At 36.8% G+C, this 288,358-nt stretch overlaps 8 protein-coding genes and 2 long non-coding RNA genes across 28 annotated transcripts in view; 6 read left to right on the top strand and 4 right to left on the bottom strand.

Moving 5' to 3' along the window:
• Positions 1 to 4,328: 4,328 nt before the first annotated feature.
• On the top strand, positions 4,329 to 49,841 carry LOC120419615 (lysophosphatidylcholine acyltransferase). 2 transcript variants are annotated; one of them, XM_039582357.2, is made up of 9 exons: positions 4,329 to 5,463; positions 14,684 to 14,829; positions 36,380 to 36,585; positions 41,241 to 41,508; positions 41,577 to 41,840; positions 41,904 to 42,057; positions 48,315 to 48,422; positions 48,483 to 48,618; positions 48,677 to 49,841. In XM_039582357.2, exons 1-9 carry the CDS (start codon positions 5,263 to 5,265, stop codon positions 48,763 to 48,765), a joined length of 1,572 nt encoding a protein of 523 aa, XP_039438291.1. In that variant the 5' UTR covers positions 4,329 to 5,262; the 3' UTR covers positions 48,766 to 49,841. The 2 variants fall into 2 exon arrangements, with proteins under 2 accessions (XP_039438291.1, XP_039438290.1); XM_039582356.2 differs by lacking the exon at positions 36,380 to 36,585 and adding an exon at positions 30,524 to 30,741 and having other exon boundaries at positions 4,331 to 5,463.
• A 3,469-nt stretch (positions 49,842 to 53,310) lies between these two features.
• On the top strand, positions 53,311 to 54,373 carry LOC120419620 (EP300-interacting inhibitor of differentiation 3). The gene has a single exon (XM_039582360.2). The coding sequence runs from the start codon at positions 53,438 to 53,440 to the stop codon at positions 54,362 to 54,364; it is 927 nt and encodes a 308-aa protein (XP_039438294.1). The 5' UTR covers positions 53,311 to 53,437; the 3' UTR covers positions 54,365 to 54,373.
• Positions 54,374 to 54,646: 273 nt separating this feature from the next.
• Positions 54,647 to 117,002, bottom strand: LOC120419617 (nose resistant to fluoxetine protein 6). 2 transcript variants are annotated; one of them, XM_039582358.2, is made up of 10 exons: positions 116,274 to 117,002; positions 98,390 to 98,536; positions 93,267 to 93,514; positions 88,149 to 88,437; positions 87,848 to 88,032; positions 87,257 to 87,780; positions 68,414 to 68,540; positions 67,754 to 67,943; positions 67,549 to 67,697; positions 54,647 to 54,891 (listed from the first exon to the last, which is right to left on the bottom strand). In XM_039582358.2, the coding sequence occupies exons 1-10, from the start codon at positions 116,590 to 116,592 to the stop codon at positions 54,679 to 54,681; spliced, it is 2,391 nt and encodes a 796-aa protein (XP_039438292.1). In that variant the 5' UTR covers positions 116,593 to 117,002; the 3' UTR covers positions 54,647 to 54,678. The 2 variants fall into 2 exon arrangements, with proteins under 2 accessions (XP_039438292.1, XP_039438293.1); XM_039582359.2 differs by lacking the exon at positions 116,274 to 117,002 and adding an exon at positions 111,562 to 111,721.
• Positions 103,110 to 104,820, top strand: LOC120419618 (probable cytochrome P450 9f2). Its single transcript, XM_052707419.1, is given in 2 exon segments — positions 103,110 to 103,563; positions 103,566 to 104,820. Coding segments are annotated over 2 exon segments (1,599 nt in total). The 5' UTR covers positions 103,110 to 103,139; the 3' UTR covers positions 104,741 to 104,820.
• Positions 113,673 to 129,934, top strand: LOC120419621 (uncharacterized). Of its 3 annotated transcripts, XR_005605750.2 has the most exons (5): positions 113,673 to 114,038; positions 114,098 to 114,231; positions 114,308 to 114,433; positions 114,503 to 114,640; positions 129,920 to 129,934. It is a non-coding gene; the product is annotated as an uncharacterized LOC120419621 (long non-coding RNA). The 3 variants fall into 3 exon arrangements; XR_005605751.2 differs by lacking the exon at positions 129,920 to 129,934 and having other exon boundaries at positions 113,678 to 114,038; positions 114,308 to 114,438; positions 114,503 to 114,517; XR_005605749.2 differs by lacking the exon at positions 129,920 to 129,934 and having other exon boundaries at positions 113,683 to 114,038; positions 114,503 to 114,862.
• A 6,185-nt stretch (positions 129,935 to 136,119) lies between these two features.
• On the bottom strand, positions 136,120 to 191,891 carry LOC120419625 (MAP kinase-activating death domain protein). Of its 8 annotated transcripts, XR_005605753.2 has the most exons (20): positions 191,559 to 191,891; positions 172,764 to 173,357; positions 162,521 to 162,873; positions 161,598 to 162,455; positions 161,405 to 161,531; positions 160,988 to 161,020; positions 158,660 to 158,775; positions 157,292 to 158,597; positions 156,979 to 157,050; positions 156,093 to 156,857; positions 155,831 to 156,031; positions 155,527 to 155,769; positions 155,025 to 155,153; positions 153,845 to 154,354; positions 153,505 to 153,777; positions 153,278 to 153,445; positions 146,524 to 146,596; positions 142,072 to 142,118; positions 141,259 to 141,455; positions 137,585 to 137,643 (listed from the first exon to the last, which is right to left on the bottom strand). XR_005605753.2 is itself a non-coding variant. In XM_052706430.1 (19 exons), the coding sequence occupies exons 2-19, from the start codon at positions 172,944 to 172,946 to the stop codon at positions 136,852 to 136,854; spliced, it is 6,240 nt and encodes a 2,079-aa protein (XP_052562390.1). In that variant the 5' UTR covers positions 172,947 to 173,357; positions 191,559 to 191,887; the 3' UTR covers positions 136,120 to 136,851. The 8 variants fall into 8 exon arrangements, 7 of the variants coding, with proteins under 7 accessions (XP_052562390.1, XP_039438306.1, XP_039438314.1 ...); XM_052706430.1 differs by lacking the exon at positions 141,259 to 141,455 and having other exon boundaries at positions 136,120 to 137,643; positions 161,598 to 162,446; positions 191,559 to 191,887; XM_039582372.2 differs by lacking the exon at positions 141,259 to 141,455 and having other exon boundaries at positions 136,120 to 137,643; positions 191,559 to 191,887.
• LOC120419626 (uncharacterized) lies at positions 137,650 to 140,863 on the top strand. Its single transcript, XR_005605754.2, has 2 exons — positions 137,650 to 138,224; positions 138,291 to 140,863. It is a non-coding gene; the product is annotated as an uncharacterized LOC120419626 (long non-coding RNA).
• A 4,246-nt stretch (positions 191,892 to 196,137) lies between the features above and the next one.
• On the top strand, positions 196,138 to 219,694 carry LOC120419614 (T-complex protein 11-like protein 1). Of its 3 annotated transcripts, none has more exons than XM_052706434.1 (4): positions 196,138 to 196,332; positions 214,710 to 214,921; positions 215,325 to 215,432; positions 217,907 to 219,694. In XM_052706434.1, the coding sequence occupies exons 2-4, from the start codon at positions 214,899 to 214,901 to the stop codon at positions 219,255 to 219,257; spliced, it is 1,482 nt and encodes a 493-aa protein (XP_052562394.1). In that variant the 5' UTR covers positions 196,138 to 196,332; positions 214,710 to 214,898; the 3' UTR covers positions 219,258 to 219,694. The 3 variants fall into 3 exon arrangements, with proteins under 3 accessions (XP_052562394.1, XP_039438289.1, XP_039438288.1); XM_039582354.2 differs by lacking the exon at positions 196,138 to 196,332 and adding an exon at positions 208,626 to 208,751; XM_039582355.1 differs by lacking the exon at positions 214,710 to 214,921.
• A 5,000-nt stretch (positions 219,695 to 224,694) lies between these two features.
• On the bottom strand, positions 224,695 to 234,018 carry LOC120419613 (poly(ADP-ribose) glycohydrolase-like). Its single transcript, XM_039582352.2, has 4 exons — positions 233,878 to 234,018; positions 232,906 to 233,819; positions 225,501 to 226,065; positions 224,695 to 225,442 (listed from the first exon to the last, which is right to left on the bottom strand). The coding sequence occupies exons 1-4, from the start codon at positions 233,888 to 233,890 to the stop codon at positions 224,769 to 224,771; spliced, it is 2,166 nt and encodes a 721-aa protein (XP_039438286.1). The 5' UTR covers positions 233,891 to 234,018; the 3' UTR covers positions 224,695 to 224,768.
• Positions 234,019 to 252,282: 18,264 nt separating this feature from the next.
• Positions 252,283 to 288,358, bottom strand: part of LOC120419640 (longitudinals lacking protein, isoforms A/B/D/L) — a 428,218-nt gene continuing 392,142 nt past the window's right edge. For 3 of the 6 annotated variants that reach the window (XM_052706352.1, XM_052706350.1, XM_052706351.1), the window contains 2 exons: positions 269,226 to 269,470; positions 252,292 to 254,353 (listed from right to left, as the gene is read on the bottom strand). In XM_052706352.1, coding sequence (XP_052562312.1) covers positions 252,916 to 254,353; positions 269,226 to 269,470 — 1,683 coding nt within the window. In that variant the 3' untranslated portion in view covers positions 252,292 to 252,915. Of the gene's footprint in view, positions 254,354 to 269,225; positions 269,471 to 276,503; positions 284,680 to 287,370; positions 288,182 to 288,358 lie in introns of those variants that run through there. The other 3 variants (XM_052706353.1, XM_039582394.2, XM_052706354.1) reach the window with 3 other exon arrangements.

Genomic DNA, 288,358 nt, shown 5'->3' on the forward strand with positions numbered 1-288,358 from the left:
GACAAAAAAAAAATCACAAAGTATTTGTGTCGCTGGGTGAAGCGATTGACAAAGACGCTGACAACTAGCGAGTCGTGTTCGCTCGCGAATGGTTGTGCGCTCCAGTCGGCAAAGATTCTCTCGGCGATGTTTGAGTGATTTCTAATCATTGAACTAAAACCCAGGACCCTTGTTTTTGTCAACCCAACCCCGCTACTAGGCGAGCTTCGATCTAACAAATAGCCAGAAATCAATTTTGCAACCATTATTTGATCTTTAAAAAAAAGCAGCTCTTTAAACTTAAAAAATTAGGGCTGGAAGTTTGATTTGTTTTATGTGCTCTACCAATATTTAAAAAATATAACTAGGGTTAATTTTGGCTGTTTCACTAAAGTTTTCTTTATATTATGTAAAAATAAATGATAATGGTATCTATTATATAGTAGAATACGATGCCTCTGTGCTCTATTGCAATAAACTTGCTGGTTTTCCAATCTAGATAACATCAGATAACCTATTTAGATAACATTAGAGAGCTGAAAATACTATCAGTATCAAATGCAAAAAAATTTACAAAAAATGGAACAATAAAAACATAGAACAAGAGAAATAAAGTTTTTCATAGAACAAAAGTTGCACAAAATGACAATCTAAACACGGTAAAAATAAGATTTTTTGAAAAAAATAGCGATAAAGGGTTATAAATCTGTATTATTGTAGTAATTTCATGCATTCAAAAAACATTCATAGTCAATTAGTTTATAAATATGTTTTTAAAATAAGTTTAGCTGTTGTACAAACTGTAAATTTTAGTTTTTATTTATTTGTTATTCCAATTTGCCGTTATATTCTTTTGATTTTATGTTATATGTTATGTTCAATCTTTATTTATACGTATACCGTGATTTTTAGAGAAACGAAAACGAAGTTGACTTTCTAGCTGTGGTCGGCCACCATTAGTGATTTCTAGAGAGGTAAGTGTGATTATGCATGCTGAATATCTATAAATCTTCAAAGCACCGTTATCCGGGGTGACATTGATAGGATTTCAATTTATTTTTGGAATATTTTCAACTGGTATGGTTTTTCTCCAAATTATTATTTTTAAAACATAACCTGGGGTAGGCTACACAATTTCAATGGTGTTTAAAAAAAATGTTACGTTAAAAATTCTTCGTTTGAATTCCGGGGTGTCTTTGAAAGTCATAGTTTTTCTTTGTAAAATCAGATTTAATTTGTTCAAACTATATTTTTACGTCAAATGTAGCATCACTAAGGTTGCTGATATAGCTTTCAAGGAAAAAAAAACAATGTTTATATTGAGTAAATTTTCTTTCAAATTTAAAATAATCGATTTATATTGCATTTTAAACTGAATTCAAAGAACGAATCAAAAGTTTTCACATTGTTCAACTGGAAATCCCTATAAATCTAGCTACAAATTTGAAGATTTTTTTAAAATTATGTTTCAAGAACACATAATATTTATTTTTACAAACTTTTTTTACCTTCTCCTAGCGGAAACTTTTCCAAAGAATCCGAAAATGCATTCCATTTTTCGATTCAAAATCATCTTCGTTGAGAAAATCGTGACATTTTGAGAAGATTGAAATAATGCTACTTACCAACATTTTCTTAGTTATAGTTACTTTTCAAAATGTTATGAAAAGTTTTTCTTTAGGCGTTGAAAACTTCTCCGCCACGGTCAGTATGATTCCATACCATTCCGTACGTATTTAATTTGTACTCTTCATTTTGCGGAAAAATCTCAAAGCTATCAAAGTCACCCCGTTTTACGGTATAACTTAACTGTGATTAGATGAAAATTTGCATAGCACCTACACCGTCAATAAATCTCCATTTATTTATTATCGCGGGCGTCAATAATTAGAGTTCACGCGCGGTGATACGACCGCAAGATAATGATCGCATGACAGCCGCATGACAACCGCAGAACAAATTTTTGGCTGTTGTCAAAGGTTGCCTTGAGTTTTCAGCTGACTTTTTGGAAAATATTCAAAACAAATCAAGTTGACAGCCAAATCAACGTAGAATTTCAGTTCAATTTGCTGATTTTTACACTGCGGAAGTAAGGCGGCTATAATCTCCAATCAGTCACAGCGAAGGAGAAACGTGATTTTATCTCGCAATAAGCAATATTATAAACATGATAACAAAACATGATTATGTAAGAACAGCATGTATTCCCATCGAGCACCTAATGTTGATTCATCAGAACATTGGAGTTCAATAACACCTTCTAAATTGTGTTTTCAATTGAATTGAGTAATATAAAGCTCAGTTGAAAATGAGCGAGCAAACAAGTTTTTTTTCCAGCAGTTTTGCAAAATAATAGTGAAAATCGGCAAATTGAAAAGAATTAGGATCAAATCCTCATACAAGATTTGCCCTATTTAATCAAAAATGCTTTCGAAACCGATAGTTATCTAAATTGAATATTTTTCAAGAGCCATTCATATCTAGGTATAAGAGCCATAAATCATATTATCAGACAAAAAAATTGATCAATTGAAGTTGATTTTCTCAGCTCGAGCCGTGCGATTATCTGCCGTGTTGGAAATATAAGATGAGTGCTGAAAAAATCAACTTTTGCAGCGAGTTGCACACAGCATTTTTCGCAATTCCGAAAAAGAAACACTTTGAATAAGACTTTCAGTGGAACATTTATTTTCACGCTATAGTTGAACGCCGAAGTGCTTTTATGAACTTTTCACCCCTGTTATTATTGGTGATGTTTTTAAGCCATTTCGGTGCTATAGATCGCAGGTAAAATAAGTATTTTCAAAACGAAGTGTCAAAAAATCTTTTTTACAAAAATTCTTAGAGATTTTTTTTAATCTATCAATATTAGGATACTCTTGTTTCAAACATTTTATGGCAATTCGGATGCTTATAAATTAAGTTAGAAACTTGCAATTAAGTTTTTTTAGTGTTTTAGCCAAAAAGAGACTAAAAGAACGACGTAATCTTCGTCGGATCCACAACTGAGAGCGCGAATCATCCAACGAAACGCGTGTATTGGTTCAATCTTCCTTCCGCGCTCTCACTTACGCACGTTTTCATTCAAACAATCATAATTGAAGAATTCGACGACGTTTTTTCCGCTAGGTTCGCTGTTGTTCCAGCGGTGTTCGGAATGACAGCCCCCATACAGTTTGAGCAGTTTTTAGGGAAAAATCGCGTTTATGATGAAAAATCAAGCATTTTCAGAAAAGTGGGGTATTGCAAAGTGTGGCAATTTCGCTAACGATCATAGTGCGTGGTGATTTGTAGTGATTAATTGTGACTGGTATTTTATTTAAACGATTTTTCTAAAAAGATGATCGATATTTTGGATAAATTGAGTTAAATGTTGCAAAAGTTAAAAGTAATGATGAAATGTTATGTAAAAGTGTTTAAACTTTACTTTTCTTCCCCTTTGACCAAAATATTGACCTTAAAAATGCATTTTGGTGATTTTTTGGAATTTTTTGGAAAAATTCGAATAACTGGCAATTTTTTGAGAAAATTGTTGTAATTATGCTGTAATATGACTCTAATAGTTTGTTCTATCAATAATACACACATAAGGAGCATTATCAATCAAATAAATCATATTTAAATCAATGTTTCAAAAGATCTTTTTGGTAAATTTGAGGAAAAAACATGAAAAATTAACTCAGCCCCTATGATTTATACATCGTTCGATTCGTTTATGCGATTGCCACACTTTACAATAACTTTCATCGACGTTAAAAAATATTTGAAGGAAATAAAAATCAAAAACTGCAAAAAAAATAATATTTCCAAGCACGCTGTCATTCCGAACATCGTTGCGTAGTGCTTCTACTCGCCACCAGGATGCGTGCACGTTTCTGTCGAATCTCTCAATAACCCGTTCATTTCTTGCATGAGTCATTCACCACCACGCTCGTGGCCAACTCTCTAGTTTCTTTCTCTCTCTTTGGAGTTCTCTCTCAGTGCAGTGTTGCCAGTTTGGTGGAGGAGGTGGATATTGCGTTGTTTTATTTGTGTTGTTGTTGCCATTATTGAATACTTAATCAACTTTTTTGGTTGAAACTTTAAAGAGTGTTTGTAAAACATGTTATCATATTGAAAAGTACAACTTTTGAGTAAAACATGCCTCAATTTTAGTTCAAATTTCATCTAAACAACTTTTTTCAAGCAGCGTTCCCAGGTTTACTGTTTTCGCAGTCAGGTTAGTCGCCCAAGCTGGCAACCCCGTTCGTGCGTCGTCCTTTCGGACTGTCTGTAACCAACTCATCAACTCTTCAGAAATAACAAAAAGAGAGCGGGGTTTCATGAGTTTGGAGACTCTTCTGCAGAAGCAGTAGCAGTTGTCGTCGAGCGGTCGTGGCCAGTAGATGTGGGGCGTCCCGTCAGCACTTTTGAACGAAAACGGTTTTTTTTTTTTGCGAGTTGATGGATTGTTGACCGTCGTGGAAGGTAGACCGGAGACGTCGTCGGGGGTAGTTCCGTTTTGCTGCAGCTAGGGGGTGTTTGCGCAAACAAATAAAAAAGAGATTGCTGAAAAAAGGTTGAAGGTGGCAGTGAAAAATCAATTTCAATCGACGAAATATTAGTGGAAATTAGATTTCCTCTGCGGATGTCGGTGAAGGTAGCAAGAATCGCAATTTTCGAGCAAATTTGAGCTGCTCTTGTTCCTCGAAAATATCCCACAAGTGTATATTAATTGCGCGATGGTGTTTGTGAAATTTTCCTCGGGCCGAAAGATGTGGCAGAGTTGTGCGATTTTCCTCGGATAAAGAAGAAGATCTCGGTACAACACGGAAACAACTAGCGCGGGAGGAAGAAACGCAACTTTTTTTTGCAAATCGCTGCAACAACACCAAGTTTGATGTAGAGAAGAGCAGAGAGGAGTTTAGCAGAAGAAGCTGTGGGAAGCAAAAACGAGTGAAAATGCTAGGCGTAATGTGCGATTAAAGCATACATAACGTACAGAGTGAAGTAATACAACAACAACAACACAACCATCAGAAGAGGAAATTCCGTTGCAAAAATTGCAAAGTGTGTGTGTTCACGATATTTTTTTTGTGTCACAACAAGTGAACGATGAGGTGAAAGTTTGTGCCGCAGTGTCCCTTAAGCAGTGCACACAGAAAGCACAGAAAACCCTCGAACCAGGAGGAAAAGAGTAGCGATATTCCTGCAACGTCATAACAGTCGAAAAAAGGGAGAAGTACGTCGCAGAAATAAGTCAAATATCACTCACGTGAAACAAAGAAGAGGAAGACCAGGAAGATGGCATCGGAAACGATGGCCGCCGCTACCGGGAACGGTGTTCAGAAGCAAAATCAGCAGCAGCAGGAGAAGCCAGAGGAGGTGGTGGCCGAACTGCGGAAGAACCACGTACAGCAGCAGCCAAAGCAACTCAAAGAGCTGCACTACGTGAATCCGTTCGTGCACAAGCTCGTGTGGGATGATCCCATCGATAAGCTGAAGGTGAGGATGAGGAATGGGGTTGATGTTTGGGGCTAGGATGTTGAAAAAATATATTAAGATGGATTGTTTCAGTATGATAACGTGAAGCGTTTGGTACGGTATGTCCACGTATCCTTCCTTCTCTGTAGCTTCTGTGAAATGTGATCCGTTAACAGAATCCTCTCTGCGGTTAGTGCAATGCAGTAGGCCTGGCCGCTTTAATGAAAGGGAACCAGAAATAACATAGGGCGTTATCCAACCAAAAGTTCTTCCTGGATGCTCTTTCAGATTGATTGTATCAGTATGGTAACACAAATAAACTGTGCATAGCATTGAGTGTAATTATACTTAGTTTAAATTTTCCATTAATCCTTTATAATTTTCCAAGCATCCTACAGTGACTTCCTTGACCTAATCAAAAGTGTGACCATATTCAATAATCAACAAATTAGATTTTAGCTGTTAATTTTTAAAAGGGCGAAAAAACAAAAACCGACGCTTAAATCTTTTTGCTGTAACAAATTTTATTTTTTTGGAAAGTGAAAGTATGGCTCTTTAAATGCATATTAAATTAATTGCAAAAAGTTTATCTATACCTGAGAAATTCTCCACCAAAACTGAAAAAAGGATTTTATTAGTGCTTTTCCTTATGCACTATCTGTAAGGTTTTTGGTGATTTTAAATTAACTTTTTATTCACAAGCAATCAAATTCCCAAAATCCGTATTTTTGATATTTTGACATTTGTTTTATGAAACGAGAACCCGCAAATTTTGAGCCTTAATTAAATATGGACACAAGTGTTGATTTCGAGTTTTGCGTAGTTTTGAAGATATAGCCACATAAAATTTAATTTTGATTTAAAACAAATCACTTTTTTAAGGTGCCAATGAGTGACCATTTCTGAAAATAAGGTTTTTGTCCCTAGTTTGGGCCTAGTACGTATTTTGGGTCTACCAAACTTAATTCAAGGAAATTGAGCTTTTCACCAAATCTGGCAGGGATCTGCCACTTGAGAATAATACATGCAGTCATTATCTTCATTTTAATGGGCAAGGATCATTCACTTTTTCCTCCTAAATTAGAAATAAAGCAAAAAATATATCACTCTTCACATTTTTCTTGGCAAATCGCTAGGTGCCCATTAGGTCCAAAATATTCACCACTTTTGCTTACCGCTTGTTAACACTCAGCGTCACGGTTTTCATCGCTCAGCACATGAATGAGAGCCGTCCCTCGAATTTCCAACCACCGGCAATGTGTTTTTATTGGTGGGTTGCACAATCCCATTGCAAAAACAATCACTAAACTGCCACCAAATCAATAAAATAACTAATTAAAGTTGCTTCGTCCATATCGAAGACAAATGGATATATTTTCGATACATTTGACAATTCTACAAACTGTGGCAGTGTGTGTGCGCTTCTCGAATTTTACAGTCTTTCTTGCATATTACGAGCTCGTTGTTTGGCTACGCAACAATTGTTTAATTATGTTTAAAACTCGTAAAGAATGATATAAATCATGACCAAGCTAATTATGCACGTAACGCAAGTGAAATCAATCACTCTAATGTTTATTTGTGGCTTAAAACATCAAAATGATTTAGCATATTTGTCGACCGAATTTGTGCGGCTGTACTCTACGAGCTGGGGCTGAACCGTACGTCAAAAAAGTTCGCCACGTGCCTCGAGATTTCAACCAATCAGAAGGTATGCCGAAAATGTGCACAAAGAAGGTCGTATGCTAGGAGCAATATCCCCAAAATAGGGGCAAAAAGTGTTTTAGTTTTTCGTGCTTTTACAGCGATATAAGGTATTTTTATCAAAATGTTGATAATGTACGAGCTTAAGCATTAAAAATCCAACTTATTCATGTATAACAAACTAGGCTGCCAATAGCAGTCTTTGAGAATTCATCAAATTAAAAGTGCGCTCTGCTTAGTAGGCCCAAAATAGGGACAAATACCCTATTTGTTTTGAGAATTTCAGAAAATTTCCCAAAATTTCGTCTGAGAAACAAGCCAATATCACAGCAACTAATGGTCCAATTTTCAATGTTAAAAAAATTTAAACAATTGTGTACCCAAGTAACATTTTTTGTTGCGGATCCTTAAATGCAACTATTTCGTAACTCCCAAAATGTGCTATCACAACATAGTTAGAACACTCGTGGTGCCCTAAAAAGCGCACGAAAATTTGGTGTTGGCAACATTTAGCCGTTTGTTTCAACTTTGTTACGACGAAGTTCCAGAAACAATTTGTTTGTCTAAATATGTCGGTAAAGTAGTTTGTTGTGTTGTCATGATGTTGCCATTATGTTGTCGTGTAATTTGCGCGAAACAAAAAAAAAATCTATTTGAACAAAAAACAAAAACAAAAGTGCCCCTGTCGGGATTCTGAACTGGTACCTTCAGATCTTCACACCTTGCCTCTACCACTGAGCCACGGATGAATTGATGAAAGGACAAATGGTTGGGCTGAACTGTATCTAAGGATTTTTGATTTCAATAATATTCTTAGCACACAAATCGGGCTAAGTCACATGTTGCAACAATGGAACCAATAAGTTTTCAATATGTTTCGATTACAAAACGAAATGGATTGTTGCAAAGTTGTTTTCAATTCGAAACGTTTGCAACATTGCAACGTATTGTTGCTAAAATGTCATTTTTATGTTTCTACAGCAAAACAAAACAAAAACTGGACTTAGTCAAATTTATCATGTTGCCAAATGCTACTTGGGTAATTTCCTGATGTCATGAAAAAAAATTAAAATTTTCGATTCAAGACTAATACTTCAAAGGGCCAAATATTCAAAAATACGAATAGAAGAAAATTTTCACGATTGAAGGAACAGAAAATAGAAAATGTAACAAAAATATTAGAAATACTGGAATTTATTTATGAATATTTTGAAATATTTTGAATTTTAACTTTACCTCATTAAACTCTTAGAAGATCAGCTCATATTTGTTGAAACATTTTGAAAAATGTCTTAGAAATCATTTTTTTAACATCAATAAGGATTGCTCATGTCTGAGAGAAAGGAAATTCTTTTAAAAAAACTTAGCAAGAATAAATTATTCTGAAAGAATGAAAAAAGTCACAAAAAATGGTTTTGACAGAATAAAAAATTCTTATTTTTTGCTTTTTTTGCATTTAAAAAAAACAACAAAAATAGTGCTGAAGCAAGAATAATTAATTTTGAAAGAATTGAAAAAGTCACAAAAATATTATAAAAACAAGACTAAATTTTGAAATAAAAAAAAAATAAAAGCTGCTCACGTTTGAAAGAATGGAAAACAGCAACAGGCTCCAGCTTCTGGAGATTCCATAATTCCGACTTCGAATCCCGTTTGCAAAAAGACCCGACTTGACATACTTCGAATCCGATTCCGAATCCACAGCCCTTCAAAAAACCTCAAGTTATTAGAGAAATAGACTAAATTTTTTTTCTTAAATATAGAATATTTTAAAGTATTTTTGAATTTAACCTATTTCTTCCTTGTCTCTATCCCATTTCCTTTGAAGTTTCAGTAAATCCTAAACTCTGTTATGTACTGCCAAGGAACTTATTTTATCTTGATTATTTATCAATAAAACCTGAATTTGATTTAAAAACAAAAAAAAAATGCAAAATCAGCCAAAATGCCAAAATATTAGGAACAGAGTATAATAATTTTTTAATCTGTCTAACACTTGAAAAATCTGGCATTCCCAGAATTATGTGGCAATCTGGAAACCCTGATAATAGCGACTTAAAGTTATATTTTTTGATTTTTTAATGTTGAGAGAGAAACGTCGTCAAAGAAACAATAATATTATTAACTCTTTTCGTTTCTGAGATACGACCATTTTGAAAATATGCACACAAATGTATATTTGTCCGATGTGCATTTGAATCGTTTCATAGTTCCATTTCTATGTATATTTTTGTTAAAGAATCAATATTGAGGTTTTGGCTTGGGTTTTGGGAACTTTGAGAAAAGTCAGGAAATATAAAAAGGGAATTGAGTGGCCATCCTGTAAAATGCCTTGATTGTTACAAGTTGTTCCGTGAATAAATTCAACTGACATTACGGAATAATGCACATAGCATTGTTGGCTGAGTACAACTCTTTTGTGCATCAGTTTTTGTTTGTTCAGGGTCACTTTTTTAAACAAAAACGATTAGGTCAAAAATCAATACTGATAACGACTTCCTGTTCAACAAAAGGCATTCCAAAAGTGGAAGTTTTTTTTATGACAATTACGCAGTGGCAGCAGCATATTTCAGTATATTAGTCATACGACGCACATCTACGTACTAAAGACGGTGTAGTCTACAAGGTTTACACTCGAGTTTCCTCCCCTGCTTACTCGGGGAACCTTCCAACCTTCACACTTGACTGGCCAGAAGACGAACAGTAAACAAAAATCTTCTACTTTAGTCTCTTGGCACTCGGCAGAAATTCCAACCCTCCTTTATTGTACTTATGCACTTATGATTTAAATATTTAACGCGTTTCTCCTTCTTTATGTTTACTAAGTTTGCTTACGTCGTAGTACTAAGCGCGTACGACCTTTTGAAAACTTCCCCGCGGCTTCAACTGAAGTGCCCGAAGCCAACTGCTGACGAGTTGATTTCAGTCCAAAAGCAGACCTTAAAGTACCTCCGGAAGCTAGTTGGTAGTACTCGTCAAGATAGTTCAAGCCGCTTAGTGACTGTTCTGGGGATGTTCAGGCAGTGAACCCTCTTCTGCTCTCTTGTGTATCGAACTGCGCATGACACCGCCGCACACCAATACTGAGAAGTATTTTGCAAAAAATTACACGAAACGATTCAAAAACATCCCGTCAGCTGAAAACCAGCTTTGTTTTGACAAGTTTTGCACCCTGCAAACTCGAATCCCCATTCTGCTGTTGCGCGTGTGGAGCAAATTGCGAGGTTTTCTTTTATTTCTTGTTTAGCCGGCAAAAATGAGACTGATATTTTTTGTTTTGCGGAACGTTGTGCGGGCCCACATGTGTGGCATTGGTTTTTTGTTGTTTTGCCACGAATGCAATGCAAAATGATGGGAACAAATTCTGTAATTTTATGTGTTTGGAATGCAGAAAAAATGCTGATGCGTTAACAATTACTGAATTCTAGAGTTTTTTTTGAATAGGTTCTATAAACATATGAAAGACAATAGTTTATAGGTCCTTTTAAAAAAAAAAAAACTCTGGAATTATTGAATTAGGAATGTTCTCAAATTAGCTTATTTGATTTTTAATTTTGAAGATAATATACTTTTGGGTAAACTTCAACATTTTTTTGATTATCTGATCTTTTTATTGTCAATGATCATCATTTTGTTTGCACTTATCGTTTTCCCACAGGAGCAGTTCTCTAGAATTTCGCTAAAAAGATTCTGATTTAAAATTTTGTATTTTTTATTTGTATGAAATTTTTTCTATCGATTTCTTTTGTCCTAACTGTCTATGATCCTAATAAGCTATTTTGCATCATAAGAATCTTTGTACAAGAAGGAAAGGATCTTCTGATCGATTTGGTGTCTTGGGCAAAGTTGTAGGTTATGATTAAGACTATACTAAAAAAATTACACTCTTGAATTAACTTACCCATTTTTATCTAATTTTGTATCACAAAAACTCGATTTCGAAAAAAAATATTCCCTTAGATTTTTTAGAAATCATAATGTAAATTTGAAACTTATTTTTCTCAAGTTTCACGATTTTTCCAATCTGTGCTCCAACTATTTTAAAAAAAATGTAAAAAGCCTCAAAGTGCTGTTTAAAATTCAAATAGTTTTCAATCAATTGTACAAGTTTAATTTGAACTGGAAATTTCAGTGTTAGCAGTTATTTTTCTCCTCCCATTTTTTGAAAACTTTAAGGAGAGACAAAATTTTAAATTAAATTTGCATTGGCTTTACTGCCCATGTTCGCATAAATGTCCCATATGCAAAAACAGCAAGCTGAGAAAAACGCATTTGAAGTTTGTCCCATACATAAGGCGACGTGTTAAGTTTTCGCGAAAAAACTGGATTTCCTCCTGACTTCTAGAACAAAGTACTGGATGTTATAGGCTTGTTTGAAAGAGCACACGATTTTGAACCAAACTACATCGATAACTCGAAATCGATGAAAATGCATATGAGACATTTATGCGATCAGGGGCAGTTTATAAAGTTTAAAAAAATACAATAGTCTCAATTTCTGCATAGAAAATCGAACGAATATGTAGTGTCCTTGATTTCGGGTTGATTAGGCGCTGAGAAAAACTCACTTTTTACAAATGTAAACTCTAAGAAGTTTTATCTTAGCATCCAGCAAATTTAAAAAGCTTTTTGCAATTTTTTATGGGTGCTTTCCTTCACAACATGTTTTTAGGCCGTTGCAAATATTTTTGAAAGTTTATGACGCCCGACCCTTCAAAACCGGCCCAAAAATCATAGGGCCAAAACAATTGTTTTTAAAACACAGTTCAGACTTGGTTATCCGCAGGCTTTGGCATAATTTCAAACAATTATTCGTTGTCTTTTTTTTATTGTCGAGCTTAAGTATGACCTCCTAAATGATTTATTTTTTTCAATCCAAGATGGCGGCAAAAATGGCGGTGATGAAATATTGAAAACATGCACCATTGAAATTTGACTAGAATGAAGTCTGTAAGGCCGTTGCAAATATTTTTTGAATTTATGTCCCTCGACTCTGATCAAGGGGAGGGGGGGAGGGGATGGCAAAAAAATAAAACAAGTTAAAAAATTGAATTCACGAGCCATAATATATCTCATCAACTAATGGTTAGATTTTCAATACATTTCAATAAAACATTCGTGAAATTTTCCGACTTTTTTAAAACATTATTTAAATTTTGTTTATCAAGGCTAACATTGAAATAGTGCGATACATTCAATATTACGCCCTTTTGAAATCATTTCAAATGTTATTCTTGATTAAAAAAATCAAAATAAAAAATGGGGATTTAGAGGGTAAATTAACCCTCTACTGCCCAAATTTTTTTTTCGAAAATATTTATTTTTCCCGTGTTCAGGATGTCATTTTGAGCAACTTTTGTTCTACGAAAAACTTTTCTTATCTTGTTTATGTTTTTCTTGTTTTATTGTTAGTATTTTAATTTGCATTTATCTTGTTTAGTTTATGTTTGTTTTTGGTAGTATTTGGCCTATTCTACCACCTAATATAATTACATTTTGCCTATCTAATTTTTTCACGATTTTACAGTCACTTTTTCAATTTTTTGCATGTTTTTCACATTTTCTGCTATAGAATGGCACCATCATCATTTAAATTGCAAAAAAATGCGTAGAGGCATAGTCTGGGACACTACAAAAATTACTGCATACTTCTTTTTACTGAAAATATAGGAAATGTTAGTAAAAAACATAGACATTTTTAAAAACATTGGCAAAGTCACATTAAACAAGTCCAACCCTGAAATTTTCTAAACTTTTAAGAGTTTTTCTTTCCAATGCTTTTAAAAGATCAAAAATTAGTCAAAAAATGGATTTTTGGCGATTTTTAAGATCGAAGCCCGTCTAAAGGCGGGGTTAGGTTGTAGAGGGTTAAAATAAATAAATTCTTGTATTAGTAATATTCGTGCTAAATTTAAAAAAAAATAAAAACAAAAAAAAATTGAAATTTGAAAAAACACACCAGAATTTTAACAATTCAATGCAAAAAGACATGGAAAATACACTATACAACAGTACAGTCAGTTTGCAGTCAATAGTCTTCAAAAAAAATCTAAAAAATAATTTTGTTGAGAGTCGAGTGACATGAACTTCAAAACATTACTATTTAAAACACTAAAAAAAAAGCATTTTTCACTCATTTCATTGACCTTGCAACGATGCGTTAAACTTTGTTTATTTGCTTGGGGGCTGCTATTTTCCAATTATTTTTTCGCACATTCGGTCAGTGCTAATAATTTCCCTCCACGTTTTCTTTTTGTCCGGGCATCTTGGTCGCTTCACAGGGTGTGTGGGGGACGGTAAATTTAAACTCAATTTGTTTGGTGGGTGGTGTTTGCCTTTAGCTGCCCATCACTTTTCATTCACCCTGATGGGACTGGGACATAAACAAAGAGGTCGAAAAATGAACTGTTAAAAAATGACTTTTGAAACAGTTGCCCAAATACATAAAACGTTACATAAATAATTGCAAATCATGAGTTGTATTAAAAATACTAAAAAGATTAATTATTCAATCCACTTATCTCTGAACCGGAAAGAGATGGGGGTGCGTTTGCACTACCGTCTTGACAGACAGCGGGGGCCTCACCAAAATAGAGCTGCTTCGCACCCGTCATTCACCTGAAGACGACCACGGAATTGTTCAAACGCCCGTTGAGTTCACTGAAGCTCGACATCTCTCTCGGTCGAGCCTGATAAATGTTTGATATAACTTTATCGATTTGTTACGACCGGTAGTTATAGCATCAAAAGATGGTCGAATTTTGGGTGTGCATCTCGCGAAATTGAACCCCAATTTCGGAGAAATTGCAATTTTCACTTGAAAAAAATATTGCTGCATGCCGAACAATAATTCAATTTGATGATTGCACACTTTGAGGATAAAGTTTACTGATTCCACCTTCGCCGGTGTCACTTTTATTTGTTTTCTCGCGGCCGACTGTAATTTTACGTTGTTTTCGGTGCATGTTTACGTAATTTTAATTGTATGCTTTCAGTGCAGCACTCCCTCACACAGTGCGATGCAGTGTTGCCTGGAACGTCTTCTTTGCACATGGCTTTATAGTCAATGTGAGAGGCACGTGAGACGAATCCGCAAACAGTTTCTTTCGGTCTTGATTGGTTTGTCGATTCAACACCACAGTCAGCAACTGAAAAAGTCTCATGGGCGTTGTATTGTTGATTCTCTAAGTGCATTGTGATGAAATGTTGTTTGGTGCAAAATTTCCAGAAAAGATGATGGTTTAAACCACAATTTGCCAGCAAAAAATGTCAAAAAGTAAACAAAATAAAACACATACTACTGATTATAAAATAGCTCATTTACCAGTAAGAAAAAAGTCATGCTTTTGCTTGAACAGCCTCCTACTTTGTAGATGTAAACAAAGTGGGATCATTCGAAAACCACGTTACGCATTCTCTCTATTCATCACCCAGGTTTAAACTATCTTTCTTTCTTTATCTAGAATTATTTTTCTCTTGTGAAATTTTGATATTTTTTTCAATAACGTCACTTCCATAACTCTGTGTTTTTTTCCAGACCGCCCTCCTCACAGTATTCCTGCTGCCATTCCGGGTGATACTCATCATCGTCTGCCTGGTGATCGCGTGGACCCTGGCTAACATCGGCCTGTACGGGCTGTCCCGGGAGGAGCTGCGCACAAAGCCCTTGTCCGGCTGGAGGCGGTGAGTTCTAAAACTTCAACTTCAATGAAAAAAAATATGAAATTTGAATTTAGTTGCAGTTTCCTGTAGGTTTTAAGTTTCTTTTTAGGGATTTTTTTATAGGTTAAGTTTGTATTATTAGCACTAACGATAGATTACTAACTCTAACCTTTTAGGTTTGTCCCTAACATTGCTACAAAGTAAGCATTTCAAATATGCACTCGAACTCGGAACAATTCCCTCTTAACAATTACGACCGTTCGTCCGTAAACTTGAACTTGTGCAGCACACTGCCAGTCAATAGTTTGCATAATCCTTGTCGATGCTAATTTAGCTTGTACCTCGTTATAACTGGTTCATTCAGTGAATAGAATTGTGGGTTTCGTCTTTTTTAAGATCTAGAGTAAATTTTGAATATTTCGTAAATATTTATCAGAAAATATTTCAAAACTTGCTCAAAATCGTCAAATCGACCTTCAACTGGTCACACCCCCCTAGCAATATGTCATCGCGGTGCAACTAATTACCGGTCCGTCCAAGTGCACGCGACTAGCCGGCCGCTTATCGCAGAAGGCCGCGCCGCACGCGCCCCTTACCGGTTATTTACTAACAAACGGTTCGCCGGACGAGTTGTTTACTATATTAGTTGCGGGTTTGTTTACACTTTCGCTATTGAGGTGGTGTTATCACGGCATAGATAAGACACAGATTGGTTGCCGAATTGGGTGTAATTGAGCTTAATTTTTGACAGGGGAGCTCGATTGACATTTGAACTCTTCGTAATTTGACAAATAACATTCGAAATAACTTTCTTAAGAAAATGATTCGTTCAATTCCCGAAAGTAAACATTCATGCATCTGAAAAGGGGATCGTTTGCTCATTGCACCCACAGACCAGAACCACACCACTGTAAAGTGAGTCATTTGTATTTACGCCACACCACATTACGATGACGCGGCGTCATTTTTGTTTGAACTTGTTTGTGGTGGTGGTACCTGCTGTGTGGCGTGATCTGCTCGCGCGACGTTTGTTCAAATCCGGCGAAAGTGTCCGCTGAGGGAGACAAAGCAATGGAAAATGGAATTAACTTGAATGTTTGTACTTGTTGGGTACCAACTTTTTATTGGGTTTTGTTAAAATCGAAACAATGTGATTTGAGCCCTTTTGAAATGTTAGTCTTGATTCCAAAATTTTCATAATATTTTTCATTAAGAGATAATAAATCTTCACAAAAATTTAATTTTTCAAAATTGAAAATTGGACTATTAGTTGCTAAGAAATTGCTCGTTTCTTTTTCTTTTACTCGTTGTATTTCAGCAACCAGAGGTCCAAACTTCAATGTCTCTTACGCAATTTTATTGGAAATTTTCTGAACTCTTCGAAAACATTTTTTAAGGACACTATTTGAAAAAGTCGTCAAGTTACAGTCCAGACTCGATTATACTACTCTAGAATGATTTAGATGGCGGCCAAAATGGTGGTGATAACTTAAAATGCAATTTTCAATTTTTAAGGCAACCAAATGTTCAAATTTAACTAAAATGGGGTTGGAACTTTCAGGAGTTATTGAAAATCATCTTTTAAATGTATTTAATAAATTTTCTGTGATATGAAATAATGTGATTTTCTACATGTATGTAACCTCTTAAAAATATTTTTTTCGTTGTCTTCACGCAGAAAAATGTTTTGTAGAATCAGCCTGTACGAGGTTTGAATCAACAAAATTTTTGTTGAATATAATCAACGCCGATTTTGCGTTGGAACAAACCTTGATTTTCTCAATTCCACAAAAGTCTTTTGTTGTTTTAAAAAATCTGCTTTGACGTTTAGCGTTGAGTCAACAAAAATCATGATTTTCAAATCAACAAAACGTTTTGTTGATTCAAATATGTCTTATTTTTCTGCGTGTTATTTTTGGTTGGCAAGCTCAAGTATAATCCCTACACGGAGAAAAAACAGTTCCCAAAATCGTGAACAAGCGTTCATGAAATTCGGAATCACGGACAAAATGTTCAAATTCCATGGTACGATTTTGAAAAACGTACCATGAAATTTGAACACGTTTTTTGTGGTTCCGAATTTCATGAACGTTATTCACGATTTTGAGAACTCTTTATTCTCCGTGTGAACTTCGCTGATCTCGGTATTAACTTTTCAATAGGGCGAATCCGTAGATGCAAACAGGCAGTCTATCCCTTTCTTACTCAACGTGTTTGTTTACATCTAAAGATTCGCCCTATTGAAAAGTTAAAACGGTTTTAAAAAAATCAATCCAAGATGGCGGCCAAAATGGTGGTGGTGAAATATTGAATAAATGCATTTTGTAACACACAAAGCAGATTCGTTAATTCGAATTGAACTATTGTGGATTAAGCTCGTAGCTGGATTTTCTGGCATCTTCTCACGGTCATTGGAAACGGTCGTGGATAGACCTAGGGGTTCCCAGTTGGAGTGAAAAAAATCAATTTATAGATAAATTATGGATTAACATTTTGCTTCTTTATCACTTCTCCGACATCAGGAATAATTGTTTGAACATGCTCGCAATTTTCTTATTCGGTCGGAAAAACATTATTTTTCTTGATAAAACTTTCATTTTTAATCACATGATCACCCCTAATTCTGGCTCGATGCCGCCATCATGCGACCGCGTGCTCCGTTTGTTTGTCAACAAATCTGCAGCTAGATGGTGAGACGAAGTGAGGGGGGAAGAGATTTTGACATTTTTATGCCCGCTTCTGGCCCGCCGCCTATTTCGTCGGTCACTGAGCCGCCGGTCGTTTCCAGTGACCGAGTCCAGCTAGGTACTGATCGTACAATACATTCGAATTAGCGAATCAGAATCCCCTAATTGGACCTACTGACAGCTGTCAAAAGCAGGAAACCACGTGCTCCGAAATCAACGAATTGGCCGATGCACGAAGTGATTTGTTTACATTTTTTTTGGTACACTCCGCCAACGTCAAACCATACAAAATTGCTGCCGGATCTTTTCCGGGAGAGATCCGGAAAAAATATCCGGCAGCAATTTGTATTGATTTGACGTTTGCTGAGGGTGCCAAAAAGTTTGGTTATGTTCTGCTTGCAAAAGACAATAAAAGGGTCGAAATGTAAACATTAGTTTGGCAACTCAGTTTTGACGTTTAAGCAAGCTTCCCATGCGCCAGTGCCAACGCACACCGCGGGTTTGGTTTTCTAGCTTCGGTACGTGCCTGAACCCATTTGTGTATTGGTATCTTGGTACATCGTACCAGCGCACCACGACACTCTCGGCTCGCCCCATCGGTTTTGTTTCTGGCACCCACCTATGGCATGAACCCAGCGTGCCGTGGTACGCGCCGTGGTATTGAACCCGTTTTGTACCACCAGCGCGTACCACGGCATGTACCTCGGCTCGTAACGAGTGAAGCACCTTGGCTCATATACCGGATTCATGCCATGGCTGAGTGCCAGACACAAAACCGACGCGGCGAACCGAGAGTGTCGTGGTGCGCTGGTACGATGAACCAAAATACCCTCGGTTCGTGTGAGTCGGGTACGGGTGTAAACCGAACAAAGCAGGCGCAAAGCAAACCCGAGGTACGAGTGAACCGCGTGTACCGCACGGTGCAGGGAAGCTTGCGTTTAAGTGTTTTTTTAATTCGAATACGTTCGAATTAGCGAGCATTCGAATTGGCGGACATTCGAAGTAGCAAAATTCGAATTAACGAATCCTTTCTGTAAGAGACAATCAACCGCCAAATTTAAAGGAATTTTGCAGAGTGGGACCATCCATAAACCACGTGGACACTTTTTTGGGAATCTGTTAAAAAAAATACAAAATATTTTTTTTGTGAAAGAGAAAATACTTGGAAATGTTTTGTTTGCTTATTATAACTGTTTTATTAATTTTTTAGATTATAAAAGTTTGAATTACAATAAAAATTACTTTCAAAACGTTTTGATATGCATTTACTGCTTTCCAGTGATAATTTACATAATTTTCTGAAACAAAACGAAGTCTTTTTAGATTTTGCGTTTGTTGAAGGGCATGCAAATGAAAAATCCCAAGCTTTATGAAAATTATGTTTTTAGGTTGAAAACCGATCAAAAGCGGCTTCGTTATAACTAGACCTTTTGAAATGAAAATATGAAAAAAATATTATGAATAGTAATTTGTTGTTAAAACTTTTTAGAAAACATTTTTTTGGTCTCAGGAGAAAAACGGGAATTTGAAAATTAAAATCTAGTAGCCACCTTAGGTGTGTCTAACTTCGGAGAATTGAGCCTGAACTGTACATCTTAATAAAAATCTTCCAAAAAGAATCAATCTTTTGTTCAGTGGATTCAGAAATACAGTTTTTTTAGAGCGAGTCGATAAATCAGTTAAATAATCGGCACAAAAAAATAAAAAAAAGTTATACACAATATTTCTTGTATCTTTACACACTGAGAAAACCTCATGTTGACTTTTATTTCTATAGAAATGATCTTGGTCCTGCACTGAAATAAAAAAAAGTACCAAATTCCTTAATTCTAGGTATTTTGGCTCCTTTCCTTATTTAGTAATCTGGTTTTTTGGATTACTTAATAAGAAAAGGAGGCAAAATTCCTAGAATTTAGGAATTTGGTACTTTTTTTATGTCAGTGTAGGATTGCGAGAGCGTTATGCTCAGGAAGTAATTTTCTTACCAAAAAAATGCTTTATTTTTGATAATCGAAAACAAGGCCTTTGAACGAATGAACACAATTTCTTGTTGGTTCACGCGCGAGAGGTTTGGACTCTCGCAATGAGGCACTATTCTACCGTTTGATTTTGGTAGAATTATGCTCTCGGCCTTCGGATATGGGTGAAATTAAATTGAAATCAAATCAAGATTTCGCCGTCGTTTTCTTATTAAATAACCGTCACACTTTTTGGAACCAGTCTCTAAAAGCCAAACTTGATCAAAGATGGCTGGATTTTCCATTCTGATAACAAGGCACGTGGAGTGACGCTAACTTTTAATTTATTTCAAAGTCCAAAAGGGCAAAAACCAAGTCATGCAATGTCGAAATCCAACCCGGGATTACCTTTCCTTCCACAATTATCAATTTCCAGAAGCCATGCGAACACAATCGACGATAAAAGCTTTAAAAGCTCAGCCAAGATTATTGCTGCCAAAATTTCCGCATCGCCCGACCTCGTTTATCGCACTTCTCTCTTGTTCTTGAACAAAGTCGGACGCGTCGCCAATCTTTTCGCTAATCACTCTCTTTCGGGGTCTGCTAAGCAACAGCCTTCCCCCCTTCATTTTTGACACGTGCGAACTTGAGCTACTCGGCCATAGTTCAATAACCGGCCTGCTGGATGTCGTCACGCCGTCCGACACACACTCGTCTTCTGTTGTGGTGGTGAATTGTTCAAATACCGCACACATAACACGCGCGCTCAACCAGTCAAACCTGCCTGTCTCATCTGGGCTGTATTCATTCATGACATAATATAAAAAAAAATAGTTTTTCCATGCTGATTTTGCGCTATCAAAAACTCGTTCGGCGAATCTTCCACGCACAGGTCTAGACGATTTTGTGAGGTTAGGCCTGTTTGAGTGTGTTTGTAAATTTTGCGAGCGAAAGAGTGTACGAAAATTCAAGTTCAACCTTTGATCAACGATCTGACCACGCTGCTTTTTGTTACGGCTTCCTCTGGCTGTGTGTGAGTTGAATCATTTCTGGTGTAACATTTTTTTTTAAATAAAGGAAAAAAAGTGAATTAGAAAATGCCAGTTTTAACCGACAATTAAACAACAAAAACATTTAATTTCAATTTCAAAGTTGAAAAAGCATGTCTCGACTCTGGCTTAGCCCTTTTTAAATGTTAGACTACCAGTTCGCGAACATGTGGCGTGTTGCTGTGACGCGTCGCTGTGTCTGTGTTGTGGCGTGGAAACGCGACGCGGCATGTTGGTAGAATTCGGATACGCTTGGCGTGATGAATTCAACGGCGTGGCGCTTAGAGTGTACAATTAAGTAAATTTGTTTCCTAAATTTATCGGCGACAAATTGATGTTTGAATCGATCGTTTCGAGATAATTTGTTAATAGCATGCCAAATGCATCTTTTCTGTCGACCCTACTATTTTTAGGACCTTTATTTGGACATTCTCTTGCTATTTCACTAATAAAAGGAATACTTTTTGAACAAAAAACTTCATTTCAAAGACTATTTTATCCTGAGCAGCAAAACACTGCCTCGAAATTGCTTCTCTCATAATTGTGGGATGTTATTGTGCCTCCCACAATTGTGGAACACCTGAATTTAACTGATATTTTCACAAAAAAAGTTATCAGACCATTCATAAAACATAACTAAGCTTGAATTTCGTTGGTTTCAGTGCGTGAAGTCATTATTTTGTAAAAATTATGTACTCATGGAGAGAACCAAAGTTTGTTTACATCCGTAAGAAAAAAGTGTTCCGAATTTGTGAATTTCAAGGGTCAAAGTTTTTCTTCAAAAGCTTGATATAAAAGTTAAAATTTGCAGTTGTTCGGTACAGCATTCGAAGTTCGCAAGAAAAGCTTTGAAGGTAAAAGCGAATCATTAAGTTCAATTATCGGTTTCCTATGATTTTTCGAACATTGGCCGATCTGTAAACTGTTCCGAATATGAGGGATGACTGTAATATCGTTCTCAACATTTCTAGAGTTTTTTTTTTAAAAGTTCTTATAAACATGTAAAACACAATAACTTGTAAAAATTTAAAAAAAAAACTCTAGATTTGTTAGAAAGCCTTTGGATTTGTAATTTGATAAATATGTTTTGTGAGGAATTTTAAAACATCAATTATTGATAAGGGACCATCCACAATCGACTTGAAACAATTTAAAATGCATTATCCTGTGTTGCTTATTATTTTTAGCATGATTGAACCAGTTAAAAAATATTTAGATTTTTTGTTAAATTTCAATGTACAGTTATATTGTTTCCTTCAACACCAGGTTTTTTTTTAAACTTGCGATTTAAAATCAAGTGCACTGGTGTGTCATCATTTTACAACCTTTTTTCATGGAAATGTTGATTTCGTGGCTATTTTTCAATTTTCCATTAAAAAAAACTATTGAAAGAATGTCATGTTTTGTTCTCTTTAATATTCAAATGACGAAGTGGTAAAAAAATACACGCAATATAAAAGAAAGCATCTGATTTTTTTTTCAGTTTTATTTATTGTAATAACCTAATTTATATGTTTAAAAAAATCACATATGGCTCGCTTGCTCATGATAGCTTTAAATTTGGCCCGCTATTCAAAGACTTTGAGCACCCCTGATCAAAGTTGAGCAATTCTTATTTTTTATCGATTTGATGCCTTCAGCAAAGTTTTAAATATGGATAAGGACTAACCTGAAAAAAAGAAATGATACAGGTTATAGATTTTTTTGTGATTTTTAATTTTACTTTTTGTCTCTAAAAATAAATTTGCAAAAAAAACACTCTAGGGGACAAAAAAACACACTAGGGGACATCAAATGCCAACTTTTCAGAAATTTCCAGAATAGGCAAAAAATCTTTTACCGAGTTATGAATTACTGAATCAATACTAATTTTTACAAAAAAATCGAAATATTGATCGCAAAATTTCTTCAACTTCATTTTTCGATGTAAAATTGAATTTGCAATCAAAAAGCACTAAAGTGAAATTTTGATAAATTGCAGATATCTCAGCAACTAATGGTCCAATTTTCAATGTTAAAATATGAAATAATCGTAAAATTTGCCGATATTTTCAAAAACAATATTTTTTAAAATCAAGACTAACATTTAAAAAGGGCTTTTCGGGAAAAAATTGTACACGAAATAAAATTTCTTCCGATTTTGTTGTTTATCTTTTCTTTACTCAAAATTAAATTCTCAACACACTTATTTCTTTTGATTCTATATATATAAGGTTGTTTTTGGAAAATATCGAAATCCTGATCAAAATAATCATTAAAAATAATTTATAAAACAAAACCGAATTTGCAATTCAAAAAAAAAACTTAACAATATTTTTTCATAAAACTTGTAGGCATAAATTTTCTATTATTTCCTTTTTTTGCATTTTGAAAATACTTCTTGAAAGAAAAGCACCCCTGAAAAAATGGGTTTTCCTGCATTTTTTTCTCTGGAATTTTGATTTGATGAAAATGATTTCTCCAAATGTCACCTAATTCACCTGTAATTTTTAACTGACGACATCTCAGAAACTCTTGATCTGACATTCAATCTAGATTACTTTTTCAAAACAACCAATGCGCCATGGGCTTTCTATGTACATAGGACCTTTTGAAAAAGTAAGAGAGCAATGTAAAAAAATGAAACTTTTGCGAAATTTACTAACCTTTTCAATAAAAATTATTTCAAGTTTTTAAATCAAGCTTAACCTTTCGGAAGTCGCGTCAAAAAAAAAATACACGAGCAGTCGCGTCGTGTACTTTGTACACATTTCAGAAATTTCTAAATAATTCGAAAACTACTGTCCTTAGAACCAAACAATGTTCTACAAAGTTGTAGGGTAGGTCTTATAGAATGCCATGAGTGACCAGACCAACTTCCAGATTGTCCCGGCGACCCCCGGAGATGTTCCGGAGGAGGGACAATTCCGGAATTGTGGACCACCGGACATGATGGGTATCAAACTTCAAGATTTTCAAAGATAAACAAGACTATTGAGATTTTGAGGACCATGAGTGACCTGACCACCCTCCAGATTGTCCCGGTGACCCCCGGGGATGTTCCGGAGGAGGGACAATTCCGGAATTGTGGTCCACCGGACATGATGGGTATCAAACTTCAAGATTTTCAAAGATAAACAAGACTATTGAGATTTTGAGGACCATGAGTGACCTGACCACCCTCCAGATTGTCCCGGTGACCCCCGGGGATGTTCCGGAGGAGGGACAATTCCGGAATTGTGGTCCTCCGGGCATGATGGGTTTTAAACTTTAAGATTTTCAAAGATAAACAAGACTATTTACATTTTGAGGTCCATGAGTGACCTGACCACCCTCCAGATTGTCCCGGCGACCCCCGGAGATGTTCCGGAGGAGGGACAATTCCGGAATTGTGGACCACCGGACATGATGGGTATCAAACTTCAAGATTTTCAAAGATAAACAAGACTATTGAGATTTTGAGGACCATGAGTGACCTGACCACCCTCCCGATTGCCCCGGTGACCCCCGGGGATGTTCCGGAGGAGGGACAATTCCGGAATTGTGGTCCTCCGGGCATGATGGGTTTTAATCTTTAAGAATTTCAAAGATTAAAAAGACTATTGACATTTTGAGGACCATGAGCGACCTGACCACCCTTCAGATTTTCCCGGTGACCCCCGGGGATGTTCCGTAGGAGGGAAAATCCGGAATTCTGGTCCTCCGGGCATGATGGGTATCAAACTTTCAAAGATTCAAAGATTTTCAAAGATAAACAAAAACATTAATATTTAGAATTCATTGGTAAATTGACCAACCACCGGATTGTTCCAGTGACACTCCCCCCCCCCCCCCCCTATCTCTCCCTCCCTTTTGAACAATTTTCTATATAAAAAAAATCTGCGTAGCAATCGCCATCAATTGATTGAAAAATCTTCAATGAAATAGAAGTGCCTCCAACTAAAATCAATTCAAAGTAGGGCGTCCAATTTTCCCGGGTTTTGAATTTTCCGGGAAACGGGAAATATTTTTGAAATCCCGGGAATTTCTGGGATCCAGGGAAATTTTTAAAATAGTCATTAAATTTATGATTTCAAATATTTGTCATGTTTTCCAAGCTTAAAATCATAGAATTAGCACAATACTATTCATTGGTAATAATCTACACTTCAATCTAAACAAGACTAGCAGTTTTTAGATAGCTTGAAAGATTTGTTTTGTTCTTTGTTGTGCTTTAGTTTCTAATCTAATTTCTAATCCAATGTGATTCAAATTAAATATCCCTTAAAAATATTAAAAACATGGCATGACTAGAACAGCCTAAAAAAATCTTTTTAAATGCCTAAAATAACAAATGAAAATACAACAAATAAATTTAAACCAGCCAATTAAATTTTAGATAAGTTTAGACATTCATGTTTTACATAAAACAATATTTTACAAAATATCTTAAGTCGCTACCGCCAACTAGGGAAAATCGGGACTACGTCTCAGTAGGTACAGGAGATTTTAGACCAATTAATTTGGAGAGCGGTGTACTAATTGTTCTGTTCTGTTTTTGTTTTAACTGAAATCAATAAAAAAAATCAAAACGTTATGCAAAAATTGACAAAAACAGCTGTCTTAATTCGATACATTCGCCTTTATTTGCCAAAAATGTTTCATGAAAAATAATATTTGATTAAAAAAAAATTTTCAGTTTAAAATCATGAATATACGTACTACGTAGTCTTTTCAACAATTTTGCTTTATAAGTCAAATCAATGCTGATAAAAACTCTGGATATATGTTTAATTTTTTTTTATCGTTGTTCATATATTTCCACAACAAAATCTGAATTTCCAGACCAACATTTGATTTTTTTCCAATTTCGGGACAAAATACAAAAATCCTGGGATTCATGAATTCCCGGTTTTGGAAAAATCCCGGGAATTCCCGGGATGGAAGCACTAATTCAAAGTGCATTTTCCTGATTTGATAATTATCTTTTACATTTTTGGGCTCCATTTGAAATATTTTCAATGTGAATTTCCATACACATTCCCCCTTTTTTGTCGAGCTTGGGAGTTTAGATGTTTATATTGTTTGATCAAAAATAATTCTGGAATATCTGGAAATCTATTCTTGAGTATTTCTCAAATAAATAACGCCGACGCGTTGAGTTCTGTTGTCCGAAACGAAGTGAGTTAATTTGCTTTCAACAAGTTAGGCCGTTGCAAATATTTTTCAAAGTTTACGTCGCCTCGCCTCTTTTACCTTCAAAAATGGTTCGAATAATCAGGGGACAATTTTTTTTCATGAAACTGGAAAATCTCAATGGAAATAGAAGTCAAATCTACTCAAAACAATCTGAAACGCTAAGAAATATTGGAAACTTATGATTGCAAAACCATTGAACAGGGGTATAATGCATTTCAAAACAGTTTTTTCATTGAAATGTTGAAACCGTAGCCTGTAATTTCAATTTTCTGACCACCACCCTCCCCCCCCCTGCTGACCGTATAATTTTGCGTTGTTCGAGATATGGTTGGCCAGAAGGGTGACAAGAAAAAAATAAAAAGTATGTAAAATCTTAAGAGTTACCCTCTGGCTCGATTCTTTAGTAATAAGTAACTGTGCCAATTTTGAGCCAAATCGGTTAACATTTAGGGGTCGCTTTTTATTGTTGAAGTTTGTATGGGGAAAATCGCGAAAATGTATGGGGAAAAACATCGCTTCAGGATTTTGGCAGCAGGTGGCGCAGTTTTCGCCCAACCAAATTGTGGACCACAATTCCGGAATTGTGCCTCCTCCGGAACATCCCCGGGGGTAACCGGGACAATCTGGAGGGTTGTCAGGTCAATAATGGTCCTCAAAATGTCAATAGTCTTGTTTATCTTTGAAAATCTTGAAGTTTTATACCCATCATGTCCGGTGGACCACAATTCCGGAATTGTCCCTCCTCCGGAACATCCCCGGGGGTAACCGGGACAATCTGGAGGGTGGTCAGGTCAGTCATGGTCCTCAAAATGTCAATATTCTTGTTTATCTTTGAAAATCTTGAAGTTTGATACCCATCATGTCCGGTGGACCACAATTCCGGAATTGTCCCTCCTCCGGAACATCCCCGGGGGTAACCGGGACAATCTGGAGGGTGGTCAGGTCAGTCATGGTCCTCAAAATGTCAATATTCTTGTTTATCTTTGAAAATCTTGAAGTTTGATACCCATCATGTCCGGTGGACCACAATTCCGGAATTGTCCCTCCTACGGAACATCCCCGGGGGTAACCGGGACAATCTGGAGGGTGGTCAGGTCAGTCATGGTCCTAAAAATGTCAATATTCTTGTTTATCTTTGAAAATCTTGAAGTTTGATACCCATCATGTCCGGTGGACCACAATTCCGGAATTGTCCCTCCTACGGAACATCCCCGGGGGTAACCGGGACAATCTGGAGGGTGGTCAGGTCAGTCATGGTCCTCAAAATGTCAATATTCTTGTTTATCTTTGAAAATCTTGAAGTTTGATACCCATCATGTCCGGTGGACCACAATTCCGGAATTGTCCCTCCTCCGGAACATCCCCGGGAGTCACGAGGACAATCTGGAGAGTGGTCAGGCCACCCATGGATCTTAAAATCTACATATTCTTGTTTATCTTTGAAAACCATGAAGTTTGATACCCATCATGTCCGGTGGACCACAATTCCGGAATTGTCCCTCCTCCGGAACATCCCCGGGGGTAACCGGGACAATCTGGAGGGTTGTCAGGTCAATAATGGTCCTCAAAATGTCAATAGTCTTGTTTATCTTTGAAAATCTTGAAGTTTGATACCCATCATGTCCGGTGGACCACAATTCCGGAATTGTCCCTCCTCCGGAACATCCCCGGGGGTAACCGGGACAATCTGGAGGGTGGTCAGGTCAGTCATGGTCCTCAAAATGTCAATATTCTTGTTTATCTTTGAAAATCTTGAAGTTTGATACCCATCATGTCCGGTGGACCACAATTCCGGAATTGTCCCTCCTCCGGAACATCCCCGGGAGTCACGAGGACAATCTGGAGAGTGGTCAGGCCACCCATGGATCTTAAAATGTACATATTCTTGTTTATCTTTGAAAACCATGAAGTTTGATACCCATCATGTCCGGTGGACCACAATTCCGGAATTGTCCCTCATCCGGAACATCCCCGGGGGTAACCGGGACAATCTGGAGGGTTATCAGGTTAGTCATGGTCCTCAAAATGTCAATATTCTTGTTTAACTTTGAAAATCTTGAAGTTTGATACCCATCATGTCCGGTGGACCACAATTCCGGAATTGTCCCTCCTACGGAACATCCCCGGGGGTAACCGGGACATTCGGGAGGGTGGTCAGGTAACTCGTGGACCTCCAAATGTCAATAGTTTTGTTTATGTTGAAAATCTTGAAGTTTGATACCCATCATGTCCGGTGGACCACAATTCCAGAATTGTCCCTCCTCCGGAACATCCCCGGGGGCCACCGGGACTTTCCATAGATTGGCCAGGTTATTCATGGTATTCTATAAGACCTCTCCTACAATTTTGTTGGACATTGTTTGCTTCTTAGAGCATTAGTTTTGGAATTATTTTCAAATCACTGCAAATATTTTATATTTGCACAAAAACATCTCACACGAGCAGTCGCGCCGGTGTACTTTGTACACACATCCAAAAATTTATTTTTCAAAAAATCATTAAAAATAGGTTTCACTCAAGAAATTTGACTTTTCATATGTTTTCTTATAGAAAAATGTGTAACTTGAGCATACACCTGGGTTTCACGCATTTTGAATAAAGAAAACACATTGTTTTTCAACAATTTTCAAAAGTTGTGTACAAAGTACACTAGCGCGACCTCCCGAAGGTTAACTTTTGAAAAGGATTACAAATACAAAATTTTCTTGGTATCATTGGTCAAACCAATAATTTTATTTTTTATTTTTATAGACAATTTTACAAAACTTAATTTTGTAAACATTGAAAGTCGGATCAATAGTTTCCGAAACATCATCAGTTGAAAATTATAGGCTAATTAGGTGACACACTAAAAAAAATCTCAGCTTTCATTTTTTAAGGGTTTTTTTTAAAGAAGTATTAAAAAAAACGAAAAAAATGTGAAGAATCGATAATAACAACCAATTCTAATAATTTTTATTAGAATTGGTTCAACATTCACGAAGCTGATTCGATATGCCAATGGTGTTAAGATCAATTCTCAATTTCACCACTTTTTATGAGTATTTTTTTGGTTGAAAATGACCCCATGAGAATAACGCTCTCGGCAATATCGGGATTCATCCTCTCCGCTCCGCGAGATCTTAATTCTCTCTAATGTCGCTGGGGTATATTTGCAATAGGGACGTGGCGATACATCGTGCTGCCATCTGGTTTTTTAAGTGCAGTGTTTAAGTGGAAAAGTGCTGAGTCATCGTCTAAAAATAGACGGCCTCCTATCTCGCCCAGCAAAATAAAGTCGATAAAGTAGTCGGTTTCGATGAGAAAAAGTGGAAAACGTTGTCTATAAATAGCGACGCCATCCCCCTATTAATTTAATGATTTTTGACAGCATTTTAACTTAATTACTTTAATATGTTTAAGAATAAGTCTCTCCTCAAACGGTACATGGATAAATCAAACTTTTATCACCCACAATTCGTACAATAACGACCATAATTGACCGGAACACGGTAAATTAGTGCCATTTGCTGATAACAAAAAAGGTGAAAGCGCTTCCACCATCAAGTATCTGGCGCAAATGACCCTTATCAGTCAAAGAACTTCAAGGGCAGGCTTGCTCACCGTACTTTGAGAGGACTTTCTCTCTTTTTCACTTAGCAAATCTTGAGGGTGTGGGTGAATGAACGACATGTCAATCAGGTGTCCTACATTGTGTTCCGAGTTGAGTGCATATTTGAGCTGCAATCTATTAATCAAATAATTTGCTACACTTTCCCACTTCCCCTTTAGTGCACCTTTCCTTACCTTATAGTTTGCGGCTTTTATGATATATTCTTACAACTTTGTAGTTGAGCGCCACTTGTAGTTGATGACGAGATTGCTGCAATCGCGAATATGTGTGATGGCGTGGATCGAACTGGCAACACTTATTTTGTGTCACTGTGAAAGTGTAACAAATTGTACGCTTTCAACTAACTTACTAACGGATGTGTCTCCTTTATTAACAACTTCTTTTGTATACAGGTTTACTTTGTAGTTGATTGTGATAACCTTAACTTTTTACTAACAAATCAAATAGACAGTAATTTAATGTTTTGTTTTTTTCTACTTGCAAATCATTTGATTTTGAAATTAAAAAAAAATACAAAAATTTAGCCTGATTGTTACAAAATTACACAACTTTTAATCATAGTTTAGAAAACGTTCTTTCAGTTTCATAAAGGCATCAACACATTATTAATTTCAAAGTTGACCAATTCTCTAAAAAATAGCATTTTCATTGTTTTTTTTTAATCTGTCCAATCAATTTTAATTTCAAATAGTTAAATAAATTAACTTTTTAATTGAATTACATTTTATATTTTAATAAATTTAAGTGTAGATGAGGAAGATTTTTGTTAAAGAAGCCTTTTTAGTGGAATATAAGAAATGTCATTGGAATAGAGTTTTAAACAAAATATTAAAAAGTAAACGTCGAAGAGAGTTTTTTAAAACTAAACTTGAAGTAGTATTTTTTAATCAAACCTCCAAATTAAACAGATTATTTTGTAGTTTCAAATTAAAATTGATTCTCAAAAAATGGTCGAAATATTTCTCAATTACTTTTTCAAAAGGTCCTATGTACATAGGAAACCCATAACGCATTAGTTGTTTTGAAAAAGTAATCTAGATTCCATAAAGACCTATAACACTTAGTGATAACTCTATTATACGATTTAGGAATCGACTGAAATTGTGACTCAAAGTCTCAAATAAGAGATATTAAAAGTTCTAGCTAGACCACACTATATTGCTAATCCCAAATGCTAACCTCCAGCCCCAGAAACCCCTTTGCTAAACCCCCGGCGTATCTTTCCATCTTTTCCCCCTCCAACCTGTGTAGACAGCTACGCGTTCTGACGGCCCACGTGATGCGGGGCCTGTTCTTGTTCGGCTCGTTCAACCTGATCCGAACCAAGGGGCGGCGGGCGACCTGCAAGGAAGCTCCCGTGATCTGCGTGGCACCGCACACGGCCTTCTACGACTCGATCTGCGTGATCCTGTTCGGGCCGTCGGCGGTCGTGGCCAAGTACGAGACCGCGTCGTTGCCATTTTTCGGAAGTAGGTGTCAAATTGCCGTGCTTTTTGCCCAAAAGGGCGTAACATCGGAGGTTACGCCCTTTTGCAAAGAAGTCAAAACCCTTCCTGCTCCTTGCCAAAGTAGGCTAGGCTTGGAAGATAGATTAAGATCACTCACTGTGTTGAAATGCCAAAAGGGCGTAACTTCAGAACGATTTTTTTTTGTTTGCAACTAAGGTTACGCCCTTTTGAAAAGTAAACACAAATTTAGGTTAGGATAAACCACGCGGGCAATTTTCAATGGCCAAAAAAATGTACATAAAATTACGTGTAAATACGGGTCAATTGTGATCGGGTCAATGTATTTTTTTGTGTTAAACTAACGGCTTACTGTTTTGGAAGGAAACGGAGTTTTTTTTTAAGGTGCAGTGCGTGCACTGTAACGGGATGACCGAGGTTGACTAATACTGGTACTAAGGACATATGACTAAACCTGACTGATTTACTCACATTAAGGTGGACTGGAATATCTGATTGTTACAAATAGACTATGACTCGTTACATTGTTTTGCATTCGAATAAAATTCCACTACATTTTGAAAGGCCGAGGACGTTCTAGGTCTTCCTGTCGACATAGTCGCGTGTCGTCCCATTTAAACACATACCATTTCACTTATTTTCTTGTTGCGCAACCATTCCTTGCTGCCACGTCACAGCGTCACTCACTTTGATTTATTTTCATTTACCACCATTTCACGAAGAATATTTCATAAAGGCGCATCGACAATGTAAACAATCAGTAAGTAAACATCAATTTTAATTAGCAGTTTACACTGTTTGTTTACATTGTCAATACGCCCTAACGAAATGTTTGTTGCAGTTTTTTTCACTTTCTTCTACTTAACTTGATGTGGTTACATTCACGTTGAAAGGTCTGCTGCATTTCTTTCGGAAAAAGCAAAAAAGAAAAAGAAACTGTTCACACAGAAATGTCATTGAAGGGAGACTTCGAAAAAAAAAAGTATCCACCTTTGGCCTTTTTGAGTCTTGTCCACGGTCATGAACACGTGGTAATGGTAGCGATTAAGTTGCAGCAGAGATTTTGACCTTTTTACGAACAAAAGTTGGTGGTTACGACGTAAGTAGTTGAGGCCGTCAAAGATCATATCTGAAGTTTTTTTTTTGTTAAGGGTGCACAGCAACCAAGGAAGTTGTTGTCTTCTTATTCCAAAATTGTCAAACTTACGGACCCAATCCTGCAAGAATCTGATTGAAAAAATGGTCAAACTATGTTGTAAATAACTACGAAGACAGTAATTTAGGGGATGAATAAAAAATTATATCGATAGTTCCCGTAGTATTGTAGATACTAAAATGTCTGTAGCAGAAATCTGGGTGCAAAAGCTTTGGTTGATGTGTACCGTTAAGGTTCCTAAACTAAATTTGATTTTTTTGCTTTTTGAGTATTTTTGAATATCCCTTGGTGGTTTTTTTTAAAGGTGGATTATAAAACACTCAAAAAGCCAAGAAAATCAAATTTGGTTTATTGGACGAAAAAAAACTCAAAATATGCCCGTTGAGAATGCAAATCCATAAAGTTTGAAGGATGGAACCTAGATTGCCATCAAAATATTGTTTTGAGTACAAATCTATTTTGGATTCGATCCTTTGATGTTTTCAGGATAATTATTTTCCTAGTAAAATGACATAAAGTTCAATGCACTTTAAAACAAAATTAATTAATTTTATTCCGGATAATTACAAACTAGCTTATAGATATTGCATGTAAAAATATTAACTAATCTCTCATATCTGGAGAAACACGAGAAAAGTACGTAAAAGCATATTGACAGTTTGAACTGTTTTGCTAATCCTCAGGCTTATTTTAACTTTTTCATAAAGCTAAAAGTATTCAACAAAAGCTGGCCTCTCCAGCTACCTTCCGACACTGCGGGTTTTGTTAAATAGTGACTTGTTGTCTCGGGATTTGCAAAGTAGTTTCAGCTGTCAAAATGATAATGGGCCCTTTTCAAATGTTGCTCAAGATATGCAAAACAAAGTTGTTTTATTCCTTCCCCATAGTTTATTACGAAAAACTGTGTTTTTTAACACTATTCAAAACACTTTAACTTTCACTCCGAAATTAAGATTAATAGTACAGATAATGATTGATTTGTGAGATTTCTTTTGTAACAAGAGTGAAACAAAAAAAAAATTAGGTTAGTTTAAATTATTTAATAGACATGTTGAACTATAATTTTCAAGTTATTTCTGATTTTTTTGCATATTTTATTTCATGTTTTTAAGACTCTATCAAAAATGTTACAAACACAAACATTTAAAATTTTCTTTGAAAAAAAACTTGTACAATTCATTGTGAACTGTTTAAAATACATTGTATAACGTTTATGTTTGTTTTTTTAATAAAATATGGCACTTATTGACTTTTTTTCTAATTGTGAATTTTTGGATTTTAGATCAGAGAAGGCCATAGAACATAAAACTTTAGGAAGAAAATGTTAACATTAGCTCATTGATTTTTTGCATTTTTCGGTAGTAGCATAACTGTAAACATTTATAAAGCATATTATGATACTTTTTGCTTAAAAAATTTAAAAGTTCGGCTTGCAATTTTTTTTTTGCCCTTCCCCCTTGACTTTGACCAAAGCTGAGGGAAACAACATTAAATAAAATTTGTTCCAGCCTTGCTTGAATTAAATTTTCTTTCAAAACTTAAATAAGGTTAAAAAATATAAATATGTCTAAAACAAAGTTATATCATGCGATGTTTTACGTTGTTTTAATTTATTTGATGCTTGCAATATTATTTGTTTTTGAAACCTTGTGGACACGAGTGTGTTATAGAAATCTTTAATTTGGATTTCATTTTGAGAACTTCATCGGATGTTTACATATGAGCAATTCTCTACGAAATCGGTCTTTTTTTTAGAATTTTAATTTTTGTATTTTTTAATCCGACTGAAACTTTTTTGGTGCCTTCGGTATGCCCAAAGAAGCCATTTTGCATCATTAGTTTGTCCATATAATTTTCCATACAAATTTGGCAGCTGTCCATACAAAAACGATGTATGAAAATTCAAAAATCTGTATCTTTTGAAGGAATTTTCTGATCGATTTGGTGTCTTCGGTAAAGTTGTAAATATGGATATGGACTACACTGAAAGAAAATGATACACGGTAAAAAATTTTTTGGTTATTTTTTATTTAACTTTTTGTTACTAAAACCTGACTTGCAAAAAAACACTATTTTTATTTTTTTGATATGTTTTAGAGAACATCAAATGCCAACTTTTCAGAAATTTCCAGGTTTTGCAAAATATCTTTGACCGAGTTATGAATTTTTTAATCAATACTGATTTTTTCATAAAATCGAAATATTGGTCGCAAAAATTTTTCAACTTCATTTTTCGATGTAAAATCAAATTTGCAATCAAAAAGTACTTGAGGGAAATTTTGATAAAGTGAACCGTTTTCAAGTTATAGCCATTTTTAGGTGACTTTTTTGAAAATAGTCGCAGTTTTCCATTTTTTTAAATAAGTGCACATGTTTGCCCACTTCTGAAAAAATATTTTTGAAAAGCTGAGAAAATTCTCTATATTTTGCTTTTTTGAACTTTGTTGATATGACCCTTAGTTGCTGAGATATTGTCATGCAAAGGTTTAAAAACAGGAAAATTGATGTTTTCTAAGTCTCACCCGAACAACCCACCATTTTCTAATGTCGATATCTCAGCAACTAATGGTCCGATTTACAATGTTAAAATATGAAACAATCGTGAAATTGAATGCGGTGAATTTTATCAAAATTTCACTAAAGTACTTTTTGATTGCAAAATCGATCTTACATCGAAAAATGAAGTTGAAAAAGTTTTGCGACCAATATTTCGATTTAAAAAAAATAGTATTGAATCAAAGATATTGGATATTTCTGAAAAAATGGCATTTGATGTCCCCTAAAACATACCAGAAAAAATAAAAATTGTTTTTTTTTTGTAAATTAAGTTTTTGTGACAAAAAGTGTAATTAAAAATCACCAAAAAAATTTTACCATGTATTATTTTTTTCAGTGTATTCCGTATCCATACCTACAACTTTGCCGAAGACTCCAAATCGTTCAAAAAAAATCCTGCAAAAGATACAGATTTTTGAATTTTCATGTATCATTTTTGTATGGACTGCTGCCAAATTTGTATGGAAAATTATATGGACAAACTAATGATGCAAAATGGCTTCTTCGGGCCTACCGAAGGCACCAAAAAAGTTTCAGCAGGATTTATTTAAATATACAAAAATTAAAATTTAAAAAAATACCGATTTCGTTGAGAACTGCTCTATTCTAATTAGTAGAAACTTTTAAATCAATGCTCCTCTCGTCAACATGAAATCAGCTGACTAAACGAACAAGAAGTGTAAATTAGTTGCAAATAAAGATCGCAGAGATCCATTTCTCTATTGGATTACGAACACCAATATTATCTTATTAACATTCCAACTCCCAAGGCTCAAAAAAAGCTGGAACGGTAATATCAACTCGCTGGTTCTCGGGCATAACTTAACCAATCGGGACGATTCTTTTTTCCAGTGATTTGTAAGAATGTCTAGATAGTCCTAGAACTTTGCAGAACTCGATTTGATCAAATCTGTAATTTTTGCAATCAAAAACATCGTTCCAACTTTTTTTCGCGTGTAAAAAAAATTCTCCAAAAATTCCGCGGAGGCCGTCTTTTAAAAAAATTGAACGATGTTTTTGATCGCAAAAATTACAGATTTGATCAAATTGAGTTCTGCAAAGTTCTTGGATTATCTAAACATTCTTACAAATCACTGGAAAAAAGAATCGTCCCGATTGGTTAAGTTATGCACGAGAACCAGCGAGTTGAAGTTACCGTTCCAACTTTTTTGGGAGGCTTGGGCGTCCGTGTAAATTTGACGTACGTTGGATGTTCCAGTGTTAAATAAGTTGCAATCAATAATACATGAAATTAAGATTAAAGAAAGCAGTGAGGTTAATTTCCGTTTACAGTTATAAGGATACAGAAACATTTAAGACATGTAAGACTTCACTGACACAAATACAATGGCATATTCAGTTATATTCCAAACAGATCATGAAAAAACAGATTGCTTCAACAAACATGCTTTTGTTTCTCAAAAGAAAACAAACCATACAAAACCAGACGCTTTTCAGGGATACTTGAGCAAAAACTGATACTCTACATGTATCTGGCTTAACTTAATCCACTTGTGTACATATCGACTCTAACCTCAAAACCGTCCACGTCCTCGCCTGTCATCACCGTCAATGACATTTTTTGTGCGTTCGTTTTCAATCCCGTCTGTTGCTTAATTATTCTCAAGTACCTCGCTCTCCGCTCTTTCCATGAATGCTTCTTATTCTTCTTGTTATCATTTCATTAAATTGAAACCACTTGAATGATCGCTTCACATAACTCATAATTTCAACCAATTCCATTTTCTCTTCCTCTTTTTTATGTCTTTTCTTGTTTTCCTTCAAATTGCGCGCGCTTTCTTCAAAATACCAAAATTAACAACATTTTGCACAAATCACACACACAAAATCACACACAAATACACCCATAAACCCACGCTCAAACTGGACTGACCTGGACCCCCTGGACCCCTACTCCGGACTCCCCAGACGCATGAAGCGGGCGCTGAGCACGTGCGCCGTCCACATGTACTCGTACGCCGGCCTCGGCATCACGATCCGGGGCCGGCAGGCGCGCCGGGCGGACGCACCGGTGCTGGTCGTGTCCCCGCACAGCTCCTTCCTGGACGCCGTCATCATCTATCTGACCGGTCTGGCGAGTCCGCTGGTGCGCAATGCGGACGCCAACCTGGGAAGTAAGTTGCGTAGCGTTGTTTTTTTAGTCGTGTGAGGATGATCTTGTAGGTCAAGTTTAGCGCCAGAAGATCCCGTATTGCTGTAGTTTTAACAGAGAGAGTACTTTTTGGTTTTATGGTAGGCTAAATCGTGTATTTCCCTAGTTACATTTTGAAACTTGCAGGTTTCATTATGGTTCTAAAAATGCTCATATAACCTGAGTAGGTTTTATTGACAACTTATTCATTAACAGGATTCTCTGATATGATTTTTTGGGAAAAAATCATTAACTGCACTTGAAACACCATGCGTTTCCAGCAAAATGTAGTAGAAAAACATTTCGATAGGGAAGCATGGTACTCTAAAACAATGTAAATAGACCAATGTTGAAGTGTAAACAAAGAGTTCATCCTGCCCACGTTAGTTGATGTTAACAATAGGAACCAGCGGGATAAACTCTTTGTTAACACTTCGAAATTTGCCCAATTACATTGTTTTGCTAGAAGTAGTCCTGATCTCGCATTTCTGGTTCATTTTTTAAATCAGGTGGTGAGGGAAAGCTGCAACCAATATACATTTTTGGATTTTTGAAAAGAACACGTTTACAAAGACACGCGCCTGCTATGATCGTCATTTCGAAGCGACCGTCAGTGAACGCCCCCGAAGTTGAAACAAATGAAACCGAGCTCAACACTCATGCAGCCACATGATCTATCTTTTGCAACCGGTTGAATGCAGTTATGGAGAAGATGTTTTTCAATGTTCAGTCAAATCGAGAGTAATTTTACAATGGGACACATCGGTTTGACATCTGTCACAACAAAATGGGATCAGGTCCAACATTTCGTGTCTTTCATTTTAAATGGGCACATTTGTTGATGCACGAAGCGATGTCAAACCATATAAAATTGCTGCCGGATCTTTCCGAGAGAGACCCGGAAAAGATCCAGCAGCAATTTGTACTGATTTGACGTTTGCTGAAGGTGCAGAAAAGTCTGCTTGCCAAAGACAATAAGCTTTGTAAACAAGAGCGTATTCCTCTCACATCTTGTGTGAACTGACATTTGAGTTAAAGGGACTCACTCTTTGTTTACAAAGCTTATGTTCACCCCAAGTTTGACCCGCCCGGACTTTCTTTTGACAGACGTCAAACCGATAAGGGAGCGTTATATTATTACCTAACGCAAAAAAGTGATTTTGCACCCCTGTTTCGTAACAAAATATCCAAACATTTTTTTCAAAAATTGTGTTGCGCGTAACACAGCCTTCGATCATTCCTCCTCCAACCTCCCAACTGCGTTGCGTAATACAAGAATGCTCCCTAACAAATAAGTTAGAGGTTTTTTTTATTTTTAGTATGCCATAAAATGGCCAAATGAATCAAGATTAATTGAGTTGAGTTTTGTGCCAGCTTTAGATCTTTATTTTGGATTACATTACTAAATTTCAAACAAACGGAAACGAAACCCGACTACGGTCAATCACCAAAAATACTACCGCTGACGTCAGTGGTTCTACTTTCCCATGATTTCATCTCCCTATATCACCCTATTTTGGACCTACTTCCTCAAACTGATTTTTTTTATTTTGGGTAATAAGAGAGGATTTAATTTTTTCTGCTTTTTAAAGTGGATTTTTTTAAATTTAGGGTACGCCATTAAATGGCCAAATGATTCAAAATTTATTTAGTTCAGTTTTGTGCCAGCTTTAAAATGATCTTTCGCTATACATTCACGCTTACGTCACTAAATTTCAAACAAACGGAAACGAAAACCGACTACAGTCAATCATCATAATTTCATTCAAATGATTGCTGTCACCACGCAGCACACAGTAAAAAAAAGCAGAATTTTAATTGGTTGAAAATTTGGTTGGTTGAATATTACCTCTTTTTGAGAAATTTCCCTAAAATTCCTAAAAAAGGTGAAATTCAACAGAAACTGATTCAAATTCACCAGTTCCTTATGTAAAAAAACAAAAATAGACACAAAATCTGTCACCATTTCCAGATGTACAGTATGTAAAAAAAGTATTTACACCCTTTGGGCACTATGCACATATTGTGATGAAACATCTTAACAATTTAATGTTGACAGAAACCTAGCATACGTTTCGTTCAAAAACTCATGCCAAACATTTTGCTATAAAACAGCTCATGAAAAGATGATTTCTATAAAAAGTTCTATGACAAATACTATTACAAAAATCAAAAAAGGTGCAAAAAAAGTTTGTATACCTTTCAAAAAATTAACAAAAATAATGTTATTTGTTGACAAATCACCATAAATCCAGTCTCCCAACTCCAAATAGGCATCCCTGACTGATTAAAAAATAATTTGGATTGAATATAAATTTGTATGAAAAATTATATGGACAAACTAATGATGCGAAATGGCTTCTTTGGGCATACCGAAGGCACAAAAAAAGTTTCAGTCGGATTAAAAAATACAAAAATTAAAATTGAAGAAAACAGACCGATTTCGTAGAGAATTGCTCATTAACGAAAAACCATTTCGTTTGCGTCTTAGACAGCTTAAATCGGTTGAATTGGCGCGGAGTTATGATCTTTTTTTGAAAAATGTTGTTTTTGAGAAAATCGATTAAAATGGCCATTTTTCGGACCACCCTAACACGGCGTAAGTCACCCTAATGGCCAAACAAAAAATATGGGTCTAATTATTTCTCCCAGAAAAAAATTGTGCCCGATCGGAGAACTTTTTTTTCGAATTATGCTGTTTTCGTGGGGAATTGCTGTATGACTAAGGCTACCAACTGTACGGATTTTTTCCTTACCATACGGATTTTCGAACCTCTTCGCGGATTTTTAACAGGCCGGAATTTTTGTAGGGAATTTTACGCATAATACGGATTTGTACGGAATTTTAACAACTTTTTAATCATTGAATTGCTTTTTTGATTTGGTCGAAGCTTTTGTTAACTAGAAATTTTTATTTTTCTGTGAGTTTGATTTAAAAAGGGAGAGTTTTCCGGAGTTTCCTCAATTCAAACTTGATTATCAATAATTCTAGAGTTTTTGAACTATTGTCTTTCATATGTTGATAGGACCTTTTAAAAAAAACTCTAGAATTGTTCTTTTAGAAATTCCTTACTAAATATATTCCATTTCTAAAGGCTTTCTAAAACTTGTGAAAACATTTGAACATTTAACAAATCTAGAGTTTTTTTAAAGGTCCTATAAACTGTTGTGTTTCACATGTTATAGGACCTTTTCAATAAAAAAAACTCTGGAAAAGTGTTCGTGAAAACACTAAGAACGATATTATTCGTAAAAGCAAACTTGACATTTCGTAAACTTTTAAACGATTAACAAAAAAAAAAAAATTGGAGAACATAATGATTTGATTCATATCACGGTTTATTTTATGAATACTTTTAAACGTGCAAGTCATAAGCACTCTGATAGCATTTTGTGAAATTTGTTAGCTGTAAAAACGACACAGTTTTATATTTTTAATTCTCAGATTTATTAAATTTAATTTATCTAAATAATTCATTGACAGTTTTTGTTATACCATGGTGTCATATCGGCAAAGTGTACGGATTTTTGCTCAGCAAGAGTTGGTAGCCTTATGTATGACAATGAATTGGATAAATTATGTTCAATTTTCAATAGTATAGTTTATTAAGGTCCTGGCACAAAACAATCCTGAAACGAGCCAAATTAGTTAGACCGTTCCTGAGAACAATGCGAAATATGTTGTTGCTTTGCATAGTAGGTCCAAAATAGGGTCATATACCCTGTTATCAACCTTTTTTTCTCTTCACAACTCAAGGAAGAAAAAGAAAACCAAACCAACAGAATTGTTTTTTTTGGTATTGTAAAATTTGTTTAAAATTTGAATCCTGCTGAAAATGTTTTACCAACTTTTTCACAAACAAAACTAAAAAGTTCGAATGTTTATTTCAAAAACTTATGTAGAATCAGAGAATCAGAGATTCATTAAATTTCATTCAATTTTAAACACAACAATCTCCCAAACTATCGCTTGAAGAAAACACATTCAGCCCTCGTAAATGTCGGTAAAACTAAAATTTCCCCTGATTCTGGGAATCCTGGGGACGTAAGCACGAAGCGTTTTTTGTTTACACTTCGTCTTTGGTCCTTTTACAACGTTTAGCTAGGTTTTGAGTTTACATTTTACTAATTTTTCACGCGAAGGTAGACTTATTTATCGAATTTATCCATCAATGATTCATATTGTTCACGTAAATTCTTTGATGAAATTCTTCCATCTCTGGGGTACCCTGTAGAGTTAGGGTGTCCCAAATAAAAACACGATTTTGCGGAAGACATCGTATTTACCCAGATTTTCATGATTTTTTTACCCAGGAAAAATGTTTTCAGACATCATATTTTGTTTGAATATATTCAACATTTGGGTCAAAATTCTTCGTATTTCACATTAAATTACAGTCGCTCTTCATGATTGCACCGATCACCAATTAATATTATTTAAAGAGTTTTGATGATTTCATCAGTTTAATGGTGACAAACAAAGCGAGGACAGTATTGACCCATCACCAAAGTAGAACCCGTACATAAATTGCCCGCTAGGTTATCCTGTAATATCAGCTCAAACTTTCAAGCACAAATTATCCATTCTATACTCTAACAAATTCTTTTTGCTTTGCCCAAAAACGTACCTCCCCTAAGAACTAATCGACTACGCCCAGCCGATCTACGTGTGCCGCGAGGACCCCAACTCGCGCCAAAACACCATCAAGGAGATCATCGAGCGGGCCAACTCCAAGGAGGACTGGCCCCAAATTCTGATCTTTCCCGAGGGCACCTGCACCAACCGGACCTCGCTGATCCAGTTCAAGCCGGGCGCGTTCTACCCGGGCGTGCCGATCCAGCCGGTGCTGGTGCGCTACCCGAACAAGGTCGACACCGTCACCTGGACCTGGGAGGGGCCGGACGCGTAAGTCGCTTGAGAGGACTGTCGCGAAAATTCAGTGATTTTGACATCCTTCCAACTCCCTTTTCCAGGCTGCAGCTGCTGTGGCGAACGCTGACCCAGTTCCACACGTTCTGCGAGATCGAGTTCATGCCAGTGTACCACCCGAGCGAGGAGGAGAAGCGCGACCCGAAGCTGTACGCGCGGAACGTGCGCAACCTGATGGCCCGCGAGCTCGGCATCCCGATCTCGGACTACACCTTCGACGACTGCAAGCTCATGACGTTCGTCAAGAACGTCCACATGCCGTACGCCGCGTTCAGCGCCGACGTCGAGAAGCTGCGCAAGACGCTCGGGTGAGTCTGTCGGGGTAGCGAGTTTGAAGTTGATCTACGACTAATTAATGAACCTTGTTATAGATTAAACAAACTCAACGTTGAGGAGCAGGTCGTTGCTGGCGGCGGCAGCTTCACGGACGACAACAGTTATCTGACGATAGAGGAGTTTGGCAAGCGGTTGAACGTGGCCGCCGACGATGAGTCCACCAAGAAGCTCTTCCGAATATTTGTGAAGGTAAGGATTTGCAAAAAATTCCAGAAGATTTATTTTTCAATCACTTTAAAAAGTTTTATGAATATATTTCATGATAAAAGTGTGTAACAGACGATTTTAAGTTTGAAATTTTGCCTTTCGCAGAACGGACTGTAAAACTTTCTGAGCGTTTTGCCACGATATCTCGAGATTTGATGAACCAAATTGGCTGAAATTTGGCGTGAATAGCGTGATTGATAGATGTCCCGATCATTAGAAATTGTTGCATCTACGAAGCCAATCAGGAAACAATTTTATTGCTAAAACTGAACCACATTTTGGAAGGGCACATAGGGGAAATATACCCTTTCTAATCAATCACCTGTCTTCGTCATATGAAGAGTTTGATGCTCGATTAAAGCTCCAAAAATACTATTTAGGCTATAAACCTCCCAGAAACAGCACCGCCTCAAGTAAGCACGCAAATTTATGCCATTTACTGGCCAAAAAGATCAAATTTAATGCACTTTTGATCATAATTTCTATTTTGCGAGACCATTTCTCATCATTTTGGTGGCACACACATCCACACGCAAGATGAGAGGTTAACTGCTTAACGAAAGTCGCCATCAATATCTTTTCACTTGCGCTAACGTTTTCAAAGCGTTTAAGATATAAAATTGCTTCCAACTACCGGCAACATGTTCTTTTGCACATTAGTTAGTCACTCACTTGAAAAATAATCCCGAAACATGTAAATAATTAGCAAGCGCCATCAAAAAAACAAACGCGCCAAGTCTTTTGACGTTTCAATTTTGACGACCCATTCCAATCGAAGGCTGAAGAAAACCGAGCGAGAAGCGAAGGCAAATAAAGAACAAAGGGTGGCCACCAACACCACCAGCAGCGCCTGTTGGAGTGAGCCAGTGATGCCAGGAAACTTTCTCTATAAATGCTACTTTTCGTGAGTGTTCGCTTAAAAATTCATCAATTTTGGCAGCACTAAGCAGACCTAAAAGAGCGCTGGAAGAAAAAAGAACTAAGCTGAAAATAGGAAAATGGGCGTGGCCTAATGCACTCGACTGATTAGAATGCATTTGGGAATTTTTTTTTTTAAATGCTAGTAAAAGGAATAGCATGACTTTTAATAAATGTGAAAATAAACAAAAAAATTTACAAAAAGTTGCTCTACTCGTTGGTGTACTTGGTTTAAGTAAATTTAAAGGAACACTCCAGATTATCCGGCATCATTCAAACACGACCGCTTATTAGGCTTAAAATGGGTATATTTCCCCTAAACGAGTTGATGGCTGCAACTGTTTTTGATTTCATAAAAAAATATTTCGAGAGCTTTGCGCAAAGTTCTTTGTCATTCTGGTCATGTGTAACATAACCACCTGCAACTTATTTAATAATCTTTTCATGATCACAGGTCCTAACCTGGTCGCAACACCACAATCATATTAAACATCAACGTTTTTGTGTTATCTTGTCGCACGTCGCATTTTAAACAATGCTAAATCGTATTAAAAAGTTACATGTTTAAATTTAGTGTTTTTTTATTCACAGGATAAATCCATCGCCAAGACGTTTTTTGTGACATTCTGTCATACAACCGATTATGATGAGCTACTAGAAACCCGTCCGGCTTGATATACTCAAGAAACTTGGCCATCGAGACTTTGAGCAACCTACAAATGAAGAAAATTGGGACGACTACACGGACGATGAGTGTATATACAAGAGTTCGCCTTTCCACCAGGACGCGGTTAAGATCTACCAGAAGGAACTCAAGAAGAGTCACTCAGAGGGCCATCCATTTTTGGAGCTTTTTCTCAGAAAAATCATTTCGTTCGCCCCGTGGTGGACCGGCATCACCCACAAGCCGAAAAGTGAAAGCGGTGCAAATATCATCCTACCTTATTGTTACGACCGCTGAGATGGCCACACTGCCAAGCGGTGCAGCGCCGGCGGTGAAATCGGCCAATACCACCTCAAACGTCAACGCGCGCGAAGAGCAGATGAAAACAAAACAAAAAGAAAGATTCTCCATCGCAAAGTTCTTGGTCAGATTCAGTTTAGGGCAATTTATTCTAATCTGTACAGGAAAGTGTGTTTCGGACTAGTTGCAGCGTTTATTTAAAACGTATTCCAAATCAACATCTGTAAGTAGGAAAAGAAGATCAATTAGTGTTAGTCAAGGCGAATCTAATGCGAATAACTTACCAGCTGCACATGACGATTAAAATCCCTCACCGTCACCGTACCGTCACTTGGTGCAACTTTGTACGGTGATGATGATCTGTAAGTTAACCTGAAAAGAGAAAAATACTTATAATTAACGAAATATAAACACCAAACAGGAGCGGGAAAAGGAGAAGGAATTAAGGAGGTTCTAGGAAGGAGGAGTAAATCGATAGTTGGAGCAAGACTATTTTAGTGAGTAGAAAATAGGAAATGAAATTTGTTAATGATTACTTACCTTACTTACCTAAATTATATTGCAGTTTTTGAGCTGCCAACAATAAACGGCTGCTACAAGAAATTTAGTTTTCTACTTCATGGTTCACCCGAACACTTATCGCTTTCATTCCGGCTTGGTCGAATGTGCATGGGGACGCTTGAAAGAAAGCCTTCATGCGTCGATAGTGGAATCCGGGAAACCGCCGTTGCCAGCCGCTCAGCTAATATTTATCTTCAAGCAGACCTCGTCCGTTACACGGTCAAAGTACCACGGACGAGGCTTTAAACCTACGAATACTGACGACGACCCCAGGCCAAATTGATCACACCCCTGCCAAAGTTCTCTGTGTTGACGATACAGATACGAATCACCAAAACTTACGGAATTGTACTGCACAATGGAATCTAGTAGCTAAACCAGATATAACCCCACGGACATCACAAATCGGGAAAAAAACCAAAACGCGTCGTCTGTTTGAAAGATCATTTTCAGCAATGAATATCGAATCGAAGCCGATTGTCAGAAAAACAGCGATCGCCACCACACTCTATCACGACCAACGATCCGCAGCAGGAGAAATAAATCGCAGGAAAAGCTGAAAAACGAACACCCGAAAGCTCCCCTGTCAAAACCAACAATACCTCGTAAACAGTTCGAGAGATCCTCTGCAGTTGTGAACACTGAATCTGAACCGATAGTCGTGGAGTTGCCAAAAGGTGCTTTAGGCCAGGAAAACGCCGATCGCACCACCCGCCCATCACGACCAACGACAAAAAGCAGGAGGACAAAATCGCAACACCCGAAAGCAACCCTACCAAAACGAAATTCAGAAAAACAGCTTTCTTTGGATTTAAAACCAAAAAAGACTGTGTACCGATTATTGGCCAAGATTTGGCAAAAAGCCAAAACTCTCAACGAACACGTCTACATATCATCAACGAAGGCCGATCTTAAAATGAGCTTATACGGACAATGTCTGTATGACACAACGGTACAGTTTTGCATTGTACAATCGTTTCTCGAAGCACCGCAGTACTACGTAGTAAATTATGTCGTAGTGAGTTACCTAAACAGGATATTGGTTGTACCGTATGTGGACGGGATCCATTTTTACTTGGTTGTGATTAACATGCAGGAGAAGCAACTGTTTCTCGACGACAGTTTCCGAAGATTGAAATCGGCCGAACACTTCTTGAAAGTGTTTTCTAATCATGCTTGGCTTGGCGGCTCAAAATTCTATTTTCCTCGAAGTGATCAAATTGATTACTCGCGAATGGGTCCCCCCGCGGGGATTAAAACCGTTCAAGTTTCGCGTAATCCATTTCTCCGGCCGGGTCAATCGCGAGGTGCTTCCCCGGGCCGTATCACGAAAACTGCGGATACTCCCAAGCGGACCTGGTCACCTTCAGTTTTTCTTAACTGCAAGCCGACTCCTCCGGATCCAGCAAAACTCCACGTGGATTACGTACCTGGTCGCAGCCCGATACAAACTCGTGCGAAGACGTCCCAAGCTATCCAGCAGAAGGCAGGTTCGTCCGGAGAATTATCCGGTTGTAATCCAGCATCATCACATTCTGCGTTCCTAACCTCAAACATGTACGGTGTTTTGAGTGACGGTGATGAAGGCAACGACGACGACGACAAAAAGCAGTAGAACGATGAAGGCAACGCGATGGTCACAGAGGACCAAGCGAAAACAAATAACAAAAAACAAGTGCCAATTGTTATTCCCGACTATCCCGGCGCAGCAGTGCACAATTTATTCTCTCGAACTGGCTGTGAGTTTGAGTTGCTCATTTTGAAGAACAGCGTTCGTGTTGTCACACTTAGCCGTTCAATGTACGAAAAAGTGTTGACCGTGCTGAAGGATGGTAAAGTTCCGTACTATTCGTACCAACCGCGAGACGAGCTCCCGGTGAAAATAGTGCTCACGGGATTTATCCCAGTGACTCCGACGGAGCTAGCGAATTTGCTAGCGTAATACGATGTGAATTCTCAAGAGATCAGAGTGCTTATGTTCAGAAACGGTTACAGGTGAACACGTGCTTTACCTGCTGGTATTCGACCGGGGATCGGTAAAACTACAAGATCTTCGCCGGATCAAGTCGTTGGACGGATTCGTGGTAAGCTGGAGGTACTTCGTCAAACGATCGTCCGACGCAGCGCAATGCCACCGATGCCAACGCTTCGGCCATGGTTCCCGCACGGATCACACGGATCATTGTTCGTTGCCCCGGAAATCAAGCCTGGGGGAAGATAGCAACGCCGAGAGGACCAAGGCTCAAATCAAGTGTGCCAACTGTGGACAGAATCACACAGCAAGTTTCCGTGGATGCTCCGTGCGAAAAACCTTCTTGGAGGTGCTGGAGAAGCTGGGGAAGAAACCAGCCAACCGTCAACTTCCTAAACCGAAGACTTCGACGGCTCAAGGTACGACGCACCCACTTGGCTGGGAGCGAACTTACGCTAGTGTAACTGCTTCGACATGCAACGAAACGTCTGCTACTGCTGCCGCTCCTGGAGGGGCTGATCTCTTCACGTTAACGGAGTTCCTTTCTCTGGCTCGGGAATGTTTACCCGTTTCCGTGCTTGCCAGAACAAGGAACAGCAATTCGTGGCCCTCGGCGAGCTGATGATGAAGTACGTGGGAGCGGGGTAGACTGCTACGCGTGCTGAAGCTCTACGACGCCGGAATTGCTCTGGCTTGCTTTGCATTTTAGAATTAAGTTTTCCTTTCCCTGTCCCCGTGATTCCCTGTCCATGTCGACGGTAATATTTCAAAAGGAATCATGTACATTTTGACACTTTCTGGGTTATTGCATATTCTGAAAGTACTCCTAATAAGCTACCTCTCCACCAAAAATTAGCAAAAGTTACTTCAGTGAAGTCTGTTTAATAATGATTTTAAATAAAGTAACATAAACAAAACCTCTGCCATCAGCAGTGCCTGTTTATATAGCTCTGTCAACCTGTCAAATAAAAGACTACATGAACCTCGTGACGAAAAAAAACATAATGAAAAAAGCGCCATGTACATTCGGCGAAGAAAAACGAATCATAACAAAGCGTCCCCCTCAATGACAGCAGGGTGATATAGACGTTGGTGATTTCAAAAGAAGTTATGTTTGTTTTTCTCAAATATAATCACGTAAATAATGTTTTATTGAACATAGATGATCAAGTATCAATAAAAGCAACGTTTTTCATCGTTTGTTATCATTAGAACATCTTCTTTTGCTTTTATATTAAAATGGGAATCAAAAAATGATGCTCAAATTTCAAATGCGTTTTTCTCAAAACGCACGGTTTGTACATGATGCTTTTTGAAATGTTGGCGTCGAAATATCACTTAAATGCTCATAACTCGAGACAGGGTTGCAAGATTTTCTATTTTTTGGATTCGTTAGAAAGGTCTTTCGATTACCTATCAAACGATATGTTGACATGTTAAGGATAATGTTAACATTCCATAGGTCGCCTCCGTAAGGTGTCGTTGATAAGGTCAAGCTTGTGACGATGCACTAGCTTCCCTAAACTAAGCAATCAAATCCAGAAGGAAAAAGATCACTAGTTGTGTTGGTCCGAGCCGGGATTTGAACCCCGATTTACCTCTTACGAGGCGGAAGCGTTACCACTAGGCTAAGAGGTCAATTGGTTAAACAAATGTGTAATTTGAATTTGTAATTCTTGTCCTTGTATATTTATAAAAAATTAAATCGTAAAGGGGATGTTCAATGGGGACCTAAACCTTATACTATTACAAGAACTATCGCAATTTAATTGCACAGCTGGAAATCACTCTAGAGTTTTGTTAAATCATAATTTTTATTTTCAGCCCGAGCGCAGCATGACCGTGATAGACTTCAGGGAGTACCTGCTGATGTCGCTGTTCCTAATCACCCTCTACTCGCCCAAGCTGAACTTTGTCAAGGCGCTGTTCTACGTAAGAATCTCCGCCCTATGCCCTTGAAATTAGTATTGATGAGTTATTCTTGCCTTTCAGCTGTATGGCGACCACGGTAAGGTCTCCCGAGAGGCGTTCCACAGTACGCTCCAGTACCTGGTCAAGATCACCCCGCCGGAGGCGGACACCATCTTCCTGAGCGCCGACAGTGGCAATTTGGGGGAGATTTCGTTCGGTAAGGAGTTTGAAAAGTCTAAGGTTATAATTTTTACTTAAATTTTACCCTTTTATAGACCAGTTCACCAGCGTTCTGGATAAGTACCCGGCGATCCAGAAAAAGCTGCAGAAGAACAACGATCCCAACAACCTAAGGCTCACTTAAACCAAAACCGATCTCCTTAAAAAAGAAAAAGAAAAGGCTCTCGTGGTATAGAGAAATGTAATGTTGTAAATCGCAAAACAAAACACTCTCTCACGTGCAGTGACGAATATCATTTAGTGTGACTGAAGCCCGGAGTCCCCTTCCAGTTGTTAAGGGAGACACCTAGAAAACTATACTTAACTATCGATTATTTATTGCGTTCGAGTCGAAATACCGTTAATCAAACCAACCAACCAACCTACAACCACCCCACAGAATAGAGAGAGAGATTAAGAGAGCTTAAACCGCTGCTGACTTAAACGACTATCGAAGGGTAGCAACTTCCCATCAACAAGGTTTTTAAAAATGCAAATTTGTATTACTTTCTCATTGGACAACCCAACCCGATATTGCTTCAAAGCAAATAACAATGACTGATCGCTTACGATGATCTATTTATCTACGTTAACTGAACAAAAGAAAACCGTTCGTCCAGCAAGCTAAACTTACCACAGATACAACTTAACTGGTTTACCTTTTCGCAAAACACACGTGTTTCGTTTAAAACTCGCACACCCCCTCAAAGACGCAGAGTTAAAAATCTTTCGGTCATTTGGCGATTGCAAATATTTTGATATTACATTTTTGTACCTACATCTATAGGTTGAAAAGAGAGTCATTAGATGCGTGTTTATGCAAAGTGTTGTGCCGTCGTGTGAATAAATATATGAATATCTGTATCAGAGAGACAGCGAGGTTTAGCGAAAAAGAGAGTAAGCGGAACCACCCTAAAACTTCCAAAACTGGTGTAAAATAATGAGATAAAAAAGAAAGGACAAGAAATTTTGTAAGCGCACGTGCAGTAACAGCAGCAGCTTCGTGAAATGTTAGGTGTTGTGTTTTGTCTGGAGAAGTGATCTGCTGAGCTTGGCATAAGAGAAAGAATTAACATAAAATGTGTATTTATTTTCTAGATGGTCTTTGCGATACGCAAACAAGAGCGATGTTGATGAATTTTAAGTGTGTTTCAGTAATATTGGAGCATATGAAAGAAAAGCAAAATAAAATAAAGAGAAAAAGGTCTTTTAAAAAGCAAATTGTGTGTTGGGTTTTGTTTTCTTATATCGCATCCGAACGACTCTTCAAACGAACGTACCATATGACTGGGCTTAGTAATTTTCACGCTCAAAAAATTCAAATTTCACGGCGACCGTAATTTCAAAACAACAAATTTCACGGAAATTTCGCGGATCGTGGAAAATGTAACAAAAAGGTGAGGAATGCAAAAACTCTGAAAATCTTATGGAGCAATTCCAGCCCAAAACAGGAATTTTTTGGGTACTTTTTTCTCGACCCTCTCCGATTTCAATGAAACTTTGTAGACATGTTATCCTACGCTTATATAAGCCATTTTTGTGTATATGGAGCCAGTTTCACTCGATAATGACATTTGAGAAGGGCGTAAGTGTTTTAAATATTTTTGTAATTCGTAATTTAAATATTGCTGTATCTCGAAGCCGTTGCATCGTATCAAAAACTGGTCAAACACGAACTTGTAGGAAATTTGGCGGGTTTTCTGAAAAAATACACTGAAAGAAAAAAAACACGCCGATGCTATGAGATTTTTTGATTTTTAAGTTTAAAAGTCAAATTTAAAGGTGAGCCCACGATTTTTCTTCGCTCAAAATTTTTGTGAGAATATGCTTAGATGTTAAAAAAAGACTCACGAAAAATGCAGGATGAAGCAACTCTCCTTAAAAAATACAAAAATCATTTACTGAAACTGTTTTTTGAAAAGTGATCTAAACGTTAAAATTTTCAAAAACCGAATGAGGGAATCGATTTTCCAGATATATTTACATAAAAGTCTTCATATTGACCATTGTTAAGTCCAATCCTTGTGAAGTTACAGCGGTTTTGAAAATAGAAATGTTGAAAAAATAGTTTTTTTTTGAGGTTTTGGCAATTTTATTATGGCAGACTTGATTTTTCAGTCTCGGAAATATTTGCACAGAAATGTTCGTCAAATTTCCCATATTCGATTCTGAAATCGGAAACTGTCAACCAATTCCCTATTTGACATGGAATTGCTCTATGTTTAAATCACAGAAACTGCTTTTTATGCTTCATTACCATATTATTCTTCAAAAAAACAAAAAAAACTTCACTAAATTCGAAAGTGACCCAAAAATAACTGCTCTTAGTTTTCAAAAAAGTTTGCATCTTTTTTATGTTTTTACATTTAATTGTTTTTACATCAAAGCAAGATTTATCAATCTTGTCCAGCCAAAATGATTGAAATAAATTGAATTTTCTGCAATATTTTGTTCATTAAAAAAAAATCAAGGTTTTCATCTCACTTTTCAAAATCTAAATTGAAAATTAATTCTAACTCAATCTGAAACGAATTTCCAAAATTTTATTCAAAATCATAACAGAAATAAAAAAAGTGGATTTTGGTTTAATTACAGAGTATTTTGATATAACTTCCATGGGAGCCATCCACCCGAATAATCAAGTATCGTAAAAATTAAACAAGATTCAGAAAAAAAAATCAAAAATTTCTTAAAAATAAATCAATTTAATTTACAAAAATCTGTGTCAAACAAAATTCACAATTTTCTTGTTAAGTCAATTTTAACAAGTTTTGGTTGAAAAAGCCAACATTTGTAAAAAACCTAAAACTTTTTGGTATGAAAATAACTGAAATCAAATGATTGATGTTGGCTTGCTTGTGACAGCTTAATGATTCCGAGAATATGTTTATTATCACAATTTGCTCACAATTATTCATATAGTTCATGTAACGAATTTCAATTAATAATAATAAAATTTACTTAAAAATATTGTTATGTTGAAATATTCATTATATTGTTATTTCAAAGAATTGATTTGGAAAAATTGATATATTTTACGGGATTTCACGGAAACCTTAAAATTTCACGCTGTCCGCGAAATCGTAAAAAATCACTAAAATCCTACATATGACCCATCGCAAAATGTTGACTTATCAATTCAGTTTTTGTTCTGCATGAAATGAAAAAATAAGAAATGTTTCTCTGGCATGCCTTTAATTATCGTATGTTAAATTTAAATAGACTTAGGGCTTTACGACCATATCTGGAGCAACATTTGAAAGGGACGGTACGACATTGCTCTTACGGCCTTTCATTGCACGCGTTTAAATGGGACGAAAGGCCGTAAGAGCAATGTCGTACCGCCCCTTTCAAATGTTGCTCCAGATATGGTCGTAAAGCCCTAAGTCTATTTAAATTTAACATACGATAATTAAAGGCATGCCAGAGAAACATTTCTTATTTTTTCATTTCATGCAGAACAAAAACTGAATTGATAAGTCAACATTTTGCGATGGGTCATATGTATTATGCATTTGAAAATGTCGCCGGGGCCCAGGTTGTACATAAAAACAGTGCACTTTATAAAAAAATGTGGACCCATTCTCGACTGCCAAATTAATGTTGCATAAAAAATTATTTTCAATTAATATTTTCCGAAAAACTCTTACCCCTCCAAAACATAAACAAAATCGAATATTTATAAAAATATTTAATTTTAGTAAAAAAAAGTCAAATAAAAAAGCTATTTTTTCAGAAAGGTTTTTATATCATAACCTAAAAATTGCTTAAGACACAGAATCGTTCAGAAAATCCCTTCTCAAGATACAGACTTGGATACTTGCATGGATACAGATTTTCGAAAAGTCTCAATGAACAAAATTTAATTTTTTTGCTTATAGGCGATCCAACGTCAAAATTACCCACCACTAGAGGGTTTATATCCTAAAGAGAGCAAATCGGTTCGAAATTTGAAATTGATTTATTTTATAGTCAAAACGAAATTTGTAAAACATTATACTATTTTAAGGTAAGAAATAAAGAGCTCAATTGATACAAACAAAAATCTTGTTCATTATTTGATTCGAAATTAGGAAATTTTACAATTAATCAAAACCAAATTAATTAGTTGAGAAAGTAAGTTATTCAAGTGGACTAATGTTTTTTAAAGTCACTTTTACCATAAAAGCAAAACTCTGTCTCAAAAATTTAAATTGGATTGATTTTCAAAATTAGCAATCTAACCTCACTCTCGCGCGTTTAATCCGGATCTCAGAATTTTCAATGAAAATGGCAACTTAGCAAAAAATTCAAAAAGTCAATCGATAATACTTTTTATTTCTTACCTTCTGTTGACTTTATTTTAATCCAAATGATCAGTTTTCATCAAAAAAATCTTTAAATAGTTTTCACTCCCCTTTGCACTTATCGCGCAAAAACGTAAACGTAACCTTCTACCAAAGTTCTCCTACTCGAATGTAGAATTGATTTAGTATATTGGACCTTATAAAAAAATAAGGAATTTTTTTTTAATTTTTAATACAAAACCCAAATCAACCCAAAAAAAATGTGAAATTCTAGCAAACTACAAACTTATTCCCATTGATCAATAAAAACCCATCAGCGCACCCCTCAACCATCATTACTTCCTAAACCGACCACTTGAAGTCGCCACTGTCGCATATTCGTTTTGTTTTGACTTTTCCTCATCGCACCGGAGTTGTGTTTTAAATTTCGCGCCGCGCAACTGTGTTTTGTTTGGTTCCTCGGCAAAATTTAATTTTAAACTCGAATTTGCACAATTTGCTTGCTAAATTAGTAAAAAGTGTCGCCTCAAAATGGACCGCAAGGAAATCGCCCTGAAGATCGAGCGGCTGGTCCGCAAACAAAAGTACAAACAGCTGCTGGAGCAGGGCGCCGAGCTGAGCCTCCGGGCGGAAACGGCCGATCCGGTGGAAACGTTCGAGGCCGTCACGAAGATCATGGAACAGTCGAACGCACTGCAGAACCAGGGTCGCTGCAAGGACCGGGCGGAGAATGCGACCGAGGTGCTGATGGACGCCCAGGTCCTGAAGATGAGCCATGACGTCGTTCACGCCGCTATGCAACGGATGGGAAATTCGGAGTTTGCGGACGATGAGCTGGTCGGGGTCATTCTTACCACGTTCGATAGCGACGAGGGCGTCCAGGACTGGGACAAGATAACGCGGGAGGCCGCCTCCGTCTTTCGCATGACCAAGCACAGCCAGTCGCTGTACGGGGCGTTCGACGCGGAGGCCACACCGGTGCAGAAGGTGGCCCGCCAGCGTGCCCAGCGCCAACGGGTGGACTACGGCCAGGCCAAGAAGCCCGAGACGGTGGACAAGCTGCAGAAGAAGGAAAAGACGGCGCAAAAGTTGAACGTGATTTTCGCGCAAATCAACGAACTGTTCGAGAAGCGACGGGGCGCGCCGATTCCGTACTTTGAGCTGATTTGCGACCCGGAGGACTTTATGAACACGGTGGACAACGCGTTCCAGATTTCGTTCTTGATCCGGGACGGACGGGTTGCGCTGGTGGTGGACGAGAACCACGATCCGTTGATTCGACCGACGACCCAGAGGGAGGCGGACCAGGGCAAGCAGAAAAGCGACACGACGCAGGCCATTCTGGGACTGAATCCGAGAAAGTGGCGCGAAATCGTAGAACGGTACCAGGTGGACGAACCAATGCTGGTTTTGGACCGCGCCGAACACAGTACTCTCAGCCAGTCGCAGCGCAATTAGCCATTTCATCATTCCAAAAGAAGCATTGAACTTTTACGATACGCACAATCAGAGTTTACCCAACTCGTTCGAGTCATTAACCATAGTTTGTAAGGCTTTCGAGCAGCAAGAACTGAACTACAAGTTTTATTTTTCACTCTTTATTGTTCTAATCCACGACTCTAGCTAATAAGTGTCTTGTTTTTTGTTCGGAAAAATAAAACGACTATAAATAACTTAAACAAACTAAAAAGTCCCACACGCGTCTTCTTTTCTTAACCCCTAAAAAAAGTAATGTTGCGGTGAACACACGTGCCTCACGGTCCTCGCGTCCATCAGTCCGCCAAATCCTTGGTCTGATTCGAGGGATAGACGATCGTTTTGTTGCTATTCTCGTTGAAATCACACTCGTCCTGGCTGGGTAGCTTTGTCGCACTCCTTCGGCCGTCGTCAAACAGCAGCTTCTTGATGTTGCTGAACGGAACCTCGAACAGCACCGTCAGCAGGTAGGACGCCCCGAAGATGACGATGTACTCGGTGAGGTCGAGCTGGGAAGATAAGGGAAAATAGCTTAAATCTATGTCATTTACAAAATTTAAGCTTTTATCGGATTTATTATAAGGGGAAAACCATGCTTCTCCATCATTTTATTATTATTTATTTTTTCATGAAAAGATCAATATTAGTCAACGAACAAAATTGCTAAATAAATTTACAAAAAAAATATTGACAACTTAAGAAAAACTAAATATATCACTAAAAAACTAATAATAAAAGTACTCATGATTTCGATTCAAACAAACATCAACAACCTGTTTAAAAAATGGGTAAAAAAAACCATATTTCAATGCTTATATAAAAAATGCCCAACATGAAATTCAGTTTCAATTTTATTCTTAATTTTATAATTGTTAACATAGAATGATTAAACATAATTACATATATTATTCTCTCAAAAAATTTATAATAAAGTAATATTGATATTGCATTTTTACTTTGAATTTATTTGTAATAGTCTAATCAATTTTATTTGCAATTTCAATATTTTTTATTTGAAGATATATAAGTTTATTTTTTCTCCAATTTGCTTTTTTTCAATTAGGACGACAACCGTTTGTACTTTGATCAAATTTTAAAATTGGCTATCCATTACATTTGTTGTTGCTACCTTTTTATAAACTAAACTAAACTAAATAATTATCTAAAAAAGGAATATGAAAAAATATATAAATTTATTATGAGAGAAGCTAAGTTTTTCGAAAATAAATTGCTCAAAACTTTTTTGGAAAAAAAATTGCAGAATGCAATCTATTAAGATTGTATTGTTTAATGGTCATTTATGAATTTTTAATCAAATTAAAAGTCTTTTTAAGCTTTCTTCTAAAAAGAAGTAAAAACTACAGAAAAAATCATAAATTTTAGATACGATACTTGTTCGGTAACTGAGCTGAGAATGTAGCCCAGTCACCGAATGCTGTTCGGTAACTGGTCTGAACGAAAAATCACGATGGGACCACTAATGCGTAATATTTTCCTGAAGAAATATAGATATAAAAGTTGCTCACATTTATTTAAAAGGCTCATTTACTTTTCCTATTTCTTTATTTGTGACTTGAAATTTTGTAAAAGTTTTTTTATTTGTTGAGCATGATTTTTGCATCCATTGACCCCTCGGTCTTTCGGTTTGTTTTGGTTTTTGACGTTTGCCTGCTTTTTAACTGGGCTACGGCCCAGTTATCGAGTGCCCAGTTAAAAAGCAACCCAGTCAGGCCGTTGCAAATATTTGTCAAAGTTTATGTCGCCCCACCCCCTTTCAAATTGGTTCAAAAAATCAGGGGGCAAAACAAAATTTGTTTCTTAAAAAACATCAAAATTTAAATGTAAATAGAAGTCTAATCAACTCAAAACAATCTAAAACGCCTTTTTCTGCATTGATAATCAAATTTATTAGCTTATTTGGAAACTTTAATGAAATTACAATGTACGGAACCCAAATTTTTTTTTCTCTCAAAAATACATTTTTTGTCATTACTTAGAATTTTTGAATTAGTGATTGTAAAACAACTGGACAGGTGTATAATACATTTTGAAAAACTTTTTTCATTCAAGTGTTGATAACGTGGCCTGTCATTTATTTTTTTAAACTATTTTTTGTTTTAATTATTTTACTCAGAATCGAGGGACAAAAACTTCAACAAATATTTGCAACGGCCTTACCGAACAAGTACTTTATTTTGTAAATTTTTTGATGGCATAACTAAATGATGTATTAACGCATTTTGTAATAATTTTCGCCTTCAAATTTTGAAAATCAGGCGTGAAATTTGAAATTAAGTTTTTTGCCACTCGACCTCGACTAGAGCCGAAGGACAAAAGATTTATATAAAATTTGTACCAGCCTTTAAGGAAATCAAAAATATATAAGGAAATAAGAAATGAGGATCAAAAAAATAATTGAATATATAAAAAATGCAAATCTTAAGATTTTCATTCTTCCGGTTTGTAACATTGATTAATTTTGTCCATATCTCGAGTTTTTTTTGAAAAGGTCCTATAAACAAAATTTTCACTTTTTGCTTTTTGGGTGTTTTTGAATACCCCTGACTCAAGGCGGTTCTAAAAACACCCAAAAAGCAAAAATTGAAAATTTTGTTTATAGGACCTTTTCAAAAAAAACTCTAGATATGAGAAATTCTCTCTCCATTCCGGAAATGGATTTATTCTTATTTTTTGATTTAGCGAAAACTTAGTGAAAATCTTTCACATGACCAAAACAGCCATTTTGTGTTATTAGTTCGCCAATACTTATCTTTGGCTCAAAAGTTTTTCATGTCTTTTGTAATATAAGAATTCGTAAAAAATAAATACGGATTTACAGAAATTGTTTTTGTTAAAGTAAGTTATTCCCTTTTTTCTGAATAGCTTTCATTAATACCTACAACTTGGCCAAAGATACCAAATCGATCAGATAATTCGACGGTAACATTTCAAAAGGCATCATGTACATGTTGACACTTTCTGGGTTATTGCATATTCTGAAAGTACTCCTAATAATACTTACTTCAGTAAAGTCTGTTTAGTAATGATTTTGAATAAAGTAACATAAACAAAATCTCTGCCATCAGCAGTCCCTGTTTATATAGCCCTGTCAACCTGTCAAATAAAAAACTACATGAACCTCGCGACGAAAAAAAAGCATCATGAAAAAAGCGCCATGTACATTCGACGAAGAAAAACGAATCATAACAAAGCGTCTCCCTCAGTGACAGCAGGGTGATATAGACGTTGGTGATTTCAAAAGAAGTTATGTTTGTTTTTCTCAAATAAAATTACGAAAATAATGTTTTATTGAATTTGGATGATCAAGTATCAATAAAAGCAACATCTTTTATCGTTTGTTATCATTAGAACATATTATTTTGCTTTTATATTAAAATGGGAATTGAAAATGTATGCTCAACATTCAAATGCATTTTTCTCAAAAGAGAATGGTGTGTACATGATGCTTTTTGAAATGTTGGCATCGAATTGCTCCAAAAGATACAGTTTTTTGAATATTAACGTACCATGTTTGTAAAGACAGCTGCAAATGTTTTATGGAGCCTTATTTGGGCAAACCAATGACACAAAATAATCACAAAGTTTTTGCCAAAAAAATAAAAAATAAAAAACATTGAAAATCGGAACAATATCAACATTAGAAAACGGTGGGTTGTTTGGGTGAGACTTAGAAAACATCATTTTTCCTGTTTTTAAATATTGGCTTGGCAATATCTCAGCAACTAAGGGTTGTATCAACAAAGTTTAAAAATGCAAAATATAGAAAATTTTCTCATATTTTCTAAAAATATTTTTTTCAAATGTGGGCAAACATGGGTACTAATGTAAAAAAATGAAAAACTGCAACTACTTTAAAGAAAGTTACCTAAAAATGGCTTTAACCTGAAAACGGTGCAATTGATCAAAATTTCATTAAAGTACTTTTTGATTGCAAATTCGATTTTACATCGAAAAATGAGTTGAAAAAAATTTCGACCAAAATTTCGGGTTTTGAAACTCGGTCAAAGATTTTTTGCCCGTTCTGGAAATTTCTGGAAAGTTGGTATTTGATGTACCCTAAAGCGTATCAAGAAATGAAAGAAATAAAAATAGTGTTTTATTGCAAATCAAGTTTTAGAGACAAATAGTGAAATTAAAAATCACCAAAACAAATTTTACCGTGTTAATTTTTTTTTTCATTGTGGTCCTTATCCATACCTACAACTTTGCCGAAGACACCAAATCGATCAAAAAATTCCTTCAAAAGATACAGTTTTTTGTTATCCGAAGCCTCGATTATCCGAAGTTTCAATTATCCGAAGTTTGATTATTTTTTATTTTCTTACTTTTAACATCAAATCAAGTTCCCAATTTTAGTCAAAGATTGAAATTTTTCAACCGTTTTGTGTGTGTTTCTACGCATAATTGTCCCGTGGGTCCCTTTTCACCCCATAAGTCCGTAATCATCCCAGTTAGCAGTTTATCACCACAGAGTAAGACAGAGTCACTACTGCCATTTGATTTTTGGTTCCACTTTGTGGTACATCGCAGGTACATCGCACGCCTGCTACCAGCAAACCTTATGGAGCCAAACAATAAAATGACATTTCTTCGGACTGCTCGCTCTGTGTTACTCTGTGTTATAGGCCCCCAAAACCAAAGCTAAAAACTCGATTCGCCACCTACATTCGAGTAGGAGAACTTTGGCGCAAGGTTACGTTTACGTTTTTGCGCGATAAGTGCAAAGGGGAGTGAAAACTATTTTATGGTTTTTTAAAAAGAAAATTGATCTTTTGGAATAAAATAAAGTTAACAGGAGGTAAGAAATAAAAAGTTCTATCGACTGACTTTTTAATTTTTTTGCTAAGTTGCCTTTTTCATTGAAAATTCTGAGATCCGGATTGAAAACGCGAGAATGAGGTTAGATTGCTAATTTTGAAAATCATTCCAATTACCATTTTTCAAGCAGAGCTTTGCTTTTATGGTAGAAGTGACCTTAAAACATATTTTTCCACTTGGATAATCTACATTCTCAATTGATTAGTTAGGTTTTGGTTGATTAAACCATTCCCTTATTTTGAATCAGATAATGAACAGGTTAAATCGGCCATCACAAAAATATTTTCGTTTATATCAATTAAGCTATTTATTTCTTACCTGAAAATGGTATAATTTGCTACTAAAGTCGATTTTATGATGAAATAAAACGATTTCAAATTTCAAACCAATTTACTCGCTGTAGGTTATAATGAAAACATCACCCCAAGTTTCAGCGCCCTCTAGTGGGGGGTAATTTTGACGTTTGATTGCCTATCACTCTTGTTTGTAATCCTCTTGCTATACAATAGGTAAACAAGACACAATACTTTGTGTGTAGCCGCAAACTGCCTCCAGGAAATCACCCACCACGTGGGAGTGATCACGGACCGCGACGTGCTTCTTGCTTGTCCGCTTGCTGAGATGCGACTGCCCGACCAGCGTTGCCACATGTACAGATTTATCTGTCATGGTACAGATTTTCAGCAAAGATCTGAGTACAGAATCTGTACGTACAGATGACAGATATTTGGGTCACCGTGCAGATCTGTACAGATTTTCTGATAAAACAGATTCTTTCTCAAAATGATATTATTGAACAGTCAAGTTATTGCAATTATCTCAACATTTAACATGGTGTCGATTTCTGGAAAAGTCAGGGAAAACCTGGAATTGTCAGGGAATTTTATTTAACCTGGAAAAGTCAGGGAAAGTCAGGGAATTTTAAGCTGGGTCAGGGAATTTCGATGATCTTAAAAATATTACTACAAAATTTCATTTCTTTTTGAAAATTCGCCTTGATGATTTGAATGTCTTCGAGACCAAACTTTGCAACATTGATTATATTTAATTTCTTTTATTGGTCAGTCCGGAAGGAACGCAAAACTCAATATAAAAAATGCGTAAGAAAAGGGTCACGAAGAAAAGGAACAGCAACAAAAAGTTGCATTTGGCATTTCTTCGCGCGTTGCTTGTTTGCAATATGTTTAGGTTTAAAAATCAAATAATTTGGATTTGATTTGGATTTGCGTTCACCTGAAAATTACGAATTACTAGCGCACACAGGGTGGGACAATATGAGGCAGTTGCCCAGGCATGCCAGATTTTGAAGATTTTCGGGCACATCACAAAAACGCAAATGAGTTTAACTTGATGGCAAAATAATATTTTACAAATCTGTTTTTGGCAAAAGAAGCAAAACATTGTTATCTTTTTCGTGAGTAATTCATTTAATTAAAAATCATCGAATAACATGGCAAAACAATACGTTTGAGCATTGAGCCTGTGCTCGAAAATCTTCAAATGTGGCATCCCTGCAGTTGCCACACCATCTTCAAGATTTTTTCTAAAATTGGTCGTTTGCTCAGCATATAGGGACCATAGAGAAAATCATACATTTTGTCAGAAAAATTGAATAATTAAAAAATTCAAAAGTTAAAAAATTCGAACATTTGAAAATTAAAAAAAGAATCTAAAATTCTAAAGCTTAAAGATTCTAAATTTTGAAAATTCTGAAATTCTGATGTTTTGGAATGAATGATTTCTTAATTTTTTAAATTCTTATTCTAAAATTCTAAAAAAATTGTAAGGTTAGAAAATTTTCCAAAATTTCACTTTAGTATTCGTTATCTAAATTTTTATTTTTCAACTGAACTATGATTTAAAAATGATCCAAAGTAATCTTATTTTGTGTAATCTAAAATGTAAGCAAAATAGTGAAGGTGAAATGGAATTAAAAATTAAAGAATTAAATTCAAGAATTAAAGAAATAAAACAAAAATTTACAGAATAAACAGGGTTGTTAATGACGGCGTGAACTTGGCGCGGATTTCGCGCAGTAGCAATTTTGATTAAAAAAATTATTGAGAGGGATAAAATTACTTTCAACTTATTTAGAAAAAATATAATCAAGAATCAGGATAATTTGTGTTTTTTTTTCGTTGAGTGCAAAAATTTCAATTTCTTATTAACTGAATTTTCCTGCCAAAATTTTTGTTTGTATTTTCTCAATAAGAAACGTCGAAAGATGAAGATGAAGATTATGAGGAGATATTTTTTTTTAAATGTGTTGTTGAGGATTTCCTAAATAAATATATTACTACACTCAACTCATTTTTAATCATACTGACTCGGTATATATATATTTTTTTTTTAAGTTTTGAGTAATATTTTTTTCCCTTATTTAATGTTTTTTTATACTGGATACATTCAATTTAATTCTTGTCAATCCTAATCATATTTTAAACTTTTCTTGAAGATACAGACATTAGGATGTAACAAAAATTATTGTTGGAGCATGTTCCAGTGGGTGTACTGTGCTTATATCCCTAATAGGAGCTTGATTGGATGTAACAGAAGCTGGCCTCCGCCTTTGAATTTAGACCAGAAGAAATATTTTTTTTTAATTTAAACATTCTTGAAGAAAAATAAAAAAAAATCAAAACATTATAGTAAAGAAAATCAAAAGAAAAATAGTATTAAAAACCCAAAAAAAAATCATATTAAAAAAATGAAAAAATCCCAAATTTTTTAATTAAAAATTTAAAAAATCTAAAAAAAATCAAACATATCAATATTCAAAAAAAAAAAAAATCGCGAGAACAAAAAATTTAAATTCTTTAATTCTTCAGTTCTTAAATTCTTAAATTCTTAAATTCTTAAATTCTTAAATTCTTAAATTCTTAAATTCTTAAATTCTTAAATTCTTAAATTCTTAAATTCTTAAATTCTTAAATTCTTAAATTCTTAAATTCTTAAATTCTTAAATTCTTAAATTCTTAAATTCTTAAATTCTTAAATTCTTAAATTCTTAAATTCTTAAATTCTTAAATTCTTAAATTCTTAAATTCTTAAATTCTTAAATTCTTAAATTCTTAAATTCTTAAATTCTTAAATTCTTAAATTCTTAAATTCTTAAATTCTTAAATTCTTAAATTCTTAAATTCTTAAATTCTTAAATTCTTAAATTCTTAAATTCTTAAATTCTTAAATTCTTAAATTCTTAAATTCTTAAATTCTTAAATTCTTAAATTCTTAAATTCTTAAATTCTTAAATTCTTAAATTCTTAAATTCTTAAATTCTTAAATTCTTAAATTCTTAAATTCTTAAATTCTTAAATTCTTAAATTCTTAAATTCTTAAATTCTTAAATTCTTAAATTCTTAAATTCTTAAATTCTTAAATTCTTAAATTCTTAAATTCTTAAATTCTTAAATTCTTAAATTCTTAAATTCTTAAATTCTTAAATTCTTAAATTCTTAATTCTTAAATTCTTAAATTCTTAAATTCTTAAATTCTTAAATTCTTAAATTCTTAAATTCTTAAATTCTTAAATTCTTAAATTCTTAAATTCTTAAATTCTTAAATTCTTAAATTCTTAAATTCTTAAATTCTTAAATTCTTAAATTCTTAAATTCTTAAATTCTTAAATTCTTAAATTCTTAAATTCTTAAATTCTTAAATTCTTAAATTCTTAAATTCTTAAATTCTTAAATTCTTAAATTCTTAAATTCTTAAATTCTTAAATTCTTAAATTCTTAAATTCTTAAATTCTTAAATTCTTAAATTCTTAAATTCTTAAATTCTTAAATTCTTAAATTCTTAAATTCTTAAATTCTTAAATTCTTAAATTCTTAAATTCTTAAATTCTTAAATTCTTAAATTCTTAAATTCTTAAATTCTTAAATTCTTATATTCTTAAATTCTTAAATTCTTAAATTCTTTGATATTTTTTTTCAATTTTTAAATCTGGGAAAGCTTATCAATTGTAGATTTTTATTTAGAATTTTAAATTTTTTGGATTATAATTTTGAATTTGAAGGATTTTGAATTATTAAATTATATTTTTTTTTATTTTATTAATTTTTAATTTAGAATTTTAAAGCTTTGAATTTGTTGTTTTAAAGTTTTGTTTTGTATACATATTTCTTTCTTTTTTAAAATATTAGATTTTTTTATTTCTCAATTTTGAAATGTTGTTTCTAATATTTGTATTTTTGAATCTGTGTGTTTATGGATTTTCTCTTTGGTTTACTTATTTTCAAGCAAAATACAAAATCCTTCCTTTTTATTTCAAGATTCTGCTTTTTGAGATTCGGCATCATAAGGAAATTCGGAATTTTCAATATTATAATATCGATTACAAAATTATTGATACATTTTTATAACTTTCAATTGCAATAAAATAATCTAATTCTGAATATTTATTTTTTTTTCACTTGAACATTTTGCAAACTAACATCGTGGAAGAACTATCAGTTTCTGTTACTTTTCAGCTTCGTACCACTTAAGGAAAATATTTTCGCAACCCTTTCCTTGACCGTTTCTTGGGTATTTTTTATATGGAGTTTTGTGTTCCTTCCGAGCTGCATATCAGCATTTAGTGTTGTCATAAGATTGTTAAAAATGCATGTTAAAAAAGATTTAAAAAAAAAAAAAATATACCGTACAGATATTCGCCATGCTTGGTGCAGATAAGACAGATTTTTGGACCCTCTGATACAGACGAGCATGTGGCAACACTGTGCCCGACTGACAGCCGCACGCTGTCATCGAGCAGTTCCCTGTTGTCACTGCGAGAGTGCAATAGGCACTCTCTACATAGACTGGCACGCTCTCATGCGTGTTCCCCACACACTTTGTAAAACTAACAATTTTGTGAAAGAAAAAACTTGGTGGGACAATTATGCGTAGAAGTTCAACGATGGGACAAACAGACTTGGTGTTGTTTTCAATGAGTTTCCGAACAAAGTACTAGATTTTATGTGTTTTTCGAAAAGTAAACATCAAACTAAACCTAAAATGACAAAAAGTCAGAATCAACCAAAAATGACATGGGACAATTATGCCTAGAACGGCAGTTCAGGAGTCATATGTAAACTCAACATGCAAAAATAATATTACACAAAAAAATTTTTTTTTTCGTGATTCGATTATCCGAAGTGAAATTTTGCCAAGGCCTTCGGATAATCGAGGCTGGACTGTATCTCATTTTTGTATGGACAGTAGGGTGCCCAGAATATGTCGGCCAAGGGCTGCAAGATTCCAAGTATCCACAGTGCAATAAATAAAGTTCCCAGTCCTGCTAGTTTGAACTATGTTTTAATGCCTTTGGATACTAGGGATGCCCAGGTGCAGGACATCCTGGAAGGAGCGGAACTGACTGTATCGGCAGTCCTGTTCGCGACTGTCGTAATCAGGGAAGCGATCCGCCAATTGTTGGTTGTTAGTATTCCTGGTTATGAGAGTCTGAACAGTATAGCTCTGGTCCTGCACCAGTTCCCTATCCTCATGCCTCCCCGTATGTTAGATGATGACTTGAACATCTGTCTAGCTGGCGGTTGATGATGTCCATGTTTCGAATCGTGGTGATTGCCCTGTCTTGTCACATGTATTTACGTAACTGACGTATAGGCGAGTGACAAGGTAGCACTATCATGACGAAGTATGATTGCGTGAACGGCCATCACTAGGGAGTTCCGTAGTGATTTTTCAATGGAGCGTAGCCTTGGTTGTGAGCAGGCAGCCTATTCCAGTCACATTCAAAGAGAACTGTTTGTTTGCAACAGGAGTTGCGCCCTTTTGGGAAGTTACTCCGGAATTTAACGATCCTTAGGGAGGATTCTCCAGGACAATCATATTGAAATAGCCGAATGAGGAGGGCACGGAACAACGCAGTTGGTTTGGGTGCATACCTAGATTAGCTGTGTTGTTTTGGGTGGGATTGGGTTATTCGTGAGTAAGAAGATCATGTATTAATGCATCTCTTTTTGTCTTCATTTTCATGTTATGCCTGGGCCTATGACTGGAGGACGGTCGCACCAGGACAACCGAATCAAGACGTCTCCGGTGTGATATCTATCACATTGGAAACAACAGCAACAACAAGAACCTGATGGCACTCAGGTTCGGGAAAGTATTTGTATCGTTATTCTATAGTTTTTATATTTTATTAACATCTTTTTCTTTGCAGAGCATGGACAACAATAAGAAAGCGGCAATGTGGGAAAGGGAAGTCATTTGTGATTGTAGAAGGTATTGTTTTGATTCACAGCATGTTGAACGAACTGTTGTGGATGTACCTAGAACATCGCAGCACGGGGTTTTTCTTCTGCACATTTCCAACAACAGTACTTGTTCGGTAACTTGGCTGAGAATGTAGCACAGTTACCGAATGTTGCTCGCAAACTGGGCTGAACGAAAAATGACGACGGGACCGATGTATAACATTTTCTCTACAAATGTAAAATGATGGTTGCTTAAATTTCTTTCAGAGCTCACCTTTAATTTTGACTTAACATTTAATTAAAACTTAAATATGATTTCTAATTTGCTGAACTTGCTTTTGCATCCACTGGCCCCTCATCATTCCGGTTTGTTTGGTTATTTTACGTTTGTCTGCTTTTTAAGTGGGCTACAGCCAAGGCTACAGCCCAAGTAGTCCAGTCAAACAAGCTCAGTTATCGAACAAGTACTGTACTTTAATTTTGCTTCACTCATCTTTCTACTCTTCTGCTCTCATTTCCCAATAAATACTGAAACGTGTTTTCCCTAACAAAAACAGTTTCCCTTAATATGCGAACGATTTTAACTTCTGTTTATCATTGATCTTTCCTTTACCCATTTTCTTATTTATTTATTAAAATGTAATTTTCATCGGCTCCTACTCTTCTTTCCTTCAAACTACAATTAATCTTTCATTATCGAACTTTATGTAGTTTGCTTTCCTTTATTGCCTATTGTTTAAATCTACGCCCTTTTATTCAAACAAGTATGGTTCGAGTCCTTACTTAAAATATTGAATGATCACACACATAAAATTATTGTACTTTTGGTAAACTTTTGAATAACATGCTTAGGTCCAAAACATTGTAACAAAACACCGCGACAGAAGAAATAGCAACAGATTAACACGATTCAACATTAGGGAAGATTTCAGCAGAAAGCAGTACACAGTAAATAACAATTAGTTTTTGAATTCAAATTAAAATAAAACAGTTTTTGCTTTAATTAATGTGGATAGGCACACTATAGATGGTTAGGCGCTTATACTTACATCAAACCCTACGTAATGTACCACCCCCGGCCGAGTTAAAATGCGTAACCGGAAAAGAAGGTGTGCATGCCTGGCACGAACACTCAAAGCGTGTTCTAGCGTGCTGCTCGTACTGACTCAGAGCAAGGGTGAGATGTAGGTGTAAGGGCAGTGCGAGTTCGTCGGGAACCTGGTGCATAAGATCGGTCAAGGCCCGTTCTTACACTGAAAATTGCGACAGTAGGGTGCCCAGAATATGGGACTTTTTTTTCAAAACCCTGCTCCACAAGCTGAATATTAATCCTTGAGCTATTTTAGGACTCTGGGCCAAATATGAGCAAAATCCGTCAACATTTACCCATTGCCCCGGAGGTTAAGTTTGTTTGGGAAACATCGAAAAAATTATGGAAAAAAAACAATTTTCTTACGGTTTGGTCTGCACGGTGCGTTTCTTCCATTAAAATATTCCCAAACGTGAGATTATCATTGCAAATTTAATGCTTTACAACTTTGTAGAACATACCAAAGCTGTAAAGCTCGATCTTGAAAAGTTATTAGCGATTTAAAAATGTCATTTTTGTATGAAAAACATTTTTTTCGCCAACTTTAGGCACGGGTATCAATGAGTTAATCTCAACCAACTTCGCTAAAAATTTGCACAGATGCTTAAAATAACCCAAAAAACCGTTTTCCGCTTGTGGAGCATGGGGTCATTTTTTCTGGGCACCTGCCAAACTTGTATGGAAAATTTATTATTATAAATTATGCCAAATTTGTATGGAAAATTATATGGACAAACTAATGATTCTTTGGGCATACCGAAGGCACCAAAAACGTTTCAGCCGGATTAAATAATACAAAAAAAACGAATGACCGAAATATCAGAGAATTGCTCCTCTCTTACAAACTATTGGTCCAATTTTCAATGGTTAAAAATGAATCGCGGCCAACATTTGAAAAGGGCAAATATTAAATTTTCCATCGTTTTCAAATATTAGCCTTATTTTGGAATTTTTTACATTTTTTTAATTTTTGGACATTTCAACTTTTTAATAAATGATACAAAATATGAACAGATCCTTCCACTTTTACTCACCAAAACCATCGAGACGAAGTTGAAGTGCGTCGCCGACCGTACCCTTCCGACGTTGAAGAAGAAGATTGGGAACTGCGTCAGGTAGATGGCGTACGATATCTTGGTGGTCACCCGGAATCCCCGCCAGGAGAACAGCTCGATTAGTTTATCTGAAGGAAAAAAACGCGGTTATTTGTGGACATTACAACAAATCTTAATAACTCACTAGAATATCCCAGCTGGGACGCGAACACGGTCCACGCGAAGAAGATGCACCACGCGATCGGCGAGAAGGCGGCGTAGTTGGCCGCGTGCAGCGGATTGTACTGGTAGTCGATGGATCCCATCGGGGCCGGTCCGAAGAAGGCCAACACCAGCAGAATGCTGGTCGCGTACCAGCCCAGCCGGAGTTGGTTCTGTTGGTGAAACGAAAAAAATATACGATATTTAGAAAGTCTATTAGTCACTTCCAAATTCTTCAATCCTACTTCTTGTGAATCAATTTCAAAGAATGGGTTTGTGACGCAAATGAGGAATTCTCTGCGAATTGGTTATTTTCAGCTGTTTGTGAAATTAAAATCCTACAAGGTCAAAAACATAACACTTCTAGGCAAAGTTTCCAAGAATGGAATTGGGTAAAATTACGGTCATCGCCCTAATATTCATGGGCGTCAACCACAAATGACGTAGCATTTTTTTAAACTATGTTACATGTCTCCAGAGTACTACTCTTCAAAATGTGATTTCAATTGCTGCTTTGAATATAAAACACGAATCAAATAATTCTATCAAAGAGTCCGAATCGCGAATGCAGAACGTGACCAAAGCCACGAATCTGGCTGTGTTTAGTGTCCCGCGAATTGACGGCGCCGATGATGATACTCACCGGTGTTAGACGGTGCGATTTGTAGACACGACACGCGTAACCCAGCAAAACGCCCATCAGGTAAACGGTCAACCGGTAGTACGGAATGATGTACATTAGGTCGGCCGTGTCGAACAGTTGTTTCACGCTGAAAAAAAAAAGCAAAATACAAAACGATGATGTCTCTAATGTAAAGCATGGCATTAATATGTGTACTTAGAAGGTAATTTAGGACCGAGGCTCATAACTAACGGCGGGGACGTGTGGTCAGGCTTCGGAGAGTTGCATGTTACATGTCTCAAGAAAGAATATTAACCGACCGTAATTAGTGGGATGCGAAAGGAATAAGCAATTCTTGCACTAATCCGCGGTTAGTGCAGCAGTTTGTGATACTTAGAGTGCAGTTTGCAGTCATTTGATGTCAATTAGGAAGTAAGGATTAAACGTGTGTCGGATGCTTGATGTGTAATTTGAACTTAAATTTAGAAGATTAAGTAGTTGATGTCCATTTTCATTCGACAGAGTTTTTGTAAAAGGTATAAAACAAGGACAAATTGAACAAGAATGTAGAAAATCTAAATTGAAAACACCAAAAAAGTCTTCTATGGTATAGTCAACTGAAACCGTGGTAATTCGGTGTTTCTGTTTATTTGACTTTTTTCACAAAACTTGCATTTTCCAATGGCTGTGACAGTTTTAAGCTTAGAATATTTTTCACGCTAAAGCTAGGTAAATTTCTCGATATTTTTTTTAAATCTGAGACTTCAGTTAAATCTACTAACATCTAAACTAGGCCTGCTCAACCTTTTTGGCTCATTTTTCACATTTATGACCGTCAGAATATTTTTTTCAATAATTTCATTGATGGAATCGGTTCCCAATCAACCAATGAACATAAATTTTATAAAATTTTGAACAAATATTTTAACAAGTCATTTTCATCTACATTTTCCGTCCAAATTAAATACGGCCCGCGGGCCAGACCAGTTTTTCACTTAAAACTTATTTGAAAACGACTTGCAAAAATATTTTTTCAAACTTTTACCAAAGTTATGTTCCCTGATTATTTGAAAACCGATTTTGTCAAGTAAACCATGAAAAAATTGGCAATTGTTTCTTTCACGATCAAAAATGAGAAAATTGAGCCAAAAAAGTTGAGCAGGCCTGTTGTAAACAATGATAAAACAAACAATATTATTTAAATTATTGATACAGCCTCATTTTTGAATACTTCAAATTATTGATATAGCCTAATTGGCAAAAGATCCAAACGTCAAATTAAAAAAAAAGTGGAAGCAAAAAATATCAAAAATGCTTTAAACATCATTCCAGTACTGTTGAAAATCAATGTATTTATGAGAATATTGTTTTCCTAAAGTTTTATGTCTTTTTCTGATCTGTGTTCCCAACATTCAAAATTTGTGATGAGACAGTAAATCCTCAGCTATGTACATTAGTAGTTTACAAAAATTGTAATAAAATGTAATTGTAATGATTGTACAAGTTTATTTTTTTCTAAGTTTAGGTGATAATTATTTTTTGACCCCTGATTTTGAAAGTAATTTTTGAAAGGCTCATTGAAATAAAAATAAATTAATTGAAAAAAAAAATTAAAATTGTACTAGCCATTAAAAATTATCTATTCTGATTATTCAAGAAGCTACTCATGTTTGAAAGAATGAATAAGCATAAAAACTATTTAATTTTTAATTCTATTATTTCAGAAATTGTTTGAACTTTGAAATCTAAATGAATCTGAAAAAATAGTTAAATTAATTCGTTGAAGCCTGGCTAAATATTTAAATAATTCAAATAAACGCTGTAATTTAAAAACAATTTCTTTAGATTTCTTTTGTACATTGTAGCCAGCAATTCAAGTATTTTCATGTGCTCCAGATTTGTTGGAACTTAAAAAAAATTGATGTAATTTTTCAATCAAATAATTGAATTTTTATATTATGAATGAAAATAAATTAAAAAAAAACAAAAAAAAACATGTTTCTCTTAAGATTTGGGATTGTGAAAATTCGATCTCATTATTATGTTTAATTTTAGACACACATTTTAGTTATCAAACATTTCAATGGCCTTTAATTGCACAATTTTCAAAAGTCGTCACGGGCCTGAGGATAGGCATCTCTGAAGCGCGATTTTCGGTTCCTGAGATACCACAGTTTTAAAATAGATAGTTTAAACAAACTTTACTTAAAGGTTGAATTGCTAGAGTTTTCAAAAAAAAAAAGACAAAAGAAGAATATCGTCAAAAAAATTATTAAAAATGCAAAGCTTCAGGATTTGTAAATTGTAGGATTTTTAAGACAAAAATACTACTCTAAAATTCTCATAATTTTTTTCAACATGTATGGAAAAACGATTCCCATCTGCTCCAACCTTCCATCGGATGAGGAAGTAAAATGTCGGTCCCGGCCTTGGTTGTTAGGCCGTTAAGTCATTCCAGGTGTAGGAGTCGTCTCCATGCCATAAGTACAAACAACACACCAAACCAAGCCTACTCCGGTGGAATCGCTGGCGGCGGTTGGACTCGCAATCCAAAGGTCGTCAGTTCAAACACTCCCCATTCAAGCCTTCGGACTCCTAGGTTCGAGCAGAAACTTGCAATAGAGACCACAAAAGACCCGGGGGTCGTTAATGTGGATGGCTTGATTTTTTTGTTTTTTTTTTTTTTGGAAAAACAATTTTTTCGACTTTATTTGATTTCCTCAATTTTCTTTTTTTGCCTTCCTCACTTTACTGAGGAAAGGCTATAAAATCACTCGAAAAACGAACTTCTTAATTTGACCTCCTAGACCCACCTTCACGTATACATATCGACTCAGAATCAAATTCTGAGCAAATGTCTGTGTGTGTGTGTGTGTGTAGGGATGTGGGTCTGTGCACCAAAAAATATGCACTCGATTATCTCAGCACTGGCTTAACCGATTTGGACCGTTTTGGTCTCATTCGATTTGTCTTGGGGTCCCATAAGTCCCTATTGAAAATTATGAAGTTTAGTAAAGTACTTCAAAAGTTATGCTAAAAAAACGATTTTGACTAAAGTCCGGAAGATTGTAAAAAGGGTGGTTTTTGTAAGAAAACATGGCATATTATACATTTTCTGAAAGGTGTTTAAAAGACCTTTCTAACGAGTCCAAAACATCGAAGATCTGACAACCCTATCAAAAGTTATTAGCACTTAAGTGTTTTTCATGCCATTTCTTGAGGCCGGATCTCAGATATTTTGATAAAAATGATGTCCGGGTCAATCATGTGACCCATCGTTGCGCAGTCAAAAGACCTTCCCAACGCGCCCAAAACATTGAAAATCTGACAACCCTATCAAAAGTTATAAGCACTTAAGTGTTTGTCATACTATTTCTTGAGGACGGATCTCAGATATTTTGATAAAAATGATGTCCGGGTCAATCATGTGACCCATCGTTGCGCAGTCAAAAGACCTTTCCAACGCGTCCAAAACATTGAAAATCTGACAACCCTATCAAAAGTTATTAGCACTTAAGTGTTTTTCATGCCATTTCTTGAGGCCGGATCTCAGATATTGTGATAAAAATATTGTCTGAATCTTCCATGTGAACTATCGTTGGATAGGTTTTTTTTATCAGACCTTGCCGATGAGCCAGAAAAATTGAAGGTCTGCGAACTCTATCAAATGAAATGAGTAATAAAGCTGATTTGTTAAACATGTTAAGGGAATGTTGCTGTTTTTACTGAATGTATTGACTTTATGAATGTGAGGAAGGCACCAACCACCTAAAGGTGGATTAAGTAACGTTTTTGCCTTTCTTACTAAAGAAAGGTATAGTGTTTGCTTTTGGCTCCGACTCCAATTCAAGCTTCGTTCTCAAATCATTTCTCGAGAAATATAAATTCGAAAAATTTGCAAAAAATCATGGACGATCGATTTTCGACGCCCGATCGATTGACAATGACAGAATTGGTCTACCTCCAATATCCGAATTTTGGCGCTTAATTTACTGTAGAGCACGCGTGACGTCCGTGTGTGGTAAAAAAGTGCTCAATTTTGTGGTAGGGGGTTTCTCAGAGCCCACATTATGGATTTAAGCTCTCTTGGGCGCATTTGAAAGGGGATGTGCTGAACCTGAACCAGTTCCATACCAAATTTGAATTTATCCATTTTTTATGGGGACTCGGAGTGTGTTTTCACCAAATCAGGCGGTTTTCAAATGAAAATTCGGTCGAAAATTGAAGTATTGAAATCGTTTATTTATCCAAAAAGTTGCATTTTTCCAGCCCTACATCCTCCCAAATTTTCATCCACGTCGGTAATGTGGTTCTTGATTTACAGCTTGTGGACTAATTCACTGTGAGGGGGAAAAATCCCTAAAAAAGGTAAAAGCCAACTTTCACCAAATGCCAAAACTATTCCTTTGGCATTTTATCTAATTTTTTTTCTCCACATCGTAATCTAGACCATACTCGATGTTCTGAAACAAATTTGACCTCATTCGGATTTACCGTTCAGATTTTAGAAAATTTTCATTTTTGCCTTTCTTACTAAAGAAAGGTATAGTGTTTGCTTTTGGCTCCGACTCCAATTCAAGCTTCGTTCTCAAATCATTTCTCGAGAAATATAAATTCGAAAAATTTGCAAAAAATCATGGACGATCGATTTTCGACGCTTCGTCGACAAGTTGTCAAGTTGAGCTTCACATGCAGACGCGAGCAATGCTGGCGCGTGATGCTGGCGCGTATAGAGTTTTGATACTAGATTACCCCCTTTTAGTGCAAGTTGCTTTATCGATTGCTCGTTCATCACATATCACCTATCATTATTTTCTATGCTGAGCTTCAGTGAACGCAAACTAGACGCAAGCAGCTATCTGTTCTGAAGCCTCATGCTCATTCTTTTGCCTTTCTTTTTTGTTTTGCTCATTCTCTGATCGAACTCTGAGCGAACGAATTTCTGGGAAACGTCTAAGCTTTTCATGTGCCAGTGACAACGCACATCGCGGGTTTGGTTTTCTAGCTTCGGTACTAGCCTTTTTGTGTATTAGTATTTTTGTTCATCGTACCAGCGCACCAAGGTGGTTTATTCGGTATGTTTGCGTTTGTCGTAGTGAAGTCCCACCGAGCGCTCAGCCGTTGTATGCTTCCCAATCCCAAAAACGCCTAAATGCACATACTACATACTCATGCATACTTATTGAAAGCTCACAATTTTGCCTAACGCCTAAATGACAGTTTAGTGAATTACAGTAGGCGTTTCAAAGCTTTCAAGAACATTTATGCGGCTTTACCGTTACATCGTTGTTTACAACACGGAAAATTCTCGGGTGTTGAAACACTTTCTGCTAGTCATTTTGTAACCACTTTAACGCATTGGAGCAAGACGGAATTATTTTGTTTTCTCGTTAATTCTTGATATTTTGAAAAGTGCAAAAAAAAAACACTCAGAGAATACGAACAATTTAGTGATATGCAGAAAACATTACGAACATCGCAAATTGTGAGCTAATTCTCTGTCTCAAAAACAATGTGTTCTGATTTAAAAAATCGAAAATGCTTGTGTGCGAGCACAGCTTACAACCGGCCATGGCAAATGGGGCAAAAACCAGCGCTTTTCAGTTATATGAAAAAAATATGGTTGAGTTTCGAATTGTATTATGAATGGACCATTCTTTATTTTGCTATTTCTTTGAAAAAAAAAAAAAATCAACTGCCGTTAACTTCCTTTTGTAAGAAAGGCTCTATCTCACCCCAGGTGGGATTAAATCGGGTTTTTTCTTTCAAAAAACATGTTCTAGTCAATTCATTTTCTGAGTTTTTTTTTGTAGTGTAGTGCAGACATAAAGTTTGAGCATCTTTGAAATAGCTTGTTTGTAAATTTTTTAAAATGTAAGTAATTTTCTATTGATTTGTGTCGTTTATTAAAGTTTCCAATCTATTTCTTTCATTATTTTAATAAAAGTGCAATTTTAAGGTATTTTTGGTAAATTTGTTTAAGTGGATACTGATTATTTAAAACAGGGTTGCCCATTTTTACAAAATTGGATATTATGTTCTCTGATTTAATATTTCAATCAAATATTAGTTTTAAAGAGAAAAGATAGAAATTCAAACAATATGTATATTTTGATTAAATATGAAACAATAACATTAAAATTGAAAAAGCGGAATCAAAATCAAAATTTAACAATGAAATAAAAAGTGTTTGGAAGAAAAAAACAAAGAAATGTTTGTAATTAATATTTTAGATGTGATAATTCGGTTTTACATTTATTTTTCTGAATTTCATCTTTTCATTTATTCAATATTTCAGTATTGCAGAAATCCTTTCGAAAATACTTGGATCTTCAAATGTTCAGTAAAAAAATTACATTTAATTTCAATAAAACAACATTTTTTATACCCATTTGTAAATTTTGTAAATTGGTACGTCCTCAAAACCTTCATAAAACTTGTACAACGTTCATAAAAATTGCTTTCAAAATATTCAAAATCAGTATCTTGAGATCGACTTGCTTTCTTTAGCAAGGTCGTATGGGTAGTACTGAGAAAAAATGTAGGAAAAAAGAAATTAAAAAAATAGTTTTTTAAAAGAAAATACCTAACATCTGTTGAGACAAACAAAAATAAACCACCGTTTTTTTAGGGGCCAGTCAAAACCGTTGCGGGCTAGATAAAATGTCGATAGGTTGGGCAAGATTGATTCAAATTTTTTGCCAGTCCAAATTTTTTAGATATTTTTTATGTTAACAAAATGTTATTCGTTCCTGTAAGAATATGAGAGTTTAATGCCAACTCACCCACCCACAATGACGCAACATTTTGAAAAACTCTCACCTCATTAAGAATGAAATTAAAACATGTGAATACATTTTCGAACACGTTGCATCCTTTTCCTTGCCACGTCATATGTAAATGACACTTTACATAAAAAATCAGACAATAATTTTTCGCGATATAACTGCCCCTGTTCGCATAAAATTCTCATATGCATTTTCGTCACTTTTAAGTTATTGATGCATTTGGTTCAAAATCGTGTGCTCTTTCAGATAAACCAAAAATATTCAGTACTTTGTTCTAGAGGAGAAAATATGTTTTCGTGGTTGTTGATTTGGATATAGGACATTTATGCGAACATGGACATTATATCGCAAAATATGGGCTGATTGGGCTTCTCAAAAAAAATATTGATTTGTTTTTATATTAATGCGGCTTTTTTACTTTAAAAAGTATTAAAAATTTGCTTTATTTGCATTTTTTTTATAAACACGCAGATAAACAAACAGTAGAATAATATTTCAAAGCAGTATAATTGGTTAAATATTATAGTTGCTAGTTTAATTTTTCTTTTCGAAAATAAAATTAATGCATTTGTGTAAAAGTAGTTAAGTTATGTATAAGTAATTAAAAATATTATTGGGAATCAATTCAAAAATGCTGATTAAAAATTAAATAGAAACAATTTTCATCTGGAATGTTCAGATCTTAATCTTAATCAATTAAGAATCAATCCACCAGCACAGCATGCCCGACCCTTGTTGTTATCCTTCGGGAAGTCGCGCAAAAAAAAACTACATGAGCAGTCGCGTGGTGTACTTTGTGCACCTGTCAGAAATTTTAAAATAAATTGAATATAATTCCAAATAGGAAGAAACAATGTTCTACAAAGTTGTTAATTCATTGCTACGGCAGAAGTCTCAGCGGCTAGTCGTGTTTTTTCGCGGTGTGTTTGGCGCGTTTTTCACGGCGAAATCGAGGCGTGTGCGAGCGGACAGGCCCGTTCCGGTGGTCAGAGGAGCCACAATCTGGTCGTCGTGGACTCGGCGGCGGTGCAGCAGTGGAAGAGGAACGAGTTCCTGCATCCGAGCAGCAGCAGCAGGAGGAGTCAGCAGCAGCGGCCGCGGAGGCAGCTGAGGCGAGAGACGGTCGTTGGCAGGAGGAATCGGCCCCGGAGAGTCGACTGCGGTCGGCGGACCAGTTTTCGGCCAGGCCAGGTCGGAGACAACCCCCGTTGTTTGCGTGGCTGGCAGCAGGCAGCACAACAACAACAACAACAAGCGCGCGAAAACGAGCTTCCCGCGCATCCCGCTGCGGGCGGCAGCCAGTGCGGCCAGTTCGGCGGTGAGTGCGAAAGGCGAGTTTTTTGTTAGCGTTTAGTTTTTTTTTTTTTTTTTTTTTTCTCATAGTTTTTTTTTTTTTTTTGGTTAGTTTTTTTTTTCTTTCTCCTTTTCTACTTTTGCGATTAGTTTCATCACTTTCATTTTCGTTTAGTTTATCGCGTTTATTCGCAAACATGGATCCGACCGAGTCGGACCATGAGGAATGCGACTTCGATTCAACCCTTGAGGGTGACGAGGACGTGGACATGGCGGACTCCGTTTTGGGAGTTCCTTCAAACACCACCAACAGGGACCTCTTCCTGAAGGATAAGGATGCTGGCGGTAAAGGGGGATCCTCGGACGGGTCTAAGAGGACGAAGCGAAAGCGTCCTAAATCAGATCCGAATCCGGTTCCCCCTCAACCACCGATTCCTCCCTTGACTCCAGACCCGATTCCTCCCAATCCAGATCCAAGTCCTCCCAATCCAGATCCAATTCCTCCTAAAACACCGGTGCCGAATCCGGATCCAAATCCCCCTCCGCCCCTGAATCCTCATTCTCAAAAACCGATTCCTCGTCCTCGTCAGTATCAAGAGGGATCGCAAACGGAATGGGTGGTCTTCTTCCGGCCCAAACAGAAGCCGTTAAACTTTGTACAGATCACCAAGGATTTGCAGAAGCACTATCCTGGGGTGGTCGAATGTACCAAGCTGAACAAGAGCAAGCTCCGCGTGATCGTGAACTCCGCGGTGCAAGCGAATCAGATCGTAACTGATCTGCGGTTCAGCATTGAGTACCGTGTTTGGATTCCGGCCCACAAAGTCGAAATCGATGGCGTGGTGACCGATGACAGTCTGTCGCTTGTCGACCTCTCAAGGGCGGTGGGACGCTTCAAGAACCCTAAACTTCCAGCTGTGGAGGTACTCGAGTGCCGGCAACTGGGCAACGTCACCACCGAGGGTGGCCAGAAGAAGTTCATTCCTTCTGCCTCGTTCCGGGTGACTTTTGCAGGGTCAGCTCTGCCGGACTACATTGAGCTGTACAAGCTTCGGCTTCCAGTTCGATTGTACGTTCCGCGAGTGATGAGCTGCGAAAACTGCCAGCAGTTGGGACACACCAAGACCTACTGCAGCAACAAGAGCAAGTGCTCAAAGTGCGCCGGCCCCCACAAGGACGCGGATTGCCAAAAGCAGGCTGAAAAATGCCTGCTTTGTGGCGGGGAACCACACAAAACTCGTCAGTGCCCAAAGTACAAGGAGCGCGAGGACAAGATGAAGCGTTCCTTGAGGGAACGCTCCAAGAAGTCCTTTGCGGAAATCCTTAGTAAGGTGACCCACTCCAATCGCTTCGCTCCTTTGGCGGATGAAGATTCGGAGGACGAGGAATCCGATGTGGAGGTTCTCTTCCAGAGAGACGAGGAAAGTGACTCTTCCGGGCCAAACCCGAAGCGCAACAAGGCTTCCAAGTCCAAAAAAGCCGCTGGCGGTAAGGGTAAGGACAGTGACTCGTTGAACTTCGAGGAGGATTTTCCTTTCGGTCCGTCGGGTAAGCCCGCTCCGAAGCCGGCACCGAAGCCAGTTCCCAAGCCGCTGAAGCCCGTTCCCAAGCTGCCAAAGATCCCCCTGAAACCGGTTCCTCAACCGAATCCGATCACCGATGCCTTCAAAGGAGTCCTTCCTTTTTCCACAATCGTGGAATGGCTGTGCTCTTTCGTGAGTGAACCGACGCGTTTAATCATAAAGCGGTTTGAGCCTCTCGCTAGACACATCGGGAAACAGCTTGCTAGCACGATGCCCCTCTTGTCGTTCATTTCCTTTGATGGGTAATACACCAAAAACGAAAAACGGCATCTCCATTCTACAATGGAATTGTAGAAGTTTAACCCCCAAGTTAAACGATTTTCAACAATTCGCATTCGAACGGGACTGTGATGTGTTTGCGCTGAGCGAAACGTTTCTTATCGGAGATGAGACGCCAGCTTTCCGGGGGTACAACATCATCACAGAGAGCAGGGCAGGACCAAATAGAGGTGGAGGCGTACTGATTGGGGTCAGGAAATGCCACACTTTTAGAAAGGTCACGCTCCCGAAGCTAGGAGGAATCGAAGCAGTCGCAGTACAAGCCAGGATCAGAGGACTGGACATTTGCATTGTGTCCGTCTACGTTCCCCCACAGGTGTCGTTAACTCGACAAAAGTTGTGGGGTATGCTTGAGTTGTTGCAGGCACCGAGACTGGTTCTGGGTGACTTTAATCTTCACAGCACCGAGTGGGGAAGTCACAAGACAGACCCTCAAGCATATCTGATTCATGAACTGTGCGACGACTTCCAGATGACCCTCCTAAACAGGGACAAGCAAGTTACGCGGATTGCAACACCACCAACGCCAACTACGTCCGGTACGAAGGCGAGTGCCATCGACTTGTCGCTCTGTTCCAACAGTCTGGCAGTTCTCTGTGACTGGAACGTGCTTCAAGATCCTCGTGGCAGTGATCATTTGCCGATCGCTATTCTGGTTAGCCATGGCCCACAGCAATCGACAACGGTGGAGATGCCTTACGATCTGACGCGAAATATCGACTGGAAACAGTACGCGGAGGCAGTCTCCATTGGAGTTGAGTTGCGAGCAGGGTTGGCACCGCTTGAAGAATATGCGTTTCTGGCTAATTTGATCTATGACAGTGCGATACAAGCTCAGACGAAACCCGTCCCGGGACCGTACATCCGAACGCGCCCTCCACTTCCCTGGTGGGACAAGGAGTGTACGGATCTCTCGGCGGCCAGGTCTGAAGCTTATGTGGACTTCTGCAAGTGTGGAATCCGAGCGAACTTCCAAAAGTACAGAGCTCTTGATCGCAGGTACAGTAATACTCTGAAGCGGAAGAAGCGAATGTACTGGCGGGAGTTCGTTGAAGGACTACCAGCAGATACGTCCATGAGCACTCTGTGGCGCGTTGCGAGGGCCATGCGTAGAGGTTCCGTTCCGAACGAGAGTGTGGAAAAATCGGACAAGTGGATATTGGATTTCGCCAAGAAGGTGTGCCCGGACTCGGTGCCGACACAACCATCATTCAACGTTGTTGATGGGAGCGATGCTAATCCTCCCTTCTCGATGGTAGAGCTCTCCATAGCACTATTGACGGGCAACAACACTGCTCCTGGTCCGGACAAGATCAAGTTCAGCTTGCTGAAAAATCTTCCGGACGTCGCCAAGCAGCGTCTGTTGAAACTGTTCAACACGTTGGTGGAGCAGAACGTAATTCCACACGAATGGCGACAGGTCCGGGTGGTTGCCATTCAAAAGCCCGGTAAGCCGGCATCCGACCACAACTCGTATCGTCCAATCAGCTTGCTGTCGTGTCTACGCAAGTTGCTGGAGAAGATGATCCTCGACCGCCTCGAACCATGGATGGAACGAGAGCACTTGCTGTCAGACACGCAGTATGGCTTCCGGAGAGGCAAGGGAACAAGCGACTGTCTAGCTTTGCTGGCCACAGGAATCGACATAGCCCGTGGTAAAAAACAGCAAATGGCTTCTGTCTTTCTAGACATCAAGGGTGCATTCGATTCAGTCTCCATCGATGTGTTGGGAGTAAAGCTGCGGCGGAGCGGTCTCAATCCGACGATGTGCAACTTCCTCATCAACCTGTTGTCAGAAAAACACATGCACTTTGTGCAAGGTGATCTGGCAATCACCCGGATAAGTTACATGGGTTTGGCACAAGGCTCACGCCTTAGTCCATCCATGTATAACTTCTACGTCAGCGACATCGATGATTGCTTGACCGGAGACTGCACCCTTATACAGTACGCAGATGACGCAGTGGTTTCAATCGCTGCCAAGAAGGAAGTCGATCTGCTAGAACCCTTGCAAGATACCCTGAACAACTTGGCCCATTGGGCAGTTGGAAAGGGTATTGAATTCTCTCCGGAGAAGACGGAACTGGTCGTTTTTACGGGGAAGCATGAACCGCCGCAGCTCAATCTTTCTCTCTCGGGAAAGACTATCGAGCAGTCGGACCACTTCATGTACATGGGTACCATCTTCGATCAAAAGGGAACATGGGGGAAGCACATCAACTACCTGAAGCAAAAGTGCCTGCAAAGAACTAATTTTCTGCGCAGCGTCTCTGGCAACCGGTGGGGTGCTCATCCTTCTGACCTGCTGCGACTGTACAAGACAACGATACTCTCGGTGCTGGAATATGGCAGTTTCTGCTTCCAAACAGCTGCGAAATCACGCTTGTTGGTTCTCCAGCGGATACAGTACCGAAGTCTTCGCATTGTCTTGGGATGCATGCACTCAACTCACAACATGACCCTCGAGGTCTTGGCGGGAGTGTTGCCTCTGCGAACTCGTTACTACGAACTGTCTTACCGGTTCCTGATCCGGTGTGATTACAGGAATAAACTGGTAATTGACAACTTTGAAACGTTGCTGAACCTTCACGTTGAGTCTCGGCGCATGCTTCTATATTATGACTTTATGTCATCGTGGGAGTGGAGCCCGAGCACAACGGTACAGCGCACGCCTCCGTTAACCAGCAGCACCCTGATTGGCTTCGACACGTCCATGAAAGCCGATACTCGCGGTATCCCAAACCATCTTCTGCGGGGAGTTGTACCGTCGATCTTCGCATCAAAGTACAACCATGTTCCTCCAAACAACAGATTCTTCACCGATGGCTCCAAGCTCGACGGCTGTACGGGCTTCGGTGTTTATCATGAATCTTATCAGCTGTTCTTTAAGCTGAAGGACCCGAGTTCGGTTTACGTCGCAGAGTTAGCCGCGGTTTACTGCGCACTGCGAATCATCGAGACCATGCCACCTGACCACTACTTCATCTTCACCGATAGCTTTAGCTCTGTTGAGGCTATCCGGTCTCTGAAGCCGACCAGGGAGTCTGCGTTTTTCCTCACGGAAATACGCAAGACTTTAAACAACCTGGCGGCTCAGTCCTTCAGCATCACGGTGGTGTGGGTCCGCGCTCATTGCTCGATTCCGGGTAATGAGAAAGCGGACTTGCTCGCCAAGAAGGGTGCTGAGAGTGGAGACATTTTTGAAAGGCCAATTAGCCTACAAGAATGCTACGGTTTTCCGAGGCAGCGTGCGCTTCTGGATTGGCAAAAACAATGGGACGACGACACCAAGGGACGTTGGATGTATTCCATACGACCTAAGGTGCAAAGAAAAGCCTGGTTCAAGGGAATGGACTTGACGCGTGGATTCATCAGAACGATGTCCCGCCTTATGTCGAACCATTACTCGTCCAAGGCTCATCTGTACCGTATCAACATGAGTGATACGAACTTATGCGACTGTGGGCAGGGTTATCAGGACATCGACCATCTCGTATGGGCGTGTCCAGATCACCAGGCTCACAGAATTAAGTTGAAAGTTACCCTCAGGGCCCGAGGAAGACCACCAGAAATTCCGATGCGAGACGCGTTATCTCAACTAGACCTTGATGTTCTCTATCCGATCTATCAGTTCCTCTTAGATTCCAATATATCTATTTAGTTTTTCTTTCAGTTAGTTTTCCTTCAGTTAGTTTTCCTTCAGTTAGTATAACTCGCCTTCACACAAAGCCGTCGTTTCTGGTTGCACCGGAAGCAAAGCAAGAACGCCCCAGCAGCTGGACACCGAGTTGCGGCTGAGGACAAAACGCAAAGGCCAGCAGAGCCAACCAAGACCCCTACACAATCCCCCTTCCCTTCCCACGCCTTGTCTTTAACATCAATCCCTTCCCTACTAACCCCGAGTAGGCCGCGGGTAATCGGCTCCCCTCCCACTAACATTTACACACAAGATCCTCTGTAATTATTAAGTTTTTTGTAATTACAAAAGCCGACTCGGTCCTAACCAGGTCCCAGTACCGAAAAGGACCTAATAAAAATAATTTTATGAAAAAAAAAAAAAAAAAAAAAAGTTGTTAATTTCACCAACAAGAATGTCATCAGATATCTAACCACCATCCAGAATAAACCGGGGGGCCTCGGGGATGTTCCGAAGAGAGGACATTTCCGAAATTCCGGTCCGCAAGGCATAATGGGTGTCAAACTTCATAATTTTCAACGGCAAACCTCAATATGAACATTTCAAGTGTCACAGATGATCTTGCCACCATCCGGATAAACCCGGTGGCCCCGGGGATGTTCCGAATTGGTGACATTTCCGGAAATCCGGTCCACAAGCCATGCTGGGTGTCAAACTTCATACCCATCATAGCTTGTGGACCGGATTTCCGGAAATGTCCTCTCTTCGGAACATCCCCGGGGCCACCGGGTTAATCCGGATGGTGGCAAGATCATCTCTGACACTTGAAATGTTCATATTGAGATTTGCCGTTGAAAATTATGAAGTTTGACACCCATCATGCCTAGCGGACCGGAATTACGGATATGTCCCCTCTTCGTAACATCCCCAAGGGCCACTGGACCGCACTCAGATCCCATATATGCATTGATCCGTTATTAGAGGCCCCCCTGAATACAATGCAACAGTTTTGGGGTCAATTGATCCAGATTGAGACTCATAAAAACAATGTGTAACTTCCGGTATTCATTCCACAAAAAAAAATACTTACACGAGCAGTCGCGCTGGTGTACTTTGTGCACCAACCCAAAAAAACTATTTTAAAAAATATTTTAAAAATAGTTTTAACTATACAATGTCTTAGGTCAACTTGTTTCCGTAAGTAAAAAGGTTTATCTTGAGCATATATCAAGGCTACGGCTTGATTGTTTCATGAAAAACAATTGTTTTTCGAAGTTTCCCAAATCTGGTGCACAAAGTACACTAGCGCGACTTCCCGAAGGTTATTTATTAAGGTCCTGTAATTTTGAGGGAGGCGCATGGTTGCTCAGGATTTTCCACATGTTTTGACGAAGAACTTCGTCTTAGGGCTCTATACAGGGTAGCAATCCAAAATTTCGCGGAGCGAAATGTAACGAAAAATTAAACGCGACTGCAAGATTTGTAACATTAATATCTCAGCTCCTGTTCAACACACGTAAAAGTGGTACCCACCAAACGAAAGGGGAGATTTCACGCATTCTTACTATACCTAATTAATGGCCATGAAATTTAGTTGAAGCACTTAAAAACTGAGTTTAAATTAATAAAACTGCTTCCACACAGCAAGCAAGCACGCACACAACACACACACGCGCACACTCTCTCTCTTGACTCCGCCCCCAAAGCCTTGCCTGCGTTTGGCCTTGACACAATTTGGCGATTTATTCCTTTTGTGCTGCTGCTTCGCCAAACGCCAAAACGATTTGATATAAAAGGAAGTGCCGATCAAGTCAAATCAATTTTGGACGCCGACCTGGAAGGAGCTCCTGTTGTTGCTGATGCGGTACCGAGGAGGAAACCAGCCACGAGGAAATCCACGATCGGACGACGTTGCCGTGGAGATTTTGCGGGACGGGACCAAGGAAGGACGCGCGGGGTGAGGGATTTCACAGCTCGGCGAGCTGCCTTCACCCCGCTCCCCCAAACCGGTGACGGATTTCACAGCTCGAGGAAGCTGCTCTCGCCCGGCGCCCGGTTGAGGAAGCGGCCAGATTCCGTGCATCGTGTTGCCATGGAGATTTTGCGGGACCGAACCAAGGAAGGACGCGAGGGGTGACGGGATCCACAGCTACGCAGAAAGCTGCTCTCACCCCTTCGCTCTCTCTTTGACAAATTTGACTTTTTGGCAGTAGTGGCCACCACCTGGATTGGCCGGAGGCCCCGGGGGTGTTCCGATAGGGGGACATATGCAGAACCATAAGAGTTGGGGCAATATGGGTATCAAACTTTAGGGATTTTGATACTGGACATGAAATTTGACATTTTGGCAGTAGTGACCGCCACCTGGAGTGGCCGCAGGCCCCGGGGATGTTCCGATAGGGGGACATTTGCGGAACCATAAGAGTTGGGGCAATATGGGTATCAAACTTTAGGGATTTTGATACTGGACATGAAATTTTACATTTTGGCAGTAGTGACCGCCACCTGGAGTGGCCGCAGGCCCCGGGGATGTTCCGATAGGGGGACATTTGCGGAACCATAAGAGTTGGGGCAATATGGGTATCAAACTTTAGGGATTTTGATACTGGACATGAAATTTGACATTTTGGCAGTAGTGACCGCCACCTGGAGTGGCCGCAGGCCTCGGGGATGTTCCGATAGGGGGATATTTGCGGAACCATAAGAGTTGGGGCAATGTGTGTGTGTGTGTGGTCCAATCCAATACCCGCTAACCGGTAGCGAAATTATGGGAAAGTATAATTTGTATCAGACTGTGTATATGCCGAATGCTGATACAGCTTATCTCAGTCCCGGGTATTAGGTGGTGACAGCCCTCGCGCTGCTTCCAACGACCCATTTCAGAATGACAGAGCTCCTTGCGGTCCAATTCCGAGGTCGCTGGGCATTGTTCGGCCCCGCCTAAACATAGAAGCAAGCATCTGAAGGAAACTCGATCTATATTTAGACTTCCAATCCCCTCAGGCAAATCAGGGATCAGCGCGTATTTAATATGAGAAGATAACATGTTTCAATACTACGGATCAATTCACTGCTAGACTGTAAAAACCTTCTGATGGCCGACTGCTTAGCGTCCCAGATTACCAATCCAAAGGTGTGAGTTCGAATCCCACCTGATTCATTTTAGTTTTTATTCATATTCAAATTCCTGATTCCAAATTTCAAAGGTACCGACCGGGATTTTATCCCTGAACCTTCTGCTTGGGAGACAGAAGCCGTAACCATTAAGCCACGGAGCCGGTTGAATGGGACGTGGTTCTCTGTATGGCTTTTTGCGAGATGAGAGCAGAGGACAACAATCATCTCAACGTTTCCACTTTACCCGGGCTAACGACCGGCAGTTCCAGTTCACGATGATTTCCCTTCATATGTTGAAAACCACTTATGATTTTGGCACATATTCCGTTTGTCAGCGTTTCCTGTCATTACTGGCGGTAAAAATCTACGTGGAATCAGCTGTGCAGACCTCATGTGTGACAGGAATGCAGGTTTAGCGACTCCCACGGGCAGAACCATAAGAGTTGGGGCAATATGGGTATAAAACTTTAGGGATTTTGATACTGGACATGAAATTTGACATTTTGGCAGTAGTGGCCGCCACCTGGAGTGGCCGCAGGCCCCGGGGATGTTCCGATTGGGGGACATTTGCGGAACCATAAGAGTTGGGGCAATATGGGTATAAAACTTTAGGGATTTTGATACTGGACATGAAATTTGACATTTTGGCAGTAGTGGCCACCACCTGGAGTGGCCGCAGGCCTCGGGGATGTTCCGATAGGGGGATATTTGCGGAACCATAAGAGTTGGGGCAATATGGGTATAAAACTTTAGGGATTTTGATACTGGACATGAAATTTGACATTTTGGCAGTAGTGGCCGCCACCTGGAGTGGCCGCAGGCCCCGGGGATGTTCCGATAGGGGGACATTTGCGGAACCATAAGAGTTGGGGCAATATGGGTATAAAACTTTAGGGATTTTGATACTGGACATGAAATTTGACATTTTGGCAGAAGTGGCCGCCACCTGGAGTGGACGCAGGCCCCGGGGATGTTCCGATAGGGGAACATTTGCGGAACCATAAGAGTTGGGGCAATATGGGTATCAAACTTTAGGGATTTTGATACTGGACATGAAATTTGACATTTTGGCAGTAGTGGCCACCACCTGGAGTGGCCGCAGGCCTCGGGGATGTTCCGATAGGGGGACATTTGCGGAACCATAAGAGTTGGGGCAATATGGGTATCAAACTTTAGGGATTTTGATACTGGACATGAAATTTGACATTTTGGCAGTAGTGGCCGCCACCTGGAGTGGCCGCAGGCCCCGGGGATGTTCCGATAGGGGGACATTTGCGGAAACATAAGAGTTGGGGCAATATGGGTATAAAACTTTAGGGATTTTGATACTGGACATGAAATTTGACATTTTGGCAGTAGTGGCCACCACCTGGAGTGGCCGGAGGTCCCGGGGACATTTGCGAAGCCAGAAGAGTTGGGGCAATATGGGTATCAAAATTCATGGTTTTTGATACTGAACATGAAAATGGCCATTTCGACAGTGTTGGCCAAAACCTGGAGTGGCCGGTGCCCTCAAAGCAGGTTCCCCCGGGGCTCGGAGAGCCTTTTACAGAACCATACGAGTTTTGGCAATATTGGTATCAAAATTCATGGTTTTTGATACTGAACATGAAAATGGCTGGAGGCCCCGGGGGTGTTCCGATAGGGGGACAATGACGGAACCATAAGAGTTGGGGCAATATGGGTATCAAACTTTAGGGATTTTGATACTGGACATGAAATTTGACATTTTGGCAGTAGTGGCCACCACCTGGAGTGGCCGCAGGCCCCGGGGATGTTCCGATAAGGGGACATTTGCGAAGCCATAAGAGTTGGGGCAATATGGGTATCAAACTTTGGGGATTTTGATACTGGACATGAAATTTGACATTTCGGCAGTAGTGGCCGCCACCTGGAGTGGCCGGAGGCTCCGGGGCAGGAGTGTACCTTCCCCCGTTATCCAACGTCAAATTAACATGAGACCATCTTTGAGCAGAAATAAATAGATCTTAAGAAATAACTCTTTAGTGATTGATTTTGTGGCCAAGAAACGCAAATATTAATAACTATAAAAAATTCATTTACTTTTGTGTCCGAAGTTCTTCGTCATGATGGTTATGCCTGTAGCATTACCACAGCACCTTTTTGATTAGAAATAGCTGGAAAATCATTTTTAAAAAATACTCACGACGTCCCGAAGTACACGTAGTTCGACAGCCGCAGGTTGTAGGTGATGAAGAAGCGGTGCACGGTGCTGACGAGTGCGAGCACGACCAGCGCGATCGCACCCTTCCGGGGCCACTTCCAGAGGGCCCAGATGAACAGTGGCGACACCGCAAACAGTTCCGTGTCGATGCCCACGTGGTGCGTGTGCGTCAGACACATGTCCTTAAAGCCAAAGTAGTTGTGGATGAAAAGCATGTTGCGCCACCAGTACTTCTTGCAAATGTCCCCGTGCCCGGTGACGACCAGGTTCCACTGGGGGCCACTGCCGAGGAAGGGGAGCACGAACGTGCAGAACAGGATGAGCGCTCCGAGGGGTGGAGCTATCCGGAGCAGTCGACCGATGTAGTCCTGGTAGAGCTTGACCCGCTTGCCACGCATCCAACGACCCACGAGCGAGTAGGTTGTGAGGAAGCCGCTGAACATGATGAACGGGTCGGTGAAGATGGATGCTGCCCGGCCGATCACGGTCCACGGTTGACCGAGGGTCTGCGAAAGGTACGAAAAGAAATGTTAAGGGATCCACCCTAATCAACCTTTAACAACTCCAACTTACCTCACTCATCCCGGTGCGATTTGTGTACGGATTGAAGAACATCGCCATCGATTTGTGAGCAATGATCAGGAGCAGGGCGTTCAGAAAGCGAATTCCGTGCACGCACGCCACATCGTTCGGATCGTCCTTGACGCAGAAGATGGTCCGCGTGTTACGGATCAACGAAAAGGACGTTAGCCAAGTGTCTTTGGGGGAAATAAAAAGTGTAAAATAAACGTTGCAATACTTTCCTACGAAAAAACGCTGAGCTCTAAACAATTCAACCAACCAAAAGTGCACTCTTACCGTAACGAGGACTTACTTTTGCTGTCCGATCGGAGCTCGTACGCGGTGGACAGGAGCACCAGGACCAGGTAGGCGACGAACCCCGCCCAAACGCGGCCCGTGTTGGGCGTGTAGTACCGCTTCCAGACCGCATCGCGCACCTCGCAAAGTTCCGGCTCGATGAGCACGTCCAGTCGCAGGCCGGTGCCCTCGGTAGAGTCGCGCAGGAACTCGGCTAGCGAGTGCTGGACATCTTGTGGGGTGCAGGCCGCTGGAACGCAGAGGCCCCAGTTGATGGTGGAGAAGCGGGGTACTCGGTGCCCTGGCTGGGAAAGAGAGGAATGGCATGGGGAATCAATTCTAAAGTTTTTTTTTAAAGATCTAACACAAAACAAGATTTTTTGTGTTTTGAATACCCCTGACTCAAGGCAGTTTCAAAATCAACCAAAAAGCAAGATTGAAAATTTTGTTTATTGTATATTTGTTTTTTAAACAAAAAACAATAGAATTCGAAATAACTCATATTTATCCGGGAATTACAAAGAAATTTTGAAATACAATATAAAGCTATTATAATTTAATTTTAGTTTTACTTCTCACACTGCACTAATAAAATTAATTCCTGAAGTATTTCAGTTAGATCTTGTTTCTTCTTTTACAAACAATAGATCTCGTTGCACATAGTTGAGCCCTCCTAGACAATTTTAGAGCTTGTCAAAATAATGTCAGGGAAGAGACATTTAAATCATCGAACGAAAACTCATGCCAATGATAGATGTCTTCACTTTAACCTAAATCACAAAAATAGCACTTCAAACTTTCCGTATTAAGATAGAGCTTTACGCTATTGAAGAAAGTTGTTAAAAATGGCGTTTCCTACAACTTTTCTAAAGACACCAAAGCGCTATTTCGTCATCCGGCTTTAAAAAAAATTCTGAGGAACCCTTATATCCCTATTTAAAAAAAATAGATTTCAGTTACGGACCACTGTGCATTTAACTAATTATTTGAGCTAATCTATAAACGTATTTTGCAATAATAAAAAAAAAACTATAAAAACCGTAAGCTGGATTGATATGCAGATTTTTTTTGGGAAATCAAAAGTACTAATTAAATTCAAACGGAATCACTGCGTGTTTTTTGGACAACCTTAAGGAGAAAAAATAGTCATCGCTACTTTCAAATGTGTCTTATAGGAAATTTTCTCAGCTTTCCAATGCTTCTAAGAGCGAAATGTTTCATCGAGAAATTTCTGAGATATCTTTATTTTAAGTATTTTGTTTTTAACCCCTCCATCATTTATTGAAAAAAAAAATTAAAAACTGTTTAGAAAACTTGTCAAATGATGTGTTTAATGTGTCATTTACTCATCAAAATGTGCAAAATAAGACAAGAAACAACTTTGTAAAAGGTTGCAAATCGCTAAACATTTTAAAAATTAAGTTTTAACCGAGTTTTTGAATATGCGGGATTTATTCAGAAATTAAAATCAGAAACCGTATTTAACTAAATGTTTACAAGAATTAATAGATTAGTGCATAATTTTTGTGTACAAATATCAGTCGTCTGCTCTGATTTAGCTTGGATTTAGCTGATTCAACCAAAATTTTGGCAGGTTTTAGATTGTTAGGGGTAATTAGATTTTTTATGAATAATTATCATATTTCTTTAACCAAACATAAACCAGTTGCAACCAGTTGATACCAAAACATGTTATTTACTCGAAATTGAACTACAAATTACTGTGTAGAGTTTCGAGGGAAACACTTTTCATGAGTATGAAAGGTTTTTTTTTTTGTATGAAATGATCAAGTAATCAGCAATCCCAAGTAACCAAACAGCACTAAAACAAGTCAGTGTTCAGCACTACAAGCGCTTTACCAGCTGCGGATTATTGTTAACAAGTTTAGACATCTGCACTAAAAGCGCTTTTACAGCTGATTTGCGGTCGGGTTTGGACTTTATATTTCTGATTTCCAGCTAGCCTCTACTGTTGTTGATTCAACCCTGCACAAAACGTCAAAAAAATTGAGAGAAGCAAAAATGTGGCTCTCTCAGCTCTCTCTATTTCCTCCTCCCCCTCTTCTGATCTATTTTTGGATTGTTTACTACCCCGTTACCGACTCAGCTGTCCGAGTGGGGAAGAGCCGACTTTTTATTTGCGTTAAAGGTAGATGTTGGAGATGTGATGCCTTGATGCTTGAGTTTGCCGCCGATGTGTTGTATTTTCTGCGCCTTTATCCATTCGCCCAATTTGGAGTTGGCTTACCGCAGCTGTTATAAAACCAACAAATGCTTGTACTTTGCATGATACCTAAAATAACTCTGTGGTATATGCTCCGTCAGACTCTGCTGGGGCAGGTTCCTCCTTTATGACCAGTACCCCAGTACCCATGGCGAATTCTGAAGATTCTTTAGGCACCGAAGAGGTCCGAAAAATGTCAACCTTTAGGCCAACCTACATTTATCAAAAGAAGCGATTCTCTTTTATAATAATCGCAACATTAGTCCTCATTTTGTTTATTCAGCTCTTTCGAAAAATTTCGATAAGGACTGAAAAAATCGACAGCACCTGCTAAAGCATGAATTCATGATGAATCTCAGCAACCAACTGACAGCGGAAATTTTCTCCGCAGGTTTGTGATGGTTGTTCTAGTTGAAGGGATGAGCGAGTAAGAAATGTGTTTATTTTCGTTTGCTTCATTCTCTCGCTTTCACACCTCTACTGTGTTGCCAGTTAATGGGAAAAAAAATCCAGCAGTGTTGCTAGGAGCAGCATTAATTCAGCTGCATTTCAGCAAAGCATAAAGCAATTGTTTTAGAGCTGATTTGTTCTGATCTTAGCTGTTTTATGACTAACTAGCTGGTGAATGCTGATGAACAGCTAATTTATGCTTTATATTAATGCTGGATGGTTATTAAGGGTATAGACTTTATGAGTGATTTTAGAAAATGCAAAAATACGATTTTTTGAACATTTTTACTGTACTTCGACCGCGGCACCGTCAAAATCCAAGACCTGCGACGGACTAATGCGTTGGACGGTTTTTGGGTAAACTGGCGGTTTTACTCCAAAAACCCAATGGACGTAGCGCAATGTCACCGTTGCCAGAAGTTCGGCTACGGCTCGCGGAACTGCAACCTCCCGCCCCGCTGCGTAAAGTGCGGTGAAACACACCTCTCGGAGAAGTGTGCACTGCCGTGCAAGGCGGACTTGGGGGACAAGGCAGAGCAAACAAAGGCGCACATTAAGTGCGCCAAATGAGACGGCAACCATACCGGTAATTACCGCGGATGCGTCGCGCGATAGGCCTACCTCGAGGAGCAGGAAAAGAGGAAGAAGAAAGCAGCAGCATCCCACCCTTCTCAGCGGAATACGAGCTCTACCGTTCCTGCAGCTGGACAGCGTACGGTTCCAGCGGACAACCCAGCGTTCCCTCCTGGATGAGGGCGATCGTTCGCCAGCGTGGTCGCTGCCGGTAGCGGCGATGCGGCCCAGCAAGAAGTAACCGGGGAAGATCTCTTTACCCTGCCGGAGTTCTTTGCTCTCGCGGGGGAGATGATGAAACGGTTCCGGACCTGCCGTAACAAGGCGGAGCAATTTCTGGCCCTTGGGGAGCTAATGATTAAGCACATCTACAATAGATAAAAAAACTGTGATCTAGTTTAAGCTTTTTCTATTTCTATCCCCTTTCCTTTTCAATTTCAGTAAGTTTTTTCTAAATTTTTTCTTACTCTTGGTAATCTCTTAGTGATAAGCAATAATCGTGCCAAAATGGATTGAGATTTAACACACAGCTGAAAGGAACTCCAAAACTTTGTTATGTACTGCGAATGAACAAATTGTAACATGATTATTCACTAATAAAACCGAATTGAAATTGAAATTGAAATGTTCAAACTTTGTAACTTCTGAATCCCGGGGTTTAGAGAGTTGGTCCAAAAGACTTTTATTCACCGGCGAGATTTCTCGAAACAAGTCGGTCTCGTTCGTGTACATCCTTGGACCATATCCGCCCATTCTTCTTTGCTGACAAAATTGTTAAAGACATCAACTATTTGTATACCTGATTTATCAAAATTATCTGGCCTACACGCCTGTGCTATTCACATAAGTAGCAAAAATGGCTTATATACTAACATTTCTTGTACATGTTCAATTAGATTTATTTTTCTTTTTTTTTTTTTTTTGAGATTATTAAATAATTAAATAATACCTCAGCTTGCAAATCACTGGCTAACAAACCGGGCGGCGTTTCATTTGTGATTCGCTGATAAGATGATGAATAGTTAACTCAATCTGCCAGGACAGTTATCTTGCATCGTGTTTCTCACCATTTAATTATTCAAATTGCAAATCACAGCAGCGGCACACAACATACGAAAACCGTTTACTCTCAGATGCATCTCTGAGCACGTGCACGCTCATTCATGCTTTGCCGGTTCCTACCAGTTTGAGAGATAGCGAGGTAATGTGCTCAGAATGCCACTGCCATGACGCTATAAGTAAAAGTTGTTCTGCCAGCTTGAACGATTTCAAGGAGGGGGCTCATCGGACGAGCCTCTCTGCTGGGATTCACACGACAGAACGTTTCGATGGTTGCGAATATCAAGGTGACAAGTACGGACTTAACCTTGCATTGAGGTTTCTTCGCAGTGAATCCCACACTTGTTATTGTGAGGATATGTATTGACTCAAGGATGCGTTCAGGAGATAATTCACACTTTTTACTGATATTGCACAATTTGTTAAACTGGTTGCTCATCGATCACGTGCGCAGTACTCGACCTTACATTTGAAAGCAAGGTTAATTGACCGGTTTAGTAATTTAAAGCAAATTGAACAAATTGTTGAGTTTTTGAGAACAAATCACCTGATTTTTCTAGCTCAAATCTCTGAGCTCAAATTAAAAATTCACTACCAACAATCAACAAACACAGCATTGACACAAGATCGTGAAAAAAATGTTTGCATAGTATCTCATCATTGATACATTCTCGTGATCAAATCATGAATATAGATGACGCCAACCACGTTGAAGCTAAAAAAAATCTCAACAAACTGCTACAACATCACATCACACATCACGCTGTAACATGACGTTCCAAATCACATCACATCAAATTCTCTAATGAAAAAAGCAGCTGTACTTACATCACCCAGCTGACTTTTGAGCATCCCGTGCGACTGCACCAGGCTGAACACGTGCTGCAGCAGCGCCGTGCTGGCAACGCTGGGCTGTATTCCGGCCAGGCAGTACCGGCCCTGAAGTGACGGATCGTTGTTGCTGCTGCTGCTCGCGGTTGTTGGCACGTTGACGTTCAGACACTGGTCGTAGTCACCGTACTGGTTGATGTTGCCGTTCAGAACGCCGGAGCTGATCTTCCCACTGGCGTCGTGCACTGGAAAAGGGAAGGTTATGTTTGAAAGAATAACATAAGTAAATCTTAAAATGTTTAAATTTATTAAAAGCTAAGGAATCCTTTGCTAAATCGGCTGATTTCGACCATTTTTAGTTTTTGATTTTTTTTTATTTGGCTAAAACTTTGAGGTGGACGCTATTTTGTGTCATTGCCAATGACTCATTGGATCGGCCATACAAGTCTCCATACAATTTTAGCAGCTGTCCATACAAAAATGGTACGTACATTTTTTGAAATTCTGTTACTTTTGAATAAATTTTATGATCAATTTTGTGTTTTGTACAAAGTTGTAGATATTGAGTCCTCAACTATACCAATCAGGAAAAAAAAACAAACAACTCTCCATTTTCTAATGTCGATATCTCAGCAACTAATGGTCCAATTTTCAATGTTAAAAAATGAAACATGCATGAAATTTTCCGATCTCTTCGAAGACAATATTTTCATATTTGTTATATCAAGACTAACATTTCAAAAGTGGGTTATATTGAATGTTTAGCTCTTTTAAAATGTCAGTCTTGATTAAAAAAATGAAAATATTGTTTTTGAAAACATCGGAAAATTTCGGAGAATAGAAAATCTGACCTTTAGTCGCTAAGATATCGACGTTAGAAATTGGAGGGTTGTTTGGGTGAGACTTAGAAAATATTAATTTTCCTTTTTTTCTGTTTCTTGAAGCTGCTGTAGTTATCTCAGCAACCAGAGATCCAATGTTCAATGTCTCTTAGACAATTTCATAGTTAGTAATTTTTTTGAACTTTTCAAAAAAAAAAAATGTTGGAATTGGTCACTATTTTATAAAATCGAAAAATGGCAAATATTTCGATGAAAAACTTTAGGTAGCTATATCTTGAAAACGGAGCCCTATATAAAAAAATCTGTGAAGTATTTTTCGATTCAATTCTTTATTGAGAATAAAATAAAAAAAAAGTCAAAGTAGTTATGTCACAGACATAACCGGAATGGCGTAGACTACGTAAAGTTTTGATATGTGGACAGAGTTTTCCATATCTTAATTTTGAAGAATTAGCTAGATACTTGAAATACATTAACGGAATAAGATCGTGAATGGGAAATGAACCCCCCAACAAGACAGAACTTACACACTCTTAGGCCAGTAAACTCAATCGGACCGTGTACGTACCGGTTGTTGAAACGGAATTCGTATACGATTCGAATTGAATTCCGATTTAGTTGACTTTTACTAGAAAGAGATGATAAATCTGATGCGAACAAAACCGCAGCTGCCATGTAAACATACTTTGAATGTGTTGGTAAATCTTTGACTAGAAAGCCTTATTCAAACAACAACATCGAATGGAGGAAGGAAAGAGAAGAACGAAAAACGATTTTTTCGCGAACCGAATGAATGTTTGGTAGCAGAATGAGGGGGAGGGAGAGGGGTTGGGGGCGAGAGCAGCCTCAGAAAGCTGTGCAATCCGTCACCCCCGAAGACCAACATTTGTTCCTGAAAAGCATTTCACCGACTCATGACGGGTGGTACGAGAGACGGGGAGTGAGGGCAACTCCGAAAAGTTTGGAATCCTCACGCCATTCCTCTTATTTGACAACCACGGCTTGGCCTACGAGAGGCAACTGTTCGGCGAGAAGGCAGCAGGCGACGCTTTGTTGTTGCAGACTCGTCCCGGGTGGGACGAGGGACGGGGAGTGAGGGCAACTCCGAAGAGTTGGGCAGTCCTCACCCCCTTCCTCAGAATATTCAAACGGTCCGGCCATCGAGAGGCAACTGTCGACGACGAGAAGGCGGTGCGCACTTCTGTTGTAGCTCTGGTCCCTCTCTCTCTTGCTGCTCTGGTCCTCTTCTGCTGCTGCTGGTGAGGTCTAAGACGTGAATGTTGGTCTGAAAACTGGCGCACTTTCTTATATATGTTTTCGGCCCGCTACTTCCCCTCCTTTTTCGCGACCGACACTCGGTCGCGTTGCTCGGGTGATTTTCCCCTCAAAATAGGTACTTGACATTCCCGTCCGTGAGTGGGAAGCGCTCATTTTGCTTGCAAAATCTCTGCATTTTGAAAACATTTTAAAACATTGAATTGTTTCAATAGTTAAACTATTTTGCCAACAATGAAAGTTTTATAGCAAATTGCTGAATAATTTTCGAATCGAATGGAACATAAATCGTGTCGATTCGATTTGAGGGAAGGAAGATATAAGCGTTTGACGGATGACGAAGCAATCCAGGGCCTTCGGCCCGGGTTTTTTGAAATGGCACCCCAGTACCTTCGAGTAAGACGTAGTCTACGTCAAAAAAAAAAATATGTACAGTCCAGACTCGATTATCCGAAGCCTCGATTATCCGAAGTTTCGATTATCCGAAGGTTTGTATGGGACTTCGGATAATCGAATCACGAAGATAACATTTTTTTTTCGTTTTTTTCCTTTATCTTGTTTTAAGCTTCAAATTCAAGTTCTGCGACCCCATTTTAGTCATATTAGAATAGTTGATTGCGTATTAAATAATAAAATGCATTTTTTTAATATTTCGTCACCACCATATTGGCCGCCATCTTGGATTAAAAAAAATTAAATCACTTTAGCGTAGTTCAGGGGTCATACTTAAGCTCGACCGTCAAAAATAAGACATTGAAAAAAAAATCGTGATTCGATTATCCGAAGTTTCGATTATCCGAAGTGAAATTTTTCCGAGGCCTTCAGATAATCAAGTCTGGACTGTATAAAATCTCGTTTTTTTTTCAAAAAAAAATATTCTTCATAAAATTATAACTCGGCGGAAGAATGTTTGATCAAACTTCTCTTTAGCTCAAAAGTTGCGGGGTTTTGTCCCCTAAGGAAGTCGCCCCAAATGGGTCCGAAAAATCAGGGGGCAAAACATAAACATAAATTTTTGTTTAAAAAGGTTATCAAAAATAAGTTAGTTAATTTTCATTCCATAATAGCGTTATATTAGTTGCCCAACAAGTAAACAAGATCTATTCCCAGTTGTGAATGCTTCAGAAATAAATATTATCTGAATTATTGACATGCAATTTACAGACAAGCTGATTAGTTTAATATGAACAGTCGATTGAAATGATTAAAATCAAATAAGGTTCTCTCATTAATTTTTCTTGTATATTTACAAAAAAATTGGTGCCAAAAAGTTAGGAAAATGTATACATTCGCTTGTATTTGGGAATATTTTTCCTCGGGAAATCCCGGGACGGAAAATTGGACGCTCTAATGGACAGCTGCCAAAATTGTATGGAGACTTCTATGGACGAACCAATGACACAAACTAGCTTCTTTGGTCATAGGGAAGGCCCCAAAAAGTTTGAGTCAAATAAAAAAAATCAAATAAAATCTATTTCCAGTTTTGGCAGAGAATGCTGAGCTATTCAAATTTAAAAAAAAGAACATCGCTGAAATTTCAATAAAAAAACTAACTTAATCCACCTATGTGGTTGATGCCTTCCTCACTTTTTACCAACAATGGGTAATATGAGTGGTTTGGACACATATTTCAGCTATTTTTTTGAATCCAGAAAAAAACGTACACATATATAACTTAAGTAATCATAACTCGAGACAAGGTTGCCAGATCTTCAATGTTTTGGACTCGTTAGAAAGGTTTTTCGATTACCTAACCAACGATGGGTCGGATGATGGATCCGGACATAGTTTACATACATTTATGTGAGATCCGGCTTCCAAAAAGTACATAAATATTACTTAAGTGGCCATATCTCGAGACAGGGTTGCCAGATCTTCAATGTTGTGGACTCGTTGGAAAGGTTTTTTGATTACCTAACCAACGATGGGTCGGATGGTGGATCCGGACATAGTTTACATACATTTAAGTGAGATCCGGCTTCCAAAAAGTACATAAATATTACGTAAGTGGCCATATCTCGAGACAGGGTTGCCAGATCTTCAATGTTGTGGACTCGTTGGAAAGGTTTTTTGATAACCTAACCAACGATGGGTCGGATGATGGATCCGGACATAGTTTACATACATTTAAGTGGGATCCGGCTTCAAAAAAGTGCATCAATATCACTTAAGTGGACATATCCCGAGACAGGGTTGCCAGATCTTCAATGTTTTGGACTCGTTGGAAAGGTTTTTTGATTACCTAATCAACGATGGGCCGGATGGTGGATCCGGACATAGTTTACATACATTTAAGTGAGATCCGGCTTCCAAAAAGTGCATCAATATCACTTAAGTGTTCATATCTCGAGACAGGGTTGCCAGATCTTCAGTGTTTTGGATTCGTTGGAAAGGTCTTTTGATTACTTAACCAACGATGGGTTGGATAGTGGATCCGGACATAGTTTACATACATTTAAGTGGGATCCGGCTTCAAAAAAGTTCATCAATATCACTTAAGAGGACATATCTCGAGACAGGGTTGCCAGATCTTCGATGTTTTGGACTCCTTGGAAAGGTCTTTTGATTACCTAACCAACGATGGGTTGGATGATGGATCCGGACATAGTTTTCATGCACATAAGTGAGATCCGGATAAATGTGAAAACACATTTTTATATATAACTTTTGAACTACTTATCGAAACTTCAAACAATTCAATAGCGATGTATGGGACCCTAAACCAAGTCGAATGCAACCGGTTTGATCAAAATCGGTCCAGCCAGTGCTGAGAAAACTTGGCAAGAATTTTGAACACATACATACATACACACACACACACATACACACACACACACAGACATTTGTTCAGTTTTCGATTCTGAGTCGATAGGTATACATGAATATAGGTCTACGAGCTGTATTTCAAAAGTTCATTTTTCGAGCAGGATTATAGCCTTACCTCAGTGAGGAAGGCAAAAATACTGCTGCAATTCACAAAATCTGAGAAGGGTTTGTACTTACTTCGCCAGGCCCACAGCCGGGGGGTGCGCAGTGCTGCCAGATACGCGTCAGAGGCTCGCTTACAGCCCGGCGAAACTCGACTGCTGTAGGCCGGGTTGAACGGCGCGTGGATGGAGAAAAACTTCTGGCCCAGAATGGAAACATACTCTGCGAAGGAGAGAGGGAGAGAGAGAACGATATGTGGATTACTCATTTTGCAACAGGTTTTGCAGAATTTCAAGTGCAGTGAGTGGCCGATCTGGTGCAACTTTGAACTAGACCTACACACTGGCGACTTGCACTTGCACTTGTTGGCCGAAGAAGCAGCGTGCGGCCCAAGGTCGTTGACATTGTGGCGCGGGTCTGGTTTTACGGCACACCAGCAGTTGGACGTGACGGTGGTCCAAAGTGGGTCAAGGTCACGTTCGCGATTTGTCGCGGCGTGGAAATTGGAGTGCAACCAGCTGTAATGAGGATGTGTGTGTGCAATCAGGCTTTGCGTGAATTGTTTTCACGATGAAGACATATCGATCGTAAAATGTGGATCAGTTGGATTTCCTTACCGAAGCAATACCCATTCAGTGCAAACTGGGGTGAACAGGGATGAATTTTAAGGGGGTTAAAACATTAAAAATCAATTCAAGCATATCAATTATTCGAAAAATAGGAAATATTCAATACACACCTGGTTACAAAAGCTTAAACTTTTTCACCTCATGTACCCCACCCCATCATTAGTATACTGCATCAATTAATTTTTTTTCCAACAATTCAGGTGGCGAACAATATTCTTAAAAAAAACTTATTGATTTCTTCAAAGATAACATTTTTTTTTTATTGATTTGGTGTCTTTGGCAAAGTTGTAGGTATTAATGAGGACTTAAAAAAATAGGTACATGAAAAAGAATGTGATTTTTAATTAAAAAAAATTTCACAAAAATTCAATTTCCAAAAATCAGTTTTTTTTCTAATATTTTTTTGGGGACAAAGCCCTGCTTTTATAAAGCCATTCAGAAGTATGGACCAAAGAAAAAGAAACAGGAAAATTGAAACTTTTTATGTCTAACCCAAACAACCCTCCATTTTCTAATGTAGATATCTCAGCAACTAAGGCCGATTTTCAATGTTAAAATATGAAACATTCGTGAAATTTTCTGATCTTTTCGAAAACAATATTTGACATTTTTATCAAGACTAACATTTCAAAAGGGCGTAATACTGAATGTTTGTCCATTTTGAAATGTTAATCTAATTATCTAATTATTCGCTCTACAGCATTGCCTTGGCGTTCTCGATTGCGAGATTCCTACTCGAAACTAGGTGTTCGAAGGCTTGATTGTTGAGGCAATTGCAAACCTCTTTTTACACCTAAGCTTCCATCCACCTCGGGATTCGAACTGATGACCTTTGGATTGTTAGTCCAACTGCCTACCAGCGACTCCACCGAGGCAGGACCCAGGGAGACGACTCCTACACCTGGACTGAGCTAACGACCTAACCTTTAGGTTAGACCGGGACCAACATTTACTTCCCTGTCCGACGGAAGGCGTGATCAGACAAATCTCGTCTCAAAATTTGCCACCAGGACCTTCTGGGATCGAACCCAGGCCGACTGGGTGAGAGGCAACCACGCTTACCCCTACACCACGGTCCCGGCTCTTTTGAAATGTTAGTCTTGATTAAAAAAAATCGATGCAAAAATGGTATATGACTAGTCGAAAATATGTATCTTTTGGAGGAATTGTCTGATCGATTTGGTATCTTCGGCAAAGTTGTATTTAAGAAAAGGAGTATTCAGGAACAAATTAATTCACAGAGGTAAAAACATGCTGATTTTAAAATTACCGTTTGTTCACAAAATACCAAATTGCAGCAAACTCTGCCACTTTTCAAGCCATAGAAAAGTATTTGTTTTTGACGAAAACAAATAAAGGAATCTCACTTAATTTTTTTACATTCTTTCTTTGTGACCAAGTCAAACATTATTTTATAAATATTTTGAACAACCCTAAAGGGCGCAATATTTAATATTTTGCCCTTTTGAAATATTGGTCATGAATTATAAAAGTTTCACAAAATCTTGAGTAATATTTCTATATTTTTCAAAAATAAAACATCACAGCAAAAAGCCCTTTTGTGTCATTGTCATTTTTTTTTAATTAAAAAAAAGACAATTACACAAAGGGGCTTTTTGTCATAGTTTTAGCCAAATTATAAAAAATACAAACAAAATAAATTTACGGTATACGGGGAGATTTGCTCAGGTGTAAAATTTGATAGTGTGATATATGAAAACTTTTATACATAATTTTAGCATTATTTATTTTAGAGGTACTATAACACATTTCCTTTGTAAAATTGTTTAAAAATCATAGCACTTGCAACAAAATAGGGCCCACTTTTTGAACTATACCTTAAAAATTGATATTTTTATCCACCAGAACTAAACTAAACTTCTGTATAAACATTTCCAATATTCTACTACCGCCATATTGGACGCCATCTTGGATTACACGTTCCCTGTGTACTTTGGAGTATTTTTGAGGTCATATTTGAGTTTAGCGACCCTAAATTAGTATCTGTTGCTTCTTGATACCAACAATAAGCACCTTTTTTAGATTCGTGTCTTGACTATAGTGTAAAACACACATACTGGCAGCAAGGCACAGCAACGAGAGAGTTTTCGTCGCATTCGCCGCTCGCACTGAGAGCGACAATAACGTAAACAAAAAAGCGAAAAAACCGCCCCGCCGGCCTGACCTCAAGCCTTAAGACGCAAATAAAAGTGAATAGTTAGTTTGAAATTAAAGGCAATTTTAATAAATCAAAATGAAAAAATAAAATAAAATATCATTATAGGGGAGAGTGGGAGACTTGATCCCCGGGGACACTTGATCCCAAGCCTGTATCTCGTCATGTGGGTAAAACAATTAGCTTTGTTCTAGAAAATTGTGCGAAATTAACCAAAACTCATTGTAGAAAATCAAGAAAAAAAATAAAAAAAAGGTTTAGATTGAGTTACACACATTTTTCTAAAACGAGCTGCAAAAAACTTCCAAGAGATCTTTTTTTCTTTTTTTTCGTTTTTAGAAAACACAAAAAAACTATTCAAAAAAATATGTTTTATACATGAATTGTTTGATAAACTTATAAACTCCAAAACCCTTACGCATTTGATGTAAAATTTATCGTCATACTATTTTTACAATCAATTGTTTATAAAAGTGCGTTTAGGGAGACTTGATCCCTGCATTTTTACAGTCACTGGAATCAGCCTCAAGATTAATTAATTGGGCTGGGTTTTCATACATAGTTTCCTTTAGTATAGTTGTACATAACTTACTGCAGTTTGAACCTTTTTTCAAAAGTTTTGTAAACAAAAATTTCCAGCTTTTGTAAACATGCTTAATTTTGGTCGAAAAAATAATATTATATGTTTTTAAATATTTTACATACTAAACTTGTTATATTTTGAACACAAACGTACAGGTTTTATGTGAAATTGCTGTTACTTATAGAAAATTAAAAGTTTGGATGAATAAGAAACATTTTGCTTAAGATTTCTTCAAAATGTTGAAAGGGGGATCAAGTTACCCCTAACATTTTTAAAATGCCGGTTTAAAATATTTTTTTAAAACGCTTGGCATGATTCGAAGAGTTCATCTGATGAAATACCCTTATTAGCCAAACATAGATGAATGTTTAAGCTTTTAATTCATGCAATAAGTTTATAGTTTTGTGAGAAATTGACAGAGTTATGTGCGATACAAAAAAAGGGGATCAAGTCACCCCACTCTCCCCTACAGTAGAACATTTGATGTCTTGATGATTTTTTTTGGCAGATACACGTTTTAAGGTACTGTGCAGTGAAATTTCACAAAAAAAAACAAAATATTTTTAAAAAGGTTCAATAATGCTGAAATGATTATCAACGGTGGAAAAGTCTTTTTAGGTTGTTTTACAGTAGATTCTCTTTGTGTCAATATTGAAAGGACCGTCGAGAGCGGGAGGTGTCGAATTATAAAACGAAAAAATCGAAGCATGCTTTTGGAGGGACTGAAAAAATTATTGACAAATGGAGCAATATTGTTATCGAGAAGATTGACAGCCAGGAAGTCGACTGTAGTTGATTGCGCGTCAATTTCAATTCAAACTTTATCATTTTTTAATTTTTTTCCTATGATTTTTCGTGCTAATATTAAAAGGGAGTGAAAAAAACTTTGTAAAATAAATATGCAACGGTCCTATGTGAACTCCAAAATGAGAAAGTTGCATGTTCACAGAATAGTCCGCAGCTGGATAAGTCATACATTTGATGTAATGCTCTTCCCGTAGCTTTTTGCTCCAGCGGTTACTCATCAACATGCATTTTCAATCAGACCGACAGTACCGTGTTAATCTACGCGATCGATAAAAGTTATTCGCTTCCAAATTTGGTCACATAGGGTAAACGTTCTGTTTTGGACAGCAAAAATAATGGTAAAATCTGTATTGATGCCAGGCTGGCTCTGCCAGCCATTGAGTATTTCTAGATTAAATTTTCAAAAGGTCCTATCTGCATAGGAAACCCATGAGGGATAGGTTGTTTTGAAAATTTAATCTAGATTTTACGTTTTCAAAGGTAAAATTTGTTCCGTTTACCCCAAAACCTGAAATTTATCTTATCAGTCCTGATAATTCTTGACCTATGAATGTGATTCACATTGTTGCGCTGATATAAATTGGGCCTAACTCATAGCACCGTCAGTCACTGCACTTTCACGCCCTAATCATGGAGGTAAACATCGTGTACCCGCTGGCGGTCGTCGCCATCCTGGTCTGGTTCTACCACCGGCTAACCCGGAACTACGGTTACTTCCACGAGAAACCAATCCCGTCGATGGCCGCTAAGCCGATGTTTGGTAGCACCAAGCCCGTGCTGACGAAGAAATGCTCGTTCAACGAATTCATCAAGTCGATCTACGACCAGTACGAGGGTGTCAAGTGTTTCGGCTTGTTTGACGCCAAGCAGCGATTCTTCGTGCTGCGTGATCCGGAGCTGATCAAGAAGGTTGCTGTTAAGGATTTTGACCACTTTGTGGATCGGCGGCCATTGTTTGGCGATCGAACAAGTGAGAATTCTAATATCATGTTTTTGAAAACGCTGGTTGGTCTGAAGGACCAGAAGTGGCGGGATATGCGAGCAACACTGAGTCCTTTACTGGAAGCAAGATGAGGGCCATGTTTGAGCTGATTACTGAGTACAGTGAGCGAATGGTGCAGGTCGTGAGGGGTGAGGCTGCTGGAGCGGGATACGTTGATCAGGAGATGAAGGACTTTTTCAGGAGGATCGCGAACGATATCATCGCTACGTGTGCGTTCGGATTGCAGGTCGAGTCATTCAAGGATCGCGACAACGAGTTCTTCACGATGGGAAAGGAGATGTTGAACTTCAAGCGACCGTTTGTGATCTTTCGGGTGATTGCGTTCAAGCTGTTCCCGGGAATCATGAGCAAGCTCAACCACGACATAATCGGTAAGGAACAGTTGGAGTACTTTACGCGAATCATCCGAGATACCGTGGGAACACGCGAAGCTCGTGGAATCGTCCGCTCAGACATGATACAGCTGTTGATGGAAGCTCGGAAAGGTACGCTAAAGCACCAACAGGAAGCTTCCAACACTGGAGCCGGTTTCGCAACGGTGGAAGAATCTCACATCGGCCAAGTAACCTCGAACAGAGCGATAACAGAACCGGAATTCATCGCTCAGTGTCTGATCTTCTTCCTGGCCGGATTCGACACAATCTCCACGGTGTTTACCTTCATGGCGTACGAGTTGGCCCTCAACCAGGACGTCCAACAAAAGCTCCACCAAGAAGTGGTCCAAACCAACAACCTCCTGAAAGGTAAACCCCTCACGTACGACGTCCTCCAAACACTGACCTACCTGGACATGGTCGTTTCGGAGTGCCTCCGGAAGTGGCCCGCCCCGGCGATCGATCGACTCTGCGTCAAAGACTACGTCCTAGACGACGGCGAGGGCCTCAAGTTCACCATCGACAAGGGCTCTTGCGTGTGGTTCCCCGTGCACGGCATCCATCGAGATGCCAAATACTACCCCGATCCGGAGCGATTCGACCCGGAGCGGTTCAGCGAGACGAACAGGGCGAGCATCAACCCGGCGGCCTACATGCCGTTCGGAGTTGGACCGAGGAACTGTATCGGGTCGCGCTTCGCGCTGATGGAGATTAAGGCGATCGTGTACCAGCTGCTGTTGAGTTTTAGCTTTGAGCGGACGGAGCAGACCGAGGTGCCGATTCAGTTGGCCAAAGGGTTTGTCAATTTGGCCAGTGAGAATGGGGTGCATCTGAGGTTGAAGTTGAGGGAGTAGTTTAGTACGGATTCATTCTAAGCGAATTTTGAATATCACGCAGCATTATTTATTTTAAAAAAATCCAAGGGAAAAATAATGTTGATGTTTACCTATTTTTTATTCATGTTAAGATACCATAAATTAAATAAAAATTGAATATACTTCAAATGATCAAATTTGCGTATTCAACTATTTAACCTTAAATTCAGCATGATCCAAATCAAAAGTGCTCCAAAAATAACCTGGCCAGGTTTTTTTGTTTGGCGATAAGGGTGATTCTATTCGAGTCAAGGTGGTCAAAAATTACATTTTTTGCCAGATCTTTCAAATGGTTGAACCGGTTTAAAATTGATGGGTTGCAAAAGAAAAGTAGTTTGCTGGGCATTTAAATGAAAATATCTTTTAAAAATACTTAAAATAGAAATAGACTCAACAACGATTTTTTGTTTATTTTTACTTTTACGAAAAGTTATTCTATTCCTTTTACAAGCAATTAAAAAATATGTTTCCCAAATGTATTCTAATCAGTCGAGTGCATTGGGGCACGCCCATTTTCCTATTTTCAGCTTAGTTCTTTTTTCTTCCAGCGCTCTTTTGGGTCTGCTTAGTGCTGCCAAAATTGATGAAATTTTAAGCGAACACTCACGAAAAGTAGCATCTATAGGGACAGTTTCCTGGCATCACTGGCTCACTACAACAGGCGCTGCTGGTGGTGTTGGTGGCCACCCTTTGCTCTTTATTTGCCTTCGCTCCTCGCTCGGTTTTCTTCAGCCTTCGATTGGAATAGGTCGTCAAAAGTCAAACATCAAAAGACTTGGTGCGTTTGTTTTTTTGATTGCGCTTGCTAATTATTTACATGTTCCGGGATTATTTTTCAAGTGAGTGACTTACTAATGTTCAAAAGAACTTGTCGCGAATGTTGGGAGCAGTTTTGTATCGAAAGCGCAGTGAAAATGTAAGCAAAAGTGAAAAGATGATTTTGACGATATTCATTAAGCGGTTGAGTGCTGCTTGCGTGTGTCACTGTGTGTGCAATGAAAGTGATGAGAAATGGTCTCGCAAAATTGAAATTTTGATCAAAAGGGCATTGAATTTGAACTTTTTGGCCAGTAAATGGCATAAATTTGCGTGCTTACTCAAGGCGGTGCTGTTGCTGGTAAGTTTATAGCCTAAATAGTATTTTTGGAGATTTAATCGATCATCAAACTCTCCATATGACGAAGATAGGTGTTTGATTAGAAAGGGTATATTTCCCCTACGAGCAATTCTCTTTGAAATCGATATTTTTTCATTAATTTTAATTTTTGTATATCTGTTCATTTTTGTAAAAAAAATCCGTCTTAAACTTTTTTGGTGCCTTCGGTATGCCCAAAGGAGCCATTTTGCATGATTGGTTTGTCCATTAGTTAAATAAGAGAACCAAATAAAATTAAAGTTAGTTAATTTAAATTGAAGCAAAACTCAGCAGAACACACACTGTAACATAAAAAGGCCATGTCTTGAGTGACTATATGGAATAAAACAAATAAGTAAAATAAATAAATATAGATTTTCAGATTTTTTTTTGAAAAAAAAATTGCGACCAATATCTCGTTTTTTTTGAAAAAAAAATCAGTATTGATTCAAAAATTCATAACTCGATCGAAGATGATTTGCCTGCTCCGGAAATTTCTGAAAAGTTGGCATTAGATGTCCCTTAAAACAAATCAGAAAAAAAAATAATAGTGTTTTTTTTTGCAAATAAGTTCTAGTGACAAAAAATGAAATAAAAAATAAAATAAAATTGACCGTGTAACATTTTTTTCAGTGCGGTCCTTATCCATACTTACAACTTTGCCGAAGACACCAAATCGATCTAAAAAAAAATCCTTCAAAAGATACAGATTTTTGAATTTTCATACATTATTTTTGTACGGACGGCTGCCAAATTTGTATGGAAAATTATATGGAAAAACTAATGGTGGCTTTTTTGGGCATACCAAAGGCACCAAAAAAAAAGATTCAGCTGGATTAAAAAATACAAAAAAAACAAGTGACCGAAACCTCAGAAAAAATGCTCATGCCTGATAATACATTAGAGTGACACAAAAAAATTGGAAAATCTTTGTTTGGTTTTATTCCTTAGGGAAAATTAAGCATGTGTGGTGTAAGGAAAATTTTAGAGTTTATCCAGGAAGGTTGTGTTAATTGTGTGGAAATTTTGATTTTTTTTTTGTTGGGTTTAGTTATAAAGTTTACGATAAGAACTTTTTTTTAATGGTTGCAGAAAACGAATTGTATAGAATACATCTGCAGCAAAAAATGAATGAAATTATATAAAATAAGTTTCTATAATCTTTAGCAAATAAGCAGTTCTTCAAAAAAAATATTTTCTTCTTATATTATTTTTTTTTGTAAAATTTTAAATTTGGTTTGGCATTTTATCTTTGAGATGTCTGTATTTTTTTGTTCTGTTTTTCAACTTTTTAAGTTTTAAGGGGAGAATAAAGCGCAGCTCCGTAAAAAGATTTTTTTTTTCAGCGAAAACTACACAGTAAAAAAAATCATGGTAATATTACATCTGGGATTTGTTTGCTCATCGGTTACCCAAAATAAGACATCTAACAAATCGTGATTCGATTATACGAAGTGAAATTTTTCCGAGTACTTCGGTTAATACTGACCAACAATTGTTCTGAACATTTTCAAATCATGGGAAAGTATAAATTAGAAGGACCCCACAATCACGAGCAATTTGATATTTACCTTCAGAAAAAACCTACCAGAAGAAGTTTTTGCTGATTTCAACAGACCAACCGACAGAGTCCAACACTCAGTTCTTACTAGGATTTTGTTTACTTCTTCATTTTTTTATTATCGTGCATTATGTAATATTGACTGATCAATTTCACTGCCTTGTACTACTCCACTACACAAATTTTGCTTATCGTTTTTATTTTTCTCAAAAAATTGTAGAGTTCCGTCAATTAACACTGAGATGAGAATGACAACTGTCATTTTTGCGGTTAATGCCACATACAGTAGAATTTCTGCCAGAGCAGATAATAACACATAAATTCTAGGGGTTCTTTAAAAGGTCCTAACGTCATGATTCGAATTCCCAGACGCTTCGAAACCCGGACACTTCATTTTGTTTTATCAATTATTTGAATATAAGTTCGCATTATGAATGCCAAAACTGTGTTATTTGATGAACTCCAACATCAACTTTCATTTAAAGTTTGTTTGAACGCTGTAGTTAATGCCAAAACAATTAAATACAATAAAATTATAAGTTTACCAAAAATGCGAAACATTTCACTTGAAATATTTCATAGGCGTTCGAAGCACCGAAAAAGGCAAAGCAGAAATTTATGGTTACGATTTCCTTAAATTCTAGCAAATGTTTATATAAACTATCGATTGTTTTGATGTTAACTGCTTATTTGAGACCTAAAGAATGCCATTCACTAACATTTCAGTCCAAATTTGTGCGATTCATAAGTAAAATCGAGTGTCCGGAATTCGAAGCAAAAGTGTCCGGATTTCGAATCAGCTTTTATCAGTGTCCGGGATTCGAAGCACAACAAGTCATTTTAATTTTGGAATTCTGATGAAAAATTGTTTGAAAAGACATATTTTGCATGCATTTTCTTGAAACTGACTGTTTATACTACATCCTGATGATAATTCTACATTTCCAACTTATATCATGATTTTTTGCCAGCTATAACAAAAATGTTCGGATTTCGAATCATGACGTTATAAGCTGTTGTGTTTAATATGATTTTTTTAAACTCTAGAATTGCAAAAAAAAAATCACTAGATTTGCTGTCAAATATTTCTGGCAGCATTTAGCAAAAAAAAAAAAAAATCATGGATAAGTGAAATTTTTGACAAAAATCGGCAAAATCGAACCAGATAAATCTCGCTATTTCCAATTACGATTCAATTCGGATTAATTTATAAATAATCAAGTTACTGTCAGTCCGTTTTCAATAAATATCTTAGTTTTCAAACTATTGTATACTAACATTTTTTCCATAATGTGTCTCATTTCGTGTATCGTAAACAATATCTCAATCAATTGAAATGCATCGTATCATTAGGTTTTCCGCCCACCGATATTCCAACTGCACTGCTAGACAGTAATGACCGCCCTCCCGCCAGTAAAACAATAGACTGACACTTGACAAAGGGCACGTACCCTTTCTTGCCTGGCCCTGCCCGCGGCAGACAGATTTGGTGATTTGGCATTCATAACCCAACACGTCGACTTATGCGATTATTTATTTCGATTATGTGGTGCACTTGCTTGCAGCAAGTCAAGTCGTTTAGTTATTCCGGTGACGAACCTGCACACACACGCACACGTAACGATTTTAAGATTGGCAGTTTTCAATGGCACTTTATGGCAGACAGCCACAGATTGGCATCGGGATTTTCTATGAATATTGACGACTAGAATGAGGTAGAAGGTTCTGTAATTGTTTTCTTTATTTGGGTCGACATGAACAATTGAAAAAATATTGGGACTCAAAATACTTTCAGGCTATAGTTTCCAAAACTGTAAGAAAATCTAAAAAAATAATAATGGAGCAACGATCTTTTTTTATCTATTATTCATTAGATAAATTGAAATTTAAATACACGTAGCTTGAAATTAATGAAAACAAGTTTTTTGCACAACTTGACCCTCCAAATAAAATTAAACTTTTTTATTTATTTTTTTGTATCACTAATAAAGATTATCAACAAAGTAGGAGCATAGGACTATTGTTACAATCAAATTGCTTCAGAACTGGATCCAAAGAAACAATAAATCTGGATGATTACCAAAAAAAAATTGTTTGCTTTGTATAAAATCAACAAACTAAAATTATTTCAAACATATTTGTTTGTCAGAGGAAAAACAAAAAGATTTTAAATTATGGATTCAAGCCGAATTGAAATTTTCGAAAAGTTCGATATTAATAAATGTTTTTTACCTGTTAACATTTATATTTTCAACTTCCAAAGTTTCATCTGTCGTCATTTTCGACCGCACTCAATTCCATGGCTAAAAAAATGATAAAAAATAAAAATGCTGAAACTCTGTAAATTCGCACGAAATCGGAAAAAATATCCCGCTTCTCGTAAAACTTTTTCATTAGAGTTAATTTTAGTCCTTGATCAAAAACTTGGTGTCCACTTGTTGACATCTCTTAGCAGCAATGCGGTACTACTCCGGCAGAGAAATGGTTTTTCAACAATTTTCTGAAGAATCAATTGCTCAAAAACCGTCCAACTTCAAAAGTTTTTTTTAAAGATTTTATGGAAATTCTTGGTTACAACATTGAAAAAAATATTATTTTTTCAGTGAACATTCAGGCTATTACAAACTTTATTTCAAGCGCAAAGTAGCCTAATGAAGTTTGAACATAACATTATCTTTCATTTTTATTTTATTTTAGTTCATTTAAAACAAATAGAATTATTGCAAATTTTTAATGTACAACACGCCAATAGGGGTTTTTCGTCTTAAGTTTCCAACACTAATATTCAATAGATTTCCTATGATTTCCATAAACATATTGCCATAATTATCTTAACATATTTGTACAAATTTTGGCAAACACTGCGATTAGTAAATATTCATGATTTTAACACAAAATTGCATGTTCTAAAAATATTATTACACTCTCTAAAAAGCACTGATTTAGAAAAATACATTGTTCAAGGATTTATGGAAAATTCCATTCTTTCCGAGACAAAATTCCCGAATCCCGGAATATTTTTAATTGAAATTGAAAAAAACACAAATTTTGGATTTATTATACAGATTTGGTTTTGGAAATAGATGATCATTTGAATACTTAGTAATTGGTAAGAATTTCAAAGCATTAAAATTTGTATATGACATATATCAGCAATCAGCATGAATTTAGCTTATTAAGCAAAATTGTTAGAATTTTAGTTTTATTAACTTGAAAAAATATCGTATTTAATCTTTTTTCATCAAACACCGGCATCTGGAGCAAATCAGGACAAAAGTAACAAGTTAAGACAGCTGTTTAAACCATTTTTTTTTGCATATTGATTTGATTTTTTGATTGATTTCGGTCAAAACAGGAACAGAACAAAACAAGTAGCAAATTTCCGAATGTACACAGAAAAAAAAGTGTAAATTTACCCGGCACTGAAATCATGTTTTCGATGTAAACATGCTCAACGTAATTTTGAAATACATTTTAAAACGTTGTATTGCATTTAAAGAGCCTTGTTGTAAACTGAGTTTGAATGTAATTTATGAATCTCATGTAAATTGATTTATGTTTCTGCAAAATCAATAATTTGTGAATTTGAAAAGCATGTAAATTTAATTCCGATGTAAAATTTTCTAATTGTACACTCGTACAGCATTTAAATTTAAATTGCAAAGTTTGCGTTGCGGATGACAGTTCAAGCGGAAGACAAAAACAAATCAGTTCATTGTTGAGATGCTTTGTGAGCAGTGAAGCAAAAAGCTGGATTTCGCTCAGGTTTGTTGCAATAATAATGATACCTAATGTAAACAAATAGTAATTCGAGTGACACTTTTCTTTAGGCTCATCGCATTGTAAATACGGATTGCAACCCGTTCAAATTACATTAGATTTGAGCAGAATGCAATTGTTCTTTACATTTTCTTCACGTCTCGAGCAGAATTGCAAGCGGCAGAATAATCTGCACTTAATAAATCGCTCTAGTTGATGCATGATGAGCTTTAAACCAATCAGGTGAATGACGGAGGAAGTCCAGTTGCTGGTCGAAACCGGAGAGGCAAGCAAGGTTGGAACGGAACGGAACGGAACGTCGGCAGTTTTTCTGCTCAAACTTACCAAGTCACGGACACACATCAGGACTTCATCGGTGCCGCCTGTTTTGATTGTTCAAATCGAAAGTATCCTGTTTGTTGGTTCATGTTGGTCAGCTCTTCAGATACGGTGGTCATCGGGGCGTTCCGTCATCTTACTTTCTCCAGCACGACGATGTCCAGATGGTTGGCGAGCAGCTCCTTTGGGGTTAGCCCGATGATCGGGTCCCGATCGTTTTTGGCCAAGAGCAGGCGTTTATCCCGAGTGTAGGTTTGCCGGAAACAGATTTGATCTTCAGCAGCGTGGAAGAATTTCAGCGTCCCTTAGTAAATTCGTTTCCACGGTGCTGAACTCGGTAAGTTAACACTCGGCAGTTTTTGATAGTTTTTTTTTCTTTTATACAGCATTTTTTTACTATTTTTACCAAAAGATGTAAGTTTAAACTGTTTTGCCCATCACAACAAAGAAAAAATAACTGTTCTGATAGAACCCGTTTGGCAGATCCGTTTGACAGACGGGAATCAGGCGCCGTGTTTCAAGCCGTCAACACAAAAGTGTCGGAGCTGGCATTTCAACTCCGACAAAAAGTACATCTTCAGTTCTACCCAAAAGTGGGTAAGGGAGTTTTCTGAGTATTTTTTTCTATCAGCGGTATACGCACTTCGGAAGGAACCGGTCAAGAAAAAAATCAAATGGGCAGAAGCGGCAGCGCAAGCAAGTCAGAGAGGGTGAAGAAAAGCCCCAAGAAATCGCTCCCTCTCCTTTGTTCTGCTGTTCGTGAAGCTGTTTCTTGACCCCTTTCCTTCCGATCTGCATACTAGCCTATCCTCAGCAAATCGATTTTCTGCTGTTAGAATTCTGGAGCAACACGAGAAAAGGGCGCATAAGCATTTTAACAGTTTGAACTATTTCTTATGCTTCAGGTAACGTTTACACTAAACTCGAATTGTAAAACAATAGCTGGCCTCGTCAGCTATATTTCAACACTGTATAATTGGTTGGGTTGAGTAAAATAGTTGCATGTATTTCGTTACACGTCTTGTTCCGGGAGCTAATGCTAGAGACCCTAAATTGGGAGACTGGTCTAAGTTTTTTAAATCGATCTGGCAACTTATGTTTTGAGCTTGGCAACACTGATGAGTTTGGCTGGGCGTAAAGCAAATGCTCGTTTGGATACGTCAAACTCGTGTCTGTTTGGGTACGTCAAATTCACTTCGACCAGTCTCCCTATTTAGTAATCTCTAGCTTATGCCCCATTTTCAAATGTTGCTCCAAAATTTTTAAGTTTCAATAGTCAAATATTGCTTTACAAAATACTTCGAGATTTTTTTAAGATCCAGTGAAATTTTATTTTTCCGCTTTTTGGGTGTTTTTGAAACCGCCTTGAGTCAGAGTTATTCTGAGCAAAAATATAAATTTATTTAAGTTAGATTGTTTGAAAAAGTTTGGCAGCTTATAATGTTACTAGATTGATTGATTGTTTATTTGATAAATTTTCCTTGGACAGAAAAAGCCACTGGAATGCTGACATAAAAACCTTCTTCTTTTCGATAAAAAAAATACAATAAATAAATGCAATTATAGATGGTACTACTAAGGTAAACAAACAACAACGCAACCTTCAAGTCATTTAGAGGCTTGGTGGTCAAAGTTTCAAATTAACCCACGGGCAGTCGCGTACGTGTACTTTGTACACACTTTGTAACGGCACTTGTAAGAAATGCCAAAACACGCGACTTCCCGAAGGTTAAAAACCACTTGGGGACAGAATAAACCACCCTTTTTCTGCCTTATAAAAACAATCAAATTTACGAAATTTGAGCTAAAATATTTCACTCCTGGTAGCTACTCTTATTTTACACTCCGTAATTGGTCCACTTCCCAGTCAACTCAATCAGAATTCAGAAACGGAATTCAATTCGAATCGTTTACGTATTCTATTTCAAACGCAACAACCGATTCCGTGTACGTACTGCGTGACTGCGTTACATTGTTTTACTTGAAATACAGACTTTTTCAGTCAAGTACAGATCTTCCATAAATATTCTAGCAACGCTGGCCAGGCCCCATCCTCAACTCCGACAACATCAAGCCAGTCTGTTTTTCTTCAAGGTCATTGAAACTCAAATCAATTGTCAAAATATGTTTTTTTCTTCTCAAGAGAAACAGGCCTCCTGTCAGTCCTGTTTTAAATTATTTAAAATTCCGATCCGATCGATCGAAGCTGCCAGGAACCAGCTGCCGTTTGTTTCCTGACCGTCTCGAGCACCAGGGCCAGACCGTTCCGAGCCATCATAGCCAGCAGTGTAAATCCGGATGGCGCTAAGATGTTCACGACTGGTTTGGTGGATGAAGAGGACGACGTCGCGTCAAAGGAACCAGGATTTCACCGCAGCTAGCAAAAGATTAGTGACAGGGACGGATTCTTAGCTGCCACCTGGCAGGATTGTGGATTGAAAGACTACACACTGGACAGAAGAACTGACTATTAAATGCATTGAGTAAGTAAACCGAACAAGTAAGCAGTTTTGTTTAATAATCTTTTTTTTTTATTTTCTAGCGACTCAGGGGACAAACAAGTGAAAATGTGCCATTAGTCAGACAGCATCAGTGAACAGCATCATCGAGCCGAGCAACAAAAATACTTAAATCGTTTGGTGTCATGTTGTGTTTCTGGTGATTGATGTCGTAGAAGTGAGTTAGATTATTGTTTTTTTTTTTTTTTTTTTTTTTTTGTTAATTGTAATCAGTTCTTGCTCTTCATTTCCAGCCACGTCTACAACATGATCACGGCGGACGCTGCGTATATTGCTGGCAGGCAGTGCAGCGAGCAACTCAACGACCCTTTGACTAAGTCCTTCTGCCTAAGAGATCAGAAGTTTCAAGTTCAACTAAAGTGGGGTTCTGCACACATGCGCATTTAATAATAAGAAGATAAACATGAACAAATATGTTTTCGTTTTAGGATTTGCCCTAAGGATGAACGCCTATTTAAGACATCGTTGACGTCAAGACACTGCTTGGATTGGTCACATGATCACAATTGTTGAGCTGCTTTTCTCCGACCGATTGTCCAAGATGTCTCAACTTGGGAATAGTTTTGGTGAGTCTATTTATAAAGATTATCTTCTTCAGAAGTGTTCATTTATAGTAGAAACTAGCATTTTGTCCAAAACTAATTTCTAATGTTAAATACTCCGTTGAATTTAGAATCCGATACACAATATTTTCAAATATTTTTCAAGCCTTGCAGTCATTCAACTCAAATAAAAGCACTTAAATTCCTAACTTAATTTTTGATTACGATCACTTCAATCGATTTTTGACAAGTTTCGAACATTATTGAATTTTTACATACCGTAAACCGGGGTGACATTGATAGCCGGGGTAACTTTGGTACGTATTTAAATTGAACTTTTCATTTTGCGGAAAAATCTAAAACCTATCAAAGTCACCCCGGCTATCAATGTCACCTCGGTTTACGATAAGTCGCATTGATTTAGTTTACCAAACAAGTCAAAGATCAAACGGAGCTTAATTAAATTAAATAGAAAATAAAAGTTAACATAACTGCGTTTGGCTATGAAATCATTTGAAAATTACATCGGATTCCAGATTCAACGGGGTAATTTTTTTTTCTCGCTTGGGTAAATTTACGTCGATTTCATCGGAAATTTACACGTTTTCGAAGAACTTTTTGTTCGCGACGTTTACATCGGATGGCATTTAATTTTACAATGAAGTTGATGTAAATTCGCATCATTGATGACGTGCACTTTTGGTACATCATTAATGATGTAAATTTACCCGATTTTTTTTTTCTGTGTATTGTTCTATAACCTCCTGTACCTCTTCAGACTGAAGTTCCGATTTTCCCCTGTTGGCGGTAGTGCCTTGAAGATATGTAAAATAACTTATCTTGAATTTTTAATTGACTGGTATCATTTTATTTGTTTTCGTTTTTTTGTTGTTTTTAGACGGTTCAAAGAAATTAGGTCCTAAAATGAAGCATAGATTGCTGATATTATTGTTTACAGCGATAAAGCTTATTTTTCAGAGTACAATGACTCTTTGTACGACCAAAAAGAGTTTTAAATGGATTTAAAAAAAAAATTTCCCGTTTTCTGGGAATTTCAAAACCCGGGAAAATTGGACGACCTACAGAAAAACTTGTTGGAAGTTCAGGTAACTCCTTTCAAAACAAACTTTGCAAAAAAAAAAGATAAACATTTCAAGATTTAAGAGAACACATTTAAGAAAAATCATTTGAAATGTGTCCCTAATCGCCCAAGTTAGCAGTTTATCACCCTAATTTGTGATTCTCTTGATATATAACAGGTAAACAAGACATAAAGCTTAGTAAAACTAATGATTCCGTGTAAGAAAATACTTGGTGGGACAATTATGCGTAGAAGTTCAACGATGGGACAAACAGACTTGGTGTTGTTTTTAATGAGTTTCCGAACAAAGTACAAGATTTTATGTTTTTTTCTTAAAGTACACATCAAACTAAACTCAAAAATGTCATAAAGTCAAAATCGTCCAAAACTGACATGGGACAATTATGCGTAGAACGGCAGTTCAATAGTTCAAAATTAAAAAAAAAAAACTATCAAAATTATTTTATTCTGACGAAGTCTAATCTTTTGATTTAACTTGAATTAAACAAAAGTAAATGATCATCACTTTAATGGAGACGCCCAGTACGCCACATTTTCACTCTTCTGTTCCATTACCTGCTTCATCCTCCCCAACTTCCAGCCGCTCCTCCTGCTCCAGCCGGGCTGCCCCGGCAAATTCTGTCCTAAACTTTTGCCCCACCCCACTCAGCAGAAGCTCGTCAATTTCACTGAGGTTCCCGCTGCTGCTGCTGGCAACGCTGATCCCACTGGCAGTTGACCTGTTGCTGGCCACGTGGGACCAACTCCACCCAATTACGGTGGAATCGCCCGTGACCTCGCCAGCGGAACTGTTGCACTGCTTCCGCTGGTCCTCGCCGACGGCCGTTGTGGCCAAGGCCAACCCCAGAAGGGCCGCTACCAGTCGGACGTACATTTCTTCGTTGTTACTAACTGAAGTTGGCACTTGTTTTCTTAGGTTTTGTGTTTAATTCTATCGTCACTTATCCACTGTTGACTTCGCCAATTAGCACTGATTCGTTTAGATTTTCACTGCATTTTCACCAGCTTATCGTTGCTTCTACTTGCTTCTGTTTTTTCCTTCTTCATTTTTTTTAAAATTCGTTGAAAATTCACTTTTTTCAATTTTCTTCTTTCGTTTTCAAAAATTAACTACATTATTCTTATCCTTCTCTTGTGTCACTGATTTCCCCCACCGTTTCGGAAAACCCAAAACTCTCTCTCAGCTCACTTTTTTACTTCGTAAGCCTAGACGAGCCGCGTTATCCGTGCGGTAGCTCACCAAAGACTAACGAGGCCCAGCTTTGATAGCGCGTTCATATGACTTCGACCAGTCGTTCAAAGTCTCGTGGTACTCTGGAAGAGAATACGAACGATCGGAGGCGGCGGCGTCTAGAAGTAGTTGATATTCAATTCACGGCGTACTCAGCATTGCACTGACTGTGGTACTTGGCCGTCGTCGTCACGACGAGCGGGGCTAGAACACGAGCAGCCAGCCCCGGAGCATAAAGTGGCAAGTGTGTACTTAAAGAATAAGTATACAGCAGTAATTGTTCTCGGCGAGGTAATTGGGATCTTTGGGCGATAGTTTGAGGTTATTTGTTTCTGTGATAGGAGATTTTTGGGAAATTGTTTTGCATCAAGTTTCATACAACAGTTTTGGCACTCCACAGTTCACTCTTTGAATAGTATTTCATGTGAAACATACTTGTGTTTAGGTAATTTACCGATTGCTGTGTCAAAAATCATAAAAATAGTGAAACGAAACAAGTTCTGATAAGTTTCACTTTAAAACACTTCACCATTCAAGGCGAATAGCAGAACTTGTATCGAAAAGTAATAATTTTCAATTTTGTTATTTTTGATAAAGAAAAGTAGGCTGTTTCTTCATTCGAGAACGGCAGGTCCAATGAAGTCATTTTGAATCATTAGCTCGTCCATTCAAATTTTCATACAATTTTAGCAGCTGTCCATACAAAAATGCATACAAATATTTAAAATTTGTATCTTTGAAAGGAATTTTCTGTTGTATTTGGACTTAGGATTTCTAAGAAAAAAAAAGTTACACTTTTAATAAAATTATTCTTTTTTATAATTCTACGTAACACAAAGAATTAGATTGCACTAAACAACCAAACATTAAATAAAACCTTTTCTTTATATTTTTTAACGACATGCCACTTTTTTGTGCAATGGCACAAGTTGGTCAAAATTAATTTGGCAGGGTTGCCAATTTTTCTAAAAAATCAAGCTTTTATTCGAAAGCGGAAAAAATTGAACAATTTTTGTCTACTTTACTTATGATGCGAAATCAAATTTACAATCGAAATGAACTTTACATAAATTTCTCCAAACGAATAATTTTCCGATTTCACGAAAACATTTCTCTTTAAAAAAATTCAGATCAACCCTATTATTTAATAGGTTTTTTTTACATTTATGGTTTAACACAAGGTTGTTAATCGATAAAATTATCGTAGATAATATTATCGTCTGACGATATTATAAAAATCACTTTGGATTTATTCAACCATTTCATGTTAAATTTTCAATGCATTCACTAAGAATATAATTTTTGAAAATTTAAAGTTTCAATGTATACACACTCAGATTTTTTAACCGACAGTAAAGTTTACCGAATTTTCAACTGCTGAATTGTTCGGTAATTTGAAAATTACCGAACAGAAAATTACCGAACTCGGTAAAAACTTAACGAAATTCGGAAATGAAGTTCATTATTGTTCAACTTACAACCGAAATTCGGTAAAATTTTGTTCATTTTGACAGATGGTTTACCGATCTCAACTTTACGGATTTTTCAACTACTGAATTCGGTTAAAATCTAATTGTGTAAATATGTACTCAAAATTGCTATTGTATTTTTTTCGAAAATACTCAAATTTTCAAAATATTCAATATAGGTATCAAAAGAAGCGATTTTTTTTATGCTTTTACACTTTATTAGAGTTTTTTTTTTTTAGGGCCTCGTGGCGCGGTGGTTAGCGGCTTCGGCTGCCGATCCCTAAGTTGCTATGGGGCGCGGGTTCGATTCCCGCCTTATCCTCCTGGCCTTCTATCGGATGGGGAAGCAAAACGTCGGTCCATTTGCGTAAAAGAGGTTTTGGGTGACTCACCACACATAACCTCCGGACGCCTAGAAATGAGCAGAAACTTGCAACAGAGACCACAAAAGACCCGGGGGTCGTTAAAGTGATTGCATTGCTTTTTAGAGTTTTTTTTTTAAATACTAAAATGTTCACAAATTACCGTTTTTTTTCGAAAATACTCAAATTTTAAAAATTTGCAAAATGGGTATCGAACGAAGCGAAATGTTGTATGCTTATTTTCACTTTATTAGATTTTTCTTTTTGAAAATACTGAAAATTTTACAAAATGCCGTATTTTTTCGAAAATACTATTTTTTTTCAAAATTTGTAATATGGGTATCAAACGAATTGAAATTTCGTATCTTTTTTCATTATAGTTTTTTTTATATACTTAAGTTTTCACAAAAATACTAAAATTTTCAAAATATGCAATACGAGTAAAAAAATGGAAAGTGTCAAGTGTCAAGTGTCAAGTGTCAAGTGTCGAGTGTCAAGTTTAGTTTTTAGTTTTTAGTTTTTAGTTTTTAGTTTTTAGTTTTTAGTTTTTAGTTTTTAGTTTTTAGTTTTTAGTTTTTAGTTTTTAGTTTTTAGTTTTTAGTTTTTAGTTTTTAGTTTTTAGTTTTTAGTTTTTAGTTTTTAGTTTTTAGTTTTTAGTTTTTAGTTTTTAGTTTTTAGTTTTTAGTTTTTAGTTTTTAGTTTTTAGTTTTTAGTTTTTAGTTTTTAGTTTTTAGTGCAGGTAAGAGTGCACAATAATGAGCACTGCTTGATGGATTAAGGTGCAATCATTTTGTGAACTTGAGCCCATTAATGCATCGTACCCTTGATTCTCAAAGATTAAGGGTACGGGAAGGTCTACCAGAAATACTCTTGCCAGAAGCAATGATGTAAACATTGCTTGTTTTGCCCAGAGACTCGCTCAAGGAAAACGAGAAATTTCGCACAAAAATTCGTCGGACCTTTCACCGACGACGACGTTTTTTCGAAGTTCCCTCGAAAAGACTACCTCAGTGTTAATGTAAGGAGTAAGGGAAAAAAAACCTCTCTCTTTCATACGGGGTTACATGTTCGGAGTCGATTCTTTTTTATTCCATTTTGAGAAAATGGAAAATTTAGAGAGTAAATAGCAGAAATTTGTTATTTGCATATATTTTTAGATTTTCAAAGGTCTTTTTGTTATTTCAGATATATGTAACCCCTTTAACCCCAGAGGCTACACGCCGTTGACATTAAGTTCTACTTGCATGAAAACATTTTGGCACAGAACCGTACACAGCGTTCTAGCCTGCAAATGATTGAAAGATTGAAAAAACGTTCAAGGATAGAAACGCTTTTTTTTGCAACTGGTCAACATTTTAATTGCAAGAACCTTGCACTCTTGCTCTTGCCTAAAACAAATAAAACGAAATTTTATATACTTTCTAGTGTATTGGATAGTATTTTTTTTGAAGCATTTGTTTTGCAAAGAAGATCAAGCAAAATTAGTTTTGTGATGGCTTCATTTGTTACATGTTTCAATTAGGCGAAGCAGTTAATTTATTTTAAATATTCGATCAATTAGGCGAATTTCCATTAAACTACCAAGTTTGATTGTTTCAAGAATAACTTCATACCGGTCTTCATACTTCACAACAGTCCATACTCAGAAAACCTTCTGCAGAGGCCGGTTTGCCGAAAATATCACTTATTTCTGCACCTATGATAATGATCGAGTACAGTTTGTGTAGGTGTGAGTGTTTTTCTATTTAGCGTGCGTGTGCAAGTTTTGCATGGATGCATACAAAGAAGAGGGGCAAATTTTTAATTATTCAAACCTCGTGCGTGCGCTCCAAATTGGCAACTTAGCTTAAGTGTGTAAGTTTGTGCACGGTGTATCGTCACTGTCGTGATCTCTTGACGTGGAGTTCACCAGTCATGTTAAAGGGAAAAAACGATGAAAATTTTGGCTCGATGAAAGACTTTTTTGATATTTAAATTTTGGTTCTCCAAACCATATATAAAAGAATCGTCAAAATCGAGATTTTATCATGAAATGTTAATCCTGAAATGTAAAAATTTAGCTGTGCTTCCAATATATTAAAAACAAATAATTTTACAAAATTATTAAAAAAAAAAATTGGGATTTGCAATTTTTTAGTGTTGCAATAGAGTATTTCTTTCAAAAATTCACAAACTTTTGAAAATTTATCAATCTGCAGAGAAAAGAATTTATTTGGAATCGAATTAAAATTTGAGGTATTTTACTTTATATCAGTATAATCAGTAAAAACAAATAAACCCGCAAACAGTTGTTTGCTTGCATTACCAACCCGCAATTTCATCAATTGGTTCACCACAGTTGAATTGGCTATGCAAAGCACAGTAAAGTTGGCTGCCTGCCGGTTGATACATATGGTGTAGCTTGAGCATTTTGGATGTCAATGTCAGCTCTCTGGTAATAAAATAAGGCTATAGTATGTAATTAAATTATCACTCACACAATCCATGCTATCGCCGCAGATTCAAACTTTGAATGGCATGTGAGTAAAAAGATTAATTTTGTAAATCTGTTTATTTTTCAAAAATACTTAATTTTAGGCACGTTGCTTGAAGCAATTCAAAAGATATAAAATTCATACGTGTGATTAGTATGCAATTTTGTAATTTATTGAAAGCAAATCTTTGCCATCAATGTGCACATCAGAAAATCGATTTGTGCCATAATCAGTCATAAAGCCAACAGTACTCATCCATTTCAACTAAAAGGAAACAAATATATCTGCCAACCCAACCCCTATCCGGTGTGACCGGCAGAACGTCTCATTAAAATTAATTTTCCCATCTTTTGATCATCGCCACCATCATCATCATTACAATGCCAATCGCCGCGTTTAAGTATTCCGGGAAACGGGTAACTATTTGGTATTACTCGCACACACACACACACATACTGTCACTCCCACTTTGGGCCACTTTACGGCTGGCTGGCGAGAGAGAGCGCGAGGGGATGATCTGTCCCGTACGCGCAATTCCTTAAGTGCGCAGTACAACACTAGAATATCAATCATCCCTTTCATGGCACGGAGCATCCGTCATTCGAAACAGGATTGTGGGATTCACGGGTTTTCGGAGAAAAGGGATTTTACCTTTATCGGTAAGTTTTGAGTTGTTGACATATTTTGTTTCAGGATATCTAAATTCAGTTACATTTTATTTGGAGCATGTAGTATCTGGAGAAAGAAATGGTACACCTTAGTAAAATAACATTTTTATTGAACAGTTAAACATAAAAGTGATTCGAATAGGACAATATATTCAAAAAAATATTTTTCAAGGTTTTTTGTTCCTTCTTTAATCAATTAGAGGACAAAAATCTACTTTTAAGCTATGAGCAAGGTAAAAAAAAAATGACAATGTTACCATTTTTTTAAAGATAATTTTATTAACTGTTAAAAAACGGTTAAAAAAATCACTTCATTTTCAGATGCAATATCTAATTTGAAATTAAAAAGTACTATACAGAATTTGGATACAAATCCACCTCAAATTTAATTTTGTGAACAATTCGAAATTTTATTATTTTTTTTTCAGGACTGACCGAAAATATTTTTTTGAACCCTGAGGTTCAGGTAGGACAACACAATAAAAAATGAGGTTTTAGTTTATCACTCAAATTATACATCTAGTGATCCTATTTTCAATAACAAAAAAATGGGACTTACGTGAAATATTCTGATCATTCCCACAAATTAATATAAAGATTAACATTTGAAAAGGGCATAACATTTAAATTAAGATACTTCTCAAGAGTTGTTCTTGAGTTTAACTTTTTTGAAGCTTTATTTAGCAACTAGAAGTCCAATAATCCAAGTTTCAATGACAAATTTATAGGAAATTTATGAACCATTTGAAGCTAGGGTATTTTAACCATTAGTGGACCCCCTAGTAGAGCCGAAGCACATTTTTCACAAATTTTCAATATTTTTAGCACTTTTTCATAACCCTTTGAACAAAATAATGGAATCTGGAGTGTTTTGAACAATAGTGAGTATTTGTTTCATCAGTTTTTTGTTTTTAAGCAGAAAAATAGCCATTTGAAAAAAAAAGTTTTTTTTGCCTGTTATGGACCCCCTTTTCCTATAGTGGACCCGGGTCCATAATCCGATTGTGGACCCGGGTCCACTATAGGCAAACTGTTATTTTTATACCAAATTTAACCGATATTTGATGTTTTGATGCATTGTGTAGGTCTAATGATAGATATAATGAATAAAAGATGGATTTTGCTCACTTTTCATCATGAACAAATATGTTTTGTTAACAAATTTGGCTTTAAACAACAAAAAAACCTAACAGACATTTAAACACATTTATTTCCGAAAAAGATCAGAGAAAACGTTTCAAAAACCACTGTAAACATACAAATAATTTAAAAAAGTAATTTTGATGCAATTTTTTCCATATTAATTACATAAATGATTGACCGAAACTAAACAATAGATTTGTTTACAGTTGCTGATAAAACCACGCATGTTTATTTAAAAATAATGTTTTGTTATTGATTTATTATTATAAAATATCATTTCAAACTGCAACTATGATGCTTCAGTTAAGTACCATTAACTAAAGTTTTGATTAATTATAAATTCTTTCGGCTTCAGCATATTTGGTACTTTTAACATGAAAACCTATATTTATACTCATAATTGAAAAAAAATATGCGTTTAGGTTGCACTATGGTACATTGGGTGGCCAAGTTTCAAAAAAGTGACCTTCTCTAAATATTTTTTGGTATTTTTTTTCTCGAAAGTAAACATTCTAACTAAGAAAAATCCAAATTTTCAAAGCTCTAAGTTTGTTCATTACGGAGATACGCAAGCTGAAAGTCAAAAAATGGAGTAAAAAACTAGCGTTTTTCGTAAAAAAGGCTGATTGTTTAATTTTAACATAGCTCAGCCATTTTAAATATTTTATTAGGACAATTATACATCGTTGGAAAGGTAATGAGATAAGCTTTGAAACTATTAATAGATAAAATGTTGTTTCCAAACCAAAAACTGAAGTTTTCATCGAATAACTGGAGCATTTTTTTGACAAAACTTATTTTTTTGTGTTTGTTAATCGAGTACTTTTTTTGCTAACCGATGCTAAACATGAAACTAAGATCACTTGAAAGATTGGATCATAATCTAACATTGCTGAAATTTCCAGCCTGCGATTTTTTGCGTTTTCGGAGATATGCCATTTTGAATATTTACGTTTTATCAAAATTTGCTGCAATCTACATATGCGCCCGTTTATTTCACTTGCTTTGCTACCTACTTCGTGGGCATCGTCGCTTCAAAAATCAATAACTGGTTTCAAGAAGTTCGAAATGACTTTATTGGAATTTTCTGTTGCCTACATTTAAAATTGAGTACCTTAGTCAAAATAAGGTATTCGTACCGAAGTTTCTCAAGCGAAACTGGAGAATCTCAGTTTGATACCGAACAAAGTATTCAGCAAAATATTGACTTAGCATGATGAATTTCTGCGATCAATCCATGAAACTGATCCACATTTAAGTTCTGGTTGTTGGTTATGTTGGTTAGTACAAAACGTCATAAAAAGTACCTTTAACATATCCTGAAGCCGTCAGAAACTCTATAATCAAATGAATTTTCATGAACAAGAACATTAGGATTAGTAAGAATATGTTTTGTATTTTATCGTTTTAATTCATAATTAATATTTTGAATGAAATTAATTTTTCTGTTATTTGATTTAACAATTAAAATTTTCGCAATTTATGCCCGTAAGGGTGGGGGCAATGGGTTTCAAGTTATATGGCATGGACTCACAAAAAGAAACACACAGCAGTAAATAATAAATATTTGACTTAAAATGGATTTATTACGCTTAACAAAATTTTGAGGAGGGGAGGGGGGGGGGTGTGAAAGAAAGTGGAGGGAGGGGTTGTGTCCTTAAAGTGGGGATGTATTAGCTTATCCATAATTTAATAATATAAACTTGCAATACAATATATACGCAATTCTATTGCACTTGCAAATGTTTGAAAAGACTATTTATTATAAACAATCCACTATTGAAAAACATGAAAAGTCATAAAAATCGACGTATATCATTTCAATACCATACAATTACCCAAATTTGTATGAAAAAACATTTAAAAAGCAAAAAAATAATTTGGCCGCCTGTTTGTATGGAGATGGCCCATAGTGGGTTGATTACAACAAGCATTTATTGTATGTTTAAGAGAAACTTTTGCTTAAATACACAGTTTTCTTTATTTTTGTAAGTTAAATTAACAGGGGTCCACTTTTGGAAAAGTTTGGATTTTCATTGTCCTATATTGGACCCCCCTAATTTTTGCCCGAAAATGAGCAGTTCTTCGCTTTATTTTAGTAAAGTTTCTTAAACTTACATTATTTCGACCTGCTGAAGTTGAATAATCAGTCAAAAAATGACTGGATAGTTAATTCAATCATAAAATATAAATGCAGTTTTGTTGTGAAAATGCTAGTGGCCATGACTGATTTCAGATGTCGAACTCAAAACACTTATTTTGGCTGAAAGGACACGTCAATGTCAGCCAACATTGTTTTAAATTATACAATGATTTGTAGACAAAAACACGCTTGAAATTGTGATTTTATTGATTTTTCATCAAAAACCCTTCAGAGGGTTCATTATAGGAAAGGGGTCCACTAATGGATAACGTACCCTATGACAGCCAATGAAATATGGCAAAATTTTCACCAAAATCAAAGTGATTTTACAGCCTGTCCTCAGTAAAAAAGGCAACAAGTAGAACATTTCAAATATGCTTCATTTTTTTCAAAAAGAAAAATCGAACCAATAGTTTCCGAGATATCGAAAACGAAACTAAAAAAAACTGTATAGAGCGTAACACGGCGGGAAAATTTGTAGAACATTCAATTACCAATGAGAATCTCACGTTTTGGATAATTGGGATAGAAGTAGCGCACTTTGCAGATAAAACCGTAAAAATGAAGTTTTCATACACTTTTTCCCACACAAAACTCACCTTCGAGTAAATAAATAAGTAAACGTTGACCAATTTTGCATAGCCCAGAGTCCTGAAATAACTTAACGGTGCACATCAACTAGAGCTTTTTCACCCAGAATTTTGCTTCAGATATTTTAGTATTTTCAAAACTACGGGAACTATCGATATAATTTTTTCTTCATCCCCTAAGTTGCTATTTTCAAAGTTATTTTCAACAAAATTTGTCATTTTTTATAATCAAATCATTTCAGGATTGTGTCCGTAAGTTTGACGATTTTAGAATAAGAAGACAACACAAGGTGAAAACCACTCTGCTCATTGCCCCCGAGTAGGCTGTGCCCTAAAGGTGCCCAAACGTGCCCGAAGGTGCCTGAGTGAGCCTGAAACCAAGAATAAAACAGGAAGGTGCCTAGCAACCACGTTACAATATTTGTTTATATTGTTTTTACAATCCTGTCAGCGTTGAGCTTTCGGTAAATCTGATTATCAAGTTTTTTTATTCTGCTGGATGAAATCTATTGTTGTTGGTAAGATGCATTTAATCAACTGTAAAATGTAATTTGACCAGATACTTTTCTCTTTTAGGGTGCACAGCAACCAAGTTGTTGTCTTTTTATTCCAAAATTGACAAACTTACGGAACCAATCATGCAAGAATCTGATTGTAAAAAAGGCAAATTTTGTTGTTAAGGAACAATATTCGGCCCGTGGAGCGAGGATTTGAAAAAAATCCCATACACGAAAACAACAATTCCAGTAATCGTGAATTGTTGTTCATGAATTTGAGAACCACGACGAATCTTACTCATGAGTATGGTGCATTTGCACTAGAGGTGGGCAAAAAAGAGCGAGCCGCTCAAAAGAGCCGGTTCACTAAAAAGAGTGAAGGATCCACGGCTCACTAGGGTGTAATATGGTTGTATGGAAAAAACTAAAGTTGTTCAAATTTAGTGATCACAGCAACTTTTCAGTTCCTTTTGGGGTCCTAAACAACTCGCCAAAGTTTGAGAACGATTGGTTAAGTCCCCACTTTGCGCAAAGCGATTCAATATTTCATGTAAATTTGTATGGGGAAAACCATATTTTTTTTGGATTTTGATATTTTATAAATCCACGTGTCACGCTATATTAAAACCGGATTCATATTCGGTTGCTCTGGAATGTGCTCTACAACTTTTCCGAAGAAAGTATGGTCCTAACTTGCTCCTATAAAAAGATACAGCGTGTTCAAAACTCGTCTAAAAAGTGTTTTTTGCTCGAAAATCACGTTTTAGATGAGTTTTGAGGACGCTGTATCTTCTTTCAGGAGCAAGTTAGCACCATAATCTCTTTGGGAAAGTTGTAGAGCACCTTCCAGAGCATCCGAATATGAATCCGGTTTTGATATCGCGTAAAACGTGGATTTTTTAAATATCAATATTCAAAAAAATGTTTTCTTCCATACAAATTTATATGGAAAATTAAATCGCTTTGCGCAATGTGAGGACTTAACCAATCTTTCTCAAACTTTGGGGAGTTGTTTAGGACCCCAAAAGGAACTGAAAAATTGCTGTGCTAGAAAATAGATTTTGTTATTACACCCTAATGGCTCACCGTGGTTCTTTTTGAAGAAGGATAGATTTTTTTAATTTGGTTAAGGTTTAAATTGTAATCCTCCTTTGCTTATTTAGCATGTTTTTTTTTTCTTGCTCTTGTTAGTGCCTTAGTTATAGTCATAATTATTCCAAAATGGATTATGATGCAACACACAGCTGATAGAAAATCCAAAACTCTGTTATGAATTGCAAAAGAACTGATTGTATCTTGATTATTCACCAATAAAACCGAATCGAAAAAAAATGTAATTCAATGAATTGTGTGTGTGTGTGTGTGCACAACCAACCAAACGGGACCACGCGGTCACTTCTTACAAATTGAGTTGTTTCCATGTATTTTTAGATCTACATTCTATACATGCAAATAACTCGCATAGGCATTTGGAAGGTGTTAGCTCTGCCGAGCTTCGGTGACCCATTTCTACGCTGGCTAGCCGAGCGCGAGGTACTTCAGCTTTATCGACAAGCCCCGCCCTGAAGAACGTTTGCACCAATCGGGTTCAAACGTTATTTAGAACTTCTGAACCCTTGTCAAATGGACAAGGACCCAGCGCGTATATAGTTGATAGTAACAGTATTCCTAATTCCATCCATAGCTCACCAAGCCGTGATGGCCTAGTGGTTAGCATTTTTACTTACCAATCCAAAGGACGGGGGATCGAACCCCGACTCGAGCGAGTTTTGATTTTTCGTTCATGTTCAGAGTTTCAAGATTTATAATTCCTATACTTTCTCGTTGGGAGCAGATGGGAATCGAACCCAGGACCATTCGCTTACAAAGCGAACACCGTGACCAGTCAGCCACGGCCGCTCCCAAAAAAATGTAATTCAATGAATTGCCTACAAATTTAAGCATTAAATTTGTAAAAAAAAAGAAATTCTCTTGCTCGATTAAACTTTGGCATTTATAGACTTTATCGATTCATCAGAATGTAGAAATTTTTTTCTCAAATAATATATAACCAATTCTGGAGTTTTTTTTTAAAAAAAAAGGTCCAATAAACCAAATTTCCAGTTTTTGCTTTTTGGGTGTTTTTTAATACCCCTGACTCAAGGCGGTTTCAAAAAAACCCAAAAAGCAAAAACTGGAAATTAAGTTTACTGGACCCTTTCAAAAAAAAACTCCAGAATTGTTAATTTTCCAAGAAATAAATGTAATTTCGTACAATTCACTACAACATTCTCCAAAATCCTAGATTCAAGTTTGGGTGCTCTCCTCATCCAAGCATTTGAACGTTTAGGTTATAGTAGAAATCTTGAGATAGTATTTTTTTATAAAAAAGTAATTTATAACAACCCAATAAAAAAATATCACACTGTGCTTTAAAAAGGCCTTTTCATCTTTTTTTAAAGTGTTAGAACCGTTCAAAGAGCGAGCGTTCAAAATGAGCAAGCGAAAATAAGCGGCTCCTGAAAAGAGCGGGTTTGTCCACCTCTAATTTGTACTATAAAAGTGCACAATTCACGATTTCGGGATTTTTCCTTTTTCCGTGTATTCTGGGCACCCTACTAGATAGTCTTCATGATAACCTACAACTTTGCCGAAGGCATCAAAGCTTTCAAGAATCTCTTCTCACATATAGATACAAATTTTCGCATATTCTTATTCCCATTTTGTATGACCAGCCCGAAAAATTGTATGGAGCCTTGTATGATGCAAAATGGCTACTTCTGACAAAGTATTTATAGAAAAAGTTCATCCAAATAACAAAAAAAAAATCGGTTTGCGAAAATGTAGAGAATTAATCAGCAGAATTCAAATCAAATATGTTCAATATTCGGAAAGAACTCCGAATCATTTTTCATCACAATCACCCTAAACCATTACAAACTCCGCTTTTGACATGTAAACTCTAACAATCCGGACAAACATCGCGTCTGGTTGGATCAATCGATTCTATTCTGGCAAATGTTAGGGTAAATCCATTGACCAGAAATTTCGCGCGAAAGTTCCAGCGGTAAACTCTACCCAACAACCGTCGGCAACAGGTGCCACACATCGAAATCCGTCGAAGGGTAATGAATTAGAATTCGCGTTGTTACGGTCGTCAGGCTGGCTTCGTCGTCGCTTATTTATTTTGAGCAAATCCCAAAAACGGACCCCCGCCCGCCACGTGACCGGCCTACTAATACCGGCCATGGTATTTCACGTGCGTAATGCGGTGCCATCGCGCGCACAAAGTGTCACATCGAAGCTATCACGTCATCGTGGCCGCGCGTTACACAATGTGAAAGAAGAAGCTGGCGGGTTGCTGGGATTGACGCTTGTTGGTTGAAAGTTGTACTTGCTTTACTCTTGTTCTTAAATGGGTGGAACGGAGTGCTGGAGTGGCCCATTGACATCATTGTATCATCCAGGATGTTTATGGCAAAGACTCTACAAATTTAAACTGATCTCAAAATTGCAATTTAGTGTTTGGAACTGAATAAATATATTTTAAATCTGACGAATTCAACCCGAAAATATCTTTATTGCATACATTCTCCGAATTACCATATTCAGTAGCAACCAAATTAAGTCGCTCAAGCCATTCAGGGTCAATCTCTGTGCAACTTAACGTTAAGCAACGTACGCGCTCTACCTTAATCAACGATGCAGCAGATCTCGCTGCCTGGGTGCATACCAGCACTGCAGCATTCACCTTAACATTGAAGATCTTGAACTTGGTGAGACCAGCTAATCATCTATACGGCAGCAGCATCGTTCAGAACATGGCGTGGGGCAAGGTACGCTCGAGGGTGTGTAAACTCACGATCGTAATGAGATAATCGCGGCCAATTTCCGCCAGGTTTTTCACGTGCCTGACGCAATCTTGTTCACGTGCGCGAGATTATGCGCAACTGTTAGAAAATCTGGTTCACGCGCGGCGGTTGGAAAGCGTTTGACCATGGATGATGCAAATGCAAATGATTTTTTTAAGCTGTGATCTATGGCTGTTGGCTGTGGTTTTCCCTGAAAGCCCATAAGTAATGGAAATCAAAAGAAGTTGTGGTCAGTGACACATTGGTGTAGAACTTTTGAATCACTTTGAAGTCATAATTGCGATGAAGCTTGAACGACGGCGTTGCGTGTTATACAATCTTGAACTCCACTCTCATTCTCGTTCTAGTTCAATGTTGATCTAAATACTTAGAGCAAATTGTTTGCTTTGTCATTCTCAGAGCCGTTCGTGATTTGGACGATGGAAATTACGCTCTAGATTTAAACTTGTCAGTGTCAACGATACGATAGATTCCCAACTTAATTGTAATGCAAAAATCAAATTTAATCTGCTTTGAAACTACTTGAAAATTTCTTAATTAAATTAAAGTTAAATTTGAAAACAACCAAGCATCTTCACCCTGCTTGAATTTTTTTTTAATACTGAATGAAAATCAGAAAACCTCACTTAAATAAATAAATAAAAAAAAATCTCACATTTGCCATTAATCAATCCTATCACCCACTTTCGTTAACCTTGAGTCTGATCCAGTTCAGGTCAGGTGCAAGTCCGACGCGGTTTTTGCATTTTCCGCCAAGCTTTTATCTACAGAGTATAGCAGACATGCAATGAAACTGAAAGTTGCACTGAATATTTATTAGCCCGGCCTGCAGAGCTTGAAGTGCAATGATATCTTACGAATGCAATTGTGTGTGCTTACAGTTTGATGTGATCGAAAAAGTTTAAACCCATTAAAAAGTGATACGAGTTTTAAATGTTTAAGTTTCAAGTTTTTTTAAACCTGTTTTCTGAAAATTTCATTTATTTTCTTATCACCCGAATCGCAAAAATCTAAAAATAAAAAAATGTGCATAATAAAAAAAAGAACTTAAATTTCTTAACACTTGAAATAGGTACTTAACTGCTTTAACGGTGCACATCAATCAGAGCTTTTGCACCCAGATTTTTGTTACAGACATTTTAGTATCTTTAAAACTACGGGAATTATCGATATGATTTTTTATTCATCCCCTAAAGTACTGTCCACAAAGTAATTTACAACCAAATTTGACTAATTTTACAATCCCGTTGTTGCAGGATTGGGTCCGAAAGTTTGACAATTTTGGAATAGTAAGACAACAACTTCCTTCGTTGCTGTGCACCCTTAAATAAATAAAAAAGACTTCATCAATAAGTATAATACTGTTTTTTTACACCAATTTACTGCCCATGTTCGCATAAATGTCCTATATGCAAAAACAGCAAGCTGAGAAAACACAAGACAGGTTTGTCCCACACATAAGGCTACGTGTTAAATTTTAACGAAAAAACTGGATTTCCTCCTTAGTTCAAGAACAAAGTACTGGATGTTATAGGCTTTTCTGAAAGATCACACGATTTTGAACCAACTGCATCAATAACTCAAAAGTGATGAAAATGCATATGGGACATTAATGCGATCAGGGGCAGTTAAACCCTAATAAACATAATTTATGTTTAACAAGCCTTACCCGACAAACTTCGTTCAGCCTTTTTTCTGTTTGTTGACGTTTTTAACTTTTTTTGCTTATTCAGCCTCCTGTGATCAAAATTTGATTTTACGTAACTTTTCCCATACAATCTGTAGATATTCCGGAATCGGTTCCAGAGTGGCCAAAGTTGTAACTTTTTGGCGTAAGAACCTCCCTTGGACTTATACGAACCAAGCGCAACAAAAAGCACCTCGATCCGGCATTCCGTGTTGAATTGATTTGCGTTCGAACAAAACCGTCGAAAGAAGACTTTTTTATGTATAGAAGACTAGATAAGCGGATAACACTCAAAAAAAATAACATAAATTTACTTACACAAAACTCACGTTAGTTTGAGTTTCGAGTTTGAGTCGATTTTCGCAAAAAAAAAACAAAAAAAATCGCAAAATCTCAACTCCTTGTGATATTGTTTGCTTTAGATAAGGGGTCACATACATATAGAAAATCACAATATTTTATATCACAGAATATTTGTTAAATCCACTCAAAAGATGGTTATTAATCACTCCTGAAAGATTCATGAAGATATTTCATGATTAAACTGAGTAAGAGACGGTTTAAGCTCAAAATGTTGCCATGCGCTAAGTGGGCTGTCAAACTTTGTTTGAGTTTTTCTCTAAACCCCGAGTTGATTTACGGGTGCCACGATATCTCAAGATGGGATGGACCAAATTGGCCAAAATGAGGTGAAGACTCTCAAGATGTATTCCGTGTGCATGACGAAGCCCAATTTTAAAAATTTGCTTTTAAAAAAATTAAAAAAATCAAAAACTAACGTTTTTTTTTTCATGCACACCGAATCGGTATAACAAGTTTTCACCAAAATGTTGAGCCGATTTGGTCAAGACAGTGTTGAGATATCGTGGCACCCGTTTTTTTTTTAAACTGCTAACATGAAATTGCTATATCTCGGCAACGATGGAACCAAATATCTTCAAATTTGTTTTGTTAGTAGGTGAAAATGTATATTTCAATACCCTGAAAAAAATAATTAAAAAAAAGAAGTGTGTGCTCTTACCAACCTATGACTTTTTTGGCGATAAACATGTATGTAACCCCTTAAAAAAAGTTAGAAGCTCGAAAAATCTAGCCAAACAATCATATGAAAACCGAACATGCCGTTCAGGCGGTGTCTGGACCAAAGAGCTTTTGCATGATTTGTTTTCATTTAATACCCAAAAATTCGAGGAGTTTTAAAAATTTCATAAGATTCCTAGATATGATTTTATGAAAATAAAATCTGAACTGCTCTGTATTTAACACAATAATAAATATGTTTTTTTTGGGAAATTTACTATTTTTTTTATGAGGCTGGTACAAATATTTTTAAAAGTTTTTGTCAAAAGAGCCAAACATTCAATATTACGTCCTTTTGAAATGTTTGTCTTGATTTATGAAAAAAAAGGTTTTCGGAAAGATCAAAAAATTTCACGAATGTTTCATATTTTAACATAGAAAATCGGACCATTAGTAGCTGAGATATCAACATTAGAAAATGGTGGGTTGTTTGAGTGAGATTTAAAAAAAAATTGTGACCAATATTTAGATTATTTGAAAAAATCAGTATTGATTCAAAAGTTCATCAAAGATTTTTTGCCCGTTCTGGAAATTACTGAAAAGTTTGCAATTGATGTCCCCTAAAACATATCAGAAAAATATTTAAAAAATAATGTTTTTTTTTTTGCAAATCAAGTTTTAGTGACAAAAACTGAAACTAAAAATCACCACATTTTTTACCATGTATCATTTTTTTTTTTTTTTTCAATTTAGTCCTTATCCATACCTACAACTTTGCCCAAGACACTAAATCGATCCAAAATTCCTTCAAGAGATACAGATTTTTGAATTTTCATGCATTATTTTTGTATGGACGGCTGCCAAATTTGTATGGAAAATTATATGGACAAACTAATTATGCAAAATGGCTTCTTTGGGCATACCGAAGGCACAAAAAAAGTTTCAGCCGGATAAAAAAATACAAAAAAAATAATGACCGAAATCTCAGAGAACTGCTCTATTGCAAACGTAATGAAAATTGTTTTTTTTTACCATTTAAAAAATATCCTGAGATCCCTGGAATTTCCAGGTTTTCAAAAATATTTTTCCTATTTCCCGGGAAATTCAAAACCCGGGAAACTTGGATTATTTCAGTTATTCGATAAAGGTATCCTTCGCAAAATAAGCATAGAGATGAATTAGTTTATTTTATTTTTGCCGTGATTTGCCAAAAATAGACTTTGGCAGCTTAGTTCTGGTGGTATTTTTTAATGCAACTGCCAAACATATCTGACACTAAAAAGCAGTGATTGATTGACCTCAACACGTTTTTGAGAAAAAAAATATATGTAAATATGAAGCATCAATGAATTTCAATGTTTACAAAAAATTTCAACGCCTGCTTTGGTTTCAGACTTGAAAAAACAGGGGTACTGAAATATGTCAAGACAAGAGTTCCAACAAAGTTTTACGCATTGAGGAACAACTCAGGAACTCAGTCGCAGGAAAAAAAATCAATCGTCAAATAAAAAATGACTAATCCACCACAAAAAAAAATCGCTAAATCAACGAAACCAGCAAAAATCTACAAGTTGATTTTTTAAATTTAGCAACATTTCCGATCTTTAAGTTGATTTGGCGTATCGTTTGGTTCGGCTCTATTTCAGTTCATCGCGTAGTTTTAGTCACTGTTGTTTTTTCAATACATTTTTTCAAAATAATTCCGTTATTACCAATTATAACATTAATAAAAAAAATAATACATGATTGTCTCGAAGTTATTTGTTTGCAAAATAATTTTGTTTAACTATTTTTTGTAACAAACATTTTATAATGAGCCAAAAATACTAATATTAAATGTGATATTAGAAAATATTTTGTATTGCTTTCGGTTAAACAGTATAAACATACTGAATTTTGGAAGGCTGACAATTTGAAGATTGAATTTTACCTCTTTTTTGTGTTGGAACGCTTTCTAAGCAACGTATTTGTAAGTATTGTAACAAAAAAAAACTGAATACATGATGCCAAATTGCAATGTATTTTTCTTTCAAAACAAATAAAAATATTTTGAATGCATAAAATTAGTTGTCCTATAACAATGCAATTATAAATCTGAGCATTTGGTACGGTAAGTCCACGCATCCATACTCCCTTGTGGATTCTGTGAAATTTGCTTTGCGGTTAACACGACTGACCGCATTAATTTTTGAATTACATTTTTGTGTGTTCTCGAATGTGCTACAGTTATGAATATTTACAAGAAAAGTGTTTGAGGCGTTTTCTTTCGCTAAGACTTTCTTGCATGCTTCCATCGGACTAGCTGTCTGTTCCAGGTTATATAAGATTTAGCAACTTTTTTCTGATTTAGCTACAAAATTATCGTATTCTATCCTAATTTGTCAGACAGCGAAAATTTTCGAAAGCCATTTTTTGTGAATACCAAGACCAACCAAATCACAATCACAAAAAAAATCTACTGATTCAATCAACTTTTGAAGGCTTCAAAGCCATGAGATTCCAGTTAATTTTTCCACATGATGAGAGCGGATTAGCAATGGAATCTCTAGACGTGTAGAAAAAAGTAAAGATTTGGAAAATATATTTAAATCAGTTAATTATCGATTTCAAATGATTGCTGGATCAACAATCTTGCTGTACGAACTTTCTATTTTTTTAAGACAATTCAAATAATTTTTTTTTAATAAATTAAATACAAAGATTATTTAGCGAAGGCCACACATAAATAATTGAAAATCTTTGTTGCCGTTTAGAATGGGACGACAGCACGGTCGGTCCGCTAGAGCTTATTAATCAATTAGCAAAATTTGCATATGGCAGCTGATGGCACTCGATTGGCTCAATTATAAATAGCACTGAAACGATAACAGTGGACACTTTGTTGGTTAAATATGATGAAGTTTTGCTTGTGTGGTCGTCCATATTCCTAGATCACACAAGGAAGACCTGTTTGATTCTATTTTTGAAGTGTCTACGTGACACCACATTTGCGAATCACTTTCTGGTCACTGTTGTAAGAAATGCGGAAGTTTGACATTCCCGGCTAAATTAGGAGCATCAAGGATAATTCCACGATTTTTGATTTTATTGTTTGTGATATTCAAAAGTTAAACACAGTTTGCTTTTCCAATTGTTTGATATATTTGAATTCATAGTCCTTCACTATATTCAATCTCTCTGATTTGTTTCTCGTTTCTTCAATTACATATGCTTCAGTAGCTTTGTCAACAAGTGTGTAATTCTACGCAGTAAGAAGGAGGGGGTGGACCCTTTCCAAAAAAGCCTAGCCTTCGTTCTTTTCACAGTCTAATAAACTTAAAGTGATTCAACACTGAAGACTCTACAAAAACAGCATCGCCGTGCGTGTGGGTGTGTGTTTAGAAAATATAGTTTCTATCATTAAAGCATCTTTCCTGGAGTCTACTAAACCTTACTTTTTGTTTTAAACTGGTCTAGTTTGCTACTTATAATAGGTACACACGGATACCGGTCGGCAACAGCGAACACAAAAGTACGTTACGTTCTTTGGTCTGAGGTTTGGATTGTGGGGAAATTGGAAATAAATGTGCAAAACGGCATAACATCAATATTGATTTATTTAGTAACAGCTTGATCTTCGTACTATCCAAATACTATTGGTAGGTGTGTTTGTGAGTGTGTGTCATCAGTACTTTACATGTGCTTGATTTGCTTAGTTTTTCTATCTACAGTTTTGTAGTTTGGTTGAAACAGATTCTTTGCGTTTTTATTTATTTCTGGTAACACCGTCCAGCGATATTTGATACAGAAGATGGATATGCTAAAGTGTGTGTTATTTACAGCCGAAAGCTAACGTTCACATTGATACACAGATTTCGATTGATTTCCAAATTTCCAAAATGTTCGCCAAATTTCGTTGTAGTTGGCATCACTGCCACGCGTGTCGGCCATTTTCTTCAAGATGGCGACGTTTGACGTTTCCAAACAATTCCAAAACAAGCGCAGCTTGCGAACGCTCCTTAGGGCTTCCGGAACATGTTGATGGACCCCTTGGAGTTTTGCCGCTGCTGCAGGTAGGTGGCCGCTGCCGAGGGGGGTGACGATTGGTTGGGCGGGGACGCCGCCGATTGTTGACGTTTGAGCTGTCGGCTCATCGAGCTGGAAGGAATCTGCACCGAGCCGGACCGCTGGCCGAGACCGACGCGGGGTGGAATGGCCGGCGGGGGACCCCGGTTGGGCAGCGACTGCTGCTGCGGGAGGCGTCCCGGGGTGGCGGATGGCAACACTGGTGCCTTTATTTTGGGCGGTTCCGACGAGGAGGAGGAGGAGGAGGACGAGGAAGACGAGTTGCTGCTCGGCGTGGACGAAGTGATTGAGGATCCGGACGAGAGAGGTCGCGCCGGCAGGGAAGGAGGCTGTTTTGACGTTTGAGCAGCGGCAGGGTTGCCAGCGATGGTCGGGGGCTGCTGGGGGACCGGTTTGCCGATGACGGTCTGCAATTTGGGGGTCGGCTGTTGGGGAAGGTGCGTTTGTTGCACTTTCTGGGCGTTTGATGTCATCGTCGTGGTTGTCGTCGTCGTCGGGGGCGGCTGGACCGGTTGCGTAGCCAGTTTGGCCGCCGGAGGGTGCTGCTGCTGGATTGCATGAGGTTGCTGCTGAGTGATGGTGGCCGTAGTGGTGGTGATGGCAACCTGTTGCGCCCCCTGACCAGTCGGGCCGGCTATCGAGATTGCGGGGTACTTCTTGTGCCACTCTTGCCCGGCGGCCACGTACGAGAAGACGCACAGCACCGAGTAGCAAATGTCATCGGCCTTCGGGAATAAAGATGGCAGACAAAGAAACAACGTTTAACACGCGGCGTGATTTCACAACTTGAGTCGAATTTTCGAGGGCTAACGTTTAATGAGCATGAATTTGAATGTTTTTGTTTCTAAAATTAGACATGACAAGAATGTCTGACACAATTCTATTTCGAAAACAGGGATTTCATACAGGCGAGTTCACGCATCCAAAACTTGATCAACTACGGAGCAGGTTCTAATAATTTGACAATAATTGCATTAAAACGGTGGCTACGTAATTTTTGGATGGCACTCTAGCGATGAACTGTCATTTTAAAAGGGTGGAAGTCAATGTAATCCATCTGTAAAAGGTATGGCTATGTTTTCATGCTTGTATTAGTGTACGAACGCAGAGAAAAATATTTTGTCGACTTTGAATTAGTTTTTCCTTCAATCAGCATTTTTCTCTCCGTGCATGGTTAGCGACTGAACGGTGTGACGTCATACCGTTTGTTTTGGTTTGGTTTGCCATACGATTTTGCAAGAAATCTCAGTTTCTCGCTTAAAATCGTTAAAAATTTGGTTTATTACTGAAAAAATAGCAGTTAAAGGTAAGTGCCAACAACTATGACACGTCTACATCAATATTTTTCCACATTAATGTTTTGATATTCCAGATATTGTCGTAATTGCCATAAACTGCGACCAACACTGACGAACAGAGGACGGTCTCCTTGCAGAACTAAGAACGTGGACCTAACCGATAGTGGCCGTACCAAGGACTTGAAGGAAAACCGGTGCCAGTGGCCGGAAGCAATCCGTCGGATGGGATACTGCTGAAGCGATCAGTAGCAGCAGCAGCGTCAACATTAGTAATATACGGACATTGGGTGGAAGTAACCCTCAAATAGGGTTTGTTTTCCTTGTGATGACAGATAAAGAGTAGGTAGAACCCTTTTTGAGGGGTACTTCTGATTTTGAGTGTAATGTTGACGGCTTATGCACGAAGTGATTTGTTTACCTTTTTTTTAGGGAGCGTTCTTTTATTACGTAACGCAGTTAGGGGGGGGAGGGGGTGTCGGTGTCTGTTACGAAATGTTACGAAAATTGGGGGAGGGGGGGTGTGCTGAAAAATTCTGTTACGTAACGCAAAATTTTCATATAAGCACTCATAAAAATTTGCAAAAAGACCTTGCGTTACGCGTTACAGGGGGAGTAGGGGGGATGGCTCATCTGTTACGATTTGTTACAAAGGGGAGGGAGGGGGGTCAAAAATCCCAAATTTTGCGCTACGTAATAAAAGAACGCTCCCTTAGTACCCTCCGCAAACGTCAAACCATACAAAAATTTTCAGGGTGACTACTCAAATCCCATTTTCAAATTCCCAACTTTTTCCCGAGTTTTCCAGAACCTCAAAAAAATAGTATTTCGTATCCGAAGTATGGTTTCAAATCAAAAACTCTTGATAAAAAATCTTTATAAACCATTTAACAAAGTTTCTAGAAAAATCATTGACAGTTTTAGTAAATAAGACTTGAATTTCAATAATAAATTCCTAAAAACTTCACTTCAAAAATGGTACCATAATTCAGGGTAAAAAAAATCAGTCTTTGAAAAATAACCAAAAGCTTAACAATACCTATTTCTTCAATATTTATTTTTAAAATTACCAAACATAAGTATTTTTGAAACTTCGTTTCAGCTGGCAATGAAAAAGGTGATGACAAAAATTTAAAGACAAGATATTTTTACCAAGTATCCTTTAAAATTTTGTAAATTTGATATTTAATTAGTTGAATCAATGTCGATCTATCGAAGTGTCAGTATTTCAATGTTTAAACTTTTTTTTAACGAAAAATCCAGTTTGATTTTAAACGAATGTTTCTAGACAAAAATTCTTTAAACTTATTTGGAATAACTCAAACAAATTCTTATTAATGTAATCAAGCTAATACAAATTTAAATTCAATTTGCCCCGTCATTTGAAAAAACATGTAAAGTCTTTAACATGTTATTTAAAATACATTGTATAACGTTCATTAATGAACTTCTTATCGAATAAAGACTTTTTAAACTTTTTACAAATTTTGAATTTTGAGATCACAAAAACGGAAAAAGACGTTAAACTTCAGAAAAACAATATTAAAAAAACTATTAATTCAAAAAATAACTTTGATTACACTTTTACTACCCATATTTGCAATTCCCAGATTTTTAAATATTTTCATAGCTTATTTTTATTTTATTTACTTTTTTTCATTCAGAACGAAAAACCTTTGGATTTATCCGATATTTAAGTTCAAGCTTTATCTACAGTTGTGGTAACCATAATCACATAAAAGTCTAAGGGAATCAAGCATTTGGAAACAATATTTGAAATGACTGAATGAATTTAGTTTAAGATTCAAAAATATTTACTACAAATAAATACTATTGTCAATCTGTAGTTGAATTTGTTTTGTTTTTAATATGTACGCTGATGTTATCGTCGAAATTGAACTCTTTTTCATATTGGCTTTGTTGTTGTTTAAAGTTAGATGTTAACTTTTGTTTGATAAACATAGTCAAAAATACATAACAATCTTTTGATTTATAAAAAAATTATAGAAATTTGGGTAAAATGCATGCCACTTTAATCATTCAATATTTATAAGGATTTTTAATGTCTTAGGTCTTAAATAGCCTTTTCATTCCCATATAGATTGAAATAGTGTAAGGAACCCGAAATTTAAAGTTGAAGACGAATTGAATGAAATTTATATTTCAAGATTTCAAGAGTTAGAAAATATTTTTCAAAAAAAATTGATTGGAATTCCAGACTTTTCCCGACTTTTTGACAAGAAATCACAAATTCCCGACTTTTTCCAGATTTTTCATGGATTTTGGCAAATTCCCGACATTTCCCCGACTTTCCCGATTTTCCGACTTGAGTGGCCACCCTGAAAGCCACCCGGCAGCAATTTGTATTGATTTGACGTTTGCAGAGGGTGCTGAAAAGTTTGGTTATATTCTGCTTGCAAAAGCTTTGGATAAAATCAGTTCAATGTCAATCAACATTTAGGTAACGTAACCCGCTAATTGTCAAATACACTAAAAAACGTTCAAAAAATATAGTTGTATTAGTAAACGCAGCGTTAGCTGTCACACCATCTGGGTTCTACTGTTTTGGGATTTTCAAAACATGCTCATCAAACCGGAAAGATCGGTGGATCGTTTCGCTACAAAACCAAAATGCACATCATTTCGAAAAGGGCTCAAAAATATAACGAAACTATATACAAGTAGCAGTAAATCAACTCTTAAATCCGTCGCTATTCAAAACCAAACAAAAAACGAAAAATACTAAAAAATGTAAACTTTCAACAACAACTTACTTTCAGCACAGAAGAAGGGACATGGATAGAACACACACACTGACACTGACTCAACAAACACGCTTCCGCACCCACACCCACACACACACGCGCACCTCATATCATGCATGGTTTCTCCCTCGCTCTCTCCCCCACTTGTCAGTTGGCCCCAGGGAGTAGCGCTAGCAAAGTGACAGTGTATGTGTGTGCGTGTGAGCGCTCGCGCGCGATTGTTTTGTTTACACAACCACAAGCTGATGTAGTAGGCTAGATATAGGAAGCGCTCACGCACACCAAGACAGATAAGCTTTCGCTATCATCTATTCTACACATGGTAGCAACTGGAGAGTGGTAGTAGTGGTGGTGGTGGTGGTGGAGTCAGCGATTTGGGGCTCCCGGCGGTGGTCCTTCGTGGCGGTGGTCCCGCAGGAGTCTCTGGGCATGGCACACGGAGAAGATTCGATGCAGACAAAGGGCGGCCTCGTTCGCCTTGGAGCGTTACACGGTAAGCAATGGTGTTTTTTGATTTTTACATTATTTTTTGGTAGTAGAGTAGTAGTAGAAGTAGTAGTAAATAGTCGAAGTTTTTTTTTTTTTTTTTACATAGAACACGGCGATATATTAAGGTGAGTGTAGGATTAACGTTTGTGTTTTTTTTTTAATCGGGTACAATCACCAAAGAAAGGGCGCGGAAAGAGAACGAAGGAAAGAAAAGCATGAAAAACAATTTTCAACACACAATTCAAGGGTAAAATTTTTGGATCGCCTTCACCGGAGGGGACAGAATTCGGAAACAAACTCGTAGTGTGCCAATTGGGTGAGAATCGCGCCCTCCTGCAAATTTGTTTAATGTGACAAATTGAGAGCAAAACAAAACAAAAATATATTTAAAAAAAAACAACAACAACAACTTTCAATCAAATCAACCACGCAAAGTAACGGCAGCACAACGTAAAGGAACGCACATGCAAGGAACTCAAAACGAATCATCTCGCCTGCTTGTGTTTCGGCATACATCACACGTAACGTAACACATTCCGGTTTAACGAATCAACAAAAGAAGAAAAAAACGTTTGCAAAAAGCCTGCTAGAAAGATATAATTACCAGATTTGACATGAACTTCCGCTGGATTAGCTGGCGAGTTTTGGGGTCTGAAAGTTGAAAATAGAAGTTTTTTATTCACGCAGAAAAATGTTTTGTACAATCAGCAAATACGAGGATTGAATTAAAAAAATGCGTTAAACCAAGCCCTGATTTTCTCAATTCCAAAAAAGTCTTTTGTTGTTTTGAAAAATCTCCTTTGACGTTTAGCGTTGATTCAACAAAAATCATGATTTTCAAATCAACAAAACGGGTTTGTTGATTCAAATATGCCCTATTGTTCTGCGTGTTATATGTCGTAACAACTGGAAAATGCATTGAAAAACTCTGATTGTACATAATTTTCCAACAATAGGACACGTTACCCTGAAGTTCAAATATCTCATTACACTTGGATACCCTAATGCCTAAACGTTTGTTTTGATAGTGTGCGTGAGCGCCGTGTAAAAAGTGACAGTTCGTCACTTTTTAGGTTGACTATGTCAAACCAACGGGGTTTGTACAAACTAAACAGTGTCAAACGACCGAAGGTTCAATGTATGTGATATTTGTTTCAAACATATAAATTTAAGTATTGTTCAACAAAATTTCAAAAACAATTTCTAGATGCTAAATTAAATCGCTAGTCAAAATTGACCAAGTTTATTTTTTTAAAGAAGAGTGTCCCGTATTTTTTTTTTATTTTGTTTATCAAAAAATATTTAATTGTGGTATTTTTTCATAGAAGTTTTTTTTTATTTCAGTCATTTTTAATAGCTTATTTCCAGAGTTTTTTTTTGAAAAGGACCAATAAACTATTGTCTTTCATATGTTTATAGGACCTAATCAAAAAAAACTTTAGATTTGATTATGCATCTAAAATGATTAAAAAATTGAAAAATGAAAAAAAGCGCCCAGAAAAAAAAATATTTTTTTTTACTTTTGAAACTAAAAGTTGAATTCCTATAAAACATATTCGAAATAAGATTCGAGATAAGTTTAATAATTTTAAAGGACATTTTTTTTAAGCAATCCAGATTTATAAGCGAAGAGGGCGTTACGAATAGTGCACGCCCGAAATGTCAAATTCACGCAGTGGTACCAACATTAAAAAAAAGTTTGCCATGGCGTGAAAGCTACACTTTTTTCTAATGTTGGTAACACTGCGCGATTTTGACATTTCGAGCGTGCACTATTAATTTAAAAATCAGGATAGTGAGCTATTATTATTGCTAAATCTGGTTTAGGAGATATGAAAATCTGGACAAATAAAATATATTTTTTAGAGCTAAATCGAACTATCAATCGAAAAGTACTTCAAATTTATGATAAAATGTACCTTTTTCTAGTTAGTTCAATTTTCCATTTTCAAGTTTTGAAAAATAATGAAAAATATTTTAAAAGGCGAAAATATATATAATTTCCTATTTTTTTTTTATTCTGAAACTTTGAAAATCGGGCAATAAGTTTCTGAGATGCAAAGAACTCATATCGATGAAAATAAAATTGTCACCTAATAAGCATGTTATTTCTATCAACCGATACCTTGTCCCGCCCGTGTGGATCAATCGGACCGCGCACTGGACTCACAATCCAGAGGTCGCCGGTTCGAATCCCGCGGCGGGCGCAATAAAATTCTTTGTGTAAATATGGGTATTCGGCGCCGTCGCTCCGTGCCATACTTTCATACACTTAGGAGCCCAGGGCGGCGAAGTCCTTGTAGATAAAAAGGAAGACACTAGTGGTTGGTACTAGCAATGGTGGCCGACAGCTATAAAGTCAACTTCGTTTCGATACCTTGGAAACTTTTGATTGTATTTTCAATGTTTAAAATTGAAACCGTTGTGATTTTTTTTTTGAATTTCTCATATATTTTTTATTATTTGGCCAAAAATATTTAATAATAAAATTGTCTTTTTTTTACACCTTTTTCAACTGTAAAGCTTGATTTAAAAATTTTGATATTATTTTTTATTAAATTGATCAGAAAATTATACAAATGCTTCGATTTTTGACATTCTAAAAAGGATCAATAGTTTTCAAGATATCGTCAGTTGAAAATATCTCGTAAGGCTGTATCTCAAAAACTAATTGCATGATTTCCAAAAACCCAGAGAGAAAATTAAAAGAAATTTTTTCTACTGTTCAAAAATATTTTTTAGAAGTGCTTTTTTTTTCAAAACTCAAAATAATTTAAAAAATCAAAAATTTATACGTAAAATTAATTGAAACTTTAAAAATGTACATTTTAAAAAATTTAAAAGTTTTTTCGTTTACAAATTCGATTTTGCTTTAAAAAAATGAAAATTCCTATCTGTTCAGATTTTCGATAAATTCCTCTTTTTTCAAAACTTATATCTCCTAAATCAGATTCGGCACCATTGTACTATGGCTCAATTGATGCATTTTTTTGTAATCTTAAAGATATCAAAACATTCCAAAAATAAAAAAAAATGTTTTTATTGGGAATTTCACTTTTAATCAAGAATAATTAAATGAAAAAAATGATTTTTCTCGTGTATCAATGTATTATTTTTAGAAAAATCCTAATTATAACCTACAACTTTGCCGAAGACACCAAATCGATCAGAGAAACCCTTCGCAAGATACAGAATTTCATCCATTTACATGCCAATTTTATATGACCAGCTCCCACAATTGTATGGAGACTTGTATGCAAATATGTATCGGCCAAACAAGTTCTTCTAATAGAGGAGTTAGAGCGGATGCACGTCTGCTTGTATGATCATGCAAAATGACTTCTCTTGACATAGGGAATGCTTGGACAAAGTTTTATCAAAATAAAAATTTAAAAATAAAGAAAAAAATACAAAATCGTGGAGAACTACTAACGTATCTAAACATTTTGCAAAAAAAAAAAACTCGTAGCCAATGTTGGGCCATTTAAAAATTTGACTTTCAACTTTCAAACGTGTGTAGCAACACATTCAAATATTCACCATATTCTCAAATTTCCCCAATTACTCAAATTTGAACAAATATTTAAATAACAAAAAAAAATTCACAAAAAAAACTTCAAATTTCACAGGAAACATATTTTTTACAAAATACTTATTTTTCATAAAATGCATAAGTTCACACAATTCTTAAATTTTCTCAAAATTTTACAAATATTTAAATTTTTATAAAATACTAAAATTATCACAGAGTGTTTTTTTGTCATTTAAAAAAATCACTTCAGATAATCAAATCTTCGAATAACAGAATCATAAAACAAATGTTGCTGTCTTCTTTTTTATTACCCAGCTTAAGGTGTTACATACATGTAAATCGTCAAAAAAGGGAGAGGTTGGTATGAGATGAGAATACATTTGAACTTTTTTTTAAATCTTGCTGCAGGACATTAAATTATACATTTTCATCTATTAACAAAACAAATTTGAAAACATTTGGTTGTATCATTGCCGAGATTTAGCGATTTGAAGTTAGCAGTTTCAAAAAACGAGCGCAACGATATCTCAACACTGCTTTGACCAAGTTGGCTCAAAATTTTGGTGAAGACTCGTTAAACCGGTCCTGTGTGCATGACGAAGGCCGATTTTCAAAAAAATAATTTAAAAAAATAGATGAAAATATTTTTATATTTTCACTTAACATATCGTCAGTTTTTGATTTTTGTATATAAAAATAATCAAAATTTAGAAATCGGCCTTCGTCATGCACACGGGATATGTTTTGGGAGTTTTTACCTCAAATTTCATTCCATTCGGTTTAACCTATTTCGAGATATGTTTTAAGTGGATTTAGTGAATTTTCTGTATTATGAAATTTTATGTTTTTCTACATATATGTAAACTGTAAACCCTTAAGTATGACCCCTAAACTACACTAAAGTGGTTAAGAATGTTCAAATCCAACATGGCGGCCAAAATGGCGGTGATGAATGTTGCAAATGTTTGATTAAATAGGCAATCAATTACTCAAAGATGTCTTAAATGGAGTCGCAGAACTCGAATTTGGTGTTGAAAGTAAAAAAAATAGGAAAAATGAAAATTCTTCGTGATTTGATTATCCGAAGTCACATACAAGCCTTCGGATAATAGAAACTTCGGGTAATCAAGTCTGGAATGTCCTAAAATTTTCACAAAATACCGTTAAAAACATTTGTTTGCCCTTAAAAAAAGTCCACGTGGTATATGGATGGCCCTTAAAGCCAAATTAAATAGGATTCTTTCTGAGCGATGGTGTTTTGACCCACAAAATACTGAAATTTAAGAAATGACGCACGGTTTTCCAGTTTTTTTTTTCGGGGAAATGTTAATCCCTGAATTGTCTAATGGATTTATAAAATAAGGCTGGTTTAATGTCGATCAGGCCGTAAGATTTTTCAGTGGGTGTGCGATTTACGAAATATGCGTGAAGCTTTCAGACAAGTTTTTGCACAATAATTGATCTAATTTGACAGTCATTATTCGAAACTTTCTTATACGATAAGCCTAGAAATCAAATACTCACTGTACTCCTCCAGTATGAAGACGCCTCCCTTCTGGGTGAAACACTTCCGAATGTGCTCCAGTCGTATGAAGAACTGCATTTAGCGCAAATTAACAGCATGGAAAAAGATAACAGAATTAGTACGAACAAGTTCAAGCTCACTTTAGAACACTTTGGCAAGTCAAAGAAAGGGACGGATAGTGTATGTTTCAGTATATTTTTTGGTCATTGTTTTTTTTGTGTAGCGGGACAGGAAAGCATATCGTTATCGTTATCAAAAAACAGGTTGTGCTTCTACCAGTGTTTAAGTTGTACAAAGGTGTGGATAAGTTGTCACATTTGCACCGTAAATTTTGTTTTTTTTTATACGATGAAAATGCAATTTTTTGAGCCCCACCCTAATTTACGTAACATTTTCATGACAGATGACAGCTCGCGTAACTGCTTTGGAACCATCTGTCACGGGCACGGTTCAAGCGGAGTGTGACTTGTTTGGAACGGACATTTTCAAAGAGGAAATGAAGTTATCTACACTGCTACAAAGAAAGCTCGGAAAATTACACTTGATTTCGAAAAGCACTACAAATTAAAGAGGAAAAGAAGATTATATGCAAACCAATAGGAAAGTAGCACAACAACAAAAGATTTCTAGGTTAAATGTTCTAATTTGAACCAAAAAGTAAAAGACAAGCACAAATTACGCTCAAAAGCTAGATGAAAGCTCAGTGTGTGTTTTGTTGTTGTTCGACAATCACTCGTTTTTTTTTTCTTTTATTTTGATTTATTTTTATCTATGGGTGAAGGGGGGCAAAACGGGGTAGCATTCGACATTCACACACGCGTTCTTCCTATCAATCGAGAGGTTAGGTTTTTCATCGCCGCGGCTCGATCGAAATTAGTAGTTTGAACATAAAAAATAAACAATCACTTGTGAGATGGTCTCTAAACGAAAACGGAAAAGTAAGAAATCGATCACAAAAAGGAGATTTTGTTGTTGTTGTTGTGGTTGTAACACGAAGGAGAAAAAGGAAGAGATTGAATGAATGAAAAATTAGTTTAAAAGTTAGGGGCGATGAGCAAATCCTAAACAGTGAAATCTGTGTGAAACGGAATGGATTTTGAGAAGTTAATTGCATTTTTTTTGTTTGTTTTCCTGATTGAAGGAGGGAGCGAACTTTACAAGCCACTGATTTTTGTTAGAGGTTGTCTAATCGAGCATCGTGTCCAACGAATTAAGGAAACTTATAATTTTACAGTGAAACTCGTTTGACCAATGTCAATTTGAAAACCATGACAGAAAACAAAACATTATTGTTTAAATCGTTCTCACAAACACTACGAAACAAACACCAAAACAAAGCAAACGAGAGTGATCGGATCAATGAGAGTTGCTCTCTTGCTCACTGTCTTACTGCGCTGCTGAAAGTGCGTTGCGTTTTAATCTCACTTTTTTCTTTATCTTTAAACTTTCAGCCGGATCTTTTTCAAACAAGATTCAAATTTTAACACATGGATTTGACGTTTGCTAAGGGTGAAGAAAAGTGCGGTTAAAACACTTCTTGATTTTTTTTTTGCTGTTCGTTTAGTGGTGTTGGTGAGATCGACTTAAAAGTGACAGCTCCATTTAAGCATTTGACAGATGCGTCTAACTGATAGGTGTCAAACAAACGGGATTCCACTGTATCTGTCAACTTATCGTTGAAAATCTCGAAAAAAAAGATAAATTGGTTTCATCCCAAAACAGTTTCGTTCTTCCAAGGATGCAGGATTTCGAACCATGCGCGCTTGCCAAAATAGTACTAACGTAGGACTACGCTGTGAAAAATCATTTGCTAGACTACTACGTTTTCGAAGGTGGTGCCTAGCGTCTAGCTAGTCTAGACCTAGTTTGAATATCATCAAGTCAATAATTAAATCTATTCTCAAAACTACAAGAGTCGCACTAAGGTTCGCCAACGGTAACACAAAATAAAATCTAACTAAGAAAGTAGTGGAAAAGTTTAACTAAAAAAACTCGAATAGATTGGACCACTACGGAAGAAAAAGGGTGGGAAAATTCACTGCGCGACCGTAACATGAGTTGCTCTTTGTACAAAAAACAACCGAAAATCAAACATCTAGCTTCAGGTACTGGGAAAATCAAACCAAAAATTAAACTAAACAATGGTGACAAATCTACGCGTTAAACTAAGAAAAATGAAGGGTAATTCACTATAGTTCAACTACAAACAACTACTATTCAACTATCGAAAGAAAGAATAAAACAATAAAACTAGAACTTTGGTAAAAGAGAAAACAGTGGCACAAAAGAGGTTAAAAAAATTCAAGAATAAAAAGGAATCTACCATTTGTTAGTTTGCAAAAAATATTGCCGAACTAAAGAGATATATGTCGCAAAGAGTGTGTGTTTGTGTTTGTGTGTGTGTGTGGGTGGAACCGTTCCGGAATTATGCAATCTAGAACAAACAAAATGCGCGTGTTTCACTGTGTGATTGTGTGAGTGTGTTACGGAATCAACGTGTGGTTCCAATCTAATGTAGTGAACAATACTTTCAAAGAAACCGAAAACGAGAAACAATAAATTAAGAAGCTTCAGTTCGACACACAAAAGTTTTTTGCAACAACCATTACGCTAAAGATATCGATTGTCAAACGGGTTTTTTTGTTTGTTTTTGGCATCAGGTTTTACAGGATTTATTCATTTTCAATACGTTTGTGTTTGTGTGTACGTGTGTGTGTGTGGTGTTAGTTTCAAGTTACAGCTTCTTTGACTTAAGTATAGGTAAGTAGTAAGTGAAATTAAATTTGACTGTACCTCAAAGTCCTTTTCATCCGCATTTTTTTGCAAAATGTTCAAATGATAGATGGCATTGTTTGTGCATTTTATTGTGCAAGCAATCGATTCAAAATGGCCGCAAGAAGTTCAGTTTTACGACAACAGATGGTGTTGTTTTATTTTTTTTTTTATTTTATTTATTTTTTGGTTTCGACAGTTAACAGATGGAATAAAAGAGAAAAAGAAAAATGGAAAACATGATTAGTTGCTTGCTGATTTTTTTTGCGAAACAGTTTCAGCGCGAAGTTTAGAGGCATTTCGCTACAGGAATAAAAAGTAACGAAAAGAAACGAAAGAAAAAAGTGAAGAAAGAACAGACAGAACAAGAAAGTGACAGCACTGTTGAGGTAGAAATTGACAAAACGGAAAAAAAAGAAAAGAAAGACGGGGGAGCGGGGGAGCCAACAAAACTCGAAAACAACGGCAAAAAATCAACATAAAACAAAACACTTAAGGACCATCTCAAAAGTTTATTTGCTTGAAAGTACAGTCGGCGGAGTTTTATAAACCTATAAAAATGTTCGCTTCGCTTACGCTATTATGGGTACAATTACCATTACAGACGAGGAAAATTGTGATTAATGTTGTTAAATTTACAAAATAATGTCATTAATTCGGTTCTTTTGCTGATATTTGAGGTTTAAAGGAAAAATAAACATAAGTAAGACAAAATTGAAACAAAACAAAACTAATTTTGTGACAGAAAGTCTAGCCCAACTCTTCGAAGGGAGGACTTTACCCCACAACATAAGAGCACATGTTTAAAAAAAAATCTAGATTAATGGATGCTTCACTCAGAGTTCTCGAAGTCTAAGTATTTACGATGTGTCCGCGAAGAATAAGAAACATCAACTAATCTAGGGAAGACTAAAATGGTATCGAAAAAAGAGTTAAAAAATGTTAAGAAGGGGAGATACTATATGGAAAGATATTATTTTAAAAGGAAATAGACGAAGAGTATTACGGTGAAATGAATTTGACGGAAAAAAGGGTAAACGGTGAAATAAACATTTAGGGCTATTGTACAAGTTTTGGTTTGTTGGTTTTGGCAACAAACCGAAACTAGTGGGTATCGTTTTATAGTCATGCAAATGAGGGATTTTATTTTAAATGCGGTTAAAACTGTGTTTTAATTTTCTCCAAAAGTAACGGCTCGTTATTGCATTAAATAGCAGCAATCATTTGAATTGATAAAACGAATTAGAAATATATCTTTGGTCAACTTTAGCGAAGCATCAAATTTCAATCCTCAAACTATTTTTCCTTGAAAGGCCAACTAACCAACTTTCATTTGCGGTAGCAATGGCTCGGAGTTATAATTTTTTGAAAAAATAGTTTTTTGCGAAAATCAACGAAAATGACAATTTTTGGACCACCCTAACATGGCGTATGTCACCCTAATTAAAAACAAAACAAAAATCGGCCAGTTTAAAAAAAAAATGAATGGAATGTTGAAGAAAATAATCGAGTGTCAATTATGCTCACAAAAACGCAATTTATGTTGAGTTTCTTTCAACTTTGCGAATATCACAACAAAGTAAACCACAGCAAAACAGAATTATATCTCTTTTAAACATCATCAATCAACAGTTAAACGGCCAATTCAAATGGTCGGATACTAAACCTTTTAAATTTTAGTTATTGCCATATCAATATCAGGATTTTTTTATTCATTTCAAAGGTAAAAAAATTTATTTTGAAAATATTCAAAAATTTCACAAAACTACGTATTTTTGAAAAAGTACTGCAAACTTCAGTATTTCACAATATGGGCACAGACACAGTCTGTGATATGGGTATCAAATCGAACTTTTCAAAAGTGAAAATACTTTTTCTTAAACTAAAATTTTTCACAAATCTACGTATTATCGAAAAACGCAAAATTCTAGTGTTTGCAATATGGGTGTCGAATGATCGAAAGTTTTTCATACACTACGTTTATTTCCGTTGTAACAGTTCAATAGGGCGAATCTGCGTTTGTAAACAAACTGTCTATCCCTTTTGCTCAAATGACAGTTCACATCAAGTAAGAGGGGGATAGACTGCTTGTTTACAAGCGCAGATTCGTCCTATTGAATTGTTATTACGGATTTGAAAATTCTCAAAATTTTCACTTAACTGTGTAAGTACTGAATATTTCTGTTATTTTTTTTAAATATTAGTATAGTATAGTATCTTTGATGTTGCAAAATAGTTCCAGCTGTTAAAATGCTTATGCGCCCATTTCAAATGTTGTTTCAGAAATGATCTGAATTTAAAAAAAAAAAAATACAATTCTAAAAAAATCACATAACTCCGAAATTTGGGTATCAAATGGACTGGAATTTTCAATACCTTTCAAAAGTAATAATACAACTTTTTAGAAAATACTCAAAATTTTCACAAAACTACGTTTTTTCAAAAAACTACTGACAAAAAACGTTTTATGCAAAGTACATTATCCGTCGTTTTGTGAAAACTTAAAGCTTTTTCAAAAAATGTATTGTTGTTATCAAATTGTTTGAACAATTCCAGAGCGTTCACCATCCACATTGCAATCACTAAAAAATTGAGTATAATTTCAAAAATAAGGTTATTAAAATTTTTAATTATTTAAACAAAAATTATTTTCGAAAGGTATTAAAAAAAACGCATATTGTAAAAAAATGATGTTTTCAGTACTTTTTAGAAAATACGAAGCTTTGTGAAATTTTTTAGCAATTTCAAAAATGTGTGTTATTACTTTTGAAGCGTTTGAAAAATTCCCGATTATTTGACACCCATATTACGACTACCAAAATATTGAGTTTATTTTCCTCGAAAATACGTCGTTTTGTGAACATTTTTAGCTTTTAAATAATATATTATCAAAAATTCTCGGTAATTTGTTACCCATATTGCCCATCACTTAAATTTTATAGTTTATATAAATTAATAAAATTTACTAATTTTCTGTAATACGTTATATGAAAAAAGGTATTTTTAGAATAATAATTATATCTTTCGAAAGGTGTGAACAAATCACGATCATTTGATGCCCAAAAAAAACATTTTCCCCGCGAAAAAGAGCGAAAGCTAATCACGCAAATGAAAATCGCTCCCGAACTTCTCCGAGAATATCAATCTGTTGAGGTTTTATTGTCAATTTCCTTCTCAGTGCCACTTAAAACTGTTATTTCGCTTTGTTTACAAACATTGCACATCTACAAAGAGTGAAAGGTAATTTTTCGACGTGTGACGTTACACTTGCAAGTGCAGTAGTGAAAAAGATGTTCCACCGGCTAATCAAGATGATGATTTTTGGACATTCCTTTTACCGATTTTTCGTGAGCGAGAGAGGAGGGCCATGCTCTCTTCGTATTTTTGATGAACGTCAAAAGATTTTCTTTAGTCAAATACGATAATATTTTACTGTTAACGTGAAATGTTAACACACTCCCGAAAATCGCGAAACTCATTCTTTGTTTCTACATTTCACAGATAGATTGCAAAAGAGAGAAAAGAGCTTCGATCTCTTTCAAGCGATCTCTTTCTTCTCTCTCTCTCAGTGAACGGCGATTGATCTGAGACGAGACAAACAAATAGAAGTAGGTAAAGTTATTGTCAAACTAAATTGACAATACTGATTGATGTTGTTTGCGTTTCGTGAATTTTCATGCTGATTGTTGTTGGCGAATACTTTTTGACGGTAAAGAAAGACATCTTTCCGTTTGTCTCGACTCAGGGATTGAACTCTGTTTCATGCGTTCGTCACCATATTTTTTTTTTTTTTTTGAAATCTGATGATCTCAAAATTTAAGGTTAAAAAGTTAAACAATAGACACAGTTACCACTTATATAAAAATAAATAAACAAAACAACGAATAGCAATAATAGGTTATAAATATTGAAATATAAAAAAAATACGAAGAGAGATAGATATTTAAAAAACAAATGATTTCAAAATGCGTTCCATCTCACCTTGCTGTTGGCAAACAGTAGTCCAACTCCTTCCAGACAGATCTGCATCAGCCCTCCCTCGCCAGTGTTCAGATCTTGCACCGGAAACTCACCCCCCAGCTCCGGTCCCTGCCCGGTACAACCGCCGCGCTCCATGGCCTCCTTGATTGCCGTGTACAGCTCCTTACACTGACAAAAATCGATTGGTTGATTTTAACAGGAATTCGCTGCAGGTCAAACGAACTCACCTTCCGGGTGTAGTATTTATGCAGCTGCGTTTGACCTCCGTTGCGTCGCCACAGACAGAGGACGCGCGTCTTGGGCGAGTAGGTCATGTTGACCAACCGCTCGAACCACCACCGCTCGACGATGGTTCCGTTGACGGAGCGCAGCACCAGCCCGTCGTCGCGGACCTCCATGAAGCGCAACGGCCCGGTGGCGTCGACGCCATGGTGCACGGTGAAGCTCTGCCGGTGCAGAAGCCGCGACCCGAGCGGCTTCAGGTCGATGTCGTTACCGTGCTGTTGAGGGGAGGGAGGGTTGGTTTTAGCTGGTACTGAACGTGTTGTGTCTGTGATGACAGCTTACCAGATTGTTCACTTGATCCAGCAGCAGGTTGACCTCCTGCGAGTAGATAAAGCCGATGTGGCTCTTGCCGAGCAGCCGCCGGATCTTCCGCTTGATCTCCAGCTTGTTGCAGTTCAGCATAACCAAGGTCGCGGTCAGATTGTAGAGCATCGTCGACAGCAGCCGATCTTCGTCGTGCTCGAGCCGCTTCCGCTCCGAGTCCGACAGCGACTTGTACCGTTCCATCATTTCCCCGGGCCCTTGGTCCATCCCGATCATGTCCCGTTCTTGGCTGACGGCATCGAGGAAGGCATCCTCCCAGAACTGCATCTGGTCCCACACGTTGGAGCGCTCGCGTCCCAGCAGACCCTCAAACAGGTACACCCGAGGGGCGTCCGGTGACGGGGAGTTCGACGTGGGGATCAAGCTGCCACCGGTGTACCGGAAGCCGGCGCTGAGCGACGACTTGCCGGTGAACAGACCGCCGGCCATCTTTTTGGCGTCCTTCAGCGTTGAAGATCCCTTTGGATGCTATGCAAGGGGAATGTTTTGAGTTAGGGATGCCGATCTTGTACCGAAGAGATCTTTTAAGGTTGAAAGGGAGCTTGAGAGCTGCTTTGTATGCTATATAAGTTCAATCATTACAGATAACGTTGCATTTTTTGGACATATCCAGAATCAATCTAGATCTGCAAGCTCAGAACAAGGACAGACATAAGCAGACACAAACGTAGAAGTCCTAATCAGAAGAAACAGATGAACTTCTTTATTTTCGTATTTTTTCTTTTTTTTTTTGGTTAATCGATGGTAGTAATCATGAAGAAAATAATTAAACCAAGTTCACCGTGTATGCGGTGAGAACTGTCAGTCGAGCGAACGAAAGAGAGCGAAAGAGAAGTTTCAAACCAAGCCAAACGTTCAGATGAATTGGGATTGCAGCATCGTGTTTTCGGAGTGATGATCCTAAACCAGCTTGACTGTTTTTTGACGTTTTAGTTAAATTTTAAGGTTTTGTTTTGCCTCGATTCAGAATTAAAATTCAACGAATCATCTGTGTGGTAAACTTTACGCAGTGGGGCTGGCCGCTTTCCTTTTTAAAGAAAGTTCATCTGCTTCTTCATAATTTCTTCATATATGTTAGCATTGTAATCCCGTAGCTCCAAAAGCATGACTGTATTTCTATGCGTGAACACACACTTACTTTTTCGTACTCCGTGTCGGAGACGGTCGACCGGCAGGAGATCGACGGTATCAACGGGCCGCCGGTATGCTGCTGCGGTAGCACATCACTGGCCACGGACAGCGTGCCGGACGAGCCGTGAACGCCGGGCTGCTCGCAGAGCGCGCGCACATCCGGACGGAAAAAACACAAACATTCAAGAAAAATACACACATTTACAAGATTTTAGATCACTCGCTAGAGAGAGAGAAAGAGGGGGGAGGAGTAGGATGGGATGACTCAAAAGTAGGCAAAGAGAACTGTCAAAATCGCCGAGATCCATCAATTCTAGGGTTGTACAAATGTCTATGTTTTGACAGCTCTCTTGAATCAATTTTCGTTAGGAAAAGGAGTCGGTTTTAAAATTGAAGTAGGAGCAAACTAACAACGAACACAAGAAGCCTAATTTTGACGCATCCAACTCAAACTCAGTAACGCTTATTTACAGATAGGGAGGGTCAGCAAACTTTAGTTTCCGACTCACCTCCGATTCGAACGAGGTCAGCTTGCTCAGCAGCATGTTCCGCTTCTGGGTGAGCATGTCCTTGAACATCTCCGTCGTGGACTGGTTCTCGTCCTCGCGCTCCGACGCCCGCCGCGAGATCACCGGCTCGTGCAGCACGGACGAGGAGTTCTTGCGCGAGCCAACCACCGAGCTCCAGTCGGCCGGTTCGGACGGGCTCTGCGGAGACCGCAGGTTCTCCCGGCTGCCCATCGGGCTGACCGACTGTAACGGCAACGCTGTTTAGACACAAGGTTGTTGACGTAAGAGCAACGAAGAAACTTACCCGACTGGACAGCAGACTCGCCGACAGATCCGTCGTGTTGTCCGTCAGATCCTTGCTCCAGTAGTGCGTGTGGGCAATCTCCATCATCTGGAACACGGACGCCATGCCGCCGAGCCCAAAGTTGGAGACCGTGTGCTCCAGCCCGTGGGTGATCGCGAGCAGGCACTTGAGCGCGCCCTTGTACACCGGCTTGGAGATGCACTGTAAGTAGAGAGTGATTTTTAAAAACATCCTTTCAAGAGATTGAGTTCAGAAAACTCACCACGTCGTCGATGTGGTCGTCCGGTCCGATCTTGCGCTCCAGCGTTTTGTTCAGCTTGCCGAGCACCAGCATCCGGTACGACTCATCCTCCATCAGCTTCTTCAACCGATTCAGCTTGAGCCAACCTACGCCCTCGCCCGCGAGGACCTGCTGCACCAGATCCTTCAAAAACGTCTGGTTCTCGGAGTTGCTTGACGAGCGCTCGGCGTTTTGCAACCGCTGGATCTCCTCCTGCGTTTGCTTCGGGCCCGAGTGCTTTATCAGGGGCGTGCGCTCCACCAGACCCTTGCGCCCGTGGAACGGATCAAAGGACAGCTTGTCCTTGAGCTTGTTCTGCGCCGACTGGGTCTGGCTGGGCTGCAGATTGCCGGCGGCCGAGCGGGTCTGCTGACCTGACGGCTTGCTCTGCTTGTTGCCAAACAAGTCCGAGAACATGCTTGACGTAGACTGAGCGATTCCGTTGAAGTCGCTGGTGATTGAGGAGAATAGGGACTGGTTGGTGGTCGCTATGGCGCTTCCACCGCTTCCGCCACTCCCTGACGGGGAGGGGATTTGTGGGTTTTGCAGGTTCTGCTGGCTGCCCTGCTGTAGCAGTCCCTTTTTGGCGGCCGCCTCTTTCGCGGTCTTGGTCAGGTCACCCAAGGTTGACTTGCCTACGTACGTAAGATCATCCAGGGTATTCTTGCTGACTCCGGCAGCCTGTTTGGACGCCTCCAGCGCTTGTTTGGAGGCTTCCTCCGCCGCTTTCTTCGCCTGCAGGGTTAGCTGTAATCGGAAAGATCACATGAGTATCGCGCCAAGATACCGACGATCAGCGAATTACGACATCTAGACTGCGGATATTGTTGGTTCAAGCAAAACTAAATAACGATCGTGTCCTACAAACCTGTTCTAGCGGAGCAAGTATCTTTATCTCTTCTTCGGCATGCTCTTTCAGCTCCTTGGCTTGCTCTTTCAACTGTGACGTTCGTGTCGTGTTGTTGTTGTTGTTCGTGAAAGGTTCGTGTTCGTGGTGTTGTTCAGGCAACAAAATAACCGAAAACATCGAGAATGAGGGGGTTTGTATTGAGAGAGGGGTTGAGGTTTGAAAGAAAAAGAAAAGAATATGGTATCTCGTGTAGAAAACAGACATCAAATAGACAGACAAGGGGGACAGAATACCATGCTGTAACGGACTCGGGTGGTCCGCGTGATCCTACCTTATCGACATGCGCCAACAGTCCGTCCTGGCTGCTTTGACGAGTGGTCTCGCGGACGAGTTCCTTCGCTTGCGAGGTTAGCACCTCGAACAGTGATCCTTGGGAGCTCTGCCGTTGAGATCCCGCCGATCCCAGCGACGGAGGATGTCCGCTGGACCCGGTTGATCCCGAGCTGGAGGTTCTTGCCAAGATATTGCTTCCGCTTTGCTGGCGAGCCAAGTTGGGTGACAACGGCGGTGGAATCTTCCCCATGCGCGTTCGTCGACCGCCGTCCGCATCCAACGAGCCTGCGCTCTCCTTGGACATTATGGTCTTCGGAGTGGTCGTTGAGTTGGAGTCGGACTCGTTTTCGAAGCTTCCCTGCTCCTTCGCAGGTTTGACGACGATCTGAGCCTCGGCACGAGCCTTCGGGTTGAACTCAAACTCGGAGTCCCGGTTGAAGCTGGGACTGCTCAAATCCGAGCGGCTGGATGAGGTCGACGCCGGCGAATCGGGCCGCTCAGCGTCATCCGCTGCCTCAGCTTTAGGTGGTTTCATACCGTCGGGATAGCGCAGCGAACTCGGCGGTCGATACACCAGCTTTGGATCGAGATTGGAAGACATGGTTTTCGGTGCAATGTGCACGTGGTGTTGGTTGCCGTACACATCGTGCAGGCTCGGTGACAAATCAGAGGAAGCCATCTCGGACACAAAGTCACTCAGCGAAGAGTACGACGAACTCGTGCTCTCCGCCCCCTCCGAATCCGACCCACTCTCATCCGTCGGTTGCGTCTCCAGCTGCTTCATCCCCTTGAGCGCGACATTCAACGAGCTGTTGTCGTCCCAAACCGGGAACTTGATCGGGGTCAGCGTGTGCGCGTACCACTTCGGCTTATCCCCGACCTGGGACGGATCCAGCACGCCCGTCTGAACCCGCAAAAACGCCACATTGGTCGGCGTAAGCGACCACTCCGCCAACCACTCGACGGCCTGGGTTCGCGCGAACCGGTTGAGGAACGCCGACGCCCTCGGTCGCGACCGCAGAAAGCTGTTGATCTGGAAGGCCACCACCGGCCGCGGGTACAGCCGCAGCGTGCGCGTGTGCTCGGTAAAGTTGGCCAGCGTGTTCTGCGAGTTGAAGAACCGCACCATGGCGACCCGCGTCGCCACGTCCACCGAGTCCACGTCCGAGCCGTACAGGAACGGGTTTGGCGGGGGAGGACCCACCGGCGAGGGTTGCCTAGTACTGCCGCCGCCGGCCACACCCGAGAACGAACTCCGCTGGCTATTGCTTCCTGATCCGGGCACTTGTAAAGGCTGGGCAAAGCTGTAACAAGGATTTTAAAAGCATCAGACAAGCTTCCGGAAGAACGAGTCAAAATTGCTTACTTTTGAGGCGTAATGTTTGGTCCGCTGAAGCTCTCGCGGTTCGACCCCGGTTGGGACACGTTGCTGAGCAGTGGTCCCGGAGTTTGTTGATTGCTTGATGTCATGGAACTCAGAGCCTGAAGTTAGGAGTGTGATTGTTAGTATTGGACATTTTTTTAAAAAATTTAAGCTTCCGCTAATGTGAATGTCTAAGAACGAATAGGTAGCTACTTATGATTTAGTCGATAATATTTAGTTTCATAGTTAACATTTGATTTGTCTTTAAAAATGGTTGAAATACCGTTTAAAAATAAAATATTGTTCTCTATCTTATAAAATACTATCACAAAAAATAAGGACAATTAACTATATTATATACAACGGAACTCGAACTCTTCTAAAATATCTCATTCTGCAGATTTTTGTTACTACACTCAAAACAAACTTTACTGCATTTCAGTGTTGACTAAGACACTGACATACATTTGCAGATTTGCTGCAAAGCAATGCGTGAGCAGCCAAATCGTGAGCAGCCAAATCGTCTGACAGAGGCTCTACAAATGGTTGTCAGTAGATGACACTCTGACACACGCACATTTCTAGCAAAACAATGCAAAAGGGCCGTTGTGGGTTTGTAAACAAACAGTGCATCCCATTCAGCCATGCCAGATATACAGATAAATCTGTATTATACAGATTTTTCGATCCCAAAAATCACATAAATATGTATATACAGATTTTTTTAAAATGATTTTATTTACAAATTTCAACAATTTGGTAATTGAATTATGCTTCAATATGCCTAAAAAGCTTAAATCTGTTGTTAAAAGTCTAAAAAAATCTTCCATGCTAGCTTCGATGGCTTCTAATTTGACATGATACAGAAAAAATACAGATTTATTTTTGAGAAAATACAGATCTCCCATAAAATAATCTGGCATCGTTGATCCCATTCATGCCAGATTTAAACATCTTTTAGCGTGAGCAGGATACCCTCTTTGTTTACAAACCCAAAATGGTCCTTTTGCATTGTTTTTTTTTCATTAGCTAGGCTAGAGAACATTCATTTAGATAACCGATCATAATATTTACCTTTCTTGACATAAGTCTTTAATGTCAAAAAGTGGAGCAACACGAGAAAAGAGCGGATAAGCATTTCGACAGTTTGAACTGTTTTGGTAATTCTCAGGCTAATCTCAACTTTATTCATAAAACTAAAAGTGTTAAACAATAGCTGGCCTCTCCAGCTACCTTCCAACACTGCGGGATTTGTTAAATAGTGACCTGTTGTATCGGAGTTTGCAAAATAATTCCAGCTGTCAAAATGCCTACGGGTCCTTTTCAAATGTTGCTCCAGAAAAAGTAAATATTATAACCAAATTTTTTAACTGATTTCGGTAGATCCGTGGTAGATTTTTTTGAAATAAAATTCGTTATCATCGAACTGTCAAAAATCTACCAACACATTGATTACACACAAGCACAGAAAAAAAATGATGGTAATATTCTTCAGGAAATGGCAAGGAAAATGGTGAAAGATTTTGTGTCAAAAAAAGTGTAATTTTACATCAGAAAATGATGAATTGCATTCAACAGGTACACATTTTTACAATTTTTGTCGGTAATATTACGCAAAAAAGGGTTGATATTCAACCTGCCAAATTATCAACATTCCAAAATTCAACGTTTTATTGCTTTGCGGTTGATCAAAATTAGTTTGACATTCCCACCTGGTTGTCATAGCTTCGGTTACCACTGCGTGATTTTGACATTTCGGGAGTTCGTAACGCCATCTTTGCTTAATAAACTGGATATGGCGAATCTGCGATTGTAAACAAGCAGTCTATCCCTTTTGCTCAAGTGACAGTTCACGTCAAGTAAGAGGAGAATAGACTGCATGTCTACAATCGCAGATTCGTCCTATTGAACTGTTACTACGGAAATATAAAAGAAACAAGCTAAAAGAAAAGCGAATCTTTCTGATTGGTTTAAACTGCTCCACATACGATTTTTTTTTCTTCTTTTTGCTGACCGCACTTTTTGCGAGAGTGAGTGTGAAAGTGAATGGTTCTCGCGAAGTTCGATTAAATTCCGCTGGTGTCGCTTCAGCTTTGTTTTGCGAAGATTGCGATGTTATTAAGTTTAACATTGTTTTAACGAAAATTTTAAAGATTTTTAATACCAACGCAAGTTATTTAACATTAATCGCAACATATTTAATTGTGAACGAACTATTCTAAACGCTAACAAAGCTAATAAAAGAGAAACAAAATTTAAAAAGAACCAACATAGAATGCTAAGGCTAAACGAAACTAGTTCGAACATAAATCGAAAAGAAAGGATATTTACACCAACTCCTGCCTGATCGATTAGCTGCATTGCCTGTGTTTTTTGATTTAAGTGTGTCGCAATCATATGTATGGTGGGTGTGTGTGGCAACATGATTGAAAAGATTGGCGGAAGATGCAAGATGGCGGAATCCAGGATAAAAAGCGAATTTTTAGTTCGGGTGCCGTAGACGTAATTTTTCGAATATGGTTTTGATGTTTTGATGGGGTAAGATTGGTGGTTTCAGGATGAGACAGAAGATTGAGTTGAGGAAGAGAAAGAAAGAGAGAGAAAGAGAAGATTGAGCGTCTCGGAGAGATTGGTAGGTACGTTAAAGGGGTGCACTCGATGACCAGCGGTGCTGATACAACGTGATGCCATGGATGAAGGTGGACGGAGGGGTGCTAGTTTGGGTTTATTGACTACGAGTGTGGTTACCTGCTTCAAGTGGTTCTTGAGTATGGTCCCTTCGGGCTCCGGCAGCGGAGGAATCTGTTCGGGTTCGCCCGATGTTGGCGTTAGCCGGTTGGAGTCTAGATCGACGAGCCAAATGTCGTCTGGAAGTCTGCAATTGGAAGAGGGACGGTTGAAGAGTTTGGACTAATGACTGCTGGTTGAGATGGTTTCTTACCTGAAATTCTTCTTATACATCAAAAACGTCGCCGGTAGACCAATGATGTATGGCGTCGGCGCCAAGAGTAACTGTTCGGCGCTTGCCATGCAGGTCGGCAGCATCGGAATCACCGGGAACATGTACTCCAGCGGGTAGATCAAGTACACCAGCGCCATGACGGACATGGAGAGTGCGTTGTAGTCCCGCGACTGGATGATGATCTTGTACTCCAGCAGGATCAGCGTCAGCACCTTGAGGCACGTCTCGACGCCCAGCAGTTCCAGCGGAAGATGCAACGGGAAGTCTACCAACGAGAAGCGTGTATGATCCGGCAGGGCAAACACCAGCGGTTGATGGATCAACGGCGAGAGGGCCTCAACCTCGACCCGGGTAGAGCCCGGAATCGGAACCGGTGACGACAGCAACCTCAGAATCCACGTCTCAATCGCCTTGACATCGTGCAGCACGAGGGAGGGCGTTGATTCGGTCACCTGACTGGTCAGCACGTTCCACACGCTGTCACGACTGCTCTGCCGCGAGGCACCAACCCGCTTCGGACTGGAAGAATCGTTGCACGCATCGATCAGCTTCTTCAGGATGAACAAACACTCCCGAAACGTCGACAAAAAAGGATGATGCGACAGAATGCACAGCGACGTCAGCGAATGACTCCGGATCTTGGACCGCTTGCGGGATGCTCGCGGAGACGGCGAATGACTTCCACCGGACTCCGAGTCCGCCGAGGGACCCGTAACGCCCAGTCGAACCTGCTGCTGTGGACCTCCATAGTACGACGAATTCGGCGGATCCGAATCCCTCCGACTTGGACAGTCCCGGTCCGACGAATCACTCGGGGCCACGTTACTTCTGTAGTCACTAGGATGCAGTTCAAAGGTCAGTCAGTTACCCCAGCCAAACCCCCCTCCTCCCCCAAAACTCACCTCGAAAACGCCGAATCCGAGCTCTTCTCCATGCTCTTGCGCCAGCTCTCCCGTCGGAACGTCGAGTTGCGTCCCTTCCGGGCGTTCGCCGAGCTCTGCCCGCCTCCACCTCCAACCCCCGCCACGTACTTCTCCACGGGGCGGTAAAAGTTTACGCAAATGCCGTACCGCGTCTTGCCCGAGTCCTTGTCGGTGAGGGCGAATACGAACGAGGTTGCGTCCCGGACGGCCGACCCGGTGCGGCGCGGTCCCACGCTGACGCAACCCTCCGGCTGGCAGAAGTACACCATGTCCAGCGGAAGCGGGAAGTCGGCGTGGTCCGTCGGGGGGTAGCGGCGGAGCAGTTCGGGGATCTGGGGTTGAAAGGGAAATTAAAAAGTGGATTTAGTTAATTGGTATTATTGGTTGTACCAGAACATTTTTAAAAGTCTCGTACTTCTTCAAGGATTGATTTTTTTTAGAGAGTTAATCTGTGTTGTTTTGATTTAATAAAATAAAGCAATGGCGTCTATGTGATGTGTTTTCTTCACGCATTCCAAATTTCTACAATTCAATTTATTTTATTCTGTCAACTACAATGGCAGAAGGAAGAGAGTAAAAATAGGTCTGTTCCTGTACCTGCAGAGTTCTCTTCTGAAGTACTTTTCTGCAATTCTCTCTTTTGCAGAAATTCTGCAAGAGGGTGAAAAAGGGGAAGAAATATTTACCAAAGCACACGCAGAAAAATAAGGAATATTTGAATCAACAAAACGATTTCTTGATTTGAAAATCATCATGGAATTGCGATTGTCCATGCTCCATGCAAATTTTTTCATGGATATTTCTCCACGAGAAGTTCAGATTTCTTTTAAAAAAAAGGTCCACGTAGTTTGGGGTCATCCTTGAACAGTAAGGATGACTTCAGGAAAAAATCGTAGAATTACACCTCTACATTGGCTTTGAAGCATCTTGTCTCACTTTCGTATATCAAAACCGTGAACTTGTCAAGAGTTGATGTTTTCGGCAAACTTTATCGTGGCATTTGGTTCTATAACTTTGCTGTGTTTGCAAGTCTCTAGCTCGTATATTTAATATAAAAAAAAAGTTTTGGGGGGATAAATCATAAAGCTGAATATTGGGTCAATTGCCCAGTCAAATCAATCCGAATTCTGAAACGGAATCTAATTAGAATCGTATACAAATTCCGTTTCAAACGCAACAACCGGTTCCGTGTTCGAACCGGTTGTTGCGTTTGAAACGGAATTCGTATACGATTCTAATTAGATTCCGTTTCAGAATTCGGATTGATTTGACTGGGTGTAAGCTCCACATTCGAGTGGTAGTTTAAAATTGAGCAGTTCTCTAAAAATTGATTTTTTTTCAAAACTTGTATTTTTTAATCCGACTGAAACATTTTGTTTGCCTTTCGTATGCCCAAAGATGCCATTTTGCATCATCAGTTTGTCCATATCATTTTCGATACAAATTTGGCAGCTGTCCTTAAAAAAAATGTATATGAAAATCTGTATAATTGTGAAGGAATTTTCGGATCCATGTTGTGTCTTCGGCAAAGTTGTATGTATGGATGAGAACTACACTGAAAAAAGTGATTTTCGAATCTTCATTTGGTCACAAAATATTGATTCAGAAAAACACAATGCCATCTTTTGAGAAATTTTCATCATAAATCCTTTCCCAAGCCATGATAAAAACAACAATTATTTTTTTAAAAATAATAATTTAAGTTCATTTTAAAATAAATTTAAATATGCCACCAAAAAGTTCTTCTTACAGCCATTTTTAATTTTTCTGCACTTTTAATTGAAGAAAATCTTTTTTGAAAGGGCTAAAAACAGCATTTTGACAGTTGCTTTGGAGAATTTGAACGGTGTGCGTCGCGGTCAACACGCCGGATTTTCGTTGCCGTTTCCGTCTTTGTTTCCCCCCCGATTGTGTGTGTATTTCGACCCGGGTGATTTCGCGATGTTGACAGTTGCTTTGGAGAATTTGAACGGTGTGCGTCGCGGTCAACACGCCGGATTTTCGTTGCCGTTTCCGTCTTTGTTTCCCCCCCGATTGTGTGTGTATTTCGACCCGGGTGATTTCGCGATGTTGACAGTTGCTTTGGAGAATTTGAACGGTGTGCGTCGCGGTCAACACGCCGGATTTTCGTTGCCGTTTCCGTCTTTGTTTCCCCCCCGATTGTGTGTGTATTTCGACCCGGGTGATTTCGCGATGTTGACAGTTGCTTTGGAGAATTTGAACGGTGTGCGTCGCGGTCAACACGCCGGATTTTCGTTGCCGTTTCCGTCTTTGTTTCCCCCCCGATTGTGTGTGTATTTCGACCCGGGTGATTTCGCGATGTTGACAGTTGCTTTGGAGAATTTGAACGGTGTGCGTCGCGGTCAACACGCCGGATTTTCGTTGCCGTTTCCGTCTTTGTTTCCCCCCCGATTGTGTGTGTATTTCGACCCGGGTGATTTCGCGATGTTGACAGTTGCTTTGGAGAATTTGAACGGTGTGCGTCGCGGTCAACACGCCGGATTTTCGTTGCCGTTTCCGTCTTTGTTTCCCCCCCGATTGTGTGTGTATTTCGACCCGGGTGATTTCGCGATGTTGACAGTTGCTTTGGAGAATTTGAACGGGGTGCGTCGCGGTCAACACGCCGGATTTTCGTTGCCGTTTCCGTCTTTGTTTCCCCCCCGATTGTGTGTGTATTTCGACCCGGGTGATTTCGCGATGTTGACAGTTGCTTTGGAGAATTTGAACGGTGTGCGTCGCGGTCAACACGCCGGATTTTCGTTGCCGTTTCCGTCTTTGTTTCCCCCCCGATTGTGTGTGTATTTCGACCCGGGTGATTTCGCGATGTTGACAGTTGCTTTGGAGAATTTGAACGGTGTGCGTCGCGGTCAACACGCCGGATTTTCGTTGCCGTTTCCGTCTTTGTTTCCCCCCCGATTGTGTGTGTATTTCGACCCGGGTGATTTCGCGATGTTGACAGTTGCTTTGGAGAATTTGAACGGTGTGCGTCGCGGTCAACACGCCGGATTTTCGTTGCCGTTTCCGTCTTTGTTTCCCCCCCGATTGTGTGTGTATTTCGACCCGGGTGATTTCGCGATGTTGACAGTTGCTTTGGAGAATTTGAACGGTGTGCGTCGCGGTCAACACGCCGGATTTTCGTTGCCGTTTCCGTCTTTGTTTCCCCCCCGATTGTGTGTGTATTTCGACCCGGGTGATTTCGCGATGTTGACAGTTGCTTTGGAGAATTTGAACGGTGTGCGTCGCGGTCAACACGCCGGATTTTCGTTGCCGTTTCCGTCTTTGTTTCCCCCCCGATTGTGTGTGTATTTCGACCCGGGTGATTTCGCGATGTTGACAGTTGCTTTGGAGAATTTGAACGGTGTGCGTCGCGGTCAACACGCCGGATTTTCGTTGCCGTTTCCGTCTTTGTTTCCCCCCCGATTGTGTGTTTATTTCGACCCGGGTGATTTCGCGATGTTGACAGTTGCTTTGGAGAATTTGAACGGTGTGCGTCGCGGTCAACACGCCGGATTTTCGTTGCCGTTTCCGTCTTTGTTTCCCCCCCGATTGTGTGTGTATTTCGACCCGGGTGATTTCGCGATGTTGACAGTTGCTTTGGAGAATTTGAACGGTGTGCGTCGCGGTCAACACGCCGGATTTTCGTTGCCGTTTCCGTCTTTGTTTCCCCCCCGATTGTGTGTGTATTTCGACCCGGGTGATTTCGCGATGTTGACAGTTGCTTTGGAGAATTTGAACGGTGTGCGTCGCGGTCAACACGCCGGATTTTCGTTGCCGTTTCCGTCTTTGTTTCCCCCCCGATTGTGTGTGTATTTCGACCCGGGTGATTTCGCGATGTTGACAGTTGCTTTGGAGAATTTGAACGGTGTGCGTCGCGGTCAACACGCCGGATTTTCGTTGCCGTTTCCGTCTTTGTTTCCCCCCCGATTGTGTGTGTATTTCGACCCGGGTGATTTCGCGATGTTGACAGTTGCTTTGGAGAATTTGAACGGTGTGCGTCGCGGTCAACACGCCGGATTTTCGTTGCCGTTTCCGTCTTTGTTTCCCCCCCGATTGTGTGTTTATTTCGACCCGGGTGATTTCGCGATGTTGACAGTTGCTTTGGAGAATTTGAACGGTGTGCGTCGCGGTCAACACGCCGGATTTTCGTTGCCGTTTCCGTCTTTGTTTCCCCCCCGATTGTGTGTTTATTTCGACCCGGGTGATTTCGCGATGTTGACAGTTGCTTTGGAGAATTTGAACGGTGTGCGTCGCGGTCAACACGCCGGATCTTCGTTGCCGTTTCCGTCTTTGTTTCCCCCCCGATTGTGTGTGTATTTCGACCCGGGTGATTTCGCGATGTTGACAGTTGCTTTGGAGAATTTGAACGGTGTGCGTCGCGGTCAACACGCCGGATTTTCGTTGCCGTTTCCGTCTTTGTTTCCCCCCCGATTGTGTGTGTATTTCGACCCGGGTGATTTCGCGATGTTGACAGTTGCTTTGGAGAATTTGAACGGTGTGCGTCGCGGTCAACACGCCGGATTTTCGTTGCCGTTTCCGTCTTTGTTTCCCCCCCGATTGTGTGTTTATTTCGACCCGGGTGATTTCGCGATGTTGACAGTTGCTTTGGAGAATTTGAACGGTGTGCGTCGCGGTCAACACGCCGGATTTTCGTTGCCGTTTCCGTCTTTGTTTCCCCCCCGATTGTGTGTTTATTTCGACCCGGGTGATTTCGCGATGTTGACAGTTGCTTTGGAGAATTTGAACGGTGTGCGTCGCGGTCAACACGCCGGATTTTCGTTGCCGTTTCCGTCTTTGTTTCCCCCCCGATTGTGTGTTTATTTCGACCCGGGTGATTTCGCGATGTTGACAGTTGCTTTGGAGAATTTGAACGGTGTGCGTCGCGGTCAACACGCAGGATTTTCGTTGCCGTTTTCGATTGTGTGGGTTTTTCGGTCCGGGCGGTTTCGCGTTTTCGCATTTTATTTGGTTTTATCTTTCCACAGCCGGCTGTCTAAGATTGAATCATTTATGCTAAACTCAACACCAAATAACCGGGAAAAATCTCATCCGCATCCTCCGACTGTTTGCCTTGAGAATGCATAATACATCACACTATTAAACCAAATTTATTGATTATTGGGTCGCATCATCATCCTCTATGTTGAATCCTGGCCATTACCCTTACCCACTAACAAAATCCCAAGTAGAAGTAGTTTTCCGGCACACGTGGGGGTGTGGATATCGTATAGAACCCACCCTTGGTAGCAGCCTGTGCTAACTAACATTCCCGTCCCAATCCCCCGAGATCTACAAACTGACATGGCGGGCGCCGTTGGTGGCCAATGACTGTTACCTATTTGCTTCAGAACTAGTTTTAATGATCTTGATGTTTTATCTTTTCAACGCATTCATACATGCTGTTGATAAGGGAAACACCATTAGATCGTTCAAGCGTATGGTCGGTTGTATTGATAGGATATTACGGTCCTGTTCAGCAACGGAGAAGGACAACCATGGGTGGTCTCTCATGCTCATGCTCATGCTCATGCTGAAAGGGCTAAAAACAGCATTTTGATTTTAAATTTTGATGTTACGATTTTTTTTAAATTTACAATTATAATTAAAAATATTTTTTCAAAAAATCTTCACCCTGTCAATTTTTTTTGCCTTTTCTAGAATTTTCTGGAAAGATGGCATTTCATTTATGTCCCCTAAGACAGTACAAATTTTATTTAAAGTTTAACAGCGACTCTAATGGTTATTATAAGTGTTACAATCAATTAATAGCTTGACTGCATGTAAAAAATCATACAATTACAAGTAAATGTATATTTGTTCTTATTTTATTAGATCAAATCGTATAATAAATCAAAAAATGATCTTATTTTTTTTAAACAAATCATACTTGTTTCAGCTCTTGAACAAAATTGTAAAGTTTTTCAGTTTTTTCTCTAAAAAATCTAACTTCTCATAATACTTCAAACAACTCAATATTTTTTTTAATATTTGGAGGAGTTTTTAAAACATTTTTTAGCACCTCTCAAACAATACAAAGTAGTTTTTCAATTAACTTTTTCATGGTCTTATTACGCCACATGGTTTTTGGGTTTAAAATTGACTTCGGCTGACATTTTTTCATAGCGCAAAAAACATGATATTAATTATATGTACGATAAATTAACAGCACTCCACAAGCATTCTTCATTTTTTTTTCAAATTTAACCCTCTAACACCTGTTATTGCACTAGTGCCCCATAATTATTTTACATCAAATTGTAATTTCTTGAATAGTAGTTATTAAACGAATTGAGGTAGGTAATTATTCTTGCAGAAACCTATTCGAAATATTTAATGATAGGGGAGTGTGGGGTAATTTGGACACCCTAAGGAAATTTCTCTGCCACGGGCTGTATGGATATTTTAAAGGAATGTGGATGACACCAGAGGATAATAGAGACCATATTTTATGGAAAAATGTCATTTATTTCGATAAATTTTTATGAAAACCTAATTTTATCGCAAAAATTAAAAGGTGTCCAAATTACCCCCACATTTTTGTGTGGGGGTAATATGAACACCCCTATGGGGTAATTTGGACATGCCTTGTGGGGAAATTTGGACATGCCTTGTGGGGTAATATGAACATACCTTGTGAGGTAATATGGACACCTTTTTTGGGGTAATTTGGACACATGTTGAAGAATAAGTTTAACATTTGATTTTTTGAGCATGTTTTATATCCTTCAACCTGGTTTTGTAATTGCTTTCATAGCGCAAAAAACATGATATTAATTATATGTACGATAAATTAACAGCACTCCACAAGCATTCTCCATTTTTTTCTTCAAATTTAACCCTCTAACACTTGTTATTGCACCAGTGCCCCATAATTATTTTACATCAAATTGTAATTTCTTGAATAGTAGTTATTAAACGAATTGAGGTAGGTAATTATTGTTGCAGAAACCTATTCGAAATATTTAATGATACCTACTACATAATTCAATTTTCATTTCATTTGACCATGGTAAACACAAAAATTTGTTTAAAGTTTATTTTCATTAAGCTAGGTTTATTTCCAGATGCTTCTACAATTAAATTTATTTTTATTTAAAATTTTCTGATCATTTCATTAAATATGTTTTATAAGAACTGAACAAAAATAGTAGTTTATGCAACAAGTTGCAAAAAGAGGATTTTTTCAGCACGAGTCGTACATTTATCCAACGAGGTTCACCGAGTTGGATAAATACGACGAGTGCTGAAAAAATCAAGTTTTGCAACGAGTTCCATACAACATTTTTTGCAATTCCGAAAAACACCCATTGAGTGAAATTTTAAGTCAAATTTTCATGTATTTGTCAATAAATCGTTTAAATCAAAACAATGTTGAAAAGTGTTACTTTTCGAAACAAGTGCTGAAAAGTTCAACTTTTCAGCACCCATTTCAGTGCTGAAAAGTAGAACTTTTTGGCATTTATTTTGAAAAGTGTTGCTATTCGATTCTGTTATTTTTGGTACAGAAAAGTAGGCTATTTCGTCGTTCAAGAATGACAGGAAAAGTAAGTAGTTTCACGACGGAATTGCAAAAATTGAATTTAACAAAAAAAAATGAGATTCTTCATTTTTTTTTCAGAACAATTTCAATATGAGAATATGTATACTTCCGCTTGAATTTCGGGAATTTCCTAATTTCCCGTGAAACGGGAAATATTTTTTTACGGGAAATCCCTTGACTGGAAATTGGATGCTCTAGTTGCATAACGTTTGTTTTTAAATTTTTAATCAAAAAAAGCTTTATAGACTTTTAATTCTGTTTGAAATTTTTGAATTTTGGGAGCACATAGCATAGCACAGCATTGGTGTCTACCCGTAGTTGCTCCTAGTTATTGACAAGGACCTCCAAGAATTGCCCCGTGGACCACAGATGAAGACTTTCAAATGTCCCTATCATGCTAGTCAATCACGTGAGATTTGAGGTGGTTAATAAGATGGGTGTGAAGCCAGGATTTACCGTGGTAAGTGATGTGGCCGGTCAAAGTTTTTTATAGTCCTTAATTCTTCGTATGTTCTTAGATTCATCTTGAAAGTTTTCCAATTCGGTTCACCAAGCTTTTTGTGGTGAATTCTGGTCGTGTTGAAATTTCAATATTCGCCTAACGAGTATGCAACCAGTAAAATTCTTGAATTCAACTTTGCATTCAATATTGCATTTTCCTGTTCTTAGGTTCATAGATTCCAATCAAGTTTTCTTGGATTCTTATAGCATTCTTAATACTTCTATTCAACTAAGCCTCGATAGTCTGGTGGTTAGCATTTTTGTCTGATGACCCAAAGGACGGGGGATCGAACCCCGCCGCGAGCTAATGAATTTTTCGTTCATATTCAAGTGTTCAGAATTCCTTCCTTCCATAATTTCTCGATAGGAACAGATGGGAATCAAACCCAGAACCGTTTGAATTTTGGGAGCACAGATCGAAAAACTAACTTTTTTTAGCTCATTAAAATTGTACAAATTTGTGACAGCGTGCAATCTTTAATCAATTTTCAAAACAAGTTTTCTATGCAGATAGGACCTTTTGAAATTTTATCTAAAAATGATGTGTAAAGAATTTTCTGATACCACTTGTTTATTTTTGGAAATCTTGGCTTGACAACTGAAATTAAGTCTTTTTATAACTTTTAAGATTAACTTTGCAAAAGACAAAAGAATTGAGTGGTTGAAACTACGATTTTTGAGAGCCAATTTATCATTGTTCATAGAACATGCAAATACGTAGAAAGGATATGTCCACCGCTTCTCGTTAGGACGTCAAATCGACCCTGGATTACTTTTTTTTTCGCAGATCCGCGAGTGGGAGGAAGGCTTCTAAAAAGTGGATTAATTATGGAAAATGTCAGAAACCCAACACGTTGGGGACACCCTTCATTTTTTTTCTTTGCTTAGCTCGGAAGAGAATTCTAAAATTGGATTTTGAATCCGAGATAGCTGCAAACTGATTTATTTTTATCACTTCGTTTTTTTTTGTTATTCGCACTAGGCTGATGACGTAGACATGGTACCAAAAAGGTCACGAACGGAATTCGCAAAAAAATTAACGCTTGAAAAAAATGGCTAGGGGAAATATACCCATTTTAAGCCCACTTCTGGATAATCTGGAGTGTTCCTTGAAATTCACTAAAACCAAGTACACCAACGAGTAGAGCAACTTTTTATGAACATTTCTGTTTATTTTCACTTTTATTAAAAGTTATTCTATTCCTTTTACAAGCTTTTAAAAAATATTTCCCAAATGCATTCTAATCAGTCGAGTGCATTGGGCCACGGCCATTTTCCTATTTTCAGCTTAGTTCTTTTTTTCTTCCAATTTTAAGCGGACACTCACGAAAAGTAGCATTTATAGAGAATATTTCCTGGCATCACTTGCTCACTCCACAGGCACTGCTGGTGGTGTTGGTGGCTACCCTTTGTTCTTTATTTGCCTTCGCTTATCGCTCGGTTTTCTTCAGCCTTCGATTGGAATGGGTCGTCAAAATTGAAACGTCAAAAGACTTAGCGCGTTTGTTTTTTTGATGGCGCTTGCTAATTATTTACATGTTTCGGGATTATTTTTCAAGTGAGTGACTAACTAATGTGCAAAAGAACATGCTGCCGGTAGCTGGAAGCAATTTTATATCATAAGCGCTTTGAAATCGTTAGCGCAAGTGAAAAGATATTGATGGCGACTTTCGTTAAGCAGTTAATCTCTGGTCTTGCGTGTGGATGCGTGTGCCACCAAAATGATGAGAAATGGTCTCGCAAAATAGAAATTATGATCAAAAGTGCATTAAATTTCTTTTGGCCAGTAAGTAGCATACATTTGCGTGCTTACTCAAGGCGGTGCTGTTGCTGGTAAGTTCATAGCCTAAATTGTATTTTTGGAGCTTTAATCGAGCATCAAACTCTCCATATGACGAAGATAGGTGTTTTATTAGAAAGGGTATATTTCCCCTACATCTGAAACCAAGTCTGAAACAGAGGGTCAAGAGATTAGAGTAGCAGCGCAAATGCTCACTCCGCCTGATACCCGGAACTGAGATAAGCTGTATCAGCATAATCCAAGTCCGATACAGATTCTACTTTTCCATAATTTCACTGCCGGTCTGCGTTTATTGGTATTGAAGCACACCCATCTAACAACACAAATTCATAATTTAACAAATAAAAAAAAAACTTTTAATAACTCTTCCAGCTAGCACTCACCTGCACCGGCGGCGGCGAGTTCGGCCCGGCCGGTTGCAACCCTCCCGACGGGCCACCGCCGGCCCCTCCCCCTGCTGCCACATTGGCCGGCGGTCGGCTGACCACGGCAGCCCGGGCGCCCACGATGGCCAGATAGTCGATCAACCGTGGACATAACGAGTCCCGCTGCTGCTGTTCGGCCATTCTGCTTAGTGGGAGTTGTTGTTGTTTCGAGTCAAGTCAATTGGTCCAATCAAGGGGGCGGCGCCACAGCAGTCGTCCCGGGATGAGCTCCTTGATGGTTCCTCGAACTCAGCAGTCGCGGTAACTAGGTCGATCTGTACCGCCGGCAGCACGTCGACTCGACATCCTTTGCTGTCTCTTTCTAGTTTGGGGTTTTCTTACGAAACTGCTGATTGATTTATCTCCTTGGATTTGATGTGGGTGTGACTGTGAGTGTGTGTGTTCTAGGCGGGGGTGTAAGCAGTTTTCGTTATTTCGCTCTCCTTTTTACTTCAGGAGATGGGTTCTTTGTTAGCCTTAATTGTTTTCCCTGTTGGTTCGCTGGTGGGTGGTAGTTTATGCTCGTTGAACGTCCGGTTTATTGCATAGTTACTGGGGAGGAAACAGAGAGAAAAGACACAAAGGGTTGTCAGTGTGAACGGGTTCATTGGTTGGTTTGGGATAATGAAATGTCACAATAAACAATGCCGTTGCAGGTGGTTTTCGCCAAAATTATAATAACAAGCAAAGTTAGTTTTTCAAAGAACATCATTGTTTCAAATTCCACTTTAAACTAGCAGAACCCAAATCCAAAGTGCTCCAATTTGGCTCAGATTTGGCCTGGGAGTCATCTTCATAATTTTTTGTTTTGCGATCAAGGTGAATTAAGACAAATTAGGGTAATAAAAAACATCAATTTTCGACGAATTTCGTAAAAAAAAACCCTTTTAAGAAAATTATATCTCCGAAACTGTTGAACTTATTTCAGATCTTTGCGTTGCAAAAAAAGTGTTCATGTTTTTTTTGTAAAATAATTAAAACATAGTTTGATTTACAAATAAGTCAAAAGACAACTGTTTAGCTGATTTGAAAGCAATAAAGAGCCTATTGACGAACATATTTTTCCTGACATTTCCTCTCATTTTAATACTTGAAAATAAAAATATGTGAAGGCATGATTTTTTGAAAATAATTTTTCAGAGTTGGGTATATCAACTGAACTAAAAGTACCATGCTTCTCCATAGAAATAAGTTCCATGAACATTTTAGTGGAGACACTTGGTGCCTTGAGTTCGGTCAATGAACTAAATCCGATATTTGCTTTAACCTTATCTCAGAATACTTTAAATGAATTTACTTTTATTGGAGATAAACAAAAAATATGTTTGGAGGTGTTACGTAAAATATGCTGATTTTTTTTTTGTTAATAATCAATACAGTTTGTAATCGATCTATATGTATAAAAAGCAAGGTTGTTAATGGTATTCTTATCTTTATCATTATCGTGATTGAAATACGATTATTTTATTGGCGATATCCAACGCTAACTATTTAAAGTAACTTTAAAAAATGAACTTATTCAAGAACAAAAATCAAGGTTTTGAAGCATTAAAATAATCCTTTTTTTTATAATTTAGTATAATTGGAACTTTGAGTATATTTTTTTTCATGAAATTCAGAATTTTCTGAAAGTGGGGGAGAGGGGGTAATACGCACCCCCGGGGCAAAATGCACCCCTGCTTTTCTCGGTTTTTGGAAGAATTTTCCGGTGTAAAAATCATAGAAATTGGAAGCTTAACATTGCTAAACCATGCTGGAAAAATTTGAGCATCGCAGTATCAAAACAGCTCAAGTTATTTGCAAAACTTTAAAATGTTGTGTTTTCATCTAATTTTCATTGAACTTTCATTATGATTTTTGGACAATATAAAAAGCATTTATTGATATTGTGAGTGTTGAGGTATATAGTTTTTGCCATAATCTTCCTTATTCTGTAGATAGATGAGTCCAATAACATCAAAAAATGCATTTTTAATTAAATTTTCTGCAAAAAGCGTGGTCGGGGCAAAATGCACCGCTTTGAAGCTCCTTTGTAAAAACAGCGGTGTCATCTAGTGGTGACTAGTGAAAACTGCTTTTACCCAGTGCATTTTGCCCCATGTTGCGGTGCATTTTGCCCCGTTGTTGTAGTGCATTTTGCCCCAATGTTGCGGTGCATATTGCCCCGCATGGTTGTTTGAAATGAATCAAAAATGTTTTTGGAATTTTGATATTTTCGAACAATTTTGAGGTTTTTTAAGACTTTTTTCACATGGATGACGAAGAATAATAGTTGTTTTAGAACATCGAACAAAATTCTTCCACAGTAATGCTGTAATGGTTTAGAAATCACGGTTTTCCCTTAGGGGGTGCATATTACCCCCTCTCCCCCTACTATTTTTTAAAATTTGCAATATAGGTATCAAGCGATGCGAAATTGATATACATTTTCATTCTATTGCAATTTTTATGTGTTATATACTAAATTATTAATAAAATATCTTTTTTCCAACTCTCAAATTGTTATTAATTTCACTTAATGTACAAGTTTGCTTTACTTGATACACATATTGAAAATTATGGAATTTTGTTTTATTTTCCAAAAGTATGCGATATTTTTGAAAATTCGATTGTGTTATTTGAAACTTATACCGCAATTAATAGACAATTTTGTGCTTTTAAAATATACGGTATTTTGCGAAGTTTTAGTACTTCAGTGAAATTTGGCACGAAATTTCGCGTCCTTTTGGTTATTTTTCCTGCATTTTGCATTTAATTTAACAATTGTAATACAGTTAACACTATACACAATCTTGTTTCGTTTGATACTCACATTGAAAATTATCAAAATTTTACTGTTTTCAAACGAATACGGTATTTATTTGAAAATTTAAGTATGTTCGTAATATATTGTAATATATTTGAAGTCCCGGGTCGTGTGGAACCCATATTGAAAATTACGATAATTTGAGTATTTTCATGTAAAAATACGATATTTTTTTAAGGTTTGAGTATTTTCCACTAAAAATGTAAATTATTTAAATTCGACTATTTGACACTTTTTACACTTCCGTCATCATGGGTGAGATTGAGTCATACAAAAATGCTGAAGTTTGTATGACCCAATCTCACCCCAGACCCAATGTCATCGCTGATGACGGTAACAATTGTATTACAATGAAAATATATTCACAATTTCGCGCTAAACTATTCAAAAATATGTGTCACTGTTTCATGAATTGAAACGATATTTTTGCAATTCCGTCGTGAAACTTATTACTTTTCCTGTCATTCTTGCACGACGAAATAGCCTACTTTTCTGTACCAAAAATAATAGAATCGAATAGTAACCCTTTTCAAAATAAATGCTGAAAAGTTCTACTTTTCAGCACTGAAATGGGTGCTGAAAAGTTGAACTTTTCAGCACTTGTTTTGAAAAGTAACACTTTTCAACATTTGTTTGATTTAAACGATTTATTGACAAAATACATGAAAATTTGACTTAAAATTTCACTCAATGGGGTTTTTTCGGAATTGCAAAAAATGTTGTATGGAACTCGTTGCAAAACTTGATTTTTTCAGCACTCTTCGTATTTATCCAACTCGGTGAACCTCGTTGGATAAATGTACGACTCGTGCTGAAAAAAACCTCTTTTTGCAACTTGTTGCATAAACTACTATTAATGTATAAGTTTTATTTGAAACAAGCTTTACCCGACAAACTTCGTTCTGCCATTTTTTCGTTTGTTGACGTTTTTTTTTGCTTTATTGCTTATTCAGCCTCCTGTGATCAAAATTTTATTTTACGTAACTTTTTCCAAACAATCAGCAGGTTTTCCGGAATCGGTTCCAGTGTGGCCAAAGTTGTAACTTTTTGGCGTAAGAACCTTCCTTGGACTTAAACGAACCCAACGCAACAAAGAGCGCTCCGATCCGACGTTCCGTGTTGAATTGATTCGCGTTCGAACAAAACCGTCGAAATTTTTTATATATATAGAAGACACTCCAAATGAGTTGTCTTCGTTATTATCGGACGATAACATGTATTAAACTTAGATAACATGTCTTTTTTGTACTTTTACTTGAAAGCCTAAATAATCACCATTATTTTGCAATCAGATTTTTTTTTTGTTCCTGATTTGTCATTTGATTTTGTCATGCATTATACACCTGTACAGTTGTTTTGCCATCATTAGTTTCCAAAATATGTAAGTATTGACGAAAATTTTATTTTTTGAGAAAAATAAAATTTTTGCGGTGCAGTACATTGGACTTCCATAAAAATTCTAAACTTTTTTAAACAAGCCCAAACATGCTTAATATGATTATCAATGCAGAAAAAGGCATTTTAAATTGTTTGCAGTTAATTAGACTTCTATTTTTATGGATATTTTTAAGTTCTTTGAAAAAAAAATTGTTTTCGCCCCCTAATTTTTCAGACCAATTTTGAAAGGGGGGGGGGGGTGGGCGAAATGAATTTTCGAAATATATCTTGAAATACAGGAATGGGTGCCATAACCTTTAAAAATATTTGCCACGGCCTTATAGTTTTATTTAATATAATTTTCAAAATAATTCTTTTGAAAGAAATTCTAATTACGTCACAGTTCTTTTAAAAATAAGGATAAAGACAAAAATTAATATTTTCCATTCAAAGAAAATCAGAAAAAAAATATTAATTGTTTGAAATAATTGCTCATTTCATGATTTCATTTAAAATATGAGTAAAAAACACAGATCAAGGTTTTAAATCTGTGATAAATCGGGACACATGGAGCGAATTTAAAGGAATATTTTTGCACAATACCATGATATTTTTGCATGGTTTTGGTAAAAAAAAAAGCAAAACAGAACAACAAAATTGATATATTGGCTAACAAATTTGAAGCTTCCATGTGCTCTAATAACTGCTGTCCCTATTAAGACTGTAATCAGGATTTACCCAGTTAACAGTAAAAAAAATGATGATGACGAACTGTCACTTTTAATACGGCGCTCACGCACACTACCAAAACAAACAACCGTCAGGGTTTGAGTGTATAATGGTTTAATTAAAGGACTCAGATGTTAATCGCCTTAAACTTACTGAAAAGACAGTAAATCTATTAACTTTGTCCACTCTGTCATAATCCGCTTCGCAACCTTGCCTCATAAATTACGCCATAATCCTGCCGTGCCGTGCGTAGAAATAATGATTAATATTAAAAATAAACTTCCCTCACCCCACGTGGAACCCAACGTAGCCAAGCCATGGCAGCACTTTCGCACCAACGCTGTGCAGTAGAAGCAGCAGTAGCACTAATGTCATTAAACCATTAAGCTTTCCTTTCTGCGTCGCTGTGACTCTACTAAATATACGCGCAAGGTTGCCCTTTGAAAGCTTTAATCTTCATGCCGCTGGCAGGTCAATCTCTGTCACAATGCATTTCCCTGCCACGGCGTGTTTTCTGGGCAACCTTAAGGAGAAAAAATAGTCATCACTACTTTCAAATGTGTCTTATAGGAAATTTTCTCAGCTTTCCAATGCTTCTAAGAGCGAAATGTTTCATCGGGAAATTTCTGAGCTATCTCTATTTTAAGTTTTTTCTTTTAAAATCCTTAATCAATTATTGGAAAAGTTTAAATAACAGTTCAGGAAACTTGTCAAATGATGTGTTTCATGTGTCTTTTACTCATCAAAATGTGCAAAATAAGACAAGAAATATTTTTTTAGAAGGTTGCAAACCACTAAACGTTTTGAAAATTAAGTTTTAACCGGATTTTTGATTATGTGGGATTTATTCAAATATTAAAATAATAAAACCGTATTGAAATATTATTTTTACAAGAACAAATAGATTATTACATAATTATTGTGTACAAATAACACTGGTCTGCTCTGATTCAGCTTGGAATTAGCTGATACAACCGAAATTTCTACAGGTTTGAGATTGATAGGGTATTACAAGATTTTTATGAATAAAGAGCATATTTCCTTAATCAAACACTAACTAGTTGCATGGATACAAAACATGTTTAATACTCGAAATTATACTGCAAATTTCTGTTGCTAGCTTTAGGAGTAGTAGTAGTAGTAGTTAGTATGAAATGATTGTATTAGTTTTTTTTTGTATTAAATGTTCAAAGAATTAGCAATATTTTAGAAGTTTATAAGACTCTCATCTTCAATCTCATCTTTAAAAAAATATATGTCTTGATTTTTGTTCAAATAGTTTGGAAAGAAAGTTGATTTTTTTTGTTAAAATATTATTTAATTTTTGTTCAAACAAAAAAAAATTGTGACGGTGTTTTCAGAATTCTGAATTGAAAGACTCGAGTTTTATTGCTACTTTTAAGTGCATTTTCAACAGAAAATATTTTATAAAATTTTATCTTTATTTTATACTCATGAAAATATGACTTTTGAAGCTTGCTACAGTAATATGTAGTACATTTTCGATTTCAAATCATATTTGTATTTATGTTCCTGGTAAATGATTGCTTAAGAAAATATCAAATTTATTCATTAAAATTCAATAATACCATTAACAATCACAAACCTGCCAAAGTTTCGGTTGAACAAGCTAAATCAGAGTCGAAACGTGATATTTGTACACAAAAATTATGTTACTGTCAAATAATTCTTGTAAAAAATATATTTTTACACTGTTTTATGATTTTTATTTCTGAATAAATCCCATATATTCAAAAACTTAGACAAAACATAATATTCAAAATGTTTATCGGTTTGCAACCTTCTACAAAGTTGTTTCTTGTCTTACTCATCAAAATGTGCAAACAAAAATGACTCATGACTCATGAAACACATCATTTGATAAGTTTTCTGAACTGTTAGTATAGATAATAAAGGAATTTAAAACCAAAAAACTTAAAATAGAGATATCTCAGAAATTTCCCGATGAAACATTTCGCTCTTTGAAGCATTGGAAAGCTGAGAAAATTTCCTATAAGACACATTTGAAAGTGGCGATGACTATTTTTTCCTGATAAGGTTGTTCTAGAAAACACGCCGTGCACAAACACACACGAACAAAAATACGAGGGAAATTCCTGCCGAAGGGCATCCCGGGTTATCATAATAAGATAAGATAACTCGCCCGTCGATGTACGTCATTAGCCCCCGACAGGAAACAAAAGTCTGTTTTCCCAGATTTCTGGCTCCCACAAAAGAGGTGCAGTAAAACCTTGGTAGTTTGACATTTTTTGAATTCAACTGTGTCAAAATGGAAGCTGTCAAACGCCCGAAGTTATACTATACTGCAAGGCGTGCAGAAGCCTAGGTCGAATGGAAAATTGAATAATCGATAATACAGCACAATCTGAGCTCAGCTGCAAGTGCTGTCAGTGGAATATAAAGGTGACAGCTCGCCGCATCAAGGCAGCTTCCGAAGGAAGCTGCAGCACACAAAAGTGCAACTTTTCTTTCTGGGTGGAAGTCTATTCAAATCTGCTTTTGACAAATATAATCCAGTTTTTGAAGAAAGTGACAGCTTTTGTCCGTAACTGCCATAATGGCGGCGCTTGCTCGTAATATATTTGACAATCATGATCGCAAAAGTTGGCGCGACCAAATAATGCTGGAAACTTTTGCAACCGCACGTGCAAACCACTTTGATAGGAAACTTTCAAACAAGCCGTAAATCCCGCGGAAAACTTTCCAACAATCAACAGCTCAAATCTAGCAGCAAGTTCTTCGACCAAGTTACGAACCACCGAGGCTCGAGCTTCAAACGCGTGGCGGTGTTGTGCTTTTATGTCACATTTGCATGTGAAATTTCACTTGAGTGCAAAATAAACAAAAGATTTTGAGGTTATGTTTGACTTTCGGTGGGACAAACAATAAACTCTAAAATCGTCAGAATTCATGAGATATATCAATGTAACTATGGTAACCAATGTAACCATGGTAATCCATCTCTTTTGTTTTGATTTTCGTCATAATAACAATATTACTTAAATTTTTCAAAACATTATTAATTCAGAAATTGATATGTGGACTAAATCGACACCGTCGTGCTATCTTGCCGTTTGTCGCTTTTTAACGTTTCGAGAAAAACTCGTTTTAATGGTTGACCTTGAATAAACAAAAACAAGAGCACGCTATGTAAACAATAACAAACACGTTTTGTTTGGTTGACCATTTTATGCATTTTCCCGAAGTTTGGTTGAATTTGGTTGCCGAGGTCCCGAGTTATAATTACAATTGTTTACGGTAGTCGAGCTTGTACGTGTGTCAAACGCGTTCTGACCTGAAATCCCTTTGGCCAGTTGTCGCACTTACATCAATTTTCAGAGTGTGTCAAGATAGCACGAAAAGATTGAACCTTGGGGATCTGTGAAGATCAAGAGGTGAGGCATTGTGAGCTGCACAAAATGGCGTTCTTAACTCAATTTGACCCAAAATACACGTACGACATGTTAGCACGACAGCGACGAAATGTCAAATTTTGGTGAATTTTGAACAAATTTGAACAAATTTCACTCAAATCTCGACAATTTCACTAGAACAGGGAATAAGTCTACAAAGTGACAGCTTTACACCTTATCGCTTTGAAAACCTCAAACCACATAAGTCAATATCATATTTTCTCTTATAAACGTCAAAAAGCTGCTTTCTGACAAGCACGCACAACGGCGGCCGGATCCCTTGCGCGTTCCAGATAAGCTCTGCAAATATAACCATCGTCGTTGTGCCCGCCTGCAGACTCCTCCTAAAAGGATGAGGACCTACCTACTTGGAAAGATAGAATTTCTGCCGCGCACCAGCAAGTTCAATGTTTGAGCTGGGACAACATCATCCCGTCCCGTCCCCCGGGGAGCTTTCGCTCCTCCAAGCCAAGTCTGCAGGGATGGGTACGCTTTTATCGATTAAATTCCAAGGTCGCTGCTTTGCCAAACTCCAACGTCTGCAGATTTTTGTGCTCGTGTTTTTTTGTCTCGCTGAAAAGTCCGACAGCAATTTTTGTTTTACATTCTTTGTGGAAAAATGATGAAGGAAATTACGTCCCTACTCATCTTTTTGCCTTCAAAATGGGATTATTTTGCGAGGGGGGAAATTCTTTCCAACAGGTGGTTTGGGTTGTAGATAAGATAAAATATCTCAAAGATGAACTTTTAACGTTTAATTAAATTTGAGATTCGCTTACGTCTAAGTTTATGAATCGGTATTTCCACCACAATTTGTTAACTTTAGGATATTGCAATTTTCAAAATATAAATCGACAAAAAATAGAGCACGAAGTGTAAACAACAAAAAACAAGTTTTGTATGGTTAGCCATTCTAACCAAGTTTAGATGAATTTGGTAGCCAGAGTACCGAGTTATAATTACAAATGTTTACAGTAGCCAGGCATGTACGTGTGTCAAACGCGTTCTGACCTGAAATCCCTCTGGTCAGGTTGTCGCACTTACATCAATTTCAGGGTAGTTATGTCAAGATAGCACGACAAAATTGAAACTTGTTTCATATGAAAAGTGACAAAAATGCACTGAGTTTTTTCGGTTTGTATTGCATATCTCAGGCTTGAAATCGATTTTTTTTTCTGCAATCTGTGAAGATGAGGTATTGAGAGCTGCACAAAATGGCGTTCTTAACTCAATTTGACCCGAAACTTTTTGCTTGGTTGAATATTAGGGTGGTGGACGATTAGGTGGTTATTGAAAATCCAACTTTTCTGGAATATTTTTGAGATTTTTTTTCTATAAAATTGTTTTGCTTGACAATTCAACCAACTATAGAGAAAACATCAAAATTTTATTTTTTTTAATGTAGCAATCCAGGATTATGTTTCAGAAAACAAAAATCGTTTTTGTAGCGCTGGATCTCCACTTTGGAATGCAAACTGGCTATTGAGATTTGACCGGCGCTTTTTAGAGATATTTTAAAGTTCAAAAAATTGCATCTTTTAACCTCAACATAGCTTAGACTTTTGACTTTAGGGTACCAAAATTTTTGTAATTAAAATTCGCAACTTTTGGTACCCTAAACAGTATAGGTCATCGCTGAAATTTTTAAGTTATCGCAGTTTTAGTGAAATACCCGATTTAATATCACCAGTGGTGGAATAGAGCCTTTCTTACAAAATGATGAAACTCCGAGAAATATATTTGTGCAATTAATTTTTCAGAAGCATAATGATACCACCCAGTGAGAATTTTACCTAAAGCTTCGAATCTTTTTAGGCTAAACCTCAAATGCCATTTTTATAATTTCAGAGGTACATTATTTGTCGCAAGATATTTAAATTTAATTAAGAAAAACATATTGGATTGAAATTATTAGAAAAAATAAAGGGTACTCAGTCTTAATTGTAAGTCTATGATTAACTTAAAAAAATATGTATCGCTATTGCACTTTGTCGATCTATTATCAGAAGCCAGAAAGAACACTTTCACGCGCAGCGTTAAAGCTCTGGCGTTGAATCTTCGACTTGACGACTTGTCGAGCTTCCGAGCGAGAACGAGCCGGGACTTTGAATTTGATGTTCAATATATGATTTTGTATAAATCCAAAAAATTTATGGGAAAAAATAAGGTAAAAATAAGACGAAAAACACTAAAATCGCTATATCTCTGGAAATACATTTTGGAAAAGCTTCAAATTTTGGGCCCGAGCAGTTTATGGCGCATGTTTTCGAATGGTTTTTTGTTTGAAACTGAATTCTTTTAATTTGATCTGTGTTATCTGTAAAATAGTCCAAAAAATACTTCTAAAAATGGCTTTGACCACATTTACTGGTCGAAAATTGTGAATCGAAAAATAAAATATTCGTCTCCGACCACACGGCTACAGATCTGACTTATAAAAATTGTGGGTTTTACGAGCGGTTTTTCAGTGATGGAAGACACACATTTTTAAGAGCGGATACAGACATCGCTCATGTGTTTCAGAAAAAGAGCTCTCAAAAATCAGACTTTGAGTTCCGGATTTCGGGCCAAAATTCAATCGAAAGAGCGCATCTAAAACTTCAATTTAGTAATAGGATTTTTCCCTGAGACGAATCCTTGCCGTGCACGATTTTTTTAAGATTTCTGAGAAAAGCGTTTTTCCAAAAGCAAACCTTAAACCTTTCTTTTGTAAGAAAGGCAAAAAGTTGATTTTTTGCCGATTTCGTCATATATCTGTTTTTGCGCGTGGCGCGTCGAAAAACTCAGTTTTTATTTTCAAAAAATCATATCTCGGAAAAGTACGGTTCGATATCGCCAATTTTTTCATATGATTTGTGAAATTTTCCGAGGAATCCGAAAAAAAATAGTTTCAGACATAGGTTCTTCGGTCCAGACACGGTCAAAATGCCATTTTAAGTTTTCATACGACTTTTTCAAATGTTAAACCAAACCTTTCTTTTGCGTCTAAGACAGCTAAAATCGGATGAAATGACGCGGAGATATGATTTTTTTGAAAAAAACTAACTTAATCCACCTATGTGGTTGGAGCCTTCCTCACTCATTACCAACAATGGCTGATTTGATGGGGTTGTACACAAATTTCATCTATTTTTTAGATCCGGAATAAAAAAATCTTCAATGTTTTGGACTCGTCAGAAAGGTCTTTTGATAACCTAACCAACGATGGGTCGGATGGTGGATCCGGACATAGATTACATACCGTCATCAGGGGTGACATTGGGTCTGGGGGGTGAGATTGGGTCATACAAATTTCGGCATTTTTGTATGACCCAATCTCACCCCCCAGACCCAATGTCACCCCTGATGACGGTACATTTAAGTGAGATCCGTCTACAAAAAAGTACATAAATATCACTTAAGTGACCATATCTCGAGACAGGTTTGCCAGATCTTCAATGTTTTGGACTCGTTAGAAAGGTCTTTTGATAACCTAACCAACGATGGGTCGGATGGTGGATCCGGACATAGTTTACATACATTTTTTCAAAAAAGTACAATGTATTCCGCATAGTATTACGGATTTTTAATGTTTGAATGATTTGTTCCCATTTTTGCAAGGACAACTGCCAAAACTATATAAAATTTGCACGGACAAACTATTGATGCGAATTTGCCTCTCTGTTGAAAGGAAAAGAACTCACAAAATTTTAGACAAACAGAAAAATATTTTTTTAAAGTAATTACTAATTCTTAGGAAAATTGATACAAAAAATTGTTCAAACTGGAAATGGATTTATATTAATTTGCTCTCTTTTCATATGTTGTTATCAAACAATTCAGAGTCAGAGGATATTATTATTTCTTACAAAATTTCACGTTCGGTACCCTTGCTATATAAACCTCATTATTAACTATCTTGTTTCACTCCAATAAACACCTGTTGCTTGCCAAGGGATTAATTCCGCAGCTCGGGGCGTATCTTTATGCTCAACATAGTAAAAGTTTTTCACGACTTTTGGTCAAAGCTCGCTCACATTTTCCCACACCCCCACATTCGGGGAACTGTCGTTCGGGGCGATGCCGATAAAAAGTCCCGTCCCAAAATTGGCATTACGTGAGCATGTCGGGGGAAGGAAATATTGACAGAACGTCGTAACCCGATGCGAAAATTGAATTCCTCGGGCAAATAGGATTACCGCTTTTGATTGTACGGGAATGGAATTGAAAAAAACGCTGCTTTTTTTTATTTCTGTTGAAAATGTTTTCGCTAGAAAAGAAAAGCTTTTCGCTGTATGCCAATCAAGTGAACAGCTTATTTTGAGGCTTATTTGTTCAGAGTTCGGCGGAAATCAAAACATCAAATGAGAAGTGGTCTAGCGAAAAGATTTCCGAACATTTCCGATGAAAAGAGTCTCCAAATTTTTCGAAAAGTCCATTTGATTTCCACGAGAACGTATCACTGACAGACCAGCTCGTTAGCCATAATGGTCAACAGCTAAAAGCGCCTTGACCGCAAACATACTTGGCGCACAGACAACTAGATATGATGTTGATTGAAAAGTAACGCCAAATAAATAACCGTCCAGTTTAAGCAAATCGTAGTTCGGCGACTAACCGCATTTGACACTTGTAGCGCCACCATCGCTTGGTTTAATTTTGTATTGTTTGAGTAGCTCAAAGATATCTACTTGTCTGTGGTTGGCATATTTCATCCCAACACACTCTGCGTAACCTTGGGCCGAGGGCCTCGTCCTCGGCATCACAAATAATCACAAATCATCCCCCTATCGCATAACTTCCATGCCAGCTTTCCGGCATGGCGGCGGTCGAGAAAAGCGCACAAAAAAAAATGGTGAAAGTTATGTAATTTGGACCAGCAGCGAGTTGAGAGCTGCGTGTGCGGAATTTTGCGGAAAGTTGATCCCTGGTGATGATGCTCCCGGTCCAGCTGCGACCTAGGGACCGTCTAACGGCAGGAAAAAAGAGGTCGAGGCTGCGGGACAGGATTATGCGAGCCGATAAGGATCACGGGGGAGAGTTTCGTCGGAATGTTATGCACCAGGTCCAGCTATGCTCGTATAATACGGTTTTATTGGAATTTTCATCATTATCGTTCTTAATTCTGTTATCAGATGGATGCCAGAACAACATTCCTCGGAAAAGCAGAGGAATTTTGAGTCGGGAAAGGAGCTTATCTCAAGGATAGTTGCTTATAATAATTAAATTTATTAATTCTTCTTTCATTCTTTGAAATTTCTCATCAAATTTGCATTGCCAGCAAAATCAAATTTGCTATCCTGTAATTTCCCAAAAACATAACCAAACTGCATGACATTTACAAAGGAAAAACGGCGGGGTTTCTGGGAATGGTTGAATGTCCTCCTACATTCAAAAAAAAAGCGATGGAAAGTGATTTTTTTTGTACCTATAGCCTTAGGGGGTCATACTTTTTTGGCAGCGAAGCGAAAGGGTACGGAAAAGTCGCTTTCATAATTGTGTCGCATTTTGTGTCATGTTAAGTCATTCAGCACTTTTGTGAAAGGTCGTGCGTTTTTGGAGACCTTGTTACGAGTTGTTAACCAAAAAGCGTAGAGCAAAAATATCAAAGTCATTCAAAAGTCATTGTAAACACATGTTTGTACTATTAAAAATTACAGCGGGTTTTTAAGTATTACTTAGCTAAATGTGTTATTATGCATCATTAAAGAAGACTTTTTCGTGAAATAAACTGCTAGTTTTGAAATCTTATACCAATATTACTTCATTATTTTAATTTGAAGCGGACTGAATCGTTACAATGTTCCCAGATCCATTTTACGTATTTGTTTTCCGAAGAACAACTTTTTGCTGTGCTTTAAATTGAAATTTCACCAATATTCAAAATATTTTAAAACGAATCCAAACATGCCAAAAATGATCATCTAATGAATTCAATACAAACAAAAATTTTGGATGTTTCTTAAAAAGTCATCTTTGTCATCTGATTTTTAAGGCAGTTTCGAAGGGGTTGCGACGAGAGCCGTGAAAAAAGTTTGCAACGGCCTTAATTTTTTTTTGTATTTTCAATTATATTACTCCGGGACTATCCATAAACCATCCCTTTTTTGAAAACCGGATTTTCAGCGATGGGTCTTCGAAAAAGATTTAGTTGATGGAATTTTAGAAATATGGTTACACTCTTATTAAAAAACTATTTTGTAACATTTTTTTCTTTTTCTTATTTTAATTATGCTTTATTTAAAATTTCTTTATAATTAATTTATTAAAATTACCTATTTCATAACAGATACTCAATTTTGACTAACTCCCCCCTCCTCCCTTCCTCACATTTTCTCATTTGAATTATATTCCCAAAAAAACTAATTTGCAAGCATTTTAATAAAAATAATTGTTTTCGAGTTAATGACATTTGTGGGGTTTTTTTAAAACGACACCAAGAGTCCATTATTATTTCTTTCTGAAAAATATATTTCCAATATGATCAGAATTCAGAATTTTTGAAATCACGCCAATCTTTCAAAAATATGTAATTACTATGACTTAAGCCCTTTAGTTAAATTAAACATGAAATTTTTAAATTCTGATTTTTCAAGGATATGATAAAATTTCACAAAATATTAATCGTTTGACATTGAAGACTTAATCAGTAGTTTAAAAGGTAACATCGATAGAAAATTTAAAGCAAATCAGTAAAACCCAGGATTTTTTTCATAATTTTTACTCTTTGCAAAGCCTTGTCTTCAAAAGTCGACTCAACCATTTTACAGAAAAGAAATTGTGGAAAGTTTTTTTGATATTTGAAAGTTTTCCTTAATATGGAAGCTATTTATAAAAAATATGAAAGACAAATATCTCCTTAAAAAGCAGCTTTAAAATTTGAAAAATAGCTAAAAATATCTATAAAGTTATTTTTGATTTTCCCAAAAAATCTAAGGGAGGACAAATAATTATAAGCATTGCATAAATGACAAAGAGGCCAACTTAATTATTCCCGATAGTAAAAATATTCATAAAATCCTTGTACAATTTATTACACACTCTTAAGAAAACATTGAATAACGTTTTTCAAGCATTAAAAATCATTCAAGGATTTTTTGCAAATGTTGATTAGGCTGGTACAAATATTTTACAAGTTTTTTTCTGTGGGGTACCTTCAAAATCGGCCCGAAAAATCAGGGGACAAAAGAAATATATGTTTTCAAAAATTTCAAAATGTTAATGGAAATTCAAGTGCAATCAGCTTAAATAATCTTTTGAATACTTAAAAATCATTTGAATAGTTAATTTTGTACTGCAAAAAGGTTTTTTCTTTCGCAAAAATTTTAGTGTTCGTCAATTTAATTTTTTTTGTATCTAATAACTGCAAAAAAACTGAACTAGTATAAAATGTTTTCTTTCAAATTTTGAGACAATAAGGCGTTCTAGGCCCAGTGAGAAAAATATAATTTTAGTCACAAATTACGAACTCCTCGTGACAGTGTCACAGTGCCTGCAACCAGCTAGAGGTCGCATGACAAAAAACTTTTGCTAGAAAGAGATAGCAGATCTGATGCAAACAAACTCGCAGCTGCCATTTTAACATACTTTGAATGTGTTATTGTAATTTTTTTTTTGCAATTTCAGAGAAGATAAAAAAAAACTTTTAAATAGAATGAAACATTTTTTTCTGGATAATCCTGCTCATAACCTACAACTTCGCCAAAGATACCAAATCGACCAGGTAGGGGTGAGTGGGGAGACTTGATCATCTTTTTTTACATCGCACATAACTATCTTAATTTCTCGCAAAACTATGAACTTTTTGCATGAATTGGAAGCTTAAACATTCAACTATGTTTGGCTGATAAGGGCATTTAATGAAATGGACTCTTCGAATCATGCCAAGCGTTTTACAACATATTTTAAACCGGGATTTTCAAAATGTTAGGGGTAACTTGATCCCCCTTTCAACATTTTGAAGAAATCTTAATCGAAATGTTTCTTTTTCATCCAAACTATTGATTTTCTATAAGTTACAGCAATTTCACATAAAGCCTGAACGTTTGTGTTCATAATATATCAAGTTTAGTATTTCAAATATTTAAAAATTTCAAATATTCTTTTTGAGACCAAAATTGAGCATGTTCACAAAAGCTGAAAAATGGTTTACTGCAGTACTGCAGTAACTGCAGTAAGTCATCTACAACTATACTAAAGGGAACCATGTACGAAATACCAAATCAGTTATTTAAGCTTGAGGCTGATTCCAGCGACTGTAAAAATGCGGGGATCAATTGCACTTTTTTACGCAATTGGTTGTAAAAATAGTATGACGATAAATTCAACGTCAAATGCGTAAGTGTTTTATAGTTGATAAGTTTATCAAACAATTCGTGTATAAAAAATATGTTTTTGAATAAATACACTCCAACTAAAGAAAAAGGATCTCTTGGAGGTTTTTCGCAGCACATTTTTGTAAAATGTGTGTAACTCAATCCGAACATTTTTTTTTTGTTTTCCACAATGAGTTTGAGTCAATATCGCACAACTTTCTAGAACAAAGCTATTTTTCCCACATACTGACGAGATACAGGCTAGAGATCAAATGTTCCCGGGGATCAAGTCTCCCCACTTTCCCCTACTGATTTTTTGGTAGTTTTTGTATGTAGATTCAAAATGGCAAAACAAGTTTCATTGAAATGAAAAAAAATCAATCTTCTTCTATATAGGGGAAATATGCCATTTTAATCACTCTAAGCCGTTCGACCAATTCTCATCACTTTTGCCGTTTTCCGCTATTAAATCAACATTTTCAGATGTATCAACAATGGAAAATTGCTTGCTCACTTTTGTTTGAGCTATTTATTACTTTGGAACAGTCAAAAACACTTTATGAAAGCTGTAATTCATGATCAAAGTGCTGATAGGCCGATAATAGAAATAGGCTGAGAAAGGGTATAGTTCCCCTATATAAAAAAAATCGACGGTTTTGTTCGAACGCGAATCAGTTCAGTACGGAGCGTCGGATCAAGGAGTTCTTTGTTGCGTTGGGTTCGTATAAGCCCAAGGAAGGTTTATACGCTAACTAATTGACACTTTGTCCACTCTGGAACCGATTCCGGCAAATTGTATGCAGAAAGTTACTTAAATCGAATTTTGATCACAGGAGGCTGAATAAGCAAAAAAGCACAAAACGTCAACAAACGAAAAAAAGGCAGAACGAAGTTTGTCGGGTAAGGCTTGTTTAACATAAATTTGTAAAAAATACGCAAAAAATGTCTTATTTTGAATTTTATGAAATATTTACAAACAGTTGCAAAATTAATCACCCAAAACTCAGTTATCAACAACACTACCTAACATTTTGAAAGTCAATGCCAATAACAGTTACTACTGATTTTTCTTCATGGTCTATTATAATTAAACTTAAACTGCCGTTTCAATCGACAGAATTAGGTTAAGTGAATCTCCGACTTAAATTAGTTCGCTTATAAATGTCATGGAGTTATAAAAGAAACCAAGCACCTCCATTACATCTAATATTTTTAGATGTAAAAACCATGGCTCTTGGTTTCTAATAGTGTTTTTATAACATTTATTAGCAAAAATTAAGCTATTTAAAAAAATGCATTTTTTTTGCTTTTTATTCTTTGATTTTAACCAATTTATTAATGAATGTGTCTAACATAACACAAGCATCTTTAATAATTTTTCATTTCAAATTGAAGAAAAGTCCAAAAATTGATTATTAAATCTAACAGTAAATGTACTCCTAATAGAATACATCTTTTATCCAGACTCAGTGTCAGGTTTCATTTTCATTTCTATTTTAGCTTGACTGTCTTTTTTCTACGACTCCCACCAAATTTACATTTCCCGCAAAAGCTTCCAGGGCTCACATGACGCTGCAACATTTAGCACAAAACCCGCATCATGCAAATTTGCCAGCCCACCCAAGCGTGTCACTCTTCTTGGAGAAGGCAAAGAGGCCGCCCGTAATTCGTCAGCTGTCTAGCGCACGCAAGGCACTCCAATTTGCCACATTGCCACCGACGCGTGTAAGAATGACTCGAAGAGCCCAACATGGAGCCTGTGTGCTGCTGCAGTTCAAGGACGTTCTCGCGTCCAGGAATCATAGAAACGAGGAAATCTTGGTCATGCATAGTACGCTATACTCTCTAATGTAAGTGTGGACCATTCTGACAGAGAGAGAGAGAGAGAGACACAGACACATGGTGGCCAACAGTGAGAATATCGATTTTTCCCTGGCTCGGAAAAGTCGGAGTTTCCCCTTTCTGGATGGGCGGCCATCATGAATATTTTCGGAGAAGGCAATTTTGTCTTGTACTGGTTGGATTACTCATTTAGTAATGTAGTTTAGTATGAGCCCACCCACGCAAAACTTAATTAGTTCAACTACTGATAAGAATTTGTGTTTAAACTTACCTGTGTGGTGAAATAAAACTGCCACTACTTTGTCATGGTGTGACGCCCTGCTCCAAGAAAGTGCAAATTTTCTTCTAAAAACTTAACTTTTATAACCAGATTTCACCAAAAACTAATTCAGTACTCAGTTGAACTACTAAAATCTCCCGAAAAGTCCCAGTTTCCAACGTTTCAAGCCACAAAACTGTCCTTTTTCACTTGGCACCCATTATGTAAGGGGGTTGGGGAGAGACCCTCCAGCAAAAGCTAGCAGAGAGCTTTTCCGGTGAGCTTTGGAGCTTTTCCTCTTTCTAAACTGCTCTGGTCGGGATCCTGTGAAAGACTGAAATTTTCCGACCAGCTCCAGTCGGTACGAACCCTCTCGTGTAGAAAGTCCCCCCGACGACGACGCCACCCCCAACCGGTACCACCCACCGAACCCACTTGTCGAACGTGGCTACGATGCCTAACAACATACAACTGATAAGGGCAGTCAAAAGTCACGTGCTAGAATACGCCTGCGCATAGGCTTTGTTTTGGTGTCGAGCGAACGATGACAGTTTGCGCTAGTGGCCGCTGCAAGGTGGGTGGCGCTGCGGTGCGTGGAAACCGTGGCTTGTTTGATCAGGGCAGGATTTGGGTTCACACCAAACTCTGAGTTTTAAAGTTCAGTTAAAATTTGTAGGAAGATGTCAGGTTTTGCTGAAATTTTAGGAAAAAAATCATTTAATGAATAATTCAGTAGGACAGAATTCAAGAATTTATATAAAATAAAACAAAAAAATCAAAAAAAACTGTGTGAAAATTATGATACAATTATGCATAGCAAAAGTTGCGTCTTTCAATTACAAAAAAAAATAGTATTAGTGAAAAAAGTTGATTTTTCCCCGTTTTCGTCATTTTGTCGTTCTTGCGCGTGGCGCGTCGAAAATCCAGTATCTCGGAGTCCTATTATTACAACACTATTTTACATGTTCTATGAAATTTTTCGTGGAATCTGATTGGAATCTGATAAAAATATATACATAGGCTCTTTAGTCCTGATACCTTCGAAACCGCATTTTAAGATTCCATACGACCTTTTCAAATGTCGGGCTAGATTTTTGAAACTTAAAAAAATCCTAAAAAGCCTATCCATATTTATTTGCGTCCAAGACAGTTGAAATCGAGTGAAAGGGTGCGCAGTTATGTTTTTTTAATGTGTTTTTTTTTTTGCGAAAATCAACGTAAATGGCCATTTTCTGGATCATCCTAACAAGGCATCACCCTAATGGCCAAACAAAAAAAATCGGGTCTTATTAATTCGGCCAAGGAACCCAAAAAAATAAGTTATGTATTTTTGAAATAACTAATAATTTTTGGGAAATAACGCATGGTCATACAACATTTCAAAATTCATTATTAGATGCACTAAAAATTTGCAATCGAAAATTAGTCTCCAATGTATTCAAAAAAGTACACCGTAATCAAGTTACAGGATTTTGGAAGAAATTTTCGAAAAATGTTAAATTTTCGCAATTTATAAATATTGAGACTATTAAGACTTCGTTAATCCAACTACTGGTTGTCGATTCTAAAAATTTAAAATTTGTGAAAAATATTGTTTCTTATTGTCTATGAAACTAATGTTAAATTTTCTGCTCCATTCAATTTTGTTTTTCGAACTTTAGATTTTTTTCATCAGCTTAAAACTCTTAAAAAATATTTTTACAGCAGATTTCAAATTTTCATAATAATTTAATTTCTTAAACATTGAAAATCAAACAAATAGTTTCCAAAATATGGTCAGTTGAAAAATGAGGTAACTATGAGAATAAATCATTTTCATTGTAATCTGAAAACGTCGGACCCCAGCTATACACAAAAAAAGTACAAATTCGCAATCGTCTTTTTTCTGATCATGCTCAATTTTGGCGGAGCTGTTTATACAATTTCAGCAAAATCGCATCACTCCTTCGTTTTTGGCACAACCCCATAGTTTTGCGATTTTCGTCCATTTAACAAAAAAAAAACATTTTTTTTTTTAATTGCCATATCTTGGAAACAAAACATTTTAGAGCAAAACTCGACTGAATTGAAAAAAAAAGTAAATCTTTCCCTGTTCCTGAGGGGAACACCCTTGAAGAGTATCGGGGCCGGCATTTACAAAGCGGATTCAATGGCAATTTCATTCTCAACTTAATGTTAACATGTTAAGGTTAATGTTAACATTCCATAGGTCGCCTTCCTAAGGTGTCGTGATAAGGTCCAGTTTGTGACGATACACTACCTTCCCTTTACTAAGCAATCGATTCCAGAAGGGAAAAGATCACCAGTTGTGTTGGTCCAAACCGGGATTTGAACCCCGATCTACCGCTTACTACTGAATTGAAAGGCATCATCAAATTTTCGATTCTAATCAAAGTATGTGCAATTGAAAAAAAATCATGCAATTTTCTCAATGAACATTTGATTTAAATTTAAATTAAACGTCATCATCGTGTTCCTCAGAAGATGTTATATAAGAATCATCAAATTTGGTTCATACTTAATCTTAACAATGAAAAAAAAAACATCGAAAAAAAAATATTTTTGGTGGTTTGATTATCCGAAGTGATTTTTTCCAAGTTCTTTGGACACTTAAAAAATGTCTTGTTTTAAATTTCATAAAACTAACATTTGCAGCCCCTTTTATTCTACAACTCCACAGGAAATCCAGCTTTTTAAGAAAAGATTAAATGTAGCCTTATGTGCGGGACAAACTTGTCTGCATTTTGCATATTGTCGTGATCGCACGTCGCTTGCAGGCCAAATTGAGTTAAAGACGCCATTTTGTGCAGCTCTCAATGCCTCACCTTTTGACCTTTCCAGAGCCCCAAAATTCGATTTAAATCCTGAGATATTCAACAAAACCCGAAAAACTCAGTGTTGAAAGACGTTTCGATCTTATCGTGCTATCTTGTCACACCCTGAGAATTGCTGTAAGTGCGACAACTACTGAGAACATTTTTAATTAAAATTCGGGACTCCGGCAACCTAATTCAAACAAACTTCGGATAATGCACAGAATGCAGACTCTGGTAAGCCAAACAAAACGTGTTTTTTTTATTAATTTCATTGCGAGTAGTAATTTTTATTAATTCAGATCAAACATTAAAATTCGTTTTTCTTGGAACGTAAAAAAGCGACGTACGACAAGATAGCACGATGACGAAATTTCGAAGAAAACTAACTTAATCCACCTATGTGGTTGATGCCTTCCTCACTTTTTATCAACAATGGGTAATATGAGTGGTTTGGACACATATTTAAGCTATTTTTTTAGATCCAGAAAAATATGTACATAAATAGCACTTAAGTGGTCATAACTCGAGACAGGGTTGCCAGATCTTCAATGTTGTGGACTCATTGGAAAGGTCTCTTGATTATCACACCAACGATGGGTCGGATGATGGAACCGGACATCGTTTACATGCATATAATTAGATCCGGCTTCAAAAAAGTACATAAACATCACTTAAGTGGTCATAACTCGAGACAGGGTTGCCAGATCTTGAATGTTGTGGACTCTTTGGAAAGGTCTCTTGATTACCTAACCAACGATGGGTCGGATGATGAATCTGGACATCGTTTACATACATTTAAGTGAGATCCGGCTTCAAAAAAGTACATAAATATCACTTAAGTGGTCATAACTCGAGACAGGGTTGCCAGATCTTGAATGTTCTGGACTCTTTGGAAAGGTCTCTTGATTACCTAACCAACGATGGGTCGGATGATGAATCTGGACATCGTTTACATACATTTAAGTGAGATCCGGCTTCAAAAAAGTACATAAATATCACTTAAGTGGTCATATCTCGAGACAGGGTTGCCAGATTTTGAATGTTCTGGACTCTTTGGAAAGGTCTTTCAATTACCTAACCAACGATAGGTCGGATGATGGATCCGGACATCGTTTACATGCATTTAAGTGAGATCCGGCTTCAAAAAAGTACATAAATTTCACTTAAGTGGTCATAACTCGAGACAGGGTTGCCATATCTTGAATGATCTGGACTCATTGGAAAGGTCTCTTGATTACCTAACCAACGATGGGTCGGATGATGGGTCCGGACATAGTTTTCATGCATATAAGTGAGATCCGGATAAATGTGAAAACACATTTTTATATATAACTTTTGAACTACTTATCGAAACTTCAAACAATTCAATAGCGATGTATGGGACCCTAAACCAAGTCGAATGAAACTGGTTTGATCAAAATCGGTCCAGCCGGTGCTGAGAAAACTTGGCAAGAATTTTGAACACATACATACATACACACACACACACATACACACACACACACAGACATTTGTTCAGTTTTCGATTCTGAGTCGATAAGTATACATGAAGGTGTGTCTCTGAGCTCTTAATAAAAAGTTCATTTTTAGAGCAGGATTATAGCCTTACCTCAGTGAGGAAGGCAAAAAGCTAAAATTAGCTAAATTAATAAGGACATTAAAAATAAATTAAATCAAAATCAAATTTCGGTACGTGGAAACCCTGTCCCGCGCCTACTCCCACTCTGCTCGCCAGCCACCAGCTGATTTTGACAGGTGCTGACTTTGTTTTGAACTTCGTCGGACTCGTTTTGTGTTTGGCTTCGTCGGGCTAAATTTGTGCGTGATTTAAAAATAGGTTCTCCCAAAAAAGCAGGAAACAAGTTGTTTGAAAACAATTCCTGACTCCATCGCGTTTGTTGATTCGTGTTCGAGTGTTTGTGTGCTGATTTCTCCAGCAAATCAATCAGTGTTTTACCCTTTCTCACCAGGTAAGTGAGCTCTCTTTGTTTCGTGCTGCCACAACACAACACAAATCTCGGATCTGTGTCTGGAAACTTGCTCTTCCCTTAAATGGAATGCTGGACATTTGCGATATCTGTTCTGTATACTACTACTGGTTTGTGCCGTTCCGTTCCCAACTCCCCAAACAACTCGTGAGGGGTTCTGTTAGTTCCTGGTTCTCATCTCCCTCGAGCGGATAACTTCTTTCGTTTTCAGGGTCATTCTTTGTTGAGCATGAAGTCGAATAAATTTGATGTGTCGCGATTCGCATGATTTTTCGCTTGGAGGAACTACTGTAGATTTATTGATTTTGTTCTGCACCCAAACCAAAAACCTCCGACATGGAATGCGATTAGCAAATAATGGCACTGATTGGTTGCTGATCTGTCATTTAATACATTCTGACACTCGATGTCAGGGATACTGTTAAAAATTGTCAGACCATTTTGCTACTCAAACTAGTGTGCTCGAGCAATAAGTTCTTTCCGTAACAAGGAACGATGCGAAGAATAGTTCGGAAGTGTTCAGCCACTGCTGGGAATAACCAAAAGAGGAAAACCAGGGGTCATCAGCAGGACGAACTCTACTGAAAGGTACTTTGTACTGGCAACGCTTTTGTTGTCTGGATCTTCGTTGCTGGATTTGGTGGGATCCTTATTAGGACGATTGCGATTATACTTTTCTCGCTAAAGAGAAAATTTATCGTTGAGCGGTATATTTTTGTCGTAACAAAATAAATCATATCTCTACTCAATTTAAAATATTGTTTTAAAATGATATTGGTGTTTAAGTTACAGACATAAACTTAAAGACATTAGCATCACTAATAACATTTTAAGATAAAATAAGCAAAATAATGTAAATGGGCCAATGTCAAAGTGCAAACAAAGAGTTAATCCTGCTCACGTCAGTTGTTGTTTACATTATAGGAACGAGCAGGGTAGACTATTTTTTTATACTTGGACATTGCACAGCAAAAAAATCCAATGGTAATATCACAGAGTAACACAGAGCGAGCAGTCCTAAGAAATGTCATTTTATTTTTTGGCTCCATAAGGTTTGGTAGATTACTACTTTATTTGCTGTGTGGCCATTGTTTTGCTAGTGGTCAAAAAAATCTGTTTCAGAAAACTCAGTCGTGGCCAGCATTGAAAATCATAAAGATTGATGTAAGACAAAAGGGTCGAAAGACGGGAGTTCGAATCTGACAAAATGAGAAAAAGTTTTAATTTTTCCACATTTAATTATTATTTCAAAATAACTTATTCGTCTTTCTGTAATATTTTTATAAGGTAAGAAATAAGCAGATGAGATTAAAGTGTGAAAGCAAACATATGTTTGTAATATAAGCTTGCATTCATACTTGTGTTTATTTGCAGTAAAACTTATGCTAGATTTACCATTTTTTCAAACATGAGCATTTTTTAAATAGTTTTAGAATTTTTAACTTCATAATTATTTATAAATTCCTTCTACATAATTTACTGATGTTTCGATAGTGTTTTTGGGAGTTTTCCGATTCTCAAACATTACTAAATCTTCAAAAAGTTTTTTTGGACCATCCATAAACCACGTAGACAATTGACAATTGTGCACTTCCCACAATCGCAGAAATGTCCCAAAAGTCATATTATAAATAATCTGGATTTGAAGATATTTCAAATTTTTACTCATATTTCTTTTAAATTAATCTATTATTTTAGTTGCTGAGTTTTCCTTTCTTTTAAACATTCAAAAATCTATTAACCCTCTACTGCCCAAATTTTTTTTCGAATATTTTTATTTTTCCCGTGTTCAGGAGGTCATTTTGAGCAACTTTTGTTCTACGAAAAACTTTACTTCTCTTGTTTTGTCCTTTTCTTATTTCATTTTTAGCTTTTTTAATTTGCATTTATCTTGTTAAGTTTATGTTTGTTTTCGTTAGTATTTGGCCTTTTCTACCACCTCCTATCATTACATTTTGCCTATCTAATTTTTTCATGTTTTTACAGTCACGTTTTCAATTTTTTGCATCTTTTTCACATTTTCTGCTATAAACTAGATCCATTGTCATTTAAATTGTAAATAAATGCGTAGAGGCATAGTCTGGGGCACTAGCAAAATTATTGCATACTTCTTTTTACTTAAAGTATAGGAAATGTTAGTAAAAAACACAGCCAAAGTTGACCCCTAAAAAAATGACATTTTTTAAAACATTGGCGAAGTCACATTAAACAAGTAAAACTTCCAACCCATAAATTTTCAAAAATTTTAAGAGTTCTTCTTTCCAATGCTTTTTAAAGATCAAAAATTGGTTGAAAATGGATTTTTGGCGATTTTTTAAATCGAAGCCCGTCTAGAGGCGGGGTTGGGTTGTAGAGGGTTAACTTCAAGGCCTTTTTTAAATTTAAATATAGGTATTTGTTTATTCTTTAAGATAATTTTTTTCTGCAATATTTTTTTTTGTTTTATCATTTTTCAAACATGAACTAAACATTAAAATGTTAACTTTTTTTAATGAAACATATTTTTATATGTTTTCAAAATGTTGTTTTTTTGTATGTGTTATGTTTTTGTGAGTTTTTCAACTCTTTCAAACAACAACAGTTTTTTAACCTTCCATCGCCCATTTTTTTGAGAACTTTTACTTTTCCGGTGTTTGGGAGGTATTTTAGTTTTTGATAGTATTTGGCTTATTCTACCAGCTTCTATCACTACCTTATTAGTTTTTTTTATAAATGTTTTTACAGTTACTTTTTATTTTTTTTCATGAGATTTATACTTTCTGCTGCTGGGAACCTCGGTGTAGGGGTAAGCGTGGTTGCCTCTCACCCAGTCGGCTTGGGTTCGATCCCAGACGGTCCGGTGGCATTTTTCGAGACGAGATTTGTCTGATCACGCCTTCCGTCGGACGGGAAGTAAATGTTGGCCCCGGACTAACCTCTAATGGTTAGGTCGTTAGCTCAGTCCAGGTGTAGGAGTCGTCTCCCTGGGTCCTGCCTCGATGGAGTCGCTGGTAGGCAGTTGGGCTAACAATCCAAAGGTCGTCAGTTCGAATCCCGGGGTGGATGGAAGCTAAGGTGTAAAAAGAGGTTTGCAATTGCCTCAACAATCAAGCCTTCGAACACCTAGTTTCGAGTAGGAATCTCGCAATCGAGAACGCCAAGGCAATGCTGTAGAGCGAATAATTTGATTTTTGATTTTTATACTTTCTGCTATAGAAGAAACCATCATTATTTAAATCGTAAAACATAAGAAGAGGTTTAATCTGGGACAATACAATGCGTGCATTCTCATTTTCACGTAAAATATAGGAAATGTTAGTGAAAAGCACACCCAAAGTTGACCCCAGAAAAAAAGGCATTTTTAGGAACATTGGCAAAGTTGCATGAAACAAAAAATTTTGAGAGTTCTTTTTTCCAATGCTTTTTAAAGATCAACAATTGGTTGAAAATGGACTTTTTACAAATTAATGTATCGAAGCCCGCATAGAGGTGGGTTGTTGAGGGTTAAGTAATAGGAACATTTTCAAATTCATACATGTTTATTATTCTTGCCAAAGAATTTATTCTTGTTTTTTTTCTATTTAGAGAGTTTATGAGTTTTTTGCTGACAAGAATAATAATAATTATTATTATTCTTTTAAAAGTTTTTTGAGAAAAAGTCTCAATTCGAACATAATTTATATATCAACAACTTTAAAATTCTTTTTAAAAAAATTATTTTTGTGCATGTAATATTTAAGTGAGTTAAAAATAGTTTATTGATTATAAAATATGAGTTTTTTCGACGTAGGTTAGGTTTGTTGAAACATAATCCTAAAATTAAAAAAAATTGACCTTTCGCACTTTTGTCTTAAAGATCTTTTAGTCAATTCGATCTTATGTTTTTCGATCTTTTGTCATATATTCTATACAGATGTTTAAAGTTGCATATCTAACTGTGTGGTCTCCTTGAGAATCAAGAGTTATTTTTTTCATGTTGAGCCTTAAACTTTAGGCTAAAAGTATCACGAAAATATAATTGATCGATTTTCATTTATGTTTCCTACGTTTGACAAAAAAAATCTAATATTAAAATGTTTCTGAATTCAAAAAAAATAATATTAAAATTTAAATAACAGTATTTATTCGCCGCCGCTTCATTTTTTTAAACAATTTTGAGAGACAAATTGAAAAAAGCTCTTGAAGAAAAAAATTGACTGAAGCTATTTTGAACAAAAGAAATGGAGAAACAATGTTTCATAAAATTTAATGAAACAAAAAAAAAACTAAATGATTTTTTCATGAATAAGTAGAAAACTGCACAACTATTTTTATTCCAGAAACCAAGTTCTATTTTCAATGGCAAATTTCTGACCTATCCTGTTCCTAAAATAAGCTGACTTTAATTATGTAAACTCGCCCAATGTCTTTACCACTCCACTCGCAACTTAATGTAGGTAGGTCCGAAGCTGCGCGCCAGTGAAAAGCAAAAAACTATTTTAAGATTTTCGTTGTTGGGTGGTGGTGGCGTTCTTGTTCACACCGACAACCTGCGCCCTTATGCTCACAACATTCTGACCCACTTTCAAGTCTTAGAGTGTGACTGTGGTGTTATTTATGCAAAAACAAATTATGTTGAATTCCACTTAAATCAAGCATCAACATCAATAATTGCTTGTAATTATAGTGAAGATCCCCCTCTAAACCGGTTCTAGACTGATATCAGACAATCTGGCTTGACGGTTCTCCCGGTCCTCGGAGTCATGGCAAGCAAACTAATTGTTAGGTTTCTCTAATATGAGCAATTCTCGCTGAAACCGTCCCACTAGATGCACATGTTCTTAAATCATTACGGCAATGTTCTCATTCGATTCAACGCACCAAAAAACCATAAAAACAACCTTCGAACCAATGAAAATGTCAGCCGTTTGCCACCTGTAAATAAAAACTTGTTATGAACAATGGATTTTTTCGAAAAAATGCCCTAATTTGAAGAAATGATATCTCCCAAAATACATTACCAAACATCAAAAACTTATATATCGTTGGAAAGGTAATCGCGAGGGCTTTCTATCGCACTTTGATAAACATAACAAAAAATATTTTTTCAAGGGTAATTTTAAAGGTTTTTGGGAAACTTACTCTTAATTTTGAATTTTGACCGTGTTCGCAACCACTTATTGTTACGAAACCATTTTCATTCGAAAGATTGGACGATTTTGCATAAAATTAACTTGAGAAAAGTAGTGTAATGAAATAGTTTTCGTATAGTTATTAACGGAGGAAAGAAATTGGTCAAATTTCAGTTAAAAATAATCAAAGCTCAGACTTCAGAAATGAGCCATATTTACAGGCAAAACAAAGCAGGATTGTATTAGAGCCGAATGTACAGTCATCTGAGGCAAATCTGGACATATAGGATGAACAGGGACAGTTATTTCAACTATGCTTTCACTCATTAGATCATATTTTTAATTTGTTTATGTAAAAGCATACATAAATAAACAAGTTTCTAAATGTTAAGCTTTTAAGTACTCTGAAAACTAATGTCCTCACTTAGACTGTAGTCTCGATTCGCCACATTTCACTGAAGTAATATTTTATGTACAGAATTTGTTTTAGGAAGGTCTGCTTTATTTGTAATCGTGCACATAAAAGTGCAAAGTTGAAATCAATATTTTTTGATCATGTTAAAATTTGGTGGAGATTTTGATACCATCAAAACAAACAAGAAACTCGATTTTCGTCTAAATCGGACTACGTTGGGATTCATTCAACTTTAATTTAAAATGCTCTTAATATGAAAACAAATTATAAAGTTTTCATTTGCGCAACATAAAAACACTGAAAATAGTTTTAATTGAAAAACAGACTACACCTATTAATTCTACGTAAAATTATCTTTCTAGTGAATTCTGGCTCGACTTTGTACGGCTTGTGGTTTTAGAGACATAGCAGTTTGAAAATGATGGTTTTTAACATTGTTTGCAAAAATGCGAAACTTTGGGGTGGTGTCAAATAAAAGGGCGTAGTTCGATTTGAACGAAAATCGAGTATCTTGCTTGTTTTGATGGTATCAACAGCCCCACCAAATTTTAACTTGATTAAAAAGTATTGATTTCAACTTTAATGTACACTTGCACTTTTATGTGCACGATTACAAATAAAGCAGACCTTCCTAAAACAAATTCTGTACATAAAATATTACTTCAGTGAAATGTGGCGAATCGAGACTACAGTCTAAGTGAGGACATTAGTTTTCAGAGTACTTAAAAGCTTAACATTTAGAAACTTGTTTATTTATGTATGCTTTTACATAAACAAATTGAAAATATGATCTAATGAGTGAAAGCATAGTTGAAATAACTGTCCCTATTCATCCTATATGTCCAGATTTGCCTCAGATGACTGTACATTCGGCTCAAATACAATCCTGCTTTGTTTTGCCTGTAAATAAGGCTCATTTCTAAAGTCTGAGCTTTGATTATTTTTAACTGAAATTTGACCAATTTCTTTCATCCGTTAATAACTATACGAAAACTATTCCATTACACTACTTTTCTCAAGTTAATTTTATGCAAAATCGTCCAATCTTTCGAATGAAAATGGTTTCGTAACAATAAGTGGTTGCGAACACGGTCAAAATTCAAAATTAAGAGTAAGTTTCCCAAAAACCTTTAAAATTACCCTTGAAAAAATATTTTTTGTTATGTTTATCAAAGTGCGATAGAAAGCCCTCGCGATTACCTTTCCAACGATATATAAGTTTTTGATGTTTGGTAATGTATTTTGGGAGATATCATTTCTTCAAATTAGGGCATTTTTTCGAAAAAATCCATTGTTCATAACAAGTTTTTATTTACAGGTGGCAAACGGCTGACATTTTCATTGGTTCGAAGGTTGTTTTTATGGTTTTTTGGTGCGTTGAATCGAATGAGAACATTGCCGTAATGATTTGAGAACATGTGCATCTAGTGGGACGGTTTCAGCGAGAATTGCTCATATACTGGTATTAGTACGCGATGTGGTGGTATGCTGCTGACAGTGTACTAGTTCTCAGTTGCGACGTCGGAGCAAAAAATTGCATCAGCGATGGGGTAGCTGCTGGGAGGTAAACAAAGCGGATTATGTTTGTATAGCGGTTGGTGGTGTGTTGTATTACTAAGTTTCTGCGTGTTTGTAAAGTAAATGTGGTTTTGTTGGTATTGCTGTGGTAAAAATCAATTTACTTCTGTGCATTTGTTATTTGCTTTGCTTCGTTCAAATTATACTTTTAATCATATTCAATCAATATAAAAAATGTTCTTTTAACAATATGCAATTGTAAATATTCTGCTACAGTTGCTCAATTATTGCAATCTAAAATAAATACAAATTAAAGTTTTATCAACATAACCTAAGTAAGTTGGGTATTTTAAACCCTTAAAAAATCATTGAATTCAGGGTTGGGAATAGATAGAATAGTGCAACAAATATTATCATTTTTTATTTGAAAATATATTTTGCCAGTTGAAAAAAGAAATTATCCAGGTTTTTGCAAATAGGCTTTTCTTTGTATTTTTTTTTATTCGAATGAATCTTTGTTATGCATTCCCTTTGTCAAAAGAATACATTTTACATCATTATTTTTTCCATAGAATGCAATTTTGCGGGCTGGTAATACAAAATGGGCATGTGAATATTCGAACATCTGTATCTTGAGAAGGGATTTTCTGATTAATTTGATGTCTTCGACAAATTTGTAGGTTTTTTATTCAGACATGGAAAAATATCCGGACTTTTTAATTTGATTCACTTCAAGATTTTTTTTATTTTCGATGTATTTTCGATGATTGTGCAAAATCTGACATCAGCTTGCCATGCCAAAGTACGAGAAATTTGGATTTTAAAAATAATTATTTTTCGAAAAAGCGAAAACATAGTCAAACAACATTTCAAAAATAATTTTAAATTTCTGAATTAAGCCACCGTTAGTAACTGTAACCAGTTTCTGGTAAATTTTCGCCAAATATGTAAAATTTTCACAAGTTTAAAATACAGTCCAGGATTGATTATCCGAAGCCACGATTATCCGAAGTTCGATTATCCGCAGGTTTGTATGGGACTTCGGATAATCGAATCACGAACAAAAATGGTTTTTTTCTTTTGTTTTCTTGTTTAAAACATAAAATTCGAGTTCTGCTACCCCATTTTAGTGGAATGTGAATAGTTAAATTGCTTTTTTTTTTAATATTGCATCCTGGATTATTTTTTTTGATTACTTTAGCGTAGTTTAGGGGTCATGTTAAGCTCGACAATCAAAAATTAGACAACGAATAATTTTTTTTAGTATTTTCGAAAAAATACGGAATTTTTTGAAAATTTTAGTATTTTACAAAAAAAACTTAAATAAAGTGAAAAAGGCAAACAAAATTTCGCTTCGTTTTATACCCATATTGCAAATTTAAATTGTTTTATATTTAGAAAATTTAGAAAATTTTAGTATTTTTGAAAAAAACGGTATTTTGTGAAAATTTTAGTATTTTCAAAAAAAACTCTCAAAAAAAGCATGCAAAATTTCCCATGATACCCATATTGCAAATTAAGAAAATTTGAGTATATTCGCTAAAATATGGTATTTCGTGAAAATTTTAGTATTTTACAAAAATACTTTGATTAGGCCTTAGCAAATATTTAAAAAAAAAATTTTGTCCCTCGGCTCTGGCTGGGGTCGAGAAAGGGGGGGGGGAGCTATAGTTTGCATGGAAAAAGAGTTTTCAAATGCATTTTACACTGGTTCAGTTGTTTTGCAATCATAAATTTTTCAAAAAATGTAAAATTTAACAAAAACAAACAAATTTGGCGAAAAAAAATCTTTTTGCGATAATGAACATCGAAAATTTTCAAAAATTCAAAAAACCCAAACATGCTAAAAATTATTTTAAACGCAGGGGAATGCATTTTTAATTGATTTCAGCTAATTGCACTTAAATTTCCATTGAAGTTTCGAAGATATTCGAAAAAAAATGTTGCCCCCTGATTTTTCGGGCCAATTTTGAATTTCCGAAACAATACGGTATTTTGTGAATAATTTTAAGTACATATTTATACTTGGAAACTACATTTTCATAAAACATAGTCTTAGTGAAAGCATTGAAAATTTAACTTAGTATGGTTGAATTATTTGATTTTAGAAAGTTTTTAAAAATGAGTTATCGGCCATTGTCGGCGATAAGATTATCGCCGATAGAATTATCGAAATAACGGTAACGATAGATTATCGTTATCGATACGATAATTTTGGTTTTTAGTCCTTTTCAAATGCTTGTTTTTAAAAATTGGAAATAAGGTCATACGATTTTATTTCCTAACATTGGTCACAGAGATTTCGTTTTTTAACATTGAAAATCTGACCAAAAGTGTCAGAGATATCGTCAGTTGGCAAAGGATTATTGGAAAACTTCTAGAATATTTAAATTTTCACAATTTTAATTCTTTGCAATGCTAATATCTCAGCAACTATTAATCCAATTTTCAAAACCAAAAATGAAAATTGTGTTTTTTTTTTCAAATATTTGAAAAAAATATTTGAAAAAAAAACTGATTATGAATACAAGGTTTTTGAAAAAAAAAAATCAAAAATTTACCTAATTTCACATTCAAACAGCCGGGTGACACGGGCCGCATATGTTTTCTCTTTCTCTCTTTCCCTATTTCTTTTTTGCTTGTACGGGTAAGTGTGATGACAGCAATCAATTGAGTGTAGTCATGGGGAAGGTGATCGGACTTTCGATAGAATTCTAACGAACGAGCTCTGCGCAAAAGAGAGTGACTCAACAGAAAATGTTACTTGAGTAGTAAAGTACTTGCAAAGTTATCCTAAAAGAGCCATGACTAAGGTCCAAAAGGTTGTAAAAAGACTGTTTTTTCAAAGAAAACCTTTCATGTTGAATATTTTTAGAAAGGGTTTTGAAAGCTCTTTTCGATAATGAGCAGTTCTCCCAGATTTCGGTCATTCGATTTTTTTTTGTATTTTTTAATCCGACTGCAACTTTTTTGGTGCCTTCGGTATGCCCAAAGAAGCCATTTTGCATAATAAGTTTGTCCATATAACTTTCCATACAAATTTGGCAGCTGTCCATACAAAAATGATGTATGAAAATTCAAAAATCTGTATCTTTTGAAGGAATTTTTTGATCGATTTGATGTCTTTGGCAAAGTTGTAAAAGGGCGTAATATTGAATGTTTGGCCCTTTTGAAATGTTAGTCTTGGTTTAAAAATTTTGAGAATATTTTTTTCGAAAAGATCGGAAAATTTCACGAATGTTTCATATTTTAACATTGAAAATCGAACCATTAGTTGCTGAGATATCGACATTAGAAAATGGTGTGTTGTTTGCACAGCAAAAAATCCGATGGTAAAATCGCATGTAAAAGCATGCACATCACCTTCGTCAATAAAGACACTTAATATTACACACTGCATGTACAATTTTTGTAAACACAAAAAAAATGGCAACCGACGGGATTCAAACCCAGCACCAGCAGTAAGGATTGGCGCCTTAGCCTGCTCGCCCATCAGACCCAAGGCTGTATATCATAGGTACTCGCGATCTTGCTTTGCATCAGTGTGAGTGCATGACTCCGTGCCACTAAAACCAAAACAATAACAAACGAACAATGGACCGTGCCAGGAAAACCAAAACATAAACAATGTCAGTGTCAGTGGAGTGAGCGAGTCAGAGATAACGATTTTGACAACCGTACTACTACACACTCAATCGCGAGTACCTTAGGTAGAAAGCCATGCATCAGACCGATGAAAAATGGAAAGGATAAATGCATATATGAGCTTGACATTTCGGTCATGTAGGTTTCCCATACTGATGGGCTACATATTTCAGGGTGTAACATTACATAGAATTTCATAAAATAATGCAAAATTAATTTTACACCCAGACCATTTACACGCAGCTGGATTACTACTATTTTTGCTGTGTGGGTGAGACTTAGAAAACATCAATTTTCCAGTTTTTAAACCTTTGCATGGCAATATCTCAGCAACTAAGGGTCGTATCAACAAATTTAAAAAAAGTAAAATATTGAGAATTCTCTAAGCTTTTCAAAAATATTTTTTTCCAAAGTGTGCAAACATGTGCACTTATTTTAAAAAATGAAAAACTGCGACTATTTTCAAAAAAGTCACCTAAAAATGGATTTAACTTGAAAACGGTGCACTTTATCAAAATTTCACTCAAGTACTTTTTGATTGCAAATTTGATTTTACATCGAAAAATGAAGTTGAAAATTTTTTGCGACCTATTTTTCGATTTTTTTTTTAAATCAGTATTGATTCAAAAATTCATAACTCGGTCAAAGATTTTTTGCACAACCTGGAAATTTCTGAAAAGTTGGCATTTGATGTCCTCTAAAACATATCAAAAAATAAAAAAAAATTCAAAATAGTGTTTTTTTTTTGCAAATCAAGTTTTAGTGACAAAAATTTAAATAAAAAATCACCAAAATTTGTTTTACCGTGTATCATTCTTTTCCAGTGTAGTCCGTATCCATACCTACAACTTTGCCGAAGACACCAAATCGATCAAAAAATTCCTTCAAAAGATACAGATTTTTGAATTTTCATACATCATTTTTGTATGGACAGCTGCCAAAATTGTATGGAAAATTATATGGACAAACTAATGATGCAAAATGGCTTCTTTGGGCATACCGAAGGCACCAATAAAGTTTCAGTCGGGTTAAAAAATAAAAAAAAATAAAATTTAAGAAAAGAACCGATTTCGTAGAGAATTGCACTAATGCATTAAGATTTCAGATTTAACAGCTCTATCCAAAATTCTGAGAGCTTACAATACATAACTTAATTATAATATTTTATTCAAATTTATGTGTTCTTCAAAAAGTTTATTTCTGTCCTCTCTACACCCTAATAATCCCATCAAAAACACCCAAACTCCCTCTCCTTCTCTCTGTATTGGTACCGTCCGCCACCACCCTCCCAACGCACGCGTCTTCCACCACGTCTTTGCTTTGTTTTGATGTCGTCCCCCTTCAACCCAAACCTAACAGTAACAGTTTGCATGCAGCTCAGCGTCGCGACGTCGTCGCTTTTCGCCTACTATGCCACCAACACCACCCCACCGGTGAACAGATGTTTTGCTCAGTGGTAGTGGTGCGCACTTTGCCACCCTTTATTTTATTATTTTGAAGCGAGTTTTTTGTTGTTGTTGCTTTGCATTTGAGCTTGTTTGTTGGTGTTTTTTTCTCTTCTTTCTCGTAGAGCACACCAGCCTGCTGAGACCTGCTGAATCGAGTTGAACAGCCAAGACTTGGGTTCAGTTCAGTTTCAATCTTTGTTCGGTACGGACAACACGTGTTTGAATTACGGTTCGCGAAGTGGCGGAAGAGTTATTTCAAAGTGTCATTAGTTGAAGAAACGCGAAGTGAGTGTGGCAAATTTCGACATGTTTCGGGGCTATCGATCCCAATCACCATCATAGTGGCACGTGCGGGGTTATGGCGCGGAAGGCACACGCTTGAAGTTTTGTTTGCAAACATTGCCCGTCTTTCTACGCCTCAACGCAACGGTGACGAATACCCAAACAAGCGTAGAAAGAAATGGCTGACGAAATTGTGCAAAATCTTGAAACTCGTGGAATTGACGGGAAACTTCCAGATCGTTGGAGATGGCCAACCAAACGTGATTCACGATTCTTCACCGGGAGTCTGGTCCTCGCGGACACGACGCAAATTGCGCACTTAGAAAATCTAAAAGTCGCATTCAAGTCTCCGCTGGAGACCAAGTTTGTAAAGTGTGAACTATTGCACTCGAAAGTGTCGTTTCTTTGTTCGTGAGTTCTAAGTTTGAGTCTGAGTCTGAGTCTAAGGAGTGTTACATAACAAGGAATTATTGCTCCCGTAGGAAGGGACTGCAGACTGTTCCTGAACTGTATAAAGAACATTGAAAGGAACGGAATCGATGGACGTAGACGTGGGTTTCCTAGGGGGCACCTTAAACGAGTTTTTTTTTATTTCGGTGCACTGTTTGTTTTGCACTTGGAACGGGCAGAAGCGAAGTTGTTTGTAATGCATGATTGCATTTTTTTTAGAGTTCTGCTCCTTAGAATTGTTGGTTGGTTTGGAAACCGCCAAATGTTGCAGGAAGAATGATGAATTTGAAATCAGGGAAGCAAATTTATCTTTTTTTTTTTTGCAGATAAAATACCACATGGAAGTTTGTTTCATGGTATAAAAGAAATATTTTCTTATTTCTCAGATAGATTTAAAATTAAATTATGGAATTTATTTCAAAACACATTCGAGTTATGGTTCCGCATTCATCTGATTGAACCTAATTTATTTATATATTTTTGGTGGAAAATAAACAAATCTGCCATTTCATGATCAATCCTTCATGGCTCATTTATTACTTTGTTTTGTTTCTTTTTTTCTCGTATTTCGGACTTATGGACTATTTTTTGAAAAATATATTTTTTTCTTTCTGGCTGTTTGTCAATCCGCTTGACATAAAAGGCAATAAAAATCACCTAAAAATAAAAAAATATTGAAAAATATTCATTACACCTTTCCAAATAACTCCAGATTTGGATTTTTTTTAACAAAAATCATAAGTTTTCTTGGTTTTTCAATTTTTTTTTTTAAAGACTAATCTTGTTTATTGTTTTCAAAATTGGTTATTCAGATGACGTCCAATTATAATTTAGGACATAACAAAACAAATCGATAACCTTGTATTGAATTTAAACGAAAATTCTATTGGTCAAAACTCGATCAAAAATGGTCAATAACATTTTGAAAATTAAAGTTCTCTTCTTCCTAGTCCTTCTGGTTGAAAATGAATTTTATAAAAAAAAAAATCTACGTTGATGCCGTTGCAAATATATTGAATAGTTTAGATGATAGACTTAGATTCTTACCGACTGCAGTAAAATGCAAAATTTAATTGAAAACTACCGATTTTGATATAATTTTACCGAAATTTGTTAGCTAAGTTTAGTAGCGTTTATCTTGCAACCGATTTTCCTACAATTTTTTAATGTTGGATGACAGTTCGGTAGAGTTTACCAAATCTTCATTTTTCAAGTTGTTATCTTCTCTCCTTAAAAATTTTCATTGAAAATGCAGGGAAATTTATTATTAAAAATTAAAATTTATTTTAAGAAACTGAACTAGGGGCTCTTCACAAACCACGTGAACGCTTTTTGAAGAATTTGAATTTTGGGTATATCGATCGGAAAAGGGTTTAACTTTATTTAAACCATGAGCTCATTAATTAATCGTACAATAACTGTTATCACGCCTTGAGTATTTTGTGATACTATTCGCGCTGAAATTTTAAAAGTTTTGGCTTTAAAATCAAAATTTATATTTCATAAGTTGATTAATTTTGGAAAAGGGCTAAATCCCAATTGACTCTGAACAGTGGCAAGAAACATTTAATATAAATTTCAAATTACCAACTTCAATATTTTTTCATAAATGATTCATGACTATTGGATGGATTTTTTGATAACTGTTCCTAAAATTGTAGGATAACGGAGTTTTAATTTTCATAAATAAATTAATGTATTCAATTGGAAATCCTGCTTTAAGTATAAAACCTGCTTTAGGCCAAATTAATAAGATTCTGATAAATAGGGACAAGAAAATTATACCATTTTTTTACTGACATTCCAAGGTATTTTCTAAAGAAGGGCAAAAAAAAGAAAAAGTGAAATTTTCTAACTAATTGAAAACAATATTTTCAGATTTTAAAAATCACGTCTTAGGTTTCAAAAGAGACAAATAATTCGATTTAACCTTTCAGGCTTGATATGACCCAAAAATCAAAATTTTCAAAACTAGCCTATAATTTTCGTATGGCCATAAGAATAATTTTCTCATCATTAACTAAAATATTTTTTTAAATTCGGGCCTGAAAGGGTACCACTTTAAAATGCAAGTCGTGATTTAAAAAATCTGAAAATATTTTTTCTGAAAAATATCACCTTCATACATAAAAAATTGGATTTATATTTTCCCAAGTATCATCGAATAAAAATTGATAACCTTCTAAATTTAAAAACTCAAACAACAAGCCATACACTGAAATAAAAAAAGTACCAAATTCCTAAATTCAAGGAATTTTGCCACTTTTCCTTATTTAGTAATTGTTTTTTTTGGATAACTTAAGGGGTTACATACATGTAGAAAATCACAAAATTTCATATTACAGAAAATTTATTAAATCAACTTAAAAGATGATTGTCAAACACTCCTGAAAGTTTCATGAAGATATTTCATGATTAAAGTAAGTTACAGACGATTTAGGCTGAAAATTTTGCCATGCGCAAAGCGAACTGTCAAACTTTGCGAGCGTTTTTCTCTGAACACCGAGTTGATTTACGGGTGCCACGATATCTCGAGATGGGATAGACCAAATTGGCTGAAATTTTGGGTGAAGACTCGCAAGACATACCTCGTGTGCATGACGAAGCCCGATTTTGAAATTTTGCATTTTTGAAAAATATAAAAATCTAAAAACTTTCGATTTATATAAAAAAACATAAAAATATTTTTATCTTTTTTTTTAAATATCTTTTTTGTAAAAATCGGCCTTTGTCATGCACACAGGACCGGTTTAACGAGCCTTCACCAAATTTTTTAGCCGATTTGGTCAAGGCAGTGTTAAGATATCGTGGCACCCGTTTTTTGAAACTGCTAACTTCAAATAGTTATATCTCGGCAATGATACAACCAAATGTCTTCAAATTTGTTTTGATAATAGATGAAAATGTATGTTTCAATGTCCTGAAAACAGATTTTAAAAATGTTTGAGTTTGTGCTCAAACCAATCTCTGACATTTTTGCCGATTTACATGTATGTAACCCCTTAATAAGGAAAGGCAAAATTCCTAGAATTTAGGAATTTGGTATTTTTTTTATTTCAGTGTAGCCTCAAATTTGAATGAATAAAGTGTCTTAAAATGCATTTTACACTAGTTCAGTTGTTTTGAAACCATTAGTTTTAAAAAATGTAAGATTTGACGAACACAAAAATTTTCGCGAAAAAAAACTTTTTGCGATACTAAACATCGAAAATGGTGATCTTTTCCCTTCTGGAATCGATTGCTTAGTAAAGGGAAGGTAGTGTATCGTCACAAACTGGACCTTATCACGAAACCTTAGGGAGGCGACCTATGGAATGTTAACAATAACCTTAACATGTTAACATTAAATTGATAAATAAACTGTCACTGAATCCGCTTTGTAAATGCCGGCCCCGATACTCTTCAAGGGTGTTCCCCTCAGGAACTGGTATAGTTAAAAAAAAAAAAAAATTCAAAAGATTGTTCAATTAACCCAAACATGCTTAAAAATAATTCTAAACGCAGGGGAATGCATTTTAAATTGATTTCAGCTGATTGCACTTAAGAGCGAGTCCACGAGCAAAGCAAATTCATCTCGCATCGACCTCAGCAATCTGCCTGAAATTTTCAGGAGTTGTTTGTACATAGAAACTAGCATCTGGCCAAAACATGAGCACTCTAGGTCAACGGGAAGTAGGGAAAACGGGACACAAAGATTGAAGGTTCAAAAACGTCAAAAATCTTAAAAAGGCTATAACCTAGACAATATTCAATTTAATGTCAAAATGCAAAATGCATCTGAAAGGGCTTCAAAAATGCAACAAAATGCAGGGTAGAGCATCCCAATTGGAGTTATTTACATTTTAGTGAAAAAATAGCATAATTTTCAAACTCAAATAAAAAAGTGTTCCATCCAGAATCAACTCAGTTCGACCTGCAGCTATGACCTAAGGAATCGATTGACCAAGTTTTCACCCAAATAATAAAATACAATCAGAAGTTGATTTGCGCAAACGAAGCTGCTCCTAAAAAAAACCCTGAACTCGTAACCATATCTTGCCTTATTTCATGTAGTAAATTTTTAACTGTGTTTGCATTTTTTTGTTAAAACTTATTTGCTTACAAGCAAAAAACCTTAGAAAAATTGCCAAAACAAATGCAGAAAAGTTCTACTTTTCAGTACTGAAATGGATGCACTTGTTTGGAAAAGTAAAAGTTTTATTTTTTTTTATTTCGGCGATTTGTATGTATCATTTTAGCAAAACAATGTTAATTGAAAAAGACAAAGTTAAAAAAACAGTCTCTTTTCAATTTGAATTAGTTATTTCTTTATATTTTTGGATTTCTGAAAAAATTACTTTAAAATTTCGCGATAAAAAAACTAGTGGATAGCTAGTGAAGGTATCCAAAGAATCACTCAAAGATGATAACCAAGAAGCAACAATTGTGCGATTCTTGACCAACGACGACCATTCACGTGGCCCAAATGATCAACCCGGCGTGACCGGTGACCGTGTGCGCGCGTGGCACACACAATCGAAAATTGCCGTTTCGCGACCACAGACACTATTTGACCGAATTTTTCGCTCGTGTGTCTGTCTGCGCTCTGCCTCATCAACGGCTATTGCGCCAACCGACAACAATCAAAATATCAAAACTATAATGTGTGTAAATAGACACAGTTGGAGTTGGTCTACACCCCGTGAGCGTCGTGCCTGTGGGGTTAAAAATAAAACTGGGTAGTGAATGGAAGGTGGGTGACCCTATTCTGACCCTTGAAAGTAAAAATTTAGCTGGATTGTTTAAGTATTTTTTAATCAATTTGGCTAAAATAAAATAAAAACATCTATGAAAAACACAAACCTGCCTGGGTTTAAAATAAATGTTGGTAGTGAATGGAAGGTCGGTGACCCTATTTTGACCTACAAATGTCAAAATTATGTTAGAATTTTTAAGTATTTTTCAAATAATTTGCTTAAATTGAAAAAAATAACTTTTTAGACAAACATTGACCACCTACCCTATTAGTTTATGCCCGCGAGTAGCGAAATGAAAGAAACAGCCCCAACCAACCCTATTACTCAATGGCCGCGGCGTTGCTCGAAAATGCGACGTATTTTGTAATCTGCATCGGTCGTCGTCGTGCGATCGGCAAATTTACACCACGTCGTTGTTGTTGGTGATTGTTTTTGTGACTTTTTTCAAGCAGGGAGATGCTAATTAGTACGTGCACACAGGGCCGCAGCCCTGTATTTTGTAAGTGTCAGATGGGGTCATGTTGCCATAATGGCAGCTCCAGGTCAAGCGCCTGCTTTGTTTTATGGCAACGCCATTATGGCAACTTTGACAGTTAGTTTAAAAGGGGCAACTCTGTCAATGTTTGAGCCATTTATATCGTAAAAAAAACAATAAACAATAGAACTCCAAGCGTGTATCGACCATTCCCCCCTCCTTTCCGTGCCGCCATATTTGTTGATATTTTAAAGCTTACGCAATTACGCCAGCGTAATTCACACAGCCTACTCGTTACAGTTTTTCCTTATTGTTGTTCCACCATCGAACAACAACACATTTGACTGAGGCAGACAGGGAAAGTGCTGCACCGCCCCTCCTCCTAACCAGGTACCGCCCTCCCTTCACCCCGAGTCGTCGTCGAACCCAGCCAGCCGCAAAACGACTCAAAACAGAGGAAAAAGTAAAACCACCACCCAGTGAAAAACCATGCCAGCTGATGCATTTTCAAGGTAATCTTGCGTCGTCGACGACGACGGTGATCTATTTTCGTAACGCGACTTCTACCCTACTTTACGCCCGTGGTGTTGTGTACAGTTTTTCCCTTCACTCTGCAACTTGTTGTTCTTGCTATAATTTTAGTATGAAATTGCGTTTGACAGATTCTGCTATAAAAATTACCTCACCTCTATAGTTGATTACCTTGATACTAATCCTGTTATCAAATGTAAACAAAAGGTAGCAACATCTGTCAAACGCAGGAGGGAACAACCTGTTTGCAAAACCAGACAACAGATCAAGTTTCCAAGCACACGAGAGAGGAATCGATCTCGCGTGATTAGACGCGATGACCATGAAAATGTCACTAATGCAAGCGGTATCTAATTTCTTTTTTTTTTCTTTTTTTTACTCTAGAATGGATTCGTCCGGATCGGCCGGATCGTCCAGCGAGGCCAAGGACATCCCGGCCAGCGTGGAAGCGGCCCTGCTGAGGGCGCGAACCGAGAGCGAAAGCTCGGACAAGTGAGTTTTGGAATCCGTTGCGGGGATTGGTTGGAGTCTTTGCTAGAAGTTTCGAGTTAAAAATGGGAAATCAAGCAGGTTTCTAGAGACACTCACCGGCAGCTTCAACCCAGAAATCTAGGAAGATGTACAAATCAGTTTTTCATCAACATATGTGAGATCCAGTTTCTGAAAGGAATCTGGAAATCAGGAAGCCAGGAAGAATGCCGTTATGGCTTACAATTGCAATGCTGCCGATGAGTCAGGCATCGCAGCAACCGCAGCTTTTGAGGGTTGACTTTCAAGTAACAAGTATTCCTAAAGAATTTCAAAAGTTCTTACAAGTCACAATAATATTTACAGCCGAATTTGTCTTAGTAGAGCTGCTTACAAGATTTACGCAGTTCAGGAATGACAGTTTACAAAAAATCAAAAAATATCCCATATCTACCATGGCGGTAGATGGTAATCAATTTCCGTTGCATTCACAACAAAAAAAGTGATGCAGAAATAAACGAATGCGAATTTCATACAAATGTATTTCACTTGTTGGTCTTCAAATTGCTACCGACCGAGCTAGGTTTTCTCATTTTACGACAAGATTTTGCGGAGGACGGAAAAAAAAGTGCCAGAATACTTAGGATGATAAAATCAGGCAGATTTTTTCTTCTTGTAAAACAAGGTTGCCCACGTCACCGTTATTTTTTTTTTAATCAGAAAACTATTTCTGAATAAAGATCCTTCAAACGAGAACAGTCTACTAAGCGAGCATTATGCGGTCTTGTGAAAATGTAACCAATCCATTATAGAAGAAGAAACTATGGAGCAGAACTTGCATTACTAGCGTTAATAGCATAGTGCCAGAACAGAAAAGCTAGGTACTCAACTTTGAAGTCCGTGAGTGAGAACTGTATGTAAAAATTACGGTTTCCAAACAGTTTAAAATCCAAGTTTCATCAATTCTTTGGAGAGCGAAATATTTAATTTGTTTTTTATTTATATTGCTTTAATTCTTTCACAAATAACATTTAATTTTTATTCTGACATTTTTTGTTGGTTTGTGTCCTGGCAATTTTTGTTAAATGATATGGATTGTGTACCGGCTAATTTGGTACGACCAAAACATAAGTTTAATGTGAACATTTTTGGCAGTGAGTCAAACTGAAAGGATGGAGTATGAACAATAGAATTCAATACAAAAGACTTCCTTTAACCATTGTGGCTACTTAATTTGCATTTTTGAATTAAACAATAAAATTTTGACAGATGTTTTTGAGCACCCAGTTTTTGTTTGCTTGTTTTTGTAGCTTCTGCAGAATTCTGCAGCATAAGTCACTTTTTTGCAGCACTTTCCCCTAATTTCATCTCACTCTCTTCAACTCTCTCTTTTGCAGAAGTTCTGCATGGAGAGAAGCTTTTTTCTGCAATATTGTACACAGTTGGGTAGATTTACTCATATTGGGTATTAAAGTTTTTTATTATTATTTCAAAATATAAAAAAGGGTTGACCAAAAAAAGTAATTGAAAAAAGTTTACCTCTAGAACTTTCACATTAGGTAAACAATTTTAGAAATAAGAGTTGCAGGTACGTTTAACAAATATAATTAAAAAAATGACAACCAAAGGTTTAATATAGAAGGGATCTTAAATATAGGTTTTAATCGCAGAACATTTGAAAGATTATTTATTCAGGATAACATAGTTAAATTATGACTGGATGTCGTATGGAAGAATAACGGCGACGCAGAAAAATTGAATAAATAAATAAAAATAAATCCATCACAAACTGAAAATTTTTGAAACACATAAATTTAGACATTCGGAAATTAAGAAATTCATAAATAAAAATATAAAAAAACCAATATTTTCGAATTGAGAAATTTTTAAATAAAATTAAATTAGGTATTTGTGAATTTCAAAAATGCATAAATTTTATCAGAAAAATGCAAAATCAATAAATCACAAATTCAAGTAAAATATGGTAAATCAAAATGTTAAAAAATAAGGTTGAAAAATGTACAAGTTCAGAATCTCAAAAATTAAAAATCTATAGGTAAAAAATTTCAAAAAAAGTAGTTTTAAAATTTTGTAAATAAAATATCTTAAAATTTAGATGAAAAAAAAAATAGAAACAGTTCGTACTCTACTATCCGAAGACCTCGTCAAATTCGAATCACTAAATCCACTAAATTTGAGTTTTGAGATGGCGGCATTTAAGAATTTAAGAATTTAAGAATTTAAGAATTTAAGAATTTAAGAATTTAAGAATTTAAGAATTTAAGAATTTAAGAATTTAAGAATTTAAGAATTTAAGAATTTAAGAATTTAAGAATTTAAGAATTTAAGAATTTAAGAATTTATGAACCTAGGCATTTAAAAAGTTGAAATTTGAGTCTTTGAAACGCAATTGAAATAACGGATTTGAGTCTTCACTAATTTTTACAGCAGCTTTTGTTCTAGAATTGCAAATTTAATAACGGTTTCCTTTCCCACAGATCCGGTCCCACCCGGTTCGTCCTGCCCGGAACGTCGGGCAGCCCGCCCAAGATCCTCACCCTGGAGGAGGTCCAGCACGCGGTCAAGAACATCGAGAACATGACGCTGGCGCACGAAATCGCCGTCAACAGTGACTTCAAGCTGCAGCCGTACGAACCGCCGGAGAACTCGGTCGAGCGGATCATCAAGGACACGATGCACAAGGCGTTCTGGGAAGTGCTGCGGGAACAGCTTGGGCGCGACCCGCCCTGCTACGACATGGCGATCCAGCTGCTGGCGGACATCAAGGACGCGTTCCAGAGCATTTTGAGCAAGAACAATGAGCGGGCGCTGGCGCGGATCAACGAGATTCTGGACGAGCAGGTGGTGCGGCAGCAGGCGGAACAGGGCGTGCTGGACTTCCAGGCGTACGCCAAGTTTGTGATTCACATTATGGCGCTGTCGTGCGCGCCCGTTCGGGACGAGCAAATCGGCAAGCTGAAGGACATTACGGACGTGGTGGAGCTGTTCCGGGGAATTTTGGAGGTGCTGTCGGTGATGAAGCTGGACATGGCAAACTGTCTGCTGGACGCGGCCCGGAACGAAGTGATTGCCAACTCGGTCGAGTACGAGAAGCAAAAGTTTAAGCAGTTTTTGGAGCTGTACAAGGACGGGTTCCCGGAGACGGAAAAGTGGCTCAAGCGGAACAAGATGCCGGAGGCGGTGGCTGGAGGAAGTGCCACGGTTGAAGGCGCCACCGACCAGCGTCGCGCCAAGGACACCATCTTCAACGCCTATCTGGAGCTGATCGACTGGAATACGGAGAACGAGTTCCCGGAAATGCTCGAGATGGACCGGGATCGCGTGATCGGCCTGCAGGGTCGTGCCTCGCGCCTGTGCACCTGCGCCGCCACTCTTGCCATCACATGTGCCGCCGTTCCGTTGATCGCTCAGTCTGGCGAGTTGCGTAAAAGTCTCGCCGCCGAGCTGATCATCCTGGTGCAGAACTGCAACAACACCAAGGATTTGGACGACATCATCGAGAACATCTGGCTGCACGTGCGCTCCGTCATCCAGAACCGACTCACCGATCTCGTACAGCCCAAAATGGACGAAGCGCTCGAGAGTACGCTGAAGACGCAGATTCTCCAAATCGCTAAGAAGGAATCGCCCGTGCGGAACCTGCTCTGGAAGCGGCTGCTCGCCTACATCCAGCTGGTGCTACGGACCAACAATCCCATTCCGGTGCCGCCCGGCTTCCAGGAGTTTGCCGACGACATGGAAGCCCTGGCGGCGGCCTTCAAGCGAATTTCCTACTACAACTATGCCGTGTATGGAGAGTACTACCACGAGATCCTAAACAAGGCCTAATTTGTTTTCCGTTCGTGTGTGTTTGTAGTACTTAGTTCGTCTTTCATTGTGAAATATAGATATCTTTATATTTTTCGTTTAAAACTATTCTAACAAATAAGAACCGGAGAAAGAGTTCATTAGTTTAGAACAACAATCCAGAATTGAAAAAGAAAGAGCGCGCGGTGTTTGAAATGTGATAGAACAGGATCGAAAGGATGAACTAGTCAGGCGCGTAGAGAAAGCACTGTTTACTCACCCCTAAATAATATCTCTATCCACTGACGCAAAACCTATAATCAATATTATTACAAAGTTTTTTACTATTCTTCGCGTAACTACAACATTTAAGACTTATCCTGACGCGGAAGATGCGCGTGCGCGCGCAAAGTGTATACATTATTCGTGTAGAAATAAATAAATAAATAAAAAGTTTTACCAAACATTTATTCAAACAATGGGATTTGTTTTGATGGGAATTCGAAAAAAAAGAAACATTACTGGAAACCATTCAGGGAAAAGTGAACCTTAAAAAAATCTTTGCTGCCGAATTTTCATAAAACTCAACTCGCTTCGGGCAGCTCCAATTCTTCGTTGAATGGTTGCCACCACAGTTTAAGCATTTCGCTTCGATTTTCCCGTTGATTTTGTTTTGCACTACCCTGTAAAAATAAAGACAGTTCTCAATCTGAGCCATCTTTTTCTTGCCTATGTCTGACAATTTTGCACTATTTAGCACTTTTCTGGAGGCACTCTTCACTGGTTGGTGGTTCCCAATGAAGCCTCAAGTTATAACATAGTGGAAATATGCCCATTTTAAGCCTAATAAGCGGTCATGTTTGAATGATGCTGGATAATCTGGATTGTTCCTTGAAATTCACTAAAACCAAGTACACCAACGAGTAGAGCAACTTTTTGTGAACATTTCTGTTTATTTTCACTTTTATTAAAAGTTATGCTATTCCTTTTAAAAGCATTTAAAAAATATATTTCAAAAATGCATTCTAATCAGTCGAGTGCATTGGGCCACGCCCATTTTACTATTTTCAGCTTAGTTCTTTTTTTCTTCCAGCGCTCTTTTGGGTCTGCTTAGTGCTGCCAAAATTGATGAAATTTTAAGGGAAAACTCACGAAAAGTCGCATTTACAGAGAAAGTTTCCTGGCAACACCACAAGCGCTGCTGGTGGTGTTGGTGGCCACCCTTTGTTCTTTATTTGCCACGGTGGGTAAGAAGGGGATTATTATGCAACTTGCATGCACCTCGGAAATTCCTCCTGGAGGTTGTTGGGGAGACTATTCTGAGTCAGAAAAATCGATTTCCAAAATATTCTGTCGGTGAAAACTGATTTTATCTCGATTTGAAGTTAAAAAACCTAATTTAAAACCTCAAAAATACGTCTAAAATCTCGGTCTAACTCTGGACAAAGATGTAAATTTTCATCAAAATATCAATTCTTAGTTCCCAAAATATATTCCTGACATAGTACACCTTAAATCGGTCCATTACTTGAGTCTCAGCGTCATGAAAAGGTGTAAAATAGTGTTTTTTCTTAAAAAATATTTTCAAATTGCTCTGGAAAATAAACTATCATGTCTGAATTCAAAAACTAATGTGGTAGCATTGTTGCAAACAAAATAAAGAACAATTTTGCAGAAAAAAGTATGACATTTTATCCATTTTCAGTAAAGTTATGTCTATTTTAGTGGGAAAATTGTTGCCAATTTTCAAAATTCTTCGATATTTAACTCATTCCTGTTATTAACAGCTACTACGATCATACTCAGTAAGATTCGCAATTCGCAATTTTCAGTGTAAGAACGGGCCTTGACCGATCTTATGCACCAGGTTCCCGACGAACACGCACTGCCCTTACACCTACATCTCACCCTTGCTCTGAGTCAGTACGAGCAGCACGCTAGAACACGCTTTGAGTGTTCGTGCCAGGCATGCACACCTTCTTTTCCGGTTACGCATTTCAACTCGGCCGGGGGTGGTACATTACGTAGGGTTTGATGTAAGTATAAGCGCCTAACCATTTATAGTGTGTCTATCAATTTTCATTAAAGCAAAAACTGTTTTATTTTAGTTTGAATTCAAAAACTAATTGGTATTTTACTGTGTATTGTTTTCTCCTGAAATATTCCCTAATGTTAAGTCGTGTTTATCTGTTGATATTTCTTAAGTCGCGGTGTTTTGTTACAATTTTTTTTGACCCAAGCATGTTATTCAAAAGTTTACCAAAAGTACAATAACGTTGTGTGTGACTTTGATCATTCAATATATTGAGTAAGGACTCAAACCTTACTTGTTTGAAGAAAAGGGCGTAGATTAAAACAATAGACAATAAAGGAAAGCAAACTACATAAAGTTCGATACTGAAAGAATAAGTGTATGTTGAAGGAAAGAAGAGTAAAAGCTGTATGAAGTAGATTAAAAATATAGGCAATAATTTATGAAAAAAGCTATCTGATAAAGGATAAATAATATCATATAAGCTTAGATAGCATTAATGACAACTTCAGGAGCCGATTGGGGATGTTAGGGAAAACACATAGCAGTTAAAACTGGCAAATAAAGTAGAGGAGACTTGACAGATAAGTGAAACAGGACTAAAGTAGTTGGAGATAAGAAGAAGAGATACTCCGAGTTGCGATGTTCTAGGTACATCCACAACAGTTCGTTCAACATGCTGTGGATCAAAACAATACCTTCTACAATCACAAATTACTTCCCTTTCCCACATTGCCGCTTTATGATGTAGTCCATGCTCTGCAAAGAAAGGGATGTTAGTAAAATATAAACACTATAAAATATCGATACAGTTACTTTCGTGAACCTGAGTGACATCAGGGTTTCTTATGTTGTTGCTGTTGTCTCCAGTGTGATAATATCACTCCAAAGTGGTTGTCGTGGTGCAATCGTTCTCCAACCGCAGGCCCAGACACGACATGAAAATGGAAACAAACAAAAACAAAACAAAACAAAAAGATGCATTAGTATAAGAAAATAAGAGAAACGAAAGATCATGCAATCAAAATAAAATGGTGGATAGTAAACAGAAGCAGAATTAGAAAATCAGTTATACATAATAAAGAAATAGAAGATAGATAGTAGCTGAAAGTGGAAAGAAGAGAAACCCCGTATTGCGATGTATCAGGTACATCCACAACAGTTAACTCAACATGCTGTGAATCAAAACAATACCGTCTACAATCTTCCCTTCCCACATTGCGCATCCCTTTCTTTTGGCCGTCTCTACTCTGACCCTCGCTGGTCAAAGGTTTACGAGTTCGTTTCCACAGGCCACCAGCAAGGTCACGTGTTGTCATCATGATGACGAAACCAAGCCAACGTGGAGGTAAGAAAATGGGTAACTTGCAAGGAACTAGAGCAGCTGTTTTGACCAAGGTCTAGGTCAGCTAACAGCACTACGGGTGTAGTTCCGCTCCTTCCAGGATGTTCCTCACCGGGTGTCAACCGAAAAGGTATCATTTCACCCTTGGCCTGCACTACGATCATACTCAGTAAGATGTAACAAAAATTACTTTTTGGCGGGCATTCAGGGGCTGGTTCCGGTGGGCATACTGAGCTCAAATCTCAATATGAGCTTGATTGAATTTAATATGAGCTGTCGCTTTGCATTTTAATTTTAATTGGGATTTAACCAGTAAAAAACATGGTTTTTCAAAAATGTAGATTTTTAGGCACTTTAGCCACTAAAGCGTTTATCTTCAACATCATTGGCATGTAGGACAGATCCTTGCACATGTTTTTGTATATATAACATTGAATTGAAGCACTCTGGAGCTCAGGCCTTCAATGTCTTGATTTTTTTTTTCAAAAAACTGCTCAGCAGAAAAGATAGGCGACTTGCTATTTCATTTTGCTCAAAACTTCAATGTTATATACACCAAAACATGCGCAAGGATCTGTCCTACATGCCAATGATGTTGAAGATAAACGCTTTAGTGGCTAAAGTGCCTAAAAATCTACATTTTTGAAAAACCATGTTTTTTACTGGTTAAATCCCAATTATAATTAAAATGCAAAGCGACAGCTCCTATTAAGTTCAATCAAGCTCATATTTGGGATTTGAGCTCAGTACGCCCACCGAAACCAGCCCCTGAATGCCCGCCAAAAAGTATCTTTTGTTACATCCTACTGAGTATGATCGTAGTAGCTGTTTATAACAGGAATGAGTTAAATATCGAATAATATTGAAAATTGGCAACAATTTTCCCACTAAAATAGACATAACTTTACTGAAAATGGATAAAATGTCATACTTTTTTCTGCAAAATTGTTCTTCATTTTGTTTGCAACAATGCTACCACATTAGTTTTTGAATTCAGACACGGCAGTTTATTTACCAGAGCAAATTGAAAATATTTTATTAGAAATAACACTATTTTACACATCCTGATGACGCTGGGTCTCAAGTAATGGACCGATTTAAGGTGTACTATGTCAGGAATATATTTTGGGCACTAAGAATTGATATATTGATGGAAAATTACATCTTTGTCCAGAGTTAGACCGAGATTTTAGACGTATTTTTGAGGTTTTAGGTGATATATTAGGTTTTTTAACTTCAAATCGAGATAAAATCAGTTTTCACCGACAGAATATTTTGGGAATCGATTTTTCTGACTCAGAATAGTCCCCCCAACAACCTCCAGAAGGAATTTCCGAGGTGCATGCAAGTTGCATAATAATCCCCTTCTTACCCACCGTGTTGCCTTCGCTTCTCGCTCGGTTTTCTTCAGCCTTCGATTGGAATGGGTGGTCAAAAGTCAAACGTCAAAAGACTTGGCGCGTTTGTTTTTTTGATGGCGCTTGCTAATTATTTAGATTTTTCGGGATTATTTTTCAAGTGAGTGACTAACTAATGTGCAAAAGAACATGTTGCCGGTAGTTGGAAGCAATTTTATATCTCAAGCGCTATGAAAACGTTAGCGCAAGTGAAAAGATATTGATGACGACTTTTGTTAAGCAGTTAACCTCTCATCGTGCGTGTGGATGTGTGTGCCACCAAAATGATGAGAAATGGTCTTGCAAAATAGAAATCATGATCAAAATTGCATTAAATTTGATCTTTTTGGCTAGTAAATGGCATAAATTTGCGTGCTTACTCGAGGCGGTGCCGTTGCTGGTAAGTTTATAGCCTAAATAGTATTTTTGGAGCTTTAATCGAGCATCAAACTCTCCATATGACGAAGATAGGTGTTTGATTAGAAAGGGTATATTTCCCCTATTACATCGATTCTTCACCAGAGAGACAGGACTTGGAAGAGGGGTTCTAGGTGCAAATGACGGAGGCGGCCAGATCGCCATCATAAACCATTTTGGCGATTGTCCACGGTCCGTACAAAGAGGTTCTTTAGTTTGCACAACCTGCTCAAAAGTGCCATGGACTATGTGATACTTTGGCTACATCCCAGCTTAAACTCTCGCCACTTCAAAATCAACATCAACTGATCCGTTTATATTCAATTTCGCGTCTACACAATCAACAAAAGCCCCCTTCCACTCTACTTACCAAGTTTAGAGAAATAGTCCGATATTTTCCTGCTTCCCCTCCCTTCCGAGCCACTCTCCCCCGTCGAGCTCCTCTTTCTCGCCTCCACCGGCGGCGTCCCTTCCACAAACTCCCCAACCTCCTCCTCGTACTGAATCTGGCTACTCCCCTCAACGGTCCGCTCCTCCTCCTCCTCCTCCTCCGCGGCCGGTTTCACCACATCCTCTTCCGCCTCGATCTGGATGCGAACCTCGCTGCCGCTTTCGGTCGTTTCGTCGACCTCGTTTCCATTGACCGAACAAGGCGACGTGGACGGGCAGAGCTTTTTGGCGGGTCCCGGACCGACCGAGTAGTAACTTCGATCCAGCTCGGCAATCAGCGACATTCGGCCGGATTTTTTTGGGGAGGGCGTCGCGGTTGACGTTGAGGGTTGCTGTCCTGCTGCCTCGGGGTCGTTGTCGTTGTCGACCAGGTCGCGCATCAGCGAGGCTAGACTCTCGTCGTCGGGGTCGTTGGTGAGGGATTGTGGGTGTGGTTCGGGGGATTTTTCCTTGTGCTTTGGGCTTTTCAGGTTGAAGCAGGATATTTTGCTCCGGCGGTCGTAGTAATCTTGGTAGAAGTAAGGGTAGAGCTTGTTCGGGGGGAGGCCATGCTTGCGGAAGTCCTTGAGGGAGCGCCAGATTTCACCTGGAAGGGGGAGAAACGCTTTAGGACTTTGAATCTAGCAAGAATCGAAAAGACTTACTGATTTTAACCTTGTTGTCCACCAGGAACGTGTACATCCCGTAAACCTGATCTCTCAGCTCGCGATCCCCGAAGGTATAGTAAACCAGCGGTCGATTCAGCACGCAGCAAACCATCAGCTGCAGCAGCGCCTTCAACCTCGCATCTCCTCCAAACGCCCCGCAGCCCCAATTCCCCGTAGCCACGCCCGGCGCCGGCGTCTTCAACGGATGCCCAAACCCCACCCAAGCCTTGTTCAACTCCCGCAGCATCAACTCCTCCCGGTACTGGTGGCTGCTCTGCACAAACTGCAACGCGTCAATCGCCACAATGTAGCACTCGCGCCGTCCACTAACATCCCGCGGAGTCTCATCCTCAAAGTTCCCGGCAAACTGAAAGCTGGACGCGTACCCGCTGTACTCGCTAAACTGCTCCGTGCCCAGCATCAGCAGTGCCTCTTGCGGTTTTAGCGCCTCCGTGAACAGCTTGCTCACCAGCAGCTCCGGATTGATGACGAACCGGATCTCCTCCTGGACGCAACCGTGGCCGAGGACGCCCCCGCCGAGGTACTTGTTGGCGAAGTCGACCTTGAAGGGAGAAACAACAGTTATCGGCAGCCTAGTTGTGGTTGAAATGTGGTCCGAAAAGACTACTAGACAAACACAGCCCAACTACGGACTTCAACGCTATACTCAATAAAACAGTATGCGTCCAAATTCTGCTTTTATTTAGGTTATGATTACAGAGAGTGTAATGAATTCAGTTCAGTTACATTTTCTCCTTCTACGAGGAAAAATCTGTGACAATACGGTCCCCTCTTCAGTCTCATACCCTTTTTTGTTCGCGAAGGTACGACTTACTGCCTCTACTTCCTCCAGGCTGTTCAACGGAAATGTTCTTTGAGCCGGAACATCCTTAAGATTGTGCGAACTTCCATGACATGAGTTCGAACATGCGTCATGATTTCGCGTTGAACTGTAAAAATCAGCGTGTGAATTCGCGCTGAACAAGTTTCTGCATAAAGTTATTCAATTTCCTCCTTGGCAGCGAACACGTTTGGACAAGTTCAATGAGACGTCGCCCGGAAAGCTCACCTCAGACTGCCGCGATCAAAGTGACAGCTGTCAGAATGGAGAGCATTCTATCGGGAGCAACAGTTGAAAAGGGCGCACTAGCATTTTGACAGCTTAACAGCTTTAACAAAACCTTCCGTATATCTAAAGGAAGCTGATACCTCATTTACACGGGCGAATTATAGCCGGTTATAATCGTTTTTAAAACCGCAACTGTCAAACTTGTATGAGTTATAACCTTATTTACATTTTAAAAATCGGCTATAACTCGCCCATGCGAATGGAGTAGGGGAAGGTGGGGCAAGACGACCATATGGGGCAAGAGGAACAATCGCTCGTAAGGCCGTAATTTTTACAATTTTGATTATTTCCAGTATGAGGAATTGTTGCTAGCAATGCAATTAGCTGATTCTACTACCACATAACCGCCAAAACGACGTAAAAGCCACGGGGCATAAGATTGAATGAAGTTTTTTCAAAACCTTTGTTTCCTTATAATATTTGGAAAGTACAAAATAAGGCTTAGGGTTCGTTTTACGGCTGATATTATCAAAATGCTATTTTTCCTAGATCAGTAGTGTCCCTACCAATGACTTGCACGTATTATAAAGTATGATTTATGTTTTGGTTATTTTTGTAGAGAGCTTTTAAAAAATCTTGTTTAGGTGGGGCAAGTGTACCATATGGATTTTTAGTATGGAAAAAAATACGAATTGCTGCAGCAACATATTTTATTGTGAAAAAATACATAACAGTTCTTAAAAACTGATAAACAATTGTTTAAAAAATTGCCCATACACGATTTAATAATATCATGAAAATTTACTATTTATCATCTAAGTAATATTTTTTTTTTCGTAAAAACGGTCAAATTTTTAGTAAAATATTATTTTTTAATCTAAAAATGAAAGAAACGTTTCAAATACATCCTAATCTGATGTATCTAAGTGATAATAGTACAATTCTCGGATTAGTTTTCAAAAGGACGTAAGAGCCATTGGTAAATAAAGCTCTTTTTCATCGGTATTCGACCTACTTACGAAAAACCAATTACAAAAATGCTTGAGATTGTTCATCTACACGTCCTACAAGTGCCCTGAACTAAACAAAAATGCAATTTTGTATCAATTTGGAGAAAACCCGGAAATAAAGTCAGAGGTCAAGGTGGCTCTTACGGCTTTTTGAAAACTCATACGAGAATTGTTAGTAAATTAGCATGTTTTTTCATGCATTGTTCCTCTTGCCCCAACGGGTTGTTCGTCTTGCCCCACTAGTTGAGTAGAACGTACGAAAAATCAAAAAAATTGAAATCAATTTTTTACATTAAAAAACAGAATTTTTTTAAACCTTGTTCTATCAAAGACTCAGTCAAGACCTGGAATAAGATGATTCTAAAAAATCCGACTGATTTTTTAACGTTTTTAATGGGTTATAACGAGCATTTCCGTAGCTTGTTACACTTGCACCACTTTCCCCTATGAGGAGGCTCTTCGAGTTTTGTGAAAAAGCTAAAGTAAGCCAGCATTCAACAAAAACTATTGTTTTAAAATAATTTTAATAACTTTTTTAAATTAAAATTTTTTATGTGCTGAAATTCTTCAAATCTCTTTTTTGTTTTTAAAGAACGGTATGCAGATCGGAAGGAACGCGGTCAAGAAATGTTGCGTGTTCTTTTTGTAACCCCCCCAAGAAAAGTTGACAGTTCGGTATGAGCGCGTTTGACGGTGTGCGCGCTTGAGGTTCTTTGGGGGGAAAATACAAAAGATCAAAAATATTCAAAAGTTTAAATTAAATAGATTAAAAATGTTTATTTAAAATTTTTAAACAACAATTATTAATTATAAACAAAATTGAGAAATCAAAATTGAAAATTTCTTCAAAAAATCAGAAAATTAGAAATTTATAAATTCTACAACAAGACAAACTAAAATTATAAAATTATGAATTAAATAATAATGAAAAAATGAAATTAAGAACTTAGGATGTTAAGAAATTAGGAAATTTGGTAATTAGGAAATTCGCAATTCGCAATTTTCAGTGTAAGAACGGACCTTGACCGATCTTATGCACCAGGTTCCCGACGAACACGCACTGCCCTTACACCTACATCTCACCCTTGCTCTGAGTCAGTACGAGCAGCACGCTAGAACACGCTTTGAGTGTTCGTGCCAGGCATGCACACCTTCTTTTCCAGTTACGCATTTTAACTCGGCCGGGGGTGGTACATTACGTAGGGTTTGATGTAAGTATAAGCGCCTATCCATTCAAAGTGTGCCTATCAATTTTCGTTAAAGTAAAAACTGTTTTATTTTTAGTTTGAATTCAAAAACTAGTTGTTATTTTACTGTGTATTGTTTTCTCCTGAAATATTCCCTAATGTTAAGTCGTGTTTATCTGTTGCTATTTCTTTTGTCGCGGTGTTTTGTTACAATTTTTGGTCCTAAGCATGTTATAAAAGTTTACCAAAAGTACAATAGTAATATTTGTGTTAATCCTTTAATCATTCCATAAATTGAGTAAGGGCTCCAACCTTGCTTAAGAAAAAGGTGAAGTTTCAAAACAATGGACAGTGAAGGAAATATACTATTAAAGAATCAAAAGTAAAAGAAAGATAGTAATTTATGAAGTAGATAAAGAAATTAACAATAGTTAATAAAAAGAGGTAACAAACAAGCTTAGATTGTATTGAGGGCAATTTATAGGGAGGATGAGAAATTATTCAAATAGATAAATAAAGAAAAGGCACATGATAAACAAAATTGACATCGCTGCCAAATTAAGGGAAAGCAGACAGTTTGTTACAGCAGCATCAATTGGTAAAATAGAGTGGAAAAGCGTTGAGAAATAAGAGAATCAAATAAGTAAAATCGAAATCAAACGGAGGATAGTAAGCAGAAGCCGTTTTAGAAAATCAGTGAAACAAAATAAACAGAAGATAGCTGTTAGCTGAAATGGAAAGAAGAGAAACCCCGTTCTGCGATGCTCAGGTACATCCACAGCAGTTGACTCAACATACTGCGAATCAAAACAATACCGTCTACAATCACAAATTACTTCCCTTTCCCACATTGACGCGCCCCTTTCTTCTAGCCGTCTCTACTCTGACCCTCGCTGGTCAAAGGTTTACGAGTCGTTTCCACAGGCCACCAGCTAGGTTACACCTTGTCATCATGATGACTAAACCAAGCCAACGTGGAGGTAAGAAAATAGGACACTTGCAAGGAACCAGAGCCATGCTGTTTTGTCCAAACAGCACTACGGATGTAGTTGGGCTCCTTCCGGGATGTTCCTCGCCTAGGTGTGTCAACCGACGAGTATCATCAGTATCATGCACCCTTGGCCTGCAATTTGGTAATTAGGAAATTAGAAAATTAATAAATTTGGAAGCTAGGAAATTAGGAAATTACACAATTATGAAATAATGAAACAAAGAAGTTAGGAAATTTGGATGTAAGGAAATTGAGAAATTGAGGTAATTAGAAAATTAGGAAATTAGGAAAAAATGTAATAATGAATTAAAGAAATTAGGAAATAAGGAAATTAGGAAATTTGAAAATTAGGATATTAGGATAATAGGATATCAGAAATTTAGGAAATTAGGAAGATAGGAAATATGGTAAAAAAGAAATTTGGTTATAAGGAAATAAGGAAATTTGCGAATAAATAAATTAGGAAAATTAGGAAATTTGGAAATCAGAAAATTTGGAAATAAGAAAGTAAGAAAATTAGGAAATTAGGAAGTTAGGAAATTTGGAAAATAGAAAATTATAAAATAAGGCTGGTACAAATGTTTAAAAGTTTTTCTTAAATTCTTAAATTCTAAAAGTCTTGAATTCTTAAATTCTTAAATTCTAAAATTCTTAAATTCTTAAATTCTTAAATTCTGAAATTCTTAAATTCTTAAATTCTTAAATTCTTAAATTCTTAAATTCTTAAATTCTGAAATTCTGAAATTCTGAAATTCTGAAATTCTGAAATTCTGAAATTCTGAAATTCTGAAATTCTGAAATTCTGAAATTCTGAAATTCTGAAATTCTGAAATTCTGAAATTCTGAAATTCTGAAATTCTGAAATTCTGAAATTCTGAAATTCTGAAATTCTGAAATTCTGAAATTCTGAAATTCTGAAATTCTGAAATTCTGAAATTCTGAAATTCTGAAATTCTGAAATTCTGAAATTCTGAAATTCTGAAATTCTGAAATTCTTAAATTCTTAAATTCTTAAATTCTTAAATTCTTAAATTCTTAAATTCTTAAATTCTTAAATTCTTAAATTCTTAAATTCTTAAATTCTTAAATTCTTAAATTCTTAAATTCTTAAATTCTTAAATTCTTAAATTCTTAAATTCTTAAATTCTTAAATTCTTAAATTCTTAAATTCTTAAATTCTTAAATTCTTAAATTCTTAAATTCTTAAATTCTTAAATTCTTAAATTCTTAAATTCTTAAATTCTTAAATTCTTAAATTCTTAAATTCTTAAATTCTTAAATTCTTAAATTCTTAAATTCTTAAATTCTTAAATTCTTAAATTCTTAAATTCTTAAATTCTTAAATTCTTAAATTCTTAAATTCTTAAATTCTTAAATTCTTAAATTCTTAAATTCTTAAATTCTTAAATTCTTAAATTCTTAAATTCTTAAATTCTTAAATTCTTAAATTCTTAAATTCCTAAATTCTTAAATTCTTAAATTCTTAAATTATTAAATTCTTAAATTCTTAAATTCTTAAATTCTTAAATTCTTAAATTCTTAAATTCTTAAATTCTTAAATTCTTAAATTCTTAAATTCTTAAATTCTTAAATTCTTAAATTCTTAAATTCTTAAATTCTTAAATTCTTAAATTCTTAAATTCTTAAATTCTTAAATTCTTAAATTCTTAAATTCTTAAATTCTTAAATTCTTAAATTCTTAAATTCTTAAATTCTTAAATTCTTAAATTCTTAAATTCTTAAATTCTTAAATTCTTAAATTCTTAAATTCTTAAATTCTTAAATTCTTAAATTCTTAAATTCTTAAATTCTTAAATTCTTAAATTCTTAAATTCTTAAATTCTTAAATTCTTAAATTCTTAAATTCTTAAATTCTTAAATTCTTAAATTCTTAAATTCTTAAATTCTTAAATTCTTAAATTCTTAAATTCTTAAATTTTATGTTTTTAAATTTCTATTTTTTTTTGTTTTTCGTTATTTATAAATTCTTAAATTTTCAAATTTCTGAACTCCACATTTTTAATTCTGGAATTTTGAGTTTTTTTTTGAATTTTTGAATGTTAGAATTTCGGGTTTTTCGTAAAGATGTGTTTTAGAATTTCTATATTTCAGATTTTTTAAACTTTTGAAATTTTGACTTGTAATTTCTGAAAAAAAGAAATTGTTAAAATATTAGAAAATTTTTATAATTATAAAACTTATGATATTTTTTATATTTGAAACATTTCTGTTAAAACTTTTCGAAAGGGCGAAACCTTCAGATGTAAACAAACTGAGTTTTCATCAGAATCATGCAAAGCGGACAAAACTGTTTATGAAACACCCTCCAAAATTTCAAAACTCTGAAACTACGTAGTCTACGGGCGATACTTTTGTTTTGGTTGGGTGGGTGGCGAATACGGTGGGGCGAAAATGTAGGCACGCTCTTCAAAAGAGCGTGATTTCTTTTTCTCAATTTTTAATAGCAAAAGTACCTTGATTAATTTCAAATTGCACTGTATGATGAAATTATTGCTATTTACTATTACGTTTTGACAAAATTGATGGTTTTCATGCATTTTAGTGGAAATAGGAATTGATCGAAATTGCAAAATATTGAATGTTGATTTTCCCGGAACGGCAGGATTGTAGGTTTTGCCCTTTTAAAATGTTGTTACTGATTTAGTGTTTTAAAATCTTTTTTTTTTTAAATATTAGCATTTTTTTAAATTATTCAAATATGTAATAAAATTCTTGATAAGCTTACAAGGTTCCTGAAAGTATAATTTTGATGTTCTGGCTTTAAAAGAATTCAGAAATACAATATTACACGAATAACACAAACAAATATTTAAGAACACTGAAATTCTTGATTCCGTGGTCAAATGGATTGCACTAAGGAATGCAAATTAAGCCGTGAAGAAGCCCTGGACTACGTCAAAAGAAAACTGTGCAATTTAAAGAGAGCATTGAAATCTACTTTTATAATTACAACTAATGAGTAGATAAAGTTAGTTTCTTTGAAATGATAACTTTCTCTTCAATAATCACCACTTGAACTCTGGAAAACAGCATTCTACCCTACCAACGTTATAAGAACAAGCACAAAACTGTCAATACCATCAATTCAATTTATTTGGACAAACAGCTACAAAAGACAACTCACCTGCAACAACCCGCGACCCTGGTCCTCAATCGTTCCCTCGGAGCTTATATGAACAGGCACCACTTCACGCACAACCGTCGCCTCACACCGGGCCCACTCGGGAAACTGCTTCGGATGGACGTACCTCCGCTGGAACGTGACCACCCCGGTCGGCATGCGGGCACAAACGCGCCGGAAGTAGTTGCACAAGCATTTTATCTTCTCCAGCACCGACTGTCCGCTGGACTGAAACAGCCGGTTGAAGTTGATGTCCGGAAAGAGGCTGTACTCGGACTTTTTCTTCTGCGTGTTCCGCCGGGGGAAGGTGCACAGGAAGGCGTTCGCCAGCAAGCTGGCCACCTGCTGCTGGGAGAGCGAAATGGACTTGTTGGAGCCTTGTTTAAGGAGGGGAATCGCTCCCGGCACAAGTTCCGGCAGTGCCAATGCCAGCCGGATCAGCTTGGGCAGCGTGTACTTGAAGAACCCGGCACTTTCCGGCTCGTCCAGCTCCTCCTCGAACAGTTTGTGCAGCGATTTAAACTTCCAGCTGGTCGCGTACTTTGTGTTGTACGACAAAATCGCCCTCTCCAACTCCCGGCTGTCGCGAATCGGCTGCAGCAGCGCATTCTGGACCAGTTCCCACCGACTCTCCAACGTGCTACTTCCGTCCTCCTGCTCCACCGGGTACTGACTCCGGTGCGAGCAGGGCAGTCGCACGTGGTTCGCGTCCCACTTGGAGTAGGAGCGCCGCGGCGCCGGAGGTTGCGTGTCGTCCGGATCCCACGGCAAATTGTACAGCACGGTGTGGTCGTCGGAGGGTCGCACCTCCGGGAAGTGCCGCAGCTCGAACCGGTCCAGCCCACGGTAGACGATGTCCATCGGAACGCCGCGCCACGGCCGGTGGTCAACACCGTCCGGATCGAGCGGTGAGTCATCTGCGAGGTGCGTAAATCCGTTTAGTATAAACTTTGCATTTTGTAACTTGAACCATACCTGCTGCACTCATTATATTCCAGATAAACTCCGTAAAACAGAAGCAGTTATTCGTGTAAAATCCTGATAAAATATTTTCGACGTTTCACGCAAAACTCGGTCCAAAACAAACGGCTGTCAGTTGGTGGCACCGGCAAAACATTTCAGACCAGTGATGCCAATTCGGCAGTTTTGGCAAACACTTTGTCGCCACCTGGTGGAGGGAAGCGTACGATAACGTGGAATTGAAATGCGCCTTCAAGTATGCAACCGAGACGTTCAGTTGACATGCCGATTTCATTAGTGAGCAATTCCAGCCCAAAACAGGAATTTTTTAGGTACTTTTTTCTCGACCCTCTCCGATTTTAATAGTCAGTACCCGGTGCCTGCAATCCCCGTTACAGTTCATATGGAATTCCAATAAGAATGTAACAGAAAAATCAGGCTTCGGGTCCAGACTGTTAATGAAACTTTGTAGACATGTTATCCTACGCTTATATAAGCCATTTTTGTGTATATGGAGCCAGTTACACTCGATAATGACATTTGAAAAGGGCGTAAGTGTTTTCAATATTTTTGTATTTCGTAATTTAAATATTGCTGTATCTCAAAGCCGTTGCATCGTATCAAAAAGTGGTCAAAGACAAACTTGTAGGAAATTTGACGGGCTTTCCAAAAAAATACACTAAAATACAAAAATACTCCACTTTTATGAGATTTTTTGATTTTTAAGTTTAAAAGTCACATTCGTTTTTTTTTCGTTCAAAATTTTTGTGAAAATAGTCTAAGATGTTACAAAAAGGCTCACGAAAAATGCAGGATGGAGCAACTCACCCAAAAAAATACAAAAATCATTTACTGAAACTAATTTTTTTTTTCAAAAGTACTCAAAACATCAAAATTTTCAAAAACCAAACACGAGAGTCGATTCTCCAGACAATTTTACATAAAAGTCTCCATATTGACCATTGTCCTAAGTCCAATCCTTGTGAAGTTACAGCGGTTTTAAAAATAAAAATGTTGAAAAAATAGGGTTTTTGATGGTATTTGGCAATTTCTATATGACTGACTTGATTTTTCAGTCTCGAAAATATTTTTACCGGATAGCTCGTCCAATTTCCCATAAGTTTGTCTTTGACCACATTTCAATTGGATGTATGGGCTTACAGATATAAGCTAATTACATTGCTCATAACTGAAAACATAATATTTTTCAGTGTAGTACACAGCTAAAAAAGTAGTAATCCAGCTGCGTGTAAAAGGCCTGAGTGTAAAATAAATATTGCATTATTTTATGCAATTTTATGTGATTTTACATCCTGAAATATGTAGCCCATCAGTATGGGAAACCAACTTGACCGAAATGTCAAGCTAATATATGCGTTTGGTCTGATGGCCGAGTGGGCTAAGGCGCCAGTCCTTACTGTTGGTGCTGGGTTTGAATCCCGTCGGTAGCAACTTTTTGTTTGTGTTTGCAAAAAATGTACATGCAGTGTGTAATATTAAATGTTTATTTTGACGAAGGTGATGTGCATAATTTTGCATGCGATTTTACCATCGGATTTTTTGCTGTGTATAGTAACCTGGATAGTAAATTAGCTTATATCTGTAAGCCCATATGTCCAATTGAAATGTGGTCAAAGACAAACTTATGGGTAATTGGAGGAGCTTTTTGGTAAACATATTTTTGAGACTTAAAAACTTTCAAATTTGACTTTTAAAATCTCATAAAAGTGGATTTTTTTTTCTTTCAGTGTATTTTTTTCGGAAAGCCCGTCAAATTTCCTACAAGTTTGCCTTTGACCACTTTTTGATACGATGCAACGGTTTCAAGATACAGCAATATTTAAATTACGAAATACAAAAATATTTAAAACACTTACGCCCTTCTCAAATGTCATTATCGAGGTAACTGGCTCCATATACACAAAAATGGCTTATTTAAGCGTAGGATAACATGTCTAGCTACAAAGTTTCATCGAAATCGGAGAGGGTCGAGAAAAAAGTAACTAAAAAATTCATGTTTTGGGCTGGAATTGCTTTGAAATTATTTTTTTTAATATTATGGAAATTTTGTAAATTTTGTAAATTTTGTAAGTTTTGTAAATTTTGTAAATTTTGTAAATTTTGTAAATTTTGTAAATTTTGTAAATTTTGTAAATTTTGTAAATTTTGTAAATTTTGTAAATTTTGTAAATTTTGTAAATTTTGTAAATTTTGTAAATTTTGTAAATTTTGTAAATTTTGTAAATTTTGTAAATTTTGTAAATTTTGTAAATTTTGTAAATTTTGTAAATTTTGTAAATTTTGTAAATTTTGTAAATTTTGTAAATTTTGTAAATTTTGTAAATTTTGTAAATTTTGTAAATTTTGTAAATTTTGTAAATTTTGTAAATTTTGTAAATTTTGTAAATTTTGTAAATTTTATAATAATAAAGTGAAGTATCAGCACTTTTCGTCTTCCATCCTAAACAGTTGAAGTGCACTTTTTTTTTATTGCTGTACTGCGTATTTCTTTCTAAAATCAGACATCATTTAGAGTTCTCATTATACTTTTCCTTTTTATTTTCAATAAATATAACATTTATTACAACAAGAATTAAGAAGATTTTTTGTTTCACACAATTTAATATAGTTTCTGCAGTTGTTTTTTTTTCTTTATCATCTTCACATTTTTTTTTGTGTTAGTCAAATTGGTTAGCGGTATCAATTTTGAAAACATACACTCTTGCTGCTCCCTCTTCCTCTTCGTGTTTCCCTCTTTTTTTTTTATTTTCGCTAAATTCCGTTTGAGTGGATGTGCTGCTTTAAATTTACCACTTTTGTTTGCTTTTTTTCCATGTTAGTTATTCGAATATTCGGAAACTAGATCTTTTTTTGTTTGTTTTTCCTTTTTTGCTTGTCTGGACACATTTATAATCTCACAAGAAAAAAAACAATGAAATTAAAACAGCTGATCGGAATTGAATTATTCTTGTTTGTTACTATTTTAGTATCTTTTTCTTGTTTTGTTTTCCTCCTCTCTTTACTCACTTCAGTTGTTCTCCCCTTTTCATTTTCTATCTTGTTAAGTTTGCTTTTCCCTCTCTGTCTCTCGTTCCCTCGACTAGTTCTTCTTTTCCTTACTTTTCCCGGCTTGCTTTTTTCTTCTTCTTCTTCGGTGATTGCTTAAAAGTTGTAAAAATACTTGTATCAAAAAATATTATTGTTTTATTGTTTATTTCAATGTAAACTGTATGAGTCTGCGTGTGTCAGTGTGGCGTTTGTTTGTGTTTCTGTGTGTGTTGGTAGTCTTTCGAGTAAGAGCAGTTTTAAGGGGGGCAGGGGGAATAAAACGTAGAAAGTGGTGGTGGGAGGGGAAGAACTAACGAAACGATTTTTTTCTCTTCTCTTCCGTCAGCTTTGTTCTCTCATTCTTACGCTCGCTCGCTCTCGCTCTCTTTCTCTTCCTTCAGGTAACATCGCCCATTTTGTTTCGTTTCGTTTTTCATTGCTTTGTTTGTGTGTGTGTGTGTTTTGCTTCGCTTTGCAAGACAAATATAACCTCTCTTAAAACAATTAATTTTTTTCTTGCTTGTTTGCACTATTTCAACTTAAGCTAAAGTTATGTTTGTTTGTTTGTTTGTTTTTCTGTGTGTGTGTTTTTTGTGGAAGTTGTTGGTATTTCTGTCTCTTTTACGCAGTTTTGGATGTTGGTTGTGTGTGGAAATGTGTTTTTTTTTTCACGGAAATAAAAGTTGTTATCACTTTGTTTGGTTGCTTGGTTTGCTTGTTTGTCTGTGTGTTTTGTTTGTTTATGTGTTTGCAACTCGTCCACTTTCGTTTGTTTCCTTCATGTAAAAATAGTTTGTTTTGTTTTTAATATTTCACTATTTGGTACGGTTTTCTTGTTCATCTATTTTTATTGGCAGGCATTTTTCGTTTTTTTTACTTATTTCTCCGTTTAATTGAAGGTAACTTAAAAGTTTAGTTGAGTTTTTGCTTTAGCTGGCTCGTTGCTTAATGGTTGAGTTTTATGTTTTCTTTTTTCTTTTGTTTGCGCTTTATTAAGGAGAACCGATCCAAGCTGGTTTGTTTTGGTAACTGAGTTTCCTTTTTTGTGTCATTTTTGCGTGGGAGGGGATTTCGAGTGTTTTTCATCAATTTTTACACCTCTCTTCATTTGTTTTGTTTGTGTGTGTCTGTGATTTTCTTTGTTGTAGTGAATTGATTCTTTTGTTTATAGATTGGACACCAAAAGCTGCAATAATGCGTTTCACAATGTGAGTGTGTGAGTGAGAGTGTATGTGTGTTTGTGTTTTTGTTAAAATTTACCTAAACTGCTTGTTCCGCGCGCACTCACACATTCTGTGAATCTTCTAAAATTACTATAAATACTTTCTTACCGAATTTTTTTCTTGTTTTGTTTTAATTTAATACATATTGCATTCCTCTGCTCGGGCGTGCTTCACCGTTTTGAATTAGAATTAAAATATATATTCTTTTTGTATTCTGCGTTATTTTTTCCTTCGTCGTCATTTGATGAAATATAAAATGTACATAAATTTTAATTGAATGGTAACACATGTTGGGCGGAAAATATAAAATAGTTTTGACATGATTTATTTTTACTTTTTTCCTCTTTCCTCCATTTTCTCTTTTACATTATTCTTCTCTAATTTGTGATGAAACCGTCAATCGATCTTGCTAGAAAAGTGTTCCACTTTATGCTTCTATGTGTTAGTTTAGAGTGTTTTTCTTTAGACTTTCGAATTTAGCGTGTACGTGTGTGGGCGTGTCCTACCCGATTTGCTTTCAAATGTCATCTCTCAATTCTCTCTCTCTTTTCGAGTGGCGTGTAAAATATCTCTTAGCATTTTTCCAGCTTTTGTGTGTGTGAGTGTTTTTTTTTTTTGTTATAAATCAGTCTCCAGTGGCCGCTTTCCGACTACTAAACCTACTTTTTTCGTTCCGCTTTTGTTTTTTATCACAATCAATCGGTAATTTTTATTTACTCTCTTATCACTCTCCTTCCGAATTCTCCCATTTCTGCTACCTCTCGCTCTCTGATTCGCTTCGCTTATGTCATTGAGTGTTTGTTTTCTCTCCCTCTCTCTCTCTCATTTGCATTTATAAATCTGATTTTTACTCTCAATAGTGCTATAATATGATTTTTTTGTTTTATTGTATATCAATGTTTCACCGTTATTAAGTAAGTCACAACACCAAATAATCTTATTTTTTGTTTTTTTTTTTTTTGCTTAGAAGAATTATTAAACCGCTACCCCATTTAGAGACGACCACCTTTTCGTTTGTTTACCCTCTCTCAATAACGTTTCAAACTAATCTCCCAAACCTAGTAGGCCACCAGTGGCACGCGCACGCGCGCTCTCTCGCTCTCTTTTCGCTCTCACACGTTTCTCTTCTAGCAGGCGCGCGGCATGTGGACTTGTGACGTCACGACGAAAGAGTGGCTCTGCTTGCGTGTAAGTGTGAGTGTTGTTTATTATGTTGCAATTGATTTAACTACTAAGTCTATTGCCCCTCCATGAAATTTTACAATGCGTTTTTTTTGTTTGCACAGTGTTTTTTTTATCTCATTTTTTGCTTAAATTAGAAGTTTAATATAGGTTTTTCAATTACACATTTTTTTCCTTCTCAAAATTGGTAATTTAGAAACTTATCCTAATGGTTACTTATTTTTCTGAATGTTTTTAATGTGCCAATTGTGAAAATTCTTTGCCGATTTCCAATCTTTCAATCAACTTTCACTGTTTCTGTTTGCGTTGCTGTGTGTGTGGTGTGTCTGTACTTGTTATTGTTTAGGAACATTAATTGTATTATTATTCACTCCATTGACTATTGTTTGCTAGTAGAAAAAAAGTAAACTTACTCCTTGATTGGACTTGTTTGCTTGTTGGTTTCGCTTCGTTTTGAGGTAAAACACAGACTGTTTGATTAAAGTATGAACAAGTTTAAAAACTTACCTAACCTAGTCCGCTTTTCGCGTGTGTTTGTGTTGGTGTGTGAAATCTTAACTAATTAAACATTAAATCAACATTCGCTCTAAAAATTTGTGTGTTTCTGTGTGTGTGTGATTCCGTGTACGTTACGCACTATACAAATACTACTTTTGCTTACCATTTCTATTCCCTGAACAAAATATATTTTATATACTTCTTGATTTGTTTCACAATTACCTTTCGCTACAATTAAATAGTGTGTGTTCGTTTCGCCACCTCAACTTTTGACAGCGAAAATGTCATCTCCTTCCTCTTTTTGACCTCCACCCTCGGAGGTCGTGTTATTGCTTTTGAATTGTAAGTTTGCGTGTTTTTTTTTCTTTTAACTTCATTTTTGACCACAGACGATTACTTGTAACGTTCACACCGAATAGAATTACTACACCTTGCACTACTAGCTAGTACTGATAGAAAACACGATGGGCGCGCACGTGTGTGGTTGTGTGTGATTGTGTGTGATTTTGTGTGTTTGTGGAAAAGAGAGCCGACATTGTTACACAATACAGGTGTGCTTGTGTGTGACTCTTACGGTAACTACAAATTTGTACAATACGTTTCAAAGAATACACATTTTTTTCTTGATTTTCACTTTTTTATGAGAAAAAGTAGTTTGTGGTAGGCTAATGCTGCAAATGTGCACGCTACTGTTTAAAAAAATACACTTCAAACAAATAATGAAACAAAAATTCAGAAGTACTGAGCGCGTCTGTCATGATCGTCATTACGAAAAGACCGTCATTGAACGCACACGAAGTTGAGACGAACGAATGCCGAGTTCTCGACACTGAAGCTGTAGCGCGACACGAAGTTACACGCTCTTGCTCTTCTTTTTTCTCTCTTTCATGCTTGTGCGGTGCTGCGTTGTGACAGCAACCTTTTGAATGCAGTCATAGGTGATCGGAATTTTGGGAGAGAGAATCCGTAGAAATGGCAAGGTTGGTGGTGAGAGTCAAAGCAAAAATCTCGTTGCGTCCATTTGTCTGTGTGCAAGCGACCGAAAGCTCTTCAATCACTAAAATTTAGAATGTTCACAAGCAACAATGTTCAACAATCACAAGCATATTTTTTTCTGTTTTCTAGTCTTCTATCGTTTATTTTTTCAAATTACAACAATTTTGTCAATAGATTATTCTAAATAGCACACGAAAAGCCAAAATCTGCATTTAACTTCGTTAGTAAACTTTTAAGGGTCGAGAAAATTTTCCAAGAAAATACATAAAACGAAGTTGACTTTATAGCTGTCGGCCACCATTGCTAGTACCAACCACTAGTGTCTTCCTTTTAACTACAAGGACTTCGCCGCCCTGGGCTCCTAAGTGTTTGAGTATGGCACGGGGCGACGGCGCCGGTTACCCATATTTACACTTAGAATTTTGAGAGCGCCCGCCGCGGGATTCGAACCAGCAACCTCTGGATTGAGAATCCAGTGCGTGGTCCGATTGATCCACACGGGCGGGACGTATACATAACTCCTTTCTAAAATAATTTTAATGCTGCATAGGGGAAGTTCTCAAATGTTTGGCAGGTTGAGGACTCGGTCCTTATTTAATCTAATTTCACGATTTTTAGTATTTAAACAACTTATTTGGCAAAACTAATTTATTTGAGCTATTCGTTTTTAGTTTAAAACTCCTTTTAGAAGCTGTAATTGAGTATCATAGTGCTGATATGCCAAAATTAGATGCATCGTGCTTCTTCAGGAAGTCATGTCAAATTGAATGTTTATATTGTCGCATTTGAGACTATTGTTTAATTTGCAAACATCAAATTTGATTGTGTGCGGAAAACGTTACAAAATTTTCAAGAAGAATATGATATTTCCGAAATTTGCTCTAAATTGACAAGCTTTAAAAAAACCTTGAAATATTATTGGAGCAAATCTGAAAAAATCCGAAAATCATATCTGTACATTCACGACCTAAAAGAGTTAGACATTTGAATGCATCTGAAAATTCTCTGAGATTTCGGCAATACATTTTTTTTAAACCATCTTTTCTAAAAATCCCAGAAAGTGAATAGCATATTTATATATTTTTTGAATAAATAGTTTAAAAAAACTAAAAATAATAAAAATACGAAAACGAAAAGATATTCTTGATTATAAAATTTCGAAATATTTTTCTTAAACAGCAGAAAAATGAAAAAAATCAAAGCAAGGGTGCCCACTTAAATCCCATTTTCAAATTCCCGACTTTTCCAGAAATTCAAATAATAGGCATTTCTTATCTAAAAATGATTTAAAACAAATAACTCTTTATACAAAAAGTCAATATCAACCATCGAAAAAATATCGAAATGAATTATTACAAATCAAACTATTGACAATTTTCGAAAAATTAATTGTTTTTGTTCATTTGTTTAAAAATGATTTTGCAAAGTTCCGCTTTCATTTTGTAAATTTTTATATTGGATTTTTTTTAACAATTTTGATTTAAATATTTGTCAATATTAAACGGCTTTCATTATTTTCAATTAAAAATTCAGTTTGGTAAGTTTTTATGTTTCAAATTCTTAAAACATATTTGCAATAACTTAAATAAAAATTATTTTAATATTTTTTTGACATTTAAATATTTTTTTCATGTTTTTCAAAACGAAAATAACTTTTTCCATTTTTTCTTCCATAACGAACAACGATTGGATTTAATTCGATATTCAAGTTTTCCGATAACTAAAATCAAGCTATATCTATAGTAATTTTCCCATACTCACAGAAAGTTCAAGGGAAACATTTGTAAAAAAATATTTGAAGTGACTTAAAGAATTTAGTTGGACAATTAAAAATATTTACCACAAAAAACCAAATTCCAAACTAAAATCTGTTTTCAAACATTCAATCAATTTGTCAAAATGAAACAAAATCATAACCGAGATCATAACTTTACGCTGGTCATAATCGTTAAAATTAGGCTCTATTTTTATATTAGTTTTTCATTAACTTTGTTCTAAGACAGATGTTACCTCTTGTTTGATATACAAAAATAATAAAAATCTTTTGTTTCATAAAAAAAATCATGAATATCTGTGTCAAATCCATGCTAATTTATTTGGAATATTAATGTCTTAAAAAACCTCTTCATTCTCAAATAGATTGAAATAGTGAAAGGAACCTTAAATTTAATGTAAGGTCCGAAGGAAGAATTAAGTGAATTAAAATTGAAAATTGTATAAAATATTTAAATAATTTTCAAGATTTATGAAAAAAAAATCCAAAAGAGAGGATTCCCTACTTTTCCCGACTTTTTCACAAAAAATCACAAATTCCCGACTCTTTCCCGATTTTTTGCGGATTTTGGCGAATTTCCGACATTTTCCCGACTTTCCCGACTTGAGTGGCCACCCTGTCAAAGTTTAAGATTAAAATCCAATATTCCCAAGATATTGGTGATACAAAATGAGAGCTTATTTGGCAACACTGAAAAATCTCATTTTCCTGTTATTAATTCAAAGGCCGTATCAACAAAGTTCAAATATAAAAAATGTAGGAAATTTTATCAGTCCTTAAAATTTTGTGTTTTTCATCTTGAAGAAAAACACAAAATTTTAAATGGGTATTCGATCTTCTTTCGAAAAAAAATTACCTGAAAAAGGCTTTAACTTGGAAACGGCGCACACAAACAAAATTTTACTTAAAAGTTCTTTTGATTGCAAATTTGACTTGTATTAAAAATTGAAGTCAAAAAACTTTTTTGCCTTTTATGGAATTTTTTGCACAGTAAAAAATTGTGGAAGGTTGAATATTACCTCTTTTATGATGTAATTTTACCTCAATTTAGACTAAAAGCGACATTACAACATAAAAGTGGTAAAATTACACATTTTTAGAGGTAAAACTACACCTTTTTTTTCTGAAATAAAAGAAGTACCCCTTCCCAGATGTAAGATTACCATGATTTTTTTTCTGTGTGATTAAAAGATTGCATTTTATTGTTCCCTAAAAACGACGACGACAAGGTATTTTTTCAATATTGAAATTTTATCTATTTTGGTCAATCCCAGAGTATTTTTTAAGGTCCTATAAGATATGAGATTCCCTATATTTATTGGCCCTTTTCATATAATCCTTCAGAATTCAAGGGAAAGTGATAATGTAAAACGTAAAATTGTCAATTTTGCTCCAAGAGCAAAGGGGCTAAACAATCAAAAATCTACATAGAAATGCTTGTTTGTGCGTGTTTAGTATAAAGTGAAAAAAAATGCAAAAAATTAAACACAATATTTAAAACATAACATAAAAACATAACAATGCATAACAATAAAAATCTCAAACCAGTAGGTGCACTTTGCTCTCTTTACGCATCTTAACTTGCTTACCTCATACTCACAATGTAATTTAGTTTATGTTTCACTGTTTATCTCAAATTACACACATTCACGACACCATTTTTTTGCTTGTTTTTTTCTTTAATTTATTTAAGTTTAGTCGAATAGTTGTTTAATTTATTTTTTGCTGTTTCAAAACGACACCGATTGTTTTTGCTCAAATGTGATTTTGCTTGCGATTTGCACGAAAGAATCAATCTAGATTTTTTGTCTCACATCGAGATTTATAATTTTTGTTTTACCACAAATAAAGTCAGAACGGGGGAGAGTTTTGCGCTGCAGAATCAAAAATGAGACAACTTTTAGAAATGTTTAACATTGTTTGGATAGTTTTTTGTTTTGTTTGCGCTTTGTAGACATCCATATTTTGTTTGCTTTTTTGCTTGTTGAAGTAACTGACGAATTACATTTGAGTGTGTAAGTGTTTGTGTTTGTGTATTTGTGTTTGTCTGCTAGTGTTGTTTTTGCTCTCTACACACTCTATCTTTTGTTTATTACTGAGGTACATTTAATTTGGCACAGTGAAATTGTTGTTTTTAAAACGTTTTTTTTTACTTTTATTTTTGTTTGTATGCTAGGAAGGAAAACACGTCTATAAAATTGTTCTTTTTTTTCTTCGAGTGTGTGTGTGTGTTTTTTCTGTTATGTTTGCTGCCCATTTTGTTTTGTTCTTACACTTCAAAGTAATACCTTATAGACGGAAAGAAGACCATAATCTATTTCTCTTTCGCTTGCGCGATTTCGTTGTATGCGGTTTTGTTGTTGTTGTTGTTGTAGTTGTGGCTTGTAATTGGTTGTTTGCTTTTTTTTTCTTAGGAAAATTGAAAACCGTTTTTTGGAACCACCCTTCCTCGTTTTCGGAAGGGAACGAACCATTCACTATTTGATTGTTGTTTGAACTTGCCTATATAAATATACTGTGTGTTTTAAAAAGTAAACTAAAAACCTGATTCATTTACGGCTGTAAAAGTCTATTGTAAAATCGCTATTGCATCTGTCTTTGTTGTATAAGTATAAATAGTTTAAATCTGTTGAATATATAGAAAACAATCACATTCAGTTTTATTTTTGCTACTATACCTTTGCTTAAATATCTTTTGTGTATATACTATAGATTTAAGTTGTTAGACAATCTTTCTTAAAGGGACAATTGTAACTGAAAAGCTGCTCCCTCCGGCTGTGTATTAGCTTAAAAGAGAATTGTTTAAAAACTAAAAACATTTGCACCCGCTCGAAACTAAAATAACATTAAAATATACTGCGTTAAAAGTCATACAACATAACAATAGGTGCCCATTTTTTTTTGTTTGGGTTGGCACAACTTATTAAACCTAAACAATCGATAATATCGTTTGCGGTAACGGTCACGCAATAAAAACAAACATAAAAATGTAAACAATCAAACGGGACGTTGGAAGTTGAGCGATTTCGTGCCAGAAATATGTTTGATGAGTTTCCGTTTTGAGTTTATTAGTCATTGTTTTCAAATAGGGTTACGTTTTTAATTTTTTGAACAACCGTTTTTTTACTAAGTCTGCTTCTAAAAATTACCCTTTGCAACACATAATTTAAAATTAAGAATTTTGTTCTAGATGAACATAAACTTCTGGGTTTTTGAAGATTAGAAAAATACATGAAATTTGCCCAAAAAAATTTACAGTTGAGTAACGAAAAATTGCAGAATTTTTGAAACTATTTTTTCGATGAAAAATACGTTTTTTTTGGAATTTTGAGAACGCCATCAAATCATCACATAAAAATCTCTTTACACCAAATATCCAAATCATCATCATTTTAGGCCACAACACATTAAAAACACATATTTTTTCGAATGTTCAAAAATGGTATTTAACAAAAGCACTTGAATACATTGAAGATGCATTCAAAGTCTCGCTTCGTTTGATACCATTATTGCAAATTAAAAAAAAAGTTTTTTTTGAGTTAAAGACAACGGAATTTCGTGAAAATTAAAGTATTAAAAAAAGCTCTAGTTAAGTGAAATTGCATACAAAACTTCGCTTCGTTTGATACCCATATTGCAAATTATGGAAATATGAGAATTTCCGAAAAAAAAATACGGTATTTTGTGAATGTTTGAGTATTTTACAAAAAAATATTTCATGAATTGAAAGTACATACCAAATTTCTTTAAGTTTGATACTCAAACTTATTGCGATTTTTTTTAATACTGTATTTTGTGAAAATTTGAGGATTTTACCAAAAAAAAAAAGAAATCTAATAATGTGAAAAGGCATACAAAATTGCGCTCGTTTTCAAATTATGAAAATTTGAGAATTTTCGAAAAAATACGGTAGTTTGTGAAAATTTTAGTATTTTACAGAAAAATATTTCAAAAATTGAAAATGCATACAGTCATGCCTCAGTTTAGCACCGCATATGGGGGATGCAAACCCGAGGCGTGCATAACTGTAGCACAGAGCTTATGGGATTCTGGCAATATGGGAGACATTGGCTAAAATACGCAAAATATTCACAAAACTACGTATTTTCGAAAAAAAAATACTCTAAATTTCAAGTTTTTTTTTTTACAGTATGGGTATCAAATAATCGGGATTTATGCATAGATTTCGAAATTTCAACACAATTTTTAGAATCCTAAAAACATTCTGAAAACTACGTATTTTAGAAAAAAATACTCCAATGATCTGGATTTTCTCATACATTTCGAAAGTAACTTTTTTTAAATACTCAACATTTTTACAAAACAACATATTTTTGAAAAAATACTCAAAATTTTTGTTTTTTTTCAATATGGGTTTCAAATGATCGGGATTTTTTCATAAATTTTAAAAGTAACAACAAAAAAATAGAAAAAGATATTAAAATTTACACAAAACTAGATATTTTCGCAAAAATACTCAAAATTTAAATTTTGTTACAATATGGGTGTCAAATAACATTTCATACATTTCGAAGGTTATAACACATTTTTTTGAAAATAATTTAAATTTTAACAAAACTACGTATTTACAAAAAAATACTAAAAAATTTCAGGTTTCTTCTAGATGCGTATTAAATAATCGGGGTTTTTTTTATCCATTTTGAAAGCTATAACACATTTTTTTAAAAACTCATATTGCAACAAAACTGAAATTTGAAGTATTTTTTTCAAATATACGTAGTTTTGTGAATTCTTTTAGTGTTAAAAATTGTTTGATGTTACTTTCGAAATATATGAAAAAAAATGATTTGATCATTTGATACCCATATTGTAAAAAAACTGAGATTTTTAGTATTTTTTCAAAAATACATAGTTTTGTGAAAATTTTGAGTATTTTCAAAACATTTTTTATTACATTTGAAATGTATGGGAAAATTCCGATCATTTGATACGCATGTTGCAATAACAATAAGTTTGAGCATATTTTGAAAAAAAAAAAAAATTTCAGAATACAGGAAAAAACGTATTTTTGTGAAATTTTAACTGCAATGGATATATTTTTTTGATGTTTGGATGATTTTTCATAGGATTATAGCCAATGTCTCCCATATGGTCCAAATCCCATAAGCTCTGTGCTTCAGTTAAGCACTGAGTCGTTTTTAATCGAGGAGCTGAACGAATCATAACCGGGGCATGACTGTACCAAATTTCTCTTCGTTTGAAACTCATACATATTTAAAAAAAAAAAATGTTGTCAAAAATACGGTATTTTGTGAAAATTCCACTCCCATATTGCAAATTATAAAAATTTGAGTACTTTTTTAAGTATACGTTATTTTTTGAAAAACTTTTTTTTTTGTTGAATCAAACATTGTACAGCCTTGATCGTACAACATTTGTCTGGGGCTGTGTATTGATAAATTTTATTTTTTTCACGAAAATTTTGATTTAAAAAAAGCATTTATAATTTTCGACCAAATTAAACCGATCAATCAAATTTCTCGCATGAATTCGCTTTGTTGCATAATTTGTCTGAATGGTGGCTGCTTCTATTGTTTGGTATATTTTTCATTTCTATTTCTTTCGTGGTTTGTTGCAAATAAAATGGCGCTTCAGCGTTCGCCATTTTGTGTTTTGTTCCGTTTCACTATGTATTCGCAATAGTTTGTTGTAATGACATAAAATCACAGACTTTTAATTGCGGATTATTTTTTTTCTTGCAGTTGTTTACAGTATTTAACAAAAAGGTTTCCGGTTTTGTTTTCTGTTTACACATCCAGCGGAATTGTTCATCTGTACACGCACATGTTTACTTTTTATGTGTCAAGTGTGAAGATGAGTGTGTGTGTCTATGTGTAACTCCTTCGCTTCACGTGAAACCAAAATTTGCATTTCTGTGTTTGTGTGTGTGTATTTATGAATGAGTTTAAGTTTTTTTCTTCCTATTTAGAGATGTTTCATCTTATCGCTGTGGTTTTCGTTACATAATTCTTTAGTTTGTATTGAGGTAAAGTTGTTTCCGTCTTGCGTTTCTCCTTGCAGCATTTCTTTCTTTCTTTCGTCAACTGTCAACTGGATTAACCATTCAATTACGATTATTGCAAATTCCACATTGGTTGGTTGCTTGCTTGTATTTGTTGTGTGTGTGTTTTGTGTGAAATAAGACATCGATAAAAATCTACATTTTTTTTTATGTTTTTCTTACTTGTGAGTGTGCAGTCATTTCGGTGAATTATTGCTTTGTTTGCTTTCACTTTGTTTTTGTTTTCCTTTTTTGTTGTAGGGGGGTAGTAGGCTGTGTGTTTGCTGTTTGTGGGGGGTTTATGTTTTCGAGGAGCAGTTCTCTAGATTTTTTCTTTAACATTGTTTTTTTTTATTTGTTGTTCGGTAGAAAAAAAGTCACGACTCTTATAACCAAAGATGCCATTTTGAGTTGTTTGTTTCTCTATACAAATCCTCATTAATTTCTATATATAGTTCGAGAAACTATAGTTTCTATAGTTCGAGAAACTCATTTCGAAATGTGAAGTAAAATTTTTGTTCCTAATTTGAGGTCGTCAACCAAATTTCATGTGCTACTTTTTTTTTAATTCTGAATATTTTTTTTCGAAGTTTCGCTACACAGCTAGGGGAAATTCTCGTATGTTTGGCAGGTTAAGCACTCGCTCCTAACTCCATCCAAATTGCTGATTTACACTATTTAAACAACTAATTTTGCAAAACTTTTGATAGAAACTTGCTTGCTCACTTCTTATTGAGCTATTTATCACTCGATTTCAGTTGAAAACGCTTTTAATCAGTTTTAATTGAATGTCAAAGTTCTGACCTGCCAACATTAGAGGCACGCTGGAATTAGATGCTGTTCCCCTAACTTTAACAATACTTTTGACTGAATGTATGAGCAAATAAAAATCGTTAATTTTAGATTGAATTAAAATAATAATGTTTTATATTTGTTTAACCAGTTAGTCTTAAATTGTCAAAGTCAAATTTTAAATTCTCGATTTTTTTTAGAGAGCCTGAAAATTGATTAGCTTAATTAAAGAATTTAATGGATTTTTGGGTACTATGAATTTGGTATGTTTTGAAATTTTAAACTTCAGAATTTCTTGATTTTTTGTATTTTTGTTTGTTGTACCTTTGGAATTTCTTTTTGTATTTTAGAATGATAAGATATGACTATAAGAATTGAAGTCTTTTAGAATTTTTGTATTTTAGAAATTAAATATTCTAGAAGGTTAGTATTATTTTGAATTGATTTTTTTTTTTCAATTATATTATTTAAGGATTTGAAAGATTTAAAATTTTAGAATTCAAGCATGTAACATTTTATGAATTGTAGTATTTAAGAATTATAAGTTTAGAATAATAATACTTTTTTTTTAAATTCAGAACTTTGGATTCTTTGAATTTTAGTTTTTTAAGGTTTAATATCTTGAAATTCTTGAGGATTTTTAATTACGGATTTTTTTTTTCATTTTAGAATATTACATTTTGAACCGTAGGTTTTTTAAATTTTAGATTTTTCTAGTCTTATTAGAAATTTTAACTTTTTGATCCAATTTTTGAAACTGTGTTTTTTCAGATTTTTCAAAAATATTTAATATATGAATTTCGATTTTTTTTATCCTACCACTTTTCAAATTCATGAATTAAGAAATCACGTTTTTCGGTTTTAGTTTTATTTTTAGTTTTAGAGATTTTTGATTTTTTTTAACTTGAGAAATTGAGAATTTTAATGTTTTAGAATTCTATGAATGTCTGATATTTTAAATTTAAGTTTTAATTTTTATTTTGAACTTTTGATTGTTTGAATTTGAGATCTTCTTTTTTTTGGTTTTTTGACTATGGAATATCTAAATAAACTATTTTTTAATTTTAGTTTTTTGAATAGTTCAAATTGTTATTCTACGATTTTTTCTATTTTAGAATTATCAAGTCTATATTTTCTAAAAGTTTTTTTTTAAGGCTGAAATTACCGATCAAATGTGTTTTTTAAAATAATCTATCCTTGAAATTTTAGACATTTCAATGTTAGCCTATAAATATTTTAATCCATTTTTTCAGTTTTGAAATTTTTAATTCTTGAAATTTATAATTTTGAATTTTTTCCAGCTTGAGAAATTTAAAATGTAAGATTTTTTTTAAATGTAAGAACATATTTGACATTTGAATTTCGAAATAATTTTATAACTTTTCAAATCCATGCATTAACCCTCTACAACCTAACACCGCCTTTAGACGGGCTTCGATCTAAAAAATCGCCAAAAATCAATTTTCCAACCGATTTTTGATCTGTAAAAAGCATTGGAAAGAAGAACTCTTAAAATTTTAGAAAATTTATGGGATGGAAGTTTTACTTGTTTTATGTGACTTTGCCAATGTTTTTAAAAATGTAATTTTTTAGGGGTCAACTTTGGCTGTGTTTTTTACTAACATTTTTTATATTTTCAGTAAAAAGAAGTATGCAGTGATTTTTGTAGTGACCCAGACTATGCCTCTACGCATTTTTTTTTGCAATTTAAATGATGATGGTGCCATTCTATAGCAGAAAATGTGAAAAACATGCAAAAAATTGAAAAAGTGACTTTACAGTCATGTGAAAAAATTAGATAGGCAAAATGTAATTATATTAGGTGGTAGAATAGGCCAAATACTACCAAAAACATACAGAAACTAAACAAGATAAATGCAAATTAAAATACTAAAAATAAAACAAGAAAAACATAAAACAAGAGAAGTAAAGTTTTTCGTAGAACAAAAGTTGCTCGAAATGACCTCCTGAACACGGGAAAATGAATATTTTCGAAAAAAAAAATTTGGGCAGTAGAGGGTTAAGAAATCATGATTTTTTCGGTTTTGATAATATTTTTAGTTTTTGAGATTTTTGGAAATTTTGATTTTTATTTAATTTGAGAAATTGATAATTTTTGAATTTTAAACGTTTGAGAATTTTAAGATTGTCTGATTTTATTTATTTTTGAGTAGGTTTTTATTTTTATTTTTTAATGTTTTGAATTTGGGATCTTGTTAATTTTTTTAAGGTTTTTGGATTATGGAATATCTGAATAAACTATTTTTTTAATTTTAGATTTTTTTAATAGTTGAAATTGTTATTCTAAGATTTTTGTTTTTTAGAATTATTAAGTCTATATTTTTTATGTTTTTTTCAAAGCTGAAATTACCGATCAAATGGGTTTTTTATTTCCGCTTTAAAAAAATTCCTTGGATTTTTAGACATTCCGATTATATTCTAGAAATATTTTAATCCTTTATTTGCTGAGCTTTGAATTTTTAAAGTTTTGAAATTTAGAATTTTATCATTTTTTCAACTTGAGAAATTAAGAATCAAAGAATTTTAGAATTAATGAATTCTAGAATTTTTGATCTAGAACATTTCAGAATGTTTTGAATTTTTGTTTTTTTTTTCATTTTAGAATCAATAAAAAATAAGTAAACAATTTCGAATTTGATTGTTATAAATTTTTTCAACCAATGATAAAAAAAAATAAACTTTTCTTAAAAGATTAAATCGACGATTAATTTTTTCATTTTCTTTCGTTTTTCAAACTTAAATTTTTTGAACTATTGAATCTTTAAATTTTAATGTATTGAAATTTTTTAATCTTTGAGTTTTTCTAAATCCATGTTTAATATCAATTTTTCAATTTAATTTTTGTTTTGATTTATTGAGTCTGAATTTTAAGATCTATTATTTTAAAATAAAACCAAATCTGGCTGATCTAAAAGCAGACAAAAAACAGAGATCAAAATTGATTCAACGTTGATTTATTGTCTGAACTTTTCTTGTAGTTCTTTTTTTAGATTTTTTTGACCGCATTCAATCAAAATAAAAATAAGTTTTATTTTTATTTTTCTGTATAAAAGTTTTTTCCGTCAATATTTGTAAAACAATCTAAGACGGATTCTACCATAATCTTGGCACGAAATTTAAAACAAGACCAAAACTATTAAACAAAGTGATTTAATTTTAAATTAGGAGCTAGAAAGCTTCACAAACATTCCTTCCCACTTGATCTACACTCTAGCAAGGCTGGCGCCGTTGTTGATCAGTTAAGGTCAAGTCACATAATTTTTGAATGAGTTTTTCTCCCTATGGAGGACTGTAAAGGCGAACAAACTACGCAAAATGGCTTCAAAGGCAACCAAAAATTAGCCTTGAAATGTCCATCCGTAAAGAACAATTTCTAGAGAACCGCTCCCCTACGGCTTATCCGTGTGTCGGTCGCGGCGTTCGTCATCTTCCCCAGTTTATGGCACCACGCTCCGGCAGAGGACCATCCGCCGCCTCCTCTGCCGGCCCGGCTCGTCTCAGCGCGGGGACGCATTGTGGACGTGCGTCGTCAGATGCTTGGACAGATAGTCGGCCCGGGCAAAGCACTTGCCGCACGCCTCGCAGTGATACGGCCGCTCGCCCGTGTGAATGCGCAGATGCCGGGTGAGGTCGGACTTGCCGCCGAACGCCCGACCGCAAAACAGGCACACAAAGGGCCGCTCGCCGGTGTGCTTGCGGACGTGCAGCTTGAGGTTCTCCTTCGAGCGGACACACTTGCCGCAGAAGGGACAAGCGAACCGGCGATCCCGCTGCTTTTCGGCGGCGTCCACACGCAGATAGTTGAGGATTGAGGCTTCCTGCGGGTTCAGGCCGAGCAGCTGATGGTGTGGAATGGACTCCGCGTTGATCAGCGTGTTGAGCGTTGCGCTGAGCGAGTTCGAGGACGTCGACGGAATGCTGCTGCTGGTGCTGCTGGACTCGGCTTCCGCTGCCATACGGTGGACGGATTGGTACTTCTTAAAGTCAAACTCCGACGAACCGCCGGACGACTCCATCATCGAGCTGCTAATCTTACCCTGACCATCTCCGTCCCCGACAAACTCCCGCGTTTCACCCGCGTGCATCGAGTCCACCGTATCGTCCTGCTCGTCGTTATCGCTCAGATTCTCCTCGTCCCGCACCAACCCGCGCAGATCGACGCTGTCACTCTCGTTGGTGCTCGAAACCTGCTCGCTCTCGCCGCCCTGTCCACCGCCCTGCTTGTCCTTCTTCCCGTGCAGTCTCTCCAGCGCGTGGTTCAACCGGTGCTTCTTGAACGACTTCAAGTACCGGAACTGCATCCCGCAAACGTCACACGTAAACAGCTTATCCGCCGGAACCCGACTGCGGCTGGCCTGCTCACGATGCTTGGCCAGCACCGTCCGGTATCTACAGCACGTATACCGACTCTTCTGGCCGCACAGCCCACACAGATACGGCTTGTCGTCGTGGATCGTCAGGTGGGGATGCTGCAGTGCCGCGTGCTGCTCCAGCAGCCAAACCGACGGAAAATTCGCCATGCAAATGTGACACTTGGTAGACTCCCCCGCGGAAGCTCCTTCACCAGCACCCTTCATGAGCGACGAGTACAGTGACAAATCGGCCGGTTCCTCCACGGCGGCAGGCTTCCGCAGCAGCAACTCCATCCCGTTGTGGAAGCCCTCCTTGGTGAGTCCGTCCCGCACGCGGATCATCGGGTCCAGCTTCGGCAGGGAGGACGGAGAGGGGGATGGGGGTGGTGGCGATGTGATGGTGGACGATTCGGTGCCGGTGTCCGAGAGACGCGACGTTGACGGTTGTTCGGTGTAGTCGGGTTTGGGGCGGTCCTGTGGCTTCGGGGACGGAGACTCCGGGTGGAGATGGATGGGAGTGTCGCGGTCGGATGAGTTGGAAGCGGTGGTGGAGGTTGATGTGCCGAACAGCAGGTTGCGGTATCTGTGGGAAGAAGTCGAAAAAATATATATTAAAACAAATTGACAAAGATTTCAACTAGCAAAACTTAAACTGAAATGTGAAAATTAGTTTCTATCAGTTTTCGCAAATCAATTTTTTATTGCAATTTTTTGATGATTTTTCAAGTCAAAATCAAATTATTCGCTCTACAGCATTGCCTTGGCGTTCTCGATTGCGAGATTCCTACTCGAAACTAGGTGTTCGAAGGCTTGATTGTTGAGGCAATTGCAAACCTCTTTTTACACCTTAGCTTCCATCCACCCCGGGATTCGAACTGACGACCTTTGGATTGTGAGTCCAACTGCCTACCAGCGACTCCACCCAGGCAGGACCCAGGGAGACGACTCCTACACCTATACTGAGCTATCGACCTAACCTCTAGGTTAGGCCGGGGCCAACATTTACTTCCCCATCCGACGACGGAAGGCGTGATAAGGAAAATCGCGTCTTGAAAAATGCCACCACCGGGACCATCTGGGATCGAACCCAGGCCGACTGGGTGAGAGGCAACCACGCTTATCCCTACACCACGGGTCCCGGATTTTTCAAGTGTCAGCCTGAATAAAGATTCGAACTTCTCTGTGCCAGATATTGACAGACTTTGCCAGATTTTTCACTATATGCCCATTTTGAAAAACTTCTTGATTAAAATGAACAAATCTTATTGAAAATCAAACATTTTTTAAACATAAAATCAGTTAAACCATCTGAATTCTATTTTTTTTAATGATTTCATATGAGTAATTCTCTGAGATTTCAGTCATTCGATTTTTTTTGTATTTTTTAATCCGGCTGAAACTTTTTTTGTGCCTTCGATATACCCAAAGAAGCTATTTTGCATCATTAGTTTGTCCATATAATTTTCCATACAAATTTGGCAGCTGGCCATACAAAAATGATATGTGAAAATTCAAAAATCTGTATCTTTTGAAGGAATTTATTAATCGATTTGGTGTCTTCGGCAAAGTTGTGGGTATGAGTATGGACTACACTGAAAAAAATGATATGCGGTAAAATAATTTTTGGTGATTTTTAATTTCACTTTTTGTCACTAAAACTTGATTTGCAAAAAAAAAAAAACTTTTTTTAATTTCTTTATTTTCTGATATGTTTTATAGGACATAAAATGCCAACTTTTCAGAAATTTCCGGGATGGGCAAAAAATCTTTGACCGAGTTATGATTTTTTGAATCAATAATTTTTTTTTTTAATATTGGTCGCAAAAATTGTTCAACTTCCTTTTTCGGTGTAAAATCGAATTTGCAATCAAAAAGTACTTCAGTGAAATTTTGATAAAGTGCACCGTTTTCAAGTTATAGCCATTTTTAGGTAACTTTTTTGAAAATAGTAGCAGTTATTCATTTTTTTAAATAAGTGCCCATGTTTGCCCACTTTTGAAAAAAATATTTTTGAAAAGCTGAGAAAATTCTCTATATTTTGCTTTTCTGAACTTTGTTGATACGACCCTTAGTTGCTGAGATATTGCCATGCAAAGGTTTAAAAACAGGAAAATTGATGTTTTCTAAGTCTCACCCCAACAACCCACCATTTTCTAATGACGATATCTCAGCAACTAATGGTCCGATTTATAATGTTAAAATATGAAAACTTCGTGAAATTTTCCGATCTTTTCGAAAATAATATTTTCAATTTTTTTAAATCGAGACTAACATTTCAAAAGGGCGTAATATTGAATGTTTGGTCCTTTTGTAATGTTAGTCTTAATTTAAAAAAATTGAAAAAATCATCAAAAAAATTTTTACCTTGTATCATTTTTTTCCAGTGTAGTCCATACTCATACCTACAACTTTGCCGAAATCACCAAATCGATCAAAAAATTCCTTCAAAAGATACAGATTTTTGAATTTTCATACATCATTTTTGTATGGCCAGCTGCCAAATTTGTATGGAAAATTATATGGACAAACTAATGATGCAAAATGGCTTCTTTGGGCATACCGAAGGCACCGAAAAATTTTCAGTCGGATTAAAAAATACAAAAAAAAAAAAGAAAAAAGACCGATTGCTCAACTTAAAACGTTAAAATATAGCATTTAATGGTTCAAATTTTATTTTTATCGACTTACTTGGAATTTTTTTCATTAAATGCAACCTGTAGAAAGTCTTTTGCTCAAATACACTCAACCCCCGGTGGTTGGTCACACCGTTGGTTGGTCAAAGTCAAACTAAAAAGTGACGAACTGTCACTTTTTACACGGCGCTCACGCACACTATCAAAACAAACGTTTGATAGTGTGAGTGAACTTCGTGTAAAAGGGGTGTCAAACTAAAAAGTGACCCCGTTCGTTTGACAACAGTTGTTGTCGAACCATCGGGGTTTGAGTGTAGTTGCAAAGTTATAATTAAAAAAAAGTTTTTTTTCGAAAATCGTGCCAAAAAGGGGGATGGTCCAAACTTGGTATTTCTGTTAACTATCGATAGGGGTTAATTTTCTACCAACTCACACAAAATCGGGAAAAGTTGCACCGACCCCTCTTCAATTTGCGTGAAACTTTGTCCTAAGGGGTAACTTTTGTCCCTGATCACGAATCTGAGGTCCGTTTTTTTTGAAATCTCGTGGCGGAGGGGTGGTACAACCTCTTTCATTTTTCAACATGCGTAAAAAGAGGTGTTTTTCAATAATTTGCAGCTTGAAACGGTGATGAGATAGAAATTTGATGTCAAAGGGACTTTTATGTAAAATTGTTCGCCCGATTTGATGGCGTACTCAGAATTCCGAAAAAACGTATGTTTCATCGAAAAAATACTAAAAAACTTTTAAAAACTCTTCCATTTTCCATAACTCGACTTTAAACATTTTTGGAACATGTCATTTTAAGGTAAATTTAATATACTTTTCGAATCTACATTGACCCAGAAGGGTCATTTTTTCATTTAGAACAACATTTTTCATTTTACAATTTCGTGTTTTTATGTTACATTTTGAGTTTCTCTTTGTTTCGTTGTCCGTGTCTGTCGCGGGTGACGATGAACGGCCATGATCGACGACGACCAACTTTTTCAACACTTTTTGCCTTCCTCACCTCAATGAGGAAAGGCTATAAAATCACTCGAAAAATGAACTTCTTTATTCGACCTCGTAGACCCACCTTCACGTATACCTATCGACTCAGAATCAAATTCTGAACAAATGTCTGTGCGTGGGTAGATGTGAGTCCGTGCACCAAAAAATATGCACACGATTATCTCTGGACTGGCTGAACCGATTTGGACCGTTTTGGTCTCATTCGATCCGTATTGGAGTCCCACAAGACCCTAGTTAATATTATGAAGTTTAAAAAAGTACTTCAAAAGTTATGCTAAAAAAACGATTTTAGCTAAACTTAGGAAGATTATAAAAAAGGGTGGTTTTTGTAAGAAAACCCGTCATGCTATATATTGTTAGAAAGGTATTTGAAAGACCTTTCCAACGCGTTCAAAAAACTGAAGATCTGACAACCCCATCAAAAGTTATGAGCACTTAAGTGTTATTTATACACTTTTTTGAGGCCGGATCTCAAATATTTTGATGAAAAAGTTGTCGGGATCTATCATGCGACCTGTCGTTGGATAGGTAATCAAAAGACCTTTCTAATAAGCCCAAAAGATTGAAGATCTGACAACTCCATCCAAAGTTATAAGTACTTTAGTGTTTTTAATGCACTTTTTTTGAGGCCGGATCTCAGATATTTTGATAAAAAATGAGTGTCATTTTTTGTGGCTGTGTAGTGTATTCACTTTATGAATTCGAGGAAGGCACCAACCACCTAAAGGTGGATTAAGTAACGTTTTTTTTTGTAAAATCGCGACAACTCGTGATGTTTACAAGCAAACCCCTAATGTTTATATTGTAGTGAATGAGTGTGGCAGAGAAGAGAGAGAGTGAGAAGAGAGAGCGTTCATGTAGCGTAATGAGAGAGCAGGTCAGCCGAGAGAGAAGTTGAGAATGTGTGCGTGAGAAAACGAGAAATAAATCAGTCGTGTGTTTTGTTTGGGCATGAAAAGACGTGCGTTATTATTTGTGTCCGAAATAAAAGAAATTCGAAGGAAATCGGGCGAAAGTCACGACATTGGCGCAGCAATTGCTCCCATCGCGAGTGTGTAGCGTAATTTTGTGAAAACAACGAAAAAAGAGTGAATTTTGGCGTTTTGCTAGGCGAAATGTTTTTGCAGTGGCAGCAGCGGCAGCAGCCATGATGGCGTCGGTTTTGTTTGACCTTGGTGGTAGCAGAAAATTTGCAGCCGAGCTTTGTTGTGTGGAATTACGGAGTGTCAACTTTTCAATTCCTTCAGCTGTGTTTGGGTTGTTTTGAAGAAATTTGTTTGCCGTACGACATGATGGCGATGGTGTTATCTTGGCAACAGTGTTGAAAATCTGACGCTTGTGACCATGGTGGCAGAGAGGTTGCAACAGAACTGTGTTGTGGGAAATGACAGAGTGGCGATTTTTGTTTTTTCTTGAGCTGTGTTTTGGTGGTTCTGTTTGCTAAAAAATTACAGTAGCCCCCGGAAGAAAAGAGTGAAAAGGACAAAAAAAAACGTCATCTGTGTGGAAGCGTTTCCCCGCTAAGGTAAGACGAACAAAGTACAGATAAATCTGGGCCAGTTTTTCACGAAGTTTTTATATAGAAATCACTTTACTGTCGAACCGATGTCGGGCTGATGTTGGACGGAATTTTCGATTTTTGTAGTACCGGTGATGGAATTGAAGAGTTAAGTTCGAATAATACTTTTGTTGAATGTTGTTGCTGTTTCACAACACGATTAACGTAGTTAAGATTTGATCTTGGTAATTTAAAGTGCTTTATGTGGTGTTTTCGCATAATGTTTAGACTGCTTTGAGGGTAGAGCGTGATTTTTGAAGTTTTGAACTTGAAAAAAGGATAGAAAGTATCCTTTTGAGGGATACTTCTGATTTTGAGTGTAAAGCGTGATTGTAGGAGTTTCGAGCTTAAGTCCCCTGTGAGGGTAGAGCGTGATTGTTGAAGTTATTGAGCTTGAGTCCCCTGTGAGGGTAGAGCGTGATTTTTGGAGTTTTGAGCTTGAGTCCCCTGTGAGGGTAGAGCGTGATTTTTGGAGTTTTTGAGCTTGAGTCCCCTGTGAGGGTAGAGCGTGATTTTTGGAGTTTTGAGCTTGAGTCCCCTGTGAGGGTAGAGCGTGATTGTTGAAGTTATTGAGCTTGAGTCCCCTGTGAGGGTAGAGCGTGATTGTTGGAGTTTTTGAGCTTGAGTCCCCTGAGAGGGTAGAGCGTGATTTTTGGAGTTTTGAGCTTGAGTCCCCTGAGAGGGTAGAGCGTGATTTTTGGAGTTTTGAGCTTGAGTCCCCTGTGAGGGTAGAGCGTGATTGTTGAAGTTATTGAGCTTGAGTCCCCTGTGAGGGTAGAGCGTGATTGTTGGAGTTTTTGAGCTTGAGTCCCCTGAGAGGGTAGAGCGTGATTTTTGGAGTTTTGAGCTTGAGTCCCCTGAGAGGGTAGAGCGTGATTTTTTGAGTTTTTGAACTTGAGTCCCCTGTGAGGGTAGAGCGTGATTGTTAGAGTTATTGAGCTTGAGTCCCCTGTGAGGGTAGAGCGTGATTGTAGGAGTTTTTGAGCTTGAGTCCCCTGAGAGGGTAGAGCGTGATTTTTGGAGTTTTGAGCTTGAGTCCCCTGAGAGGGTAGAGCGTGATTGTTGGAGTTTTTGAGCTTGAGTCCCCTGAGAGGGTAGAGCGTGATTGCTGGAGTTTTGAGCTTGAGTCCCCTGAGAGGGTAGAGCGTGATTATAAAAACTTTGAGCTTGAGTCCCCTGTGAGGGTAGAGCATGGAAGATGATTATGATTGTTAGAGTTTTTGAGCTTGAATCCCCTGTGAGGGTAGAGCGTGATTGTTGAAGTTTTGAACTTGAGTCCCCTGTGAGGATAGAGCGTGATTTTTGGAGTTTTTGAGCTTGAGTCCCCTGAGAGGGTAGAGCGTGATTGCTGGAGTTTTGTGCTTGAGTTCCCTGAAAGGGTAGAGCGTGATTATAAAAACTTTGAGCTTGAGTCCCCTGTGAGGGTAGAGCGTGATTTTTGGAGTTTTGAGCTTGAGTCCCCTGTGAGGGTAGAGCGTGATTTTTGGAGTTTTTGAGCTTGAGTCCCCTGAGAGGGTAGAGCGTGATTGCTGGAGTTTTGAGCTTGAGTCCCCTGAGAGGGTAGAGCGTGATTATAAAAACTTTGAGCTTGAGTCCCCTGTGAGGATAGAGCGTGATTTTTGGAGTTTTGAGCTTGAGTACCCTTTGAGGGTAGAGCGTGATTGTTGGAGTTTTTGAGCTTGAGTTCCCTGAGAGGGTAGAGCGTGATTGTTGGAGTTTTTGAGCTTGAGTCCCCTGAGAGGGTAGAGCGTGATTGCTGGAGTTTTGAGCTTGAGTCCCCTGAGAGGGTAGAGCGTGATTATAAAAACTTTGAGCTTGAGTCCCCTGTGATGTTAGAGCGTGATTTTTGGAGTTTTGAGCTTGAGTCCCCTGTGAGAGTAGAGCATGGAAGATGATTATGATTGTTAGAGTTTTTGAGCTTGAATCCCCTGTGAGGGTAGAGCGTGATTGTTGAAGTTTTGAACTTGAGTCCCCTGTGAGGGTAGAGCGTGATTGTTGGAGTTTTTGAGCTTGAGTCCCCTGAGAGAGTAGAGCGTGATTGCTGGAGTTTTGAGCTTGAGTTCCCTGAGAGGGTAGAGCGTGATTATAAAAACTTTGAGCTTGAGTCCCCTGTGAGGGTAGAGCGTGATTTTTGGAGTTTTGAGCTTGAGTCCCCTGTGAGGGTAGAGCGTGATTGTTGGAGTTTTTGAGCTTGAGTCCCCTGAGAGGGTAGAGCGTGATTGTTGAAGTTATTGAGGTTGAGTCCCCTGTGAGGGTAGAGCGTGATTTATTAGTTTCGAGCTTGAGTCCCCTGTGAGGGTAGAGCGTGATTGTTGAAGTTATTGAGCTTGAGTCCCCTGTGAGGGTAGAGCATGGAAGATGATTATGATTGTTAGAGTTTTTGAGCTTGAATCCCCTGTGAGGGTAGAGCGTGATATTTTGAGTTTGAGCTTGGGTCTCCTGTGAGGGTAGAGCATGGAAGATGATTATGATTGTTAGAGTTTTTGAGCTTGAATCCCCTGTGAGGGTAGAGCGTGATTGTTGAAGTTTTGAACTTGAGTCCCCTGTGAGGATAGAGCGTGATTTTTGGAGTTTTTGAGCTTGAGTCCCCTGAGAGGGTAGAGCGTGATTGCTGGAGTTTTGTGCTTGAGTTCCCTGAAAGGGTAGAGCGTGATTATAAAAACTTTGAGCTTGAGTCCCCTGTGAGGGTAGAGCGTGATTTTTGGAATTTTGAGCTTGAGTCCCCTGTGAGGGTAGAGCGTGATTGTTGGAGTTTTGAGCTTGAGTCCTCTGAGAGGGTAGAGCATGGAAGAAGATTATGATTGTTAGAGTTTTTGAGCTTGAATTTCCTGTGAGAGTAGAGTGTGATTATTGGAGTTTTGAGCTTGAATCCCCTGTGAGGGTAGAGCGTGATATTTTGAGTTTTGAACTTAAGTCCACTGTGAGGGTAGAGCGTGATTTTTTTGGGTTTTTTTGAGCTTGAGTCCCCTGTGAGGGTAGATCGTGATTGTTGGAGTTTTGAGCTTGAGTCCCCTGTGAGGGTAGAGCGTGATATTTTGAGTTTTGAGCTTGAGTCTCCTGTGAGGGTAGAGCATGGAAGATGATTATGATTGTTAGAGTTTTTGAGCTTGAGTCCCCTGTGAGGGTAGAGCGTGATATTTTGAGTTTTGAACTTGAGTTCCCTGTGAGAGTAGAGCGTGATTTTTGGAGTTTTTGAGCTTGAGTCCCCTGTGAGGGTAGAGCGTGATATTTTGAGTTTGAGCTTGGGTCCCCTGTGAGGGTAGAGCGTGATTGTTGGAGTTTTTGAGCTTGAGTCCCCTGAGAGGGTAGAGCGTGATTATAAAAAAACTTTGACCTTGAGTCCCCTGTGAGGGTAGAGCGTGATTGTTGGAGTTTTTGAGCTTGAGTCCCCTGAGAGAGTAGAGCGTGATTGCTGGAGTTTTGAGCTTGAGTTCCCTGAGAGGGTAGAGCGTGATTATAAAAACTTTGAGCTTGAGTCCCCTGTGAGGGTAGAGCGTGATTTTTGGAGTTTTGAGCTTGAGTCCCCTGTGAGGGTAGAGCGTGATTGTTGGAGTTTTTGAGCTTGAGTCCCCTGAGAGGGTAGAGCGTGATTGTTGAAGTTATTGAGGTTGAGTCCCCTGTGAGGGTAGAGCGTGATTTATTAGTTTCGAGCTTGAGTCCCCTGTGAGGGTAGAGCGTGATTGTTGAAGTTATTGAGCTTGAGTCCCCTGTGAGGGTAGAGCATGGAAGATGATTATGATTGTTAGAGTTTTTGAGCTTGAATCCCCTGTGAGGGTAGAGCGTGATATTTTGAGTTTGAGCTTGGGTCTCCTGTGAGGGTAGAGCATGGAAGATGATTATGATTGTTAGAGTTTTTGAGCTTGAATCCCCTGTGAGGGTAGAGCGTGATTGTTGAAGTTTTGAACTTGAGTCCCCTGTGAGGATAGAGCGTGATTTTTGGAGTTTTTGAGCTTGAGTCCCCTGAGAGGGTAGAGCGTGATTGCTGGAGTTTTGTGCTTGAGTTCCCTGAAAGGGTAGAGCGTGATTATAAAAACTTTGAGCTTGAGTCCCCTGTGAGGGTAGAGCGTGATTTTTGGAATTTTGAGCTTGAGTCCCCTGTGAGGGTAGAGCGTGATTGTTGGAGTTTTGAGCTTGAGTCCTCTGAGAGGGTAGAGCATGGAAGAAGATTATGATTGTTAGAGTTTTTGAGCTTGAATTTCCTGTGAGAGTAGAGTGTGATTATTGGAGTTTTGAGCTTGAATCCCCTGTGAGGGTAGAGCGTGATATTTTGAGTTTTGAACTTAAGTCCACTGTGAGGGTAGAGCGTGATTTTTTTGGGTTTTTTTGAGCTTGAGTCCCCTGTGAGGGTAGATCGTGATTGTTGGAGTTTTGAGCTTGAGTCCCCTGTGAGGGTAGAGCGTGATATTTTGAGTTTTGAGCTTGAGTCTCCTGTGAGGGTAGAGCATGGAAGATGATTATGATTGTTAGAGTTTTTGAGCTTGAGTCCCCTGTGAGGGTAGAGCGTGATATTTTGAGTTTTGAACTTGAGTTCCCTGTGAGAGTAGAGCGTGATTTTTGGAGTTTTTGAGCTTGAGTCCCCTGTGAGGGTAGAGCGTGATATTTTGAGTTTGAGCTTGGGTCCCCTGTGAGGGTAGAGCGTGATTGTTGAAGTTTTGAACTTGAGTCCCCTGTGAGGGTAGAGCGTGATTTTTGGAGTTTTTGAGCTTGAGTCCCCTGTGAGGGTAGAGCGTGATTGTTGGAGTTTTGAGCTTGAGTCCCCTGAGAGGGTAGAGCATGGAAGATGATTATGATTGTTAGAGTTTTTGAGCTTGAGTCCCCTGTGAGGGTAGAGCGTGATTGTTGGAGTTTTTGAGCTTGAGTCCCCTGAGAGGGTAGAGCGTGATTATAAAAAAACTTTGACCTTGAGTCCCCTGTGAGGGTAGAGCATGGAAGATGATTGTGATTGTTAGAGTTTTTGGGCTTGAATCCCCTGTGAAGGTAGAGCGTGATATTTTGAGTTTTGAGCTTGAGTCCCCTGTGAGGGTAGAGCGTGGATCATAAATATTTAAACTTGAGCCCCCAGCGAGGGTAGAGCATGGAAAATGATTTTTTTAGCTTGAGTCCCCTGTGAGGGTAGAGCGTGGATATTGAATGTTTTAGCTTTAGTCTCCTGCGAGGTTAGAGCCTGGTAGATGAATCTTTGAGCTTTGAGTCCCCTGCGAGGGTAGAGCCTGGATGATGATTTTTTTTAGCTTGAGTCTCCTGTGAGGGTAGAGTGTATTTGCTGGAGTTTTGAGCTTGAGTCCCTTGTGAGGGTAGAGCATGACTATTGGAGTTTGTGAGCTTAAGTCCCCTGAGAGGGTAAAGCGTGATTGCTGTAGTTTTTTTTAGCTTGAGTCCTTTGTGAGAGTAGAGCGTAATTTTTTGAGTTTGTGGGCTTGAATCCCCTGCGAGGGTAGAGCATGGAAGATGATATATTTTTTACCTAGAGTCCCATGTGAGGTTAGAGAGTGAAGGACAAATCTCTGGGCTTGAGTACCCTATAGGGTAGCGCGTGGATGTTTGAGCTTTTGGCTTGAGTTTTTGTGATTATAAAGCTTCGATATGGGAGTCTTTTAGCGTGAATTCCATGAGAGGGTAGAATTTTTAATCACCTACATGACTTAAATTAGAGCTCATGATTGGATTTCCGGGAAGATAGTATAACATAAATTATATCGATTTATTAAAGTTGGTAAAAGATTTTTCACATCTTCAATCTTTTAACGTGATAGTTTTAGAAATGATTGGCTCATAACCTGCATTACTTAAATTTGAGCTCATGTTTGGATTTTAAAAGATAAATATCGATTGTTGGGGAAGTTAGGAATGAAATTTTCAGATTTTAATATTGTTAAAGTTATGGTTTAAGAATCGATAGGCTCATAACCTACACGACCTAATTTAGAGCTTATTTTTATGTCCGAAATATTCAAAATTCATGGAAAATTGGGCTCGACAATGATTGGAATTCGTATATTGCTATATTATCGATTGCTGAACAAGCTGAAGTGATGATTTAACAGACAATAGGCTTGTAACCTACACGACTAAAATTTGAGTTTATAATTGGATTCAGGGAAGATCTATTAATAGATAAATATTATCGATTGTTAGAAAAGTTTGAGAAGAGTTTTTTTTTTTTAGATATCTTTGAGAAATGATTTATGAATAGACAGGTTTAAATTCATGCTCATGATTGGAATTCAGGGATGATTTAATAAGAGGTAAATTTTATCAATGTTTAGGAAGTTGGAAAATTGTTTTCAAATTTCAATATTGTTAAAGTGATGGTTTAAGAATCGATAGGCATCACTTACAAAACTTAAATTTAAGGTTATGATTGGATTCAGGGAAGATGAAGCAAAACAATTTTAGGAATTTTATAGGAATTGTTTAGATTTTCAATCTTTTTGAAGTGATGATTTAAGAAACGATAGGCTTGTAACCTACACGACTTGAATCAGAGCTCCTAATAGAATTTCTGAGAAAATTGAAGGGTATATTTCCAGGTGTATTATTCAATCAATTAATTACACGATAGCTTTCCAAGTTGTCGTTTTTTATTTCTTTAATTGCAGGTAACCACGTTGACGTTGGGGTTCTGGCTGATATGTGTCACGATCAAGGATACCGGAGAAGCATCTGCCGAAGCCGAATTCTGAGATGAGCTGAATTTTCCGCATAAAAGGATTTCAAGCTGATGTTAATCTGAATAAATGATTGAATTTTTAGAGTAGGAAAGAACGAGGATGTAGTGAATGAGTGTGGCAGAGAAGAGAGAGAGTGAGAAGAGAGAGCGTTCATGTAGCGTAATGAGAGAGCAGGTCAGCCGAGAGAGAAGTTGAGAATGTGTGCGTGAGAAAACGAGAAATAAATCAGTCGTGTGTTTTGTTTGGGCATGAAAAGACGTGCGTTATTATTTGTGTCCGAAATAAAAGAAATTCGAAGGAAATCGGGCGAAAGTCACGACATTTGAAATATTGTTAAAGTGATGGTTTAAGAATCGATAGGCATCACTTGCAAAACTTAAATGTAAGGTTATGATTGGATTCAGGGAAGATGAAGCAAAACAATTTTAGGAATTTTATAGGAATTGTTTAGATTTTCAATCTTTTTGAAGTGATGATTTAAGAAACGATAGGCTGTAACCTACACGACTTGAATCAGAGCTCCTAATAGAATTTCTGGGAAGATTGTAGGGTATATTCTAGGTGCATTATTCAATCAATTAATTACACGATAGCTTTCCAAGTTGTCGTTTTTTATTTCTTTAATTGCAGGTAACCACGTTGACGTTGGGGTTCTGGCTGATATGTGTCACGATCAAGGATACCGGAGAAGCATCTGCTGAAGCCGAATTCTGAGATGAGCTGAATTTTCCGCATAAAAGGATCACCAAGCTGATGTTAATCTGAATAAATGATTGAATTTTTAGAGTAGGAAAGAACGAGGATGTAGTGAATGAGTGTGGCAGAGAAGAGAGAGAGAGTGAGAAGAGAGAGCGTTCATGTAGCGTAATGAGAGAGCAGGTCAGCCGAGAGAGATGTTGAGAATGTGTGCGTGAGAAAACGGGAAATAAATCAGTCGTGTGTTTTGTTTGGGCATGAAAAGACGTGCGTTATTATTTGTGTCCGAAATAAAAGAAATTCGAAGGAAATCGGGCGAAAGTCACGACATATATATCAATTTTTTTTGTAATTGTCTGCTCTACAACTTTGTAGAACATTGTTACACTCTAAAAAATAACCCTGCAAAGTTAGAAAAAACACTAAATTAATATGAAAATTTTTGTTCTAAATGAAAAAATGACCCTTCTGGGTCAATGTAGATTCGAAAAGTACATTAAATTTTCCATAAAATGACATGTTCCAAATTGTTTTACAGTCGAGTAACGGAAAATGGGAGAGTTTTAAAACTTTTCTAGTGTTTTTTCGATGAAAAATACTTTTTTTTCGGAATTCTTAGTACAATTTTACATAAAAGTCCCTTTGACACCAAATTTCTATCTCATCACCGTGTCAGGCTGCAAATTATTGAAAAATACGTCTTTTTTTCGCATGTTCAAAAATTTAAGGGGTCGTACCGCCCCTCCGTCACGAGATATTAAATATGGACCACGGATTCGTGATCAGGGACCAATGTTACTCCTTAGGACAAAGTTTCACGCAAATCGAAGAGGGGTCGGGGCAACTGCTGTGTGAGTTGGCGGAGAATTACCCATAGATGAATGTTTTCTCCAAGTTTGGTCCAAATCGCTGAAGCTCGAGTGGAGTGAAGGTAGAGTGTACTGAGTCACATAGGTGGAACTTAATTTCAAAAAGAGAGAATCGTACGGTCCTGCCTCTAGCGGTGGAGAGCTGCAACAATTAGACAAGATTTTCTGCCAGATGGGATCGAGGGGTTTCAAAACTGTGTAAAACATTAAGATTTCAAAATCTATACCCCTCGTATATTGCTGCCCGGTGAAACTCTGGTATAAACCTGTCAAAACACAATCAAAGTAATCCATGGATGAAACTGGGACAGTCAATCAAAACGATTGACAAAATAAATAAAAATGGTTGGAAATGGAATAATCCTTAAATTTCTTTAGATATAATGCCGTTCAAATCATTTAAGTTGATTAAACCTACTTATAAGTTTTCCATATTGGTTTCACGCAAGTATAAATCTGAAAAAAATTGTGGAGTTGCTGCTAATGTTTTAGGTGATTGGTCATTGGACATGTACTACAGACAGTCGTGTTTTTTCAAGCAGCTTGACGGGGTCAGCAACTTTTCCTATGTGCTTAAAGGAAGCTTCTACAGTAAGATTTCAGTAATATTACTTGCTGAAATGTTTTAGTTGAAAATACCTCTCAGCTAAATAATACAATTTTTCGCATACGTAAGCAGAGCTTGATTGTTTACGTTTGGTTTCTGTCTATCTGGTATAGTGAAATTTCTTTGGTCAAAGGATGCCATGACAATGTCGTGGACAAAATCCTTATTATACCACTAGACAAATCTTTCCGGGCCCACTTTTTGAGAGAGAATTTCTACGGAGTTCCACGTATGTGACTGAGTTGACCTGGAATGATCCATATATTTTCTTCACAATGTTTTAACGTGATACTAGGTAATAGAAAATCTCTCATATTAATTTCTTTGTTCTGTTTACAGTAACATAACATTATTCTTAACATGTTTTTTTTCTAACGAACAGAACTAATGCTGAAAATCAGAGTTTAATTTGTAAAACTGTTTTACAAAGGCACTGAAAAAAATAGTTTGAAAATTTTCTTAAATATATCCTTAATGAACATATTTTAAAGTATAAATTTATGTATGTTTAAATTAGCATATCTAGAATTTGTTTAATAAGACCTAAAACATATGACTTATTATTGGACCATTTTCTAAAAAAAAAACTCTGGATATTTTTAAAGATTAATTTGATAATTCTGATTTGAATGATTCTTAATTTCTTGACTTAGGTTCAATCAATTATTAGTCAATTTTATAACTATATTAAAATTTTATTTGTTATCCTTTTAAATGTTCTCATGAATCTTCGAGTGTTTAAATATTTCTATCACGCTATTCAATCGAAAACTAATTCAGTTAACATTAAACCTCTTTAAGTATCAAATATTTTTTAACGTTGAAAAAATGGCAAATTTCTCAGGATTTCTCGAAAATTTCAAGATTTCAAGCTTTCCGCGAAATTAAAAAAAACCCTACTTAAAGTGAATGCACGATATTTGAAAGTGTTTTCAGTCAGCATTGATTATCTTCAACGATATTTGAATGTTCTTACGCCTGTCAAAATCGTCATTAGGGAACGACCGTTAATAAACTCCAGGGTATGTCACGATTTGAAGTTGTCATTCGTTAGCTTACACTACGTCGGTCTAAACGAATGAGCAGAACGCAAAGTCACTCACACAGTCATTTGACTCTCACCACCTCTCTCATTCGTGCAGAGCTCGCTCGTTTGAAATTCTACCGAAATTCCGACCACTTGGCCCATGAATGCTTTCAAATATTTGCTGTCACAACGAAAACGTGTTCGAGTAAGAATGAGAGAGAGTGACAGAGAAAAAAAGAGAGCATGTGCCGTCGTGCCGAGAGGCTTCTTCAGTGCCGAGCTCTATTTCGTTCGAGTTAGAACAAATTTGATCAAATATTGAACTGAAAAATTGCAAACAAATTTCATTGAAAATAAAAACGATTTTTTGTTGTTCTCACCTCAGTGCCTCCTCGGCGAGCGCCGACTGGTGGTGCAGCAGGTTCAGGATGCGCTTCGGGTCGGTGTCGAACAGGCCCAGCCCGAGCGGCGCGAACGGAAACACGAACGGAATCGCCCCGACGGCCGCCCCCGGAAAGCCAATAATCCCGGCAGCCGCCGTTGCTGCCGCCGTTGCTGGGGCCGACTTGATGCCGGCCGCCCGCGAGTAGTTGCCGGTTGCCGTCGCAAACAGGTGGCTTAGGTTCTGGAAGAGGGGGAAGAGTTTTGTTTTTCGTTTAGATATTTGAGGTTATGTTGGGAAATGTTGTGGGATTTCACAAATGTTTGTTTTATTAAAGAAATTTGGCACGCCGTGCTAAATTAAATAGATAAAGTTTATTTTTTTCTTTTTATTGTGTGTTTTCATTTCATTTTTCTTCTTTTCCATCATCATCGTTCTCTAATAATTATAATATTTTTACAGCGTTTTTACCTCTTCCTCTTCTTTATGTGTTTTTTTTATTTCTTTTCTTTTCCTCTGCGTTTACTTCGTCAAAATTGGATTTTTTACAACTATGATATGCATTTTAAATTTGTTTGCTCTCCATGTTCTTAAAATTGTATCAAATTCTGCATTTCTCATAACTTGCGTCAAAGTGTGTGTGTACTTGTGTGTATTGGTGTGTGGGGTGTTTGTGTATTTCTGCTTGTGTTGGTGAATGAATTTTAATTCTTTTTGTTGTGGTTTTACATGTCCATTAAGTTGTTTTTGTTTTCTTTCTTCTTTTTCGCTAAGTGCTTTATATATTATCGATTTTTTGTTGTTTTTTTCTAAATCAAGTAAGGAAATCATCAACTTTTTTTTTTCTTACAGTGTTTAATGTGATTTTTGTGTTGTTTTCATACAAGATTTTGGGTCTAAAGGCAGCTAAAAGTTTCTTTTGTGTATGTATGTATGTATGTATGAGTGTGGTTTTTCATATAGCTTCAAAGCAGTGGAAGTCAAATTTTGGTCATTTCTAGTGAGTGTGGGTGTCATTTTTTTGTGGTGTGGGGTGTTTATTTAAATGTTTTTATTTTCATTAAATCTTTACTTTCTTACAACCAAAGTCACGAAAACCAAAAAGAAACTATCCAAAGTCAATGGACATGTGTGCTAAGTTCAACCCACAAACCAATTTCTTTGCTGATTTCAATCACTTTTCTGTTTGTTTTAGCAAACAAATTGAAACTGACGTTACGTCCAGCCCAGCTGCGCGCTCTTTATCATCGTTCTCTTTGTGTTGTGTGAATGTGTGAGTGAGCTCTCAATTCTCTCGTTTTGTTTGCTGCTTGTGTGAGTGTGTGTTTGTGTTGGTTTCTTTCGCTTCTTTCTTTCTATTGAGGAGTTTGTTTATCGGGGGGAGGTTGCTAACAAATAACTATTTGTTTGTATTAGTTGTATGTTTGTAAATAAGTTGAATAACAAAACTTCTGTAAATAAATTCAGTTTTGCTTCGTTTGCTTAACCTGTTCTTACGTTTTATTTAGAGAAAACTTCAACATAACATCAATTTCAATTGTTTTCGCGCTTGTGTTGCTTCTCCGTTTGTTTTTTGTTTATGTTTTCAGAAATGTTGAACAAAGTAAACAATCGCCGGATTTTGCTTGTTTTTCGGTTTCGCTCGCGGATTTGTTGGGTTTATCTCGGTTTGTTTTGAAAAATATATCGTTTGTTTACCTTTTTTTGTTTGCACTTTATCTACATGTTGCCATCAAAATGATGCTTCTTGTGTTTAATATTTCTTATAGCGTTTTTTCTTCTTCTTTAATATGATACTAAGTAAAATCGATTCAACGTGTTGCTCGCTCTCGCTCTCTTTTTCTCCGCTCGCGATTTAATTCGGATTAAATATGCTTAATGTAACGAAAAGCGATGCATTCTACACTTGTATGGGTGTGTGAGTGTGTCGGGGTGTATTTTTTCTGGGTGTGTGAGTGTGTTTTGCTTGCGTCACGAGCACATGCAAATATCTTCGACAGCACTGTTTGTACGCTCTCGTGACTCTTTTCTCTCTCTCGCGCTCTCTCGAAAAAACAAAACGAAGTTTTGACGGAGAAAAACAAACCTTTGCTTGACGATTCTTTTCAATGTAAGTTCACTTCCCTTCTCTACAATTGCTAATAACTAATGTTGTATCATTGTTTTTCTGCTTATCGACTCTTACGGATAAGTTATTTAAACTAAAAGTATTTTGTAGTTTCTCTCATTTTCTCACGATTCTCGCACCGTTTGTTTTGCTTCTTATTTTTGGGATTCTAACTCACTACTTTCTTAATGTTTTTTTTTAACTGTTTCCGCTTCCGCTTTACAGAACGAAACAATCGCGCTAACCCTAAACAGGCAAAAATAAGCATTTTCACTTTCAACTAACGGATTAAACTTAAGCGCTACTTTCTGTGAAGGTAAAACAAAAATTGAGAGGAAAAGGGGTGAAAAATCGCAAATCGATTTCCTCACAAAATCACCTTTGTTAAATTGTTCCACCTTGTGCACACAATCTGCTACGCACACAAGTTTGCTTCCTCTCTCTTCTTCTTGCTTTAATATGTATATTAATAATATATATTCACTATATATGTATAAACGCGCGCGCTTTCTTTTATCTGTATGTGTGTGTGTTTTGGTGAGCGCGTTTCTCTCAACTCTCTCTCTCTTTCCCTTTTTTCGCTCACGCTCGCACGCTCTCGATTAGCTTCCTTTAATGTTTATATCTTTAAATTTTTGGGAACAGGCACTACAGTGTGTGTGTGTTTATTTTTTTCTTCTTTTTTCTCATTTTATTTACTTTTTCTCTTATTTAAATTAATATGTTTTCTTTTTGTTTATTCAATATATGTAATGTTTACCACTTTTTTAATCCTTACCTTTCATCGTTTCACTACTCTTTCCTTCCGTCTCTCGTAAAACACGTGTACCTACTACTTTCATTTCCATCGAATCAGTTCTCTTTCCACCACGGCACCACTTTTTTAAAATGGTGGAAACCATTCTATCTCTCTCTCTCTCGCGACATGGGTGAGTGTTTGTGTGTGTATGTTTGCGTGTGTTGTGTTTGTTTTTGCCCGTTTTGTTTGCGCAACAAATTGCAAATCTTCGTCTAAATAATATTTTATAGAAAAAAGTGTCAAACTGTCAATTTTGCTAGTTTGAAAACAAAAAGGTTTAAAAATCTTCTAAGAATTTGAGTGAAAAAAATCCGCTTTTGAATTTGTTCAAATAAGTGTGCATGACAAGCGACTTCGCTCTTTTCTCTCTCACCAATACATGATCATTTTTATCGCGTCGTGCTTTCGCTGTGGGTTTAAATATCGAAGACATTAATTTGATTCAAATTTAATAGATCTTAGACAATGGATTTTTGTTATATTTTTTTAACGAATTTTAAAATTGATGCATATGATAAACTTGATCAAAAGTAACGCGAATCTGGGCGCGGTTTAACCCTATGTGCTCATATGCATGTGGAATAGCAAATGGTTCCAATACCCTAAATGGATAAAATGTCTGCAATCTGAATGATAAGGAAAGACTCTGCACAGGATTTGTAAGAGCGCCTTGAGATTAGAAAGAGAGATATGGATGGGCATACACGGAAGTTGAGTTAAGATTACAGGACACTCTCATAACACGAACTTAGAATTATCGAAAGATATCTGCTCGTAAATCTTCCATACTACAAAAACTGTGTATGGGTAAGAGGTGGGCCATCCAAGGAAAAAAAAAAATACATGAACCATTATGTATTTTATCCTTGAAATCTGGTGAATAAAATCCACTTTTGAATATGTTCAAATGAGTGTGCATGAAGAGCAAGAGAACTCTTCTCTCGGTCACACCAACACAAGTTTGTTTTCATCGCGTCGTGATTTCACGGTGGGCTCAAGTATTGACAAAACTAGTGAAGAAAGTCTTCGCTTTTCTCTCGCTCACACCAACACATGTTTATTTTCATGGCGTCGTGCTTTGGTAGAGGGTTTAAAAATTGAAGAAACCATTTTTTTCCATTGATTCAAATAAAAAAACCTCAAACGAAGATTTTTTGCTAAAAAAAGTATTTATCTAAAAATGGAAATAATAATAATAATAAGTAATATATATCATCAATTATGTGTTTTCGTCGTTTGATTTATTTTCATATTTGTTCAATTTACAATTTTATTGCGATTATTTTTGCCAAACAAATATTAAAAAAAACGGATTTAATTTTTTACCGCATGAAAAACATTATTTTTATTTCTGAAATTTCCTCATACTGATGGGCGAAAAAAGACTGCTTTTGCATTTTCAGGTTTTTTAAAAGTTTTTTTTTTGTAAGTTGTTAACATTTTCATACAATCTCACATTTTTTACGAAGCGAAATTTTGCATGAATTTTCACTTTATTAGATTATTTGTTTGCAAAATACTTGAATTTTCACAAAGTGCCGTATTTTTTAAGTACTAATATTTTCATAAAATCTCACATTTTTTTGAAAATACTTGAATTTTCATAGTTTGCTATATGGGTACCATACGAAGCGAAATTTGGTATGCTTTTTTAACGTTATTAGAGTTTTTTTTTTGTAAAGTACCAAAATTTTCACAAAATACCGTTTTTTTAAAGCACTATTTTTAAAATAATTAACAAAAGCGAAATTTCTTATGGATTTGAACTTTATCAGAGTATTTTTTTTTTGTACAAAACTAAATTTTTTACAAAATTCTGTATTTTCAAAGTACCGCCATCAGGGGAGACATTGGGTCTGGGGTGAGGGTCACCCCTGATGACGGCACTCAAATTGTTATAATTTTCAAACGAAGCGAAATTTCGTATTAAATTTTTATTTTGTTAGAGTTATTTTGTAAAATACTTAAATATGAACAAAAACCGTATTTTTAAAGTTCTCAAACTATGATAATTTGCAACATAGATATCAAACAAAGTAATTTTTTAAATGAATTTTTACTTTATTAGAGTTGTTCGAAAATTACAAAAACATTCAAATAAAGTGAGAATGCATACAAAATTTCGCTTCGTTTTAAGCCCAACTTAAAATCATAAAAATTTGAGAACCTTTGAAAAAAAATACGGTATTTTGTTAAGATTAAAAATAAAACATTCAAGTAATGTGACAATTGTTTTTCTCGCTTCATTTGAAACCAATATTAAAAATTATAAATATTTAAAAACTTTCAAAAAATACGGTATTTTGTGAAAATAAGAAAAACATTCAAAAAATTTAAAAATGCATACAAAACTTGATCCATATTGAAATTCATAAAAAAATGAGAACTTTTGAAAAAATTCGGTATTTTGTGAAAATCAGAAAAAAAAATTCAAATAATTTGAAAATGCATACAAAATTTCGTTTCGTTTGAAACCCATATTCAAATTATAAAAAATTCGAGTATTTTAGAAAAAATAGGGGATTTTGAGAAAATTTTATTATTTTACAAAATAAATTTCGCTTCGACTTATCGAATTCGTAAACAAAACAAAACCTATAGCATCGACGCGTCGAAAGTGAGCATGTATTGGTAGCGTTGTTCAACTCACACGTCAAAGGGCTTGCAAGTTGATGACAACGTTTGACATTTGACAAATTGACAGCTGAACTGTTTGACAAATTTGACAAAATTTAAAATGGTGTAAGATTTTTGAAGGATTTGAATTTAATTCAAAACAAACTTTTGTTTCATACAGCTTTTTCAACCCAAAATGTGTTTGTTTACGTTCGGTGCATTTTGTTTATGAGTGTTAGTGAATGAAATTCCATCTGCTATTTTAATGTATTTGTGTTGCGTATTTAATGAAGGGGAGGTTGCGTGTGTTTGTTTGTTCTCTAGCTTGGCACTCAATTTGTTATGTTATTTAACCTTGTTCTATTGTGTGTTCTGTGTTAGTGTGTGTGTGGATTTCCTATTGTTTCTCTGATTGGTTGTGGTGAAACTTAGTTTTGTTGCCTTTTAAAAAACGAACCTATTCCGGTTTTTTTTCCTTCTGTTCTTCTGTTTTGTTTGAAATCTATTGTTTACGTTATGTTCCTGTCATCCGTTGCGGTTGTGTTTAGTGTTTGTTGCTTGATCAATGCAAATGAGGATTGAGTTTTTTTGTTTTGTTTTAAATTTTAACAACGTTTGTTTGTAACTGTAAGTGTAACCTGCGGTTTATCTTGTATAACTGTAAAAAAATCACCAGTTCTATTGTTTACGGTTTGCTTTGTTTATGCTGTCACAGTATTTTTTTCGCTTTATTTTTGTTTGTTTAGTTTAACGCACTATTGCAAATAATCAATCGGTTTCGCGGTTGAACAAATTTGTGTATATAAATACGACCTTGCTCTGCCTCGTTCTCGTTCACGGGTTGCTGCGCCACTGTTTGCATTTAACGTTTGTTTTGTTTGTTTACTGTTTTGTTTACAATATATATAAATATTTGAAAGAACACTTGATGTTGCATCATTCTCGTCTCTGAAACTAAGGATTGGAGGTTGTTCGAGTTGTTTTTGTTTTGTTTAAATTCTTGCTTTCTGTTTGTTGTTGCCCCTCAACACGCAAGTGTCAAAAGTTGAGTTGTGTATCTATTGCGGCTGGTTTGTTTTGTTTTTGTTTTTCTTTCGGGGTTTCTGAGTGTGTGTAACACACACTACCTTCATAAGGTTCTGCGCTGATTCGGTTTGACAAGTGTGAGTGTGAAGATGAATGCGTTTGTGTGTATGTGTTTGTTTTGACAGTTGTAACGGAGAAATTGAACAAGTAAGGTAAAAACAAACTTCAATAACAAAACAAAACAAAGTGAAAAGTTCTAACTGTTTGTAACGGGATCGGAGCAAGCTTCGGCTTCATCTAGCTGTTCACTTGTTTACTTTCTTCGTTTTGCGAACGTGTGCGTGTGTGTGTGTGGGTTTGTGTTGGTTTGGGTTGTTGTTGTTGTTTGTCTTGTTTCTCTATTGATATATTATGGAAGAATTTGAGTTGCCCTGAGCTATTGTTTCCTTCATTACTTCCTGTTCTATTTTTTGTTTTTGTTTTGAGAGTTGCTGTGTAAGGGTGAGTGTGTCGGTGTGTGTGTGCGATTCATGTTGTCCAACTAAAACCTACACTTAAACAAACGAAAAAAAGGTACGAAATGAGCCTCGCCGTTTTGTTTATGTTTATGTTATGAGTGTGTGTGTGTGTGAGTTAATTTCGTCGATTTGCCTTCCAAACTTTGACAGCTCGCGCGCTCGCTAAATAGTCACCCTGTGGAATTGCCCGCAAACTGTGTGCCATCACGCTTTTGTTTTGTTTATCTCGAAAAATGTTTACACTTAAGAAGTACGCCATCCAAAATCGAACTAAGTTGTTGTTTTTTTTTTGTTTACTGATAATGGATTCTAGTTATGTTAGCTTTTTTTGCTCGCTCTAAACGTAGAGTTTTCAACTAATTTTGACAGTTTATTATATCTAGATTTTTCCTCTTCTCTTATAACTTTTAGTATGTATTTTTTCTTACATTTTATGCCGAAAACGGGAAAACAATTGAACCGAAAAGGTATAACGCTACGAGTTGTTTTCGATCAAAGATAACAATAAAGCTATAATTTTGGTATATAATTTTGAATTTTGACTAGTACCGTTTGCCGAAATGATAAATGCCGAAAAAAAGCTCAGTTCCAAAATGTTGTCGTTTACAGCCAATTGTTTTGCTTTTCTTGTGTTTGTTTACTCAGTACGGGGGGGTTAAATTTTGAATTTTAACGTTTCGTCCGCATCTCCTAAAAATTTATCCAAACATTTTGTCTCCTCTGTTTGTTTATTATCAAAATCACAGATTATTGTGTATCCTTTCTCTCTTACAAGAATTTAACCAACTTAGATAAGCGACTTACGTGATTTTTTTTTCTTTGTTTACTTGTTTACGCTCTCAAACAAAGCGGATCCTGCGTGAGAGCAACTCTCTCACTTTCTCTCTCTTAATTTCTGTGTGTCTGTGCATGTTCTAAATATGAGCGGGTTTTTCTCACCTTCTTGTAAGCAAGTTGTCTCTGCTTGCGTGCAACTTCGATCTGCCTGCGTGTGCATGTGGGTGTGTGGGTGTGTTGAATGATTTTTGTTTTTAAAGTTATTTTTTTCTTCCTCTTACGCGCTAATATTTTCACTGTGTTGAAGTTTTCGAAAAATTATATCAACTGTTTTTTTTCTTTTTTGTTTACTTTAATATACTTTCATTTTAGAGGCACTCTAAGCTACAAATTGACTAAAAATCGAAAACTTGCGCCGCGTGCGGCGCACGCCTTTTTCCAGAACGTGTCAGTGTGTGTGTGAGGGTGCCGTTTAAAAATCGTGTTTATGTGTTTGTGTTCGCCAGAAGGTTTCGATTTCAGTCATATTTGTTTGTTTGTGTGTGGTGAATCGCACTCACGCACACACTTTTCGAGCGATTCGGATTTTTTTGCTTGCGTGTGAGTGAGAGGGATTTTGGGTTTTTAAAGATGTTTTTCAATATAAAAATATCATAATTTTTGCGATATTTTACCTCAAATGTTACATTTTGGTTTTCCATTAGTACGTTCAAATGTGTGTTGGTGAAAGCCAATAACGTGGTGTGTGTATTAGTGTGTGTAAGAGTGAAGAGGTGCGCGCATCCAAGGAGGCCACGCTTGCTATGTTTGCGTGCGAGCTCCACTTTCTATTGTGTGTGTAAGAGTGTTCGTGTTGGTTGATATATGTTTTACTTTTTTCTGGGTTTTTTCTTCATCTTCCATATAAAAGGTATTTTTTTCTCATATAAATACGATCTATGCTCTTATCAATGAATCCTACTGTTTTACCTTCTGCTTTTGCAAGATATTTTAAGTGATAATTATTGCTATGCTTTTGTTTCTTACCTTGCACTTACTGCCTAGTATTGTAATAGTACTAAAATATTTTCTAAGTATATGTATATATATAATATAGAATTAGTATATTAATAATTGATTTTTACTGCAATAATATTACCTTACATATCGCGCCCGTCGCTACATACACGAGTTTGTTCACGTTCCAGAAGTTTCGCCTCGCGCCTTTTCTGTCAAAGTTTGACAGCTGTCACGCGCGCGCGCGTCTGTTTATTATTGGTTCAAAATGAACAAAATTCTCAATTTTCTTGTTTACTACAATATGTTTCTTTTTCTTCCGCATCGCGCTTTGTTTATGTTTTTGTTTACTCCTTTATGCAATATGTATAGTTGTGTGTGTGTGTTTTGTGTAAGTCTGCTTCTATTTGCTTCATTCTGTTTACCTCACTCGGTCTAACCTATTGTTTGCTTGCTTTATTTTTAACTTTCAACTACTGTTTTTTTTTGCTGTGTATTTTTCTGTTTTTCTTGGTTTCTCTCTCGCTCCCTTAACATTCGGTTCTATTACTTGCAGAAATTATTGTTGTAAATATATGAAAAATAAATATATTTTGTTTACTTTTTGTTTTGTTTTGCATTCGCGTGACGCGCCTCCATCAAAGTCGGCGACGCCTCTCTCTATCTGCGTGGATTTGTTTGAGGGGGGTTTTGCATGTCTGTGTGTGTGTTTTGTTGTTGTTTGTATCTGTGTGAGTTTGACGTTTCGCGTCGCTTCGCATCTGCCCGAAGAAAGAAACAAACTAATCGTAGTAGGCTGCCCTTTTTTCGCATTTTGCGCGTGCGCGCACACACACAATAAAATTCAAAACAAAAAATAATAATTTAAGGTTAAAAATTATACTAAACAACAGAATTAACAAAAAGGAACTTTCAGCTATGGTAAAAACAAAATATTTTAGAAATATTTGCCGCGCGTCGCAGACGCTGCGCGCGCTTGCTTGTATTAGTGAGCGTGCGCGGGCGCTCTCAACGAGAGCGCACGCACACAACCAAGCTGCGCAGTGTTGCCATCTTTTTCGCTCTTTTTTCTTCTGTGGAACTTTGTTTTTCGTAAAAATGGTAATCAAATTGTGGTTTGTGTTTGCACCGTTTTGTAACTCTCTCTCGTTTCTCTTCGCTCTCGCTCTCTAGTGTGCCATCTTGTGAAGGTGAAGTTTTGTTTGTGTGCGAAAAAAGCAAGCAATTTGTGTTCTACTCTAAACGTGTTTGTTTGTGTGAGTGAAGGTGCAAATAAGACGTGTGCGATAGTGTGAGTGTGAACTCGTGAGAAATGGAATGTTTGCTTTGTTTTTTTGGAAATTTTGTTCGATTCGGAACCAAAATTGAGAATTTTGACACGTGTCAACCTCGGGTCGCGTGTTGTTGTTAGTTTTTTTTAGGGTGACCTTAACATTAAAGTGGAGGAGAAAAACGCGTTGCGTTGTTTTTTTTAACTTGACTAAAAATCTTTTCTTTTTACCGAAAAAATGAACACCAAAAAGGAAAGTCTCATTAGGTGTAAATTTGCTTAACATATTAAATAACTCAATTATGGCTTCCGCTTTAAATTTTGACTGGTTTTTTTAAGCCTAAAAGTTTGTTGTAAAATTTTGAAAAAAATATAACGCCTAATAATTTGTTTTGATTTTGAGTGTGACTATTTGCAGTTGCAAAATTTTGAGATCCGTTCGAAACGAGTGCGTTGGCCAATGTTTTGTTTAAATAATTAAGTTACTTAATATTCTAGATTTTTTTTTCACTTTCGTGCGTGCGTATGTGTGTGTGTGGGGTTAATTTACTCAGGTTAAAAACATAAATTGTTCATTTCAATCACAGCCAATGGTTACGCAAAAAAATGTAGATTTTCGATTTCCATCCGACTTTCTTTTCAGTGTTTTTGTTCCCTTTGCTTTGATGTTCTTTTTAGAAATGTCGCCAAAAGTCGCCAATTTTGAAGGGGATTTTTTTAACGTTAACTAATCTTACTCAACAAATACTAGAGAAAAAGGAGAATTTTTTTCCGTTAATTTTTGCCTAACTTAACAACGTAAATTTGAACTAGTTTATCACAACACGTTTGCTTTCATTCTTATGCCGAAACAATAAATTTTGAACTTTGGTTTACGTTACGAAATTTTGTTTTTTTTTTTAACTTTAAATAGGGTGGGCCGAAACAGTAAAATTTTGATCATCTCCTCCACCTTTTGAGGGTGTTTGCGTTTGTGTTGCGTCTAACAACTAATTTTTCGCTTTCGAATTAAAATTAGACTTTTTAAAACTAATCGGGGAGGGGCCTAAAAGACAGTGGTGTGAGTGTGTGGTTTTGTGTGTTTTTGTGAGGTTTGTGTGTGATTTCTCTTCTCATGATATGCAACTAGAGTTAATTTCGACTAAATTTCTACTTTTTTCACTTCTTCGTATTTTTTTTCTGCTGTTTTAAAAGAACCACTTTTAATTTGTCGAATCGCCCCATTTCGAACCCTCCAAGGAAACAAAAAAAAATGTCTGTCACACTTACTAATTATATTGGTAATTTACCCGCTAAGAACTAAACTTCATTAAAGATAATAAGGAACGTAATGCTTCTCTTCTCGCCGTCTTCGACTTTGTCGTCTTCTTCTTCTTCACCCATTTGTTTTTTCGCTCCTCCTGCACGCGTCTTGCCTTTTGTTTTGTGTGAGTGAGTTGGTGTCGGTCTGTTTGTCTGTGAAAAGGTTGTGTGTAAAATGATCTGTTTATATGTGAAAAAAAATATCTGCACTTAAGTTTTGATAACAAAGAAGAGGGGGGAAAAATAAACGGTTGTTTTGATTTGTGGTGCCATTTCTGTACAATTGTCACACTTTTAGGAGGATAGGTTTACCCCGTAGAGCAAAATTTCTTAACAAAAATAAGAAATTATTTTCTTGCAAAACTAACTCCTCCCAAGAAGCATAGTTTTGTTGATTTGCTTCTCTCTATCTCTAACGCGCTCATACACATTGTTAAAGGGGAGTGGGGGAGTTGGGGGGTCGTTGCTGTTTGAGAGGGGGGAACATTATTAATAGTAACTAACTCAATTAATTAATATTCAATAAGATCACAGATGTCTTTTCTCAATTAATTGTGTGTATGTGTGTGTGTATTTTCTTGGTTTAGGGGAGATTAACTTTTATGCGCGATTTGATGGTGGGGTTGTAAATGGAATTATAATTTAACATTTTAAATTAAATTAAAAATTTTAATCTTTAAAACAAGTTACCTTAAAACGAATGGTCACATCGTTTGTTCAGAGGAGCGTATCCTACTTTTTTGAGAAGCATATTGGCGTTTAAATTTAGCTAGTAAAACTATTTCATGCATTTATGTGAATTGATTTGATTGATATTTTCATCATGTTTTTCCTAAAAAATTAAAAATTGAAACTCTTTAAAATGTGAATCCATCTAAAAGTAGTGTTGCAAATTGTCAGAAGGTCAAATTACGAATATTTGAAAATGTTCAGATGCCATCTCAATAAAAACTTGCAACGTCTGGACTAAAAAAAAAATCTATTAATTTTGATGAACTTGAGATACCTCACGACAGGGTTGCCAGACTTACAAAATTAATTATTAATTAGAAAAATGTTACGAACAATACGGTTATGAATGTTAGAGTTTTACCAAAATTTGCAACGCTCAGCTTTAACAAGTTTTAAATAATTCTGTAAAGAGGCGAATATTCATTATAGGGTTGTCAGATTTGAAGCTGTTCAAACCGGAATAAAATTTCAAATCAATTGACGAAATCCAGCTTTAATAAACGTTTAAAAAATAGTTATGAGCTGAAAACATTACAAAAGGATGCCAAACTGTTATTATATTTTTCAAAATGGTAAAGTATATTAAAGGTTTTTTAAAAATCTTTATCATTAAAAATGTTTCGTTAACCTTATTATTATTACAGTGACAGAAATTTAACCATATTTTTTGTTTGTGAGCACGAATTAAAATCTTAGTAATTTTTTGTCATATTTCACATTTTAAGTGAACAGATTACGTCAGAAGGACCAAAAGAAAAGTAAATTTTTATGTTTCATGTGAAAAAATCACAAATAAATGTTACTTCCCCTATGTTTACAGACGTTTAATTAAATACGTATGAATTAAATATCAATTTAATTGCTATCAACACCAATTAAAATTAATCAAAATATTCCACATCTACTTTGCTTCGGCAATTTTAGCGGATTGCAGATTGGATTTCGCCATCTGATGTGACGATTGTCTAAGCCCATGTTGCCTAGTTTTTTTTCACCGTGGACAAGGAAGTTTTGGAAGACGGGATGTGTTGACCCTCCACTTTTTAAGGCGATAAGGGAAAATCTCCGCAGTATACCTAAGGCAACTAAAATTCTTCAAAAAAAAAATGCTTATGTTGTTGAATCCCGTCTGAAATTTTAATTTTTATCTGTGCGTTGTACACATTTTCGATTAAGTATCCTAAAATGCAGTCCGTTTACGATTTTAGATGCTTTTCTTTGAGCAAACAATGAAAATTAATCCAATCGAATCTAGCAACGTCTTCGGTATTACAGTTAACAAACTTTTGAGACTTGTAAGCCGTTATATTCGTGCTTAATCCGTGTTTTTCATCGCGCAAAAAAAGAAAACTTCCGCTTTTGAATGTCACTCCAGTTGAAGGTGCAGAATTTTCTTTGGAGCGACTTTCATTTAAAACAGATTTGAAATCACATTTCTTGGTTGGTTCGGTATTGACTAAATCTGCATGAAAATAAGCCGATTTTTTTAAAATACATTTATATTATTTTACATTCCTCTGTATTTGAAAAATGGAAAAATTGGCAAAAAAACACAGCAGATCTAAAGACTGATTGTGCAAATTTGTTAAAAAACACCCTATTTTTAAACAACTTAAATTTTAATTAAATTTGAAAAAAAGCCGATAATGAAAAATCATGTGAATCATCGAACTCAAAACCTTTGACATGTCAAATATGCGCCTTTACTGTATTGTTTATCAAGGTTTGACGAAAAAGAAATGGTAATTTTCTTACTGAAAGGGACGAACAGTATCAATGAACGGATGAACACAAATTTGTGTTGGTGGGCAACGAGAGGTATTTTCTATCGCAATTCTTTCTTTTCTGATCACTTTTTTTATTTTAATGCAAAAAAAAAGTTGACGAGACAACATTTTTTCGATGGATCAACTATGATCGCCTTGGAAAGAGCTGTCAAGTAGGACCTTTTCTGTCAAGAAGGACCGCGACGTTAATTTTTCAAAATTGATTTAAAAATCCATTTTAAACTCTTTGTGGTCGTACAAAGGGTCATTGAACTCAGAAAAATAAGCTTTATTGCTGTAAACAATAATATCAGCTATCTAAGCTTAAAAACTCAACAAACCTTACAAAATTTGGCATATTTGGAAAGGTTACTAATATTTTATAAAGACCGTAAAAGAGAAATTACCGCTGTTGATTGTAACGAAAGGTAACAAAACAAACCCTGTTTAAGAAAAAAGACCATGCGCCTCCTTTGATCGTAAAGAAACACTTTTCGTTCGGTGGAGCAGCTTGGTTCCTCACCTTAATCGCTTTCCACTACCCCACCACCATTAAAATCACGCACAAAACCTGGTGTGAAGTTTTGAAATTTGATCGTCAAAAAAGTAAAAGTAGGAGGGGGAAAATTGAGTGAGGAAATATCACGCGTGTGTTAACACACGTGCGCGCTATTTAACCCTATTTTTTTAAGAACTGTATTGTTTGTTTATTTCGTCTGTCTGTCTGTCTGTTTGTTTGTGTTTGTTGTTATTGGTATAAATAGCACCAATATTAATTACATATCGTGGTTGTGTGTGGGTGAAAGGGAGGGGAAGTTGGGGTCATTAGTCCAAAACGCGGGGAGGTGCTTTTTAACCTGTTTTGACGGGGGTTTGTTTCCTCAAAGTGTGTTATTCATAGTATAAAAATTACTCTTGTTTAGATATTGCTTCATTACTCGCGCGTGGTTCATCCTAAGTTTTTTTTAGTAATAGTATATTTTGATCGGGGTCTTTTTTCTTCTTTTTCTTTTTTTGTGGGAGGGGGGGAATTTCTAGGGGATGCTGGTTAGTTTTGTAATAGCTTCTCTTGTTGTCCCGTTGTAAATGGTAGTTGTTTACAAGTTTGTTTGTTTTGTGTAAGTTTAGAGTTTTTCTTTAACATATCTTAGTGTACGGTGGCTCCTCCTGTTTTGTGTGTTTTTTTTCAAAGGGGGTCGTTCCTGTTGTTGATCGACTGCGCTTCTGCTGCTATCCTGCTGGTAGTATCATCATCTTCTTCTTCTTCATCATCTTTGTTGAAAGGTTTGGGGAGGGGGGGCGGTTCAGGAGGTTCAGGTGAAGCCGTACATATCACAATGGTGCTGCAGGTTGTAGAGCAGGAGGAAGTTCAGCAGGTGCAGATCGTCGCACTATTGGGGCGAGGCGTCGTCCTTCCCGTCGATCGGCGACGGCGACAGGAACTTGCGCACGTACTTCGGGTAGTGCGTCTTCTCGTGCGCCTTCAGGATCGTCGAGCGGGAGAACGTCTTGCCGCACATGCCGCACCGGAACGGCCGCTCGCCTAGAACGGGTGAGTTTAGTTTAGTTGGAAACGGGTTTAAAGGGGGCGGAGTTCGCTTCCGATTTCGGGAGAAAGTAGTAGGCATGCAGAGTTGTAATCCACTAATAATGCTGCAAAATACATTTAATGTGAGCTTGTCTGACTGCATCGCTTGTTTTAGCCTTTTCGATAGCATCCCAGCTTGGAAGGCATGCCATATATTTTTTGGTATATTTTCGATTTTCGATATATTTAACCTAAAATAACCTTAAAATCATAATCGTGCTGCTAGTTGAAATGGTTTTTAGATTATCCGAAGGTTTGTATGAGAATTCGGATAATCGAATAAGAACAAAAAAAAACATTTTTTTTCTTGCTTTCAACTTCAACATCAAATTTTAATTGTACGACCCCATTTTAGTCAATTTTGATGAGTTGTTTGCCTGTTTAATCACAAAATGCATTTTTCAGAACTCGAATTTGATTTTAAAAGCAAGAAAATAAAAAAAAAATACGATTTTTTATTCATGATTCGATTGTCCAAAGTCAATACAAACCTTTGGATAATCGAATTTCGGATAATCGAGTCTGAGCTGTACAGAATTTGTTTCCTTATCGATTTGAAGTTTTTGGCAATGTTTGCAATCTGATAAAAAGTCGTGTATTTTTTATCAATATTAATATCAAATTAAGAATTCATATGTCAATTCACTTTCCAACTGACTTTAAATTGTATTTTTTCTATGTTTAAATAATTTTCGTGAATTCATAATTCATTTTTTTTTTCAAATTTGAGTGGAAATGATTATTCAGGAGAAAGAATATCTTAAACGTCCGTTAATCGAAAACACAGGCTTAGAGCGTTCAATTTTTAGGGGTGATAAATTTCCCTTAACCAGGATTGTCTTGGCTAATGAGTACCACTATAAAAATTAAAAAAAAGATCATATTCGATTTTTTTTCAAACATTGTTTTTGTCTCTCTAAAATTTCTTTCATTCTTTTAAAATATTTTACTCTTTTTTCAGTAATATTTTTGCAGTTATTTTTCTCTTCAAAGAGCTTTTTTTTGTTTAAAGGTAAAAGTCGGAACTCAAGCATATTTTGAGGTCTTGTTTCTCTTTAAAAATCATTTTTGATTGTTTTTCTAATATTTGTGTAATTTTTATAACTGTTTTTGAAAAATATTCTTTTTTTCAGTTATTTTTTTTATTATTTTTCATCCTTCTAAGCATGATCAGTTCTTTAAAAAGTTTCAGGAAAGAATTTTTGTGAAAATTTTATAATTCTTTTAAATAACGTTTCTGTAATATTTCAGATATTTTTAATTTACTTTTGTTTTGTTATTGTATTTTTCATAAGTTTTTTTTGTAGAGCCTTCAAAAACCACTGCGACCAATTATAGGAATATCGTGGTGTGACCCATTTTTTTATAGCATAACCCATTACCACGGAACGGGGAGAGGCAGCTCCTGTTTCATAAGTTTTTAAATCTTTAAAACATGATGATCGTTAAATTTAACATACAAAATTAAAATTACTTTGACAAGACATTATTTTGCAATGAATCAGCTATAGCTGTCAAACAAGATACTTTCTGTCAAGAAAGGCGATTATTTTTTTAGTATAAGGTGTCATTGGACTATTTATCTAATTGTTTTGCATACTTTTAAAACAAATATTATTGACACATGAAAAATTTCAGCACTTCTTCTATTCTGTCAAACAACTTCGCACTTCCTGAAATAAATGAAAAAAGCTTTATTCGAACATTTTTTCTAGGATTTTATAACTAAAAGAGTTGAACCAGCCTCCGGCTGAAAACTCTATAATAAAGAATAAAAAAAATATAAGCTCTCAAAATCAATTTTACATGATTCTGTAAGCTTTTTTCCATTATTTTATAATTGTTTAAATTTTAGTAATATTTTGTTACAAAAGTTTGTTTTTTCAATTAACCATCGATCCTATCCATTTTTTAAATAAATTTGTGATGTTTTTACGTGCCAAATGGTTACTATGAATGTATTAAAATGAAATGAAAAAAAATCACCCGAAAAAGAAAAATAACTTGTAACTTCATTTGTGAAGTGATAGAAATCCAAACGCATTTTTCTTCATAAAAAAATATTTTTTTAAAGAATTTATTCATTTCTGCTCGGGTACCGCCAATGTGACAGATAGAGATGCGAGCAGACATTGTGATAGCGTAAGCGCGAGATGCTAAGCGTTATTTTGACTGTGAAGTGTCACTTCGTGAAGGTAAAGGTAAACACATCTCAGTTTGAAAAGCTGTTTGCTAAAAAGTAGCGTCAAAAAGGGGAAAGCAATCCGAAATTGGTCGACAAGTGTAAAACGATTTAGTTTTGAAGAAATTTAGGTCTTTCACTGCCCATGTTCGCATAAATGTCCCATATGCAAAAACAGCAAGCTGAGAAAAACGCAAGGGAAGTTTGTCCCACACATAAGGCTACGTGTTAAGTTTACACGAAAAAACAGGATTTCCTCCTGATTTCTAGAGCAAAGTACTGCATGTTATAGGCTCTTTTGAAAGAGCACACGATTTTGAACTTAACTGCATCAATAACTCAAAAGTGATGAAAATGCAAATGGGACATTTATGCGATCATGGGCAGTTCAGTGATTGTAATTACACGCAGTAAGTGGGATTACAACTCGACATGTGTTTTTAAAACAAAAGATTGCCACTTACCTGTGTGCACCCGACAGTGGTCCTTCATGTGGTGCCGCAGCTTGAACGCCTTGCCGCAGAACTCGCACTTGAACGGCCGGTCACCGGTGTGCACGGGCAGGTGCGTGATCAGCGACGACACGTCCGGGAAGCTCTTGCCGCAGAACTTACACAGCACCACGTTGCCCTGGTCCGAGCCGGGACCCCCGAGGACACCGCCGGCATTCCCGGACGCGGCAGCAGCGGCCACGGCGGCGGCAAACTCCAGCTCCATCGGCGACGGGGCGCCATCTGGCGGTTCCAGGATCTGGTCGAGCGGGCCGGGCCCGCCACTGCGGTGATGTCCACCGGATCCGGACCCGGGGCCACCCCCGCCGAACGGGTTGTGCGGCGAGCTGAGTGCCGATGGCGACGGAGAACCGGGCATTAGGGAGGCGGCCGCCGCTGCTGCCGCTGCCTGGGCCGCCTGCTGGTGCTGGGCCTGTTGGGTCAGCTCGTGGTGTTGCTGCTGCAGCAGGGCCAGATGCGACGGATGGATCAGGTGGGCCGTCTCCCGGTACTTGAGCGTCTCCAGCGAGTGCGACAGGATGTGCCGGGTCAGTTTGCTCTGGTGCGGAAAGGTCGCCCCGCAGTACATGCACGGATAGATCGGACCACCGGGATCGACACCAACACCACCACCGCCGCGGTCACCACTATTGACGACGACGCCACCCAGCGGCGATGGCACCCCGAGGTGACCACTGCCCCCACCGGGACAGAGGCCGCCGCCGAGCATGCCACCACTGCCGGAACCAAGACTACCGCTCGCGGCATGCGGTTCTGATGCTTCCTGCAAACCAAACAAAAATCGGACATCAACTTCTTGTCGCTAACGCTTGACGCTTTGGTTTTGTTTTTGTTTGAGTTGTTTTGTTTTGCTCTCTATCGTTTCATTTTTGTTTACATATTTGCTCTCTCTTGAGTTCGTTCGATCGGCTCTCAAGGGAGGGACCAATACAAAGAGAGG

Source organism: Culex pipiens, chromosome 1, assembly GCF_016801865.2.
Source record: "Culex pipiens pallens isolate TS chromosome 1, TS_CPP_V2, whole genome shotgun sequence".
Classification (NCBI taxonomy): Eukaryota; Metazoa; Arthropoda; class Insecta; order Diptera; family Culicidae; genus Culex; species Culex pipiens.

What these genes read in the sequence shown, in the direction of transcription:
- LOC120419615 (XM_039582356.2), top strand. Translation starts at nt 5,263, where the DNA reads ATGGCATCGGAAACGATGGCCGCCGCTACCGGGAACGGTGTTCAGAAG. An exon ending in ATCCCATCGATAAGCTGAAG is followed by an intron (nt 5,464 to 14,683) that starts GTGAGGATGAGG and finishes GTTTTTTTCCAG; the next exon opens with ACCGCCCTCCTCACAGTATT. An exon ending in TTGTCAAGGCGCTGTTCTAC is followed by an intron (nt 48,423 to 48,482) that starts GTAAGAATCTCC and finishes CTTGCCTTTCAG; the next exon opens with CTGTATGGCGACCACGGTAA.
- LOC120419620 (XM_039582360.2), top strand. Translation starts at nt 53,438, where the DNA reads ATGGACCGCAAGGAAATCGCCCTGAAGATCGAGCGGCTGGTCCGCAAA.
- LOC120419617 (XM_039582358.2), bottom strand. Translation starts at nt 116,592, where the DNA reads ATGTACGTCCGACTGGTAGCGGCCCTTCTGGGGTTGGCCTTGGCCACA. An exon ending in GCTCCGATCGGACAGCAAAA is followed by an intron (nt 88,033 to 88,148) that starts GTAAGTCCTCGT and finishes TTTCCCCCAAAG; the next exon opens with ACACTTGGCTAACGTCCTTT. An exon ending in ATCGCACCGGGATGAGTGAG is followed by an intron (nt 87,781 to 87,847) that starts GTAAGTTGGAGT and finishes TACCTTTCGCAG; the next exon opens with ACCCTCGGTCAACCGTGGAC.
- LOC120419625 (XM_039582372.2), bottom strand. Translation starts at nt 172,946, where the DNA reads ATGGCCGAACAGCAGCAGCGGGACTCGTTATGTCCACGGTTGATCGAC. An exon ending in CCAAACATTACGCCTCAAAA is followed by an intron (nt 158,598 to 158,659) that starts GTAAGCAATTTT and finishes TCCTTGTTACAG; the next exon opens with CTTTGCCCAGCCTTTACAAG. An exon ending in TACTTGCTCCGCTAGAACAG is followed by an intron (nt 156,858 to 156,978) that starts GTTTGTAGGACA and finishes TTCCGATTACAG; the next exon opens with CTAACCCTGCAGGCGAAGAA.
- LOC120419614 (XM_052706434.1), top strand. Translation starts at nt 214,899, where the DNA reads ATGCCAGCTGATGCATTTTCAAG. An exon ending in CCAGCTGATGCATTTTCAAG is followed by an intron (nt 214,922 to 215,324) that starts GTAATCTTGCGT and finishes TTTTTACTCTAG; the next exon opens with AATGGATTCGTCCGGATCGG. An exon ending in GAGAGCGAAAGCTCGGACAA is followed by an intron (nt 215,433 to 217,906) that starts GTGAGTTTTGGA and finishes CCTTTCCCACAG; the next exon opens with ATCCGGTCCCACCCGGTTCG.
- LOC120419613 (XM_039582352.2), bottom strand. An exon ending in AGGGTCGCGGGTTGTTGCAG is followed by an intron (nt 226,066 to 232,905) that starts GTGAGTTGTCTT and finishes TCTCCCTTCAAG; the next exon opens with GTCGACTTCGCCAACAAGTA. An exon ending in GGACAACAAGGTTAAAATCA is followed by an intron (nt 225,443 to 225,500) that starts GTAAGTCTTTTC and finishes TCCCCCTTCCAG; the next exon opens with GTGAAATCTGGCGCTCCCTC.